This window comes from Furipterus horrens, unplaced genomic scaffold (assembly GCF_987537825.1).
Source record: "Furipterus horrens unplaced genomic scaffold, mFurHor1.1.pri manual_scaffold_8, whole genome shotgun sequence".
In the NCBI taxonomy this organism is placed as follows: Eukaryota; Metazoa; Chordata; class Mammalia; order Chiroptera; family Furipteridae; genus Furipterus; species Furipterus horrens.
In genome coordinates, this window is record NW_028327178.1 from 94,423,885 (window position 1) to 94,674,760 (window position 250,876).

The 250,876-nt window shown below is 44.6% G+C and overlaps 2 protein-coding genes, 1 non-coding gene and 2 pseudogenes across 3 annotated transcripts; 3 read left to right on the forward strand and 2 right to left on the reverse strand.

Annotated features, from left to right (window-relative positions):
• The first annotated feature begins 14,464 nt into the window (after positions 1–14,464).
• On the forward strand, positions 14,465–177,045 carry CTNNBL1 (catenin beta like 1). The gene is made up of 16 exons (XM_090286384.1): positions 14,465–14,641; positions 45,781–45,969; positions 49,931–50,037; positions 63,353–63,492; positions 73,160–73,257; positions 82,610–82,703; positions 85,554–85,645; positions 91,795–91,867; positions 92,105–92,163; positions 93,610–93,758; positions 117,221–117,402; positions 151,951–152,048; positions 153,890–153,970; positions 166,938–167,075; positions 167,311–167,383; positions 176,862–177,045. Exons 1-16 carry the CDS (start codon positions 14,612–14,614, stop codon positions 176,948–176,950), a joined length of 1,692 nt encoding a protein of 563 aa, XP_090142510.1. The 5' UTR covers positions 14,465–14,611; the 3' UTR covers positions 176,951–177,045.
• On the reverse strand, positions 14,960–29,187 carry LOC150003537 (microtubule-associated protein RP/EB family member 1-like; annotated as a pseudogene).
• On the forward strand, positions 50,286–54,070 carry LOC150003538 (heterogeneous nuclear ribonucleoprotein K pseudogene; annotated as a pseudogene).
• Positions 98,228–98,334, reverse strand: LOC150003539 (U6 spliceosomal RNA). Its single transcript, XR_016512810.1, has one exon. It is a non-coding gene; the product is annotated as a U6 spliceosomal RNA (small nuclear RNA).
• A 25,551-nt stretch (positions 177,046–202,596) lies between the features above and the next one.
• On the forward strand, positions 202,597–233,649 carry VSTM2L (V-set and transmembrane domain containing 2 like). The gene is made up of 4 exons (XM_090285286.1): positions 202,597–202,960; positions 221,795–221,964; positions 223,628–223,678; positions 232,285–233,649. The coding sequence occupies exons 1-4, from the start codon at positions 202,840–202,842 to the stop codon at positions 232,555–232,557; spliced, it is 615 nt and encodes a 204-aa protein (XP_090141412.1). The 5' UTR covers positions 202,597–202,839; the 3' UTR covers positions 232,558–233,649.
• The last annotated feature ends 17,227 nt before the right edge of the window (positions 233,650–250,876 follow it).

A 250,876-nucleotide genomic window follows, 5' to 3' on the forward strand; every position in this document is an offset into this window, starting at 1 on the left:
AGTTGCCACTTCTCTTGTGAGTGACTGGTTTGGAAACAGGGGTGGGAACAATCCTGACCAATGAGATATAAGGAGTGTTTACTCAAGGGCATCTGGGAAACATTTCCTTGTCCTGAGAAAGAGAAAATCCTTCTTTTTTTGCAGGATGTGGCCACGTCTGTACGTGATGCCTAGATGTATGGCGGCCATCTTGTGACCAGGTGGATGAAGTCACAGACTAATGATGACACAGTGAGAGGATGGAAGCGACATCATTGAGCTGCTGAATTAATGACCCTGCCGCCATTATACCTTGGAACTTAATCTTTGAGTGGATACATTTTTCTCATTGTTAATCAGCTAAGTTGATGGTTTCTTTTTTTGAGGCCCAAAGCATTCTGACTGATACAAGAGGTAAAAAGGATGGAAGGCAAGTGGTTGTTTTCACAGCTCAGGCTTGGGGAAGAGATAAAGCTGAGGGATAGAGCCAGGTTCAAGCCCCATCTTGGCTGCTTCCTAGCTATGTAACCTTGAACAAGTCATTTGCTGTCTGTGAGATTCAGTTCCTAGGGATGAGAATAATACAGCATAGGGCTTTGATGATTTAACAAGTGAACAATAAGGGTTGCTTAGCAAAGGCAGGGTGCATAATAAGTACTCACTACATTATACTGGTGGTGGCTGTTGTTACCGTTTCTGAACTTTTGGCCTCTGTGGAAACCCTTACAATCACTCCATTCTTACCCTAAGACGAGACTCACCCGATCACCACTCACCCAAATACATTTCCTGTAGTTAAGCGGTGAGATCTGAATAAGATCACTGGGGAGGAGTAGGAGGAGTTTGCTGAGGCAATGGAAAGCAGTCTAGGATGGGATTAGCCGAGAAGCTGAATTCGCCAGAGCCAATGAAAATAAAAAGAGGGCTGGCTCTTTGGCTAGTGAGCTTTTCTGGCTCCTGAGCTGGCTCTCTCAGGCTGTGGCTGTGGCTGTGGCCGTGGCCGTTGCCGTGGCCGTGGCCTTGGCCGTGGCTCTCAGCCTCATTCTTAGGCTCTCTCCCTTGAGGATGCCTGGATGCTGCTGCTGCTGCAGCTGCCTGCATTTTCCATCAGATGGTATTTTGGATGGAAAAGAACTCTGCGCCCAGCCTAGGATCGGGCTGGCCTGGCAGAGGGTGGCAGGTTTATTCTCTGGGTGTTCTAGAGGGGACAGGCGCTGAGGCAGAAGTCTGCTATCCTTCTGGAATTGTGTAGCTTTTGTATATTGTATTGTTTTAGTTTGTAAATTAACCCTACAGAAACTAACAGGAGAAAAAATAGGAGAACCGAGGTGTTAGAGTTTAGCCTTGATTGATAGGCATAAATAATTAAAGCTGTGACTTGATAGGCTTAAGTGACTGCTTTTGAAGAAACGCTTTTCTTTTATCACCAAACCTTTGCCTCTGGAATTTTGCCTAGAGGGTGGTGGTGGGCAGCAGAACCACGACTTGCTGGTTTGGTAACAATAGCACTGGTGGTTATGTAGATTACCGGGTCTTGAAATTGCGTTTCTGATTCTGGAGGAGGAGAAGGGAAGTGCTGGGGCCAGGTCACAGCACTCGCTACTTCATGACGTACTCTGGCAGGAGATATCATGGATGAGCTGAGATTCTGCAGCCATAGGTCAGCCGCAGACGGACCTACATGAGGGACTTTCCCCTTGGCCAAGGCTGCTTGGACCTTTCACATCTCAAGCAACTAACTTGTTCCGCATCTCAGGGTTCTTGATAGTAGTGAAAAGCAGGTAACACTAAAGGATACACCGGGAAGAAGGAGCAGCATGTCCACCCCAACCTGGGCCCTATCCCCAGGCATAGTCAGCAGGCAGCGAACTAAGCCCTGGGCTGCCCCACACTGTACGGGGCTCTTTGGCTTGGCTTGAGGCTTTGCTCCCTCTCCTTGCTCTGACTCTCCGTTTGCCTCTCTACCATTGTGGTTTTCATTTCTGAGAGGCATCCCTTGGACTTAATGCTGAAGTTGGTATTTCCTGGTGTCAAGGATGTCCACTTTTGTAAAGCCTACTTTCACCCTGCCATGCTCACCCCCTGCCCTCTTGCCTTCCTCTGAGCCCCACTTCTGGGCACCATGCCTCCTCCTTCTATCTTTATGGTTCCCAAAGGAGTGGGTATGTTTTACTTGGTTCCACCCCTTTGGCCATAGTTAATTGGGCCAAAGGTGGACACCCAGCCAAAGCTAAACCAATCAGAAACCTCTTATTAGATTTTTAAACCTAGGGGCAAAGCCAATCTCTTTCCAACGTATGAGTTGTGGAATTTAAATCTGGAGGCTACTATGTGGACGGAGCCAGGATGTAATGTGAGAGAATGAGGAAAGCAGAAGCAAATGACGGCAAGATGGAAAAGGAAGACAGCCAGTCCAGCTGTTATCAGGCAGACTGCACTGTGGACACCTGAGGCTTGTCCCACGGGGGACCTCTGGGAGCCAGCGAACCAAAAACTGAAGTTCAGAGTATCTAAGGACTTACTCAAGGTGATGGAGCCAACCAATATGGTGCAGGCGGGCTGCAAACCCAAGAACGCCTGATCTCAGTCAGAGAGCTCAGAGTTCTTCCCTGCAAGGGAGCTTCATCTGGACCAGAGTGAGGCCAGGGCTGACAGCTCAGGGCTGGGTTTCTGGCAGCTGAATCTTTGCCCTCCAGCAATGGTTCAGCCAACCATGGCAAAGCATTTGCTTCCCTCTCTGCCCCCCTTCCCTCCTCTCTGCCCAGCCGGATAGTATTTCCCTGGGGCTCCTGTTACCAGTTTGCAGAGCAAAGGCACACACAAGCAGTTCAGGGGTGGCGCGAGCTCAGCAGTTCTGGTATTGTTTTTAATTCAATATTTTGTCCCTGTGCACCAGCCTCCTTTATTGGATGAGAACACTGTTATTGGATCCTGCCCTCCAGGAGAAAATACAGGCTTCGCTGGATGAAGGCAGCTAGGTTGTTCTCGAGTGTGATGAGTCAAGGCAGGGGGAAAAGACAGCGGAGAGTTTCAGAAAATCTGGTGGTTACAAGCTGTTCTGTGACATGCACAAAAATATTAACATATGTATTCTAGACCTTTCCCCTTGCCCTTCCTTCTAGGGAGGACAAAGCCCAGGAGGCAGCCTTCCCATCGCCCTCCTCCTTTTCCTGCACATCCACTGTATGACTTGGTCCCGCTGCTTTTACCTCCACTTTCTCCGAATCCAATGTCACTCGGTTCAAACCTCAGCATTTCCTGCCTGGATAACTGTTCTACCCCATCCTCCCCTGTTGCCCAGAAATCCATTACCCTTATAATAAACTATCTTATTTGAGATCTCCTAAAAGCCTGAGATAAGGACTCAGATGTACAGAGTTTATCTGGGGAGTGTTCCCAGGAAACACTGGCAGGGAAGTGGGAAAGTACCTCAGGGAAGGGAAGGCAGCCAATCAGGGGGTTTTCAAGCTGGTTGCATTGTGGGTGTCTGGGGCTTGATCCCACTGGGGAGCTCTGGGAGCCAGTGAACCACACATGGGTCAGTTGTCTCACCTGAGGAGTGAGGGAGCTGGGTGTTCACCTGCTAAGTCCCATCAAGTTGAGGGCTGTTCTGGAGTTGGGGGTAGGGAGAGTGTTAACTCTCTGGTGCCTCGGACCTGCTCCACAGGCAGGCAAAGCCTGTTCCTGTGGTTAGAGAAAGTCCTCAGGTGAAGAGGCACAGGTACCAGCATTTGGAACTGTCCTCTGAACACTACAATGTAAGGGCTAGGGCACATGGGTGAGAGGCGCTGCCAGCACATCTTCTGTACACATATTTTTTTGACTTAAAGCCCCCCGATGGCTTCCCTTTGCTCTTTGGGGTAAAGACCCAAACACTCTTCTCCATTCTACAAGGTCTCAGTGGGCTTGGCTCCTTCCCATTTCCGCCGCCTCACCTCACCCCACTCTCCCCTCGCTCCCTGTGCCCAGCCATCCTGGCCTCTCTGTTCATCAGTTGTGCTTTCTCTCACCACAGGACCTTTGTACGTGCTGATCTTCATGCCGGTCCTTCCACATCACCTACACAATTCTTACACGTGTTCAACTCTCTAGGCAACCCAGCACCATCTCCCAGGTTGGGTCTTTAAGACCTTAGGGGATGGTGGAACCATAGAGAGAAAAGAAGCCAGATGCCTGAGTCAGTGTGTGGAAGGAAGGCCACGTGCCAAACATCCACACTCAACTACTTTATAAGCAAGAAATGGACACCCATTTTGTTGTTTATTACAGCAGTTAGGTTATTTTGATTAATACACTATTTTTACCCACATTTTTTAGATGATGGAAAAGAGGCTCAGAGAGGTGAAATGACTTGCTCAGGGTTGCACAGCCAGATGTAGCAGAGCCAGATTCTGAGTCCAGGATATATAGAAAATATAATTGATGCTGCTTTACACTTAGAAGGTTTTTAATAAGTACTTGTTGAATGAGTGCAGTGAAGAGTCTTGGTTCCCTAGCCTTTATGTTACGAAACGAGGGAAAAAGTAGTTCAAAAATAAATCAAAGGGTGACCAAAAAAAAAAGTCGAAATGCATGGGTCTCTACTATGTTGTAAGTTTCTGGAAGGCATATGCTTTCCTGTACTCATTTTTAAATCTTACAGCCTCTGGCACAGTGCCCGATACGTCATAGTGCTCAAACACGGAGGCTCAGCTGAATCCTACAGAGTGGAGAAATATTTTGGAATCATTGTCTTTCTTGCAGAATACCATGAAATAGTGACAAATTAATTTTCAAATGAGTAAATATATAATTTTGTGCCAAAAGCAAATACCGTCTTGTACTAGGCTCTGCTATAAAAAGTGAAAGCTGTGCCCTGACTAGTGTGGGTCATTGGTTGGAGCACCATCCCATAAACTGAAAGGCTGTAGGCTCGATTCCCGGTCAGGACACATGCCTAGGTTGTGAATTGGGTCCCTGATTAGGGCATGTATGAGGGGCACCAACTGATGTCTCACCTCTCTCTCTCTCTCTCTCTCTCTCTCTCTCTCACTCTCACTCTCTCTCTCTCTCTTTCTCTCTCTCTCTCTCTCTCTCTCTCTCTCTCTCTCTCTCTCTCTCTCTCTCTCTCTCTCTCTCTCTCCTCCCCTTCCCCCCCTCTCCCTTATTTCCTTCCCCTCTTTCTAAAATCAGTAAACATGTCATCGGGTGAGGACACACACACACACAAAAAAGAATACCGCTGAACGATTTTCTTCGTGAACTGGTCTACAACCACCAGGCCTCCAGAGCTGGATTTTGGAACAGCTGGGCCCAGTTCACGAAAGTGTTCCACAGGAGCACAATTTGAGCTGGTTGGAGTAGAAGGGGCCAATTAATTAATGGAGAAGTTTCTGTTTTCATATTTGCTAGTTAGTGGCTTCAAACCAACTAGTGGCTTCCTCAGAGCAAGCTACCAGGACTCTGTAAAAGCGTTTCTGTATTAGCCTCATTCCTGTCTTGTTTTATGCTCTTCTCCACGTTTTTCTTTTTTTTTACACCTTTTTTCAATTTATGCTACCTTGCTGTGTTTTATGTATCTGATGTAAGCCACCTTAAATCCTTTCTGGGATAAGGTGGTGGTATAAATATAAACATATAATATAAATATAAATATAAACTATAACAAGCTCTGTAAAACTGATTCCTAAAATACCAACAGTGGTTATTTATCTTGGAGAAAAATAGGATGATTAGAGGTGTGTTTGGGGGGGCCATGTGCATCCAAAGGGAACAGAACTATGTAATTTTCCAAAGCCCAAGATGTGGCATTACAAACAGCTTTAATACATAGCATGGAGATAAAAAAAATTAGTTTTATTTTATTACCTCTATTGATATATACAGTTTGTTCAGAATAGAAATATAGAAAATACAAATAAAAAGAAAATTAAAGGCACTCAAAGCCCACTGCTCAGAAACTGTCATCACTAACATGCAGTTTCAGAAACTTTGATCTTCTTCATGTGAGAGTCAGAGAGGAGGGTCCCAACAGATCAAATGGAGCTTAGGGCCTGATGGACCAGATGATAGGGCAATGAAAGGAGGAGAAGGAAGGAAAGAAGGAGGTAAAGTGAACAATCTGGGGTTGGGGGTGGGGAGGAAAGAATCTTTGTGTGTGGCCACCTGAGGATAGATGGGGAATTGGGAGGACACGACTGTGTCTACTGTCTGATCTACACAGGGCATGAGTACCAGGAAAGGAGATTTACTGGGTCCATCTTAGAATTTCCAACTCCCTGAGGTCAGTGGCTGTCTGACCATCCCTGGTTTGACTCAGGGATGAAGGCTGACTGTCCTAGGCAGAGCTGCTGTGGACATAAAAGGTGAGTGCAGAGAACAAGCAGAACTGCTTTGGGGTCCAGATGACAAGTGCCACGCATCACTGAGGAGAGATGCCTGTACCCCATAACTCTGTAGGACGCAGTCTGGACCCCAGAGGTGCAGTTTCTGGAGTGCCTGATTGCAATGTCCTGGGCAGGGCAGCAGTGGCGGGGGCAAGGGTCCCCTTTAAGTGTCTTGGGGCAGTAAGTGCCAGTGAAGAGGTCAGAGCACAGGATCCCTCGAGAGCACCAGCAGATGTATACATGGTCATATGCACACTCAGAAAGAACTTAATCGTTTATGAGAGCTGGGGCTTACACTGGTGCAGGTGGAAGATCTGAGTCAGAGAATGTTAATTAATGTTATTGGGACATCATTTCTACATTCAAGATGTCAGGCTCGGAAAAATTTAGGTCTTTTCAATATATTCATATACATGGACCTGTATAGGTTTTTCTTCTAAGCAAAAATTTGAGATTTCATTTGGAGTAGAGAATTTTCTGCAGCTCCTAAAGAGGTTGACATAGATTAGTCTTCCTTCAGGTGTGTTTCTCATAACACTGCTCCACGGGATACTAATAGGCATTACATGACAAATGGCTTCTGTGGTCAAATGAACTTGGGAAACATTGGTGAAACAAAGTTAAACAGGTTTCCCCCTACAGGACTGCTCAGAGCTTTTAATATACTAATGTGCATTCTGATCCTCTGTGAGAAGGTGTACATTTAACAGCCGCTCCTGCAGCTGATCTGGGGTGTGGTTCCATTCTCTGTCTTTATTGATATCTGCTGGGAATCGTTCAGGAAGTCTAATGGGTATAAATCGAATGCTCAATTTATCAATAGGTCACAGTAGCTGCCAATAATAGGAACCTAACCTGCTTCGACTTTGTATATCTATTGCTCATAACAAATTACCCCCAAATCATAAGAAGTTAAAATATCTCATTGTTTCTGTGGATTAGGAAGTTAGGACCAGCTTAGGTGAATGGTCCTGGCTCCCCATGTCTCATGAGGTTACAATCAAGATATAAGGCTGTCTTGCCTCCAGTGCCCTGGCTCAGTGGGAAACTGCCTGTCCAGCAGAGGTTTAAGGATCATGGCTGAGAGAACAAATTTATCCAGGACACTGTATTTTGTCTGGAGCGGTGGGAGGTGGCTAACCTCTCTAGAGGAGAAGAGCACAGATTTCCCGTGTCCTATGCTTTTTATTGAGGACAGGATTTGGGAGGTACAAGGTCAAGACTTATGAATCATCAATAAGCTTTCAGACGCTTGGGTTACAGTTGACAGTTACTGATTACAGACATCAATATAGAGAACACAGTGACCGCTCTGTGTGAGGGTCTGTTAAACATCCTGGCACCACACTGACATCAGGTACAAGGCTTTACACATTTTCAGCTATACACTGTTTATAGTTAACTGACAGATAAGAAAAGCAGAGCAAGCTCTAAAGTATAATATGCATTATTTAAATCCAATTCCCATGGGAACCCTCTGAGTGACCTTTGGTCCTTCCGTCCCTTAGCCTTCCGGTTTTCTGTTGAGTCTTAGAGGCCTCCCAGGGGTGGGGTGGGGTGGGGGCTGGCTCATGGCTTGGGCTACAATTCCCAAAACCACAAGGAGTGGTCCCCTACAAAGATATAAGATGGGGTTGTAGTCACCTGAAAGCTTGACTGGGATTGGAGGCTCCACTTCCAAGATGGACCCAATAAAACTTGCTTCCCATCATTCATGCCCTGTGTAGTCGCCTCCCACAGTGAATAGGTCTAGACTGCCCAAGTTATAGAAATATTGCAGAAATGATGGACAGTGATTTCTGAGACTAGGTCACAAAGAATTGTGGCTTCTACTCTGATCTCTCTTGGATCATTTGCTCTAGGGGAATCCAGCCACCATGTTATGATAGAGAGATCCATATGGCAAGAAGTTGTGGTTTCTTGCCAACAGAAAGCATCAACCTGTGGGCATGTGACTGAGCCATCTTGGAAGCGATTGACATCTTGACTACAATCAAGACAGACCTTGATCCATAACTATCCTGCTAAGCAGCTTCCAAATACCTGATTCACAGAAATGGTGTGATATAATAAATGTTCTTTGTTGTTTTAAACAACCATGTCTTGGGGTAACTTGTTACACAGCAATAGGTAACTAATACACATCCTTTGTACTAAGCTGCTTCAGCTCACTGGCCAACGAGCCTGTTTAGCTCCCAAGCTAAAAAATGGTCTTGACCAATGTCTCTTCAATGACTCCCAATTAATGGTTGCATAAATAGTTGTCTCCAGTCATTATTGTGAAAGCATCTCTAGAGGTCTGACTCATGAAGATCATTGGTGTGGGGCATTTGATGAAGGGAGCACCTCAGAATTAGGGGTTTATCAAAATCATTACATTTTTATGAGTCATTATGAGCCAGTTTTCATGGCTTTTCCAGCCCTACAGATTTTATCAGAGAATCCTTTCATTGCACAATGGACACAGTTGGTCCCTACCTACATCTTTTCTTTCTCTTCCCTTCCTCTTAAGAGAAAGTCTCAGCGTAAGATGATCCCTCTTACTCTTCTTGATGTTGTTGTGCCTGGAACTGAAGCTGCCACATGTTGCAGGAGAAAAATAACATGACCTCCAATGTCTCCATTACCCAGCTTCAACAATTACCACCCAATTGGATTATTTTGAAGCAAATTCCAATCATCAAATTATTTCCTACATAGATTTCAGTATGTATCTTTAAAAGATTAGAACATCAAAAAAATCTAATCCAATTCTATTATCACATCTCAAATAAAAAAATAAAAAAATAAATAAACCCACCAAAAATAATTCCTTGTCATTGTGTATCCATGACTCTAGAGTCCTTACTTGGTTCACAGTGTATTTAAGAACATAAATTCTCCTTGTGTCTCACTGAGACCAGTGCCTGCTGGGAAAAATAATTATTCTATAGCATTCAGTAATAATCTGTGCCTGAATCATAAGTGTTCATACTGTCTGAAAGGTTAGCTGAGCCCAAATCCCTACTGTAGAATGCATAGTCAGACAGGCTTGGATTGGAGTATTGCCAGTTGCTAACACCATGACTGTGGGCAAGTAATTAAGCTCTTTACATTTCATTTTTCACAACTCCAGGGACCTGGATTTGGGAAATGAGAGGCAGAGGGAACAGGGACTTCTGAACTCCAGAAATTGCATTCCGCTCCCCAGAAAACATATCCCCCTTTCCACTGTCCATTCATTCAGAGCTTCAATATAGGAGTCAGGATTTTTCCGGCACTATCATATGTTTCCAATCAGCCCACGATTGCAGAGTAGGAGCTCAGTAGTGGTGATAAATATACTTTATGAGTGTTTTTTTTGTGGGTGTTTTTTTAAAGGCTGTTCCAATAAATAATTTACTGGGGCATTGAAAGATGGAAGAAGCAACTCTGATTACATCTCGAAGCATGGAAATCTTGAAGTTTAAGGAACCTAGGCAGCCACAGCTATTTTAAAGCATTCTGAAAGGGATAATTCTCCACTGTTACATTTTTTAAAAAGGTTACATACAGTCTCTTGGGTGGTGCCCTTCTCCCATCTCTTTTCTGGATGCCACTCTGAAATTAGCACCATCATCACGTGTTTTTGGACTGCTCGGTGCATAGCACATAGCTCTTCTTCTTTTTCCCTTGTTAGTTTTTTTAAATGTATAATTGACACAACATTAGTTTAGGGGTACAATATAATGATTTTATATTTGTATATATTGCAAATTGATCACCACAATAAATTAACATCCATCATCCTACATAGTTAAAAAAAATTTTTGCGTGATGAGAACTTTCAAGATGCACTCCCGTAGCTACTTTCAAATATTAAACACAATGTTATTAACTACGGTCGCCATGTTGTACATTATACCCCCATGATTTATTTGTACCTTTTTGACCCCCTTCACCTGTTTTGCCCACCTCCCACTATTATGTCAGGCAACCACCAATCTGTTCTCTATATCCACGAATCTGTTTTTCTGTTTTTGTTTTTTTCCTTTTTAAGATTACATATATAAGTGAGATCATATGGGATTTTTCTTTTTCTGTCTGACTTATTTCACTTAGAGTGTGCTTAGCTCTTCTAAACTTCCATTTCCTCATCTTTAGAATTGGAATAGCATATTGTCAGGATTTAGGGTAGGGTTTTGAATGTATTTGATAGTATATTGCCAGGAATGAATGAATCAATCAGTGGATTTACTGGATCACTTGTTAAATAAACAACTTATCTGTGAGTACCAATTAAGTGCTAGGTGTTTCATGAGGTTATCGTGGTGACTAACAGCAATCTCTGGTATTCTGGAGCTTAGAATATGGAAGGAAAAACAGATCCCAGATAACTAAAGAGCAAGTAAATATAGACACACAAATCACAAGTCTTCTGAAGAGAATGGTCAGGAATGCTAATAGAGAATCTTGAGGGAAGACTCCTCTGATGTGGTGACATTAAGCTGAGACCTGAAGAATGAGTGCCCCAAGCCTCATCACTGGGGAGGTTCCCAAGGAATTTTGAATGGGTCTTCTCATCAAGGTAAATTTGGAATATCTTAACATGGTATTCAAGTTCCACTATGATTAGAATCACCAGATAAAATGGAGGATGCTCAGCTAAATGTCAGTTTCAGATAAGCAACAGAAAGTTTTTAGTATATTATTAAATATTGTATGGGACATATTTATACCATTTTTTTGTTGTTGTTTAACTGAAATTTAGATTTAACTGGGTATCCTAAATTCTTATGCACTAAATCTGGCAACCCTATCCATAATCATCCCTAGCTACCCTGTCCTGCTTTACTTCCCACTATTCCCTCCATACACCCTGTGACCTGTCTACAAGAGATGGTGCAACTTCCATGTCTTTGCTCAGGCTATTCCCTCTGCCTGGTCACCAGTCTCCCACCATGTCCCCTTGGTTCACTCTTCTCATCCTTGAAATCTGGTCCAAATGGCACTTCTTTGGCAGAGCACATTATCCCCATTCCAGGGTGCTCACCAAACCTGGTTCTCGTAGGGTTTTGCCTTATGATTCTTTTAAGGTCTGGTTTCTAAAAACACACAAACAAGATCGAATGCCTGCAAAAGGAGCAATGTCGTTTTTTCCACTTCCATGTCTCTACCAATTCCCACTCAACTCCTCATAATATGAACATCAAAAAGTTAGTGAGCACTCTTCTGTTCCAGGCTTGTGCTAAGAGCTTTGCATGCAGCATTTCATATAAATACCCCATAATTTTATGTGGTAAATTCAGTTGATGTGCACTTTGCAGGCAAGACAGTCAGGTACATAGAGGTGAAGTCACTTGCCTCTGTTTCCAGATCGATAAAATGAGCCTAATAATGATATTTTCCTCTTTAGGTTTGCTTCCCAAGTAGACTGTAGATTGCAAGAGGTCAAGAACTATTTTTCTTATAATCTTCTATATCCTCAGAAATCAGAATTGTGCATAGTATTGAAAAGGCACTCAGTAAATACTTGTTGAATACATTACAGATGAAGAGACTACAATTTAGAGAGAAATAGCTTGCCCAAGGGTACACAGGTAGGTAGATATGTTGGAACTTTGACCAGAATCACTGAAAAACCAGATTTGTAGCATTTGTTAATTTCCATGATGTAAGTACTCCTCCTGTGGCTGATTTCAAGCAACCAAGCTGACGTTAGTCTGCTTGCAAATTTCCTGAACATCTAACCATAGGCTCTTGCAAGCCTGTCTACACAAGCTGGCTCCAGCATTCCAAGAACTAGGACATAGTTCTAAAAGACACACAATTCCAAAGGGCAAACTCCCACCATTTCTCTATCCTGCTGCCCTGAACAAGGCAAAGTTCATGCTTACAGCTGAGTAGGAGGAGAAAAGACACTGAAATAATTCAGTTCAATGCAGGTTGCAAAGGTGACTCTTAAAAAAATGAAACAAAACGCATAAACCCAATTATAAAACTCCCTTGCTTAAAACCTTCTAATATTAACCCAATATTCTTAGCATATAATCCAGTCTTCTTACCATGACCCATAAGGCTCATTTTGAAACCTTCCCCTCTGTCAGGTACTGTACTAGGCTTTGTGTACTATGATTTAATGGTGGAGATGCCATATACAATTCCTGCTCTCATGGACCCTGAGTCCAGTAAAGGAGGCTGCCAATAAACAAATAATCAGCTATTAAGTACAAATTACAAAAGCAGACATTTGTGCATGGAGGAGGTGCTAGGAAAGAGAATAATGAGAAGAGGTTGCTTACATGGACTGAAGCTGTGTTGAGTTACTCAGAGAAAGTAACATTTGAGACCTGAAGAATGAGAAAGAATTGGTTGAGGTGTGGGGCTAGTGGCCTGACAGAAAAGGAGAGGATCTGGCACTTTGAGGAATAAAAATAATTTCTGTATAATTGGAGACAGTAAAGATGGGCTGGGGAGGATGGTTATAAACATGGCTATGGTCTGAATATTTGTGTCCTCCCAAAATTCCTAACTTGAAATTCAAACACGGTGATGGTATTAGGAAGTGGAGCATTGGGGAGGTGATTAGATTATAAATGTGGAGCCCTCGTGAATGGGATTAGTGCTTTTATAAGAGGCAATAAAAGCTACCTTACCTGCTTCCGCCATGTGAGGACACAGTGAGAAGGCAACCTTTAGGAACCACAAAGCAGGCCCTTACCCGACAACGAATCTGCCAGTGACTTGATCTTGGGCTTCCTGGGCTCCAGAACTGTGAGAAAGAAGTTTCTGGGGTTTTTTGTGTGAAGAAGGAAAGGAGTCTTTATTCAAAAGCTACACAGTTTTGGAATAACAGCTTCCCACATGCATTGTAGTCACTTAAGCCTATCAACTAAGGCTGAAATCTTCTTAACTCTGAGTTCCAGCCTTAATCATGTAAGTCTATCAACTAAAACTAAACTCTTTAACTCTTGAGTCCCCTATCATTCCCACTGTTAGTTTTTAATTACCTTATTTCTAAGGTTTGTTTACAATTTAAAACAACGTAAGATACAAAAGCTGCACAATTTTGGAAGAATGGCAGGCTTCTGCCTCAGAGCCCATCCCCTGTAGAGCACCCAAAGAAAAATAACCCCGCCACCTTCTGCCAGGCTCGCCCAATTCTAGGCTGCGCCCAGAGGTCCTTCGCATATTTAAAATACCATCCTTTGGGAAATGCAGATGGCTACAGCATGATCATCCATGCATCCTTGAGGAAGAGCAAGAGAGCAGTTCCTGTTGTTTTTAAGCCACCCAGTGTATGACTTTTTTTGCAGCAGCCTGAACAAACTAAGACAAATATGAACACGAAGGGCAGGTGGCTAATGGCTAATGGGAGTAAGGAACAGGCTTCACGCCCTTTTCATGTCTCTTGGGTAGAAACAGAATCACCCAGTTCCCACCAGGCCTTGCACAGATGAAAAAACAGAAGCCCAAAGAGGAAAATATGATCACCAACAGTTTTTCAGCCAGCAATAGTTGTTTGGCCTTGAACAATATACTTTCTGAGCCAGCACTATCCAACAAAAATACAATGGGAACCATTCACAAAGAGGGCCACATATTTAATTTACACTTCCTACCAACCACATTTAAAAAGTAAAAAGGAACGTGTGAAATTATGTTTACATTTTATTTGACCTGATATATCCAAAATATCATTTCAACGTATAATCAGAAGTCTTAAAAATCCTGTGAGTTGAATTGGCCAAAAAGTCCATTATATTTTTTTCTGTACGATGGATGACTCTAGTAGTGCTTAGTTGTCTTTAACTTTATTTGAAACAATTTAATTACTGTATTGTGACAGCTGTCGTGTCAGCGTAATAAAAAAAAAAACTTATCAAAGTTGGTGAAGTGCAGCTCTATGCCTTAGTTTACTCATCTGTAAATTGAGGATAAAATTTCATAGGTCCCTGGAAGGAACGTGAGCGATAAATCCACCCCGCCCTGTATTTAGGAACCTCGCAATAAAAATCTTGGTTTCTAATGTCTTTTGGCTCAGAGGACCGCCCTCCTTCAAGTCTCCGCCCCCTTCAACTCCGGGCGGAAGCAGTGCTGTCGCAAGTGCAGCGCGCTTTACGGCAGCACAGCCTTTAACGGCAGTGTGGCTGGCTAGCGCGTCCCGCACACTTTTACCTCATTGGCTCTGCGTCCCCGCTGACGGCGCTTTTCGGCAGTGTGGCTGGAATTGCTGCCGAGAGGACCGCGGTTTGGTTGCGCGTGGAGGGAAGGACCCAGAGTTACCGGTATTGGCTGCGCCTGGAACCATGGATGTGGGCGAACTTCTGAGCTACCAGGTAGGAGGGACGAGAGAGCTGGGGGACCGCACCCTCACCCGGGCAGGGGTCGCAGGTCGCGGGGCCAGAGTCCCTTCATCTCACCTCCTCTCACCTCAGTCGCGGGCCCTGGTCCCCTCACTTCTCATGACACCTAAATCCGATCCTCTCACTTCACTTCATTTCCTCTTAAGAACCTTCTGGGCTCTTATAGTTTATTCCTTCTCAAGGCTCGACCCCCTTCTCAACCCCATTCTGGGCTCCTTCTCATCCCACCCGTGGGCCTGGTTCCCTTCAAGTCTTCTGAAGGCCCCAAGCTATCTTCACACGCGCCCCCCTTCAGCTCTCTTCTTCCCCACCCACCGAGTTGGCGGTGGTGGTGGGAGAGCGCCGATCTTCCTGGCCTTTGAGCCCCAGCTTCTCCACTGACTGGGTACGAGGCTTATTGACAAGTCATTTTACCGTCTTTGAGCCTCAGGTTTTATATATTTAAAACGGAGACGGTAATAATCAAGTAGGGTTGTTTGAGGACTCTGTCAACTAATGGATGTGAAAGCGTATTTTAAAGTGTAGAAAGTTGTACACATTCTAACTGGGCAGAGGTCGGGAAATGTTTGGAATTCTTGTCCCCCATGCTCAGGGTTCTTGTGGGGAAACGGTGGCCCAGAGGGCAGAAAGGACTTGTCCAAAGTCACTCAACAAGTAAGAGCTGGGGTTAGAGCTGAGGTCTCCTGGCTCCCAGCTCAAAATTTTCCTCCCTCTTTTGACTTCCTAAAGAGGCTTCTTGTCAGAGGCAGTAGAGCTGTTCTGTCTGATGTTGTAGCCCCCAGCCATGCACGTATGGCTATTAACACTTGAAATGGGACTAGTCTAAATTGAGAAGTGCTGTGAGTGTAAAATTACACTGGATTTGGAAGACTCAGCATGAAACAAGTAAAGTTTATATTGACTATATGATCCTATTAATCATCTCAGTGACATCGATTATGTTAGTTAAATGATCATTATGGATAATGGGTGAAATGGAATATATTTAAATTTTACCTGTTTATGTTTACTTTTTAATGTAGCTACTCACTTTTTAATTTGGTTTCTAAAATTACGTATATGGCTGGCCTCATATTTGTATTGGATCACCTCTGCAGTATAGAGAATAGGTAATTAAGAGTCATGAGTCTGGAGCCCCGTGTTGCCTGGAATCTCTGTTTTGCTAATAAGTAGTTGCTGTAACCTTGAACAAAATACTTGTCTATACCTTGGTTTCCTCATCTGTAAAAGCGGGCAATATTGGTACCTACCACATAGGTCTTTTGTGAAGCTTAGACCAATGCTTGTCAGATAGTAAATATTCAATAAATATTAGCAGTTACATTCATGCCACTGCCTCAGCCACTATTCAAAGAACTCACCTTGGAGATTAGGCAGAACTTATAAGCAGTGGGGAGAGATATAGCCAAGAGATATCTCTTTTTAAGACAATATCTGGACATGAAAGAAAGGAAATAAAAGTTGTTGAATGAGTGAGTGTACCTATGTTTGTGTTGTAGAATGACTAGCCAGTGACTCATGTGATATGAAATCTAGAAGAGATTCATTCATTTGCTCAACAGATATTTATTGAACCCTTACTATCCAAGGCACTGCGTCCACTGAGTATACAGCATTGGACTGAACAGACCAGGTTCTTGCTTTTGTGGAGCTTATACTTTGGTGGGCAAGTAACAAGAGAATAAGTGAGTGAACAAGAATTCAGATTGTGATAAGTGCTTGAAGAGTATGCAGGTAATAATGCTACAGAACTGTGCTGTTTAGTATGATAGCCGTTGGGCACATGTGACTACCCATACTTGAAATGTGGAAAGGTGGCTAGTTCGAATTGGGATCTGCTATCTGTGTAAAATACATACTGGATTTCCAAGAGTTAGTATGGAAAAAAAAATGAATGTAAAATATATTAATAATTTTTATATTGGTTACATGTTGAAATAATAATACTTAGTATATGTTGGCTTTAAAATATTATTAAAATTAATGTAACCTTCTTGAAAACTTTTAATATCACTATTATAAAACTTAGATTATATTTGGCTTGTTTGTGGCTTTCAAAATATTTTTATTGGACAGTGCTGCTAAAGAAAATAACCCCGGGGAGTGGGAGACAGGACCTATTTATTACCTTAGATCATATGGTCTGGGAAGGACTCTCTGAGGAATGGACATTAGAAGACCGAAGGTTCAGGAGGAGCCGATCATGTGGAAAGGGCAGAATGATCATAGCCGAGGGAAATCAAGTGCATGGGCTGTGAAGTAGGAAGCTGGTGTAGCCTATTAGAAGTTCAGAAAGAGTTTTGATGCAGCTGGAATATGGTGAGTGAGCAGGAGAATGAAAGGTGATGAAGTTGGAGATGCAGGCAGGTGATAGACAATGTAGGCCTTCCTGTGGGCTGTGATAAGGAGTTTGAATTTTATTTTGAGAGATGTTGTAGATAACCCCATTCATCTACTTGTTTGCAGATGAATAGTGAACTCCATTTTGGTAAAGGGACTTCCCTGAGATTCTGGGCCCAGATAGTAGCAGAGTTGCAAGCAGAATCCTGATCTCCATGTTTCTAGCCCTGTTCATTCCCCACATGCACTATTCTTTCTGAAAGATCAGTGTCCACACGTCCCATTCCTAAAAGATAGTACAGTCTGGAATCTAGTCCATAATCATTCAAATGTACCCATCCTTTTGTGGAAGTCATGAGGATCATCTACGAGTTAATGGATACAAAAGCGCGTCGAAAAATCGCATTTTATAGATATGAAAGATGCCTACTTACCTACATAATCTCTCTAAATTTTTATAATAGCCCTATGAGGAAGGTGCTATTTTTAATCCCTGTTGCGTAGATGAGGTACAAAAAATTACCTGTTTCATTGCTGGAGCTCCTAACCACTGTACTGTCCTGTCTGTCTACTCTGGCAGATGCTGAGCCAAAGTGCTTTCAGATAAGATTTTACGTTTGATTCTCAACATGCCTGTTTGTCCGTTTTTTTCTTTATAGAAGAGGAAACTCAAGTTTGAGAGGTCAAGTTACTTAACCAAGGTCAAAGAGCCAGTTAAGGAGCAGAGGTGGAACTGGAACCTACTGAATACCCATATCTGGTTTTCCATTTTGCTTTCAGATTTTTGAAAATTTTCAAAATGAAGTATGGTACGCATACAGAAGAATGCGTAAGTTTTAAGTGCCATTGATTATAGGTATCAGTATTACTCCTAAAGTTCATTTCTCAGGGACATGCGGGAACAAAGTTGTCTGATTTGAACATCCCCACCCCCAGAGTTTGATTCAGTAAGTCTCCCATGGGACCTTAGAATTTGCATGTCTAATAAGATCCCAGGTGATGTGAAGCTGTTGGTCCAGGGACCACATTTTGAGATCCCCAGGTTTAGAATGATCTACATTTCTTTTAAATTTTTCTTCAGCTGAGACATTCTCCCTTTTCATAGCCATTAATTTGCAGTTTTTTTAGCTTAAATTATACTTTTTCCCTGCCATCCAAGATATTGAGCACAAATCACTTAATCTTTCTGGGCCTCAGTTTCCTCATATGCCTAATGAGTGTATTAAGTAATCCTCTCTGAGGTCCCTTCTAGCTTTAAAATTCTGTGATACTAATTTAGGCCAAGAGCACCAGAGATTTCAAGGAATAAAAAAGCTTGATGTAGTAGGATGAGCCAGGGCCGAAAATTGAAAGATTTCCGTTTTAATCCTACCTTTGTCATTACTTATCTGAGTGATTCAGGACAAGTCACTTCCCCTCTCTGTACATCATTTTTTAAAACCACTTAGAAAATCATTTATAAAATGAGGGAATTGGACTCTACACTTCTGGTTCTTTCCTAAAATTCAGAGGCCAGGGTAAGCAAAGAAAATGCATAACGTCAAGAAATGTTTATTAAAAATCTTTAACATTCTTTGTGTACTCACTAAATTTCATCTTTGAGACAACTTGGTGGGAAGATTCCAATTTTCTGCTGAGACTGGTTCTTCTAATAATAGAGTTAGGTAGCAAGGGCCTCTCTGTATGCCTTACATCCTGGACGTATATCAACTATTCATTTGAGAAGACAGGAGAATTACAATGTGGATAGGAGGTGTTGGAAAAATCTTAGAGAGGAAACCAGTTATGTTCCCAATATGGAAATGTACGTTTTTGATGCCTTCAGGCTTAGACATCTCATCAGGAAGTGTGCCCAGCCATTCCCTTGCTGAGAAGTTTTTACTGCATAGGCGCGTATATGAACTTCAGGGCATTCTCGTTAGTACTAATTCTACAGATGTCTGGCGAAAGTTCTTGCATCTGAAGTTTTGGAATAAGGAATTCATATTTAGTGCAGCTTGGCTCAGTGGGGATGACTTACTTTGTGACATGAGAAATATTCTGTTTGAGACAGATTGGGGTCAGAGACTCTTGGTTTTGGCACTGTTGCAGACACCCACTCCTTTTGTCACCTATTAGTGATGTCATAACATTTCCTTGGATTGCAGGTGTTTATAGGAGTGTAATCATACTCCTTTCCCCTTATTATTTCTCTCTCTCTCTTTTTTTTTTTTTGTAATGACAATAAGCTGACAGGACCAATATTGAAGTATTGAGAAAAGGAAAGCTACTAATCAATAAATATTTTTATGTTCCACAGTCCTTAGGTGTTTTGCATGGCTATAACCATTGTGCATACACTGTTTTATGTTCTATATTTTCAATTTAACATAGAAGTATTTCCTGTTTTTCTACATAGTCTTTATGTTACTATTAGTATTTCTGTATTTTTGGTCGAATGATAGACTGACCATTTTCCCCTAAATTGTTCCTTTGTAATTGAGTATTTAGGTGGTTTTCAGGTGTTTGTTCTTGGAGATAATATAGCAGTGAATTTCTTTATTCATGTGGCATTTTTCCCTCCCATCTGTCCTTAGTAATTACCATGTGTCATATCCTGTGCTAAGTATGGCTTGTGCTAAAATTATTAGGACATTATCTGGTCCTTAAAGAATTCATAATTTAAGAAGCAAGACAGACATTGACAACTAACTATGTGAATAAAGCACAGTGGAAGGAATGATTGGATATGCCTGCAGAGGAGATGCGTTGATGGGGATGCATTTGGTCTGGCCATTGACGAAAAGGGAGATGGCATTGGGATCTCAGTCTTGAGTGAATAGGAATTCTGTGGGTAATGAAAGAGTCGGAGGAGCATCATTCTGACTTGGATTAGGGAGAGCAAAAGCGTGGGAGTGAAATGTTCAGAGCATTGTGTAAATGAGGGGAGTGGCAGGAGATGATGGGGTCGCCTTGCCTGTAGGTATGTTAAGTAATACATGGTGCTCATCTGGAATTAATCTTTTATCACTTTACAGTGCTAAGAGCAGCGTGCATTCTGGTTTTACTGCAATCTTGATCCTACGAGTTGTCATAATTTAATTTTCCCATTAATCTAATAGGTATATCATGTTCAAGTTTGCTTTAATAAGCATTTTTTCTTGTGTGTTTATCATTTGTATTTCTCATGATCTGCCTCTTAAAGTAATATAGTTTGTAATGGGGCTTTTCTGTTGTGTGTTTTGTTGATGTTGTGCATATAAGACACATCGGATGACTGAACACTTTGTGCTCAGATATAATTTTTGTTCTTTGGTGGGCGTGCTGTACTTACAGCCCTGAGAATATTATGCTAATCATGATGTCATTTCATGGCATCGTGAAGTAGGTTCTTTTTGCACGACAATTTAGACTACTGCTTTTTGAAGTTACTTTTTGTCAGTAGTGAGACTATCAGTAACAGATAAAAAGTATTCTCATGTGCTACTCCCATTTCAGGGTATTTTCTGTTTCATCTCCTAAGTGATTTTTTTTTCTTAAGTTCATTTCCTCCCTTTGCAACCTTTCATCCTCTCTCTTTCCCGTAGTGCATTCTTTTCAAACTCACAAAACATATGTACAGTCTTCTTGCATGCTAGACAGTGAACTTAGAGGCAGGGACCAGCACCTAATAGCATCCTTCCTGTAACTGATGCCTAACAAATGTTTAATGTTGGAGTGAATGGACTAGTACATGCCTTCAAATCCACTGGTTATTTCTCCCCTTTGGAAATCTTTTATTCTAATATCTTATTTGCTTGCTGACTTGTACCTCTGCTTTTATGTTAGACAGCAAGAAAGTTGGATTCAAATCTTTTACTTCACTTTCTGAATTGTCCTCCTCTTCCTTATTATGTCTTTCTACTCTTGCTATAAAACCTACACGTAAAACATTTTTATTTTGAACTAATTTTAGACTTAATTTGCAAAAATAATGACGTTTTAATATACTCCTTCAGCATCCCCTAAAGTTAACATATTTTATAACAATAGTACAATGATTAGGAAATTAACATTTATATACTAGTAACTGAACTACAGACTTAATTCAGATATCCCTAGTTTTTCCACTAATGTTCTTTTTTGTTCCAGGATACTACCCAGGATCTCATATTGCATTTAACTGTCATTTTCTTTGTCTTCTATGATTTTGACTTTTTTTTTTTGACTGGTAAGATTTTTTTGTAGAATGCCTAAGACCTATGTTCTTGACTGTTTCAAGTGTCCTCGTAAAGGTCAGAGATTTTCTTGACTCATCCATTCTTCTGTCTTCTGTCTTTCTGCACCTTTATATAGACAACTCTTAGTTCACTGTCCCTGATTTGGGTTTCATGTATCCACTGAACATTCTGGCTAGATGTTCTGCTATCATATAATTCTCTGCATCTCTGCCTGCCCCACCACCGAACCCTGATTTTGCATTTTAGTCAGGGGTGTCACTGTTCAGCAAGACTTGAAAGAAGCCTTGGAGCTATTTCCCAAAGACGAAAGGGCTCAAAGATTGAGAGATAAGGTTCTTTTCCATGGTTCATGTGTGCTCATAATCACAGGACTAGTTCCTCTCTCAGGAGTCAATGTGTTAAGAGCTGAAAGTGACTAAGTCACACTTCTTGCTCTCATGGACATCTTACAGATGAGTGCGGGCATCCCACAGATTTGAGAACCGATAATTCAGTACACAGTGTTGGTGCTGTTCACAGAGGCGTGAACAAGATGTGGTGGCACAGAGGCAGGAGCGGTTCCGCTGCTGGGAAGTTGGGAAGGCTTTGCAGAGGAGTTGTTTCTTCTTCAGGAGTCGTCTTTCTATCCCTTCCTTTCTGTTTCAAGCACCGTTATCTTACTTCAGACTTGTGGGACTTGGTCAAATAAGTAGCTTTCTAATTGGTCTTACTTTTTACCTTTGTGGGTCTCATATTGGCATCGTGAAATTAACGTCTGAATGTGGTTTTATCTCCACAGGCCAACAAAACACTCTTCTCTGATCATAGACTTCAGTCCTATCTCACCATTCTTGGAGACAGGTCTTACTGAGATGCCTAATTTTGGAGGTGAACTTGAGAAAGACAGCTTTACCTTTCTGCAATCTCTCTCTAGGTGGTCATTATTTAAATTGGGGGATTGAATTTATAAGGCTTATCCTAATAGAGGAGTTTTCGTATATTAAAAATGACTACGTTGGAGAATGTGATGTTTCAGAATAACTTGAAGAAAGTATTTTTTCCATTGTTTTTGGAAGGAGTAATTCAAAGCACATGGGGTTCTGCGTGTGCCTGTGTTTGAATCCCACCCCTGTTGGTTGCTAGCTATGTGGCCTTGGTTCAGTAAATTAACCCCTTTAAGCCTCAGGTCTTCATCTTTAAAATGAAGATTATGTAGTAGCGTTTATCTCTCCTCACCATCTTTTTAAGATAAGGGTTAAATGAGACAGCGGGGGTAGTGCTCAGTAGGATAGTGCCTTGACACATAGTAAGTGCCCAGTAAATGTTAGCTGTTAATTTTTATTATTGATATATAATAATTACGAACAGTGCATATGCTATGACAAAAAAAAATGTTTTTCTTGAATTCTACAAAGCTTCCTTAGTATTTCCAAGGTCACTGGTCCCTTGGAGATTAAGGTTTAGAATGCTATAAAAGGAAATGAGAACAATCTGTCACCCACACATGCCACAGTATAGAACTGTTGACAATAGATTAACGCACATCCTATTCCACCACAGTTAGCAGTCATTGATATCAAGAATTATGTCATCAACATAGTAATTCTTTTTTTTTTCAGGTCTCTTTTTTATTTTCTTGAAATACAGAATTTTATTTAGAAACTTTAAAGTAGAAAAAAACCCTGTCAAGGAAGTCTAGGTGGAAAACGGGTTCCCAATAAAATGGAATTTTAGGGCAACAAAAATCTGAAAGACCACAAAAGAGAAATAGAACCACTGTTATTTGAACAATGGCTAGTTACTTGCATTTTTGGCATTGATAGTCACTGAATCTGGTGGGTTTTCCTCTGAACTCCACACACATCATGCACTACACAACAATTTATCATAAAATACCTGCTTTCTACATGCATTTTAGGACAAACTACCACCAGAAGCAAATTAGTACAAATACATCAGGGGCAGTCTCAGTAGTGGGTGACACAGAATTTGCAGAATTCTGCTGAACAAAGGAAATGAATAGGCTGCAGGCAAAGCAAATGAGCGAGTGTTAAGGAATGAAATATTTTAAATATTAATAATTAATTCAGACATGGTACTGTATTTTCTGCGAAAGAATATTAACATTTAATAACACGCTAACGAATTTTATCTCCCAAGAGATTAGTGCACTGGCAAAGTACTCTGTAACAGCAGAGGGCTGTGGACAGCAGGTACCAGAAACACGCAGCCTTGCAGATCCCAAGGCAGCGATGGCCTTCACTGATCACCCCCTTTGTCAGGGGTCCAAAAGGAACTTGCGGCATGATCACCTGCCAGCTGAACTTCCACTCTAAGCAGCAAACTTTAAGGAGCCATAAAGGAGTCTCCAGTGGGCAAGGGAAGCAAAGAAATATGTTAAATATAAACTTAAAAGACAGTAAAATGGGACACAACCCCCGCTCAAATCCCAGAGATGTGGGCAAGTCCCCAAAAGTAGTTGTTAGATTTAAAAACTGAACACACCTCATTTCCCAAAAAAACCACAGCACATAGGAATTTCAGGGGTAATTGGAAAAATCATCAGAGAAATGCTCAATGAAAATCAAGCTATTCAACTCAAACATCTCAGGGTTGAAACACACCCTGTATTCATTCAGCCAACAGTGCCTCTTGCTTCTTAGCAGAGATGCAATTGGTCAAGGAACCAAATGGCTTTACAGAGCAGTTTTTTAAGTCTCCTTCTGGGCCAAGGTTAGGCCTGTGAAGATTCAGGCAGCCCTGCGAGGCCTGCAAAGAGCAGGCTCCAAAGTTCCAACGTCTGGTCCTTCCTTCCCAGATGCAAGAGCAACACACAGACACTCCTGTCGTTTTGAAATATGCAAGCATATTTTAAATACTTTTAAGGCATTTAATTTTAAAACATTCTCTGCCAAGATTTCACATTAGCTTAAAATTCAAATCAGTCTCTACCTCAGCGTATCACGTAAAAACACCTTCTCCAGCAATCAGTGGTACTGGCGTCCGTATGGTGAGCCCATGGTCAGCCTCTTTGTTTCCTAGGTGAACCCACTAGATGTTAATACTGCTCTGCTACAAGGCAAAAGCTCCTAACTCAAAGTTACGGGAAAAGGAGTGAAACTTCTGCCAAGTGCCCTTTAAGAAGAGGTACTTTTTGCTTATGAAAAGAAACCAGTGAGTACTTTAAGAATAATAAAAGGGAATGTTTTACAGTTAAGCACATGATTTGGAGTGAAGAATTCAGATGTTGCTGTGCTGGTCCAGGCTGTTTATACTCTTCTTGCTCCTCCTGTGGGACCCTTCATCAGGTACCACAAAGCCTTCATCCGTGGCATAATGTCCACAATCCTCTGCAAAACAGGGTTGTTTTCCCCCTTGTTCTTCTGGCTCGCCGATTCAAAGTTCCTTAGATTTCCAATGTAGAAATCTCTTTCTTTCTCTGAGTCTTTAATGGTAAGGTTCAATATGTTGACCTGCTGCTTCAGTTCAGCTGGTTCATCATCCCCATTGCCCACGCCAGGATTCTTTTGCACCACACCTGGGCCGGGGCTGCAGTAGTTCTGCGCGTCGCAATGGGCTTCTGTGGAGCTGCACTGCTAGAGCTGAGAGGTTTCTTCAGTTTGGTCAGAGCTGGAGCAACAAGGGAGGGGCCACTGCAGTTTCTTGACCTTGTCTGACAGCTACAGGGTCATCGTCTTTTCTATCATAGTTTTCATCAAAAAACTTCAAATTCAAAATCATCCTGAGACTTTCCTTTTACTAATTTGTCCATAGGAATTATAATATTTTGTCAATACCCATTCTCTTAAAACCTTGTAGTATTTTGAAGTTCTGGATATATTCATGTTCTAACAGCTTGGAATTTCACTTTCTTCAAGGCAATGAGCCAGGGAACAGCATGTCCATAAACTGACAATAGGTAACCCCTGAGCACAGCTGTTCCATCTTTGTCAGATTCAACTGCAGTGACTCATCGATCCAGGCCAGCATGTCACGTCGACTTAGGTTATTGCTTTTGACTGACGTTGAATATACATTCACTGCCGTCTTCGGCTCCTGGCAGAACCCCGTCCACTGCCTGGGCCTGGCTCTGGTTCTGTCTTTGTCTCGTTCAAACCGTCCGACCTCCAGGTCTTTTTAATATCGCTTAGATATCTCAGTTTTTCTCTTTTCTAGTGCCAGGAATCTCATTTACCAATTACTCTTTTCTTTTTCTTGACCCACTAAGGTTCCTGAAAGAGGTGGTTGGTTTTGGTCTGTCTTGTATAGCTGTAGAGAAATTGGAGTTAGGAGAAGGTATAGCAGAAATTCTCTTATCTTCCCCAAGGTCAGCCATTTGATTCTAGTATTTTAGCTGAATAGGTCAAAAGCTTTTCCTTTTCCACGGAATTCCAGGAGTGACTGATCAGAAAGTGTCAATAATTATGTAACCTGGAAATGCTCAAGTTTCTCTTATCATTAATATGAGAAGCCTCTCACGGAAGCATTAATGTTCAAAGAGGTAAAAGATAACACAACAAACTGTAACTACAATTCTTTTTATCCAAAGCTGCAAAAAAAATAGCATTCCCAGAGGAATGGATGTACTGTTAATGTTTAAGTCTATCAAAGATCCCAAAAGTAATTTTAAACTCAGTTGCTCCTAACTGGAGGGGAGAAGGGAGTCAAGTAAAAATGCAATCAGTCCTCAGTTTTATGTATTAACAGGATGAGTACATGAGTAATGCCGAACAAATTGTTCAGTAATCAACCATACGGGCTGCGTGCAGAGAGAAGCGTCATAATACTCTGTGCTTTATTTCAAATACTTCTGTATTCAGTCAGTGACTTTGGACATTCCTGGGTAGTTGAGGGGAAGTCTAAAGAGCCAAAGTAGATAATCTGTTTATACACAAACTGATACTCTAAAATGAGTTAAGAGATAACAATGTTCTGCAGTAGTCTCGCTAGATCTTTCACTGAACTTGGCTTGTTTTTATTTACCAGCCCACAATGGAGCTGTGGTCCTAAATTTTAGGCCAACACTGGATAGTCACAGTTCCTTGTGTTTATGGAACTAATATCCAGGGAGGCAAGACAGACAATAAACAAGGAAAGCAAATACAAATACAAGCAGATAAATACTAGATACACAGAAACAAGATAATTCAAATAGGGATATGAAGGGGAATAAAAGGACTCATGTAATAGAGGTTTGAGAGAACACCAGAATATTTTAGGCCTCCCTGAGGGGGTAACAGTTTAGCTGAGACCTGAATGAGAAAGATCCAGCCATACGAGGTGCTGTGGGAATAGCAATGTAGGCCAAGGGAAAAACCAGTACAAGAGCCCTAAGGTGAGAATAAGGTTGTCATGTTTGAGCCTGTATGACTAGAGCATGGTGAGCGAGGAGGGGATAGTTGAGATAAGGACAGAAAGGTCAGCTGTGGGGAGGAGGTGAAACCCTAGAATGTTTAGATTTTTTTGTCAGTACAATGGGAAGCCGTTAGGGGTTTTAGGCTGTGGAGTGACACAGTTCGGTTTATGTTTTAAAAGATCACTGCATCTGTGGAATGGAGAAGAGATGGTAGGGGAGCAATCTGGCCAGTGTAGCTGTCCAAGGCAGGGTAGAATTCACCTTTGTGCTGCAGAGGCTGCAGCTGACGCTTGTGCTCTCCCTACGATAATTGCTTTTCTGCCTAGGTTGTTTTCAGAATCTCCCAATTCTAAACATTTAATCTGTGTTCTGGCTTAATCAAGAAGCAACACTATTCGAGTGCCAGGCTTGGCACAGAAAATGTGGGCATGGTGCCTTTTGTTGAGCACCCTGGCCTGGAGAGAATGAAGAAAGCGGCCCCTGGTGGACCTGAGTACAATGCAAGTGACCCTCAACACCTGGTGACTCGTAGTAGGAAGCTTTGGAATCCATAAACTTTATGTGCTTCTGCAAAACAGTTGCAGATGGTCTGGACTGATGATTAAATATCACTGCTGTTTTGTCCAGATCTGCTGCGGCCATCCTCTCCACGTCTGGTTTTACATTACAGTGAGTAATTAAAGGGGCACAGCCATTTCTGGTTACTTCCAGGATATCTTTTTCAGCTGGCTGAGGGAGTTATTTCAATTTCTGCCAGTCCTCTGAGCGTCTGCAGGGAGCAGTGACTGTGAATGGCCACTTTTTGTTTTCAAAATAAAAAATAAACAAACTTTTTCATAAAGAACGTTCCCTAATGAAAGGGAATAATTACCTGCTTGCCTTTGCTGTTTCTGCTGATCCTCCAGTGGGAGTTCTGACATCAGACTTGTCAGAGTTGCTTGGCAGAGACTTTTTCTCCTGAGTTAGCACACAGATCTGAACGGGCAGAGATAACACAATTAGCAAGGCGGCAAGCGTATCTGCAGAGGAACAGATTTCCTTCCACCAGAGATTCCATTGGTGGGCTCCACCCTGATTCTCGATGCATCTCTTACCACCCATGACAGGGCTTTTCAGCAAATAAAAAGAGTTGTTTAAATACCACCTGAGCTGGGCAGTTTTTACAAGACTTTAGAGTTTCAAAGGCCCTCAGGCTGCTCAACCTGCCAGTGTGAAGTCACTGAATATTGTCTCTCTGGCTTCTCACTGGGGACCCTTTCACCTCACTCAGCATAATGAACTTGAGGGGACAGAAATTCTGATTCTTTTACGTCTCTCTATTTTTTTTGCCAAAGATTTCTTTTTTCACTCCCACAGAACTTATAAGGACACAGAAGGCTCAGTGGGGAGAATAAAAAAAGATGGTGTCTGCCTTCTGGCAACATGACTTGTGCTAGTGATCACATGGGGATTTCATAATGAAGACTACAAATCACTTTCCATCCTCTTGGAGCCTGTCCTGTAATTAGAAGATTAAACATTTTGCTTAAATTCATAATTTCCCCCACCCTCTCTGAGTGCTTAAAACCACTTAGAGCAAGATGGGGACTGGTTAACTGGTCTGATATTTGGCTTCATGTTCTAGTTGTGATTGTCAGTAAGAGGTGAAGTCTCATTTTAATTAAAAAAGCAATTTTTAGCTATGGTTCACATTGTGTGAAACAGAGGCACTTCTGACCATGTGAACTTTCGATTGCTGAGTGCAGTGAATATAGCTTTTTTTCCAGGACCTAATAGGATAATATTGGGAGGTCTGTGTGCAGCTGAGCTTGAAATATGGCCTGTGCATTAATGGCAGATTTTCCTTTAATTGACAGATTTGTCTTTGTGGGAGAAGGGGGTTACTTATAGGGATGGTATATTCCTGATTTGAAATGAATAAAAAGCAGCTCATAGAGGAGCTTATAGAAATTGTCACTTTTTTAATGAAATAAAATAGTATGTGTTTTCTCCTCCCTATGCTACCCAGCCAAAAGAACAAAACAGGGCTGGGAATTACCAGTATTAAAGCTCACCGAAAGCCAGGTATTGTGCTATTTGATTTGTATATGTTATTCCAACTCATCCTAAAGGCAACCCTGGGAAGTCAGTGTTCTTATTCCCATTATACAGATGAAGATGCCCAAGGATATCGGTATGTTGATGGTAGAATCTTTTTCTTAGTAGAGGGCTTCAGTCGATGGAAGTAGTTTTAAAAAAGAAACAATCTAGAGAGTAGAATGCAGTAGAATGCTACCATCTCCCTACCTTGTTCTTGCCTCAGCCTAGCATGAATGTCATTCTTGTCCAGCAGAACACCATGCACTGGTCATCAAACCCAGGGGAGCAGAATACAGGCCATTAGTTTTCAATCCCAAGGGAAGACTCCAAGTACTTCTGCCCATTGCATCTTGGTATTGGAGTTACCAGGGAAAACACAACATGGTCAGACACTGGATGGGATAATGCTTTATTCACAAAGAGAAGACATAAACCAAAATCAGCTTCCGTAGTGCGGCTAATCCCCCTCCCCCCCGCAGCCATTAGGTCTGCATGTACCACTTTCTCGCATCAGAAGGACCCCAACCTGAAAGCTAGCGGTATACCTGAGGGCCATTGACATACATGCTTAAGCAGAACAAAGGAACAGGAACACTCCTTGAGCCTGAAACAGGGAAAGATATTCCCAAACAAGGTGATAAGCCTGGCACAGCCTATATGAATTTATCTTTGGGTAAGGAAGTATTTCAAGCCCAAGGCCCATTCTTATGCAGTTGAGTGGGGTTTTGAAATACTGCATGCATCAGACTGCCTTTCCCAACAATTCTTTCTTGGAATTACTTGATTAAATATCTTTCTTCCCAGTGGACTTTGTGTTCCTCTAGGGCAGTGACCCGATCAGTGCCTGCTGTGTAGTAAATGCTCAGTAAATGTCTCTTGACTGAAGAAGGGATGAGGGATGAATGGATGAGGCAGTGAATCACTATTCTGGTGCTGAATTTAGGTCTCTTCTATCTGATTATGTGGGGACTTAGCACCTCTGCAGTTGCCTAGTTGCCTTCTCTTTCTTACCTCTTCTTTCTTGATGGGGAATAGATTAAGGTGTGTTTCTGAATGATCGTGGCCCAGTAGAAACAGCAGGCTGGGTGAAACTTGCCTTACATAACAGAAGATGATCTTCACAAAAGCTCACTGCCAATACTGTAGTAATCTGAGAGTTCACTGGCTTTTTCTTTTTCTTTCTTTTTTAAAGACTGAGTTGCCTCTGACTCCAAAGCAAGAGATTGATTGATCCATTTATTTGCCAAAGATTTACTGCAAGTCTACTGTGGGCCATAATTGCTGTTTTCTCTTTACCCAGCCTTATAGGCAATAAATAAGAGCTAATACAAAGAAGATTAGTTTTTATTTTGTGTTGGTTGTATTTGGCATATCCATTTCTAGTTGATATATTTTTTTCTTATTTAACATTTACTAAGTACTTTTTCTGGGTTTGGCACTGCATTAAGAGGGCTTTTCCCAAGGATGAGACCCTGTTACAGTAGTAATAGACTTAGGTGTCTGACTACAAAGGTCCCTTCTCTTCTCCCTGTGCCATGCTCCCCTGTTGGTGGGACTGGCTTAGCATCGTTTTCTTATGTGCTTTTATGTGGGTTTCTAAAACGGAAATTAATAGAGCTGCTAAAAGTTTTCTTAAGTTTAAGTGGCTTTAGGAAATAGATCTGTAGTAAGGACAGAAACCGGTTAAGGCCAGGTAATTTCCCATCACATGGCCCGGGAGCCAGAGCTTTAGGCTTAGACCCAATGGCGGTGTTTCAGTCCCAGTCTCCACTATTTTCTGACCTTAGGCAAGTCCTAAGCTAGTCACCTGGGCCTTCATTTCCTTGCTTGAAGAAATAGGGAATGGAATTAGCAGGATTAAAAAGATAATGAAATGTTAAGTTGCTGGCACATACAGGAATAAGTGCACAGTTAATGGTTATTATTATATAGCTTGGATAACCACTTGGTGAAGACGCTGTAGGAGTTCTTTATCTTTTCTTTAAACCCTGTGATTCTCTGACTTCAGTGCCTCCCAAGAAGCTCTTTGTGAGATTTATATCTGATTTTGCCTCTTGAGGCCCATCCTGGCTTACTTATGCAGCATGGTTTAAAAAAAGGTGGCTGGCAGAATTCCGTTGTGTACAGGGTTTTTTAGCCGGTGTATCTGTTTTTTTTTTTCTTTCTTTTTTTTATTATGTTTACCAGGATCCTCAAGTTTCTAAGTAATTTCGGGCTGAGACAAGTGAGTAGGATTGATGTCAGGCTGCTTTAACACAGGTGTTATAAACAAGATTAAGAGGTTGTTGAAAAGATATCAGTGGAGCTCTGGGCTAGCTTTCTGGAGTCATTCTAAATTGACAGCTAATGGGTAGTTTGCCTTGATGTCTTTCTCTGAGTTGGTAACTGATTAGAGATTCACCCACAGAGGAAACCTGCTTATGAAAATTCACTTTACTTTCCTTCATCAGAAAGTAAAGCTTTCATAACATGTAATAATGTCTGCGTCATGCGGAAAACAGTTGCCATTGCGTTGTTTTAAGATGCCTTTTTTCCTTTTTTAAAGGTAGCTAATTCTTAAGTGGTTTTTGTTTTTTGTTTGTTTGTTTTTTGATAGCAGAAGCCTGCCAAGCTTCGAAGAAAACTTTAAAAGGTGGGGAGGTGGTTCAAAACAAATCTGTCTATCTATCTATCTGTTTGTATAAGACACTCATTTAATTATCTTATCCTTTGGTAGAGTTTTTTCCTGCCCAGCAAGATACATGTTTTGCCTTAGCTGGTCTATTCGATGCTATTGCTAAGAAACTGAGTATCCTAAAAGGTTCCTGAAGTGAGCATTTATTAGTTTAAACTCACTTTTAAAGTCAGTTTTATAGCCTCCCTGACAGCACTGCCGTGGTGGGGATAGAGCTTGTGGGGGAATTTGGAGGTGGTGTCCAGGCTACCAGAGCGTCCCTTCTGATCGTACTCCTTGTGGGCAGGCGGTCCCGCCTCTCTGTTGGCCACGTGGGGGAAGCATTGTCAATCTTAAGAATAACTCATTCACTGTCCTTTATTGGGAATGGAGGTATTTTGCTAACGTTAGGGTTTGTAAAGCTTCTAGAACTAGTAAAACCTTTGAGTTGAGGATAGTAAAGTGCATCTTAGACAAAAGCAGACGCGAAACCATCTCTTTTCATTGTTTTTGATGGGCTCATCAACAGGCATGTATTGAGGCCATAACACCACATACTTCAGTCAGGCTGAGAGGTAGGTAAATCAGCACTCGAGTGCTGCAAAGTATCTTATAACGTCATGCTATGTGTTCAGACTCTAGAATATTATCTGTGATGTTGAAAAATATTCTTTTTAACAAGATACTCAAGGTAAAGTTTCATGTGAGTTCTGTCTTCCTTGAAAAAAATGTGATAGCTGTTATGTAGCAGACTTATGTGGATAAGTTTTAAACTTTAAAAGAAATAGGTTAATAGTTAATGTCCTCCTAGGCTCCTGAGATGAAAACCATGTTGTTACCATTGAAGAATTAATGAGTAAAGAATTTTGTAAATGAATAAAATGATTCACGTCTCACTTATGATCTGGTTCTCACTGACTCAGTTCCAGATCATTCGTTCTCCCCTCCCCATTTTCTCAAAGCATCTTCACTTTTCTCTCTTCTTTCCTATCTTTCTGCTAGTACACACCCTCCCCAGCCACTCCTGAAAGACGAATGCTCTTTCAAATCTTGGTGATGACCTGAGAGGCAACTTATAGAAAAAGTAATTAGATTCCTTGCCCCATTTTTTGTTAATGAAATTGTCCATTGCTAGAGGCAGTATTCCACTGTCCCGAGACTTCTTTGTTAGCATAATTTTATGTAACAGGTTTGCCATGTAACTTGCAAAACCACTGTAGGAGTCTGCTGGTTGCTGGATGCATACACTACCCCCTCCCAACTTCTGTGACATACACTTACAAAGTATCTGACCTTTGTGTCATCCTGAATAAAAGTGAATTTCTTGTATCTGAGCCTTGGTTTGAAACAACAAATTCTTTAAAATAGCTTGGCACATTAATTGGTTATTTGGACCTAATGTTAGGTCCTCTCCCCCCACCCCTGGGCTCAGTGTGGGTTCACCACATGATCTGGGGGAGGGAGTTCTTACTGAAATCTCCATGTAGACAGATGGCATTAAGCTCTTCTGTGCAGGGAATTTTCAAGCGAGCAAGGAGCAACTATGGAGAGGAATTTTCCTGGCTGAAGGCATGGGTGGAAAAGTAACAGGAGTTTTCATGTTGGTTAGAAGATGATGGCAGCAGGGAGAGATGATGCAAATTATGCCTTTGAGATGATAGTTTCTGAGGTTGTAAATAAGGAAAAGGGTCTGGAGGTTGTGTACATTGCTCCTACAGACCCAGTTAGCTCTATGGCTTCAGGTTCAAATCTGGTCACTTCCTCAAGTCTTGGTTTATTCATCTATAAATTAATGAGGTTGTACTGATATTCTTTGTCTGAATCTGAATCTTATTATTCTTACTCTCTGAATATCACTTGGTGCCACTATTAGAAAATTTACTAAGCTATATATGGGGGGGGCGAAAGTAGGTTTATTTACAGTTGAATATAATATAATAATAAATAATAATGCAAGAATAAACTGTGTTTTATGTATTCAAAATTGTAAACCTACCTTTGCCTACCCCTGTATAGAATATAGCCCAGCGTGGCATAAAATGATTAAATACATAGGTGTGGAGCAGATGAACTCTGCCTGGCTGCAGTCACCCTGACGACCCAAGGAGCTCTGAGAATGTGTACACATTGTCAACATTTGCTGGTAGTACATTGATTCCTGGGTAGTACATTGGTTTAGATGTTGTCTGTTGTCTCTCAGTGGTTATCAAATGGGTTAAGTTATGAGCTGGGCACTGTTAGGTGCTGCGGTGTTAGGAACAGGGTCAGATCCCAGGGTTCCTACCTTGGTTTCATAAAGGAGATGGAGGTTTCTTAATGCATGTGTTGTGTGCTGATGGAGGTATGGAGGCTCAGAGGTCTTAATTGTAGTGTTTGGAAGACTCTTAGAGAAGGTGACCTTTGAGCTGGGGCTTAAGGCTTGAAATAGGATTTCTCTAGCTGGAACGAAGGGGGAAAGGAAAGTGAGCTGCTGTTCATGGTAGCACTATATGTATTAACCCTATTCTAAGAATTGAATTGCTTAAGTACAATAACTGAAGGTGACTCCTAGGTCCCTCTTGGAATCTTCTCTGATTCCCTTATTGATTTTTTTCTATAGCAAGGTTTTCAGACCCTTTACTATCCTGTCTATGCATTATCTAGATTATAATGCCTCTTTTAAAGTGTGGTGACTAACTCAGTTTCTTGGGTCTGGAGCTGAATTGGATGTTATGCTTCTACTAATACATCCTTAATATGAATTAGCTTTAAAAAAATTACAGTTGGTCATCCTGTTGATTCATTAAATTTGAGATTTACTAAAACCGTCAGCTCTTCTCTGAATGAGTTGTTTTTAAGTCACATTTTCCCTGACAGGGACTTTATATATTTGCTATTTTGAGTTTAAACAAAAGTCTCTAACTGGTCATACTCTTCTGGTTCAACCAGTTATGGATCTATCTGTACTACCATTCATTTACATTTCTTTGCCTCCCTGCTTGAGTAACTTTGTGAAATGTCTTTTTGAGATAAAGGTACACAGGAGGTATTGAAAACTACTAACCTTAAATTACCAACACACGTAACAATATTAAGGGATGACTTGCTCTGCACGATCCCTGCTAGCTTCTAGTGTTCTTCCCCACAAGCCCAAGGTGTGTGCATAAACATATCATTTTGCCAAGTTTAATTTAGATCTTTTTTAAGAAATAAATTATTATTGATACAATTGAAGTCTCCTGTGTACCCTCCTCTGATCCCATTTTATTGTGTACCCCTGCCTAATCCAATTTCTTTTTAGAAGTAATTATTATCCTGAACTTGGTGATTATTATTGCCATGTATTTTTTACTATTACTACTTAGTATGCATTCATTGATATTTGAAATTTTCTTTTTTCTTATATGCTCCAGTGAACATTTGTTAAATATCTCCTTGTGCATATGTCTGAGAATTCCTCTAATATTAATAATTGTACATAGGGGTAGAATTGCTGGGATAGTAATAGACTATACGTTTCATAAGTGTTATTAGGTATCACAGATTAGCTCTATACTCATTTCCACACCTTCCACTCAGCAAGTTTTAACAATGCCTGTTTTTCCAGTTCCTCACCAATACATGGTATTATCAGATTTTCATTTTTTTCATTTTTGCCAGTCTGATGATATCTAATGGTATTTATGTGCAGTCACCTACCTCTGGCAATCATGAATCAATGAGCATGGTTTTATTTACATTTTTAGATATATTTTATATATTTCTCTATATTTTTAAGATTCTACATAAAAGAGAGGTTGGCATGATACCTTCCAGGTCCACCCATGTTGTCAATATTTCTTTATCCATTCATCCATTGGTGGACACATAGGTTGTTTCTATATCTTAGCTATTGTAAATAATACTGCAGTAAACATGAGAGTACATATGTCTTTTCAAGTTAGTGTTTTCATTTTCTTTGGATAAATACCCAGAATTGGAACTGCTAGATCATGTGGTAGTTTAATTTTTTGAGAAACCTTCATACTGTTTTCCATAGTGGCTGCACTCACTTACGTTCTCACCAACAGTGCACAAGGGTTCCCTTTTCTCCACATCCTCGTCAACACTTGTCATTCCTAGCTTATTGATAATAGCCCTTCTAATACATGGGAGGAGATCATCTCACTGTGGTTTTGATTTACATTTCCCTGATTAATGGTGTAGAGTGTCTTTTTATTTGCCTGTTGGTCATGTGTATGTCTTCTTTGGAAAAATGTCTATGTAGATCTTCTGCCCATTTTTAATTGGATTATTTGTTTGCCTTAGAGTTGTATGAGTTCTTTATATATTTTGGATATTAGCCCCTTATCAGATACACAATTTGCAGTTATTTTCTTCCATTCAGTAGGTTGAATTTTCATTTTGTTGATGGTTTCCTTCATGTGCAGGAACTTTTTAGTATGATGTAGCTTCACTTGTTTATTTTCACTTTTGCTTTTGGTGTCAGATGCAAAAAAAATCATCACTAAGACCTTTATCAAGGAGCTTACAACCTATGTTTTCTTCTAAGAGTTTTATGATTTCAAGTCTTACATTTTCTTTAATCCATTTTCAGTAAATTTTAGTGTATAATGCAAGACAGTGGTCTAGCTTCATTCTTTTGCATATAGCTGTCCAGTTTTTCCACCACCATTTATTGAAGAGACTGTCCTTCATTATATATTCTTGGCTCTTTAGTTGTATATTAATTGACCATATATGTGAGGGTTTATTTTTGTACTCTCTATTGTATTCTGTTGATCTTTGTGTCTTTTTTTATGTCAGCACCATACTGTTTTAATTACTATAGCTTTGTAATATAGTTTGAGGTCAGGGAGTGTGATGCCTTCAGCTTTGTTCTTCTTTCTCAAAATTGCCTTGGCCATTTGGAGTCTTTCATGTGCATTTCCCTGATTTCTAATTAGATCGGGGTCCCTTTTTATATGCTTATGGGTGACTATTGTTTTTCTTTTTTGATCATAATTGTGATTATATTTCTTGTCAAAAGTTGGTTTTAAGTAATTTTAAAAGTCTGTTGTATATATATGACTTTGCAGTTAGCAATCAGTAAGAAAAATTGAATCCCAGGCTCAGTTTTCTTTTCAAAGTGCTTTATCTTATATAATTTTGCTTCCCTTAGCTTACTAAAGACAATCCTGTGAGGTAGCGGAGAAAGGGCAAAGCATTTTTATAAATGCCTTTTGTAAATAAGTCATTTTTATAAATGACTTATCTAAGGTCATGTGACTCTTAAGTAACTCACTAGAACCCTGATTTTTCTGATTATTGATCTACTGTTCTTTGCATTGTCCTGTGTTACTTTTTTTTTTTAGATCAGTGTAATTCTGTTGTTATTGTTTTTGGACTGATGTTTGAGATTCTCTCCAGCACCTAATAGAGTCATGTTCAGGTTCTGTTAGCTCAGTAAACACTTCCGGAGTGAATGAATGAATGATGATGGTTCTGGTATAGCTGACAGAACATTCGTAAGTCTCTTAAAATGGAGGTAGTTTACTTCCAAAAACTTACCGGTGCCTCGATAGCGTTGATAAAGAAACTGAATCAACATTCAGATTTCTGATACAGCTGCAGAATTAATCAGAGATGATGTGAAAGTAAATCACGGATGCTAAAATATAGTTTGTATTTCTAAAAAAGAAACCCACACATCCTTTGGAGGTGATATGAATATATATTAAAGCTTTAACAAGTAGTAAAAGTTTTTTTAGTAGGAAAAATTGATTAAGTAGAGTCTTCATGACTAGTTATTTAGATCATAAATCACATTCATGTTATTTATCAGCCAGTCAGATTACAGATCATAAGTGAAACTGTTGGTGATTTTAATTTTTGATATGTTGATTCCACCCCCCTCCCCACTGCGGACATTGATAAAACTCACATTTTCCAGTAATTATTGTGGTCTCACTACCTGTAATTTTTAAAATTGGGAATTAAGTAAATGAGGCTTTGAGATTTTGAGGAATTTTTGGCATGTAGTTTTTCTTTCAGAAAAAAATGTTAGTAAATTGCCATGATTCATTGATTTTTTTTTTTAAGGGCTAAGTCTTATAAAGGCATGATATATAATTATATATGATATATGGAATTTTCACTAGGATTTATTTTTTTATTTTTTATTTATTTGTATTTTTAGAGAGAGGGGAAAGGAACAAGAGAGGGAGAGAAATATCAAGGTGTGGTTGCCTCTCACATGCCCCCAGCTGGGGACCTGGTGTGCAACCTAGTCGTGTGCCCTGACTGGGAATCAAACCAGCGACACTTGGTTTGCAGGCCGACACAGGATATTTTTTTAAAGTATGGTGATAATTCCTTACATTGGTATATCACTTTAGAGTTTATGCAGGGTGTTTTAATAATCACAACAACCTTTTGAGGTGGGTAGAATATTCTGTGTCTGATGACTTTGATCCCTAGTTATGAACTTTGGCTGATGGTAGTTGTAGTATTAATGATTGTGAGCTTTTTCAGTTCTTGTGCCTTAAGCAAATTTGCAAGGGATCCCTGATGTTAACTTTGGCAGGTTTCATGCCTGCAAATATTGATTGAGCTAGAAGTCCTAGTTGTAAAATGTCACCAGTGAGTGTGCAGCCAGCCAAGGCAAGGGAAAACTCATTACTGCAGCTCATCTGTAACTTCTAGGTCAGGCCACTCACTACTATTTGGTAAAAATTAATGTTTGAAAACTCCATTTTATTCTGACAAAATGTAATCAGGCAAGGTTAACAGGAGATGATTCTGAGCATTTCGAATTGGTTAAACCAATCTGCTTTTACACAGACTTGGGTTTGTGATATTCCATGTGTCCGCTTATTTTAAGAGGCATCAAAAAGCTTTAAAATTATGATATCCCCAAGTAATGGTAAGAAGGAATTTAATTATGTATATACCTCCCTTTCTCCTCTGTTGCATGCTTCCCCTCCCCCATATTGAAAGTATTTATTCTGAAAAAAAAAAAAAAAGCCATGAAAGATTAAGAAAGTAGTAGGATTATTGTCTTGAAATAATCTGAAGATTTTCTTTTTAAATGTGAGAGCAAGACTAACCTGTTTTATATTACTTTAAAAGGAGAAGATTAGGGACCAGGGAAGGGAATTATACGTTAAAAGGTTTCTCCTCAATTTATAATTAACTGAATGATCAAAGATGGAGGGGGCACAATGTAGGCAGGAAGTTAAATTCCTGGTCTCTGGAAATGTTTGGAAAGCCCCAGCTTATTTGTAGCAGAGATATTTTCAAGAGGATTCAAACCTCAGAAAGGCGACTGGGTCAGGTCAAGGGTTCCTAAAGTCTGGAATGTCTTGAGTGCCACAGAATTTTACTGCAAGAGGGTGTGAGTCCAGATGTACACAAGGGTTTTCTGTAGAATGAATATCAATCTCTCATCTCTCTCAGCATCAATATCTCTCTCAACATCAATATCTCTCTCCTTCCTTTCCTCTCCCCTCTCAAAGTTTGGGCGTTAAATAGACAAATTCAATGAAATGTTTAGCAGATAGAAAGTGACGTATTTATTTGTTGTCTTTGTGGCTTTTCTCAATCACTGCATACTAAAAAGTGCAGCAAGAGGTGGAGATCTATCAGATGTTTTGACAGTAAAAAAGGATCATCATTTTAAAACCTATGAATGGTAAACACCCTTTGAGATTCTTTGATTTTGAATCAGGTGTTTCAAAGACAGGTAGGAAGCTACATATATAGTTTTTGGCCACACCGCGCTCGCACTTTAGATAAACATACGTACATACATATACACATAAATGTGTGAAAGTGGTTATTGTTTATAGCTTATAGACTGAAAAAAACTCGAGAAAGTAAATTACCGTATTTACATTTCCCAAGGGAGAAATGTCTGTGCGTCTTACCGAGCAAATATTGCATCACAGACCATGATGTGTATTACCTGATCTGTGGTTCCCAGAAAGCTAAAAGAGTACCTGAACCCTAAAGTCTCTCCTCATTTGTTAATGACAGTGATGATGGTTCTTAATACTGCTGTGGACTGCTGTTCACTTTACATGGTTGAAATATTGTTCTGTTATATTTTATTAAATATTTTAGTACACCATTTGGTTCAGAATTTTTTTTTTTTCTTATTTTCCTCCTATAAACCCAGGTGTCTCTTATGGTCAGGTGCGTATTATAGTGCCACGGCTTCTAAGTTAGAGGAACCAGATTTGAATTTAGGAAAATCTGACTCCAAAACTCATTCTTCATGCAGGCTCTCAACTGCAAACAGGTCAGCAGTGACTGGTTAGTGTGGCAGAGAAGGGAAAGCCCTGTATTGGGAATTAGAAGCCTTGTGTTACTGGCCACCAAGGACAAGTTGCTTAAACCCACTGGGCTCAGATTTCCCTGTGTCTATAAAAAGGAGGATAAACTGTATTTTCCTTTTCAGATCAAATTGCTGAGTCTTATCATTGGTTGATATTTAGGGAATAGCTCTTTGTACCCCTACTTGGAAGGCTCTTCTGAAGTTGTCTCAGTTTCCTGGTCCTAGGTAAAGAGTAAGGTTATAGAAGAGCTCCTTTGACTTTTTTCATTTCCTTAATAGAATTGAACATATTTTTTTCTTCCATTAATGTGAAAGTACATTTTATGAAAATTACCTCCTTTCTTAGCCTGGTAACTTGAAATATTGAGCTATATTTAGACGTTCCCCCCACAATACACATCTACACTGTTATATCCTGGTACAAATGTGCTCTTCACATTAATAATTGCACTGTATGTTTTCATAATTTATCATAATGATACCATTATTGCTTATTATAGAAGTCTCTCCCCCCCTCCCAAGTCTAATTGAGGTCAAGACAGATCATAAATGTGATAATATAGGTTGCATGCTCAGAGGAAATAGAGTTGGTTTCATAGTGGAGTTTTAATTTAGGATTCGTTCTGGTGATGTAGCCTCTTCCTATGGTACATTACTTTGAGCCCAATATAACTAACTGCATGTTCCCACAGCCCCTCATTATAGCTACAGCTTCTCACTGCTTTTTAATTAAAAAAAAAAAAAAAAAAAAAAGAGGGAAAAATGATACCTAAAGCTTAGGTTGGATATTGTCTAGGTACACAGGGAATATTCTAGTCAGATTGCTTATTTCATTTTTTAACTCTTTCAAAGATTTCATTGGAGATGTCTTGAGTTCTATTTCTAGGGGATGGGTGATACACACACACACACACACACACACACACACACAGGGTGGGCAAAAGTAGGTTTACAGTTGTGAATACATGGAACAGTTTATTCTTGTTATTAATTATTGTATTTATTTGTATTGCAACTGTAAACCTACTTTTGCCCTGCCCATATATATATATACTCATCCGTCACACACTCTCTCATACACATAACAGGCTTCAAGAGTTTTGGAAAGTAAAGGCATCTTATATATATGTCCGTGTATATATGTCACCTGGAAGCTTTGAGCTAGTGGGAATTCTGTATGTATCCTCAAAAGGCTGTGAGCTGTGTGGTTGGTTGGTGGCAATGCTTAGTGGGCATTTATACTGCTCGCTGCCTATTGGGAGTAAGGCAGGGAATGGAGAAGATTGTAACAATTCTTAAAGGCTGTTCTGGTACATCAGAAGTTAAGAGTTAATCATTTTTTTCTCTAGTTCTGTGGGCAGCAGAAGCAGAGAAATGACTTTATTAAGAACCTCTTTTTTTTCTTTTCATCATTCCTTCATCTTGACGGATTCCATATACCTTTCAGATACCAAAACAAATGAATCTCCAAAGGTGACTGGTAAGAACGGCTTAATCCTCTTGAGTTCAGCTGTGTAAAACGCCAGTGCTTGGGCCGGAGCTGTTGACCTCTGACAGGCTGCGGGTGTCGTGTTCCCTTTCTAGACTAGTGAAATCAGTGCGACAGTCCTGAGGCTCTTTCTGCTTACATATTCTTGCTTTCTTTTGTTTAACTGGGCACTCTCTCAGTGGCGAATATCGGTAGGTATAATCTAGGCGTTTATTTCCAGGTCAAGGGATTGTTAGCCTCACAATTTTTAGTGGGGAACTTTTCACAAACAGGACTTCAGCTTTATATGAGCCTCTATTTCATTGTGTTTTGCTGGAAAGACAATTCCCTTTGTCTTTATTAGGGAACAGGAACTCCTCAGATGAAAATCCTCCAGACCTGTGCTGCCCAGTGTGGAAGCCACTAGCTGCACGTGGCTGCTGGGCCCATGAAATGGGGCTCTGTTTGTGTGGAGATATACCCTAAGTATAAAATATGTCTACCGAGTTCCAAAGACTTAATATGGGGCGGGGGAGAATGTAAAGTATTACATCAGTAATTTTTTATATATGTTGAAATGATAATATTTTGGACATATTGGCTTAAATAAAATATATTATTAAAATTAACTTCACCTGTTTGTTTTACTTTTTAAAAATGTGTCTTACTAAACATTTTAAATTACATCTGTAGTTTGCATTATTTTTTGATTGGACAGACCCAGGCTGTTAAACCCCTTGGTAGCAAAGCAGTGTTTGTCTTATTTACACTTATGTCTGTAGTCCCCAGCACAATAGTTATACATAGTTGACATTTGTTAAAGAAATGAATCCTAATCATTATTATTCATAGTGGTCAGATTTCAATAATGCATGGGAATTTCTCTATTTAGAATGTTAGTATCTGTAAAAGAGACAATTGAGGGATAAGAGAAGTTAAAGAACAGAAGTTCTTAAAATTTTGCCTTGGGAGAAAAGTGCTGAAAGAAAATATATCAGGGCCTTCGAATGGCTTACCCATCTGTTGGAGAGGGAAGTGATCTGTTGGTGAGGGAGCTATATCAGAGCCTCCCAGTGGGTTCTGCTGTCCTCCGCCACAGAGTTGTCATGAGAAGAGTGACAGCTGAACACGCTGTGTGAGGAGGAAGGGAGCTGGGGAACCTAAAGGCTGCCCTCTTAGTGACGTTGTGCTTAGACTATTCATGAAGATTAACAAAGCCGTTCTTGTCTCAGGAATCTATACTGGCCCTGTCTGTCTGTGTTCCCACTTAGACATTACCCTAACGCAGCGGTTTTCAGCCCGTGTGCTGCAGCGCACTGCTGTGCCGCAAGAATGTTTAAAACTTGCAATACCTGACTATAGTCAGGGCACTGACCTCTTTTCTATTAGATTGTCAAATCAAAAATGACAACAGGCAACACAACTATAACCATCCGGTGTGAACGAATCAAAATTATACCCACGTTTTTTTCAGATCAGCAAAAAATATATATTTTTGGTTTGCTGCAGAATTTTAATAATTAGTTTATGTGTGCCGTAAGATCGGTCACCCTAATGGACGCCTGGGACTGCTGCTGGGCCAGCGGATTACTTGAGGACCCTTCTAGCCTTGGGATTCTTTCTTTAATAAATTATTTGTTGAGTGAATAGCTTAACAAACATTACTTTAACTCTGCCAGGGTCTCGCATGTATATATTCTTGCCTGAAAGTCCCTCAGACCTGTCTCAGTTAGGATCCTGGAATCAGAGTAGATCAGCAAACTTCCCAGAGATCAGGTCCAACTTTTAGAAGGCACCAGGTTGTCTTTGCAAGAGTTTATTGAAGGATCTCAGGCATTCTGTCTCCTGCTTATAAAATAGAACTGTTACCTACTACTCTTCCCCAGAGAGGTAGTAAGGATGAAAATAGGGACTTTTAAGTTCTGCAGGAGTGCTATTTCAATGGAAATTATTAGAGTTAAAAATGAAACTCCTCCTGGATCTCTGAAATGTTTGTTTTGAAGAAGTGTATTGGCAGATGTGTTCAAAGGAGACATTACTAGTGTTGTTTATTTTGCATTTCTTAACTGTGGCAGTTTTTAGCTCTTTCCTTTTAATTGTGGTCCGCTACTTTCTCTCTCTGCCCTCAGTGATAAACAATTCGGAAACCTCCTTTCTGGGGAGAACTGTGGAGCGCGTGCTTTGACTTGGCTGCTGCAGCAGTCTCATGCTAATCAGAATCACAGCAGGGCTTGTTTTATGAGCCTGAAAGAATTAGTGCTCCCGGGGGCTGAAGTTCCTTACCTGCTGGGGAGCTACAGATTTAGTTTGGAGCCGGCTCTCTTTTAGGACCAAGCTACCTTTCCTTCCCCTTCTTGCATGAAAACCACCACCTCATTTTTTTTTTTTTTTTGTAGTCCGTGTTTATTGGCATGTTGATTTCTTTTTTGTTTTTCTTTTTTTCTTTTTAAAAATGTAGACCAGTAACGATGACAATAGATTTTTGTATTTATTGAAATAGGTTGTGATCATATGAAAGTATAACCTCTCTCAGGGAGACTAGGAACAGAGTGAAAAATAGCAGGTGGTACCCCGCAAACCAGTGGTCTAATGTGTTTTCTAAGCAATGTCAGATGCTTAAACTTATTGAAGCACCTGGGATGTGGAGCCAGCAGGGTACCTGGATATAGCGGGGGATGACTTTGCACCACTGGGATAGTAGAGTTCAGTAACAGTGCGGGTTCTAAGTCACGGTGAGATGTGTGATATGTGTAATAGAAATTTGTCTGTTATTACCTGACAACTTAACAAGCTGGCAGTGAATGTGGCATTTTTTTCCTGTTTCATAATATCATACCACATCACATATACCATACTGTTGGTTATTATAAACAGATAAAGAATAGCTTGTTTGAGGAGCCTAATGCAAATGTTTTATGTTGGGGAAGACAGCATCATGTGGATTACCTCATAGTAAACATTGTTATATTTATTTAGTACTGTTATAGTTTAGAGTTCTTTCATCTTTTGGTATAAACTGCCATTTATAAGACGAACAAGTTCTGGGCATCTAATTTATAACAGCATGACTCCAGTTAACAATTTTGTATGGTATACTTGAAAGTTACTATGAGAGTAGTTCTTAAATATTCCAAAAAAAGGTGATGGAGGTGTTAAACTAACCTGCTGTGGCAATCATTTTGCAATATGTATGTGAATCTAATCATCATGTTGTACACCTTAAACTTACACAATGTTATATTTCAATTATATCTCAGTAAAGCTGGAAGAATATAAAATAAATGGTAAACATACACAAAAGTATCCTTTTGAAATTCACAAGGAAAATGGTTATAATCTCCATTTGCAGATGAGGAAACTAAGGCTTAGGTTAAATGAGATGCCCAAGGTTGTACCAGCAGTAACCGGAGCTGAAAGGAAACATTGGGCTGGTCAGTGTCTAGTCTCGTCTCGGCAGCCATCCGTCTCGAGAGACGATGGTGTAGCTTCTTAAGTGTCTATCTGCACCGCCGAGAATGGCTGTGCAGTCCGACTCGGGAGTGACACGGTATCTGTCTCCTCCCGTGTTGAATCGACATCTTGCGATGACGCTGGAGTGTCCTCTCCAGTGAAGCTGAAGCTACAGAGCCTGGGCAGGGTGATATGGAGGGTCTGCTGTTGCCCATGCAGCAGACCCCCCCTCTCTTCGCAGCTGAAGGGTCCAAGGGAAAGACAGAGTCAATACAGCTTGGCTTCAGGTGCGCCGCAGGAGTTGCCGGTGTTGACTACAACGTCAAACCGCCTTAGGGACTCCGGCTCCGGATTTTCTGTCGGGGTTTACTCCCTTAGCCTTTCCCCTGAAGAGGTATGCCGCAAGGCAGCGGAGGTTTTTTGGAGTCAGAGTTTTCCTTCTCTGATGTGCCCTGACTGGAAGATCGAACCAGCGACACTTAGCTCGCAGGCCGACGCTCAATCCACCGAGCCAAACCAGCCAGGGGTTCAGTGTCTAGTGCAGTGCTGTTTATCCCCCACCTAATGGAAAGCACCTCTCAGAACTCCATGAACTGCAGTGTTACAGGCAAAACGAGGTCTTCACAGTACAGTGGAAAGAGCTTAGGACTAGGGATCAGGCAGTGCCAATTCTGTTTTTAGTGCTTCTGCTGGTTTAGTGACCTTGGGTAATACATGACCTCTGGGCCTTACTCTGCTCTTCTGTAAAGGAGGAAATTTGGAGTGCAGGGGACCCTTGGAAGTGACATGTAATATTCTCTGTTTGAGCTACTTGGGAGCGATTGTAATCTTTCTTAGACATGAATTAAAGCTATGTGCTAAGGGATTGGTGTTGGGGATTATATGCATTAAAGTCACCTACAACGTAGCTGGTTTTTTTCTTCCCCTTGAGTAACAAGTAAATTGAGCCTAAACCAGTGTCTTCATCTCAAAGTGACTGTGTTCCCTATGATTTTTGTGTGCATAGGAGCTGTTATGAAGTGGTAAAACTTTGCATATTGAATAAATTTTGTAAAAAAAAAAAAAACAAAACACACAAGCCAACTACTTTATAGGTGACTTTAATCATGTATTTATAGAATCATAAAGTGCTTGGAAAATACCACTGAGAGCTTTAACTTATTTCGTGGGAGAAATAGTATGGTGTGGTGCTTTTTAGTGGAGGAATTCTTGAAAGCTTCTATAATATTTGCTAGGTATGCCCTTCTCTGTATTTTCTGAATCTAAAATTCTGTGTTTATTTTCTCTCTTAGCCCAACAGGGGCACAAAACGTCCCCGCGATGATGAAGAGGAAGAGCTGAAAATGCGTCGGAAACAAGCTGGTACCCGAGAACGTGGCCGCTATCGGGAAGAGGAAATGACTGTAGTCGAGGAAGCCGATGATGACAAAAAAAGGCTGCTTCAGATTATTGACAGAGAGGGCGAGGAGGAAGAAGAAGAGGTAAGGTGGCAGAGGTGGGCTGGCAGCTGAGATGGCCGGCTCTGACACAGTCTGTGGAGTGCAGTTTTGGGCCAAATACTTAATTTCTCTGAGCTCTAGCTTAATCTGTAAAATGGGGTTAATAATACTTGTTTCACAGTGTTGACAAGAGGATTAAGTGGTCTAATATATTGGGAAAACGTTTTGCACATAGACAGAATTTTAAAATTATTTTGGATTATGTGTTATAATAATGGCCCAAGTACTGAACTGTGGTACAGTTGGTATTGACTGGGGAGCGTCAGGGAGGCTTTCTAGACCATACCGAAGACACAGAGTAGAATTTTGTTGAACAAGTAGAAGACAGGCTTTTCAGAAGTTGAAATGGCATTAGCAAAGCAGCAAAATGAGAAGTTCGGGGGCGGGCAGCTAAGGGATTAGGTATTTAGGTGTTACTGAAAAGAAAAATACAGTTTAGGGAAAGAGATGTCTTTCTATCGCTGGTCCTCAAGATACCTTAGAGCCTTTGCACCCACTTCTGCCTCCGTGCACTCTGCTGGGATGCGCCCCTTGTCCTAATGAAGAACACCCTTTGCACGGCTCTCATTTAGGCCTCACTTCCGCTGTTCCTCCTCGGGGAAGTCTTTCCTATCTCTGAGGTAGCCCTGCAAGTCGTTCTCTCCTTCTCTTTATCACTTTATTCTGTGTATTCCCTTCACAGCACTTCCCATGATCTGGAATTTCGGTTTGTTTCTTTTACTCACTTGCTGTACCCTCTGCAGCCTCATGGGAACAGGAACTGGCTCTGTTTTGTTCACTGCTCAGAGCCCTCAGCCCAATGCCCAGTTCTTGGTAGACCCTTAATAAATATTTATTGAATAAATAACTGAATGAGGCAGAAAAGAGTAGAGCCAAAATATCAGTGATTAAAAATAAAATGGCCATACCTTTGTGTCTTTTTAAATCCTTATGTGTTAACTTGTATGTTATTTCACTCTGGCATTTTGTTCAATATGAATTATGGAAATAGATTCTTGAGACCCAGCTATTTTTTTTTCCCTCAAAGACATGGTGCTAAGTTTGGATTTAAAAAAAAAAATGAAGCTGGAATGTGAATCTAAGAGGAAAAATAAGTTGATCAATATTTCACAAAGGCCTTTACTGTGTTATGCCAATAATTCTCTCATTAACATTTATACCAGGGCTAATTTGGGGGTCTGCCCCTAAAAGATGGTCACACATTGGAAATCTGTGGTGGGAGACAGTTCCAAATTTCCTTTCTGAGGGCAGCAGCCCTGCCAGGCTTTTAGCCAGACAGTGTGTGTAGCACATCCTCCCGTCTTCCCTCGCCAGCCCCCGCCCCCGCCCTGTCTCCCTCCCTCCTCTCTAGCTTCTGCTCAATCTGTTGGCCCTGCAGCAGCAGTTAATTGGCAGGTATAATTCCCATGTAGGGCAAGGCTGGTACTGGAGGATTAGGATAGTAGCTGTCATGGGTAAGTGCTTTCTAGCCTGAGAGACAGACATATAATGTGGGACCGGCCCTTCTGTTAAGGGACAGGGAAAAAGAGATCACTTTGTAAAAATGACACATGGAAGACTACAAGTTCAGGAGTTATTTTCTTACTGCCGCCAAAGTCCCATTTGATGAAAAACAAGTGATGTTTGCCCCTGTAAAGTCACGTGAACTTGTAAAATATTATTGTCCTTTTTGTGCTACATCACCAGCATTCATCTTTCTGAAATCTCCCTCTGGTTTCTGACATTGAGCTATTGGAGATACTGCTGTGGCCGTTGACTAAGACTGATAATTCCGTTTTCCCGCAGTGTTGGAGAGAAATTAAAGGAGGGGAGGCCAGTCCCTGGAGAGGCTGAGACTTTGGGAATCCTGTGAGGGCTATATTAACACTAATACTTCTTTTCCTATAGGGTGAGCAAGATGTTAGCCAAGGGAAAGAAAAACAGTGGATAGATATTAAGGTTGCTTGAAAGTTATTTAACTCTTTCCTAGAAATCTGGATTATTTTAGTTAAATCCTAGTGAAACGTTGGGTACATCGTGCCTGTTACTAATAGTAAGAATACCAGCTTCCGTTAATATAGTGTCATATAGATCATAGAACAATTTTATGTACCTCACCTCTTCAGAGCATCTCTATGACCTTAGAAGATATAGGTAATATTTCCTCCATCCCACTCTCCCTTCTCCTCTTGTCTTCTCTTTCTCTCTTCCGTTCTTTCTTCCTTCAACAGATCTTCACTGGATTCCTCCTGTGTACCAGGCCCTGTGAGGGGAACTGAAGAGTCACCATTGAACAAATAGATCTGGGCCACCAACAGGGCTATTTTCCCTGGTGTGGGGGGACAGGTTATCTAGGCCAGATCATGTCAGACCTTCCTTACCTTTGGGGCAGGACAAAAGTAGGTTTACAAGTTAGTTAGTTGTATGGGAAATAATACAATAATTAATAAATAATAACAAGAATAAATTGCATTTTGCCTACTCAACAACTGTAAATCTACTTGTGCCCCACCCTGTATGTCATGTGAAGGATCTGGGATTTTATTCTAAATGCCAAGTAGATGAATTCAGGAGACTTATGAGCGAGAAACAGCTGGATTTGATGAGGGCCTGAGGATGATATTCAGCAGAGTAACATTGCAGTGTGACTAGTGAACAGTGAGACTAGGCTCTGAATGCTGGCTGGGCCTTCAGTTTTCACCATGTCAGGGAGCCTCTCTGTAAGCTGTAGATACTGGGGAGGGGCTGGGGGGTCATTTGATAAAATCTAAGAAATGTGTCATGCCCAAAACGAATTTACAGATATCTTCCACTTAAAACCTAATATATACAAATCAAAATTTAGAAAAAATAATTTTGTTTGTTTGTTTATTTATTTTTAGAGAGAGGGAAAAGGAGAAAGAGAGGGAGAGAAACATCACTGTGTGGTTGCCTCTTGCACGCCCCCAACTGGGGACCTGACGTGCAACCCAGTCATGTGCCCTGACTGCAAATAAATATTTAAGAAAACAATAGCTAGCATTTTTTAGTTTACTTAAAAATTGTGGGATGATTCAGTGCTTTTCAGAAAGATCTGTTTCAGGGTCTCTTAATAGCAGTTTCTCTATTGCTTTTAGGTGTGAGTTATGGTCAGTGACTACAAAGCTATGAAGCCAAGAGTTGGGAAGGTGTTAGGCAGAGTGTATTGCACCACATTACATTAAACTGGGAAATAAACTGAAGAGAAAACATTTCTGAAAATTTAGTGTATATTTTCTTGGGGAAAATGATTCTGTTTTCAAAAATTTACTTACCTTTGTGTAGGTGTTATTCTAGTACATGAAATAAGAAAACTCTGTGATCTGCTAGTTTTTAAATATTTCCTCTAAGCTTCCTCTAATTCTTGATGTTATAGCTGGATTCCAGGGACCTATCTGATTCTCTTCCCAGCAGCTAGTAAGGACCAGAAACAATAATGTATAAGAAATCTCCTAATTAAGAGCCATTCTTATGGTCTGTACAAAAACAGGTGGAGTGTTGGATTTGGCTGGTGGACCGTGGGTTTTCTGACCCTTGTGTGGGGAAAAGATTGAGGGCCACTGTCACCTACTGTACAAGTTTTTTTTTTTTTTTTTTTTTTTTTAGCTACTGAGTGTTGTCTTACCTATACGACAAAGGAGAAGATAAATTTTAACTAACATGTATCTAATATTGTTACTTACCCCATGCCATATAGTCTGCTCAAGAAATATTTGTTGACTGAGTCTTAATACCTTAGACTGAACTTCTTGTGCTAGATGTGAGACACACACAGTGATAACAAAGTGGCATGAGCAATGAGGGATCCTTAGCCCTCATTGCAGTGGGGGGATAAATTATGTACTGTACCTTTAACCCAGAAAGGTGAGTGACAGAATAGCATGTAAAACCCATGGAAAGAAGTGATTAGGGAATGACAGTTGTTGCATTTGTCCCTTTATACCAGGAAGAACCATTGGATGAAAGCTCAGTGAAGAAAATGATCCTTACATTTGAAAAAAGATCATACAAAAACCAAGAGTTGCGGATCAAGTTTCCAGACAATCCAGAGAAGTAAGGCTCTGTTTTACTGATACCCTTTCTCCTCTGAGGTGTTTTGTTTGCTATTTTTGTTTGTTTTGTGTGATTTGGGTTAGGAGTTTCAGGACGACTCACATGTTTGGGAAATCACTAGAAGGACTCACAGAACTCAGTCAGTGGTACTGAGGGTATACAACCAAGTCAGCAAAGGGCAGAAGCTGGAGAAAGTCATATACCGACTTCCCCGGTTTTCTCCCCGCACTGAGCGGGGTCAGGCTGACATGCTCCTTTCTCCAACAGTGAAATACATCAGCATGTGTGCAGTGTCTGTCCTGACAAGTCCATGTGAGATTCCGAGTCTTAAGGTATTTAATGAGGACATGTCATGTAGCCATTCTGCACCAGGAACAACTACCAGAATTCCAGACTCTCAGAAGGAAAGGCAGACAAAGCAACCTTATCACTTAGGAAACTTTTCAAAAGCCATGTTCCCAGATATCAGCCTAGGACCAGGCCCTTCTAAAGATTAGGCCTGTTATGGTAACTCTTTTCTACATTCTTCTTCTCAAGGCCCAAAAAAGACTGACCTTGGCTGCTGTTAGTGATAGCTTTACTGTTGAGAGAATGTCAAAGGCTTTGGGGTTAGACAAATATGGGTGTGACTCCCACATGACCTTGATAAGTCACTTCTTTTAGCCTTAGGTGTCTCATCTGTATAAAGAAATAATACCCCCTTTACAGAGTTGTGACTGTTAAATGAGAATAATTTGCAAGTGTTTAGATTGGTACCTGGCATTTAGAACACAGTTATGAAATGATAGTCACTACACTGGCTCCTCAGTGCACAGCGAACTACTATAATGAGCAATCTGGTATCTTTCAGTCAATCTTGAATCCTAACTAAAGGGATGTTCATATTTATACAGATTTTAATGTTCTAAATCTCTCTCTCCTTCCCTGTTTTCTCTCCCTCCCAGGACGTACACTTTTAATGAATCTTAATATGTCCAAGGCCTCTAGGCAATTAAGAGTTGGAAAGTATAATCTTTGCACTCAAGTTTATAGGTTATTAGGCACAATAGCAATAAATGCACAGAAGGAAATTTACTTTAAAAGAGATACAACAGAATACTGTGGGAGCCTAGAGGAAGAAACTGTGAATACCAAATTGGGGGCTATTAAGGGTTTCACAGAAGAGGTGGTATTTGAGCTGGGCCTTGTAGAGTGATTTTGATGTTAGTAGGCCGCAGAGAACATGGAAAAGCATGCCAGGCAATGTGACTAGCATGAACAAATGTATAGAGGTATCAGAGGTCCTCAAGTCCTCATGGCAGCCTGGTAAGGCTAATGTGACCCACCTCATTCTCTCTGTATTTAGATGAGGTGGGGAGAGAGAGGAGAACCTGGTTAATGGACCTGGGGTCATAGCCCTCTTTGACAGGAAGAGCAGCTAGATTGCAGCTCAGCTTTCCCAGCACCAGAGTCCTGCACGTTTTGTGCTGACTTTCACCACATAGTAGCACTTGTCATTCTGCACTGTGTGTATGTGTGTGGGTGTGTTTGATTACACAGGTAACACATGAATAGATTTTCATTGTAAAAAATATCAACATGCATAAGCAGAATAAAAAATGGAAGTTCTCCTTCACTGCACTTGACCCCCTTTCCATTTCCCTACCTAGAGATAGCCGTGGGGAACACTTCTGTGAGTATCCTTTTGGATTATTTTCTGCATACTTATTTACATATACATGCAAATTTTTTTTTTCCTACCTAAATTATACTGTACATATTCTGCACCTTGATCTTTTTTGGTTACATGACCAGATCTTTTCATCTTGTTATATGCTTGTTTACATGGTGTATGTGTGTGAGTGATTACAGTATTTTATGGTTTATAGATATCATGGTTTATTGTTTTTCTATTGCAGACATTTGGTTATTTTAAATATTGGCTTTTAGAACAATGCTGCAGTGAACCTTTGTGTACATGTGTCTTGGTGTAAAATGTATTTCTATAGGATAAATGTTGAATTCCCAGATTGAGGGGTATGTACATTTTAAGCTTTGATAGCTATTGCCAATTCCCCACTGTATTCTTTTATTCTCCCACCAGCAGGTCTCTTTTCCCATTTTCTTGCCCACAGTGAATGGGATCAGTCTTAAACATCTTTGCCATTTGTTTTATTATTTCTTTACTCACTGGTCTTCCTGCATTAGACCCTGCCCTTCCAGGAGGTGAACTGTGTCTTGTTTGTGTCTGTTTATAGTACCTAACACAGTATCTGCCATACTGTAGGTGCTCAGTAAACATGAGATCTTAGTTGATATTGTCATTACTATATTTATTTCTCAGAACCTAAAGATATTATGAGGAAGCTGTGCCCTGGGTTGATAACTCTGGAAATTTAAGAAATCCAGATTATCCTTTTTCTCAGCTATACCAACCTTGACGTGTTGCTTACGTCCCGTTTTATAGGCTGGTGTTCCTTATAGTCCAGGGAACTAGAAACTGAACAGCCAAAAGAAACCTTCCCCAACACCGAAACCAGTGGTGAATTTGGTAAATGCCCTGCAGAAGATATGGAAGAGGAACAGACTTCTAAAAGATCTAGAAACAATGATGAGATGGTTGAATTATGCATTCTGATTCAGAGCAAGAATGCTGGGGCGGTGATTGGAAAAGGAGGCAAGAATATTAAGGCTCGCCCTGACCAAGTGTGGCTCAGTTTGTTGAGCATTGACACGCGAAGTGAAAGGTCACCGGCTTGATTTCCGGTCAGGGCACATGCCTAGGTTGCCGGTTCGGTCCCTGGTCACGGTGTGCACAAGAGGCAACTGATCAATGGTTCTCTTCCTCTGTTTCTCCCTTTCTTCCCCTCTCTCTAAGAAAATAAAACAAAAACAAAAACAACAAAAAAAGAATATTAAGGACCTGTGTACAGACTATAATGCCAGTGTTTCAGTCTCAGACAGCAGGGGCCCTGAGCTCATATTGAGTATCAGTGCTGATAGTGAAACAATTGGAGAAATTCTGAAAAAAAAATCATCCCTACCTTGGAAGAGGGCCTGCAGTTGTCATCACCCACTGCAGCAAGCCAGCTCCTGCTCGAATCTGACGCTCTGGAGTGCTTAAATTACCAACACTGTAAAGGAAGCAACTTTGTGAATTGAGACTGTTAATTCATCAGAGTCTGGAGGGAGGAATTATTGGGGTCAAAGGGGCTAAAATCAAAGAACTTCAAGAGAACGCTCAGACAACAATGCAGACTTTTCAGGAATGCTGTCCCCATTCCACTGACAGAGCCGTTCTTACTGGAGTAAAACCTGTTGGGTTGTAGTGTGCATGAAGATCATACTTGATTTCATATCAGAGTCTTCCATTAAAGGACATGCACAGCCCTTCAATCCCAGTTTTGACTTTACAGTGATGTTTGATGACCACCATAGGCGTCCCATGGGATTTCCCATGCGGGGAAGAGATGGTTTTGACAGAATGCCTCTTGGTCAGGGTGGGTGTCCGATGCCTCCATTTAGAAGAGATCATGATGGTATGAGCTTTTGGCAAGGACCCCCTTCTGGACAAGGTGGCCAGGTTGGTAGCAGAGTGCGGAATCCTCTTCCTCCTCCATCACTACCACTTAGAGAAGGAGATCTAATGGCCTAGGACAGAAAAGGAAGACCTGGAGACCGTTATGTTGGCATGGCTGGTTTCAGTGCTGATGAAACTTGGGACTCCGTAGTAGTTACATGGAGCCCGCCAGAATGGCAGATGGCTTATGAACCACAGGGTGGCTCCAGATATGATTATTCCTCTGCAGGGGGCTGTGGCTCATATGATGATCTTGGTGGACCTATTATTACTACATAAGCAATTATTCCCCAAGATTTGTTTGGATCTGTTATTGGCAAAGGTGGTTAAACAAATTCGTCATGAGTCAAGACCTTTGATCAAAATTGATGAGCCTTTAAAAGGGTATGAGATTGGATCATTACCATTACAGGAGCACAGAGCCAGATACAGAAGGCACAGTATTTGCTGTATGCAGATGTTGAAGGTTTCTAATGCAAGATATTTTTTCTTTTTTATACTGTGAAGCAGTACACTGGAAAGTTGTTTTTTCTAAGACTAGTGAAGAACTGAAAGAGTCCTGCATATTTTTTTCTTCTTCTTTTTAATCTACTTCTGTTTAAAGAGCCAACAGTCCTCTGCCTCATAGGTGTTCTGCATTTGAGGTGTAGTGAAATCTTTGCTGTTCACCAGATGTAATGTTTTAGTTCCTTACAAACAGGGTCAGGGAGTGGATGTGTAAAAACTAACATTGAAATTTGGAAACAGCAGCAGCATGAGTGGATTTTAATTTTTGTTCATTGTTAGAGGTGAGAAAAGAAAGCTCCCCCTATGTAATTATTATGAACATTTTGCTTTGTGGTCACTGTAATATTTGGGGTGGGGGAGTGGTATAGGGAGGAAAAGTAATCATTCATATGTCCCTGATATCTATTCATAGCAGTGTGTAGAATGTAATCCTCATTTGTAAGAAACTTTATGATTTTTAAAATAAATTTGGTGAAGCTAAAAAAAAATCCAGTTTACTTTTTGGAGTGCCAGCATTGCTTTTGCCCACTTTATAGGTTTATTTCTGTCAATTTGGAGCAGTGAGTTTCGGCAGGTTATGTATCACATCTTAGGTACCACAGATGCTCTCATGTTACAATTCATAAACTGGTGTTAAGAAAATGTTATTTTATTTAAAAAAAAATCAACAGTGTTTTCAATTCAGATGAAATTTGTATGCTATTTTAGTTTTTAAATCTGAACATTTAAAATAGAAATTAGGCATAAGGAACATTTTTTCTTTTTTTTAATGTCCAAAAGTGGTTAGGAAACTACATTGTGTTTTAACCTTGAGTTTTTGAATTCTTACTGGTGCAATGTCTTTTATAATTCTCTAAACCACGAGGTGCAATTAAGATGAAAATTGCTAGAGCATTTTTGAATGAAACTTTCTGGTTGAGATCAGAAACATTCCAATTTATTTTCCCATATATACAATTGTCATTTTGATTGCATACCCAAAAAATGCCTCTCTTCATTTGGCTGCAGTTCAGATGCAATCGACAGTTCTCCTTTGCACTTTGTAATCTTTGTACTGTGTAATTTTTCTCCCAGACATCACATTGAGTAGAGTGTGCTATTTCCCTAGTAAGTCATTTTTGCAGCGGCAAAATTATTTAGTTTAGAGGTTATCAAACTTTTAAATATCGGGACCCCTTTGTATTCCTTTAAGTTATGACTGCACCCCAGAGTGCTTATCTTAGAAAATTCTAGAATATACAAGCACACATTTTATTAGCCATCAGGGCAGTGATGTCATCATATTCCTGTGGAAAATTTCAGTGTTCACTCCTGAGAGAATGAGAGTGGAAAAGGCAATACAGACAGACCTCAGAGATGTCACGGGTTTAGTTCCAGACCACTGGAGTAAAGTAAATATCACAGTAGAGTGAGTCACATGAATATTTTGGTTTCCCAGTGCATATGAAAGTTATATTTACACTGTACTATAGTCTACTGAGTATGTAGTAGTGTTATGTCTAAAAAACAATGTAGATACCTTAATCTAAAAGTACTTTATTGCTAAAAGATGCTAACACTCATCTGAGCCTTTAAGCAAGTTATAATCTTTTTGCTGGTGGAGGATCTTGTCCTAGTAACATCAAAGATCACCATATTACATGTATAATAATAACAATGTTTGAAATATTGCAAGAATTACCAAAATGTGACGGAGATACAATGTGAACAAAAATGCTGTTGGAAAAAATGGTGCCAATTGACTTGCTTGCACAGGGTTACTACAACCTTTAATTTTTAGTAAAATGCATTATCTGTGAAGCGCAATAAAGTAAAGCTCAATAAAACAAGCTATGCTTGTAATACTTTGGAATTATTATCAAAATAGTTTTGATTTTTGTAGACCCCAAAAGGATCTCCAAACACCTCCTACCCCTACCCCCTACCCTGGGGTTCCAGGACCACACTTTGAGAACTGCTGATTTAGTTGGATGGAAGAAGCATCATGTTCTCTATGCATTAATTGTTGGTTTTGTGTTTGTAGGAAAACTCATCAGTTTCTGTTGCTTTTCTGGTATGTTTGAACTTGCTGGTAATATTCACTCTTATGGTTGAAAGAGAACATCCTGCTGATCTGAAGCAAATGCACATGGACAGGCTAGCAGAATATTCTCTGTCATACCAGATGGAATCAGTGACCTCATCTCAGCCTGTGTTACTGTTTTAATAGGTTGCTCTATTGCTTTTCCATTGGCCTCTAACTTGATCTATTCCCCCAGCTGTGAGTCATCCATTACTGATGGTGTATGCTTGCTCCCTAGACTGCCCTCTACAAATGTTGTAGTGTGTTTTTAAATGAGTAGGCTTGTACTTTGTTGACAAAAAGAGAAGAAAAATTTCTTCGTTAAGCATAGCAAACTTGAGGGTACCTAGATTTGTTGAGTACCTATTACGTGCCAACTGTCGTTAGGCACTTCATATTTATTATCTCTGAATTCTCACTGTAATTCACTAGGAAAACTAAGGATGCTGAGGTTTAGAGATAGATTAGTTGCTATTCTCTGTCTCCCTCAACCAGGGTGGTGCCCCATGATCTGTGTTGCAATGGCATCCCTTGGACAACACTGGATCCTTACAATTAATTGTATGTAATTGATTGTTTATATTTGTGCTAGGCTAGGGGCTCCATGACAACAGCAGCTGAGATTATTTTGTTATTTGCTATATCCTTAGTACCTAACACAATGACTGGCACCTAACGTGTGTCCAATAAATAGTTGACATACTGCTCATGGTTACACAGCCAGTAAACAGTGTGGCTGGGAGGGTGACCCAGGTCTGTTTCATTCCCAAGTCCAGGCCTTTTCGATTATATCTTGTTACTCAGTGTAACACTGGACTCCAATGGTACTTCTATGTTTTCCTCCTCACAGTTGAGTTTCTGCTTGTTTTTTTTTATTTTGATAATTTTCTGCCTTTCTAAATTTAAAAGCATTGGGCTATGACTGTATATTTAGAAAGATTTCAAAGTTGGAAGTGACTGAAAGTTACAGTCCGTTCTCCCTTCTAATTATTGATTTTTTATTAAATCACCCTTTATTAATTATCCCCAGTGACAAATATCTAACTTTTCATATCTTTTCTTCATTTAGCAGTTCTGACTCTTTAAGATTTCAACTTAGAATGAAAAATTTCAACAAATTCTCACATGAGAGAATATCTAGACTCCTTATACTCTTGGGTGCTTCCCCAAATTAGTTTCTATATCCCTCCTAAAGTGCAGTTTCCAGAACAGATGTTATAGATCTTTAGGGTCCTCTGATCAGAATGATAACTCCGTATTGCCTTCTAAGTAGCCTGACACCACAGCAGCACTTGTGGCAGCACTTGCCTCTGCTCCTTCATTTGGCCGGTGTCTGCTGAACTGTGGACCGGGGAGTGTGCCCACTGCTGGGTGTCCAGAGATGAATGAGTAGTCTGTCCTGGAAGAGCTATCTCACGGTCTGATTTGCACTGTGGTTACAGTTGACTAAAACCATTAAGTTCTTTCTACACACATGCTCTTCTTAAACTGTATCTTTCCCACCCCATGCATTTGTACTTGATTTTTTGGCTCAAGGCTGCTCTGTGGATCCTAGATAATTTTCTCCTGTTATATATGGACCATCACTGCCTATCAGGAACTTTTTGAATTGATTGTGTCAGCTGCTGTGTTCACTTCCTCTGTAAGCTTTGTGTTCTTTGACATTGGTTAAGTTTGTCTTTTATATGCCTTCACTCAAGTTATTGATTAAAAAAAATAACAATTAAATAATATATTTGATCTAAACAGGCCCAAGGATGGAGCCCTGTAGGATACCACCAGAGGCTTCTCTCTGGACTCTCATTCATTCATTCATTCGTTCATTCTCATTCAAGTCCCCAAATCTTTTCCTTGTACTCAACATGATTTTGTTTATTACTATTTAGTGTCTAGTCTCCCTTGCCAGTTCTTCCTGGTGAGCTGTAAAAATCTTTTGTCAAGTTATTCTTCAGAGATCAGATTTTTTAAGGCACCCATTTAAGGCAAATAAGCCTTAGAGGTTTGCTGAGTCTTTTAGGTTCAGCAATTATACAAACCTACTAACCCATTGCATATCTGAATTCTGCACCAGCCCTTCCAAGTCATGATTCTTCTGATTTGGCTTCCACACTTTAGGTGATGAGAATAATCTTTTTAAAAAGGTGGTCTATTCATAAGTACAGTGAAAGGATCCTTAAAAAAAGTGGTGTGGTTAGAGGGGGGCAATCTTGACAAAAGTAATTTTGAAATATACTTGGAATCATAAGAAGGTGAGAATAGACAAGGAAGCATTGAGAAAGAAGACTAGCAAGGAAGTATTTTGCAATAACAGACATAAAATATATTGTGACAATATAGAAGTGTGATCTTGGCTCAATAATTTGCAGACAAATCAATCGAGTGGAATAAAAAGCCCATAAACAGATTAGAGCACACTTTAAAATTTAGTGTATGATAGAGGTATGGTGCAATTGGTCAAGTGTTTGCAGAAAATAAAGTTAGATCTTTGTCCTTTATTGTGTGCTAAAATAAATTTCAGATTTATTTACTCCTAAATATTTAAATATGTAAACATAGCCTGGCTGCTGTGGCTCAGTGGATTGAACGTTGACCTGCGAGCCAAGTGTCACTGGTTCGATTCCCAGTCAGGGCACGTTACTAGGTTGCATGTCAGGTCCCCAGTTGGGGGCGCGAGTGAGAGGCAACCACACAGTGTTGTTTCTCTCCCTCTCTTTCTCCTTTCCCCTCTCTCTAAAAAATAAAATAAAATAAAAACAAGCAAACAAATAAATTAATTAATTTTAAAAAATGTAAACATAAATGTACATAAAAATATACCATAAAATAAATATATCTGATCTTAACATAGAAAAAAACTTTGCTCAGGACACATGTAAAAACCTTTATATCAGAAAACATAGTGGACTTCTGGTCAAGCTGGAGGCGTAGGTAGACATGCGCAACCACAGAGAGAATTATAACTATTTCTCAAAACAAATAACAATCAGAACCATCATAAAATTGAGCACTATGGAAGTCTGACAACCAGGGATTCAAAGAAACCATATTCATCCAAACGGGTAGGAGGGGCAGAGTTGTGGAAATGGGAGGAGAGGTGCAGAGGTGCAGTGTGGCATAGAGAGGTGGTGGCAGTGGTGGAACTTATGTTCCAACATTCACGTGTCGGGGATAAAAATTGGGAGGAATACCTTGGGAGCAAATGAGGCCAGACTGCGCAGCCCAGGGTTCCAGCACCAAGAAGGTAAAACCCTATAACCTCTGGCTATAAAAACCAGTGGGAGTTGGGGTGGCAGAAGAAACTGCTGTATATTCAAGAGTTGGTTTAAAGGGCCTGCATGGACTTAGAATGTACACAAACCCACCCGCTCTGGCATTCACCACCAGGGCAACAGCTAGAAGGGCACAAGTCACATATGGGAAGTGAGTGAAGTGACTGGAAATTGGGCGAGTGCTGGACAAACCTCCAGAAGTCAGGACAACCTCCATTGTCCCCTCTTTGAGCCCTCTCCCACCACTAGAGCCACTAAGTGGTGAAGCAGGTTGCCCATCTCTGGTGATTACCAAAGGCTCTGCCCCACACAATTTACAGATGCCTTTACTAAGATAGGGAGTCAAAGCAGCTCTACCTAATACACAGAAACAAACACAGGGAGGCTGCTGAATGAGGAGACAACGAAATATGGCCCAAATGAAAGAACAGAACAAAACCCCAGAAAAAGAACTAAATGAAATGGAGCTAGCCAACCTATCAGATGCAGAGTTCAAAACACTAGTGATAAGGATGCTCATAACTCATTGAGTACAGCAAATGCTAAGTGGAGAAATGAAGGCTATACTACGTGAAAAAAAGAAAAATATACAGGGAACTAATAGTGAAGGGAAGGAAGCCAGGGTTGAAGTCAATGAACTGGAACATAAGGAAGAAATAAACATTCAACCAGAACAAAGAATAAACAAGAATTCCAAAAAATGAGGAAAGTGTAAGAAGACTCTGGGACATCTCCAGAAGTGCCAACGTCGGAGTCATAGGGTTGCCAGAAGGAGAAGAGGAAGAGCAAGAAATTGAAAACTTATTTGAAAAAACAATGAAAGAAAACTTCTCTAATCTGGCGTAGGACGCACAGAGAATCCCAAACAAGCTGGACCCAAAGAGGACCACACCAAGACATATCATAATTGGAATGCCAAAGGTTAAAGATAGAGAATCTTAAAATCAACAAGATAAAATAAGAGAGTTACCTACACAAAGGAGTTCCCATAAGACTGTCAGCTGATTTCTCAAAAGAAACTTTGCAGGCAAAAAGGGACTGGCAAGAAGTATTCAAAGTGATGAAAAGCAAGGACCTATAACCAAGATTACTCTGTCCAGCAAAGCTATCATTTAGAACGGAAGGGCAGATGAAGTGCTTCCCAGACAAGGTAAAGCTAAAGAAGTTCATCACCACCAAGCCATTATTATATGAAATGTTAAAGGGAATTATTTAAGAAAATGATCAAAACTATGATTAAAAGAGCAACAAATTCACAACTATCAACAACTAAAACTAAAAAAACAAACTAAGCAAACAACCAGAACAGGAACAGAATAATAATAATAGAGGTCATTTGAAGGGTTATCAGATGGGAGACGGAAGGGGGAGAAAGAGGAAAAGGTGAAGGGATTAAGAAGCATAATTGGTAGGTATAAAATAGATGGGGATGTTAAGAATAGTATAGGAAATGAAGAAGACTAGAACTTAAATGCATGACCCATGGACTTGAACTAAGGGGTGAATTGCTGGAGGGAGGGGGGTGTATACTGGGTGGAGGGAGGCAAAATGGGAAAAATTAAGACAACTGTAAGAGCATAATCAATAAAATATATTTAAGAAAAAGAAAGCATAGTGTACTAATTAAAGAGCAAATATTTTTCTCTGGTTTATTTATTTTTGCAGCTTATGAGAAAAATTAATTTCCTTAATATATAGAATACTTATAAATCAACAAGTGAGATGAGCATCCTGATATAAAACTGGCAAAGAAGGAATGCAAATAGCTAATAAGCATTAATAAAATTTTAACCATCTTAATATCAGAAAAAGTATGTAAAGTAGAAAATAAGTTAAATTTCCTATCTCAAATTGGAGGAGATTTTAAATAGATACATTTTAAAAACTGTTTTTGAAGAGGGTGAAGGAAACAGGACCTTTATACGCTATTGATGCCTTTCTGGCAGAATATATCAAAACCTGCTAAATTATGCGTACTCTTTGACTTGTCACTTTCCTTCCTGGGAATTTATCCTAACACAATAATTATAAATCCATGCATCGTAGTGTCACCTGTTATCAGGAAAAAAATTAGAGACCATCTGAATGTCTGACAAAGGGTGATTGATAAAATAAATTATCCATAAGGGAATACCATGTAGCTTTTAAAAATGTATTACTTAGAGGAGGAGTTTCAGATAGGCTTAATCTCCTACACCTGCTCTGTCGTTGACGGGTGGTCTCTTTTTGGAACACTATGTGGAGAAGGATTCTGAAGCCACATCTGGGCTCAGCAGGGAAGACTGCTGTGCTCAGTGAGGGATTTTGCCATGGGAGAAGAAAGACTGACAGGAGTGCTCGGTACTGGCTTTTCCTGTTGTAGAAAAATGTTTAACGATAAGGGGAATTGTTCAACCAAGTTTATGATAGCAAAAATTGAATATAGAACTCTACTATGTAGGCTGCTTCTTTGGCGGGAAGGGGAAGAGTATGAGTTGAGAAAGATGATTTAAACACACCAGATTATTATCAATGGTTTTTTCTGGTTAATAAGCTAATGGATGATTTCTCTTTACCTTTTGAGGGCTTGCCTTCCCCCCGTCCCCCAGTCTTTTACTTAAGTTGTATTTTATAATCAGAAATATATATATAATTGTTATGATTTAAAATAGTAATGGGGAAAAACAATGGTTAGGGATATTGTCTAAAATATGGACGTATTTTAAAGAGTTGTAGTCTCCAGATTTTGTTCCTTAGAGAATCCAGATTTCTGAAGAGTTGGTATTTGCCTAGCAAATCTGGAAGTTGATAAGTACTTTATGACTTAAAGAGTCTCTACTTATGTTCCTTTTCTTTATAGCCTTAATTCAATTAATCAGGCATCTGTAGATCTATAGAGACAAAATATATAATTCCTGTCTTTAAGAAGTTTACACTCTGGCAGGGAAGATAGACATAATAATAACAATAGTAGTAAAAGAAGGAGGATGAGGGTGGAGGAGGAGGAGGAGGAATGAGAGCAAGCATAAAGTATTTTTTGTTTGCCAGGCATATCTATTTATTAATTTACTCCTTATAGTATCCCTATGAGATACGTACATTTATTATTTCATTTACAGATGAAGAAACCGAAGGCTTAAAGAAGCTAAGTGCTTATCCAGGCAGCCTGGTTTGAGTCTGTTTAAGCCCTGATTCCTCTGCCACTTTCAGTTGGGTATTATTCAGTTGCTTTACATGGATTAGCTTATTTCCTTCTCAGAACACACTTTCCTTTCTTGGTCATCAAAGGCTTAGTGGGTATTTCTTATGTGTCAAAGACTGGGGGAGGGCATGCGGAGGTGAGTACAGAGCAGTCGTGTTCTAAGTGCCAAGGTGTGGGTCTGTTGAAAGGTTCAGGTGTGGAAATGTGAGTCAAATATCATGCTATATGAAGTCTGGTGGTGATTATGGTGCTGACTGTGGTATGCCAGACAGTAGGTTTGCTTTGCTTTGGGTTCTACCTCTTAATCAGCGGGAAGTAATTGGCCCTTGATCTGAAGTGGCAAGTGAGAGAAACCCTTTTTTGGATTAGTAGGGTAACTATGTGTAGGCAACAGAATTGCCACACCAAGGGGTAATGTTAGCTAATCCACAGAACTGGTGGGCAGGTCACTTAACATTGCAAAATGCTTTGGGAGCCTCTAAAAGGCAACCTGTGACTGCAAGAGAAAGGGGAACCCTGTAATGAGATCTGAATCCAAGATTGATTTTTGTAATGAGAAAATCGATTTCCCAAGGAAATTATGTGACAGTATGATGTTTGGATGAGCGTCCTTCTTGGTTGGTCTGATGTAGACACTGACAGATTGTCTCTCTGTCTGGATTCTGTTGCTGTTTGCTCCTCAGTGCTGATAGTACTTTCCTTTCAGTGAATGATGCTGTCTTGTTTTCCCCTCCTAGGTTTATGGAATCCGAGCTGGACCTAAATGACATCATTCAGGAGATGCACGTGGTAGCCACCATGCCAGACCTGTATCACCTTCTGGTGGAGTTGAATGCTGTTCAGTCTCTTCTCGGGTTGCTTGGACATGATAATACAGATATCCTTTTAGACCTGTGCTCAGTAGGAACGCTGACATGGTAGAGAATGCTGTTTACTGTCTTCTTCTGTCTGCCTCTGCTGTCATGTCTGCTATTCTCTTTCCATTCTAATTATATCCCTTCTTGAAACACACACTGCTCTTTACTCGTTTGAAAATCTGGTTTATATGAGTAAATATTGGGCAGTCCTTCATTGTCCTATTTGCTCTTATCAGTACTAGAATTCATGATGATGTATCTGTTCATACATTAACAACATTAATTTTTCCGGATCTTGATTTGAAGGCCAATAAGCAAGATCAGAGAGGATTTGAATTTTTGGTCTAGACATCATTCTGTTAGCAGATGCCCTAGTGGAGTTGAGACTAGAATATGTGGTGAACTGTAATGGAAAGCACATTGGAATGTCCAGGAAGATAGGGAGTTTTATCTTTTGTTCACGATTATATTTCCAATTCCTTCAAGAAAAGTTAAGCGCACAAAAACATTTAGTATTTATTGAATTAGCATTAGACCTAAACGGACAATTTAAATTTGACTCTTAGTTTCATTTGTGTGTGTGTGTGTGTGTGTGTGTGAAATTTGGTGCTCCTCTAAGCCCTTAGTGTTCTCATCTGTAAAAATAGAGTTAATAACTTGCCTTTCAGTGTTATTGAGGATTAAAGATCATGTAAGTGCTAAGCAGTTTCTGATACATAGTAGGCACTTAGTAAATGTTACTTTTTAACTGAATCTGAATCATGAGTTTGAAAACCATTTTATACTTTGTTTTTGCTATCTCAAGTGCAACTGCTTTAGTGCAAAAGGTTTTTGATATGCTTGTGTTCATGAAAGGAAATTTCCTTCTAGTAGTTGTTCTGTTAGAATCCAGATTTCCTAAGGTAAGAGACAAGTGTAGTTAGTCTGCTTGAGTGATATTCATGGGGAACCTGCTGCTGCTTCATGTTATTTTCATCTTTCTGGTAATCTCTCTCCTGAGAGCATGTTTGACTAGGTTCTTTCCTGCCTCTTAGAAATAAATTAGTGAATAATTTTAATAAGTTCTTGAAGGGTGATCTTAAGCCATTTCTGATATTTCATGTAATGTTAGACGGTATTAAGAATCACTGTGTCAGTCCCTAGATTGATGAGTGATCCCCAGGGTTCACTGCAGAGTTCTGGGTTCTATAAGAACCCTAGTCAATTAGCTTGTTTCTTTCTGGGTGAGCTCAGTACAGGGTCTTACGAATTCATTTAGTAGACATGTTTTGAGTGCTTATTATAGACCAGGCGCTTTGTTAGACCCTGAAGAACCCTAGGCTATACTGGATGCTCAAGCAGTATCAGTCAGTAAGCATGTACATTGGGTATCTGCATATGATTACTTATATTCAAGGTGCATACTGCTCCTTACAGAGTTAGAAACTGAGAATTCTAGTTGTGACTTCACATTTCAATTCACCTACACAGAATGGTAGATTTTCAGAATCTGGGCAGACCTGAGAGATGACTTAGCCCAATGCCTATTTATTTTTTATTTATTTAGTGACAAGTCTGAGGTCCTGATGTTGGACACTTAACTGTTGAGGTTGAGGCTGGCACTCCAGACTCCTGATTTCCAGTTCATTGTTTTTTTCTAGTGCACCTTGAGTCTTCCCTGCAGGATTTACTACCTCCCCGACAGAGTTGCAGTCATTCATTCATTACCTTGTGTATTAACACAGAAATCACTTGTTTTTGTTTCTGTCAGTACAGCTCTCATTCTCTTTGTCTCTTCCTGCTAACTCAAGATCATAGTGGTAGCTCTCCGAAGATATTGACACTTTGCTGACTCACAAGCCTGGTTCCTGCTGGGGGGAAGACTGACACAGGAAGTGCTGCTTGGGAGAAGCAAGGGCACAGCTGTTGCAAGTTAAGTCCTGGTCTTTAAAAAGGAAAAACGCGTGCCCCCCTTAATAACTTGGACAGACTGGCATTCCCTCCTGTTTTCTGAGTGCTGAACTGTTTCTTCCCCTCTTGTACGCCAACCTTCCCTGTAGTGCCCGAACGATATATTTTTTTAATCTGATTTTTAATTATGTCCTACATCAGATTTAAAGTTCATTTGAAAAATTTTTAATTACCTAATTTTAATTAGATGCAGCAATTAGGGTAAATGTCATCCTCCTCAAAATATCATTTTTCTTGAAAGTGGTTTCAATAAAGGATAGCCCTCTTGACTTGCACCTAAGGAAGCCTCTTTCAGTTGGCGTGTTGATCTCTCTGCAGCGTTGCACTGTGTTTCTTGGCTTATCTGTGATCCATAATGGACATTTTTCTTCAGGAAGCAGTTGTTTAACAATTGACTGTTGCACGGCTGTAACTGCCTGAAACACCTTACCACGAATAAACAGTTTTGTGGCTGTCATGATTTAAATTTTTAATCTTTTTTAACTTTATTTATGAGCCAAGACCATATACATGGTTGGTTATGTTCCCTGCAAGCACAGGTCATCTTTGCTTTGTCCTTCTCTGAGAAAACATAAACTATAGGGATTTTAATTGGATCAGAGGCTGGTTTGTTGTAACCTTAAGAGGCAGCGGATGTGAGAAAACAGCTTGTGCCTTGTCCTTTCAACCGTGAGAAGCAGCTTCAGAGTTTATTCCGGTGCTCTGCATCACTGCTGCTGGTGAGGGCTTGTCAGCTCTTCTGTGCCGTGTTTCCCCCCTGAGAGGCGGGAGCCCAGCCATCAGCTGGCTGCAGAGTGGAGTTCTGGTCTGTGAAGAGCACCTCTGGGGTGTGGGGAGGGGCGGCACACCCCTCACACAGTATTGAAGAGTCACTGAATGCATTAGGAGAGAGCGCAGGGTGGGGTCCAACAGCTGGTGCCTTTTAGAAATACAGCTTTTTAAAATAATTTTTCCTTTAAAGTAAATCATTTAAACATGTTTAGAGCCCCCCTTTTTTGGTGAGCCTTTTGGAATGTTTCTGCATGGAAAAAACCCCCCAAAGCTACATTTGAAGATATTTTCCTAAGGTATTGTTAAACAGTTTTTTTGTGGCCTGGTTTAAGTCAGATTGACTAAATTTGCCTGAAAGAACAAGAAGATAAAACCCCAGATGGTTACTGAGTATTCCTTCTGCTACCACCACCACCACCACCACCAAAAAAAAAAAAAAGAAAAAGAAATCTCCAAGGTACCAAATTCATAAGTATTCTATTTTTGTATGTCATTTGCTTTGTTCTCAATTTGAGTGACAAGTCAGTGGAATCCTTTCTAAAGTTCTTGTGGTAGATCATGACATTTACCGGGTTCTTCCTTGGCATGATTAGCTCTCCTGGGTTCTATTAGGGAAACAAGAAACAGTAACTCCAGTTAATAGCAAAAATATTCAGGTGACTGTGTGTGGTGGTAAGCGCCCTTGGAGTATTATGCTCAGGAAATGCCGTTGGAGTTCTGAGAAGGTGTGGGTCATCTCTGGCTTGGGGGTAATTAGGGAATTGAATATTGGAGATGGGCAAGCTTTTGACAGATGTGGAGATTAGAGTGCTTTTCAAGTTTATTTGCACAGTCTCTACCTTGGCAATGGAGATCGCCATTCCTCACTTACTGGAAGCTGACACACTTACTGGCTGCTCATGTAGTCACTACACACTTATTGGATATCAGGCCCATTAAAAAAAAATCACAACTACTGATTCCCAGCTAATGCCCTATTCTTTAATTTAAAATATCCAGTAATTGAAACCCAGTTTATTCAAAGCCTACTTTCTCTCCATCCATTAGTGATGCAGAGGTCTCATCGTAAGTGTTAACTTATTTAAGGCATCAATACAGTGGGTTGCATACTAATATGCAGGAAGGGAGAAATTTGTTAGTACCAAGTAGATCATTGGTGCTGATGGGACAGCTCTGTTGTGTCTGGAATTCTTTTCTAAATTATTGCTTAGTTTTCTCAGACTCTAGAAAGCCCATAGGACTTGCAAAGTTGTCCTGTTGGATTTTGTGAAAAATTACTATGGGAATTGGAAAATAAGGAGCAGACAGAGTTTTTTTATACTAGCAGGGATCAGTTGAACTTGAGCAGTTTGGGTCTGAGAATGCTAAAGGGTAACAGACTGGGCACACCGTGTTATCCCAGAGGGTGGTTACAGTAGTCAGGGGTGCCTTGTGCTAGAGCCCCAATGTTAATGAGCAGGAATAGGGCTGGGAAAGTTTGTGCCTCCTAAGAGCTTTCTTCTAATTGGACTGGGAGGGAGCTGGCGAAGGCTCCAGTGCTTTCCTGTAATGCTCTCTAACGAGGCTTCTGCATCTCGAGCTGCTGTTTTGCTAGGAGCTAGTCTCATCTTGATGTATTCAGAATCAAAATTAGATTGAAAAGAATTTACTTCTTTTTCTCATTGTTAGTGTAACTTCCCAAATAATCTGTACTGAAAAAGGAACCCCCCCCGCCCCCTTTTTTTGAGCCATTTAAACATGCTCTGAAGAAAGTCACATTAGGTAAAAAGTGCCAAAGTGGCAGTCTAGAAAAAGGACCTCTTAGTGTAATTTTTATTTCATTTATGAGTTTTAGGTGAATTCTATGTCCCAAAGCAGGGTGGTTGTAGCCTGCTTTGGACATTTCCCTGTGGCATAATAGTGCCCACTAGCATTTACTAGGTACTTAATAAATGCTAAATGAGTATATTTTCTCCCTCATTCTAATTTGATGTAGGATTGGTATAAAATTAAGAGTCTAGGTTCATTCTGGGTAACTCTGCCAGATGTTTCAAAGGGAGAAAAAGACCATTTTATCTGTGTTTCGAAATTCATCTGCATTAATTGAGCTATATCTAATCACTATCCTATTCTATGAATAAAAGAAAAAAGATTTTTTAGAAAGCCCCCCATTTGTTCCATTAAATCAGTATGTATTCTGAATTTATACTGGTTCATTTATCTTGAGGAAGCCTTTTAAAAATGACTTTAAAAAATAAAGCCACCTGCTTTACTATATCTTGTTCCTCTTTATCTTAAAAAGAAAAAAAAAATTCCTTATGGACACATCTCAGTGGAGATTAATAAGATTAATGTTCAGCTTCTGTACCAGGGCTCTACATGGGATCAGGCCCAAAAAACAAATATCTAGAGCCAAAAAATAGATGTAGACATCTTTCATTTTCCAAGAGCCATTGTGTTAAGGACCGCTTTGTGCCCTGCTGGTTTTTTAGCTTCACTTCTTATTATACTAGCTTATTGCCCCAGTAGTGGACAGGTACAGAGGGAGTGAGTGGGGTGGCCTTTCTACTCGACATGACAAAATAGGCTATCAAAAACTGTGTTTTGGTAATTCACAGGGAGACAGGCTCTCTGTTTTTCTATTATGCTTGGACCAGAGAGCCTTTTACCTTGTGAAATGAAATTGTAACTACAGTGGAAAAACCTATCACCCATGCTCAGAGTCTGCTTGTGAAGAAATGCTGGATGGGTGGCAGACTGTGCTGAATTTTCTCATCAGGATTGAGAGTTCATCTATCTATCTATCTTTAGTTTCAACTCTTATTCCTCTTTCTAGTCTTCAAATGACCTCTGTCTTCTGGCTCATATTATATTATCCAGGAATTGATTATAACAGTTATGGACTCATTATTACAGTTACTGCCTTGCTAAATGCTCTTTGGTGAAAGTTGGGAATTTATGTAAAGTCAGTGGTAGGATTGAGGCGATGTTTACCGGATCCGGTAGCTGGTAACTGATTTCTTATTTGACTTCTTAACTGAGACAGGAGAGTAGACAAGGAGATATACACTGGAACATGACAAAGAAGACTTTGCTTGGTAAAAGTTAGACATTTATCCTATTCCTATATAAAACCACAACCACTGTAATTATTTTTTCTTTTTTAAAAGACGTTCCTAGGTTTAATGTGACATATTTGTGAGCATGGTTGAAGACTAATCAAAGAAAAATATGGTAACTGGCCCATAAGACTCTAGAGGCTGAAGAAGGACTTGATTAAGCTGAATATCTGCAGCATAGCAGAAATGTAAAATTAGATCTTCTACCCCTAAATTATCCAGAAAGGGGGGACCATGCTGTTGTTAGCTAAAAATCAGATTTTAGAGGCTTTAGGAAAAATGAAGGCACCAGTGAAGACTTTGGCCATTGTGGGAAGGCTTGACTAACAGCCTTTATTATAGCGCTTTTCATATTTTCTCAGTACTTCAACTTACATGACCTTATTCAACCTCGACATACACGACCTTATTTATTTATTACTCAGTGAGGTAGCCCTGGCTGGTTTAGCTCAGTGGATTGAGCGTCGGCCTGCGAGCTAAGTGTCGCTGGTTCGATCTTCCAGTCAGGGTACATCAGAGAAGGAAAACTCTGACTTCAAAAAACCTCCGCTGCCTTGCGGCATACCTCTTCAGGGGAAAGGCTAGGGGAGTAAACCCCGACAGAAAATCCGGAGCCGGAGTCCCTAAGGCGGTTTGACGTTGTAGTCAACACCGGCAACTCCTGCGGCGCACCTGAAACCAAGCTGTATCGACTCCGTCTTTCCCTTGGACCCTTCAGCTGCGAAGAGAGGGGGGGTCTGCTGCACGGGCAACAGCAGACCCTCCATATTACCCTGCCCAGGCTCTGTAGCTTCAGCGTCATCGCAAGATGTCAATTCAACACGGGAGGAGACAGATACCATGTCACTCCCGAGTCGGACTGCACAGCCATTCTCGGTGGTGCAGATAGACTCTTAAGAGGCTACACACCATCGTCTCTCGAGACGGACGGCTGCCGACGACGAGTCTGGGCAGAGATAATTACCACCATTTTACAAATGAGGAAACTAAGCTGTTAAGGAAATGAAGGGGCTTTAGCAATATTCCATGGCTAGTGGTAATTGTGGGATAGATCAGTTCACTAAAGATATGAAGCAAAGATGAGTATGATAGGACCCCTGCCATTGAGTGTGCTCTGATTCTTCGTCTGTTGTTCTTTAATATACATATATCTCACCTGTCTCTTGGCTATTGTTTAATTAATAATCACATACTAGTTAATAAATACTTAGTCATGCATGGTGTTATTCGAAGGATGTAATGATAGTACTTATTGCATGCCCGATCCACATCCTTGTCCTATAGACATCTGGCTCTATAGTGGATGGATGGATGGATGAATGGGAGGATGGATGGATGGGTAGAAGGGTAGATGAAATGTCAAGCATAGTAAATAAGCATGTGAGTAGATAATAAGGTCTCATATGTAAGAACTTTTCAAGAGAATAAATGTGCTAGGAGAATGAAGGGGCATTGTCTGCATTTTATTCTTTTTCCTGGGGCTTGAATAATTTACAGTGGAAATACATGACAGTTCTTTGTGATTACAGCAGGGTCAAAAGCTAGAATCTACTTGATTCTAGCCCTATTTAAGCCTGATCTACATTCCCCGGTGCATTAATATGAAGCTTAGTGGCGAAAGCATTGTTTTTAGAATCGAATGGGCCTAACATTTTTCCTTACAGGTGCAGTGACCTTTAGGTAAGTTACTTAACCACTCAGAGCTTTGGCTTTCTTATGTGTGAAACGCTGGTCACATTTAAGTCGTTGTGAGAATTGAGTTGCACAGGGCTTGGCATAATCATGACTTAAAAACGGTGGTTATTGTGACAGTGACTGCTGCAGGCCTTAGGCAGAGAGAGCCACTAGTTCCTACTGGTAGGGTTGCGAGGGGCTAGTTTGGTAGCCTGTCTTTGTTTTTTTAATGAATTCAAACAATTGATGTATTTTGGCTCACTATATTTCAAGTGTCAAGTATGACACGTTTTTGTGTGTGTCAACAAGTTTTCTGGTTATTTTGTTAATAAAGGTTATAAGCATGAAGGAGTTTTGTCCAAAGACTTTAAGTTCTTTGTACACATTAAGTTAACTCCTATGTTTTGGGCAAATACGACTTTAAAGAGTGAAAGAATATGACATGGGAAGCTTAATTACTTATTCATGATGGTCAGCTTCTCAGTTATAGATGAATAAAATGAACCTTCAAATAATTTTTATTTCAGCAAAAGATGTTCATGAAATACCTGGAATATCAGTTGACAGAAAGTTCGATCATTCTTGTTAATATGTCCTGTATCTTTCCTTCTATTTTTTTTTCTTTTCAGTTCTAGTGAAACTGCCCTGATTTTGAGGCTTGTCTCACTTTTGGACTCTTCCGTGTACTGAAGATCTTCCTCCTTCAGGCCCGGCTCCCTGCCCGCCCCCTACACCTGCCCCCAGCACCAACTGCCTGCTCATCCCGCCTTCCATTTGCCCATTCCCAGTGCGCACAGTGCTGTAGTGCAGCCTGCGCACAGCTGTTAGGTCATTCCTTCAGAATACTATTATTTCTTATAGTTAAAGTTGTAATTTTCTTTCTCCCCTCCTCTGCCCTTTCTTCTCTTTATAGACCTTTGTCCATTCCAACCTTTCTGTTTTGATTCCTGTGGTTTTGCTTTCTAGCCTCCCTGCCCTCACCTTTATGGTTGCTTGTGTCTCACCACCTTCTTCTAACAAATCATTCTTGGTTTCCCCGTCCAAGCTGACTGCTCCTCTTTCAGGACATCTGCAGTTTATGTTTCTGTAGTCTTCATTTGTTGCATGTTAGTAATTGCTCATGCCGTACACTTTTTAAAATGTCTCTGATTATCTGATGTTCTTATTTTACGGTGAGGAAGCTGAGGCCCAGAATGAAGGATAGATTTGCCTTTGTGGCTATCACAGAGCATTATTCATCATAGGCACTCAGTAATGCAGGTTCATGGAGGGGTGTGTGTGTGTGTGTGTGTGTGTGTGTCTGTCTCTCTCTCTCTCTCTCCAGTTTCTAAACATCACTTCTTTTTTCTCTGCTTCCTATTTTCTTTCAGTTATATATCCATCTTTCACTCTATTTTTTCCAGTGTTTAATTCTCATTGTTTATGTTTCTTTTATATCCAAAGCAGCGTGGTGCTTTGAGGGGAAGGGAGTCCAGTGTAAATCTTTTCCTCTACATTTAAAAAAATCCTCTCCCGAGGATCTGTTTATTGATTTCAGAGAGAGAGAGGAAGGGAGAGAGAGGGAAACATCAGTGTAAGAGAGAAATATTGATTGGTTGCCTCCTGTATAGCCCCGACTGGGGATTGATCCTGCAACCTAGGAACCGAACCTGCAACCTTATTTTGCTGCATGGGATGACGCTCCAACCAACTGAGCCACCCAGCCAGGACCTTCCCCCTACATTTAAAATCTATTTTGTCATGACTCAGTCTCTGAAAACTCCTCGGTGAGTACTCGTCATCTCATCTTGGAAATCATTGCTGCCTTTGAAGGTGAACTGTACAAGGTAGTTAAGATTATACTGAGTTCCAATGATTTAAATTATGAGATAGGCTAAGGGTGTTATCTTATTTCTCACTGGAAGAGCAATCTCCTGAGTGATTATATTTGAAGTTTTGAAATTTATAAAAATATAGTGAACCTATGGAATAATTTGCCAGGAAGGCAGCATAAGGAAAGAAACTAAGTCAGTTAACAATATTTATCAAACGCCCTCTGGGAGTAGAACCTTGTTGAAGAGATGTTAATGAAACCAGAGTGCATTAAAGGTAAATAGTGATGAAATGATTGACAAGGAAACAGGAGGGAACCAAGTATTTTAATATAGTGTCAGTAGGGTTTCAGTATGTATGTGATGCCCTTAACGTGTTTCACATGTGTCCATAGCTGTGGTTGATTTGCTTCAGGAGCTAACAGATATAGACACCCTCCATGAGAGTGAAGAGGGAGCTGAAGTTCTCATCGATGCTCTGGTAAGTTGCACGTCCTTCCGGGATTTTGCGGCTTGTGTGAGGTGCTGACATCATCACTGCCACTGTCTCGTGAATGGCATCAGCTGGGTATCAGGTCGAGCTCTGTGGCAAGGCTGGACTGAGTGAGGAGAGTGGGAAAGTAGACATGCAACCTGTGGGTACTTTTTTCTTTGGAACTATGTTAGGGAAGAGCTTATAGAGGCCACGCATTTATTAAGTGTCGCGTTATGTAATCCTCATCGTATCGTTGCAGATGGGTATTACTGGCGTTATCCCAATTTATAGCTGTGAAGCTGAGGCACAGAGAGACAAAGCCACTTGCCCATTGTCACACAGCTGGGATTTGAACCTGTGTTCTCCTTCCCTCTACACTCAACTGTGTTGCTACTGACCTTTTCACAAAAAGTTTTCACAGTTGTTTCTTTTCTCTTCTGGCCTTTATAATTCCAAGTGCTGGTGAAGCCAAGTATCATTGTTACTTACTTTACAGACAGGGATTTGGAGAATGTTAAAAATGAGAGCAAACCTTCTAGCTCATGCAGGCTGGAGTTGCAGCCCTGACCGAGGAAGACAGGGCCAGTTGATTTTGGTATTCTTTTTGGTGGAGCCTTGGCAAGGCCTCAGACCCTTCCTCAGCTCTTGTTCCAGGCAGCAGCCAATCAAAGGGAGTTTATATGTGAGGTAAACCAATAGTCTCGTCATCTCACTTTATACACAAGGAACCCCAGATGCAAAAGTGATGAAGGGTTCCACTGGGTCACTCAGCTAGTCCCTGTAACAGCTGAGGTTAGAGACTGCACCAGCTCCCTCCCTCACCAGTGATCAGAGAGGGCTCAAAGGCTGAAAAGGCACCACAGCTGGCCAGTGGCAGCAGTGTCTAATCCAGCCTCTTAACCCCGATACTTCCCGCGGAGCTCTGTCCACTGACCAAGCTACCACCCGCCTCAAGGCTCTGCTGATTTTTCTTCCTTTCTGTTGTCTGTTTTTTTCTGTCTGTAAAGAAAGTAAGTACTGTTTTGATGCAGTTTGTAGAGTTTATCATAGATCTCCGCAGCCACTTGTACGAGAATCACCTGGAGTGCTCGTTCGGCCACCTTCTGGCCCCATCCAAGACCTTCTGAATCACAATGGCTAGGACTGGTGTCCCAAGGGATTCTGAGATCCCACTGCTACACTCCCCATGCCCTCCTCACCCTTTCTCTCTCAAGGTTCGTGACACAAGAAATTTCCCACGTGCCATGCTTGCTGCTGGCATTTGGTGTGAATGAAGGGGTTGTGAACCCACTGGATATGAAAAACTCTTACAGAGAGCAAGGCTGGAGGCCAGCGGGGCCATTTGTGACTGAATATGATGAAAATGTTTATTGCCTTTATTTTCTTTCCTCCTAGAGCAAACTTCCACTTTTGTAGGATTCAGGATTTTTATTTTTACTTTGATCCACTGTGCGGAAAGAAAAGGATGATGTGGGGGCATCCTTTTGTTTTGAGGAACATCTGAAGGAAGGCTGTGGCACTTGCTCCTTCACTGTGTCCCCTCAGTGTCATTTGTGCAGTCTTACCTTGCAGAGGTTTAATTACACTGGCCCTGAATGAGCCTTTTTACTTGGTCCCTGGGCTGATTTTAATTACCATCCTTTGCCTGTGTGAATAGATGAGACGAGAGAGGAACAGCTAGCCTGTCTGCTGCCTGTGAAACATACTCACACAAAAGCCCCCTTTGTGTTCTGTGTTGCCAAGCCCACCAACAAATGCTGGATCTTGAAGATTTTATTTGTTTGGAAAGAAATAGTTCATTCTCAGACTGGGGAGCCATTATATAGCTGCTACACAAGGTTTTCTGTTCGTTTTGTTTAGATTTTTTTTTTTTTAAATATAAAGATTTTCACTTTTATAGCTTTATATTGGTGGGACTGGTGTGAATCACAGACAGTTGAACATTCCTAGACACCCATATATTATTTGCTTGTCTGCAGCCAGTCAGAAGCCATCAGTAAATATTAGAGAGCAGAACTAGTGGGTGGTCTTCCATTTATTTTTTTCCATCCTTGTGCTGCATTCAGGAAGAAGTTTGATAAGTATCCTCATATTACAAGAGTTGAGTTGTCTTTATAGTTTTAATTTGGGGCCAATATCAGAGGCCTGAAATTGCATGAGCAGAGGCTAGAGGGCATGTAGCAGAATTTATTGTGGTGTGCAGTTTGCAGTTATTGCCTTGGTCTTTTGCCCAGTTGGAAGTCCTAAGCAATAGAAGAGCACATGTGTGGGGAGAGAATGCTGTCCTGGCATTCTCAGGCATCTCTGGAGTTTAAAGTTTGATACACATCCACCACTATGACTTATGCAAAGGGTGAATGTTTGTGCTTTGTAACAAGTTGGCTCGGTAGCCTGGAAAATAGACTCTTTTCTGAAGAGTAGTAAATGCAAGCGCATTTGTTTTGATGGCAATTCTCTGGCATACCGCTCTAAAAAAGACTTTGGACTTCTTGAGAGTCGTGAGTAGATTACAGTCATTTTTCTACTTGCTAATCCCAAAACTTGCCATGTGCTTGGCAATTCCGGGTGTTTGCTCACATCTGCTTCAGCTCCATAAGCCTTGCTTCTTCTGGGCTACCGGGAATACCCCTGCTCATCCTTTAAAGCCTAACTTAAACCTTATCTCTTCCCTTCTGAGATTTTTTCACACTCATCATCTCAGCAGAATTTGTGTTCCCCTAGCACTTTGTACATCCTGGCACTTGTCAGTTTGGCTTACAGACATCTGTAAGTTTGTCTTTCCTGTGCTGTGATCCCTGTCAGGGGAGTGGCGGCTCTGGCACTTACCAGCTGCGTGTCCTGGGGAAAGTTACCTAACCTTTCTGTACTCAGTTTCTTTTTCTGTAAAATGGGGATAACAGTAGTAATGCCTATTGCACAAGGTTGAAGTGAGGACTAAATGGAGTATTGAATAAGTTTTCAGAACAGAGTCTGGCACAGTGTAAACACCCAATGAATGTTGATCATTATCTTCATGAAGATACTATGCCTAATATTAGCTTCACAAAGGCACATATTAAGTACTTAGTGAACATCAATGTTTACCACAAAGTGAAATGTTTGTGAATGTTTGTTGAGTTCAACAAACATTTTTTCATTTCAACATATTCAAAAAACATTTTGAAAAAATGCTTAAAAAATCATTGGAAGGTCGTAGGCCTAAATAAGACATGAGAAGAGAGAGGTTTAGTTTTTTAGAAAGGATCAATATTAAGGCAGAATATTGAGAACGGTTGTGAGAGATTCAAGCCTCTGTGGGAATGAGGAGGGAGCAGTCGCTTCTGATGGTGAAGTGTCAGGAAGGACTGCAGAGCTGCACGTATTGACCTCTGTAGGGGAGGCTTTAATGTGAAGGTGGCCGGAAGGGTCACAACCAGAGGAGATGGAAATATAGCTTGCCTGGGAAGCTGGTCAGGGTGGCTGGGAGCCACCGTTTGCTTTAAAGAGTTTAATGAAAGTGGCTTTGATGTAGAGAGCTGGAGACTGCCCTCCGTACCCATTCTTATTCTCAATTAACCCTGCTTAAACGTTAAACTTGGACGTCCTGCGTTGATTTGGCTTGGGATGCTTGGCAATGCATTATGCTGTTCAGGTTGGCGGGTTTTCAGTTGCTCTAAGGGCACTTATATAAATTTCTGGATCCTATCATTTTTGTCCCTTTCTGTTTCTGTTAACATCCTCACTTCATCTGTATTTGCTCTCAAGCAAAATTCGCTTGTTCATTCATTCACTAAGTGTTTATTGAGTACTTGGTATACTCTCGATTCTAGGAACTGGGTGTATAGCAGTGAGCAAGACTGACAAAGTCTGCTTCTGTGGAGTTCATATTCTAGTGCAGAAGAAATAGTAAATAAACAAGAAGCAGATAGCGATTTCGTTACATAGAGAATTAAAATAGAATGATGTGATGCAGAGTGACTGGGAAATCACATTGGATTAGGTAGTTGGGAAAGGCCTGAGTTCTGAGTGACAAGAAGAAACCAGACATTCAGAATGACCAAAGGCAACATAGGCCAATATAAAGGACTTAAGGCTGGGATGAACTTGACATATTTGAGGAACAGAAAAAAGACCAGTACAGCTGGATGAGTGGAGAGCACCCAGTCAGGGCCAGACCACTCTGGGCTTTGTGGGCCTTGGTAGTAAGTTCAGGTGGAATTGCCAGTGTGAAGGGGAGTAATTGGAGGATCGTAAGCAAGGGGGTCATAGCATAGTCAGGCCTGACATTTAAGAGAGACCACCCTTGGCAGCTGTGTAGATAATGATTAGGGGGCAAGAGTGGAGGCTAAAATATTGCTAGATAGGTTGCCATAGGCATAAATTTTGCATTATGACCATAGCTATATGTTTACTCAAAACTTACTGCTTGGTCAAGATTCAGTGGTTGTCAGTGTGGGGGATTATTATTGTTTTTAAAATATGAAGTTTCCAGAACTCCTACTACGTAGAAAAATGCCAGTTGAATTCTTGAGAAAGCTTATTGACAGATTGTACAAGATAGGAAAAGATTCCTTCAGACCCCCTCGTCTGTCTCTTTTTTATTTTCTCCTCTTCTCTTGTATCCTTTCTTGCTGGTCAAGTGGAAAAGGATGTCTGATCATGCCCTTGAACTTTATCTCAGTAGGACCTACTGAATATTGTTTGGAAGACCTGCTAACAATGAGAAATAAGCAGTGATTTATCAAAAAATGTCAGGTTTAAACAGTCATGATTTCCAAGGCTAGGGTTGCTCTGGCTGAGCAACCTTTAATGTTTTAATCCCTAATCAGGATTTGCTTTTAGTTTCAGACTTAGTCACAGTTTCAAAAAAGAAAGGCATGAAGGTGGTAGAGCCAAAGGGTTAGAGAAGGTAAGACAGGATGCTAATTTATGTTTCTTACTAGGCGATATCCAGAGCTATGCATAATATAAATATTTTTCCAAGGGTTTCTGAGCTAAGTGTGTTTTGACTGCTTTGACCCTCCTGCAGTCAGTTAAAATTTCATTTAACCCAGCTAAACATAAAGTTTCATACTTTGCAAGCTTAAAAAGCTGTTAGAAGTTAGATTTGCATGGCAAGAAAAAATAGATTTTCCTCTAACCAGACACCCATTATCCAAAACCATTCAGTTCTGGGATTTGAATGTGTTGCTTACTGCCACTGTCACCGCTTTCCAGAGAGCAGAGACGGGAAACATAACTAGGAATCAAGGAAAGGGGGGAAAATAAGGCAGGTGTGGCAGCAATAAGCAGTTGAGCCTTGAGGAGCTCTTTGCAGAACCGACAAGCATTGTGATACTCAGTGGAGTTGCAGCGTTTGCTGCTTTAGGATTCAGGGAAATCATATGTCAATCAGGGCGATTTATGGAAAAACAGACTGTGACATGGTTCATCGCCCCCACCCAAGGTATTTTTCTGTTTTCTTTCACGTACCCAAATTGTCCAATAATTAAGGAAAACATTGCAGAGGATTTTGCTAGCTGTGAGATTGGAGAGCAGGCTTGCCTATCTCCTTCATATAAGAGGGGAAAACAACTCTTGTATTTATGGGTGCTTTCAATTTTGGCATCGATATTGCCTCAAATATGCAGCTAGTGTTTTACATTGTCCTTGTACCAGGGCATGAAGAAGAGCCTAGGAAGAAATCTTCATTTGTGATTCAGGTATTACCAGTTAGTCACTTTCAGCCACACATTACCCCACCCCCAGTTCAAATGCTTCCCTTAAATCTCACTGAGAAAGAGTAAAGAGGCCTTATTTCAAGATCCATCTCTTGCCATTGTTTCATCCTCAGGCTCAGTTTGAATTGTGTCTGTAGCGGCCTTGTGTACCAGTGCTTATGACGTGTCGGTTGGAGGAGATCATTTCCTTCTCTCTCCTTTTTTCTCTTTTCCCCTCACTAAAGTGATAGGGTGTGAAGGGAAAAAAACGGGTTCCAGAGTTAGTCCCTTTCTGCCACAAACTTTGTGACTTTGGCTAAGCTAATTGACCTCTCTGGACCTTTGTTTTCTCACCTGTGAAAGCTGTGAGGACTATATGAGAGTAGATGGGGAAATATATATGTGTGTATAAAGACCTGATTACAGTACACAAAGTAAGTGCTCTATCAATTTATTTAAATTCAGCCAAATGTACTGAGTGTCTGCTGTGTATAGCCTTGCTCTAGACTTTGAAAAGTACACCAAGATGAATAAGTGTATGGGGACTGCCTTCCAAGAACTTGAGTTTTTCTTAGTCCATGGGAGATATGAGCTATGAATAACACTGGGGAACACAATTTTCGTTGAGTTAGATCTGACACTGTTTTTGACTAACTTTTGGCATCTGAGTCCAAAAATGACCCCAGTTTTTCTCTATCACATCAACTTTTTAAGGTACAGGATACCCTCCCTTTGTCCCAAAAATCATACAAAATGTACATACAAAGGAAAATTAAGAAAAAATTGCCTGAATATACTATTTAATTTTATTCATATAAAGGCTATGTATTGTTACTATAAGTCAACTTGTGTACAAGTAATAAAGTTCTGCTACCAAACATACATATTAAAGTATTTTATCTTCTCAAACGACAGGCTAGGAAATGCCAAAATGAGATATTTGAAACAGTCTCTTTCAATTGGCAAAGCTTTAACAAATTGCATCATGAGATCCACTTTTATGTGCGGAGGGGGGAATATAATGTTCTTTCTGTCAACAAGTGGCTCATGTAGAATGTCTGGATCACCAGGTTTGAGGTCAGATCTTGGAGGCCAATTCGACTCCACCCACTGCTTCTCACAAGCTCTGCTGTCCCACATACACAGAAAACAGGGATACTTGGTGTATCCGCATTGCTGACCAAGAAGGAAGCAGACCGTTTTAAGATCAACACAGATGATCCAATTGTGCTTGTGATATTGCAACAGATCAATGACTCTCTCTATGACTTCATATTCTTCATGAAAACAAACTGAATGGCCAATTGGGACTGCACCAAATAAATTGCCATTGTGGAGGAGAACACACTTCAAGCTCCACTTTGAGCTATCGATGCACAGTCGCCATTCAGTTGCGTTATAGATTGAAATTCCCAATTCGTTCATTAAACCATGTATGTGATGGCAATACACAAAGCTACCGTCACTTCAAATGATGCAGAAATGCACTTTCTCTTGATTTAAAGTAGGATACCTTCACTCCTTTTTCAAGCAAGTTTTTCTCGTGCAGTCTTGATGCTAGGAATTCTGAAGCCTTTTTGGATAGTCCCAAATCTCGTGCCAAATCATTCAACTCACGCTGATCGAATCCCTTATGAACTGAGTCATCTTCAGTTTCAAAATTGTAATCATTGGTGTCACTTAGTTCTTCACCACACTCCTGTTTTTCAAAAGAGGGTAGTTCAGTGAAAACTGGTGCTAGGATTTCAGCTGAATGAGGCACGGGGCATATGCTGATGGCAGACTAGGATACTCTATTTTACATTTATTTTTCTTGTTATATCCTGATGTTTTCACTATACAAAAGTAACAATCACTTGAATGACCTCTGGGCTCTCGTCAAACCATAGGTACCAAATGGCAGTTTATCACGTGTTCCCTTCGTCCATATCCATAAACTATGGACACACTGCTTGCACACCTTGTGAGGGGCCTAAGACTTATCTTGATCACCAAGTTTTACTTTAAAATATGCAAAATACGCTTGCCTGACAAATGTGCTGATGTTTGTCCTTTGGGAATGGTGAAACTGCCACAGATATAACAAAACGCATCAGGGTTGTTTAGGCACTTACACGAGAAATAGCAGAGGCAGACATGATCTGAAGGAAAGGAAGTAAGTATGTATGTAAATAAAAAAATAAGTCCTGCTAACTCCTTGTATGTAGAAAAGAACTCTGACTACACTTCGAAATATGATTCACTATATAGAGCGGCACACAACCTCTCACCACACTGTCTCATGTGTAACCGAATGGCCTAGACAAGTATGAAGCTGCCGCTGGTCTCCAAGGTCATCCCCCACCCCTCCCCACTAGAGGAAGGTTTGCTCTCAGCCAATAGGAGAGCACTAGTGCTTCCCTGGGTCCAGGCTTGATCCAGCCTATAGTGGTTGCATTAAGATAAGCTGTACAGAAAAAACTTGACGCAATAGAAGAAAACTAACTGGAGTTTTGAAATCAGCATGCCTATTTAATCTAAAACAGCTGAAAAATCGAACTCACAGGAATTATGTTAAAAATTGTAAGAATGCTTAAAGGGATAGATTCTGACTCCCCTTAATTTTGAAACAGACCCAGGGTAAGGCATGCCACATATTGTCATTTCATCTTTACAACTTACTTTTATTTTCTAAGTGAGGAAGCTGAGTCAGTGAGAGAGAAGATACACTGCAAGTTCACAGATCTTGTCTTCCCATACAGGTTTACTTATTAAGGCTACCACTTAGAGATTTAAGACCAGACAGATAATCACGTCTTGATTATTAGGTGTTTCCTTAGTTACCCTTCTATTTTGCCTCAGGATTACCCGGAGGGCTAACTCCTCAAGACCACAGATTGTGCCAGAAGATAATATAGAGTAGTATAAGCATTATTTTTGCCTAAGAAGGGAGCTTGGTTTTACTTTCGCTCCCACTGCTCAGTAGCAGTGTGGTCTTGGCTGTTATACATCTCTTGAATATCAGCTGTATGATGTGGCTACTGAAAGTTTCCTCGAAGTATTGTGTAAATCAAATTAAACGAGAAATATAATTTTATTTACGTACTATAAATATAAGACCCTTTATTATGTTAATATTCTTTGCAAGAAGGAATTAGAGATTCATCAGAGGTAATAGTTTCATAAGAGCTTAGCATGGAAAGTTAGGAATGTTTTGAGTTTAACCCTAAATTTCAAGGCTGGTGTAAAATATGGCTAGTAAACTTACCAACTAAACTTCTCTTGGTCCTGGAGTCTAGAAGCATGCTTTGACTTGAGTGAACTGTTGACCTGACGTCAGCTGACATTTTTGTAAGGTGCTTAAATACCACAGAAAAGTAGAAAGAACACTGAACTTGATATCTTAAGGCCTAGGTTCAAGTGTACTAGTACTGTCACTCACTCGCTTTGTAACCTTGAATTTTACTTTGTCTCCTTAAGCTTCAATCTTAAGTTAGGAGTAATCACATCTGCCCTTTCTTTGCCCCAGAGTCACTCCAAGGCTCAAAAGAGAATGGGAATGGGAGAGCATGCGCTAACCCACAGGTGGCTGATTATACCCTTTGTTCCTTCAGGAGAGAAGGGAGTATGGGAAAGGGAGCATTTTGGGGACTATTTTGTGACACGTATCTCTCTCTCCTTTTGCCTCTCTGTGGCTGAAGGTGGACGGACAGGTGGTTGCGCTGCTCGTGCAGAATCTGGAGCGCCTGGATGAGTCTGTGAAAGAAGAGGCGGATGGCGTGCACAACACTCTGGGTGAGGGTGAGGGTGAGGGCAAGGGCGAGCGCAGCCAGTGTTCCTGCGTTTCTTTGTGTTTGTTTTGGGGCTTGGTGCTCACTTCCCTTCCTCCTTCGTAACAGGCAGGAGAGGTTGTGTTTTCTTTCCTTTTGCTTCCAAACTGCCTTTTCAGAAACGAAGACCCTTGTGTAAATTTCATACAACTGCAGGTAATAAAGCAGAAATTCACCTTCCTGGACAAAAAAAAACGCTGGCTCCTTTTAGTGGGGCTTTGCCTCTGAAAGTTAAGATGAAGTCTATGTAGAGTGATCTTTATTTCTTCCTTCCTTCCTTCCTTCCTTCCTTCCTTCCTTCCTTCCTTCCTTCCTTCCTTCCTTCCTTCCTTCCTTCCTTCCTCCCTCCCTCCCTCCCTCCCTCCCTCTCTCTCTCTCTCTCTCTCTCTCTCTCTCTCTCTCTCTCTCCCCCTCCCTCCCTCCCTCCCTTCCTTCCTTCCTTTCCTCTCTCTTTTATTTTTTTCTTTTTTCGTTTTGGTAACTTTGTAAATTTTAGTTTTTTAATCTCATTATGTTGGTTTTTCTTCCCACTTCCCTTCAGTGGAACTACAAACTTCTGAACAACTGTGTATCTTTATAGGACATTTTATTTGAAAAGGAGTTAGTGTTTTTTTCTCTTATGAGTAAACTGCGAGTTGAAATATTGCCGTTAACTTGGCTGCCCCTTCATCATATGTTCGTTTAAGTGAATTCCTCTGCAGTATTTTCCCTCCTACACCTCTTCTTTGAATCTCCCCAGTCTGTCCCCTGTAAAGTTGCCTGACCAGCAGCCTATTTAAAATTGTGGTGTTGGGCAGGCCTGTGTATCACTGGTCGCTGCTGTATGAAACTGTTAAGTGACATATCTGTAAGCAGAGCTTGAGAAATGAACAAGGCCCAGCAAAAACAGAAAGTTTGACGAGATTAGATTTTCTTTTGGCTTGTTTGTGTCTGGCACAGATATCTCTTATAGTTTTATATTCTCTTCCGTGGAGATTATCTTAAAGAAGGGGGAAGACATAGCCTGGAAATCTGTAGAAACTGTAGTTTCAGCTTGGTCACCTACCAACAGCTCAGCAAAGTCATCCCTCTGTCCCTTACTGAGCACCTGATGTTTGTCAGGCACTGTGCTAGGCACTGGGGTAGATTAAAAATGAATTAGGCGTGGTTCTTAAGAGGTTGACTGATGGGAAAATCTTGAACAGAAAAGGAAAGATATACAGGGTAACAAATGGTATAGTAGGCGTCAGTGGAGAGAGCACTGTGGGAGTGAAGAGGAAGGGTCTCCAAGTTACTGTTTAGGAGCAAGTAGCCACTGGGGCTGAATTATGAAGTCAGGTACATTTGGACAGAGAAATGTGAGAAAGAGAAAGACCTTCAGTCAGGGGTACAGGATTTGCAAAGCCATGAATGGGCCTGAGCTTTGGGGAAAGAAGTGGTGGGAGATGGGACCAGAGGAGTAATTTTGTCCAGATTATGGAAGACCTTGTAAATCATGGTACAATGTTTGGATTTTATTCTATTGGGCAACAAGAATCCATCTAAAGCAGAATACGAATGAGTTGACAGTGACCAGACAGGAGGGGGGAGGGGGAGAAGGGAGGAAAGAAGGGGAAAGGTTTAGTTAAGAAACTAGTATAAATGACCCATGGACAGGAACAACAGGATGGGGATTGACTGTGGGAGAATGAGGGGTGGGCGGGACAGGGGAGAGCAACGGGGGAAAAATGGGACTACTGTAGTAGAACAATTAAAAAAATTTTTTATTCTCTATTAAAGAAAAAAACTTCCAGGAGGGGAAGAAAAAAGAAGAATAAGAATGAGTTTATTTAAACGAATGAGTTGATTTTCTTAGAGCATGTGAGAAAGTAATTTAAGGTGTTGTAATGATCTTCTCAGGGGTCTAGTTGCTACTCTGCTCCCAAGCCTTTGTGTTTCACTCCCTGAAGGGGGCTGCCTGGTTATTCTTTAATTTGCCACTGGCAAGACTGACATGGACAAAGGAGTGAGGAAAAAATAGTAGGCGTGGTAATTTCTTCAGCCTTTTCTCCTTCTGGGCATTGTGTTTAGAGAACACAGACCTTGTTCTGTGTTATAATAACATACCCTGGGATACATGGCGGAAGGGGCCCTGCAGGGAATGAAAGCATTGGATGTGGTAGAATGGGACTATAGGTGATTTTTTAAATGTCCTCTTTTTGATATCATAGTTATGCATATTTTTTTTTTTTTTGCCTCCCAATTTTTAATTTCTCTATTAAGCAACAATTTGGTCGTTGTAGGAGATAGCCGGACCAATTATGTTTGCTTCTGAGTACCTGACAGTTACCTCTGCCTGTGTGGCCTTTCCCCTCCTTGCACATTATTTTGTTCAGTTAAGATCGTGGTTGGTATCCTTACAGTCCAGACAAAGAGAATTGAAAATGAATGAATCAGAAAAGCTAGAGACTCTGAATTCACCACCCCCTGATTTTTCCCCTAGGTTTTATCAAGGCTTCTGTCTCTTTAGTCATAGGTCTCTGGGACTCTAAGTGGCTTTTCTTAGAGATATCCTCCCTTCTGTGTGTTCTGCTCTGGTGTTCCCTGTTGGCACAGAAAATCTATCACTCCTTTTGTGAATTCCATCATTTTCACTTACAAGTTTTGCTTGTCATGTAACTTGAAGTGAAAAACTCCACAACATCTCCCTGGTTAATCTAAAAACGGCAACACAGCATCTGGCTGGGAGGAATAGGGGAAAGTGGGAAGAGGAATAAAATGCCTGCCGTGGGAAGCAGGCTTGTTGCGGATGGAACAGAGTTGCCTTCCCAAGTGACTGGTGTCTGTCTCCCTTCAGCTATTGTGGAAAACATGGCTGAGTTCCGGCCAGAGATGTGTACAGAGGCTGCCCAGCAGGGGCTTCTGCAGTGGCTGCTGAAGAGGCTGAAGGTAAGTCTGGCTTTTCAAGAAGGCAGCTCGGACCTCTGCTCAGGGCCTGGCTCCTGCTGGGTCATTGGCGTAGCTTGTTGTCCCCAGGCCGTATGATCCAGTTTGGGAATTTTTTGCTATTTCTTGCCTCTTTCTTTGTTTTTTCCTCTTTTGTTTGTTTTAAAAGAAGATGTTTTAAAAATAGATTTTAATACCTCTGAAAATAATACAAACATGTTGTAAATAAAACAAATTCATGTAATACAGAAGGTATAAAACTGAAGGTAAAAGTTTTCTTCTGCTGAATGCTTCTGGTTCCACTTCCCAGAGGCAGCCACTCTTAACAAACGGTATTTTCTCTGTCCTAGAAATTCTTTGTGTGACTATAGGAGAGTGTGTGTGTGTTTCACAAATAGAAATACAGTAATTTTCAAAGCCCCTTAACCTGGCCTCTCTGACCCTTCCATTTCTCAGTTTTGGAACATTGTCCTTGTTCCCTTTCAGATGTCTCTTTTACCCACCCCCTACTCTGCAAGGGTCAAAATTATTTTGACTTCTGTATCTGTATTTGCTTATGCTCTTCCTTCCACCAGTACTGACTCCTGTCTTTCTCATATATTTTTAGATTATACACACTGTTCATTAACCAGCTTAAATCTCTGGTCCTTCATGTAGCCTCCATCATTTTTAGAACTGAAAGGAAATATTTAAGTTCTATTGCAGATAAAAAATTAAAAGTCAAGACCTATAGGGATGAAGTGCCTTGCCCAAATTCATACAGCTGGTTAGAGATAAAGCTAGGATCAAAGCCCAAGCCTCCAGACTTCCTTCATGCGCCAATTCCATAGCAGTACTTTGCCCCCAGCCCATATTGCCCTTTTTCTTTCCTAAATGTCAGCCTGTTTACTTTCTTCCTACTGGTCCTCTGTGGGAGTTAGCAGATCTGGGTTCTCACTGCTGTATACCCATAACTGTGTGACACTTACCTTTATGGAGCATCTTTTCTTCCTCACCTGGCAGACTTTCATTTTATCATGTGTGTTCCTTGTCTTTCTCCAGATCTCCTTGAACTTCTTAAGAGCAAGGAGTGAGTCTGTATCATATTTGCATCTCCTCCCAACTGTTCTCAGGGCGTGGTTCCCGACCAGAAGCATCTGAATCTCTCCAGCTTGGAGTGGAGCTAGCAATCTGTGTTTTAATGTTCGGGTGATTCTGATACATGCCAGTGTCTAAGAACCACCACCCTAGGTTATTTATGGTTACATTGCTTGGTAAAACCTTGCTACTTAATTGATCATTTCATATTTATTTAGTAGTCCTTGAATAATTCTTAAGTGCATAGCACATTGACAAGTCTCCTTTTTGTATTGGTCGCCTAGCGGAACTAGAGATACTCATGGATTTTTTCATTCACTAAATGAAATCTCACTAATTTGTGCTAATGAGGATGAAATCCAATGCAAATGATTGCATTAAATGGTTTAGCAGGTAAACAGATAAGAGTAGTGTGGGAGATACTGCAGCACAGTTTGTTTTTTAATAGGAAATACAAACTTACTAAGATATTATGTTCTATTTAAAATAACACCAAAACCCAAAAGTAACTTTTTCTTTTCTAAAGAAACAAAATTAATATCCCCCTTTGCTCCCCATTAAATCAATGCTTTGAAAGCAGTTGCAGCATTCAACGTATGAGCCAATGAATTGAGAATTGGCTACATTATGCTACATGTACAACTGGTTAATGCTAATTTCTTAGCTTCTGTGACCAGGAGTTGGGATTTTGCAGGGCACAATCTGCTTTGACAATTGTACAGGGCTGTAGATGTTTCTGAACCTGCCCCATGTGTTCCAGGTACCAGAGGTGAGCTGCAGAAATAACCTGAGGCTTCTGGCTGCGGGTGGTAGCATAATTGTTTTGTGCCTTCCAAAAAAGCAGCAGCTTTCAAAAAGGTGAAGTTTAATTTTATTCAAGGCTAGTACATGCTGAGTACAAACCTATGCTTGACTCTGTAATTACTGTTGACAGCTGAAAGATTTAGGATCACCAGGCTCCTGGATAGAAGAGAGCCCCAGAAGTTCCAAGTCCCGTTGGGTTACTTGGCCAGATCCAAGAGACCATTCCTGCTAGATGCATTCTGCTGTCTTCTAATTTTGACTAAATGACCTTGTAATTTGGTGTCTTGGTATTTTGCGAGCTTGGAGGCTGTCATCTCTAGTGGTGACTTTTGTCTTTGGTTAAACGTGAAAGGTTTTTCTCCTTTTTCCTCCCACCTAGCCCATAGTTTATTTCCTTTCCATCAGATTAAAATATTTGGTTGTCATCTTCATCATCATCACCACCACTACGTATTCCCCACTCACTGTGAGTGTCGTGTATTGGCTGTTACGTGCAGTGTTATTCTTGATACTGTATGTACATTATATCTGATCCTCACAAACAACCCTCCAAGCGAGTGCTACTATCCCCAATTTACAGATAAGGAATGGATCCGGAGAGGGGGAAATGCCTTGCCCAAACTCCACGGGAAGGTGTGGGAGAGCCTGTAACAGCTGGCCTGGCTCTCTGTAAAGCCTCTGCCTCTTGCCAGGCTTTCCCCCAACTGACACCCTTTTCAGGGTCTGAAGCATTGCAGGGTTCAGTATTGGGAGGTTGTAGGGCCTAATCACTTTGACTTTCTGATTAGATTACTCCTTCGTGCCAATTTTTCAATCAGAGGACCTATGTTTAAAGAAAGAAGTGATGAAATTATGATTCTGATTTAAAAAAAAAATTTACTTTGGGAAAATTGGAAACACCTTGGAGTGTCACAGCAAAAGCTGGAGATTTTCTTGTGTTGGGGGGCGGTCAGAAATTCTCAGTAGAAGGACATTCAACTGTTAGGGTCCTGTTAAGTATGAGAAGGGACACCCCCCCCCAAAAGCCATGGAATTTATTTATAAAAAATTGTGTATTCTTACATGTTTAAACTTTAGTTACCTTCACAGTACTCTCCATTTGATGCCATACACCTATCAAGACGTTTTTTCCATTGCTCCAAACAGTTTTTGAATTCACAGATTTTGATGCCTTTTAGTGCTTCTGCCATTTTTTGTTTCACCTCTTCCACATCGGCAAACCGTTTCCCTTTGAGGACTTTTTTCATCCTGGGAAACAAACAAACAAAAATTTCTTGGGGTGAGATTGGGTGAATAGGGAGGGTGGGGCACAGGGTCATGCTGTTTTTGGTCCAAACCTGCTGAATACTTAGCCTGGTGTGGGCAGGTGCACTCGTAAATCACCCATCATGAAATGGGCAAACGCACTGAAAGAGTCTTCAAAAAAATTTCACTGGAACTGAACACAGCCTCTCAGGACAGTGCCAGCTGGTGCACTGCCACCGAGGGGATCCTGAAACACTCCCCTAGGAGGGGAGGCCTGTACTGTAGGGAGCCTGCCCTCCAAAAGATAATTCTGGTTTGTTTGGGTTTTTTGGCCCCCCCCCTCTAGTATATATAATAAATATACTAGGTTATTTAATCCAACCACCTTATGAGGGAATTGTTATTTATTTTCACTTAGCATAAGAGAAATTGAGTTAGAGAGGCAGAGTGATTTGGCCAAGATCAAATGGCAGGTAACTGTAGAGCTGAGATTCTAATCTGGATATTTCTGATTCCAGTCATCATACAAACTTTTAGTACCTACTGTGTGTTACTTTCCGTATTATCTTATTTGATGCTCATCATAACTTTCCAAAAAGATGTTATTTTATTCCATTTTACATATAAGGAAACTTAGGACCAAGAAATGTTATGTGGGTCGTAGATGCCCATTCTCAGTTCATGGTGCTATTGGAGACTCATAATTTTGTTTTTACAGCATCCCTATGCCAGAAAGGACATAACGGTTCCATGTATTAAGTAGTTAGGGCCACACGATGTCTGAACAATTTAGTACCATTTGAAAAAAATAGTAGACATGAATTTTTAAAGATGTATTTTTATTTCATTCTTCAATACAATTACTTACTAATAGATGTGTGTGCCTTTGGAGTTCTGCGCGACTTCTAAAACCTTGGGATCAGATTGAACACCACCCTCTTCTTATTTCACAGTTTGTTTTTTGTCGTTGTTGTTGTTTTTATCACAGCAACCACCAAAATCCAACTTCACAAAAACAGGATGTCATGAAAAGAGATGTACCTGGAGCTAGTAGTTAATGCAGTGTTCAACAAATGTCAAATGTCACTGTACTTTCCTTGGCAATTGAAAATATCTTATGGTGCCCCTGTGATTCAGTATAACCCAGGTACCTCGGCAAATCACATAGGTAGTACGTGCTTACTACTCAGACCTAGGTATGTCTGATCCCAGATGCATGTCCTCTTTTTAATGTGACTATATCACTTGATAAAATTAATTTTAACTCAGTGTCATAATTTAATGCCATGACAACAGACAACATTCATGTCAAATTGTTGTCATGTTCAGTTCTTTGTTTTGCATATAGCAGATGCCCAATAAATATTTGTTTAAAAAAAAAGAGAGAGAGAGAGAGAGAAACCTATCCCTTATCTTGGACACAGGAGTTTATGAAGTCAAATAAAAAACAAGGGAGGCATTGGAACCATGGAGAGGCTCTTGCTTGAGTGGCCTGATTCTTTTGCCTTCTTTCAGTTAAATGTATCTTGTTTTAAACAAGAACCATGATTCTGGAAAAGCATGTGACTTGGTGTGGCTTAAATCCTTTAAAATGGCAATACTTGTAACTTAAATAATTTGAGTAAATAACTTTATTAATGAATTCTTGATTCTGGTGCAGATGCTTGTTGCTTGGCTTTTCACTTTCGTGTTTTGATTTTTATAAAATTTTTTTTTTTTTAAGTAAACTTGCCACAGATTGCATCTAAACCCTGGCTCTTAGACTGAATTTCTTAAAACAAGGCCTTAAGCTTGGCCAGGGAGCATACCTTGCAGTCAGCACACGTAAGACCTTGCATTTACAGATCTTTTAATCTCAGATGGGTCATACCTGGTCAGCCTCCTGAAACCAGAAACCCTGTGGGGTGCACTTAGGCTTGACGAGGAAGACGTGCACAGAAAACTGAAAAGACGATGGTGTTGCTTCATCAGGGACCGCTCTTCCTTCTTAAGTACAAAATCAATGTCCAAACAGAACTGTGAATGGCGCTAAGGTGATGGAAGTCTTAGCGTCAAGATAAACACTTCCCCTGTCCTTTCCGGATACAGAAATTATTTGTCATTTCTGAAAACCTGGATAGGTAGCAAGGCTGCTGCTGCTGAACAATTGTCTATGTTCTTGCATTTTTAAGAATTAAGGGTACAGTAAATAAAACCACATTGAAGAGGCTTGCTCCTCTCTGCACCTTAATCCAAAGGGTGTTGTTAATGGAGAGAGATTTGAGTCTCGCTACTGAAGCAGCAATGCGGTGGCTGTGAAGGAGAGTCTCTGCCGTAGATTTGTCCCCTTGAAACTCTAAGGAGCAGGGCATGCAGCAGGGAAAGAATTGTGGGTAGTAATTTGGGTGTTAAAATATTAACACATTTCTGCATATTTAATATGGTTTCCTTTTTAAATAGTAGGCAGATTATGGCACACAAGCAGATAGGTTTATGATTTCAAATTAAATTTTAAACATTAAAAAATCCAAAGGCACTACTTTATTATAAATATACTCAACTAATCTAAATAAGAACCTCCTTTCTTTTCAACTTCTCTAATGTGTCAGCTAATTTACAGCCTGATTTTATGATTATAATTTGTGAACAAAGCTTCATGATGGGTTTTAGTCTAAAAGTTTGAAAATTTCAATTATTCATCTGCTTCACATTTGAGTATATATTATGTGCCAGACAACAGTCTCTGGACTCAAATTGGGGAATCTGAGAAGGCTTCACAGAGGAGGTGGCATTCATACTTGGGCATTAGGAGTGTGAGAGCCATTGTGTTTGTGTTCATCTGCTATTTATGTTTTTACTATGTAGTGCTTGAGTCTTGTCTCTTGAGAGCAGAGGCAGACTCTTTTTTTAACCCTTAACCTGTCTTTTCCTTTTCTAACTTCTATTTCTCTCTAATTCAGATCCTAGTACTTGTGAAAAATTCATCCTAGGGAAGGGAACAGGGTCCCGTAACGTTTTTTTCCCTCATTTTTCCTGTTTCCTCACAGGCAAAGATGCCTTTCGATGCCAACAAACTGTATTGTAGTGAAGTGCTGGCCATATTGCTCCAGGACAACGATGGTGAGGCTCCCTCTTGGTATTGGTATTCTGTTAGGATAGGAGCCAGGCTTGTTTCAGATCATGACAGCAAGCTCTCTTGCCTTTGGCATCCCCTTGCTCTCCCTCTCGCTCTCCGTGCAGCTTTTGTACTCTGTCAAGCTGTATTGATTTTGTTTGCTGATGTATCAGTGTTAGATGGCTGTAAAATCTGACAGTTAGCTTCATTTTTTTTTCTCCCTCTATTTTTTCCCCTTTCAGAAAACAGGGAATTGCTTGGGGAGCTGGATGGAATCGATGTGCTTCTTCAGCAGTTATCCGTGAGTAATTCTTATGCTTCCTGTCTGCCATGAAGATACATGGCCTGCTTTAAATGGGAGGTGGAGCTGGAGATTGTGGGCAGGAGTAACCCATGTGAGGCAAGGCCTGGGAGTGTGTTGTTAGGTTTGAGGTTACAGTGATTTGCCTCCTTTTCTTAGTCATTTGCTTTTTATGACCAGATATCATTGTGTTTCAGGGGTGGACTTTTTCAGTCTTCTGATATTTATCAGTCCAAAAGAGGAGTGCTTCCTGCTTAAGTGTATGTTTTGGGGCCACAAATACCAAATTATTTTCAGTTGACCCACTTCCAAGATTTTTTCACTTCCTTTCCTTTTAATCTGCCACTAAAATGGAGTCTTACTCATTTTCCAAATAAGCTCAAGGAGTGCATGTTCCATTGCAGAGGGTTAGAGGTCACCACGCAGGATAGGGAAGGACGTGGTGCTGGAGGCTAGAAACTGGAAATTGCCGTTGTTTCATTGTAAGAAATGTGCATCTGGCTCAAGTGTTGTTCTGCGGGCATTCTGACAATACTGTTAAGATTTCTTCTAACAAATCTGATCTGTGCTCTTCCAAAAAGAGGACTGAAAATAGATCATTTGGATAAAATTTTGTGAGTGTTGGGAGTGACAGAGATGTCAGTTTGCATAAAGCTTCCATCTTGGTGCCAGCAGCCTGAGTGGCTTGGCCTCCACCCCAAAAAACAGAGCTTTGAAACGTGAATCTGTTTTCAATTCTGGGAAGGTGCTTAGTCCTGTTTCTGCAAGATTATTGATCATTTTGTAGTAGACTGTAAGGGTTTGCATATACTGTTAAAAGGCTTTCCTTTAACACACCACATATATCTCTGGCAAAGACAAAACTTTTGCTTTAAGCTGTTCCCAGACTTAGAGCCACAACTGCTGTGTGAGGCAGCTCAGTAGCCCTGATGGTTAGAAAACCCTTCCTCATATTGAGCCACGATTTACCCTTCTGTGTTGTGGTTGTTTTTCAGAAGGTAAAGAAATGGGTTGTGGTTGGGCTGGGCAAGTGGAGGGCTTTGGGGGTAACTGGCAAAGTTGTTTCTTGACTTGGATGGTGGTTTCAGGGGTGTTCACTTTACTCATTTAGCTATACATGTGCTCTCTGGAGTTCTCTGTGGTTCTCTGTGTCTGTGCTATATATTTCACAGTAAATTTTTAAAAAATCTGCCTCCTGAAATATCAGCCACTCATAGACCCAGTGGTCAGTTGAGTGTTTTGGTTTTTTGCATGGACTGATAGCTATTTATTTAATACCCGTGAATCAGAAAGCCCTGTTTCTCTAAAATGGAAACTAATGAGAGTTTTGTTTGGTAAGTTCTGTTCCTGCTGTGGGGTTATCATGACAGACAGGCTTTGTTGATGCTGGCTGATGAAAAGACATTCTCTTAGGGCTCTGTGCTTTCTGTTGTCTTTGCTTGACAGGTGTTTAAAAGACACAATCCTAGCACTGCTGAGGAGCAGGAGATGATGGAGAATTTGTTTGACTCACTCTGTTCCTGCCTCATGCTCAGTTCCAATCGTGAGCGCTTCCTGAAGGGCGAGGGTCTTCAGCTGATGAATCTCATGCTCAGGTATGTTTCTTACCTCCTAGCTCTGTATTTTTTGCCCAACTTTTCTCTGTTAGCCTGGATTCAAGAACATGTGGTTACAGTCTTTTATTCCCTCGAGGTCCCTAGATATATAAAACCATAAAGTCTGCAGGGGTGCATATGGTTTTTTCTAAAGTGAGAGTGGGTGAATAAAAGTATCTTTTGCTCTGTTTGTGCTCTATTTTGTCCATTAGCCATATGACCACTACCCTGAAAGGAAATATCTTTCTGCTCATTCTCTTAGTGCATTGGTCTTGGGAAATCTAAAACTTCTAGATATATCCTATGTTAATTTCTAGACTTAGCCCAGTTTGTTTATTTCCCATATTGACCTATGTCATACCTTTGTCTATATTTTATTGTTGACAGAATAGCATTCACATATTTTATTTGTACATAGTTTTCAATATACATTATTTTCAGTAATAAATTGTGCATGTGCTACGTGGCCAGCATAGAAGATATGAAAATGTACAAGAGAATTCTAGAATTTTCTTTATAGTACTTGTATCTCTTGTTTATATTCTCATTTCTTGAAGTATTTAAAGTGGATATCGTGTTAATATATTACACAGAATCCTATAGTTGAAAGTAAATGGGAAGTATTTTATATTCATAACTCTTGAAAAACCTGGCTAGAAAGGAGAGTAGAGAAATGGGTGTAGGGGGAAGGATGATAACCAGAGTGTGGTGTAGGTCAAGGAACAGTTGTCTAAATTGAACGATACTAGATCATGTTTGCATGGTTGGAAGACTAATCATTACTGAATTACTCTTTTTGAAATTGAGCCAGAGTCTGTTGTCTTGAAACTTCTATTCCCATACACTGAAAACTCTGTTAAACCATTTCTTTGACAAAATATTTTTATAAATTGGATCTATATCTATTAAATACAATTTAGAATATAGGCATGTAAAACTGTTCAAACACAGATAAGATACTATTTTGAGAGCTGGGCTTATACAGAAATGAGTAAGACAGGATTCTTGCTTCTAAGAACAGGAAACAGTTCTATCACCCTAATACAACTCAACTTTGGGTGTATACTTCTAGTCTTTTTTTTTTTTTCTCAGTTGTTGTTTTCTTATTTTTAACAGCTTTTTAGGCCTGCCCACACATGTAGTTTTCTATACTGTTTCTTTTTAAACTTAGCATGCTGTTTCTAATGCTGTGACATAATTTTCATGTGAGTTTTCAGTAACTGCAGAGTGGACTCTAAGAGAATATAGCTTACTTAGTATTCTTCTGTTGTTGATGTTGAAGTTACCACTAATGTTTCGCTCTTATAACAAATTCTACAATGACCATATATATTTTGTATATAATATTATTAAGGTGTGTTTCTAAAATATTAGGTCTGTCCAGAAAGTATCCAGCCATGCAATGTGAAAAATAGAGGCATTTATTGAAGAAGATACAAGATATAAGAAACATGGTACATAGGGCAGTGATGCCTCAGTTCCCTTTAAAGTAGGCACCTGGGGACCTCACACAGTTCTCCCAATCACCATCAGCTGCCCCATCATATTTTCCTGAACTCATCAATGGTCTGAACTCTCTTTTCTTTCAAAGATTATTTTAGTTTTGGGAAAAGCCAGAAGTCACAGGGCACCAAATCTGCGCTGTAGGGGGACTGAGTCACATGCGTGATGTGATGTTTCACCAAAAAACTCTGCACAAGACGTCATGCATGAGTGGGCACATTGTCATAATGAAGCTGCCAATCACCAGTTGCCCATAGCCGTGGCCTTCTGCATCACGTCAGTAGTTTCTGCGGAGGAATGTTGCAGCTTAACACAAAATTTGATGCAGATTCGTTGCTCTACGTGCACATGTTGAATGTGATGGTCACACAGAACACATGCTCACTCGGCAGTGTGTACTGCCCCCACTGACTGGTACAGCAAAGTCGTCATTGTTCACGCATGCACATTCCAGCCCACTCTTGCTGGCTGCCAGGTTACAGTGATGTTGCACAAACCATTCTTGTGATATTAACAATGGCTGGACATTTTCCAGACAGACCTCGTATCTTCTTTTTAAAGGCTTGTGTAGGGCTGGGGCCCAGTAGACCTCTTTGTTTGTCCAGTGCATATCAGACCTTTAATTTCTCCTCCAAACCCCTGGCCCCCGCAGTCACCACACCTGAAAATCTTCGTCTGTGGAATTGCTTTAAAATTTATTCAGAGGCCTATATTGTTCAGGTGATTTTCTAGCTTTACTCTCTTGAGTCTTTTGTTTGCTTATCTCCTTTACCCTTCTAATTGCCTGTCCTTTTGTTGAAATGGCCAACCTTCTCTCAAGCAAATAGCAAATAAAGAAGATGCATTTGGCTTTCTAGGCCTTCTAACCTTAAAACTACACTCGGCAGGGACTTTAGTTTCCTAAGCTTCTTAAAGGTCTGAGCCACCAGTGTCTTTGGATGGTTGAGTGCAAATACGAAGTGATGTGTTCCTGTAGAGTATGGTTTGGTAATGTGCAGCAGTGGGGAGAGGAATAAAGAACCAGAAATACGGATTATTCAAATAAGAATGCTGAGGTATTCTGGGAGCCTAATTAAAAAGAAGTTCCAGAAGACTTAGAAACTACCTCTAGGATCTCCTAAATTTTCATTTGAATGCTGAAGTTACTGTTAGATTAATTCTTTTGCATTAATTAGCTATATTAGCAGATTCAGCATTTCCTTTTCTCTTTCTCATGCTCTTTGTTCTATGTTATTTTTGTTATTTTTCTTCTTTGGACTCCCAAATGGAAAGTTTAATTGGGAGGACATATTTTCTGCTACTGGATTTGGCCTTCCTCATCTAGCAAGAGCTGCCAAATTGTTCTCTGTTAGAGAGAGCCTTCTCAAGACCAGGAAGCTGTAATGCTAGAAGTTCAGAAAAATTTCTGTGGTTCCATTGCCCTGAATACTGATTTTTACTTTGATTCAGGCATTTGTCCGACAGTCATGAAACATGCTCCTGGAAAGGCAGCAGTTATAGTGTAGCATGGAAGTGATGCAGGCGTCCTGGGGGTCTGGAGACCCAAGGCTTTGTGACCCACTGTGGGTTCTTGGCTTTGTGCAGGAAAGAACTCAAATGCAAGCCAGTGTACAGTTTAAAGTGAAAGAGAGTTTTTTAATGAAACAATGAGACACAGAGTGGGCTCCTCAGACAGAGTAGTCCTTCCCTAGTGGGGTTTGCTTCTTTTATGGAGGCTCAGTGAGTGGAGGGCTAGGGAGTTCAGTGAAGAGGAGGCATTTCTGTGGAAAGGGATGGAGATTTCTTGGAAAGGCCTGTCGGCCATTTTGGTTTTTTATATGGGCTTTCTCTTTATCATGCTGGCAAGGGCTGTGTCGTTTGAGTATGTTAATATATTACAATGCGTATATAATGAGGCTGGTGTTCACCGCAAGGCGAAATTAGTTCCATGTTGGATCGAGCTGGTCTCTGCCGGTTAGAAGCCATAAATCCTTTGGGGGTTGGTCTTAGTTTCTCTTAGACAGTAGTTGCTGTAGTCCTTATTGCTTAGAGTTTCTCCACATACCCTATCTCAGAAGAAGGGACTTTGGAGTTGAGGTGAATGCGGGTTTGGAACATAGATAGCTCTTTCACTTACTAGTTCTGGATATTTAGTGAGTTACTCTAATCTTTCTGATCTCTGACCCTCAGTTTTTTCATCTGAAAAATGGGAGTAACAATGCCAAATTTGCAGGGATTCTTTGGGAATTAGACTATATGTGAAGTGTCTGGAATAATTCTGTAGCTACTAAAACACTGATAAAGTAATGTTCCCTTTTTCTGAATTTCTGAGTTGAACATTTAATGCTTTTCAAAATAGTTCCCGATTTATTTTATTTATGTTTTCAATAGTTTATTTTCCACCCCCCTGGCCCCCACAGTCACTACACTGTTGTCCATGTCCATGAGTTTTTCTTTTTTGCTCACTCTTGCCACTCCCCACCCCCCTCCCCCAGATAAGGTTAAAAACCTTCTCTTAAAATTGCTTAGTTTCATCACATGTTTCCAAGTGGTTAAGTCTTGTTTTCTTATTACATTAACAGAAAATATGACTTAAAAATACCTACTTTTCTGAATTTGAGACTTTGTGGTCTTGTAGATGGTTATTTTTTCTAAGTATTTCATGGACACTTGAATAGGATTTGTGTTTCTAGTGTATAAAATGCTGTAACTATCTCCTGTATCAATTCCGTAAATATATTTAGCTCTCCTGTATCTTTTTAAAAAATAATTTGTCAAAATCTGAAAGAACCATTAGTCTCTCACTATGACTGTGAAGTTTTTTCCTACTTCTTGATTTCTTCTTATGTTTGAACTTGCTTATTCAGCAAGTAAATGCTAATTTTATTTTAATCTTTAGTTGTATTTTTCAATATAAATAATCCTTTTTATTACATATAATGAACTTCTTTTGAATTCTTGCATAATTCTGTGTTTATTATATCCTTTCCCATCATTTTATCTTCACAAATGTGCATGTCATCCTTGTGCAGGGACCATGCTAATCTTCTTTGTATCGTTCCAGTTTTAGTATATGTGCTGCTGAAGTGAGCACTCCATCATTTTATCTTTAGCTTTTCATGTCGTTTTGTATTATATGGGACTCTTATTAAGAGCATATTGTTTTTTATTTGTTTTTTTAGTCCAGTGTGAGAGTTTGTCTTAAAGTAGATGAATTCAATGTATTTGGTTTTATTTTAATGACTATTTTGCTTGGTCCTTTTCCTGTCGGTTTATTTTGTTCTGATGGTTTTCTTGATGGTTTTATTTTGTTCGTCTTTTCTTTTGGCTCTGTCCTCATTTTCTTTCTTTTGTGGAAATATGGAAATTATTCTTTCCATTTCTTCCTGTTAGTGAAATTGACTTAAAAATGATTTTATATTTTGTCTATGAAATTTGAAGTGGTACCATGTTCCTTCAGGATATGAGCTCTGCCTCATTCTCCTGTGGTCATCTCTTTCATCTTCATTTTCCACATGTTCCCATTCTACTCTCTAAACCAAACTATTTTAGATCCTTAACCCATTTCATTATTTCCTCTGAGTGACTCACCCTTGATGTTTAGGCTTAACTTCTTGAGGAAACCTCTTCCCTAAGCCCCATCCTTATCCCACTGCCACCCCTAAATTTTTAAGATTAGGTTCTAGCACCTTTTGCTTACTTCTGTGGAAGCACTTACCACATTGTAAATATCTATTTGTCTCTGACTGTACTGTAAGACTCTTGAAAGCAGAGATCAGGGTTTCTTCCTCTTTGTATCCCAGAGCCTAGCAACAGGTGCACACTAGGCTCCCAGTAAATATTTTCTAAATGAATGAGAAAAATCTGAGAAACATTTTTGTTGTTTAGAACCACTGGGTCATAGAATTGCTGGCAAATCTTACACATAGACCCAAAGAATGAGGAGTGACTTATTAAAAGCCATAAAGCTGAGAGAATTCAATCTCCTGTCTGTAAATATTTAGTCCTGTTTTTCCTTGTCAAATTTTTTAGTGCATGAAGAGCACAGACCAGGTCATAGGGTGATTGTGATCTTCCAGGCTCTGGGGAAGCCAGGCATCAGCTGTAGGCCTGGGCTCACTGCCCTGTTTGACGTGTGCCCATGCTGGGCAACAGAACAGAAGCCAACGCAAGTGTCCACGCTACAGTTTATCTCCCTTTGGGACACTCTTAACTCTCTGCTTCTATGATCCTTCTGGGTATTACAGGGTAAGGTTAGGTTTTCATTTCTTATAACCTTTGTGCTCAAGGTTCACAGAAGTCCTTCCTGCAGATCTAGAGTCTCTCAGCTTTTGTTTCTGGGGCCTGTTTGGAGATCTGGTACCTCTTTGCCCTTCCTTCACCGCCTTTCCCCTGTTTACTCTCCCACCCAGGTGTCAGTTTAGTTGTCAGGTGACTTTTTTTCATTCTGTGTTGAGCGTCTGGATGTCACAGTGCTTGACAGAATCGATAAGGGGGACAAAAGCTATTGTTTTTTTCTCTCTGCCAAAGGACAGATGAAGACATTTTGGAAAAGAGGAAAAGATTGTTGAAGTGATATTTTAAAATGGAACTCATGCTGTGAAAAAAGCAGCAGATGCCTATTCTAGAGTATTGAACTTCCAAAAAAGGAATTTCTCATTTGACTCCAGTGTTTCAATAAAGAGAAAAGATGAGGTGAGGGTGGGGGGCGCAGAACCCCTTGAGCAGTGTAGAACCATATACTGAAAGAGAACCAGAGTTTCTGGTGGAGGAGATACTGCTCCTTGTGTGTCAGAGAGGTTGACCTCATTCTTTCAATTCGAGAGTCAAGAGTTAGGGTACAGAGAGGATGTTTGGATGGCCCATGGCTAGCAGCAGAATGGTTCAGATATGGATATGACCCAAGTGGTAGCTTTCTAGTCTAGGGTAGTTGAGAGAGAAAAATAAAATTTAAGGAAGTCAAAATTTATTGTGCAGTTTAACAGTGATTAGATTCAGAGGGTACAATTCACAGAAAAAGAAACTAAATTATACTTATAGGGTAATGGTCATTTTAGCATTTAGCAAGAAATAAGGTTAAGCTATCCAAATGCCCTCATTGTCCTCATTGTCACTGGAGGTGACAATGCCATTTCCATGTTCCTGGTTACAGATGTCTCTGATAGGATGGCTGCTACAAATAGAAGATTCCAATATATCAGGTTTAATTATAGCCTGTATTCCAAATCATTTGCTTCTTGCCACCACAAAGCACTTTTTAACAGTATGTCTTGTATCAAATGGTTCATTGTTCTTTAAGAAACAACTGAGCCGGTGGGAGACAGAAAATGTCAGTTCCCTTGAAAATGTTGACATGAAGCTTATTACTTCTGTTGTACAACCCTGTTGCAGTTAGGAAGAAAAGAGACCGCCGTAATCCCAAGGGATATGTACAAGTGCAATTTGAGTTTATATAGCAGAAATACACTGAACCCATCTTGGTATTAACTGTATATGCAAAAAAAAAAAAGAAGAAGAAAAGAAAAGAAAAGGAAAAAAGAAAAAAGAGAGAGAGGAGTACACAGACACATCCATTTCAGGATCCATCGATTTTTAATTTCATTGATGGTTTTCAGTAAGATTTTCTTTAAAGAAAAATGTCTCTGACAAAGGAAACAAATAAAATAGTCATAGTATACCAGCTGCAAAGTAAGTCTTTGCAGGCCCAATTCTGGGCTATGAACTTGAACCAAAACATATAGGTAGGTAGTCCAGTTGGGGAATTTTTTTGACCTTAAATTTTTTTTCTCTTGGGTTTTATCTTGTTCTATAGTGTTTTGTTCATAATGAATGCATATGAAGGTGCAAACTTTATTGCATATTTATTCTTGTGGTCCTTTACAGAGTTTTGTTGTTGTTATTGTTATTGTTCTTAAGAGCTAGAGCCTTTTCTTCTGACATTCAGTCTCCAGGATTCTACTGCAGAAGCAGAATAATGATGTCAGCTGTGCTTCCTGCCGGGGCTGTATATACCGTTTGTGCTCCAAGCTGCACACACACACCTTGTTTGTTGTTTGTTCAACCAGTGTTTCCTTTCCCCACTCACTGAATGTTACCATTCTCTTGTGGATGGGTAGTAGCAGTTTGCATCTGTTCTCAAGGAACCAGAAACATGCTTCAAAAACACAAAATAATCCTTCCAACAGCCCTCCAGGCTAGAGTTACCTCTTCATAAATGGGAAAGTGCTGTGGCTGAGAAGGCAGATTAAACTGAAGCGAGATAACCTGGCAGGATGTGGGGTAGGACCTGTCTGAGCCCTTCCATCAGATTTCATAGCTAGTCATCATTCCAATGTTAAATTGCACATATTTAAAGTGTACAGTTTGATGAGTTTTACAATATTTTTTATTATTCCATGTTTATTTCTTAGGGGACAGATTTAGCTCTTTCTCTTTGCTTTTTTAGTGGTTGTTTTGAGGTTTATAGTAGCACAGTCCACCTTCAAGTAGTAGTATACCATTTCATCTATAATGTAAGAACCTTGCAACAGTAAATTTCCATTTCCCCCTCCTGGTCTTTGTGCCACGGTTATCATACATTTTACTTCTGTGTATTTTATAAATCCTGTTCTCTATTTTTGTTTGTTTAAGTGGTCAGTTAATTCTTAAAGATTATTTTTAAGAAAACAGTCCTTTGGACTTACCTCTATATTTGCCATTGGCAGTGCTCTTCATGCCTTTGGGTACATCCAGATATCTGTCTGGTATCAGTTCCTTCTTCCCAAATGATTTCCTTCAACCTTTCTTGTAGTGCTGGTCTATTGGTGATGACTTCTGTCAGCTTGTCTGTGTCTGAGAAAGTATTTGCCTTCACTTTTGAACAATATTTTCACCAGGTGCAGCCTTCTAGGTTAATAGGGCTTTTCTCCTGGTCCTAGTGTTTCTTCACTGTCACCTGGATTGCCTGGTTTGCAATGAGAAGGCTGCTGTTATTCTTACATATGTTCTTCTGAATGGAACGTGTCTACCTTTTTCTGGATATTTTTGGAATTTTCTCTTTATCATTGATTTTGACTAGTTTATACCTGGTGTAGTTTTCTTCATGTCTCTTGTGTTTAGGGGTTATTGAGCTTCTTGGATCTGTGGGCTTATAGTTGTCATCAAATGTGAAAAAGTTTCAAATATATGCATACTTTCTGCCCCCGTTGTCCTTTCAGGAACTTTAATCACATGTATATTACACTCTTTGAAATTGTCCAGCCACAGCTCACTGGTGATCTATTCATTTTTTCCAGCCTTTTTTTTCTTTCTTTCTGTGTTTTATTTTAGATAGTTTCTATGTATTTTCAAACTTACTCTTTTCTTCTGCAATATGTGATCTGCAGTTAATCTCACCCAGTGTATTTTTCATCAGACATTATATTTTTCTTTTCCAGATGTTCAGTTTGCATCTTTTTTTTTTTTTTAATCTAATCTGTTTCTAGTTAACATGTTGAAGTTTTTTCTACCTTCTTAAACATATCAAATGTGGTTGTAATAACTATTTTATGTTATCTTAGGTCATCCATGTTATTTTTATTGATTATTTTTCTCCTCTTTATGTGTAATATTTTCCTCTTTGAACGTCTATTAGTTTTTTATTGAATTCAAATATTACGAATTTTACTAGATGCTGGATTTTTTTTGGGGGGGTGGGGCGGTATTCTTATAAATATTATTGAGTTTTGTTCCAGGATGTAGTTAAATTACTTTGAAATAGTTTTGTTCCTTTGGAGACTTACTTTCAAGTGCTGTTAGGTGGGACCAGACTAGCTTTGACTCTGTGGCTAATTCTGCCCCATTACTGAAGCAGTGCCCTTCTGAGTACATGCTCTCTCTGATAAACTGAGCTCACAAGGTTTTTCCACTGTAACTGGTGGGAACACAAAATATTCCTGGTCCTCAGTGAGCTTTAGGGATTGTTTCCCCCTTCTTCTTTCAGGTTGTTCCTTTCTACAGCCTTGGTTAGTTTCCTCATATGCATATTCTTTTATTATTATTATTATTATTATTATTATTATTACTGTATTTTATTGTTCATGCTGTTACAGTAGTCCCCAGTTTTTCCCTGTTTGCCCTCCTCCAGCCAGCCACACCCCCTGCCCCAGGCGGTCCCCATACAGTTGTTCGTGTCAATGGATCTTGATACATGCTCTTCCCATGTGCATGTTCTAATCAATACTCAACTGAAGACTCAAAGGGGACCCTGAGTGCAGCTCTTGGCTCTGGTGCTCTGCCCTGTGCACCCAGCCACATTGGTCTCCCTAGAGTCCCCAGTGTGTCTCTTTCCTTCTCTGAGGCCTAGACACTCTAGAGCAGCCATTTGAGCTCATTGCATGTGTTTCTCTCTCTGGGATCACGGTATTGTGCTACCTGATGTGCTCCTTGAAGGTAGAGAAAACCATTGTTTTTTACAATATATTTTGTTCGTTTGTTTCTTTTAAGCATGGGAAGGGAATATAAATCCATTAGGCCCAAGGTGGAAGTCCAGCAGTATATTATATCCTTCTAAAAATACTTTCTAACCTATATTTCTTACTGTTTATTGCTGGTGGAAGGTAATGCAACTAACTTTTGTGTATTGATCTTCTATTAAGCAACTTGGCTATGTAACATGTCAACCAGGTTTTATTGCAATAACTACCCCTGCATGTGAAGGACTTTCAATGACAAGTGTTTATTTTTCACTCCTGGTGCACACCCATCACTGGCCATCTGAAACTCTGCTCCATATCTTATTTTGGGACTCAGGCTGAAGGAGCACTGTTTAATGGGACATGCCTCTCTCATGGCAGAGAGAAAGACTGAATGATTCGCTGAGTCTTAAAACTTTTCCTCTAAAAACACACATATTGCTTACACTCACATTTTATTGACCATAAAAAGACACATGGCCAAGCCTGATGTCTGCAGTGGGAGGAGGGGTGTGTAAGCAGTGTTGTGTTTGAGCTGGCTTACATAGGCTCCTGAGAGCTGATTGTACACATCTCTTTCCAACGCTGTGTTTAGTGATATCAGCTATGGTGGCAGTGTTTACACCATGTAAATTGGCATACAGCAAATCAGCACTTTTCTCCTGGATAGCCAGTGGTTAAACTTTTAGTAGCAAAGCACTGGGTGTGTGCCTTTTTTAGGGAGTACAGTTAATACTTGGGAACAAGATTATTTTTTATCATTTCATTTTAATAATTTCTTATTTTGTGTGTATGTATGTTTAAATTTTACTAGCCCTGACCTCTAGAGCAGTATTGAATAGGAGTAGCAAGGGCAAACCTGTCTTTCCCTGGTGTTAAAGGAATGCATTTTACCATTGAGTATAATATTTGCGTTGAGTTTTTTGAGATAGTATTTATCAGATTAAAAAATTTTTTTTCTTTTTTATGTCATAGATTTGATCAGTCATGTTATCAGTTGCTTTTCCTGAACTTATTGAGATGTTTTTAAATAAAAATATAGTGAAAATTGCATTAATGGATTTTCTGCTTTGAACTGACCTTACATTCCTGGGACAAGCCCATCTTTTTGTATGTTTTGTAGGAGTCCATATTTTATTTATGAACTTTATATATATGTTTATACATGAAATTTGACCTGTAATTTTACTCTCTTGGAAGGATTTTGGTGTCAGAGATTTTGTTTGTTTCTTTGATAGCTTTATTAAACAAGTCGAATATTGTTCCTTATTTTTCTGTTTTCTGTAGGAGTTTGGGTAAAATTAGAATTATTTCTTGAATGTTTGGTAGATCTTAATAGTGAATTTTCTCTGAGAGAAGATTTTAACTACTGATTCTGTTTTTTGAATGGTTATAGATTCATTTAGATTTTCTTTTTATTTTTCTTGAGTTAGTTGGGGAAATATATATTTTTCTAGGAATTTATTCAGCTCATTTGTTTTCCAGGTTTTCAGCATAGAATTGTCCCTTATGTTGTTCTTAATGTTCACTGTATCTGTAGTTTTCTCTCCTTCTATTCATCATTATTATTATTTATTCCTTTTCTTTTTTTCTTGATCACTCTGGATGGAGATTTTTCAATTTTATTGGTCTTTTTAACCCTTTGAGTGCCAGCATTGCTGTGAGTGACGCTGACAAATTTTCCCAAAAGTGCCAGTGTGGCTCCCAGTGACTCTTTTTTCAGTGGCTATAAATGTAAATAACAATGGAATGATTTGCATTTTATCTTTTCTTCTCTTTTTTTGTACCTCAGGCTACATATCGATATATAACTTTTTCTCATATTGATCCAAATTTTGAATTTTTACGCTTGTTCAAATACTGACATATTAATTCTGTTATATTTTTACTAACATTTAAAATGATCCTTTTAATTTCATTTATTTTTGCAATAATCGTCGAAACTCTGTGCAGTGTGCATGATAAGGAAGCTTTTGCTAATGGATATTTTCATTGTTTCACGGTACAGTGTTAGCATTTTGTTTATAAACTTTTTCACTGTTGATACCTATTGATATATACATGTCTTTAGTGTGAATGCCGTTTGTGTTCATTGTTTTTGTGCATTATGAAGTTTTCTTTTTTTTTCCAAAAATTTATGCAATATTTGCCATACTTCTTGCTTGTTATCCATGATGCTATGTGTTTTTTCAAATTATAATAATAGGTTTTATATTATGCCATATATTATACTTCAAAGGCCATATTGAAGGAAATTATTTTTTTCTAAAATAATTGTTATAATAAAATAATTTTAATGCAATAAATTTTTTACTAAATTGCGTCAAAGAACACTGCTTACAAAAGAAGAGTGTATTTACTGTATGTCATGAAATTTTCAGAAAATTATTATGAATAATAACATGGGAACAATTTTTAACATAATTCCTGTTGAGTTCAACTTTTCAGCTATTTTAGACTTAAATAGGCATGCTGATTTCAAAACTCCAGTTAGTTTTCTTCTATAATGTCAAGTATTTTCTGTACAGCTTATCTTAATGCAACCACTCCAGGCTGCATAGAGCCTGGATGGAGGGAAGCACTGGTGCTCTCTTATTGGCTGAGAGCAAACCTCCCTCTAGTGGGGAGGGGTGGGGGATGACCTTGGAGACCAGCGGCTGGTTCATTCTTGTCTAAGCCATTCAGGTACACATGAGACAGTGTGGTGAGAGGTTGTGTGCTGCTCTATATAGTGCATCGTATTCCGAAGTGTTAGGCCCTGGCTGGTTTAGCTCAGTGGATTGAGCGTCGGCCTGCGAGCTAAGTGTCGCTGGTTCGATCTTCCAGTCAGGGTACATCAGAGAAGGAAAACTCTGACTCCAAAAAACCTCCGCTGCCTTGCGGCATACCTCTTCTGGGGAAAGGCTAAGGGAGTAAACCCCGACAGAAAATCCGGAGCCGGAGTCCCTAAGGCGGTTTGACGTTGTAGTCAACACCGGCAACTCCTGCGGCGCACCTGAAGCCAAGCTGTATCGACTCCGTCTTTCCCTTGGACCCTTCAGCTGCGAAGAGAGGGGGGGTCTGCTGCATGGGCAACAGCAGACCCTCCATATCACCCTGCCCAGGCTCTGTAGCTTCAGCTCCACTGGAGAGGACACTCCAGTGTCATCGCAAGATGTCAATTCAACACGGGAGGAGACAGATGCCGTGTCACTCCTGAGTCGGACTGCACAGCCATTCTCGGCGGTGCAGATAGACACTTAAGAAGCTACACCATCGTCTCTCGAGACGGACGGCTGCCGACGATTCCGAAGTGTAGTCTGAGTTCTTTTCTGCATACTAGGAGTTAGCAGGACTTATTTTTTTATTTACATACATACTTATTTATTTTCCTTCAGATCATGTCTGCCTCTGCTATTTCTCGTGTAAGTGCCTAATCAACTCTGATTCGTTTTGTTATATCTGTGGCAGTTTCACCATTCCCAAAGGACAAACATCAGTGTATTTGTCAGGCAAGCGTATTTTGCATATTTTTAAGTAAAACTTTGTGATCAAGATAAGTCTTGGGCCCCTCACAAGGTGTGCAAGCAGTGTCTCGAGAGTTTGTGGCTGTGGACTTAGGGAACAGATGATAAATTGCCATTTGGTATACCTATGGTTTGGTGAGAGCCCAGAGGTCATTCAAGTGATTGTTACTTTTGTATAGTGAAAACATCAGGATATAACAAGAAAAATAAATGTAAAATAGAGTATCCTAGTCTGCCATCAGCATATGCCCTGTGCCTCATTCAGCTGAAATCCTAGCACCAGTTTTCACTGAACTACCCTCTTTTGAAAAACAGGAGTGTGGTGAAGAACTAAGTGACACCAATGATTACAATTTTGAAATTGAAGATGACTCAGTTGGTAAGGGATTTGATCAGCATGAGTGGAATGATTTGGCATGAGATTTGGGACTATCCAAAAAGGCTTCAGAATTCCTAGCATCAAGACTGCACGAGAAAAACTTGCTTGAAAAAGGAGTGAAGGTATCCTACTTTAAATCAAGAGAAAGTGCACTTCTGCATCATTTGAAGTGATGGCGGCTTTGTGTATTGCCATAACATACAAGTTTAATGGAGGAATTGGGAATTTCAATCTATAACGCAACTGAATGGCGACTGTTCATCGATAGCTCAAAGCAGAGCTTGAAGTATGTCCCTCTCCACAATGGCAATTTATTTGGTGCAGTCCCAATTGGCCATTCAGTTTGTTTCCGTGAAGAATATGAAGACATAAAGAGAGTCATTGATCTGTTGCAATATCACAAGCACAATTGGATCATCTGTGTTGACCTTAGAATGGTCTGCTTCCTTTTTGGTCAGCAATGCGGATACACCAAGTATCCCTGTCTTCTGTGTATGTATGTGGGACAGCAGAGCTCATGAGAAGCAGTGGGTGGAGTCGAATTGGCCTCCAAGATCTGACCTCAAACCTGGTGATTCAGACATTTACATGAGCCACTTGTTGACAGAAAGAACATTATATCCCCCCCTCTGCACATAAAACTGGATCTCATGATGCAATTTGTTAAAGCTTTGCCAACTGAAGAGACTGTTTCAAGTATCTCATTTTGGCATTTCCTAGTCTGTCGTTTGAGAAGATAAAATACCTTCATATGTATGTTTGGTAGCAGAACTTTACTACTTGTACACAAGTTGACTTACAGTAACAACATATAGCCTTTATATGAATAAAATTAAATAGTATATTCAGGCAATTTTTTCTTAATTTTCCTTTGTATGTACATTTTGTATGATTTTTGGGAAAAAGGGAGGGTATCCTGTACCTTAAAAAGTTGATGTGATAGAGAAAAACTGGGGCCATTTTTGGACTCAGATGCCAAAAGTTAGTCAAAAACAAGTGTCAGATCTAACTCAACAAAAATTGTGTTCCCTGCTGTAATGTTTTATAGACATTTTTCATAAACTCTGCATTTCTCAGCAAAATAGCCTGGCACTTCTCACATGAATTTTAGCAATTACACATGGCACTCAAAGGGTTAAAGAACCAGATTTGGGCTTTGTTTATCCTCTTTATCAGGGATTGGTAACTAAGGCCTGTGGGCCAAATCTGGCTCAGGCCTGTTTTCTATGGCCAGTACGCTAAGAATAGTTTTTAGACTTAGGAGTGTTTATATATATATATGGGGAAGACGAAAGTAGGTTTACAGTCGTGAGTACTGAAAGCAGAATTTATTCTTATAATATTATTTATTATTGTGTTATTTTTTTTATTACAACTGTAAACTTACTTTTGCCCACCCGTTTATGTATATGTGTATATATATGTATGTGTGTGTGTGTGTTAGTGTGTGTGTATATATATTTACACACACAAAGACAAAGATGCCACAGGGGCCATATGTGGCCTGTGAAAGCTAACACTCTCTCTCTGGCCGTTCACATGAGGTTTGCCAACCTGCACTCTATAGAGTTCTGGATTTTTGGTGACCGATTTTTTACCTACTTTACTGGCAGCCCGGCCATGCTGTGAGTGGTTTCTCTGCATATCTAGGCCACCCCAGTGCCAGAAACAAAAATTTTAACCTTTGTTTTATACATTGTTTTGTTTCCTGGCGTAGGTAGTCAAGGAGTGGTTGGTACCATTGTTTCTCAAAAATGGATGAGAATAGAAATGAAAAATTGAAAAAGTGTGTCTAGCAACGTGAAGACCACCATCATTCTGTTTTAGTGATGTAATATCCTTTGGCATCTCCCAGAGCACCTATGTTCTTTGGCTCTATAGTTTGAGAGCAGCTATGAATTTGGTCATATTGGTCTGACTGTCTAATTCATAGAAATCCTGGGTCCTAGAAAGTGATCTTATATTTTGGAAGCTAAAAAGGAAATAAATTTTTATTGTTTACCTTGTAAAGCAAGCAAAAATGATCTCACAGGCTATATTCAAGATTCTTGCCAGGATTAGTTTATGGTTCACTGTATCTTTTAAAGAATGCCTGTCGCTTTTTTTATTTTTCTTCCTCAGTCTCTATTGGCCAGGGAAGGAATGACTTGACTTTGACTTTGACTTTGACTTGTCCTTCAGAGACGTTCCCTCCAGGATTCCATCCCTCTCTTGTACATACTTTCTGTACCCTCTTGGGGTAGTCTTATTCATACCATTGATTCATAGTTACTTCCCATAGATTTAATGATTCTTCTGAATTTCCCCCTATTTTAATCTCATTTCTGGACTTCAAACTCATAAGTCCAGGTTGGACATCACTGCCACGACTTGCAGGCACCTCAGGTTCAGTATGAACTCAACCCTTTTTACTTCTAGTCTACTATTACTTTGGCTTTTTTACCAGATATATATATATATCTTTCCTCTTTCTTCTGCTTCCCTGCACCCCGTCTCCCACGATACTGTCCATCCCACTGTCACAAGTGTAATCTTTCTAATACAAGAGATCAGTAGGCTCCATGCTTTGCTGCTGCTGCTCTTACTCTTTCTATTGTAGCGGTACCTTGCATCACTTCCCTGAATGTTTCATGCGTACTCATGTCTTTGCACGTGCTAGTGTTTCCTTCCGGTTGAAATACCCTCTCCTTCTCTGCTTGTACAGGAAAGACCTTCAGTGAAGCCTGGTTCAGGCATCATCTCCTTGTGATGCCCCCAACCCAGACATAGTTAGCCCCCCTTCCTGTGTTCACGTTCTACTCTGTATACACCCCCACCGTAGTGCTTGTCTATTCTCAGTATATCCATTGTGTGCATACCTGTCTCCCTTGTTAACTGGATTCCTCAGAAGCGTGAGCCGTGCCTTTCTCTATGTCCTCAACTTAATATCTGGCACCTGTTAGGTACCTCATAAATATTTGATGAAACAACAAATGAACAAAAAATTATACTCAGACTGCATATTCATTGCAAAAGTGTTTTTGTATAAGAAAGAATAAACTAATTAAATCAAGAATAGAAACTTACCTCTCCCACCCCTCCTCCTCATTGAAAGGTTCACTTTAGCAGAATATGGTGCAGTAGACGACTCCCTGTCGTTTCCCACAGCCACCCACTTTTATGGAGGCTTTTGCGTTCACATTGGTCCTAGCATGATCGACAATCTGATGAACCCAGACAAGACTAAGATAAACTACTTGTCCTGCAGTAGAATAAATATTTCAAATAAAGTCAACCCAAGAAAGTCAGCTATTGATTGCTAAAAGCCTGAAGTTAAGCCCAATGAATATTCCAAAGTTCACCTCCATGCAGCTTGCCTAAATGGTGATCAATGTGCAATTACTGACCCCCTTTAAATGTGTCTTACACTGCCTGTGTGAAGAAGGGTTTTGCTTTTAAAACCTTTTGTTGGTCGAATTTGCTTAGGCAAGAGAAAAGAGACTTGGCTAAACCAGAGTTATTTGCCTTCAGGAATTCAAGCAATTTCCTGGTTTTCAGAAATGACTGAATGGTCACTGGAGGTGTCCTGTTACATGGCCCTCATTCATTTCAAGATGCCTTTTCCTGAGTGTCTAAACAATAAGGATATATTTATCTCAGTTTCCTAATTTCTGCTCACATGATTATCTGCCCTAGTCATAACCTTTGTAAATTTATAAAGTTACTAAAGTCCAGCAGAAAAGCAAATATATATATATTTGTCTAGTTTCCTGTTAGAATTTTATCTTGATGCAAAAACCTTTCCTGCTAAAATTGGAGCCCTGTTTACCCTGCTCCTGATATTTAAGATTTAATGTCTCACAAATATGCCTTTTTTATACCGCTACCATAGTCAGAAAACTTTGTCATTTTACACTTACACTGTTGTCACTGTCCTCCCTTCCCAAAGCTCTATGACCCTTCATCACACTGCCGCCAGATCTGCAGTATATCTGAAGCTATCTGAAGTATATCTATCCAGTACGCTCCTTTTCTTAAACATTTCTTGGCTTCTTGACATCTATGGCATGGGGTCAGGTTACCTGGCAGCACATCTACGGCTGCCGTGACCTGTTCTTGCCCACTTCTCCTCAGTCGTCTTCCACCACCGGTCTCTGGACAACTTCTAGTTCCCTCAAGTGGCATGCTGGTACAGGCCTCCTGTACCTTGGCACATGCCGTTTATGGCCACTGCCACCAATGTCAGCGCTCTCTCTTCTCTGCCTGGCAAATACTCATTCTTCAGACTCAGTTCTGATATCGCCTTCCATTTGACACCTTCACTGACTTCTCCTGGATAAAGTTAATTAGCTCCACTTCTCACCTCCTTGGTCTTAATTTTCACTGCTTCAAGCTTTTGAATTTTTTCATTTTCCTGTCCTTCAATTGCTTAAAGACAGGGGGCTTGTAATTCTTGACAGCTAGTGTAGAGCGTGTTACATGAAGGCATATGCTCAGCAGTAGCCTTATTTATTTATTTATTTATTTATTTATTTATTTATTTATTTACACTTATTCTCTGGATTGAATGTCATATGTGAGTGTCTGTGGATTGTTTTGATTGATCCCACGGCAAGGGGAGAGAGGATAGGACTATTCAGAATGCATCCTTGGTATTTGTGGGTGGCACTAGTTGGGGTGACCGACTGTCTCCGTTTGCCCAAAACTGAGGGATTTCCTGGGATATGGTGCTTTCAGTGCTAAAAATGAAACAGTCTCAGGTAAACAAGGATGGACTTGCACCAAAGGGTACTGTTGGCAAGCCTTTTACCTACTCTAGAGCTTTCCTTCACTCATTGGGACCTGATCCTGGCTGGCTAGTCTGACCCAGGATAGCATGCTTTGTCATTGTTAGCACTTTAATAGTGCAACGTGTTAATAGCGTTTCCTGTACAAAGACTGTTCAAAGGATGTTTCTGATTCTTTTTCTTTGGCTTTCATGTAAGAAATTGGATGAAGGGCTTTGGGTTATGTTATTGCCAGGCTTGCCTTCCATTGCTTGACCAATCACCTTGCTCCATCTATTCTTCCTTTTTTATCTTTAGTCTCCTTATTACCATTGACTTTTTGACATCCTAAAAATATGATTAAATTGTCCATATTATTAAAAATAATAATTTAAAAAATCTTGCCCCGGCTTTTTTCTCAAGCTGATGGACTCTTTTATCCAGGGTTTGCTAATGAGTAGCCTATACTTACCCCTCTTACTTTCTCACCTCCTTTCAAATATTTACGTATGTGTCTGTTTTTTCCCATAGTCCCCCAAATACATATATAATGTCTCTCTCTCACTCTAAAGTAAGCAACATATAATAGTCTCAGAACAAACATGTTAAATTTTGTCTTCCTAACTCCTAGAATCAGTTCTTTAGTTGGAGGCCTTACTGTTTCCTACAAGACTAGGAGGCATGGCTCTGATCTAAGCAGAATACTGCTCCTTGGTATGCTCCGAAGATGCCAGCCTTTTGTCTGTTTTTTGACCATGCCAGCTCATTTTTACCTTAGAGCCTTGGTACTTGGCTGTCCCTTCTGCTTTTAATGTTTTCCTCCTAAAATGTGCATGAACAGTTTATCTTGTCGTATCACTCAGATCTCAATGCAAATGTTACCCCTAAAGAGGCCTTCCTTAGTTACCTAACCTATTCTCTCCAGTCATTCTTTCCCATTGCTTTATTTCCGTGACACTTAACCATTATGACGTATCTTGATTTTCCATTTGTCTCCTGCAGTTAGAATTAAGCTCCATAAGAACTGGGACTTGATAGGTCTTATTCACAGAAGACATATCTATTAAATATTTGTAGATTGAATAATACATGGGGGGGGTTATATGCTGACTTACATTTTTTCCTGATTATTTCATATTTAGTCTACCCAAACAGATCAAATGGTTTTGAAAGCAAAAGCCATGTCTTAAGTTTTGTTTTTCTCTTTTGCCTACCATAACACTAAGTACTCTGTAAACATTGAATATTGGCTTGGTTGGTTGATTTAGCAGCTATACTAAAATATGAAATGATTGACTTGCTCCTCTCTACCTCATAGAGTGTTAAAGAAAACAGTGTAAGGTTATAGAAAATGATACACCTTCGAGAAGTATCTTCAAGAGTAGTATCCAGTGGCAGGATTATTCTATGACTCTTGGATTCAAAGGGGGAAAACTAGTTTATTTTTTCTAATTCTAAAAAGTATTGAAAGTTCATTATGGAAAAATGAAAGATACTGAAAAGCAGAAAAAGGAAATAATAAGATGCAGAAAAAGCATTCAACAAAATCTAACACTTCTTTCTCATGATAAAAATACTTAAACTAAGAATAGAAGGGAACCTCTGATATAAAGCATCTACAAAAAATCCACAGCTAACATCATACTTAATGGCAAAAGACTAAAGATCAGCAACAAGACAAGGATGTCCACCTTCACTGTTCCTATTCTGTATTGTACTGAAAGTTCTGACCCAGGTATTAAACAATGAAGTGAAATAAAAGGCATTAATGTTGGAAAGAAAGAAGTAAAATTATGTCTGTTTGCAAATGGCATTATCTTGTATATAGAAAATCCTAAGGAATCCACTAAAAAATTATTGAAACTTATAAAGAAGTTTAACAAGGTTGCAGGATATAAGTTTAATATACAAAAATATATTATATTTCTATAAACTTTCAATGAACAAACCAAAAATGAAAGTAAGAAAATTCTGTTTACAATAGCATCAAGAATAAAATACATAGGAATAAATTTAACAAAAGAAGGGCAAAATTTATACTCTGAAAACGATAAAATGATAAAACATTTTTGAAAGAAATTAAAAGAAGATCTAATAAATAGAAAAGTATTTCATATTCATGGGTCATAAGGTTTAATTTTGTTAAATTGGCAGTATTCCCCAAAGTAATGTATAGATTCAGCATAATCCCTTTCAGAATTGCACCTGACTTTATTGTAGAAATTAACAAACTGATCTTGCAATTAGTTTTGAATTGCAGGGGGCCAGAAATTGCAAAACCATCTTGAAAAAGAATACCCAATTTTAAATGCTGTGAAGTAGTGGAAATTAAGTCATTGTGGTACTGGCATAAATTAATAGAATATAATTGAGAATTCAGAAATAAAACAATTACGCTATGGTCAGCTGGTTTTCAACAAGAATACCAAGACCATTTAATAGGGAAAGAATACTCTCTTCAACAATGGTGCGGGGACAGACAATTAGATAGCCACATGTAAATAAATGTAGTTGGACCTTTACCTCACACCATAAACAAAAATTAACTCAAAATGAATCAATGTAAGAAACTAAAACTATTAAACTCTTAGAAGAAAACCTGTAAATTTTCATGATACTGGATTTGGCACACAAAAAATATGAGCAACAAAAGAAAAAATAGGTAACTTGGACTTCATCAAAATTAAAAACTTCTGTGCTTCAAAGGACATTATCAAGAAAGTGTAGAATGGAAAAAAATATTTGTGAATAATTTATATTAAGGCACTTGTGTCTAGAATACCCAACTCTTGTTACTGAGCAAACTGGGGCTCGTTCACATGGTGCCTTGGTGTATGACCCAACATTTAGTGTTTATAAAGACAGGTCTTTATTTACAATATTCCAACCTTGGGGGGGCGGCTGGGAGTGCTTCAGCTTGGAGCCCTCTTCTCCCATGAGATCCAGCACTTCCCTTGCTCCCCAAAAGGCTTTAAACCAAAACCAAGCCCAATAGTTCCCCATCCTTTATCTGTCAGCTCTCTCCTTCAGGATCTGGGGTACGTTGTCTTCGGCCTCTGTATTATAGTCCAGGAAAGCATGTGCCATGTTACACTGGATCATGGTGAAGTCCAGGAAAGGCACAAGTCCAAAGAGAGTGTCCTTTCCATATGTCCCAAGTTCCAAAAGTCCAGACAGAGTCCGGGTCTGCAAGGCAGAGTCCTTGGTGGCTTCGGTTGGAATCAGCTAGCATGGGCATGATCAGAGCAGCAGCCTGCCTGCTTTCCTACTAGCCCAGGCCGCATGGCCGGATCCTGACTACAAACTGCATAGCTGCCTCTCACATGACTGCTACAACATCCTCCTACATCATGACACACTTCCATGATGCTCTTCCAACATGCTTCCTCTCACATCATGCCACCCATCCATCATGCTTCTCCTTTCAAGGTTGCTCGCCCGCCCTTCCTTTTAAATCCTGAAAATCACTACACTTTTTGCCTCCGGGCAGTAGCACAGCTATTACCTAGTTACCAACTTGCCATAGATATGCAAAGTACCTTAAAAGCTGAATTATCTCCTTCCTCCATCCCCCAAACTATGGACTGTGGGGAAGATCTGTGCCCCATTTCACTCTTACAACTCAATAACAAAGATAATTCAGTGAATTTAAAAGTGGGCAGAGGATCTGTATAGACATTTATTTCTCCAAAGAAGATATACAAATGGCCAATAAACACAGGAAAAGATGCTTAACATCATTAGTTATCAGAGAGCTAAAAATCAAATCCACAATGAGATACCACTTCATACCCACTAGAATGGCTAGAACAAAAAAGTAAGGTGGTGTATGTTGGCACGGATGTGAAGAATTCAGAAGACTTGTATACTACTGGTAGAAATGTAAAATCGTTCAGCTACTTTTGAAAACAGATTGGCAGTTCCTCAGAGGTTAAACATAGACTTATCATATATACCCTAGCAATTATACACCCCAAAGAAATGAAAACATGTGTCCATGCAAAAACTTGTACATGAATGTTGATAGCATTATTTATAATAGCCAAATGATAGAAGCACCCCAAATGTCCATTAATGGATAGACAAATTGTGACATTTCCATATGATGAACTATTATTATTCAGCCACAGAAAAGAATGAAGCACTGATACATGCTCCAACCTGCATTAACCTTGAAAACATTATGCTAGGTGAAAAAAAACAGTCACGAAAGACCAGAAACCTGTCAGAAAAGACCACATATGTTAGGATACCATGTACTTGAAATGTCCAGAATAAGTAAAACCATGGAGACAGAAAATAGATTAGCGGTTGCTTAGCGATGGGGTGAGATGGGGAGCGGGGGCAGGTGATAGCTAAAGGGTTGGGGATTTCTTGTCGGGGTAATGAAGATGTTCTATAATTGACTGTTGTGATGGTTGCACGTAGCTCTAAGTATACGAAACTCCATTGGCTAGTACATTTTTTAATGGCTGAATTGTGTGGTATGTGAATTACATATTGATAAAGCTGTTAAAAAGAAAGAAAAAGGAATAGTAGGTGATCCATAATTTTACCACCTCGAAATAACCTTTGTAAACATTTTGATCTATTTTTTGCCAGTTTTTAATGCATATTTTTCACATAATTGAGGTAATGGCTTCATATAGAATTTTGAATGTATTATCTTTTATGCGTATTATTCTGACCTTGAAAATTGTTCATGTTATTACAGACTCTCCTAATTGTTCACACGTGTGTAGTATTCCATGTCGATGTACTATAATGTAATAATTTTCTCATTAGTGGACATTTAAATTGTTTTTTCTTTAATTTTTCCCATTATAATAAGTACGGTACTAAATATACTTAAAAAAAAAAAAAAAAAAGCTAGAACATCCCTATGAAATGCCTTACATGAAACCTCTTTTGTTCCCAGAGAAAAGAAGATCTCACGGAGCAGTGCCCTGAAAGTGCTGGACCATGCTATGATTGGACCCGAGGGCACAGACAATTGCCATAAGTTTGTTGACATTCTTGGCTTACGAACCATCTTTCCCCTCTTTATGAAATCTCCCAGGAAGATCAAGAAAGTGGGAACCACTGAAAAGGAACACGAAGGTAGGATTCACTGGAAAACCAGCCTAATTTAGGTGCAATAGGAGAAATGGCGGAAATGAGAGCTACTTTGAAAAACACTGACCTACATTTGAGGAGTAGACTCTTACGCTGAGGAGTGCTGCCGTTTTCTTTCCTATCTTTTTCTTTCCTATGCGTGGAAAAGCAACCCGGAGACCCCAGGTTACTGATGGGCCCTGTTGTACTGGTTCTGTGCTTGCTTGAATCCTAGTGGTTCCATTTCCCTCTGGCCTGTTAATAAGTCTGTGCGTGAGGGTTTTGTTTTCTTCACTAGAATTTGTAGCAAGGTGTCTCTCTGATGGAAGACCCTTTTGGAAAGAGTAATGAGATGGCAACACATGTCACCTCCGGAGTGGTGCTTTCATGTATTTCTGTATTAAAGTATGATTCAGCTAACATCAGGAATTGCCGAAATAAACTATTTACAGCCCAGAGTCCCCTTTTTATGTTTCTCCTCCCTGATGGTGCGTACTTCCAGCAAAATGCTGCCATGAATCGCAATGCTGTAACAGAGCAGCGACTGCTCGGCCAGTCTCTCCCCACCCTGGTCTCCTGGCCTGCCGCATCCGTCCCCCCAGTACACAGCCACAGCGCAATCTGGAAGGCGGAGGATTTATGAGCATTGACAGTTCTGCTGGAGGCTAACAGACACTTGTACTAGGAACTTACATGGTTGGATGGTTATTTTAACGACTGGGGAGGGGGCAGGAAGGGGCGTGAGAAGCTGGTTTGCACAAGAGAGGAGGAGAACTTGAGCTGATTGGCTCACTAATTTGGTTATCTTGTCAAAAGTTAACATTTGTCCCATGGTTCAGGTGATTATTTTTTCTTTTTCTCTTTTTTTGGTCTGTGATTAGTAGAATTGGCATTGGTATCTGAAGGATCTTTTGCATTCCTCATCCTACTAGATAAAAGTTTCCCTTCTCAGCCCTGGCCAGGTGACTCAGTTGTTGGGAGCATCATCCCGCACACCAGGAGGTTGCGAGTTCGATCCCTGGTCAGGGCCCATACTTGGGTTGTGGGTTTGATCCCCGATCAGGGCTCATGCAGGAAACAACTGATTGATGTTTCTTTCTCACATCTGTATTTCAAACTCTCTCTGTCTTTCTCTCTCTCCCTCTTGTCTCTCTGTCTGTCCCCCTACCCCTGTTTTTTTAAATCAGTAAACATATCCTCAGGTGAGGATTAAAAAAAAAAGTTTCCCCTCTCAAATTGACTTTGCTTAGTGTCTTCCACCTGGAGTGGCTAGAGGGAAGGTGATGTAACTGTCTTCAGTGGTCACCTCCAGTGAGATCTTCTCTGATCCAGTGACAGCAGAAAGTCTGGCAAGGGAGGAACTGGCAGTGCAGAAGATTGCAAACTAGACATCTAAGAGCAAGAAGAGAGTTCAGTTCACCTCAGATTATGTACTGACCAATCACCAGCCGTAAACATGTTTACCAGCCATAAACAGCCCCACGGCTGGTCTTTTTTTTTTTTTCTCTCAATAGAAGTTCAGCAAAATGAGACCATGAGAAAAGGAATAGGTGGTCTTGGAGATCTAGGAGATAAAATTTTGGAGACAGTCACCATTCCTTGAAAACCTGCCACAGTCCTAGTATTGCTGTGTTACGGGCTCCCTTATTTAGGCTTAACAACCCATGAAGTAGATGGTGTACCTTTGTTATTTTTTAGGAAATCCACCGAGAAATGAACCAAGATGTGTTCTGCAACTAACTAGCTATGTGACTTCAGACCCTTTATTTAACTTCTCTGGACTGTATTTTTCTTCCTGGTCTATGAAATGAGGAGACTAGGCTAGTGAACTAGAAGCTCTGGTATCTCTACCCTTAGATTCTGAGGCACAGGCCCTATTGTTGGGGTTTTGTCCTGTAATCCAGGACGCCCCACAAGGACTGTTCCCTGGCTCACCTGCTGGGCTCTGGTGAGAGACTGGATGCTCCATCTTGAGCATGCTTGAAGAAAGAGAAGGAAAACAGCCCTTCGCTGGCTCTTGCTCTGTGCATGGTACTGAGAAGAGGAGAAGCGACAGATTCAGTGAGCAGCCGTTTTCCTTCAGAAAAATGTGCCCAGTCACATGCTGGTAACAGTATATTTGCTACAGAGTACGCACATAGGGAATTTGATAACATCATATTAGTGAGGGCAATGGCTTGGTAAGACAGGTCCTGGAAGGCATGTTTGGACTGTAATGGCTGGTGAGGATGAGCTCTGCATCCTGAATACACCAGCACCCAGAGGGAAGAGTGATCCCCCAGGGAGACAATAACAGCTCTGGGCCTCCTCGCTGGCTGCTCCTGATCCTGGCAAACTGGCCGTGCGCCATGAAGGTGGGGTGGGAGTGGAGGCAGAGCAGGGCAGGGCACACTGCGCAGGATTTCTTTGTCTTATCTTGTCCTTTGTCTTACTGTCTGTGTGCTGGCCAGCTTTGTCTGCTGAGTTAGAGCACAGGAGCCTCAGACCATCAGGAGTGTTTACAGATGTGCCCCGCACACTTGTGGCCCCGGGCTTCCACTGCTCTTTCCTCAATCTGTAACAATTTTCTCTGTCTGCCTGGCTACCTTTTAGTCATCCTTCAGGTCCTTAGTTTTGCTGTCACTTTCTCAGGGAAGCATATCATGAGCTCCTGGACTCGAATAGAGCCTCTTATTCAGTGGGCTCTGGTCTCCAGACTTTGCCTTCATAGCCTTTAAGATTATGGAAACAGTGGCCGTGCCACCTCTGGGTCCCAGGGCCCAGCCTGGCGCTTGGCATGTGGTAGACGCACAGTAAGTGTTTATTGACTGTGTGAATAAACAGCCACCTTCCTAAAAGACTGCTCATTGAGAACAGACATAGGTTTGGAACTCTGCTCAGAGCCCTGCAAGGTAAGGTCAGTGCAGTTGGCTTCATATTGATGGTTGTCAGTCATACCCCTGGAGTGAGTGGGTTTCTCCCCAGCTTGCTTAGAAGCAAAAACAAGTGGGTTGCTAGCCATACATTCTACTTTGTCTCATGGACTTGGAGTCTATGGCAGAAGCCCCCATTTAGAGCCACACCCTTAAGAACCAAATTGTGGATAGAACTTCCTTATAGGTGAGGTCACTCTGTGGCAAGCTTCATTTGGTAATCCAGCAACTCCTAATTAAGCAGTACAGGCTGGGAATCAGGTTGCCATTCCAGAAACTCCTGAGGGCTACCTGCATGCCTCCCTTTCTTGTCAAACTTCAAGGGCTTGTCACATATCAGGGTTAGTCTCCTTTAAGTTTATCCTGGTCCAGTCGCAGCCCTTATCATGTCTCATGGTGGCAGTATCGCCTGCTGTGGTACAGATGGATCCACTGCTCATCAACCATGTGATCTTCGGCAGATCCCTAAATTCTCTGATCCTCAGTTGCCTCATCTGTAAAATAGTGAGACTAGCTCTACCACATAGGATGGTTGTGAGGGTCAGGTAAGATGCTATGTCTGCTTAGCATAGATCCCAGAATAGAGTAGGTACTTGTAAGAAGTATAAGTTCTCTACCAAACCTGTCTCCAGTTCTGCCCTCCTTGCCTTGGGCACATGCACCCATGCTTCTAAGAGGTCACTGGGAAAGCCAGGTAGAGGCTGCACATACCTTGGTTGGGGGAGGACTGGAAGAGTGTGGGTTTTATTTATGCTAAATAATGGGGTGGCATAAAAGCAGCTGTGTTCCTAAAGCCAACAAAGGGGATTGAGAGAGGAGAACTTTTCTGTTAAGGTGACTAGAGAGGCGGGAAGAAGCAAAAACTGCCCTTATCACCTAGAATTGCTGGTAATTTAGTTCCTCTTTTGTGAGTTGGGGTGGAGAAGGAAAAGAATTATTGTAATTGAAATCCATTCAGGTTTGCATAATAAAACCTTCAGAAATAGATCAGGGAGGCATTTCGCTTGGGGGATGGGTTGGAAAGAAATAGTTTGCCCTTGCGTGCAGTAGCATGACTGGCTGCCTCCTTGGTTTTATAAAGAATAGCATGGTATATCTTGTCTCCTTGGTGTTAACTGCTTCAGAATAGGAAGGGAGCAGAAAAGAGCTGGGATCCAGAAATGGCATTTGACCTTTACTTCTTGTCTCTTTTTGAAACTCTTATTAAAATAGGTCCAATTTTTCTTATATTGCTTCATTAAGTAGGTGAGTTATTGAGTTTGTAGCAGTTCTAGTTAATTGCGCTGTTTTAACATGGCTCCCCTGGAGGCTGTTACAGGCGTCGAGGGGGTGAGCTGCCAAGCAGTGTGTAGGTGTGCGGTGAGCGTGCTGTGCGTGTGCGCGCATTTTACCTTATGAACAGTGACAGACGCTGATAACAGGTTAGTGCTTTAAAGGATGCCATTCTGTCATCTGCAAAGAAGTGCGGTTCTGGTGGACTCGACGTGTCAGGAAGCATGTGGTTGCCTGGTGCTTCTCGGACGCCTTACAGTGAGGAAGTGCAGACCAGAGCTCCCACCACCTACCGGGGTTCAGAGAGGGCAATGGCAGAAACTTCCCTGCAGTCAGAAGAGAAGGGAGTCTAACCAACATAGGCAAGAGGAAAGATTTTTAAAGCCTCCGTGGTGGACTGTAGTAAATGACATGGCATTGTTTGGGGCCAGCTCTGTTCAAAATTTAACAAAGACCTAGTATGTGACAGGTCCCAAGGAGAAAGGGAACAAAATAGAGTTCCTATCCCCAAGGAAGCTATTCTTTCCTAGTGTTCCATCCCCAGATGTTTCTCCTCTGCCTGTTCCTCAAGTGTTTGGTTGTGCATGTATTGGCAGTGTCTTCCCAGTTCATTCTTCCTTCCTTTCTCTTCTCTTCTTTCCTTTTTCCCCTTCCCTTCCTTTCCCTTCCCTTGCCTTTTCTCCTCTCTCCTTCCCCTCCCTCCCTCCCTTCTTCCTTCCTTCCTTCCTTCTTTCCTTTTCCTCTTCTTAGGTGATCTCCTCTCCTACCTGCACCTTTAACCTCTCTCTCTTTGCCATTGATTCCCAAATCTTCAACCTTGTTTCTTTTCCAAGCTCTAGTCAGCACAACTAATTAACCAGCAGACAGCCTTATCAGATACTCACACTCAGCTCTCACAAAACCACTCATTCCTTCATTGCCCAAATCTCTTCTGTTTCCCTGTCCTGGTAAATGTCACCCATGGCAAAAATCAACGCACCATGCTTCACTCTGATATTCCCACATGTAATTGATCTCAAGTCCTATGAATTGTACCTTATGAATAAATATTGAATCGGTCTTCTCCATGGCCTCCTCGCTTCTCCTGAACTATCACTGCAGCTTTAATAAGTGTGTCTCTTTTAGTCTCCCAATTCTCCTGTCCTCTCAGATCCATCCTGCATGCCACCAACCAAATTAGCACTCAGTAAATGTATACCTTAAGGAAGGGGGGAGAAAAGCAATTTTGCAGATATTTACCAAAAAAAAGTATTAGCAAGTACAAAGACATACCAGACAAAGAGTACTTCATTATTGAAGGGTGCGAGAGAACAGGAATGCTTAGAGAGAAGGGTACTTCTAGTAGAAAGGAGATGATGATAAAGGCTGAAACAAAGGACACTGAAGTTTCAACCTGCCAGGGCTTTTGTTACTGCCTGTTTCAGCATCTGTAGGAGTGTCTTCACACAATTGATCATATCTGAGCCTTACAACAGCCCCACAAGGTTGGTGTTATTTCTCGTTCTGAAGATGAGGAAATTATAAGACTCAAGGAGATCATGACTTCAGGTCACACAGTGGGTAAGGAGCTAAAACTAAGACTTAGATCCTCAGCTTCTGATCATAAACTTCATGCTCATTTGACAAAGTCATGCCATAGTGTTTGCTCTTCTGGGTCCAACCAAACTAGTTTGCTTTCTTCTCTGGATTGTTCATGAAGTCAAAAATTCTGAATCAGAAAACGTTTATTCTACTCTTGGTGCTTTGACCCAGGACAGGTCATGATGGTGGTGGGGACTCTTATCCTTTCAAATTGCACAAATTATACAGCATACTGACTTGGTGAAATTATTGTTAGACATGTCAGGCATCTTTCACAGTGCTTGGTACATGACAGGTGCTCAATAAGTATTGGTTGAATGGATGAATATTTAACACCTATGTGTCTACAATCAAGATTGAGACACATGCCTATAGTTAAAGCATTGTGGAATTCAAAGGACTCTTACTGTGTTAACCAGTTTATGGTTCTCCCATAAGGCCACACCATCTGTCCTATAGTGATATTTGATACATGTTTGTTTATTTCTCTATAAGAATAGAATTAAACCACCCTTCTTGGATTATTGTGAGAATTATTATTGTGTAAGTCGAACATAGTGTGGGGATTGATAAATGTTAGTTTATTTTAATTTTTTTTCTTTATTTTTTAAGTACATTTTATTGATTATGCTATTGCAGTTCCAATTCTTTTCCCTTCCTCTTGGTACCCTCCTCGTCCCTCCAGCAATCCTGTCCCTTAGTTCATGTCCATGGGTCATGCACATAAGTTCTTTGGCTTCTCCATTTCCTATACAGTGATACCTCAGCTAACAAGGATAATTTGTTCCAGAATCACATTCGTTAGCTGAAATCTTTGTTAGCTGAAATGTGATTTCCCACAGGTTTCTACAGAAAATCATTTAATTTGTTCTGGATGCTGCCCACTGTTTAAAGATGAGTTTTATAAAATAGTAAAAAACATTGTAAAAGGGCAAAAACTCACCAAAGGTTTGAGATGAACAGCTACCCAAATGGATGAAGGAGAATGGAAAGTAGAATGAAAAACTCACAATCTTTACACAGTTACAGCACATCGTCATCAGATCTGAGGCAGCTTGTGTTATCAAACAACTCACTTCTCACTGTCTCGAACGTAAACAACCTAGTTGGGTTCGTGGGTCTCCCCTATGTGATGTGGTCAGCGCATTTCTTTGTCACACACATTTCTTTGTCCTGGAATGGCTTATGTTTGCTGCTTTATGTTAGCACATGCATCCACTAAAACATTTGTTAACCGAGTCTGAAAACAGCAAAAAATATTGTTAGCCGAAAAATTCGTTAGCAGAGTCACTTGTTAGCCGAGGTATCACTGTACTATTCTTAAAATCCCCCTGTTTTGTAACTACCAATTATGCTGCTTAATCCCTGTACCTTTTCCCCCATTCTTCCCCTTCCCCCTCCCTGCTGATAACCCTTCATATGATCTCCATATCTATGATCTGTTCCTGTTCTAGTTGATGGCCGAGTTTGTTTTTGTTTTTGTTTTTTAGATTCATTTGTTGGTAGCTATGAGTTTGTTGTCATTCTACTGTTCATAGTTTTGTCTTCTTTTTCTAAATAAGTCCCTTAACATTTTGTATAATAATGGCTTGGTGATGATGAACTCCTTTAGCTTTACCTTGTCTGGGAAGCACTTCATCTGCCCTTCCATTCTAAATGATAGCTTTACTGGATAGAGTAATCCTGGTTTTAAGTCCTTGCTTTTCATCACTTTGAATACTTCTTGCCAGTCCCTTCTTGCCTGCAAAGTTTCTTTTGAGAAATCAGCTGATAGTCTTATGGGAACGCCTCTGTAGGTAACTAACTTCTTTTCTCTTGATGCTCTTAAGATTCTCTCTTTATCTTTAACCTTTGGCATTTTAATTATGATGTGTCTTGGTGTGGTCCTCTTTGGGTCCAGCTTGTTTGGGACTCTGTATTTCTTGAACTTGTATGTCTATTTCTTTTGCCAAATTTGGGAAGTTTTCCTTCATTATTTTTTCACCTAAGTTTTCAGTTTCATGCTCTTCCTCTTTGCCTTAAGACATCTCTATGATTCAGGTGTTCGCACTTTTGGAGATGTCCTGGAGTCTTCTTATTCTCTCCTCATTTTTTAAAAATTCTTGTTTCTTCATTCTGTACTGGTTGAGTGTTTATTTCTTCCTTATGTTCCAATTCATTGACTTCAACCCTGGCTTCCTTCTCTTCACTATTAGTTCCCTGTATATTTTTTCTTTTTTTCACATAGTGTAGCCTTTATTTATCCCTTTATGCATTTGCTGTATTCAATGAGTTCTATGAGCATCCTTATCACTAGTGTTTTGAACTCTGCATTTGATAGGTTGTCTCTCTGTTTTGCTTAGTTCTTTTTCTGGAGTTTTGATCTGTTCTTTCATTTGGGCCATATTTCTTTGTCTCCTCAATTTGGCAGCCTCCCTGTGTGTGTTTTTGTGTATTAGGTAGAGCTGCATTGACTCCCTGTATGGGTGCACCTGTTACATTGTAAGGGGCGGAGCCTTAGGTATATGTCAGGTTGGGCAACCCATTTCACCACTTTGTGGTGCTGGGTGGGGGGGAGCGGTCAGAGAGGGAACAATGCTGTTTGCTTGGCACTTGCGCCATTTCCAGTCATTTCATCTGCTTTACATATGCAACTGGCACCCCTCTAGCTCTTGTTCTTGTGGTGGTTCCCAGAGTGGGTGGGTTTGTGAGCGTAGCAGGACCATGGCAACCCTCTAAATGGACTTCCCTGAGAGATGGGCAGTTTCTTCTGCTACCCCAGCCCCCACTCATAGCCAGAATCTATGAGGCTTTATTTTCCTGGTGCTGGAACTCTGGGCTGTGCAGTCTGGCCTGGTACTGTGATCGCTCCCCAGGTGTCCCTCCCAGCTTTTATTTGCCACACATGAATGTGGAACCGCCTGTTCTGCCTGCCACCACTGCCTTGTCGCCACCACCTCGTTGTCACCACACCGTGTTTTCTCCGCCCAGCCCCCCAGCTCTGCCCCACCTACCCATCTGGGTGGATAGTTCTTCTTTAAACCCTAGGTTGTTGGACTTCCATACAGGTCGATTTTCTGGCAGTTCTGGTTGTTTTTTGTTTTGAGGTTAGTTGCGCTTTTTCTTAGGCTTGTGTGAGGGAGTGAAGCATGTCTACCTATGCCTCCATCTTGGCCAACAGTAAATCATTATTTTAACACTGACCCCAGACATTATACTATATTAAATGTTATATTAGAAGATGTGGAAGCCCGGACTTCTAAGGATCCTCAGAGGGTTTAAGAGAAGAAATGACATTTGAGTGTTTCCTAAGAGATAAATAGTATTTCATTCTTACACCAGTGATGGGAGTGGCAGAGGAGACAGTGAGCGCTAAAGCATGTATAACAGTTATTGTAATTTGGGTGATTAAGAACATGGATTTTGGATAAAGACAAGACTTGGGTAGGTGTCTTGGTCGTTTCATGTACTAGTAGTATGACTTCGGGAAAGTTGCTTAACCTCTCTGAGCCTATATTTCCTCAATTGTAAAATTGGGATAATATTGGGATCTATCTCATAAGGTGCCATATGGAGATTAAGTGAAATAATACAGATAAAGTGCTTAGCATGGTTCCTGCTTCACTAATATTAGTGGCTGTGATGAGAATGGGTTTCCTATTTGTATTCCTCTTCTTTGTACCCTGCTGGTAATTTTAGAAGAATTCACCTGAAGAAATGCTGTCCTTCCCTGAATATGCCATTCACAGAGGTGGACTGTAAACATGTCAGTCCTTTGTGGAACGTAAGGAAAAAAAGCTTCCCCAGAGAGGACACACCAGGGGGCCTACAGGTCCCCACTTTCCCTCCATATTACCTGCAAACAGATAATTCAGAGATACCCCCCCTTTTTGTTTGTTTGTTTTCTCCAAGCTTAAAAATCATAAATGTTTGTTATAGTGATCAGAACAATGAGCAAGTGAAGAGTGAATGGTATTTAATTTTAAGAATGGCATTAAGTCATATACTAACAGGCACTTCATATTAAACAAGGATGGAAATGTATTGCTGATGCTTTTTGTTGCTATTTGAAACCTTATAATTGAACAGATTCTGGATCAATTCCTTTTCTCTCCCTCCAGCTAGCTGCTTGTCTTGTTCCTGACCTCAGATGATAAAATGTAGGGATGCTGTAATAGCAATGTGTTTGGATTTGGGGGTTCCTCATCAGCCTTGAGGGGGTGATTTTGAGTGTTTCACATCTGGTTTGCTAACTGGTTCCATCATATTAAGAATTTACCCTCAGGCCAGCCTTTCTTTCCCAAGAACACAGCAGAGTTGTTTGTCAACGAGGAAGACAGTGAAGCAGAGGATGTATTTGCCACCGTGGAAGAAAATGTTATTGTTCTTTTTTGCAGGGGGGAATCAGGCTAATGGCTAGCTCAATTTATTGGGCATATACTAATACACTCAGGCCTTTACAACTGTACTTACTTTACGAATTAGGCATTTCTATCTTTTTATGGGTAAATCTCAGGGAGTTATTAACTTCCAAAGGCCTTTTAGCAAATGAGTGACAGAGCAGAATTTAAGCTACATCTGCCTTTAAAGCTTCTTCCAGTGCCAGAGTGGCTCTAGTGATCTCTGGTTGGCATCGGAGGCAGCACAAATCGGGAAGGAGGATTGTCTTTGCAGGCAGACAGACCTGGCTTCATTCCCAGCTCTACCCCCAAACTAGCTAGTGGGCCATGGGCAAATGATTCTTTCTGGACCTTGAACTGCTCTTTAATCAACAAGCTTGGTGAAACCTTTCTTGCCCTCACTGGCGTGGCTCAGTTGGTGAAAGGTCACCGGTTCAATTTCTGGTCAGGGCACATGCCTGGGTTTCGGGTTTGGTCCCCAGTTAGGGCGCACACAAGAGGCAACCAATCGATGTTTCTCACATCAATGTTTCACTCCCTCTCTTTCTTCCTCCCTTCTCTCTCTAAAAAATAAAGTTAAAAAAAAAAAACTTTCTTAAAAAGTTATATGAAGAATAATGATCATGAGCATCCTGTAATATGTAATCTCTAGCAAGTGGGCATTCAGTAAATAGTAACATAGTTACGACTTATCAGCCTCCTTACAAAAATAGTCATCCCTCTCTCTCCCAGTTGTGGACCAGGACTCCATATGCAGACAGGCTGGGTCATATCAAGAGCTACCGGAGAGATGGGGCAGCCACTTGTTATCATGATGACCTCTAACCTGAACCCTTAGTTACAACCCTGGTTATGCCAGCCCTGTAAAAAGGCATCACTTCTTGAATGAGGCATTAGACCCTTCTATTTCACACTCTCACGAAGTTTATTTCTGTAGAAAAGAGCCCTAAAGTTAAGTTAGGCTTCAATTTTTTTTTATTTCTTAAGCAAACCACTGAACCTCTCCTTTGTGCCAGGCTTGGTGCCGTAGCTGGAAAGTGAACAAGCTCACAGCCCAGCTAAGGAGACAGACATAGAAACCTGCATTTATATTACAAGGTGAAAAGGTAGAAGAAAGCGTGGAATACTGTGGGAGCACAGAGGAGGGGTTCCTAATCTAGCCTGGGTGGTGAGAGAACAGTTGGAGGTAAGAAACCGTTCTACCTTAGAAATGTGGCTTTTGAGCTAAACCGTAGGCCTGCGTTATCTAGATGTAGGACTGCCAAGTGAAAAATAAAAAACCAGCATGTGTGAAATAAAAGTTGGGAGGGACAGACTGCAGTGAGCCTTAAATCCAGCTGCCCATCAGAATTATCTGGGATCTTGTTTAAAATATAGTTCTCTGGGCACATTCTCAGAGTTTCTAGTTCCACCAGTCTGCATAGCGTTGGTGGATCTGTATTTTTATTAAGCTCCTGGGGAGGACCTTTGAGACCCTGCAAAGCTGCTGTGAGAATCAACTGAGTTATATATGTATGATGCCTAGGAACATAGTCGTCGTCGTCGGCAGCCGTCCGTCTCGAGAGACGATGGTGTAGCTTCTTAAGAGTCTATCTGCACCGCCAAGAATGGCTGTGCAGTCCGACTCGGGAGTGACACGGTATCTGTCTCCTCCCGTGTTGAATCGACATCTTGCGATGACGCTGGAGTGTCCTCTCCAGTGAAGCTGAAGCTACAGAGCCTGGGCAGGGTGATATGGAGGGTCTGCTGTTGCCCATGCAGCAGACCCCCCCCTCTCTTCGCAGCTGAAGGATCCAAGGGAAAGACGGAGTCAATACAGCTTGGCTTCAGGTGCGCCGCAGGAGTTGCCGGTGTTGACTACAACGTCAAACCGCCTTAGGGACTCCGGCTCCGGATTTTCTGTCGGGGTTTACTCCCTTAGCCTTTCCCCTGAAGAGGTATGCCGCAAGGCAGCGGAGGTTTTTTGGAGTCAGAGTTTTCCTTCTCTGATGTGCCCTGACTGGAAGATCGAACCAGCGACACTTAGCTCGCAGGCTGACGCTCAATCCACTGAGCCAAACCAGCCAGGGGTAGGAACATAGTACACACTCACTAATATTAGTAGTTATTGCTGCTTTTATTTTTGTTTTATTATGTTATTCAACTGTCCCAAATTTTTGCAGGTCATACATAGAGTACTAAATTTAGTTATTTTTTACTATTTCAGCTAATTTAGAACAAATTCAATTTTGATACTGAGGGCCTGGGTAGAGAGGATGAAGGAGAAACATTTATCACTTCTTTTTTTTATTTTTTATTTTCCTGTGTTTTTCATTTTGCCAGGTAGAAACTTAGTTCTTTAGTGACAGTATTAGCTGAATTCTTATTTTTGGATATATAATTTTCCACTGGTACATTTATTATTTTGTCAATATGACTGCTAGTTTTCATTTATAATCTTGATTAAATTTTATAGAAATAGTTTAGTATGCAGTGTATCTTCTTTATAGAAATAAAACAAATACCAGGAATGTAGAAGCAATAGTAGTGAAATAGCCAAGCCTTTCTAGGTTATTTCTCTGGCATTTTTAGGTGGTGCGAAAATGAGGAAGTAACTTAGGGGCTAGGCAGTAATTAACTTTGGGTCCTGGTTTATTAAAAGGCAATGCATAAACTTCACTGGGATATGCTTTCTAGTGTATCTGTTTGGGGGCTTTATTTGTTCTGAGCACTCTGATAGGCTTTTACATTCATTATCTCATTTCATCTAATCCTTACAATAACCCTATGAGCCATGTTTTATTACCCACATTTTACAGGTGAGAACACAAGCATAGAGAAGTTGTCATTTTCTGAAGATGACACAGCTAGTACGTGGTCTTACTAGGATTTTAACTCAGGATTTTTCAATAGTTACTCTCCCATCCCCACCCCTGCCTCCTTCTCCGCTTCCTCCTCTCCCTCCTCTCCCTCCTCCTCCTTTTCATAAATTCAGGGATGCTCACCTGTAGTGGACCTAATTTAAACTGCTTGGTGTCTTTTCCTATTCAATTTCTTCAGGTTGTCAGTAAGTCCTGCCCCAGTGCTGCGCAAAGAACCTCCATCTCTTAGTCTGAACATTTTGCCCTGCCACACCTGGTTCATTTCTTCTTGGCTTCTACCTTTAGGGTGTATCTGTCCAGAGAGCCTTCTCTCTCCTTGTGGTCTCTCATACCTGAGGCTCAGCATGGCTTCAGCCTTCGGTTTGTGTTCCCATCTGGTTACCTTGCAATTGCCTGCCTTTAGTTAAATACTTCATTCAGCACTCTGGCCTCTTTTCTCCCTTTTGGTCCTCCCTTGAGAATGAGACATAAATCTGTAGTTTTTGACCTTGACTGATCAGTATCACATGAAGAGCTTTGACAAAATACACATGCCTGGGCCCTACCTCCAGAAATTCTGAGGACTGGGACTCCGAGCATCTGTATTTTTAGAAAGCTCCACATCCTGTTGCTCAGCTAGTGTTAAAAACCACTGGCCAGAATGCCCAGAGCACAAGCCTTGGTAAACATCCTTATTACTTTCTCTCTGTGCCAAGAGAAGACCTTGACATGGTGGGTCTTTGTGGGGAGGCTTGTTAAAAATAGCATTTTTTTTCTGAATATGAATAAAATAAACTAATGTAGAAATTTTAAGCATGTGAGAGAGGATGGTGGGACAGAAAAGATCACCCCAGTCTTACCTCCCAGAGTTAATTGCAGAAAACATCATGGACACCATCCATTCAAACATCTGTGTTAGGTGTGGGAGTTTTATGTGTGTGGAATATCCAATTATGTAACCTGTTTTTTCTCTGGCTTGGACATATCTGTCAGGGGTGAGTCTTAATGCAGTTAGGACACTAGATTCTATTGTCAGAAGACAGGGTAGATTTCACGTTCATGTTTAGGTATAGAGGTGATAGTTTGGAAAGGTGAGCTGTGCTTGGATGTGATGTTGGCTTTTCCAAGTATTATGAATGTGCTGGGACTTCAGAATGGGAAACAAATGAGATACGGACTGAAGGCTGATGTGTGTTAAGTTCATTTGGTTGCAGTATAAGGGGAAGCGAAAATGCCTTTCAATGGTATTTTTTTAAATGTCTGAGTATTTGAAATTTGGCATCTAACAGTAGACATAATGTGGAAGGGGATAAACTGAAAATAAACTTGTATACATTTCACTGCTCATAAAGAATACAATTAACGGTACATGTGTGAGATTGTTAGTGTCCACCTTCCTGGACTCTGGTGATACTGGCTGTGATTTTTATATGCAACAGCCTGCAGGTTGCTGGGGAAATGTCTATGTATTTAATCATGTTGCACTCGTACTTGTTTGTTTGTTTGTTTTATGGTAAGAAAATGTCTTTGGCTCGCTTTTATAGTCAGATTGATTTTGCTTGTGGGTGTCCAGATGCTGATGAGCTGTAATTAGCATAAGAGGGAGGTTGGGAAAATGTTGAACATTCTTTTCTCATAGCCAAACAACGGATCCCCAATCGGAAATTTTTCTCAGGTAACAGGTTCAAGAAAAGTAGCTCCTTTCTCTTTTAGAGGGCAGTCACCCCTGGGGGTAGGGTTGCTGGGCCTTGTGACCTGTTGTGGGCGTGGTTTTCTGCAGATGAGTGCCTTTGTTGTGACAGTAGTAACTTTAAATTCCTTAAGTAGTGTAGTAGAAAGGAGACCTGGCTGGGTTCTGAAGACTTGGGTTCAAATTTCTGACGTAACTTATGCTCAGGCCCTGTGACTGAACAAGTCATTTGCTGTCTGAACGTCGGTATCCCCACCTTTAAGGTGGAGACGATAATATTTCACAATGTGTGAAGTATTGGATAAGGTAATGGATGTACGGGGAAAGAGCCTTGTATACTATAAAATTATGCACATGTGCAGTATGGTGGTGGTGTGTATCACATTTAGTGTTTTTCCCTTCTCTTATACATTCCTTACATTTTTTCCTTTTCTCTGGCTCCAAAGTAGAAAGGAAATGATTGCTGATTTGTCCTCTATTTGCTACAGGGTTACCATAAAATAAATTAAGCATATCAATTTGATAATCACTAAAAATGTGCCTACAACTTTCTTAAATGTTATTGATTACTAATAAATCATGTCTCTGTTAAGTATCCCCGCTGGCTGGCAAACTTGTGGAATAACAGTGTTTGCTGGCCTCATTAACAGGCTGATTTTCCTGATGATGTGTTAGTCAGTCAAGGTTATTGTTGATGATGGTGGTGGTAATGGTTTCTCACACTTATTCAGTATTTGTGTGTTCCAGTATATACATGATGTCATTATCCCTAACATCAGCTTTGTGTTACTACTTTGTGTTATCAGTCTGTTTTATTACTGAGGAAACAGCCCCAAAGAAGTGAAGTACTTTCTCAAATTGCGCACACAGTTTAAATTAATGTCTGCTGGAACCTGAAGCCCGGGTTCTCTATACTGTGCTTCAGTCTCTCAAGGAGATATCTGACAACCAAAAAGTTAAATGACTTTTAATCACCAAAGCAACAATCTAGTAATGTTAGTTGTTTCTTGAAATAAAATAGAATTTATAATACTGGCAAGTTTTTTGGTATTTGGTAACATGGGATGTGAATTTTTAAATATAACTCCAATCTAAATTTTTGAAATAATGAACTTTGTTAGGATACAGTATTCCCTCACTTGTCGTGGGTATTACATTCTAGACCCCCCCACCCCACGAAGTAGGAACCTTGCATTTATTCTACACTCTTAAACTTCCGTAACTTTAACAACATACATATACTGTACCGCAAAATCCTGCGATATAGTGAAAAATCAGTGATAAATAATTAAATATAATATTTTTAAAAATCCTTTGATACAGTGAGGCCACAATAAGTGAACCGCGATATGGAGAGGGACCGCTGTACTTTTTTTTTCTGTACAGTTGACCTTTGAACAACAGGATTTGAACTGCATGGGTCCACAGATACATGTATGTTTTTCAATAAATACTGTAAATATATTTCCTCTTATGATTTTCTTAATATTTTCCTTTTTCTAGCTTACTTTATTGTAAGAATTGGTATACAGTATAACCTGCAAATATGTGTGATCAACTATTTATATTATCCGTAAGGCTTCTGGTCTACAGTAGGTTGTTCGTAGTTAAGTTTTGGGGGAGTCAAAAGTTACACATGAATTTTCAATTGGGGGTCAGTGCCCCTAACCCACACATTGTTCAGGGGCCAACTGTATACTTTATGTTACGTTACATGTGTTTTTCTAAACGATAAGGTTGGTATGGTTCTTAAAAGCAGTGTACTGGGGAAAGCTTAGCTTTCAGAGCACGCCTTTCAGACGTGAGTTCAAATCCAAGTTTATACCAACTGGGTAACCTTAGACCCTGAATTAGCATCATTTATCCCAGATTCCTCATCTACAACAGTGTTTCTCCACATTGGTATTGCAGGCGCATCACTTGGGGAATCTCTACAATGCAGATTCTGCTTCACTAAGTCTGAAGTGAGGCCTGAAATTGTGTGTTTCTAATCCACTCCCATGTGACTCTGCTGCTGCTAGTCCTCTGACCTCCCTTTGAGTAGAAGGGATCTATAAAATAGGGTATTGATATCCGCCTCTCAGATTTATTGTAGGAATAGTAGGTGCTTAACAACTGTTAGCCCTCTTCCCCTCTCTAACATACCTGGGGGACGGCCTTTATTTAAGAAGTGAACCTGGAAATAAGTCTTCTCAGCGTGTCTCTCCTCCGTCAAAAGTCCCAGGCTACAGAAGGCATTTCAAAGGTGATGAGCTCAGGATTAAGCTTTAAAATGAGAGCTGTCCACATCTGAACACACCCTGATGACATAAGAGGCTCATGTTAAAGAGTTCACCCAGAGCTAGTTGTCATTGAGGAAGCCTCTGTGAAACTCTTTGTGAGGCGGCCTAACGGGAACCTCAACTGACCTCTTCCACAAGTCCATTCACTCTTCAGTTCTTCAGCCAATATTTATCGAACACCTAATGAATGATGCCAAGCGGGGTGTTAGATCCTGGGAAATAGCCATGAACCATCGCAGGCCCCAGTCCTGAGCTGGGGAGACAACATGCAAATAGTGATTCCAGTACAATACACCAAAGGTTATAAAGGAGGCAGGTACAAGGTGCAGTCCAAAGCAGTGAAGGAATAAATAGGCTTCCAGTCCACTTGGGAGAGCCTTGGGAGTCCTCCCTGAGGAGATTAGGAAGACTGGGAGGATTGAAAGTGAGTAGGAGTGTCCCAAGTGGATGAGAAAGGGGGTCTTCCTCTCCCTCCCCCACAGTGAGAACCACTGACATGAAGGGAAGAGTTTTATAGAGGTTGAGAGCTGAGAGGACTGTTTGATAGACAGTTGGGGAAACTGAGTCCAAGAAAAGGAGAGTACCTTTCTGATTATTACTGTGCTTACTAGTGTCATTCTGGAGAATAAACTATATTTTCTGGTCCCTGTGCCAGTGTGTGTCCCACTCTACTACGCGTCGTTTCTAGGAGCCACCAGGGTGATGTCAGAGGCCTCCCAGGAGCAGCAGGAGCTCCTGTGGTCCCGGTAGGGGTGTCTCACTGAGAAGGGAGAATCACGTGGCCAGGCTGAGGGGAGTTTGGAACACGACCAGCAGCAGGGACACACTGCCGCTGATTTGCAGCCATGCCCAGCACCTGCCGAGACTGCTCACCATTCCCCTTTACCAAATATTTATGATGGAGCAGGCTGGGGAATTCTTTCTTTGGGAGTGCATTTTGGATTCCTTAATGATAGACAAGTAGGATTTGTTCCACAGAAAGTCAGTGTTTGCCACAAACCATCTGTTTTGTAGAAAGCAAAGGGACCTTGGTGTTTCAGTTTATAGCTTTGGTCAGAGTGGGCTCTCTGCTTATTTCTCACAGCCCAGTGTGCTAAGCAGCACCCTGGGAACTTGGGTGCTAGTAAATTGAGTTCACCACTAGGAAGGCAGTTCGGGGCCATGAAGAGAAAGCTGGCCTTGGGCATTGGATCAGCCTCTGGCTCGTACTAGCTCTGAGAACTTGGGTAAAACGCATAGCCTCTTCAGGCCTTATCATTTCTCATCTATAAAATGGGGTCATTTACTCTTAAGGGTGGTCATGAGTATTGAGAATTTGTATGTGAAGCACCTAGCACAGTCACCTGGCCTGTAACACTAATAAATGGTTTTCACCTCCATTGGTAGGGGCATGGAGAGTTCTCGGGCTCTTAGCTCTTTATTTGTACAAGCTGCAAAATGGTTGCACTGGGTGTATTGGAAAGGTTAGCTTGGGAGAAAAGGATGGTGGCAGAAATACTTCATATGTTTGCTAATTGGTAATTATATCCTGTTGGTAAAACAAAGCATGGAATCTTTCTTCACAAATGCAGTGCGTTTCTTAGGATTAACCATGTTCTTTTATCTCCTCCCAATTACGAGTCTGATTCTGTGAGAATAGGATCCTGAAGCATTTTCACAGGGATGACGGCATGTTTTTCTGGTAGTTTTTGTGTGCACAAGATGACGGAATGGCTTAGTTCATTAGTCTCAAACCAGAAACAAAAGAACTATGTTCGTGCAGTGCCGCAGTGGCTCTTGTCCTTTCCTCTGCCGTGCTCCTGGCTGATGGAAGCGGGGCGAGGAAGTCAGTCCTCAAGAAAGTGAACATAAGGCCTCTTGGGGTCTGCAAGCAGGTTTTGCCAGCTTGTGTGGAAATCAGCTTCAGCCCGGGAGTCTGGAAGAAGAGTGTGGAGCCCACAGTTGGTGAGGCTGCAGCAGCTGAAAGGAGGACTTTGCTGCTAATGTGGGAAGAATAGGAGGAGGCGACCGTGGCTGTTTGAAGAGCGCAAAGGCAGGTCTGGTGGGTGAGATGAAAGTAGTGAACGGGTAGGTTTAGATCATTCCTTGAACATCCTGGAAACAGGCCTTTCTTTTTTTCTAAACTGAATTTCTAACCTAAAACAGGCATCCACGGACGGCTTTCAGAGGAGTGTGAGAACACCTCTCTTGCTGTAATGATCAGCCCTCCTGCGCCAAGGCAGGTTGCTACTTGGAAAGTGGGAAATTGGAATAGCCGCGAAATCACTGAGAATGTGGGAAAATTCTGGTGTTTGTGCTTATTAACCTTGGAGGTGTCCAAATCCAAGTTCTGTGTCATTCCTGTGATGGGGTTCTGCTTTCCCACCCTTTTAGGACTGTTTGAGAGTACAGTACGCTAATTGAAAACTCTGAAAACAGTAAAATCATGGTACAAATATTCAGGGTGATTGTCTCATTCATTCCAGGATCTAAAGACTTTTTTATATTGTTGTTGTTGTTGTTCTTGGGCATGAGTAGTGAGAGGAATGGATGTGATGTGCTTTTCAAACCCTGAGAAAGACCCTCTAGGCCACAGAGTCTGTTTAAATCAATTTAGATGAAGAACTCGTAAAAGTGATATGCTATAGAAAAGTAAGCTGACCAGCCTCACCTGATGTACAATTGTCTTCATCAAAGAGACTCACTGCAAGACTCAGTCTGGTGATCAGAAACCCCAGGTCACTTCCTACCAGTTTTTCATAACATTGCCTGGTGTGGGTGCTGGTGATGCAGAGATAAAGCAGGTGCTGAAACTCCAGGCATATATTTCTGCCATCACAACAGGATGGGGGTTGATAAGAAAAGCCATGTCAGTCTTTCCAGCCAGGTTCTCTCAAATATAATGGAAAAATGTTTGTAGGAGACCCTTTGAGACAGATAAAAAGAAGGGAATGTGCCTTTTCACCAGCACTTATCCCTGTTTCTAGGACTTTCTCTCCTGGGAGGTGTGCCTGGTCTAAAATCAAGTGAGACTGTAACAGCTTTTGGGGGTAAATACCTGAACTCTCCAGACACACAGTTTCTCTTTGGACTTTCTAGAAAAGAATTTATTGGGTTAGTGTATCCGTTACAAATTACAGCTGATTGCTCATAACAGAGACTGGAAATAATTGTGGTTTAAACAAAATAGAACACTTTGGAGGTTTATTTCTTTTGAATGTAAAATAAGTCCAGAGGTCAGCAGGACTAGTGGCCACTTCACCGTGTCATCAGGAGCCCAGGTTCCTTCTGTTGTTCTACTCTATCTCCCTTATCACAGGACCGGGGATGTTTGCTTGTTAATGTACCCCAAGCACCTATTAAAGTGACTGGCTTCAATTTTGAAGACTGCCTCCTGGTCTCAGATGGCTACTGGAGTTCCCATTATTATGCCCATGTTCCAAACAGCAGAAAAAAGCAAAAAGGGGAGGGGGTAGGGCAGAAGGGGACATGTCACCTACAGGAAATCCCAGTTCATCTTAAATCTTTGACCCAAAGTTAGTTACATGGTGGTACCTACATATAGGTCATACCAATAATGGAAGTGACATATTTTCAAATAAATATGAGTTCTATTAATAATAAATAAGAGGAGAAATTCTCAGCTAGTCAGAATGCTGCCACTTGGTATACAACATCTCTCGTAGGCAGAGTTTGGCCAGGCTTTCTCAAAGTTCCTGAAGTCACTGGAGCCCGGCTCATTTTTCATGGTGTTCTCCAGCAGCACCAGCATTGTTCCCAATCTACACTCGAGTGATGGGGTTAGTTTACATTGTAGGAGCCAGAGAAAACCATAGATAGGAATCATTTCCCACTGGAGATGGTTATGTGCACACGTGGCAGGTACTTTACAGCTTCGTGGATCTCTCCTTCAGCCCATCTGAGATAGGGGCCTTCCCTGATATATGAACACTTGACCTAGGGAACTTCATGCTTTCAGCTCTAGCCCTGAGAGGGAATGTTAGTTACCACATCAGTCATTCTGTTCTCTTCTCTCTGAGCCCTTGGAGAATAATTGTGTAGCAGAAAGAAGTTTTTCTTGAGCATACATATCCCTTTCTTGCTGCAAAACACATTTTCCCACAAATACAGGGCTGTAAATTAGTTAAGATAGCACTTAAACACATTTTAAAATCTATGGTGCTACTGGAACTCTGAAAAGGGGGGAAAGAAATCCCATGAGAACTGTGAAATAAGTCAACCAAAAGCAATACCTATCATATTGCTTCGCATCCAGTAGGTGCTTAAACAGTGTTTGTGGAATCTCATTGCAACTGAAAATCGAGAATACTGAATTAATTTTGGCTATGTTTCAGGTTAAATGGGTTTCACTGTGCCTATTTCAGTGGAAAATACATTCAAATTTTTAAACAACAGACATATTAAAAACTTTTTGAAAAAATATCCTTCAGGAATCTCAACGTTTATATTCCAAGATCACATCTCTCACTCTTTTTTTCAGGCTTTCTTCCTCCCAACATTTTGAAAATGTTCAAACGTACAGAAAAGTTGAAAGAACTATATAGCAAATGCTTATGTATCCACCACCCAGATTCTACAGTTAACATTTTACCATATCTTCTCTGTCACTCTGTCATCCATCCGTTTTATTTCTTAATGCAAGAAGTTGCAGACATCAGTGCACTTCACCCTTAAATACTCTAGCATGAATATCATTAACCTAGAGTTCAAGTTTAAAAATAAAATGGCATAGAGTGAAATGCACAGATCTTGAGTACGTTATTTGAAGAATTTGGACAAATACGTGCTCTATGAAGGACAGAACACTACCCCACCTCAGAAAGTTATCCTCTGCCCTTTTCTAGTCAGTTCACCCCCCACCTCACGGAGGTATCACTGTTCTGAGTTTTTCACCATAGATCAGGTTAACCTCATCTAGAACCTCGTCAGTGGCCTTGTACTGTGTATACTCTTTGGGGGCAAAGCTTTCTGATTTTGAGGTTAATCCATGTGGTTGTGTGCATCCGCAGTCTGTTCCTTTTCGTTGCTGAGTAGTATCCCATTGAGTGAATGTATTTTTTCTTCAACAAACTATTTTTAATTTTTGGACCATTATGAATAGAGCTGCAATGAACATTATTGTACAAGTTGTAGTCATACATTTTCTTTATCTCTAAGTAAATACCTGGGACTGGGATTGCTGGGTCACATCTTTTTTTGATAACTAGAATCTTATCATTGAATTCAGAGAGGACCTTATAAGTCATCCAGGCCACTTCTCTTTTTTTATAGACAAGGATATTGAGTCTTAGAGAGTGGGTGGAGATGAGACCAATTCAGAATCACATAGATGATTTTTCTCAAAGTGGAACGGTAATGTTCTTTATGCCATACTTTCCTTTTTGCCTTGAAAGGGGGCAAGGAAACTGGGCTTCTTCCTGAAAAATCCTTAACTATTTCAGGTTTTGCTTAGGGAGAATTCACTGTTAGATATACCCAAATGCAGTATATTGTGTATGTTGCATATGTTCCTGTTATAATCTAGATCTGGTTCTACTTCTTCAGTATCCGTTCTGACAAATCAAAAGTCCACACTCTTTAGTTGAGTGAGCAGGGTTCTTATTTCCTTCCTTCCATTTCTATTTCACCTTTTCTTCCATCCCATCGGCAATGCCCTGTAGCCTCTTCTGTATTGTGCTCCTTCATCTCTCCAGGTCTTTAAACCTCCTGTGCTTTGTTTGAAATGCCATTCCCACTTTGTCTTTCTGATAAATTCCTCCTTGTTATTCAGAATTTGACTCATCCAGACCCGCTCGCAGGTCAGGTCGTACCTACCTCCTACAGCTAACTCTTACCACCGTGTTTTGTTAGGATATCAAATTTCATATTGGATGACCTGGCACAGGACTAGATACTGAAGATACAGAGGTGAGGAAGCTATGGGCCCTGCCTTTGAGGGGCTCACCCTCTGTGGGGGGAGAGTCGTGTGCAGAGTGGCTTCGGGACTCACGTCCTCAGTGCTCACACAGCCTGTGGTGTGGGAGAGCCCCCCTCCCCCACAGCCTGCAGGCATCAGGTATTTGAAAACTGCATCAAATGAAACTCTCTCTTGATTTTATTTGCTGTACTAGTGAAGTTGAGTGATTTTTTAACTCTTGAGGAAAATAATCAAGTTTTACTGTAGTGGAACCAACTACGTCACTTTTTTGCTGTGAAACCCTGGGAGACAAATATATTTTTCTAGCTCAATCTCTAGGTTCTTATCGGTAAAACAGGGATAATAATACAGCATGTTCATAGGATTGTTGTGAGAATTAAATTAAGTAATATGTGTAAAGCACACACAGGCACATAGTAGGCTTACAGTAAATGTTGTGTCTTTAAGTCCCCAATGTCTAACCCAGGGTTTTCCACATGCTCAGGATTCAGTAAATGTTGGTAAGAATAGGAAGATATGTATTTTGTGGATGTGTTATGGGGGGGGGGGGCTATATATAGACTCAAAGATCCATCTGTCTTGAGAAGAGTGTTTGATTTCACTGCATCAGTATTCAACTGGAGTGGCTGAGCACATATGCGTGACTCTTCTTGGGTTACCGCATTTCCTGGTAGGCAGATGTCCATTATAATGAAATGTAAAAAGGAAAAAAATAATAATAACGGCAGAAGAGTGGAATGTTATGGCTTGATTTGACAGGGCCTCCTGCTACTTCAGCTGCCAGTGCCAGGCATGGAACACATCAATCTGTATTCCAATACACCACTGCTGAAGTCAAAATCAATCTAATTAGGCTATTTTAAACATCCTGTTTGCATCTAGAGTCTTACCAGAAAGTCGGATGTCTGTCTATCTGGAATGCTCAGGGTGGGGCTGGGGAGGGAGATGTGCAGTGATTAAAAAAAGATATGGTTTTAATTTTAGAAATGAGAGAAGAACACGCTCTGTGATTTCCTTAAAACAAAAGAGCTGATGGTCTTAGATGGTCCATGGAAACAAAGGTAGCTCAGCAGCATGGCCTTGAATTTTCAAGTGGCCCTGCAAGATCTTGCTATAAGGCATGGGCCTGACGGTTGATGTACAGGGACCATCTCCATCCTAAGAATAGAACCCTAGCTGACCCATATATTTTTTAACCATTTGGGCTCCTGGAATTGGGTGGGCAGAGTGGCCCTGAATTCATTTCCCAACCAGCCATGCTGGGCCAATATTTAAATCCCAGGCCATCGGGGTGTTGGTCAGGGTCCACTTTCCATAATCCAGCATTTATATTTATCCGTGACTTCACCCCTCCTCCACCTTAACATCTCACTACCTTTCATCCTCCCTTCCCTCACACTTTTCTCTTCCATTTCTTTGTTCATACCCCGTGTGTTCCAGCTTAATGCCTCTGCTTCATGTTTGTTCGTCTACTTGGGCTATCCTTGTCGCCATTGCCCTTTCTCCCTTCAAGGCTCTTCTCTTGCCTCTTTTTCTTCTTCACGGCTCAGCTCAAGTGTCGCCTTGCCTACCAGTCTTCCAGGTCCCCTGCCTGGGAGAGTATTTGCTCCACCAGTAGTATCTTCCCTTTCTTGTTCACTGTTACTTTCTGTCAAGTAGTTTTAGTTGTAACAGACCTCAAGCACTTGGAGGACAGGAACAGTGTCTGATGGTCTCTGTCCCTAAACACTGTTATCTCACACACATAGGATTCTATTTTACGAATAAATGGATGATTCAGTGTCAGTTCCTGTGCCCAAAGATCCCTAGAGGCTTTCTCCTGTGGCCCAGCTCAGCTTGCTAGCGTCTCCTCTTCCTTTTTGGTAAATGTAGTTTCCCCTGCCTCACAGGACCGAAACTTTAACAGCGATGCAAGCAAGATGTCTCTGAAACCTGGAGGCACTTCACTTGGCACAGAAGGAGAGGAAGTCACATTTAGGGATTGTTACTGTGCACCCTGTCACCTTTGTCCCTCTGTTTCTCACCTCCCACCCTCCTCCCCACCTTGGGAGACTTGTTAGTGTAACAGTATTCCATTTATTTCTGACGTCAGGAATGTGGTCCAGGTCTGTGGTTCAGGAACCCAAAGTCCTGGCTTCTGTCTGCCCACTTGACCACCAAAACACTTGAGAGCTAAGAGCTCACAGCCACTCACTTGTCCGTGTAACAGATCCAGCTCTGCATCCCTCCTAGAAGTTTCTGAGAAAAATGTTTTTCATTTGTCTCAATTCTGACTTCCTAATTTTTAATCTGTGTAGCCACCCCTACCCATCCCCTTCTTTTTCCTTCCCAACCCCCAGCTAAATTAGGGGCCTTCACCTATGTTCTGTGCACATTCCGTTAATTGTATACAGTGCCAATTAATTGTCTACAGTGTTCCCTCACTTATCGCGGGTGTTACGTTCTAGGCCCCCCGCAAAGTAGGAACCTTACATTTATTCTTCAGTCTTAAACCTACATAACTTTTAACAACATACGTATACAGTACCGCAAAATCCCACGATATAGCGAAAAAATGATAAATAATTAAATATTTTTAAAAAAAATCCTGCAATACAGTGAGGTCACGATAAGTGAACCGCAATATAGAGAGGGACTACTGTACTTTATTGTAGCTGTGTGTTTCTTAGCTCGACTTATATTAGTCCACTTTAGAGAAGTTTGTTTTCTGTCTGCTTTCATTTCTGCAGTCCCAGTGAGCACTTGGTACATTGCCTTTACATAGTAGGTACTCAGAAGTGAAGTAAAGAAACCGTTAGTACATATACCACTTCATACCCTGTAATTACTTGTCCTATGGTTATACAACTCATGAAGGAGAAGGTATTTTTCAATTCCTCTACAGAACATGTGCTGTTTTCATTTCTTGCAGTAAGATCAAAAGACAAATTATTACCATGGCCAAGTACCTTTATTTGTAATAAAAGGTAAGACCAACTTTGCTTAGCTGTGCTGTGTCCTTCAGCGTACTAGTAAGCAGCCACTACCCACCTCAGGGCTGTCTGCAGATCTTCCAGAATCTTATATTATTTGGCTTTATAAGCAGCCACACATAAGCACATTATTTTAATTTATTTGAGGATTAAAGAGTCTGAGTGAGGTTGGCCTTGCTTCATTTTAGGGTTAGAACAAATCATGGGTTATAGAAAATAGCCCTAACGGCTGCGGAAGTCAAGCAACCTAGATTCCTGTATATTTTTAAAAAAATTTTGTTGGTTGATTTGAGAGAGAAAGGAAAACATCAGTTTGTTGTTCCATTATCTATGCATTCATTGGTTGATTCTTGTATGTGCCCTGACTGGGGATCAAGTCCACAACCTTGGCGAATTGGAATGATGCTCTGACCAACTGAGCTATCCATCCAGGGCCAAATTTCTATATTTCTCAGTAGGGTCTTGTTAGGATAGCCCAAGCAGACTGAAACATGTTTACTGGTGGACATGTGAGCAGGGTGCAGTATGGAGGGAGTTAGAGCGTGATCTATGACAGACACATATGGGAGAGACATTTTGCAATGCTCTTTTAGTACAGCCAATCTCAAGCTAATGTCTGTTGAGTCCTTACTGTGTACATATTTCATTTGATACAATGGATTTAATAGATGAAACAGTTAACCCCCTTTTAGAAATAAGAAAACTGAGATTCGAAGATGTCGGGGTGCCCCTGAGAAAGTATCGAGACTTTGGAGCCCCACTCAGGCCAGGTGAAGGAGGTGAAGCCTGTAAGACCTGACTGGAAAACTGGGAAAGCTGGGTGCATGCATACATGCATTGATGCAATAGCCCCTGGGCCCCGGTGGAATCGGGCCATGAGAAAATGCTTTACGTCCTTTGAAGCTTGCCCTGTTCTTTTACCCTGATCATTCTATCATACCAGCAGCAGAGGTTTTAACTTTAACTCAGAATGAACTTACCTTCCCTAATTTATGGCCTTCTGAAGTCTCTGTGTCCAACACACCCTGACCTGAGGGAGATCTCAATGTTTCTTCAATTGTTATCCCTGAACAATATCTGTTTTCTGTAAGCAGCACTGTTTAACATTGGTTGATGAGCTTTATGCGCATGCTCTAGGCCCTTAAGCTTACTGCACTCAATAAAAGACCTTGGAGGAAGGGAATCGCGGCATTTGTCTCAGACATTTGCAGGCCTTTTCTCCCCTAGCACAAGCTGGCTGGGAAGTCTTCATTTCACCCTTTCATCCGTGACACCAGGGGATCGGGAGTCCCCAACAGAAGAATAAACATAGTTTAGTTTAACCAGCTACTGAGTGCCAGAAGCAAGATTTGAATCCTGATCTGTTCTGGTTCTAAAGCCTCACATAAGCTTAGTTAATTCACTTGTTGGTGTTTCAGGAGCACGTCCCAGGAGTTAATCCTCTCAGTGTATCCGCATGTCTTTCTCAGCAATGGGACCACTAATAGGCTTAGTTGTAAACAGGCCTGTTTATGCACAAATAGGTCTCCTTACAAAGAGAGGGGATGTCAACCTATTGGAATCTGCACCGTACTTTTTTAAAGAATGGGAAAGGGAAATGCTATTCTATCCTATTATTGGCAAAAATGGTAACACAGAGGCTGGTTGGTTGTGCTACTCTGGAAAGACTTGCAATATGGGTGAATTAGATTATGGATTCTTAACCAAGGAGCCATCCCTAAGAGATGGAACACTGTGAAACTTCATGGAAATGTTACATTTGTGTATGTATTTTGGAAGGCATAGCATGCAAAAGGGTTCATCAGATTCTCAAAAGTGACTGTCAACATGGATGGAACTAGAGAGAATTATGCTTAGCGAAATAAGCCAGGCAATGAAAGAAAAATACCATATGATATGACCTAATATAGGAAACTAATGAACAACACAAACAAATGAACAAACTTGAACAAGGAACAGAGTAACAGTTATCGGGGGGAGGGGGGAGGGAGACGAGGAGGGTAAGTAGGGGAAGGGTTTAGTAAAGGAACTAGTATAAATAACCCATGGACATGGACATGGACAACGGGGTGGGCATTGACTATGGGAGAAGGGGTGGGCTGGGTGTAGGGAGGACAATGGGGGGAAAGTGGGATAACTAATAGAAAAACAGTAAAAATAATTTTTTTAAAAAGTGGCTCTCATGATGTGTGTGTGTGTGTGTGTGTGTGTGCGTGCATGCGTACACACATATATAGTAGATCTATTAGATTCCAGTGGCCCACACGGGTACTTTTGACCTAAAGAAAATAACATCCCTTATCAGGGCTATTGTTTCTATACTCAAAGCCCCAGAGATGTTGAATTCAAAGATTTCTAAATCTCCTTCCAGCTCTCAAATTACAGAACTCTTAGCTGACCCCGGAGAATCAAACTTTTAGCGTATAACCAGGGGTCTAACCATTGCTAATTGCCCTCGAGAGGCCCTGAAGAGATTTGAGTGGGGGAAGAGTGGACCAGAGCCATCCCCCTAGTAGTTTCACTAATCAGTTTCTGAGGCAGCCAGTTGTTCAGCTGTTGGGGAGGGCACCCAGCAGACAGGGATTCACACTGGCACAGTTTCAATACGGCCTCTACGATACTCTACCCAGGCCCCTGCCTCCCTGCTTAGTGACTTGAAAATGTAGATTCTCTTGGCCTTCCCCTCTCTAGAGGGGGAAGAGGGTGGTGTGTGTGTGTGTGTGTTTGCTTTCGTGTTTGTTTTCATGTTCGCATTCTGCTCCTCGTGGGCCCTGGCTTCGAGGTTGTTCTCTGTAGCGGCAGCCACCACATCCACATCGTCTGTGTTGACAGCTCCATAGCCATCCTTCACCTCCATTTTATCCCGTCGCAATGACAGAGCAGCTGAGCAGTGTTGGCCAGCAGATAAACCTGTTATCGCCTCTGCTCTCTGTGCCAGCAGCTCTCCCCATCTTTTTGGTGCTTGAAAAATTGACACCACCTTGGGCTGAAATCTGTTTCTAGGGAAGCTACATTTATTAGTAGCTAACGAAACTGTGTGTGTGTGTGTGTGTGTGTGTGTGTAAAACTTGGGGTGGCTGACGTGTGTTCCTATCTAGTAGGCGCTGGTGACGTATGGCCAGCCCTAACACCCAAAGAGACAGATGGAAGGAACATAGGCAGCTTCAACTCTCCTGAAATTGACAACCTGTACTTTACTTTAAATCCCAAACAAATAGGTAAATGTCATTTGCTCTCAGTATACCACTGCAATTGATTAAGGTATCTCCTGCTCCAGGCTGGGATGAGCTGTGGAAATGCATGCTAATATGATCTAGTGCCAAAGAGAAAATGATTCATCTGTAAATTGTATTTTCCTTTTTGAAAATTATAGCTCCTGGTTCCCTTTCCGTGCTGCCAGCATCCCACCCCTTGTCTTGCTGAGGTATATAAAGAACATTATCTTCCAGCTCTTTTTCATCCATCCTAATCAGCGAGATTAGAAGGGAACATGATTGAGAAGGTTTGTTTCAGTATTTGTGGACCTGCCTAAAACCCAAGGACTCTATCGTGGACATAGTGAACCCCACATGAAGCTGATTTTCAAACTTGGCATGCTTAGCTTCTTGTCTCTTTATTTTCCTTTAAAAGTTCTGATGATTACCTGTTATATGTGGGAAGCATGTAATACAGTATGAAAAGCTTACACTTTGGAGTCAGACAGCTTGGGTTCAGGTCTCAGCTCATACCACTTACTCAAGGACATGACCTTACATAACTTAATTAACCTCTCTGAGCCTTGGGTTCTGCATTTATAAAATAGGAATGAGGATAGTGCCTTGCTTATAACTTAGTCGTAAGGATTCAGTGAAAAAATTGTATACAGACTCAAATAAGCCTACTGTCATAGATACACAATAAAAATGGTTATAGTTATTACTGTTCTCTACTTATTTTCAAATAGGAATTTGAAGCAGCTTACAGCAAAACAATATGGTGGTACTAAATCTTAGCTTTGAATAAGAATTTGTCAAAAGACAAATGACTAACTGGGGGAAATATTTGCAACATATATAACAAAGGGTAATATTCTTAATTTACAAAGAGCTCATAGAAAATCAAAATTGGCAAAGGATAAGTCCCGACAGTTTACTCAGAAAGCAATACAAATGGTCAGTAAACACCAGAAAAAGTGCTTAACCTTTGATGCTAATCAAAAGGAGATCTTGTTTTCATCTGCCAGGTTGTCGTAATTTCTAAGTTGGATAATATCCAATCTGAGTGAGGATAAGGGAAAACAGATACTCTTTTATTATACATATATATGTACATTTACATATATATAATTATATTTCTACTCTGATTTTGTGTGTGTGTTTACACTCACATATGTACACACACAGAGAACGGAAGTATAATTGGTACAGATTTTTTGGAAGACAATTTATCGGTGTCTTTCAGTATTTTATATGTCAGTATCTTTCGACTCACCAATTCTACTGCTAGGAATTTTCCATAAGAATATACATGCACAAGTTGCCAGAACATGTATACTTGAATGTTTATTGCAGCATTGTTTCTAATAGCAAAAAGAAAACAGCCAAAAACTGGAAACCACCTAAAATGCCCATGATTGGGGCACAAGTTAAATTATGGTAAGATTCAGTAGAATTCGAGATAGGCATTTTAAAAAGAGAAAAAGAAGTATATGCTGATATGGAAAGGTATAGTAGAGAATATATGAAATATATATTGTTATTTTCCTTCTCTGAAAATGTACACAGTATACATTGTAGGTTATTTTCCTTGGGAGAGAGGACTAGGGTAGTGAGAGGAGTATGGGAAAAGAAAAATATTAGTAAATGCTCAATAAATATTTTTTGAGTCTATACCTTTTCGTGTAGTTTGTTTTTTAGCATTACTTTTATTTTAAAATTCTTTGGCAGAGGATAGAGAATGTCAATTAGAAAACAATAAAAGAAAATGCTTCCTATGACTGAGCTTCCTAATAGCCAAGGCAAAGAGGGAACCCTGATAAGCACAGAAAACTCATCAGGAAAGAGAAACATTTTTCTGATCTTGATCTCGAAAAGGAATATAGCTGCCAGGGTAGGTCTAAATGCAGATAGAATCTTGTCTCTCTAGAGCTTAAAGTTCATCAGTAGACTCTTGTCACTTTTCCTCATGATTTGGCCTTTGCCCACCTGAACCGCCTTCCTCTGCCCTACATGCGATACTCCATCCAAACTGGCTTTTGCATATATTCCTTCTGCCTGGAATGCTCTCTCCTCTTCTCTGCCTAGTTATTGGCCATGGCTGGGTTTTGTTTGTTTGTTTGCTTGTTTGCTTGTTTGTTTTAAAGATTTTCAGTTGTTTGTTACCTCCAGTGGGAATCCATCTAGATTATACATCCCTTCTCTGTGCCTCTACAAGTTCCTTATGCCTACCTCAGGGAAGGAACTTGTCACATTGCGCTGTAATTAGAGATTATTGTTTTGTTTACCCCACTAAACAAAGAGTGCCTTAAGGTTCGGGACACTGTATTGTTTGTTTGAGGGCCCTGAGCACTGAGTGCTTCCTTGACACACACAGAGTGGCCAGTAGATGACTGGATGAGTAATCTGAAGTTTGAGTTCTACCTCTTCCACCAGTGAGCTTTGTGGACCTCGATATTTCCACCCATACAAGGAGAGACTTGGCCCAGATGATATATGAGAACTTTTTTTTCTTCCTCTATGTTGGTCAGATTGTCATGTATGTACATGGAGGTTATTACCAGTTGTCATGCTAATTTTAAAGTTTCAGAACTGAGCTTGTTAGAATTCACTGCATTTATTATGGCCTGTCCCACATCTGTTCACTAGCTGGAAAGATCAGAGCCACATCCAACTTGCTTGGCCCAAAATTTCAGAACTCGTATGTCCCCCACTCCTCCTTCCTCTCATCTTCTCTCCTTGGCATACACAGAGGTCAGAGGATTTTCCCTGACATGTGCCTCCAGAGGCCTCCCTTTCTTATCCTACTTTCTCACCCTGAGCTGCTGAGCTGCGTTGGCTCACTGATACTACCCTGGATGTGTGATATTTTTTACCTTCCTTCGAAAACAGGGCCTGTTCTGTCCATTCCACTTTCTACCTTCACTCACCCTACTCCTGTTCCCTGCTCCCTTCCTTTTGTTCAGGATAGAAATGATGCCACCTCAATCCCAGCTTTACACAGAAGTTGGAAGATATTGGGGTCTTGAGAAGGTATATAATACCTCTGCCCACAGCATATTTTAAGAAAAATTTTATACTTAAAAAATTGAATCTACTGGTTAGAAATATTGTATTGAAACTGATAGCTCCCTAGGAAAAAGCCATACATTTACTCTCAAATGCAAGAAACATACAAAAAGGTGAAAGCTATTTGAAGGCATTTGACAGATACCCAGAATTCCAGAGTGGTTTGTCTCATTCCCCCACCACCACCAACAAAAACATATTGAAAGCCGGCTTTCTTTCCACTCATTCAGCAAGTATTTTCAAAACATCTACTATGTGCCAGGCATTGTTTTGGGACCTCAGATACAGTAATGAACAAAATAAACTAAAATCTCTGCCTCTGTGGAGCTTATATACTAATTGAAGGGAGGCAGTAAATAAGTAAATATAGTACAGTCATATCTAGGTACTTCTCAGCTTCAGAACTCGTCAGACCCTGTACTCATTGCATTTTGACGAGAAAAAAAAGTGTTTCAGCACTCGGCGCTTGCTCAGGACGCGTCGCGTTTGCTAGAACTTGTATGAGTCCTGACGCTGCCCCGTAAGAGAAAATGCTTCATCACTCGTTGCTCGCTTGGTACTTGTCAGTTTCGGCAGGCACTCGTCACGAGTTCCAGGACAAATTAATAACAAGTACTTTAAAAGATAATGCATGCTAAAGGAAAAGAAAGGAAATAAGACTTGGGAATAGCTAGTACTGGGGCACTGCGGTTTTGAATAAGATAGTCAGTGGAAAGCCCCACTGAGAAGAGGACAACAGAGTAAAAGCAGGTTTGAAGATGAAGCCGCGCGGGTAGCTGGCGAGGAGCATTTCAGGCAGAGGAAAGGACAAGCGCGGAGGCTCCAGGGGCACGCCTGGCATTAGAAACCGCATTCAGGCTGAGTGAGTTGGGGACACTGGAGGGTTTTTAAACAGAGGAATAATGGGATCCGACTCAAGGTTTAAAAAGGGTCATTCTTAGGCTCTGTGGAGATTAAGCCAAAGGGGGCAAGGGTGGAAACAGACCCGCAAATAGGCTGTTGAATATTCCAAGCAAGTGGTGATGGTGGGTGGACCAGAGTAGTGACAGTGGGGCCTTACAAAGAAGAGATGGGATGCTGGATATACATAATCTGAAAGTAAAGCTGACAAAGTTTCCAGTCGTTCATGTGACAAAAGAGAATCAAGGATATCTTCACTGTTTTTGGCTTGAGAAACTGGAGGACCCGGTTGCCATTAACTAAATTGAACACTGGGGAACACATTTGAGGAAGAAGATCAGGACATGTTTTTACAGGACCTGTTAAGACAACCCACAGAGAGAGCAGGCAGACAGTTGAATGTGTGAGTCTGCATTCAGAGAACAGGACTGAATTATCGAAACAAGTTTGGGAGTTGTCAGCATGTAAATGGTTTTTAAAGCCATGGGACTCAATGAGATCCCCATGGAAGTGAATGTAGCTAGAAAATAGTCTAAGGATTAAGTAACTCCAGCATTAAGACAGCAGGGAAATGAAGAGGTGGGGAATGCTTCTGATACAAGTGAGGAAATAAAACAAATACAAAATTTTATCTATGCTGCAATAAGAATGCTTACTTGTGACTTTAATTAATAGTCAAGTGATTTTAAAAAACTGAAGGTAACTTTGGCATATGAAGATGCCCTTCAGTCAGTTTTCAAGTAGAATATTTGTTATCCAAACCGTGGGCATTTTATTTCAAAATAAACTTGACTTAGCCATTTCTCCATGAGTATGCTTCTGCCACTTCCTTTTCAAGGTCATTGTTCTTGATTTTTTAAAATTCTTTTTAAATAAAAGAATCTCTAGCGATGAAGCCTATAGTATACCCTTCAACTGCCCTCTTCTTCCCAGGGTAGAAGAATAGTATTTCATAATAAAATCCTGTGGGTTATGTGAACTCAGAAAACGTTGTTGCCATCTTGAAGTACTTACTGTCCAGCTGCTTTAAACTTGAAGTGGGGGTTTTAGCTGCACCAGAATGTAAGTGATAGCACTGTGTTCAATCATATTTCTTATTTAATTCTGGAAATATTTACTTAGGAAAGTGACAATGTAATTTGAGAATATGATAGAGCATACCTTATTTGTTCACTATGTGGTTCTTTCATGGCTAGTATTCATACTTTGTCCACAAGTTATTTCTGTAAATGGGGGATTGGTTTGAAGTTCTGTTGTGAACAATAACAATCAATTAATTCCAGGCAGAACAGAGATTCTAACTTAGTTTTGATTCACTTGCTCAAATTGTCCTTGAAGGTATCATCTCTGAATACGTTGCTGTGCAGTACGTGAAGATCAGTTCAGTTTTCCAATGACACAGTTTAGGTTCTTGTCGTATTAATCAATAGCAGCAGTCAGGGAAGGCCTACTTATTCCTCCTTCAATAGAATCAGACCAAGCTTGAAGAGAGGTAATAATTACTGCTCTGATCACAGCATGTTCTCTTCTCTTCTTCCCACCCCAGAGCATGTCTGTTCGATCCTGGCTTCCCTCCTGCGGAACCTGAGAGGGCAGCAGCGAACCCGACTTCTGAATAAATTCACTGAAAATGACAGCGAGAAGGTGGGTACTGGTTGGACTATAAGAATAGAAGGGCTCCTTACCTGATGCAGTCTGAGTGTTCCTCCCCTAAAATATCTTCTCCTGCACCTGGGCCCCATCGCTTTGGATGCTAAAGGTTTGTCTGGTTATTCTCTAAATGCATCTAAATGCATTTCCCCTGGGTGTAGGAACACCTTAGGGTGGTATCAGCTGGCACTTTACGGGGGGTTTTAGACCCAATGAGAGTGGATTATAATAGGATTGGGGGTGACAGAGGTGGTGAAGAGACGGCATAGCAGAGTGATTGAGAGCATAGGCTTTGGATTCAGATATATGGATTTGAACCTGGATTTGCTGCTTGCAAGACACGTACCACTCTGAGCATCATTTTCCCTGGCTTTAAAATGGAAACACTGATACCTATCTTGAAGAGTCAATGAGAGGAAGATCAAATGAAGTCTTACTAGGTGGTGGTAATGAAAATAAAAAATAATGATAAAAGAAGTGGTAAAACCTATCCTAGATGGGCTATGGTATATGGGACTGATTGTGTAAATGAGATAGAATAAATATTTTATATTGTTATAAAATATGCCAAACCATTAGATTTTTTTTTTTTTTTTTTTTTTTTTGAGAGTTATAAGAACTACCATTCATTGGTTGACTATTGTGGATTGGGTAACAGTACTATTCACATATATAGATAAGGAAATCGACACTTAGAGACATCATGTGACTTGCCCCCAAGATCACCCAGTTAAGAAGCAGAACTGGGATTTGAACCAGGCTGCCTAAGCCCAGAAAGCCTGTGTATTTTATCACACTGGACATAAGTAGGTATTTTCACTCCCACTAGCAATGTAGCGTGGTGGAAGGGCCATCAGGTTAGGGCGCAGAACATCTTGGCCATCGTGTCACCCTGCTGGCATCTAACATCTGTGCTTCAGTTTCCTCATCTTTAAAGTTAATTATAATCTATCTTCTCTGCCTACCTCATTAGGTTTTTGTAACATTTTAAGGAAGTAATAGACATGAAAGTATGTGAGATCTTAGAGCCGTCATTGTTTTCCAGAGAGGGTCCGGGCACAGTCGTCCTGGACTAGCTGATGCCATGTTGAAGCAGCATCTGCTATTAACCACTGACAGCAGCTCCTGGGTAAGCACCAGGTTGCCAAGGACCATGGTGATGCCAGCCTAGTAAAAAGATAGGTTAGAAGTCTAGGCTAACTTCAGGGTGTTTTTTCAATCTTTTGGAAGTTTTAGGGGAAAATGTTTGAAGCATGACTTTCGTTAAGTTAAAAGTGATTTTTAAGTTGTTATGAGCAAAAGGCAGGCGCTTTTTTAAAGTTGCTGAAGGAGCTTTTCTTGCACTCCTTTCTGACTCAAAACAACTAAGAAATTTTACTCAGACTTAAAAAAAAAAAAAAAAAGTTCAGCTCTGGGGCAGAATCTGAACATGAAAGGTTTCAGTTCGAAAAAAATTTCTGTCAAGTTCTAAGTGAATATCAAGTATGTAACTTCAAGCTCCTTCTCTTTGCACTGAGGGGGCTTGAATTTTTATTTATTTATTTGTTTTTTAACAGCTTGCATTCATGGGAGTCCTCAAAGGGCTGGGAATGCATTGCATCCTTTGGGAATGAGCCTGTGTTCAAACCGCATTCATCCTGAGTGTTTGCTTTGTTCTGCTCAGCTCTTGATCCATTCCTGATGTGTTCCTAAGCAAAGTTCATCTCCAATGTAAGCAGTGGGAGAGTGGATCTCCCTTTGTCAGGAGTGACAAAGATGAATAGGAGCTCCACCTTTCTTTTGCCTTGGCATTCTCTTTCCTTCTCACTAATCCCTGTGAAATATCGCCCTTTCAGGTTGACAGACTGATGGAGTTGCATTTTAAATATCTGGATGCAATGCAGGTGGCGGACAAGAAGATTGAAGGGGAGAAACATGTACGTATTCCTGCCTGTCTTTTGCCAACTATTAACTTGCACTCCGTTTGGGTCCCTTGTGCACCTTTATATTTACCTGCAAGACAGGCCAGGGAAAAGGTGCCATCTGCCCTCGTGTGCCATCTAACATGTTGTAAGAGCAGAGCTCTTCTAACAGGAATGGAAGTCCTTTAGGAGGAAGGATGTGTAGGTTTGGTCCAGGGCTGACTCAGGAGTCTGGGTAAGAAGAGCTTCTCTTAGCAGCTCTGACCAAAGTACACTGCTGTGACTTGGTGCCATGTTGGCAGAGTGTGTCCTGATACTCACACTTGCTGTTTTCTGTAGTCATAGGGGAAGGAAAAGATTGAAAGAAGGGTGATCACAAAGTATTAGAGCTAAAAGGAAACTGCGAGGGTGTTGAATCCAGTTTCCCCATTTACAGATGAAAAACTGGAGGGTTAGAGAAGGGAGGCCCAGATAGATTGCAGGAAAACACACACCAGGTTCAAAATGACCAACCCTAATTTTCTTATGCTGATGTTTGCTGAAGGAAATGAAGCCTGCAAGCTTTTTGTCCCTGAGGGCCTTTGCTTGCTATGGTGTTAGCCTACCTTTTATATTTTGTCACCTGCTTGCATTTCGTTCTCTGCTGTCTCTGGTCTCTGTAACTTTCTCATCTGTCTCCTTAATCAGGGCAGGTTTTCTTACCTATTGTTTCAATGTTTGAATCGTCCTCTCTTTCCTACAAGACATGCCTTAGTCTTTGGTTACATTACAAAATGATCCTTTTCTTGCCGTTTTTCAAAGTCTGTAGTAGACTTCATTTTCCTTGTGATCTTGACTGGCTGTATCATTCCATTCTCTTTTTACTCTTCTTGCCTTAAAGAGACGCTTGAGGCTCTTGAGCCTCCCTGGTGGGAGAGTCCGTGTCAGCACCCCGCCCCCCATCTGTGCTGGGCCAGTCCAGCTGTGCCTCGGACCAGCTGGGAGACAGCAGCCTGTCCTTGGTGCCCTGTTCCTCTCCACCTCCCCTTCCACAGTACACACCTTCACTTACGAATGCCAGTAGGCAGGCGACTGTGTTTGTCATTCTTGTGATTTCCCTATGGTCCCCAAACCTAGTCAGTCCTCAGACGTCTGTTCATTGCTTGAATTGATTGACGGGGACTTTTCTCTCATACAGTGAGACTGCTGCGGGGGTCAAGGCCGAGATTGAATTCTGAGGCTGGGCTTCAAGTGTCAGCATGTCCCGCACACAGGCCTTTCATTCCACACACGCCATCCCCTTTATTTTGTTCTTTGATTAAATGCTCCGTTTCCCTTGTTTCTTCCCTTTACAGTAACTTGTATATGATGAACCATCAGTAATTGTTAAAGGGATGGAGTAATATGTTGTTTCTCTTTGTCTGAATGGTAATGAGAAACAAATAGAAATTTCCAGACTTTTGTAAGGAAGTAGCCATGAGACCAATAGGTCTGCTGGAATCCCCCCACGTTATCTGCTGAAGGAGATTTTTAGGGGTGGTGCAGGGGCACCTGGGAGTCGGGGAACGTAGACTTCTAGCGCACGCACCATCTCTGTATCACTGCCAAGCCACGCCTCATCCCTGTACCTCATGTAGTCCCAGCTTCTCGGCTGTAACATGGTATCAGCGAAGGTGATTTCTAAGGTACGCGCCAGCTTCATGTTTCCCTCCAGCTGAGGTGAACATCCTTTGGTGACTGTCAGTTTTTGAAAATGGAATAGATAAAAAGCACAAGGAGAGGCAGATCAGTGACTGAGTAGGCTTCTACAGCAGGGGTCCCCAACCCCCGGCTGCAGCGGCCTGTTACGAACTGTGGGCTTCGCTCGCAATGTCTGCCTGAGCTCTGCCTCCCGTTCTTGTACCCCCACCCCCACCCCACCTCCCCGGAAAATCGTCTCCCATGAAATCGGTCCCTGGTCTCTGTTCTGCAGAGAGGAGCAGCAGCCTAGAAGGTTTGAATTTCAGCTCTGCTGCTTCTGAGCTCTGAGACCTTGAACAGATGAGGTGGCCTCTGAGCATTGGTTTTTCTCATCTGTAAAATGGAAATAACACCTCCCTTTCATTTTTGTAATGAAGATTAAGTATAAATACATAAAGTATTACCTTGCTCAGTAACTAAAGCTGCTGCTATTGCCAGATTTTCCTAGCTTCCTTTAGAATTCTTGGGTAACTTTTAAGCAAGCCAGACGGTCCTTTTCTAAGAACATCCTCCTTGCCAGATGTCCCAAAAGGAGTCACTCTAGCAGACCAGAGTGTGTTGGTACTGTCAGATGCTTTGTTTAAAATGAAGCTGAAACCGGCTTTTTTTTTTTAAGGGGGACCAGGTAAGCTGTTGGCCGTCAGGTTGCAGCTTGCCTGTAGCTGTTAGGAAACTTGGCCTGCTTCCCACAAGATTACCTATTATCAGCATTGAAGAAGGTGTGAAATTGATTAGCACTGACGGAGAGTAATCGCTGCAGCCACTCTCCCCAGCATTCTCAGAGCTTCTGTGTGCCACAGGCACCAAGCCCCTGCCAATCCCTGACAAACATCTGTCTCCCTGATGCCAAGGTCGTTTGGCTGGGCACTGGCAAACATTCCAAGGCCATTAGTGCTCAGCAACCTCAGTGTTGCTCAGAGAGACGGGGCGGGGTGGCGAGTGAGGGATGCGTTTGTGAGCAGTGCTTTCTGCCAGCCCTCAGGCTCCATCCTGGCAGATGAAGCCGCCTCCCGGGTGTCAAGTGACTCGGAATAAAATGACCTCTTTCTCACCTCTCCTTCGTGCAGTTTTCTCTCTTACGTCATAAACGATTTGTCGCCTCGTCCCACCCCACTTCCATTAAACTGGGATGTCCTACATCCATTGGGAACTCGGCAAATGTTTATTGGCTTGAATTGAATGCTTATATCTCAGGCATCTGATGACATTAACTGTCAGCTCAGTAATGAATAACTCTCACATTTGCCACGTCAGCAACAACAACAAAATCTTAGGACTTCCATAGTGATTGGCACATAGTAAATGAAGGACCGCCACTCGAAAGACGAAATTAATATTTGCTCACGGATATTAAGAAAGGTAGAGGGTCCTGGGTTTTCTACATTATTCCTTCATTCTCATTTTTAGCCCTAATTTTTGTTTTCTCTGTCAGCTCTGTAATAAAAAATATTTGACTATGTAGAGTCTATGGCATAACTAGCTATATTTAAGACAGAAAAATACTCCCGTTTAGAAGAGTCTGCACAACAAACTGATAATTTTATACATATTCAGTTCAGGTTACCTTCTTGCAATAACCTGTCAGTGGCAAAGCCTCCAACGCTTAGGCAGTTGCCCGCTGCTTTTATGTTATATTCAGTGGACATACCCTTGGGGTTCCTGGTTAACAAGATATGACCTGAACTTTTAAAGGGCATGTAATTCTTAAGACTCTTTGAGTGAGCAGCAATTCTCCATGATCTGTAAATATCCAGGATGCTTGTCTCAGCAGATTTCACCTGTCTCCACAACAGGAAGCCCAGAAAATACCAAGGGTGATGCCCTGACTTCTTGGTTCCTTCTGGCTTCTGTTCATTTAACGTACAGAGATTTCTGGCTTCTGACTGTCAGAAGTAAGACATAATTATATAGGCAGGGATTTTAGGGAGGAGAGCCTCAAAGAGAGAGTTTTCCCGTTTTTAGTTCCTAAGAAAATTATTCTCAGCAGGTTTATTCAATAAAGTGTTCTTACCACACACTTTGAACCATAATAACTTACAAGTTGCATGCTAATTTTGCCACAATTAAATCATTCCAGGCTTCATCCTGGAAAGAGAAAGATGAACTCTGTGTCATGAAACAGTATCCACAGGATTTAATGTCTGAAACAGACTCTGACTGTTTCGTTAGCATTTGATGCTCAAAGATTCGTACAGAAAGGGGTAAAGTGCAGGAGTGGGAGTGCGGGGTATGTGATCCTAGGCACCAGGTCTGTAGACAGTGGAGGTGTGTGAGACCACTGCAGACTCTTCTGCCAACTCTGCTGTTCTTTAAACCAGTGGCTTCCAAACTTCTCATCCATGCTTTTGCCACCCAGCTTACAGCCAGTAGAGGCCAGGGATGGTGGGGGAGGGGGTGTCACGGTGCTTTTCCTTTTTTCCTGCTTCCCGCTTTTCTTAGACACCCTCAGATTCTGCCACATGTCCACTTACCCTCTCTCTCCTGCCTCCTGGCTGCTGCCTGCCCCTCTCCCAGCCTCAGGGATCCTTTCTGCAGTTGGAGCAGCCAAACCCTGTGGGCTTACCTTGCCCTGGGGCCCTAAGCACTGTTTTGCTTTTTCCTCCTTTTTGTCCTCTTTCAGTGGGATTCATTGTCTCCTCTACTGACTCATGGAAGCCCTGACTCTTTCACGGCTGGCTTGTATGTTGTCAAAATTCAAATGAGAAAAGTCTGGGTGGTTTTTTTTCTTTGTTGGCATTTTAGTAAATTTAGAAATTGAAGACACACCTGTGACGGAGGTATTATGCTAACATGGTTAAATCCCTGCAGGGATTAATGCAGTTGTTTGTAAAAATCCGACACATGCTCAGGTGTTAAGGCCAGCCTAACATGTGCTCAGTTTCTCTTTTGGGGCAAAGCTCTGGCCTGAGATCCTTGGATTCTTATCAGAGCTGCTGTCAGTTCTATAAAAAAAAAAATTCCCTTTTGCTCTTTCTCCAGCCTTGATTTCCCCAGTTGAAAATGACCTACAGTCTCTAGGGTCTTTCTCTTAACAGTCTGCCCTATTTTAGAAGCTCTCGGAGGAAAATTTCTGTTTTGCTGGTGTTCGTGCCTCCCCATTTCTACTCACCTGTCTCTTCCATGGTTTAAATTTTCCCTTGCTTTGGAAGAAAAAAGAAAGAAATTGGCCTTTTCTAAATGGTGGGACAATTCCTGACCATGACAGCAGAAAGTAACTGTGACCCCTGTTGAGACTCTGAGTCATGTCCTCTCTTATTAAGGTGAGAGGGGTTCCTATAGGCTTCATAGCCGCTTCTTTTATGGCTGTCTCCTTCCATCAGCCAGGGGCAGATCTGCTGCCTGGCAGGGGCAGAGCAGAGTTGGCATCCACAGACTCCTTTGGAGGCCTGTGACTTGCCCGCTGAGGGAGACAGAGGCCTGTGGAAAGGTGCTGATTTGGTAGTGCTCCCGGAGATAAATTAACATTTAAAGTAAGGATGTAGCTGGGGGGGCGGGGACACAGACACAGCCCCGCAGGAATGGCACCTTGATGCCATACATACCGCCTCCTTGTGTATCTCTGAGATAATGTGTTTATTTTAGCAGCCCCCAAACAGGCTTATGCTACTGTGAATTGCAGTCTGTTCTTCTTAATGGCCATTCCCTGAATAACCACCTTAGTTTTTATTCTAGTCTTCTGTTATGGAATAAACAGAACAAAACCCTTCAGAATATTTTTTTTAACTCTTCCATATTGCATATGGAATTTACTAGTCTAGCTACAGATTTCCCATCCCAACCCCCCCCCCCCTTTTTTTAAGTTTCTTCAATTTATAAGGAAAAGACAGGCTGTCCTGGCCAGGTGGCTCAGTTGGTTAGAGCATTGTCCTGGTATGCCAAGGTTGTGGGTGATTGGGTTCAGGCCCCTGTTAGGGCACATACAAGAAAGAATAAACCAGTAAATGCATAAATAAGTAGGACAACAAGTCACGGTTTCTCTCTCTTTCTCTTTCTCTCTTCTTCTCTCTAAAATCAATAAAATTTTTAAAAATATTTTTTTAAGAATAAAAATAAAAAGACAGACCAAGAAACTAGATGACCTTATATATAATGCTATTCATTTGCAATAGTCCCCAGATATGACATAAAGAAAAAGATCCCATCTATTTGCTAATAAGATGAAACTGGAGAAGGTCTATAAAACAAAGACTTTCCTTCTTTGAACTGTGGATGGGATCACAGACTTAGAGCCAAACTTGTGTTGTTTTGATCTCGTCTCCAACACTTCCTCAGCCATGAGCTTTATGAGATTTCTCTCTAATAAAGTCTCAGTTTCCCATTTGAAAAGTGGAAATAGTAATAGTCCTCTCTCTTACGGTTTAAGGAAAAATGAGAGACCCATGAAAGTACTCAGCACAGTGCCGGGCACACAGGAGTACTCAGGAAATTTTGCTGTTGGTATTATTCCATTAGCTGCCCATCTCTCGCCAGAGTGAAAGGACTGATAGAAAAAAGTCTTGGACTAGAAATCCTGCTCCACTCACGTCTCTAACCAAAACTCAGAGGCAGTCATTTGACATCTGTCTCAATTCTTCCGTCTGTGGAATCTGAAGATGATATTTGCGGTACATACCCAACACAGGGCATGTCCAGCAGGTAAGGTTAATGCAGAGACACTGCTCTGAAAAGTAAAGGGTGCTGGATGTGGCTGTTGAGTTGTCATTGCTTCACAAAGACAGTCACCTTCGTTCTTCTCAGAGGTGAGATGCGGATGAATTAATTTGTGGAAGACTTCCTTTCAATCCTAACTCCTGTCTTATTTCAAATATAATTCACCATCTATATAGATTTTTCACTCTGAAATTTTGTCAAGTAAGATATTTTACTATACTTGTCGGTGCTGGATTTTTGGAATTTCTCTTCAATCTCTGCTAATCATATTCCCATTTTAAAAGCACCTGATTTACATACATTGTTTTAAAATTGTCTGTGTGATGTAAAAGCAGACCCAGAGGTTGTCTATTTCTTACAAGTAAGTTTAATTGACTAATGAGAAGATGAGCTAATTGTGGGTGCGGACCATCCGTGTCCTGCTGAGTAACAGTTCTTACCTCCTACTGGAGGCATTTCTCAGTAGCCACTAATCTGGGAGCACTGTCAGTCAGCAGCTTCCGCATAGCCAGATACCTGCATACAGGCGGAAATCCATTTCATTTGGCTGTGAAGGTGCTCCAGTCCTACATTTGTCACAGATTATCAAAGCTAAAAGGGATGATAAGAGCACCAGATCGAGGAAGACAAAGGTGAGGCTCACTGCCACTCCCCATCCTGCAGTCAGTGCAGACATTGCTAATTAATTTTATTGTTCCTTCCCCTAAGCTCCAACTCAGCTTCACAACCCTGTTCCAGTATGGTACCCTACAGCCCTTACAGTAGATTAGAGTCAACCTTCAGAATGAACCCTTGTTCTCTTCCCTGATCCAGATCAGGCTTCTTATTTCCAAACAAAGAAGCTGAGGCCAAGAAAAGTTAAATGACTTGCCTAAGGACACTAGTAAGTTAGTATTAGAGCTGAGATCCAACCTACCTTGGCAGAGGAACTTGTTTATAGGATTCGCATATCATAGTTCAGAAAAGTCCTGATATTTCACATACATGCTTCTTGTACTATCAGAAGATCTCCTGGGTGGGAAAGGAGGCAAAGGAGGTTGGCTACCTTCTTTAGAATGGGGTATTTGTGGTCTGTTAGTTCAATGCCCCTGCTCAAGGAGGTTGGGTTGCAGGTTTGGTCTTTGGTCACCTTTGAAATGTTTCTCTTTGGTCAGTTGGGCATAATTAGTTCCTCCCTACCACTAATGAAGCAAGTCTACTTACGTATTCCTAGTTCATAACCATTAGAGTTTTCTAGAGCAGGCTCCTCTAGTTCTTCTGGAACCTTTTATCAGGGAGATAATGGGGTGAAGAGAAGTGGGTGATGATTTATTTTTTTTAATTTCTAGAACTCCTATGTTATTTTAAAGTTACTTCTCCAAAGACTAAGTCGTAGCTAGATTATCATGATTTGAGTTGTACAGACAGCCATTTTGGAGTTTCGGACACCCTTAGGGGTCTTTCCAGGTGTCTTGTTCTACTTTCTCACACACAGATACCCCAAGAACCATGTCAGGTCTTTATCCCAAGATCAGTTTATTAATCCACTTATAAGTTGACCCTGTCCACACATAGTAATGACAGGAGTGGATAATAAAGGTGACATGCCATCCCACTTCTTTTTAAAACAGACCAAAACTTGAGAAGCTGTTCCTAAAAGAACTGTACCCAAGCTTTCTTACTTTTCATCAGAGTGATACATAACTATCCTGCTTCTTTGAATATTTCCCTCTAAACATGGAGTGCACACTTGTGTTCAACTTCCCTAGATGCACTCAACAGTGAGTATTCTATGGCGCGGAGCTGCAGTAGGCTGGATAAGATACTGTCCTGACAGCAGTCATCTTCTCTGTCTGTTGGTTTCTGGGATGCTTCTAAAACTGTCAGGATAGAAGCTTTGTTATAGAAACCAATCTGTTTCATCTTCGTGCGTGTTCAACGCAGCAATGGCGATGCCTTTCTTGGAGATGAGCTATAGTTGTATCTCAGAGCTACATTGAAAATTTCACTTTCAAATCATGTAGCCATATGTCTAAAAGTAGAATGTCGAACATTGTCAGAGTGTTGAAGTTCTGAAGAAAGAGGGAAAATGGGGTTTGGCATTGATTTCTTGGGTTCATCCTTTCTAGATGACAGTATTTAGAGAAACTGGAAGGTAGAGTGTGTACCTACCTAGTTAAAAGGAAATCAGATTGTAGGGAAGAGTGTGAAAAAGGAAAAATCACCAGGGCATTTCTGACCTAATTGCAAAAATTTAATTTTGCTGAACTCACTTCTTAAGCCTTTCTACCACTCTTACTTAGCATCTTCCTTTGTTCTCTGGACAACTCCAAAGTCTGTACCTGCACAGACATGGCAGTGTGAAAAGAGCACATACAGCCTTAGGTGGAATCCCAGGTCTGCCCCCCACCAGCCTTCGGGAGGTTGCTCTGCTGGGTCTGTTTCCTCATCTTAAATGGGGGTAATAATCCTTCCCTCCCCTTATTTGTGAGAAGTAAAGGAATAAATACATGAAAAGCACTTAGCACCAGCCTGACACTTAATAAGCCCTCAGTAAACACGGGCTGCTCCTCCTAGGTAGATAGGTGGTAATGGTTATTATTTAAGTAGATAGGTAGCAATGATTATTATTTAGACTCCTCACACAATGCTTACTATGTAGTAATCAATCAAAATTAATATGCCCTGGCTGGTGTAGCTCATTTGGTTGGGTGTAGTTCTGCAAACCAAAAGGTCCCTGGTTCAATTCCCGGTCAGGGCACATGCCTGGGTTTCAGGTTCAGTCCCCAGTCAAGGTGCGTGCAAGAGGCAGCTGACCGATGCTTTTCTCGCTCTCTGTCTCCCTCCCTTCCCCTCTCTAGAATCAGTAAAAGAAAGAAAAAAAATTTAAAGAAAAAAAATATATATGATCTGCTGATAGCTAGGATCTGATAAGCAAATATATATAAAATTCTCTTCTTCTCTCTCTTTTATTGACAGTGCTATTGCATTGTTGTTCCCTCCTACCCTGGCCAACTTGACTTTTCTATGGCTTTATTTATGCTGTTATTCCCTCTGCTTGGAATGTTCTCTCCAGCTTTCAGACTCCTTTAGAATCCAGCTCAAATGTTATGTTTCTCTTGAACTGTCCTGACTTCTCCAGAGAGACTTAGTCTGTCCTTCTTGTGGGTTCCCATGGTACTCAGTACAGTTTGAGAAGACCTTTATAATAGCTGTTACTACACTTAAAAAAAACAATTTGTTCATATTTTTTAACCTCATTAGACTAATCTGCTCGATTGTGTGAACTGTCTTATTTCTCTTTGCTGCTCCCAGCCCATTACATTCTAATACCTGGGCCATAGTTAGGTGTCAGGTAGCTGAGTGGACGTGTTCCACTGCACGTTCCCATGTCTGCGGACCTCTGAGGGTTTCACCTTCTCCCCCTCTCCTCTTCCCTGTCTTACCTGCTTCGCACGTGGATTGATATTATGGCCTGTGCCTGCCTCTCGGTGCTTTAGGCCGTGTGTTCATCGCACAGGTGTTTGCATGGTCTCGTTCATGTCGTATTCCTGCATAGTGTAGTCTGCTGCCCTCATACCTCTGTCTCTGGCCAGCGTTTCAGCCAGCCGCCAGCCGGCCTTCAAAGGCACTGTCCCTGACGCTCCCTGACGCTGCTTCCCCTTCTGCCTCGTCCACACGAGTCAGTGCACACAGCTCATTAAGCAGCGCTGTTTCAAAAAGTCTTTCCGGGAGCCTACTGTACAAAAAGTGCCACGCAAGGTGCTTTCTAGAGTATGAATACATGTAAAATACACCTCTTGTTTTCAAGGGACCATCACAGGACAGAGGCTGTGGGAGGGGCCATAGAAGAGATACAAATCCGAGGCTTGGGAGTTTTAAGGATTGAAAAATCGCTTTTAGTTGGAAACCTCTGAAAAGTTTTCAGAGATCTCAGGAAAAGTTTTGTAAGGAATATCACATTTTAGACTTTATATCATGATAGAGATTGGGGGCCGGGGGCGGCAAGGGGAGAATACCAAAATTACAAGCAAAGGCAAGGGGGCCAGAAAAGGGAGGGCAGGCCTGCTTGGGCTGTGTGTAGGTGGGGGACTAGTGAGCAGAAATTAAGAACAGCATAAAGTGTTTCCACACGGCCTCAGACCACAGGAAGGCCTTCATTCTTAAAGCATTCATTCTGCTGTGTCTGCCTCCCAGGAGCCTTGAAATTACCCAAAAGCCCCTTCTTCCCAGATGCCCTAGCATCTTAACCAGCCCTGATCAGCACCCACCACTTGTAATTATTTGTAACTTATGGCAGACTGTGTGTAACCCTTTACTTTTGGGTCATTTCCTGTGTCCCTGTTACTTCTCCAGACACGTTTAGCTCCTTGGTGATTAAGACCAGGACATCTCCTTACCTCCATTTTCTTTTTCTGCCTTCACTCAGTGTTTAGAATGATGTCCTTGCCACGAGGTACTAAACAGGGGGGGATCTGAACATCTGCATCATGTCACCTCAGAGGTGAATCAGACCGAATTCCTGTCCCCAAGGAGTCCATAGTCTGGTAACTGGTAATTCTGTAATTATGAGCAGCTTATTTAACCTCTGTGTACTTCAGATTCTAATTTGCACAATGGGATTAATAATTTCTTTTCTGCTCTCTTTAAATTTGGTAGTAAGGACCACATATATAATAGCACTTAAACCCTACAACATTATAAAAATGTAAAGTGTTAGCAGCAAATGCTTTTTGCATGAGTAGAAGTCAGGAGTAATTTTCCTTCTTGTGCCCCAAGCTGCTGAACACTTAGGAGTTCTTGAGCAGGAAGTTAAGATCATGAGTAAATGAGAAACTAAAGAGACTCTTCTATTTTCAAACTCCTTGGACATCAGTCCAATGCTACCTCATGAACAGCAGCCACAACTACCTTATGATAATTAACACTGTTACCAGATTACCAAGGAATTTGTGACTAAATGAAGCCCGGGCTTAGTGGTGGTGATCTGCCAGGCAGTGCAGAGCCTGGCAAGTCTGCAGCCCTCTTTTGCCTCCAGACAGAGGCCTTTGGGAGCAGGATGAAAAGTAGTCCTGTGTTGCTACAGGCCGGCCCCCTGGGCAAATAAAAAAGTGCATTATCTGCGTCTAAATAGTCCCTGAAGGATTCTTGTTGGAGATTGATGACCATCGCGGTAAGTCCTTCGAGTTTGGGAGAGTGGAAGTCAGAGTCCCAGGGGCTTCCATCAGTGACACGAGCCCGAGTTGTCAGAGGGAGCCGTGGCCATAAAGCTACTGACAGAATTAAGAAATGGATTGTTGGCATCAGAAGCTTGTATTAAGCACCTGTCGTCTCAGGGAAGCCTGCGAGGTGTGCAGAACGCGTCCCTCACCCAGTTCTGAAAGCTGACAGCCCAAAACAGAGATGTCTTCTTCCTTTTGTTCATGGCAGGGATGTTTACTGAGCTGGGAACACGAAGACAGAATTCAGTCCCTGCTTTCACAGAGCTCCCAGTCTACCCTTACGAAATAAAGTGGGTTACAGAAACGGGGAGCTGATGATGAGTGGAATCAGTGTGACTGTGATGCGCAAGAACAGGTCATGTCATGAAGTGGCTTGTCAAGAGTGCACTCAGGAATTTTAGAAAGGGGGAGTTGTTAGCCCTAAATAATCAGGAAAGACTTCGAGGCAGAGGTTGCTTAAAAACAGTGTTGGCTTGAGAGATACCCCAGGGACCCTAGGAAGGAAGGCAGTAAAGGCCCTGAGATGGGGAAAAGAGCTCTCTGCAGAAGTGGTAATAATCTGCTCGATAAGGGGCTCAAATGGGGGAGGACGGGGTGATGAAAATGTTCGATTGGGATGATGATCGGACAGCTCTGAATGTACCAGTGGCCATTAAATGATGCACTTTAAATGGGTGAATTGCATGGTATGTGAGTTGTATCTCAATAAAGCTTTTTTTTCCTTTTTTTTTTTTTTTTAAAGAATGGATTAGAGAGGAATAGATATGGGGACAGCAAGTCTGATAGGTCTGGGGCTACAAAGATGAAGGAAAGAGACTCCCGTCACTTGTCAGGCCTCTGGCCTAGAGGAGTGTGGGACTCATGAAATGAAATGGAGAGGTTGGCAGCGTGTTGCGTCTGATGAAATGTAAGCCCAAGATGACTAGACGTAAGATGGGTGCCTGTGCCATCAGTGTCACCAGGGTTCCATTTGTGGAGAAAGGGGGCCTGTCTTCCCTAGGCTTAACTTGATTTGGAAGAGAGAGTTAAGCGTCTCTTGCAGAGAGGTTATTTATGGAGGCCAGACCCAAAGAGTAAAGAATGAGTGGAAGCAGATAAGTACCTTAGAGTTGAGACCCTCTTAGTTTATTTTCTTAGATTAAATTTGTGGATGAGATAATTTTGGCCTTGACTAATTATATAGGGAAAAGGGGGGCTTTACTCCTTTCTCCTTGGGCCTTCTGTCTCCATTAACAATAAGAACATAAGAAAGATATTAGAATAATAGGAGATAAATCAAGGTGGAGTGGTTTTCCTTTATTGCTGCTGTATAGTCGCTAGTCTCCTGGGTATTATGGGTGGACGAGAAGCCTGCCCTCTCCAGCTCCGCTCACTGCCCAGCATTTGTTAACCTTACGTTCATTCACGTCTAGGACATGGTCCGGCGTGGGGAAATCATAGACAATGACGTCGAGGATGAGTTCTACCTCCGGCGCTTGGACGCAGGGCTCTTTGTCCTCCAGCACATCTGCTACATCATGGCGGAGATCTGCAATGCCAGCGTGCCCCAGGTAGGAGGAAACCTCCCCTGGTGGGCCTGTCTGTCCCTGCCTCCTTCCTGGCCACCTGCTTAAGTAGAGACTCTCAGAGAAGTGGTTCACACTCTGCTAGAATCCCTTCACTTAAGTGGGCCCTCCTTTTCAGGGATGGGAGTGAGGTGGATACTCTCGATACGGTGTATTCTGGTGTCTACCGAGACAAGAGACACTTTCTCCTTCACTCCCCACTCTTCCCCTTCCATACTAGATTCGTCAGAGGGTTCACCAGATCTTAAACATGAGAGGAAGCTCCATCAAAATTGTGAGGCACATCATCAAGGGTGAGTTGGATGCTGCTTGTGTCTGGGGCTTTGGGGAATTAGATGGTGCTTTCTTTCTGAGTCAGGATCTCTGGGATTTGGTGCAAAGCATTTTCTGCCCTGAAAGCGTAAGTGTGTTGCCCAGCTGACTGTGTGTCCAGGTGGCTGTGTCCAGGTCATCGTTGTCAGAATATCATAGACTAATCTAGTTATTATCTGCCTCTGGCCCTCCAGTTCCAGAATTGAAAAAAACACATAACAAACAAGAAGCACTAGAGCTTGGAAATATTTGTTAAAATTTTTTCTTAAAGACAAAATAAGAAAGAAACAAAAATTTTAGTTCCAAACTGCATGTAGTGGAAAGAAATTGCTTTCTATGGGGGAAAAAACAAAGAAGTAACCAGAAATGCTTGGAGGACGCAGGACAGAAGGAAGCGAATCTGAGGCATTGCGGTGCAGTAGAAAGCACGTGCCTGCCTTCCAGTCTGAGCTGTGCCTTCCCCGGCTGTGTGAGCATGATCCAGCAGCAATTTTGCAAAGGCTCACGAGGTATTCACTACGTAACAGCATCCAGTCTACTGCCTGGCACACAGCAAGGGCTCAGTCAGGCGAGTTTCCCCTTCTTCCCCCACCTACTCCCTCAGGGAGTCCCTCAAACACTGTAGCACCTTTGGCTGGTCCTGACTCCCGAGAGGCCTCCAGTCAGTGAGCAAGCTCCCAGTCCCAAGGCAGGGCTCCTGAACTGAGCTCTGGGATGCTTCCCCCGCCTCAGGCCACTTGGCACAGGCTAATGCACAGGGTGGATGGAGGCCCCTATTGGACTTTATAGTACTGATAACACCAGAGTTCAGAGAGAGTCAGGATGGACTGAGCAATGGCAGGCAAATCATTCTCTCTCTGGCCTTTGTTCTGCCCATTTCTAAGGGGGGGGATTAGGCTATATGTATGCAAAGCGTTTGCCAGTACGTGGCTTATCACCCCCATTCCAGGTGGGAGATGAAATGTGTAGCTAATGTGAAGAGAAGCTGGCCCCGGGGCTGTGGGCTCTGCTCCTGGAACCCAGTTACCCCGACAAGTTACCCAGGTGCTCTGACCTCATGCAATGGGTGAAAGGATTAAATGAGATGATATATGGAAAATATCTGACCCTTAGTAAGTTCTCGGTAAATGTTAACAATAATGAGGTTTATGAAATATGATGGTGATGCTGATCATCATCATTATAAGTGAGGTGTGGCCAGACTCCCGTGGGAAGTCCTGTGAGAAGAGTAGCATTGAGCTGGGTCTTAGAGGCTGGGGCAAGGACATTCCAGAAGGCAGGAACAGTGTGAGTTGAGGCGCCGCGTGGGGATGGGAAAGCACATGGTCAGCAGCGCCCTCCCAGGCAGGTGGAAATGGTGAAAGGGTTGTGCCCATTTCGCAGGCAGAGCACTGCGGTGTTGGAGTCTGTTGTTTTCTCTCTCAGAGAAAGAAGGAAGGGGGAACCTGATCATGAACCTGGCCCAGGATCTTACCTCCCACAGTGGCAGCCTGGGTGCTCCCATCTCGTTCCCGGTGTCACATCCACATGAATTAACTGCTCAGACTGTCATGCTGCCGCCTCTCTAGGGTGTAGCTGTAGTGATTTGCAACTCCAGCCTTTAAATGCCATTTATTTTTTACGCCCACATGTTCAATTAGAACTTTTTATTACTCTTAGCTCTACTCTTGTATTTGGGCTTCTCCCTGCACCTCCATCCCTATCATCAAAACAGCGATCTTCTGAGAAAGAAAAAGTGTTGGTAGTGGGTCCCTGCACATAGTAAGTGGGTGGTTTTCTTTCTGAAACCGTAACATGTACAACACGTGTATCTTAGGCTATTCAGAGTTTTCAGCCGTGAGCCTGCCCTGGTCTCCACAGGTCCTGTTTATTCCCCCCGTGCCTGTTAAAGTGCTGGCACATCCCGGATGCTGAGTAGATAGATACTTGCTGATTGGATGTCTGGGCAAGCGAGCAGGTGAGCGGCCTGCACAAAAGTCATGTTCAATCCCCCTACTCTTGTTCCTCTGTCCTGTGACCTTCCCCTCCTCTGTCCAGATGCTCAGACCCATCCTTCTGGACTGGGGTCCAGCCGTTCAGTTTTCTCTCTGTCCCCCTTCACAGCCGGCCCACTAGGAGCTCTGCCAGGTCTGCCTCCAAACTCAGTCCTGAATCCGTCCACTTCTCTCCCTGTTAATTCCCATCATAGCACCCGGTTTACGTCCTTCCTAGCCCTTAGTGCAGTCTGTAATTGTTTTTATTTATGTCTTTGTTTACTCCTTTCTGTGTGTCGTACACATTAAAATGTGCGCTCCACGGTGTAGGGACATTGTCTGGCTTACTCACCACGTCTTCTCGGCACCTAGGGCAGTGTCAGGCACGTAACGGGGACCCAGTGGGTATTTTAAGCATTGTTGAATCCAGCCCTCCCCTTGTGTGAATTCAGATTGGCGAGTGTTACTGAGACTCCCCCGGGGCAAGCGGGGCTACATGCTGTGCTGCTGAGGTATCTCTCGGCTCTGCCGTCATGGACTTTGTAGCCTTCTGGGGACCGAGCTGTACAAGTGACCAACCGTGACTCAAGCTAAATGACATACACATTTCCACAACTACTCAGCCAGCACCGCTGGGTGCCAGGCTCTGTGTCCAGTACTAGAGAGACAAAGGAGAATAAACAAGAACCCCACCCTTGAGGCGTTCCCAGTCTAGTGGGGAAACATACTCTAAAGTAACTATAACGTGGTAAGCGCTGTGCTGAACAGTGTGTTCAGGGAGGGGAAGGAGGCAGTAATGCAGGCACAGGCTATACCATGGAATCCCAAAGGGCAAGGCTCCTTGAGGCGGGAAAGGCCATCAGTGGCCCTCATAAGGATTCGGGCCATGTCAGTGGGGGCCGAGCAAGGATGCAGAGGCTGGAGCATTGGGGTGGGGGTGGGTGGGAGTGTGCTGGGCAAGGCTCTTGAATTCTGTTGGGTACACAGTGAGTTTGTACATACAGGAAGGGACTGCAGCAGAAGACAGTAGACATTCTCATTAGGGCTCAGAAGAGATGCTAGTTTGGGCAATTTGAAGTTATTAGTGTGGAGGTGGTATTTAAAGCCAGGGAATTGGATGCCATTGCCCAGGTCAAAGAGGCCCCCACAGGATACTGACCGCTAAAAAAAAATTCTCTCCAGATGGAAGGTTAAGGTAAGGGTTCGTGACCTCCTTTCCGCTGGCATGCCCCTGCCGTGGCTCACACCTGCCTGGGGGAAGCCCATCTGCCTGCAGTGCTGTGCGGTGGGTCTGTGCACCGGGCCTGCCTCTCAGCGGCCTCCAAGCATGTGCAGCGAGCACCCTCAGGGCAGCGATGAGGCAGGAAAGGGGGGTAGGCTGCCGTGGGGGTGGCAGCTGGGCTGTGTGCAGGCCCACCTCTTAAAAAGCCTTCACTCCCTCCCCCTGCTTCCTCCACTCTCCCTTTCATCAAAAAGCACACAAAAAAAACAAAGCCTCATAAAGAAAACCAGCTCATCAGTCTGTCCTCTTTGATTTTAATTTTGTTTTTCAGTTTGGGTTGCTTCCTTTTTTTTTTTAACATACTAATTAGATGCAAGCTTCTTTCTTTGATTTTATGGCCTATATATTTCCTAAGTTTTGCTGGCAGGATGACAGCTGATGTATCCCTTGAGGTCTCAGGAAAACGCTGATGAGGCAAGCCCAGCAGGGGCCTTTTCCTATTATAGTTGGGTCCCCTCTTTCAGGATTTTCCTCCTCCTTTTCTGTTGGGGGTGCCAAGGGAACCAGGAATAATTGATGGCTCATTAAAGTCCCTCTTTATGCAACTGCTTACTCGGTGCTCTGAGTCCTGCCTTCCCTGGAACTGGTGGCAGCCCTGGGACTGAGGACTGTGGGGCCCGCATAGGGAACAGTGGTGTCTGCTAGCGAAGGACAGATCAGACCGTGTGCTTTGCAAGGGCAGTGACAGCCTTCCTGCCTTTTCTCTTCTGGTGCCTGGCCCATGACTGGTGCAGATGAGGCACTCAGTTAATGCTCCTTGGGAGAACATGTTGGGGTGGGGCTTCAGGCTTTTTGTGCTGTTCCTGAAATGCAGGCCCACAGAAGGCAGAGTGGTCACTCCCAAGCGCATCCTCTGTGCCAGGCTTTTAATGCATATTCTCTAGTTCTCACAATAGCCCCAGAAAGCAGGATTATAGGAAACCAAGACACAAAGGCTAAGGGGAGGCAGGGCCATTACCCAAGTCACTCTTAATGTTTATGCGTTCATCAAGAGTGCTCTACCCAGCAAAGCTATCATTTAGACTCGAGGTCAGATAAAGAGCTTCGCAGACAAGAAAAAACTAAAGTTCGTTATCACCAAACCATTATTATATGAAATGCAAAAGGGACTTACTTAAGAAAAAGAAGATAAAAACTGTGAACAATGAAATGGCAAAAAATACATGTCTATCAACAGTTGAATCTAAAAAAAACAAACTAAGCAAACAAGAACAGGGACCAATTGTGGATACAGAGAGCATTTTGATGGTTGCCAGATGGGAGGGGCTGTGGAGGAATGGATGAAGAGTTGAGTGGATTAAGAAGTGCAGAATAGGTATGTGGATGTAAAGTACAGTATAGGAAATGCATTAGCCAAATAACTTACACACATGACCCATGGACGTGAACTGTGGTGAGGGGATTGCCTGAGGGAGTGGGGGGGTGCTGGGTAAAGGGGGGAATCAGGACAACTATAATAGCATAATCAATAAAATATGATTTAAAAATAAATAAAATCTTTAAATAAAAGAGGGCAACAGTTAATTTTGCTGGATATTAAAAGGAGCTTGAGTGCTACACAGAGGAGGTGCTTGCTTTTTTAAAAAAATTGTGGTGAAATACATATAAGTAAGATGTACTGTTCTAACCATTGCAGCCATCATCACCATCTGTCTACAGATCTCATTTTTATCTTGTAAAACTGACACTCGTGTACATGAAACCCTTACAGCCCAGCCCTTCCTCCCCCGGCCCCTGCAGCCACCTTATACATCCTGTCCCCTGTGAAGTCGGAGACTAAGCAAGGAGGTGGCTTCTTAAAGCAGGCGAAGGGGCCATTGGCAGATGCAGAAACCGAGTGGTCATCTCCTTAGACAGGGTGTAGGGGCTGTGACCTGGGAGTACTTTTCAGTGTAAATTCTTGTGCCAGAAGCTCCCATGGAGGCCGCTGGCAAGTCTCTTACGTGTCTTAGTCTCTGGTGAGGTTGTGGGAAGGTGATGAGGGTGCTGAGCCGTCTTGCCGAGGAAAGCTTGGAGGGTTACTGACTCCAGACTCCTTCACTGGTGGCGAAAAGACTGAGCTAGAGACTTCAAAACGTTTTCAGGAATTGGCTCCTGGCCCTTTGATTTGCTTGTGTTCTTTATGGCTTGAAATCTCTTAGAACTCCATAAACATGTAATTTCTGTATTGATTTGGGGTTTTGGTAGCCTGAGCTTTTCGTCTATGATTTTATTTTATTTTATTTTTTAAAGATTTTATTTATTTATTTTTAGAGAGGGGAAGGGAAGGAGAAAGAGAGGGAGAGAAACATCAATGTATGGTTGCTTCTCATACGCCCCAAACTGGGGACCTGGCCTGCAACGCAGGCATGTGCCCTGACTGGGAATTGAACTGGCAACCTTTTGGTTTGCAGGCTGGCACTCAGTCCACTGAGCCACACCAGCCAGGGATTCCTCTGTGAGTTTAAAGCTGCAGAAGCTGATAGCATTTATCTTTTGATGACACATGTTTATGTGTGTGTGATTTGAACCAGGTCGTGGCTGCTGTGGCCACTGGGGCATAAGGAAGGCCTGTGTGTCTCTAAGCCCTTCATCTATAAGGTAGGGGTTCTCGCTGTGAGAGTCAGGACAGGTGCTGTGTGGAAAGTGCTCCCACAATGGCCAGCACATAGTAAGTGCTTGGTAACGCCAGCTGCCTTGACCGGGGTTGGTCTTTCTGCGCTGACCCAGTGCTGAGCAGAACAGAGAGGCTCAGAGCAGCATGAATCCTGGCTCTCTGTAACTTTGGATAGGGCAGAGAACACATTAGAGCCTTGGTTTGCTCCTCTGTGAAGATCACACCTGAAGTGAATCCTGCCCCTCAGAAAGGCTGAGGTGGAAATGCAGTCAGGGGCCTGGGCAGGGGACATGCTCAGTAAATGGAGGTCCCTCCTTCCCTTGCTTGGCCTAGTCCTGTCGCCTGGAGCTGGCAACAGCGTGGACTCAGACGCAGGCAGAGCCTGCACCCAGACCAGACTCCTTGGGGGCCTGGTTGGGGGTAGGAGGGGAGGGGGTGCTTCTCCAACCATCTCAGAGAATGTGACCCTGTGACATCATGAGCAAAGGGTAAGCTTCCTTCTCTTTTAAGTGGGTTGCATTTTAACAGTCTCTGATGAACTTCTGTTCCTTAGCCCCAGCAAAATGCCCTCCTCCAGAGCAGTGCAACATGAGACCCTCCTCGCTCATCACTGGTGTTAAGGAATCTCTGTTACACCTAAAGGACTTCCCTTTCTCAGTTTCTATTCTGTGATTATTTCTGTGTTTTCAAGGGTTTTCAGTATGAAAACCCTTGCACTTTCTTAAAGGGTGGGCATTTTGGTTTAAGGTTTGATGATCTGAACCAAGCTTGTGAGCACAGGTCCAAGTCCCTGCCCTGGAAGACAGTTCTTCCCCGTCCACCAGCCCCACTGCCCCCTCCCTCTCCCTTTTAACATAAACAGAACAGCTTGTAGTCCATGTCTGAATAGTAAACCTGCTGTCTGAAGTTTGCTTTAATATTTATGCGTTCAGCACTGCTTCCCGTTTTCCAGCCCCATCAAAGCCTTTATTATTTGGAAATGCTGGGGAAGTGGAGGAGGGAGTTGTGTGCCCAACTCATCCTCTTCCTCTCCCCCCATCTCTCTCTCACTCTCCCCCCACCCTGTGGTTCTCCCTCCTAGCATCTTTGTCCTGCATTCTCTCTTCCTCTGACACACACACACACACACACACACACAGAACTCTTTCCTAAGACCTCTGGGAGGAATCTGTTCAATATTTATAAACTACTGCAGCAGCTATAATAACGAGAGGTAGCTGGTACCACCAAGATTTGCTCCAAATAGGATTCTACTCCAGAAACAAAGAGTGCGGAGGGGAAAGGGTTGGAGGGTGAGGGGCAGGCGAGGCTCACAGTTGATACCAGCTGCCGGGGGCAGTGGAGGGGCACTAGGGGTCGTCACAGCTGGGTCTGGGCCTGGCTCCATGGCTGGCTCACGGTGGGGCCCTGCCAGCTCTGGCGTTCAGTGACCTGGCATGAGAGGCTGTAACCCCAGTGGCCTACTCCACATATATGCCCCCTGAGGTCCCTCTACCCCAGGATCTTCCCCCTAGAGTCTTACCTTTATGGGGACCTTATAGCCAGGTTCTCTGCTCTGCTGGGATGCTTTGGGATGCTCTCAGCACTGGAGTTTTCCCTAAAGAAGGGGCTACAAGCAGGATAGGATATAGCTGAGGTAAGATGGTGCCACTTTGGGGACCAGCTCCACCCCCGATGGCCTTCACGTGCCCCCTCACTGCTTACGCATGTTCTGGGGTTCGAGTTTCAGCTCTTGTACTTTTCTAGATGTGGGTAAGTTGCTTTAGGTCTTGGTTTCCTCATCTGTAAACAGGTGGCTTTCTTTGCCTTGTAGGATTGCTGCAAAGATTAAATGAGACAGCGTCTATAGGCGCCTGGCACAGAATCAGTGTTCACTGAGTGTGTGGGTGTCCATTCCGCTGTGTATGAGACGGCCCCTCTTCCACACTGCACTAGCTCCCTTCACAGCCCATTTCCAGAGCACAGGTCATCTGACTTGGTTTCCTCCCACCCGCAGTGAAGTGACGGGATGGGTGCTCTGTGCCCGGGGGGCAGGTGTTTTTTCTAAGGCCTTGGCAGAGGTGATTCAGCGAGGGGGCTTATGCAGGCTTGGGTTTCCTCTGCTGTGTGTGTACCTAGAAAGAGATTAGGTTCCTCCAGGGAAGCAGGCTTTACTTGGAAAATCACAGCCCCAAAGGATCAGACTATTTCTCCTCTTCCCTCCCTCCAGGGTCTGTGAGTACATTAGGAGAGCAAAGTGTTAGTTCAATCCATTAAGCCTCTTGCTTCCAGATCATGCCTCTGGGGGTATTAAATGCTATAATGGTCATTTCTCTCTCTCCTGGGGCAGCAACTAGATCATTCACAAGTGAGTAAGATACCACTCACCTACAGCCCCACAGCCTCCTCCAACAGCCCAGTTCCTGTTCTCCCAGCGCCCCACCCTCTCCTTAAGGGGCCCTAATAGACGGCATCACGCCATTTGCTATTGGAGGTGATGGATGGGTCTAACAGAGAGTGATTTCCAAGGGGAGACACACAGCTGGCACGTGCCTGAATCCCAAACCCTGTTTTCCAGCACATGTCCAAAGTAATAAAGAGGAGGGAGGAAAAATGAAGAAGTGGCAGGAGCAAGATTATTTCCCCAGTGACGGAGAGGGAGAGAGGGGGTGCACACTTTCTCCTCTCTCCCTGCTCTTTGTCAGATTGGGATCTGCAGATGCTTTATTATGCAAAAGCATCTTACCCGGGCAGTCTCTACTGGTCTGTCTCAGGCAGCTCCAGGCAGGGAGTTGGGCCGGATATGCCAGCAGTCCTCCTAGTCCACGGCTGTGCTTATTCACCACGCAGACTGATGGCTGGCTCTCAGCCGGGCTCTGCTGGGAACTGGGGGATTTAGCAGAAAGTGAGGCAGATCCCCACCCTGGTGAGCTCCAGTCTAGTGGGCGTGAGAGGACGAGGGAGGATGATCTGGAAGTCGGGCCAGTGACGGAGAAGTCCTTCCAATGGCCACGGCCCCCACACACATGGCCCTTGGGTCTTCAGTCAGCCTCCCTGTTTGTGTGAGGCCTTCTGACAGCCACCCTCCATATTTGATTTACTTTTGGTTTGTTTTCCCCAAGAAAAAGTGGGCTCCGCAGGAATGCAGCTTGTCACCTCTTTTGAGCATGAGTTTATCCCCATTGCCTCAGAGAGTGGTTCTCAGACTTGAGCCGCATCAGCATTACCCCGAGGCCTTACTCAGGCAGACTGCTGGGCCCCAAACCACAGTCCTAGCGAGGTCCTGTGTGTTGATGGTGCTGCTAGTCGGGGCCCACACTGAGAACCTCTGTTTGGAACAGTGCTGCCCACAGTAGGCACCTGCTGCATGTGTGTGAAGTGAGTCATGAGTGAATCACGAATGTGGCAGGGAGAGGAAAGGGAGTTTGGGAAGGTGAGCGGCCCTTTTTCCAGAGGGCCTCGAAGGCAAGACCAAGGATTTGGGCACAGCTGCCATGCTGGGGCCGTTGGAGGCATCAGAACAGCATGCACCCCCATGGGAGCCAGGCTTTGGGGAAGGGTATGAAGTGACCCAGCCACAATGGGCCCCAGGCCGCGGCTCACACCTAACCCTGCGTTTGTCTCCCTAGAGTATGCGGAGAACATCGGGGACGGCCGGAGCCCGGAGTTCCGGGAGAGCGAGCAAAAGCGCATCCTGGGCCTGCTGGACAACTTCTAGAGCCCTGGCCTTGTGCGACGGGGACACTCCGGGCCTTCCTCCCAGTTTCCGCACAGCTCCCTGACTTTCAGACAAATTAAAGCTAGTTTTTTTTACTGCTAGGCTGGCATTCTTTGTACCCTCTTAACGTTTACCTGCACATTCACAGCAGCTGTCGTGGGACACGTCTGAGCAAGGTTGGTGGTGGCCTCGCTCTGCCAGTGAGGAAACGGTGGCCCAAGTGACTGCTGTGGCTACTCTGGCGGTGCTGTCTGTGGTGCAGCTGTCACTGGGAGGGCGGGAGGCATGGCTAGTGACCCCCCTGGGCTTTGGCCCTGACCGAGTCTGGGTGTGTCCCAGGAGGCTCACACTCATGCGCAAGTCCCCTGGGGAGGCCTTCAGGGCGTGTGTCGCCAGCCACAGAGTGTGCTGCCCTCAGCAGCCCCTGAACCCCGACCGCACATCAGCCGCACTCTGGGGTGGGGTGTGTCAAAAATACATCACTGTTGGGCCGCTCCCCGGAATGATGGCATGAGAATCTCGGGCAGCCCAGGCACTGGGGTTGTGTTGCACTCCCAGGTGGTTGCCTGCATCAGGAGAGCCACACTTCAGAGCAGACGGGCCTCGGGCCCAAATCCCGGCTGTGCCACGTACCAGCCCCGGCAGTTTACATAAGTGGCGTTACCTTCCTCAGTCTCACTTCTTTAATCTGCAGTGTAGGGGTGATAATACCCACTTGGTGCTTCAGAAGGTGTAATGACTCAAGCAAGCATGCAGAGCCTTGAGGAGCACACAGTAGGTGCATTATAAATGGTGAGTTGTTTGTCCTTCCCATTCACATCTGTAGCTTCAGAAGAACTGCAATTTCACCCTTTTCACTCAGGATATGAGGGCGTTGGTCTCCTCCTTCACAGAAGTCCACAGTCCTTTAGCACGTTTTTAATTCATCAAGAGTAGAGTCCTCATGAGTGAGGAGGCAGAAGAGCCACTGATTTAGAAAAGCTGCATTTCATTCCAATGAAATGTTTGGCCCAGGGTCAGCAAATAGGCTACAAGGGACAAGGGACGCCACATACCCTGCACTGTGCGCCGGCTGATACCGGCAGCTCTCTTCTCATAGAACCCCGAGGGACAGGGCTCTGGGCAGCCACCTGAGAGGACTCTGAATAAGATGACAGCTGTGTCGTGCTGGTGACAGAACAGCGAGTCAGACAGGCCCTGCCCTCCCGGAGCCTGTGCAGAGCCTGGTGGGAAGGCGGACAGTACGTCCATCGCCGCCGCGAGGCGAGCGCTGCAGCAGAGGTGGCGGGAGCGCGTTGCAGGGCCCATTACAGAATCAGAACTGCCGTCTAGTCACATTTTGGGTTTAGTTACTATTTTTTTATTTCACTTGCCTGTAACTGTAATAGCTACGATGTATTGAACACCTGCTATATGCGACTCGCTTTCCGTCCATTCTTTCTAACCTGCTGGCATTATTATCCCCAATTTACTGAAGCTGAGACAGGTCTCAGAGGGTACGGCGCTTGTGCAAGGTCCTGTAGTCAGTACACGGCAGAACCTACACGCAGCGCGCGGCCTGCGTGCCGCCGTGGGCCCAGCCCCCCGCCCCCGGAGCTGCCGCTGTCTGAAGACAGTCCCTCCCGGCCCACACACCGCCGGTCGCCTCCATCCGCTCCGCTGGGGGCGGTTTAATGAGCTCACACGGAGTGCAGCACTTCTGCATGGGACCTGCGGAATCACAGACCTTTTGAACTAAGGTTGCTACTTTAGAGATCATTAGTCCTTGAGCTTTATTTTCGTTTTAAATGTTACTTGTTTCTAACCAGGTAATGCTTCTACCTGGTACAGAAGTTCGGAATGTAACAGAGGTCCACAGTGCGGAGTCTCCCGCTCAGGTCTCCCACCCTCTAGGCCTGCCTGTCCCTGCAGGCAACTGCTGGCATCTGATTACCTGTCCAGAGCTCTGTCCAGCAGTTCCCAGCTGTGTTCTGCCGAAGCCCCAGGCTTCCCCCGGCTTTCCCCAAGCGCACCAGAAGCCAGCCTAGGAGAGAGGGTGGGCAGGGCTCCAGGCCACGGTAACTACGGGCGCTCCATTCTGCCCTGCTTCACACAGTGGGGTGCTTCCTGAGATTTTGTCTGACCCAGAAGGCCCTCTGCTAAACGCAAGTCTGAACTCACACCTTCCCTGTACAGATGAGGAAGTGGTCCCCTTTCCTGTCACTTTTGTGATGGGAGACTTTGGGGGGAGCCTGAGGTATAATCCCTCAGAAGGGGTTACTTACTTCCAGGGGATAGGAAGCCAAGAAGATAGGATGAGGAGAACTCTTTAACCTCTGCTTTATAATTTTAACAACCACACCAGGCTAAGAGACACTTTTAAGAACAAGGAGACGTGGGCTCCTGGGATGTACAGTAGTCCCACCTGGTGCGGCCTTCGGAGACCCTGTCTGCCTCACAAACCTCGGGGAGGACTCCTTGGGCTTCCAGTGAAGGCTGCCCTTGCCTCGTGGTTCTGACCTTGACTTCTGTGTCTGCCACTCGGGTTCCCAAGCTCTCCTCTTCACACACAGCCCCTCTGGGTCCATCCTTGTGCCCACAGCTGAGTGGTAGCAGGCATTGCATCCCAGCAGGGCAGCATCGCTTTTCCTACCCAACTACAGCAGAAAGATAGCCTTTGAGCAGTACTGGCCAAATTCTGTGCGAGAGAAACGAGGATTTCATTTTCCTCTTCCTTCCCAGCTGGCTGCTTTGTTTGTGGTGGTCGGCATGCCTGAACTGAGCAGCGACAAGATGGGCATGTCTAATTTAGAGAGATTTGCATTCAGGCTGCATCCTTCTTCATTCGGGGGGGGAAATGCGTTGTCAGGGAAGCTTGTAGGCATCCTTTGGTCGCCTCCACAGTAGCACCAGTGCCCAGGTGGCACCTTCTGCCATTACCAAGACCGTCAATTTAGTGTCAACAGGGAGGCGAGACACACTTTCCTAAAGGCAAAAACTCGATGAGCTTGCCCAGCAGTAGAGGTAAAAGCGGAGCCACCCTCTGCAATCTGTCTTGCTCCTAGGTACACGTGGGAAGTGGTTGGCGTCACAGCAGAGGGCCTTCGTTACCTGTGCCGAGGAAATGGCAAGCCTTCCTGCAGTCACCTGTGTCTTGATTAGAAAGCACAAGCCTTTGGCATCCACTTCTGAAGGTGTGTAAGGGTGTGCAGTGTGGCGACCTCCCTGCCGGCCGTGCCTCCCTCCTGGCCCCCCAGGGCCCCTCCCCAGAAACAACCCCTGCAATCAGCTGCAGCATCGTTCCAGAGACAGTCCTATGTGTTGTCAAAGGAATAAAAATACACTTAACACAGGTGGTGGCATATCATGCTCTCTGTTCTGCACCTTGCTTTTTTCCCTCCACATCTACCAAACAGAGTCTGCCTCCTCCCCCCCGACCCCCCCCCATGTTCCTTTAATAGCCAGGCTCTGTGGCGAGCTGTACCATAATTTAGTTAATCGCGTTAATGGACATTTAGGTAGTCTCCAATCTTGGGCTATTACAATGTTGCAATGAACTTCCTTGTATAGAATGTCATTTCACACATGTGTGAGTTTAAATTCCCAAGCAGAACTGCTAAGTCAGAGAGCATGTGCCATTGTGATACAAATTGTCACCTTGCCCACCTTCCGTCCACGGTGTGTGTGAGCGCTGCCCCTCGCCCTCCCCAGCACAGTGCCAGCCCTTCCCCTCGGCCTCCCTGATCTGGCCGCAGTGTATCCTGCCGGTCACCTTACTTTGCATCTCTCTTATGAGTGAGGCCATTTAGTGTTTTAGAAGAAGGAATTGATTGTGTGCCACATTAGCTAATACTCGTTGAGCCCTTCCTATGAGCTAAGTACTTTCCTCAAATGAGCTCATTTAACCCTCATTTCTGAGGTGTAGCTGTTTTTATCATCAACCCCATTTCACAGATGAGGAAACCAGATTGAGAGGAGAGGGCCAGTGGCCTACAAAGTGACGGAGCTGGGAGTGGAGCATGAAGAAACTAGTTCCAGAGCCCCCAGTCCTACCTCAGAGTCACCCCCATCTCCTAACTGTGAAGAAGGGGTTCGGGTGAGGCTGGAGAGGGCTGCAGGGGTGGGGGATGCCCCGGCAGTACAGAGCATGCTCGAGGCAGAAGCCTTCAGCAGAGTTGTGCAGGGAGCCCCAGAGAAGCAGCCCAGCTCTGTGGGGTCCCTGCTCCCTGCCATCCAGGCACCGGGCTCAATACCTGCATGGGGGCCCTGGGGCTTCCTGGCTGAGGACGCGCAGTCACATGGCCCTGGCTGCTCTCCTGTGGGAAGAAGGGAATCCAGGACACATCTGGAAGATGCGGCCTTTCCTCTGCAACAATAAGGAGGAGGTGCCACCATCAAGCATACTTGCAGGGAGGATACTTGCCTGCCTTCCTGTCCTCACCCAGCACCTCCCCCTCTGCACTCCGCATCCCATGTTAGACAGCACTGCCTCCCCTCAGGACCCGTCGGCTGAGCACCTACTCCGCGCCAGGCCCTGTGCTAGGAACTGGGGTCATGCACTCCAGATTGAAATGCAGTTTGAGCTCCCCACAGCAGCCAAACAGCATCACAAGAACAATAATCAGCTCCAAGGGAGGTGAGCAAAAGCAGGGGACACGGGAGGCCCCCTCATCTGGCAGGAGGGATGGGGAGGGACGGGACTATGCACTCTGTATCTCGCGTGATTCCACGGGGGCCTTAGGATGAATCTCAAACAAGAGGTGGAGAGTCACTCGAGGCAGAGGGGGCTGCAAAGGCAGAGGGGTGGGGACACGAAGAAGCATGGGGCCTTCAGGGACCTGGGCTCTCCGCAGCCACCTCACCAGATGCCCCGGCGACTCTGAGGCCAGCAAGGCAGGCGGTGAATGAGCCCCTGGTCACGGCGGAACCTGGCGGTGACATGCTTGGTGATTTTCCGAGCCTCACGGGGGTCGTGCTCGTCCAGAGCCACAGAGCTTGCTCGAGGACAAGTTGTCTCTGCTTCCCCCAGGCATTTTCGGTCCCTGAGTGATGGGGAAACAGGTTTCACTGAAGGGTGACGAAGCTGCGACTCTGAGCCCTGAATCAAGATCTGGCCTTACAGAGTGGTCCGGGAAGCACCCAGGCCCCACATAGGCTGGTAGCAGCTGAGCGAGGACAGGCCCCCTCCTCAAGGCAGCAGGAAGGCTAGGGGAAGGCCACCATCTGGTCACAGGTGAGGAAGGCTCCAGTCTGGCTCCAGCTCCTCAGTGAGCCAGGCCTCCCAGGAAACACAACGGTGGGCAGGGGACCGGGGCACCCAGCCCAGCCTCTGTGAGGTGTGACGTGTCCCTCACCCTCTCAGAACCCATGGTCCTCAGGGACTGAATGACAGGGTCTCTGAGGAGCCAGCCTGAGGAATGCCACACACCCTGGTATCTGTGACCAGCTTATGGTACCTAGGTAGTCATTCATCTGCATCCACCCCATCACTTCCTGAACACCCGCCATGAGCTGGGGAGCCAAGTAGACATTGTCTCCGCCACCAAGGAGCCCACATCCTCCCCCCTTGTGGGGCGGACTAAAAAGAGTTAAACACATAAACATACACAGAATGGTTACTGTTATATAGGAGCAAGCAACATGCAAAGTGAGAGACTAGGTAATGCAGGAACAGCTTGAGGCTGGGTGGTCTGAGAAGTTCTCCGCGCTAAGCTCTGAGTGATATCAAGGAGCAGTGCAGCCCCAGAGCTTGGAGCAGAGGGTTCTAAGCAGAGGCACAGGTGCAAAGGTCCTGAGGCAGGGAGAGAGCACCATAATTCTCCAGCAAAAAGCCAGATGAAGCCACTGTGGCTGGACCCAAGAGTGAGGCAGGAGTGGGTGGGGGATAAAGCTGGAGAGGTAGGCAGGGGCCAGATCTTGCAGGTCTTTAGGGCCACAGAGGTGTTTTGAGCATGAAAGAAACGTGATCTGATTTTGAAAAGATCGGCTTGACTGTTTGATGGAGGGCAACACCGTGGAGGGCAATATGGAAGCAGGAGACCCAAGAAGAAGCTGGTGCACCCAGCCAGAGAGAAGACACCAGCGCTCCAGACCAGGAGCAGATAGATAGCGGGTTACAGACAAGGGGATCAGAGCCGTGCTGAGGCAGAGCCAACTGGTCCTGGGGCGGGGAGGCCCTGGGCCCGGGCTCCCCCTGAGGCCTGGGAGCAACGTCATCAGCCCAGCAGGAGTCAGGTGGGGCTGGCAGAGAGCTGCTCAGTATATAAATATCTTTAATGAATAAATAGAAGTGCTTTTAGAGCTGGCGGAGTTGTATCATTTCCACCTGCTGTAAAATTTCATTAGAAGCAGGCGCTGCAGGGGGAGAGGAATGGCTGCAATAAATCTGCCCACCTACCCTCAGGCCCTGCCTTCACTCTGAGCAGACTCAGCTCCGCTCCCTGGAGAATTGAGACCCAGGCCCTTCTCCCTGGGCCTTCCTGGGCCCCAGGGAGTCCGGTCCTTCCTGCTCCAGCCCCACAACTTGAACAGGCAAGACGCAGCATGAGCAGGAAGGTGTGTCTATCCCCTGACCACCGGGGCCCTCAGTCTCCTTAGCGGGGAAGTGGGCATAATTCCTGCCCCGCCGTCACCCCCTCCCCACCCGATGTGGATTAGGTGGGTTACAGAGAAAGCAGTGATCACCACTTTGCATTCCTGGAACAACAGAGCTGGGATAAGATCACACAGGTTCAGCAGATCGGCCCTTAGAGATGACCAGTGTCAGCTGTGTTATTTAGCCCCAACTAAGTGCCTGGCTCTGCCCTAAACACTTGACACGCACCATCTCATTGGATCCCCCCAACGTCCCTGGTACGGGGAGACTGTTTCCACCGCGTTGTGTGGATGAGAGCACTGAGGCCCAGGGAGACCTAGGGTCGTGGTCACCACATCAGCTGGTTGACAGAGCCAGGTCTCCGGCCTACCACAACAGCCTTTTTCTGGTCTTTTCAAGTCGTGTGAGGCTGGGATTGTTTTCTTGAGCCTATAAATCATCAATGTGAATCCTTTTAAGAACTGGGATGGGAAATTCACTGAGTGCACACTATGTGTGAGGGAGTCTCTGAACTAAAAGCCACTGTCCCCAGCACCTTGCTGCATCCCTGTAGCATCCTCCACGGTGGCCATGCGCACCTCCATTTTGCAAATAAGAAAAGGAAGCATTGCAAGATCAAGGAGTTGGCTCGAGGTCACACAGCTATGACACTGATGCTGATGGCTGCCAGCGCTTCAGACAACTGGGGACCCTCAGACTCTTCCCTCGGCCCCAGTGCCACCCTTTGTGAGCCCATGGGTGCAAGGACAGGAAAACAGGCTGGCCAATGGACAGGCTGTGCTGGCAACCCCCGAGTCCCCAGTTATCGGCTAAGCTCATTAAGTGGGCCATGACGGGACATGGCCTGGACCAGGGGCCTTTCTCCCCACCTTGCTCCAGCTCTCTTGGGAGCAAGGCCCGAGGACAGTCTCCTGCTTTTAGCAGCTACAAGCAAAAGCCTCTCTGTAACTGAGGAAGATTAAAAGATTCACAAGGCAAAAGCCTCTCTGTGATTGGGGAAGATTAAAAGATTCATGTGGGCAGTAAGCACAGGTCATGGACACTGGAAACAGGCTGCCTGGGCTCACATCTGACCCTGCTGCTCCCTAGCTGTGTGACCTGGAGTGAGTCACTTCACCTCTCCGAGCCTCAGTTTCCTCGTCTATTAAATCGGGAGATAGCGTCTAGACCTGCAACAGGCTGATGCTTAGAAGGTGCTAGACCAACTGTAAAGTGCTGTTAAACCGTCGTGGCATCACGAGCGATATCCCCATCTGGTTGTTTCTTGTTCACTTTCCCCATGAGCCTGTGAGCTGATTCACTCTCGCTTGTACCCCCCAGAATGAATGACCAAACCCATGAGCATCAGCCCATCCATCAGCAAACGCCCAAGCCATGGTTCTTTGGGAACAAGAGAGGGCAGTGTGCCCGTGTACAACGAGTGCTCCATAAGGGTCGGGGGTTGAACTGAAGTGTCACGGGTGGCCCTGAGCAACTGTCCAGCCACTGCTTACAGCCCCATGCCCTTGCCCCCCCCATGTCTTTGTGTCCCCCACCCACGCCTTTGTCCACCTCCACACCTTTGTCCACCCCCACACACACACCTTTGTCCATGCCGTTCCTCCTCCCTGACCTGCCTCACTTCCCATTTCCTCCCTGGATCTACTCATTGCCCTAGACTTGCTCAGTCCCAGATACCGCCCTCTCTGGGAAGCAGGAGCATAAGTCCCACCCTCAGGGGGTGTCTGTGCTCTTGGGGGAAACTGAGGCAAATACAAGAGCTGGAGCATGACAAGCACAGGTCCCTGAGAAACCCACACGCTCTGCCCTGAGCCCTGAGGCCCCCGGATCCTCTTTCACCTCAGCCCCTGCATTCCCCAGGCCCCCAGCAAGCCTTCCGGGGAGCCTGCTTCTCCCCACCTGCCCTGTGAGCTACCTGAGGGTAGGAGGGAAAGGGGGTTGTATGTTATCATATCTTCATTGCTGCACCCAGCATGGGGCCTGCCACCCAGTAGGTGTTCCCTGCAACAGTTCTTCAGCAAGTATTTTCTGAGTACTTAACTGTGTGCCAGGCCCTGTGCTGGGCTGCGGGGATAGAGCAGCAAACAAGTCAGGCAGGTAGGTTCCTTGCCTGGCTCCTTCCAAGCAGGGGGAGACAGAAGTAAACAAGCAAGAGGTAAACCAACAAGGTAGCTTGAGACAGGGCTAGGAGCTATAAAGAAAATAAAAGAAAGAGACTGGAAGAAAAGGTGGCTACTCTGGTCTGATGGTCAGGGAAGGCCTTTCTGAGGAGATAGTGTTGGAGTGGAGCAGGATTGATGAGAGGAGCAGCTGCCAGGGGAAGCTGGGAATGGTGTCTAGACAGAGGAAACAGCAAGTGCAAAGGCCCTGGGGAAGGAGTGGGATTCACATATGAGGAACAGCCAGAGGTGCCCTATGAATGAGGGGGAGAGTGGGAGGGGATGAGTCTACGGAGGTGGGCAGGGACCAGACTACACGGGGGCTCGTTAGCCACAGTAAGGAGCTTGGGTTTTCTTCCATGTGCAGTGGGAAGCCATGAGAGGGTTTTAAGCAGAAGGGGGAAAAGATCACAGGGAGTATGTGTGAAATATGATAACTGGGTCATGGATGGAGGGAAGGGGGTGCCGGGGGGATGGTAAAAGAATGAATGACAGAATAAAGGGCAGAGACTGAGACTCTGGCTGCCTGCATGGAGGAAGTACCACGGATGGGGCGGGATCCGGGCCCCTCCTGTCCTCTGAGTCCCTTCTGGAGCGACTGGCACCCAGCCCCGGTTCACAGCCCTCAGAAGAGCAGACACAAAAGCAGCTTGAGTTGGGGTGGAAAGCAGAGGTTCTGGGATCCCTGAACTGAGTTACGTCTTAGAAGATCCCTGGTGCTTTCAGAAGGAGTCAGCCATGGCCCAGAAATGAAAGAGCAAGTGGAACTTTACCAGATAAGAGCAGTTTTCAGGAGAGGCAGTGAGCAGGTAGGGACAGGGAGGTAGGAAAGAGTTCTGAGCTGGGGCCCTTACAGACCCAAATCCAATTTATTGTCACCACAGCCCTATGAAGGGCAAGATGCTATCCCCATTTTATAGATGAGAAAGCTAAGACTTGGAAAAAGAAAGAGGCCCAAGAGTGGTCAATAAAATATATTCCAACCTTTTTGTGGGTCCTGAGAAGTCCACATGGCTGGCAAGAGAGGACAGTGGGGAGAAAACTGTCAAAAGACACACAAAAACACATGTGGGCATTACAGAATAGCTCATCTTTCCTGAGGCATCATGGAGGGCATCATGGAGGAGGTGGCATTTAAAATCAACCATGAAGGGTGATGAGCTTTTGATGGGTAGAGAATTGGAAGGGGGGGTGTTGCAGAGAGAAGAGGCATGCTGGTGGTAGCATTGGGTGAGTAGAGGGAGTGCGGCAGGAACTAGGGAGAGGAGGCAGTAAAAAGGTGACTAGGTGGTGGGCATGGAATGTTAAAATGCCAAGGCCAAGCATGTGTACTCTACTTGGAAGACCCAGAGGGCCCCTGGAAGGGTTCTAACTGAGAGAGGCAAGTTACATGAATGAGTCTGAAAGACCCTCCTGGTCTGTGCATGGCAGATGGTAGGGGACTGGAAGAGCAGGAGAGTGGCTGGTACTGTTTGTAGGCAAGTCATGGTGGTGGCTTCAAGCAGGGCTTGACCTTGGGCATGGAAAGGAGAAGACATGTTTGAGAGCTATGATGGAGTTAGAATGGGTGGACTTGGTCCCGGAGAAAGGGGCTGGATGCAGAGGTCGGATCCCCTAGAGCAGTGGTTTTCAACCTTCCTAATGCCGCGACCCTTTAATACAGTTTCTCATGTTGTGGTGACCCCCAACCATAACTAAAGCATAGTGATTAATCACAAAAACAATATGTAATTATATATGTGTTTTCCGATGGTCTTAGGCGACCCCTGCGAAAGGGTCGTTTGACCCTCAAAGGGGTCGCGACGCACAGGTTGACAGCCACTGCCCTAGAGGGTCCATTACCTTGGTCACCTCTGCCCAGAGACTAATTGATGAATGTATTAATTGATTTATCTATCTCTCTGACTATCCACCCACCAACCCACCCACTTATCCTTCCTTCCATCCAGCACATATTGGTCCCCTCTTTGTGCCGGCCCCTCTCTCTTTTGGTGGGAGGAGGGGATGTGAATGCCGGGACTGGTCCCTCACTCTCTGGAGCACTTCATGGTCTAATGAGGAGATCATGGTGACAAGATGCCATCACAGCCTGGTGTGCCGAGCTCATGTGATAAGGGGTCAAAGTCGGGAGGCAGGGGGTGGGGGAAGATGAGAGGAGGGAGGGGCTCAGCCCAGCTCCCCATCAGGGTGGTGGCTCTGTAATGTCATCATACCAGACAAAGGAGAGGACATTATTATTGTTATTAATTATCATTAATCTAATTAAATAGCAATTACAATTAACGCAACAATAAAAAGGCTACCTTGGATTTCAGTGTGTCTTCTCTGGCATCCTCATGAACGGTTTGCCATGAGCCAGCCCACCCCTCTGCGGCACTGTGAGCACAGTAGGTACACGGCCAACGCTTGTGCTTCAGAGTCACAGCACAGCTCATTTTAAACATGGGCAAACTAAGGGCCCCGCAAGGGGACTGGCCCTGGGGTCACCCTCAAGTCTGTGGCAAAGGCAAATTTAAGCCAAGAAGTCCAGTTCCCAGCCGCCTCCCAATGCACCCCTTCCCAGGCAGTCTTTTTCAGTCTTTTTTTCCTTAGGAAAAACAGCTGTCAGAGGCAGCCATCCTGTTACCATTAAACAAGGCAAATTCCATTGGAACGGAATCGGAGACACCCCTGGACAGCTAATTACACAGTCTGGCATGAGAAACAGGCAGGGAAATAGGAATATGAACGCACAGTGCAGCAGACAGCAGAGACGCCTAGCCCTCCCCTTCGCCAGAAGCTGTCACATCCCCGAGGCCTCCGGACGGGACGCGTCTCCTCCCGCTGCCTGACTAGGATCCCTGCTCCGGGAAGGGACTCACCAGCCGTGGTGAGTCCTGTGAGCCACACACACACACAACCCACCCGCTGCCACCAGCCAGGGCTCCGTGACAAACCAGCGTCTGGGTGGGAGCAGGGGCCCTCTCAGAGCCTTGGCCCACTCCGTGGGCAACAGGTGTCGTTTCCGGTCTCCAGCCAGACTGCAGCCCCCACTGGCCGGCAGACCGCCCCTCCAGCCCCCACCCAATGGCTGTCCCAGGAGGTCTGGTCCCATTAGTGTTAGATGCAGGGGGCTGGGCTTTGCTGTCCCCCCACCATGAGGGTGTGACTAGATATTGGGCAGAATTGTGAGCAGCTGAGGGCAGGACCCCTGTCTGATTCTATTTCCTTGTCCCCCACACAGAGAGTCACCAGGGAAGACACCCCTGAATGGCTAAATTCAAAATTCATCCCACCATATTTACCAAGTGTCTCACATGGATCCATGCCAGGCTCCAGGGAGACAGGAGGGAACAAAATGAAGATCCTTCTCAAGAAACTCACATGTGGGGGAGACAGACACTCAGCCAGCTAACCCAACCAAAGAGAGAGAGAGAGAGAAGGTGAGCAGGAACAGCCAAGGGTGGAGCTGGAGGAATGTTCTGGGCACAGGGAACAGTGCAAACTGAAGGAACCAATGTGTGGGTGTATAAGATAAAGAACAGACTGGCGAAATGTGCGGAAGAGGTTCAAGACAGGCCTGGAGCCAGGGCAAAGCAGGTGGCCCCTGGCTCCCCACTGCAGGGGTCCGCATCCTTGATGGCTCCCAGGCCCCTCTGAGAGTTCCAGGTACCCTCCCTCGGCCCTGCTGGTTCCTTCCTCCACCCCTCCCCTCCCCACAGCTCCTCCATGTCACCCCCACACCTGGCCTCCCCTAAGGTGACTTTGCTCTATTATTTACTGTTACTATCATTAGAGTGCCATTAATAATCATTACCCCACTCCTTCCTCCCTGTTTTTCATTTCCACTGCTGGTTTGGTCCTAGGACATGGGACCTAAGAAAAAAGTCGCCAGGCCTTCTGAGTCTCAGGGTTTCCATCCCCAAATGGAGAACATGAGACCTGCCCACAACTGAGGTTCTGACTCTAGCTTTCATGCCGTGTGACCTGGAACAAGTTAGTGGTCTCCCTGAGCCCCCCTTTCTGCCCCAAACACCAAGTAAGTGACAGTCACCCCCATTTCCTCCACCACATTTCTTTCCACACACTGGCTCATTGATGTCACACACAGCCTTGCAAAATAGGATTATTACCCCACCACCGTCTTCCAGGTATGAAAGCTGGGCCTAGGTGGGGCCATATTCCTTGGCCAAGAACACATGGCCAGTAAGTGGTGCAGTGGGATTAAAACAGAGGCCCTGCCCTGACTGGTGTGACTCAGTTGGTTGGGCATTGTCCCACAAAGCAGAGTCACAGGTTCAACTCCCAGTCAGGGCACATGGCTGGGTTGCTGGTTCAGTCCCAGGTCAGGGTGTGTGGGGGAGGCAACCAATTGTGTTTCTCTCCCTTTCTTTCTCCTTCCCTCTTTCCCTCTCTCAAAAAATAAAGACAGAAAATCTTTTTTTTAAAATGCCTGGCTGAAATTAGACAGTACTGATGTTTCAACACAAATTTCCCAATTCTGGTGATTGTAGTGCGGTTACATTAGAATATGTCTTGTCTTTGTTTTAGAAAATACACATTAAAATATCTGGAGGTGGTGGTGTATCATGTACTGTGTTTGCACCTTTTCTGTAAGTTCGAAATTTAAAAATTTAAAACATTCAAAATACAGAAACAAAAACCAAACGAACAAGGCTGAGCTCAGAGTCCAGGCCAGGCCCTGCTGGGCCGGCTGCTGGTGGGGGTGCCACTTATACCAACACCTGCAAGGCCGGGATGCCATTCTGCCCCTCACTTTGTAAAGGGGGGAGCAGAGGTTGTCCAGTCATTTTCTGGGGCTGCAAAGCCAGGAAGCAGCAGGATGTCAGCCCACGCAGAGCTGCCCACCCAGTGAAGCTGCAGGGGACGTGGACACAGGGGCAGGTGACCTGTGGCCAGGTGGCCTGGCAGGAAAGCCCTCTGGGGGACATGGGTGCTGGATGCCAGGCTGCTGGGGGCTGAGTGATCTCCCTGCACCTCAGCCCTCACTGCGGGGGAGGGGAGCCCAGAGCTCCCACGCAGGTCAAGGTTGACTGATCCTCCGCGATCCCTGGGGCTGGTCCCGGTATCCACACCTCTAGCTGCTGCGTGTTTTCTTGTCTCTGATTGTAAACAGATTTGACTAAAGAGGTAAATTAGAAGTTAATTAGAGAGAACATGATTGATGAGGTAGTTTGCAGTGATTGGGAGGCGTGGAAAGGACGGGCTCCCCGCAAGGAGGTGGGGGAGGGGGGAAGCAAGAAAGAAAATTCACAGGCCCGTGGATCTGGAGTGGGCACAAAGCATGGGAAGGGGCCTGTTCAAGCCTGCCCTTTCTCCTAGGCTCCAGGGTCAAGGCCAGAGCCACCCAGACACGAGGGCCCAGGAGAGCACCACACAAGACCCTGTAACTGGGGGCCAGGCCCTCGCTGGACTTGGGGGGTTGGGGAGGGTGAAGCAGCCGGTCTGCCCTGTGCTTGGCCAGGATTCTCCTCCTGCGTGTGCGGGCTGGGCTGGGGAGGATGCTGATGCACATCAGACACACCGTGCACCTTTTCCAAACCTTACAAGGTCGGATGCCACACTTCTGTTTTCTCGATTAGGTGCTCTGGGTGATTGAGAGAGCTGAACCAGCTTGTCCAAGGTCACACAGCGATGATGGAGCCGGGACTGGCCTCTGGAGCCTGTGCCTTTCTGAATTCCAGGCTGCGCGGGGATCCTTCCTACAGAATGCCTGCTTGCATACCTCCAGCAATGGTCAGCTCACTCCTCTTCCTCTCCCCCTTCCTCCCAGGCAGCCTGTCCAGCGGCAGGACAGCTCTGACTATAGGCACATGTGTCCTTGTGTAGACCTTGCCTACCTCCCTCCAGCCCCACCTTCGGGGCCCATGGCTGCCACTTGCCCAGCTCCTTCACATCCCAGAGCCTAGACCTCTGGGGTGGGGATGAACCTCAGTGGACTCATGCAGCTCATTCTCCTGGGGAAACAGAGGTCCAGAGAGAGACCCAAGCACCAGAGTGACACAAGGAGCAGGTGTGTCACTGAGGGGCCACATCTGCTCCCCAGGCTGAGCTACAACACTGTGTTCCTTCTTCCACTACTTCTCTCCCTCCTTCACTCAAGGACATGTACTGAGGCCCCCCCGTGCACTGGGCTCTGAGAACAAGAGTGAAGGAAAGCAGACCTGCCTTGAGTGCTCACAGCCCAGTCAGGGGCATCAGGGCTGTGAAGGAGAGCAGTGAGGGAGGAGAGATGGCTGGACCCTCAGGGCAGTGGTCCTGAAGTCAGGTCTGGCGCGAGGGTACTCCGGGCAAAGGAGGCTGTGGTGGGAAGGAGCATGGTACATTCTAGAAACCACCAGAAGGCAAAGTAGCTGGAAGTGCGATTGAGGGGTAGCTAGAGGGAGGTGAGGTCCAGAAAGAAGCTGTTTGGATTTTATTCTAAGCAGTAGAAACCATTTAGAGTTTTAAGTATTGTAGAAGAGGATGAGAAGGAAAACTCTGACTCCAAAAAACCTCCGCTGCCTTGCGGCATACCTCTTCAGGGGAAAGGCTAAGGGAGTAAACCCCGACAGAAAATCCGGAGCCGGAGTCCCTAAGGCGGTTTGACGTTGTAGTCAACACCGGCAACTCCTGCGGCGCACCTGAAGCCAAGCTGTATTGACTCCGTCTTTCCCTTGGACCCTTCAGCTGCGAAGAGAGGGGGGGTCTGCTGCATGGGCAACAGCAGACCCTCCATATCACCCTGCCCAGGCTCTGTAGCTTCAGCTTCACTGGAGAGGACACTCCAGCGTCATCGCAAGATGTCGATTCAACACGGGAGGAGACAGATACCGTGTCACTCCCGAGTCGGACTGCACAGCCATTCTCGGCGGTGCAGATAGACTCTTAAGAAGCTACACCATCGTCTCTCGAGACGGATGGCTGCCGACGACGAGAAGAGGATGACTGGATTTGCATTTGTAAAAGCGAACCCCCTGGCTCTTGTGGGTATGGGGTGGGGGACAGAGGGGACTAGGAGGTCCCTGGAGCAGGTGAGAGGTGAGGTCGTGGGCCAGGGCCAGCGAAGGAAGAAGTAGGTGAATGAGAGAGGAGTTCCCTGGGCAGGGCTCAGGGCTGGGTTAGATTACAGGGTGTTACAGAGGTGGATAGATGGGTGGGGGCTACTCTCAAGATGAGGAAGCCTGAGGAGAGCAAGACTTGCGGGGGGGAAGATCAGAACTTCGGCTGGGGGCACGTGGTGCTTCAGGGGTGTTCTGGAGGGGTGTCTATAGACAGGTGACTCCTGGTCAGGGCAGCTGGGAGCCAGAGCCAGCCTGGTGGGTCCTCCTGGTTGCTGACAAAGTGACCCAGCTGAAAACATGTGGTCTGCAGTTCCACCCTGTCCTGATGCCCCATCCCCGGTCAGCAAGTCAGTGTCAGGGGAGGAACAGAGCAGACCCCCTGCTCCCTTGTCCCAGGCCCTGTGCTCCCTATTGCCAGTGGGGCCGGACGCCTCCTGAGGGCTCAGCTTCTCTTACTTCTCAGGTGTCGCCAGACCTGTGCTGGAGCGCACCCGGAGCACAGCCACTGAATCAGACCAGTGGCACCGGAAGTCGGGCCCTGATGGGCCTTGGCCAGAGGGTGGCCAGTGGTTCACGGCTACCATTACTGCGCCTGCGCGTGCCATCTACCGGGCACATTAGTGAGGGACGGAGGTTTAACTCGTACAACAAACCTTTGCGCTAAGCTCTGATTTTAATCCCATTTTACAGATGAGGAAACAGAGGTTCCCAGAGGGAAAGGGCCCCAGATCACACAGCCTGGAAGAGACAGTCAGGGGCTCAAACCCAGACCACAGCATGCATGCGGGGCGGTGCTCCAGCTGCCTCTGAGTGACCAACTGGATCTCCCGAGCTTCTTATATGCAGTCGAGGGGACAGTAGCATTGGAGTAAGGAATGCTGATCCCAGCAGATTCCCGCTTCTAGGCTCCGGGGCCCAGGGGAGCAGGGACAGCAATGGACTGTAGGATGCAGGAGATGCTGAGGCCACGCTGAACTGCGCTTGTAGGTCACACACCTGACCTTGGAGCAGAGGTGACCTCCTTGGGGACATAGGCATTCAAGCCTCCTCCCTGGTCAGTACTGGGGCTTCTGGTCCCTCTGGGCAACAGGGGTCAGTCAGACGCAAGGCGGAGGACAGTGAGGGAGGGAGGGGCAGCCCCGAGACCCAGGCCTGTGTCGGTCTGTCCATGGGATGTGTGACCTCAGGAGTCTCGACCCTCCTCTGGACCTCAGTTTCCCCACTTGGACAATGAGGTAGTGCAATAAGGTGGGGCTGAGAGTCCTTGGCAGCTGTAGGTGATAGTAGAGTGAAGACAAACAAATCAATGAGTCTCCACTGTGTGGCAGGCGCCAAAGACGGGCTTTTCCTGGTGTCTCAGTTTTCACAAAACCCATAATCTCACTTCAGAGATGAGGAAACTGAGGCTCAGAAAGGCTGAGTAGCTTTTCAAGGATCACACAGCTGGGGGGGGGGGGTGAGACTGGATTCAAGCCCAACTCTGTCTGGCTTCGAATGAAGCCAGTGTACGTCCGCCCCACACAGCTGACCCACACGTGTGAGCAAGTGCACCCGATCAGAACCGCACCCCGCAAAGATGCTGGAGCAGATGGAGTTTCCGGGAACAGCGTGGACGGGAGTATGGGAAGAAAGGTACAAGGAGCGTGGGTAGAAGTTAGCAAGAACAAGCAAATGTGTGACCCTGACCAAGTTTCTTTATCCTCTCCACTCTCAGGTTCTCCATCACAAAATGGGGATAATCATAACATCCCTTCAAGAGCAGTTTGTGGGAGATGATAGATTTAAATCCACAGGCACAGTGCCTGTTTGCTAAATGGGTGCTGGGATTCTACCTCACCTGCTCTTTCAGCAACCCTGGGGCTGGGGGGAGGGGGTGCACATCTCTCAGATGAGGCCACTGAGGCTCAGAGAGGTGGGGAGACTTGTCCAAGGTCACACAGGGTAGTTAGGATTTGCATCCAGTGGGTGAGCTCTCACCACGGCACCACACCAGCAAAGACAAATACTGGATAGACGATCGATACTGGATGGATGGGTGGATGGATGGACGGATGGAAGGATAAATGAAAATGTGCGTGCAGTCCTGGGGACACTCTTCCCTCTGAAGCTGGTTGTTATTCTCACCTAGTTTCTTATGGGGGTGTGAGGGCTTCTGCTCCAGGGTCATGGGCCTCTGCTCAGCCTGCTGCATCCCCATGGCTGCTTCCCCCCAGGGGGTGGAGGTGGGGAGGCTCTGAAAGCCCCCGAATGTTGTGCTGCATTCTGGAGATGTTCTCAGGTTAGAGGGGAATTTATCCCTTCCTTGAGCTGTTGCGGCATGATTTACAGGCCCTGGCGAGTGCAATGAAAGAACGGAGCAGGTTGCAGCCACTTAAATATAATTACCTAGCACCTCCAGCCACATTCTGCCAATCGATTGTTAATATGAGAGACCCAGGACACCCAATGGGGCTTCCACTATAGCAGGGGACCCCTGGGAAAACCCCTCAGCCAGGACCTAGGCCTAGTATCTTGGTCAGTTTGGCCAAGTCATTTCCCCACCTCCATTCTTGACTGAAATTTCACCATTAGAATGTCATTCCTTTGGCTTAATGCTCCACCTCTGGTTTTAAAGCCCGAGTCTCTGAAGATCTTGGTTGGAAACCGTATCTTGGTCAAATCACTATCCCTTATTTCCTTCCAGCGTGTTGAGCTGGCAGGGCTCTGCAGTGGGGATCAAGTTGTAACCTTCCATTTTAGAGATGACAAAGCTGCAGTGCAGAGGGGATGGCTTCCAGAGGTGACCTGGAACTCAGAGGCGGAGGGCCTGAGTAGGGCCAGGTGTACCTGACTCCCAGGTCCACCTGACAGGGGGTACCAAACCCTAACATCAGGAGGAGGCTGGGCAAACCCCTTCTCCATGCTAACTGTGCTCTGCAGCAGGAAATCTCAAAAATACGTTGTGACTCAGAGGGAGAAGTGAAAGGAAAATAAATAACTCCTGAGGGGGTGGGCTTGTGTGGACCGCTCACGGCCTGGGCCTCCATTCAGGGGCTCCGACAGCCGAGGCCTGAGGCGCACTATGTGACCTCAGCCCAGTCACTTCACCTTGGTTGTCACAGCTATGAGATGGATCGAACACCCCCTACCTCCCAGCCTTGTTGTGGGGATTTAATGAGACAAACCCCAGCGCTTGGCACACAGTGTTTGATAGATGCCCATTCCCTCTCCCTGCATGGGATCTGTGGAGCTACTAGCCCCAGGCCTCCCCTTGGGAGGGTCTAGATCATGAATAGGGTAGTCATGAACCCCATGTGGCTATTGAACACTGAAAATGTGACCAGTCCAAATTGAGATTTGCCGTCATAAAAGGTACTGAAAAGGAATGCAAAATATCTCATGAATAATGGTTTGTATTGATCATGTATTGAAATGACAATATAAAGGTTTGGTACATTGGGTTACAGGAAATAGATTATTAAATTAATTTTACTTGTTCCTTTTTCTTTTTTCAAAGAAGAAAATTAAAAATCACACATCAGCTTGCATTTGATTTCTTTTGGACAGTGCTGGTCTAGCTAATTACTTACAGCCATTGAATATTTAGACTGGCATTAACCACACCATTAAAATAATTTCAGGATTTTAAGAACAGTCTCACACACAGAGCCTTGAAATTGGCAGAGACCCTGCTTTCCCGTCGTGTTTAATAAGCACCCGGTTTGCAGGGTGAAGGGCCCTAGGAACCCTGTCTCTCTAATGCAATTAATTGCCTTTGATGGGAATTATCATTAGGCTCCTTGCTGGGATGGAACAGATACATGCCACGTGGACATGTCACTGGGCTTGGTAGAGCACAATTTATGGGCTCAGTTTCAAATTTGAGGGCTAAGGCCTAGAAGGGTTCTTTGGAAATTGGAGAGATGTCCCTGTTGGGAGGGCACAGAGTTGGGGTGTCTCAGGAATTGCTGCTGACTGCTGAGGTGGTGCTAGATCCCATCTGCCCTTCTCAGACAGTGACATGTGGAGGAAAGACCCCACCTGGAGTCAGGAGACCTGGTCCTCAGCCTGGCTCTGCCATTTCCTCCCTGTGAGATCTTAGGCTTGTCATCACCCCTCTCTGGACCTCAGTTTCCCCATCTATACAATGGGGGGCAATGGTGATTGATCCCCGATGACTCTTCTCTGTTAAAAAAAAAAAAGATATTTTAAATCCTAAGTTATAAATGAAATCTTCTTTCTATGTGACCTACCCAAGCTAGAATCCAGAAGAAAAGTCTCAGAGTGACCCCATGGGTCTTCATAGTTATTCAGCCTGGCAGGGTTGGGGGGCAGGCTGGGTGAACTCCCCCTGCCCCTGGCCAGTGGCCCGGGCATGGTCCTCAGCCTGGACAGGGGCTTCTTAGTCAGCCATGAGTTCTGAGGAGGCTAAGTGCAGATGAAGGCTCAGAATCACACAGGTGAGGAGATCTGGGTCTACACAAAGGGAGGCCACGTGTGCAGAAGGGCCAGAGCCTGGTGGCTCATATGACAGGGACATGGCCTGACTGAAGCAGCCTCACAGGGCTCCTGCCCAGCTTGTGGGGATGAGGATAAAGAAAGCAGTGATCAGAGGAGAGGGGTGCCACAGCCCTGGGAGAGAGGTCAGAGCTCGGTTTCCTGCGCTGCCCCACAGATGAGAGTGGGGGTAGGGGGTTCCCTCATCCTAAGAGGTGGCCTGGGCCCAATTCAAGGAACACAAGGGGAGAAGCCACTGCCCTCTCACTCTGTGGGAGTCCTCTCTGGGGCCCGCAGGAATTCCTGCGTGCGCAATGCACCTGGGTACTTGCTGGGCGGGTGGCTGCCCAGATGTCTCCCCCAGCCAAGCTGAAAGAGAACCCCAGGGGTGGGGCCTAGCCTTTGCAGGCATAACCAGCCCCCCAGAGCTTCTAAAGTCCACTGGGATCTCATAATTCTGTGTTGAGACAAGCGGTGCTCAATCCCAGCTGTGCACTGTGGCACCTGGGAATTTTTTAAAAGCCTAGGCCTCACCCCAGATGAATTGTGTCAGAATTTCTCGGATGCGGCCTGAGAATTAATATCCTTTTAAAGCTCCCCAAGTCACCCCAGTGTTCATTCAAGGGCTGCCCCAGCCCCAAATCAACTCTCACAGCCTCAAGATGGTTGTTTTTGGGAAAAGGGAAACTTGCATGGCTCAGAGAGAGAAAGTAACTTGGCCAAGGTTACACAGCAAGGTGATAGCAAAGCCAGTCCTGGACCCCAGACCTCTTTCCTGAGCCTGGACCGATTTCCCTCCTGAGGCTGCATCTTCTTTTACAAACCAGAGCCCAGGCGGGCAGTGCCTACAGTATTTCACTTTAATAATATTGGAACCCGGTACAGTCAGGGCCAACACAGTGATGGGGCAGGAACCGTGATGGCGATTAGCAGAGCTGTAAGTCTTCCGCTTTATCCAAATCTTGGGCAGTAATTTAGGAAATTTAATTAAAGGGGGAGAAATGGGGACACCTCAAGCTCTTGCTTCCTGTTATAATGAGTGAAATACGCCAGGCTGTAAAAGGAAATGCTGTCTGAGGCGCAGCTCCGATGCTTTAGTGCCAAGTTTTATGCACTGATGTAAACGTAATCGCTGGAAACTAGAGCTGTATTAACACACATATTTTCACACATCTGGGGCCCCGCCTTCCCACGCCCTCTGGGGTTGTTCCCCCACCTCCCAGGGTCGGTGCTGGTATTTTCTGGGCATGTCTATGTCAAGTCTGGCTTTCCCCACCAGTTTCAGCCCTCCCATGGCAGATAAGAGTTTAATAGGATTCCATTGCTCCTCTGAGCTCAGTAATAAATTCTGGAAATTAGGCGGTTACATACTGAAGCCATTGTTCCCGCTTATAAATGGGTTCCCTCAAAGCCAGTGACCGAGGGGTCTCTGATAAGCTTCTATGAAGCCGTGCTCCACGTGTTATTGGTGTGTTAAAAGGTGCAACTCTGGGCTCACATTGCTCATTGTTAGGGGCTGATACATTTAAGTAGTTTCTCCATGAATCAGGCAGCTTAGGTATTTCCCCCCTCTTGGCATTGATAGATGAGCAAAAGGAAGCCATTTAGACGGCGTTATAGAGGGTGCTGGCCCACACGGTGAATGATTTCCAATGCCTGGTTTAATTTATTTTTAAATGAAATTTGCTATTGATTCTGGATTAAAAGGACAAATCTTACGACTGTTACCACTGACAGAGCCATGGTGCTCAAGTGACACTTCTCAAGGAGGGGAAGGAGGGTGGCCTCCCTGAGTAGGGGAGAGTATGAACTCTCCAGGGAGCTTAGGTTAGACATGGGGATGGTGAGAGATCCCTTGCTTGGGGGGAACTTTAAAAAGATCACCTTTCCTCATAGAAATACTTGACATGATGTTCACCTTCTGAGCTCCATCTGGGTAATGGAAATAGCAGTGATATTTGCCTCCTGGCATCCACATGACCACTAGATGCTTGTTTAATTGCCTCCAGGGATGGGAAGCTTACTGTGTCCTGGAGCATTTCCCAAGTGAAATGAGTGACAAGAGTCACGCACCCTGGTGAATTCCGAGGCTGTTTTCTGGCATAGTCTTTATTTACCTGCCTCCACTAGGCTCCCAGCTTCCATAGTGCCTGCATTTGGCACTTGGATCAGTGAAGCAGAAAAGAGACAAGATGACACAGGGGAGGAATACGGGCTGAGGATTCATCTTTGCACATCCAGCCTCATTGTGCAACCTGTGTTGGATCATGGGTGGGAATGTGATTTTTAAACTGTAAAGTGCCATTTAGATGCTGCAGGAAATACAAATGGGACAGAACGGTATAGTGGGAGACCCCTGAGCTGGGAGACAGAGGACCTGGATCTAGTTCTGTCACTGTTGGCTGTGTAACTCTGAGGAATTCATGCATCCTGTCTGGGTCTTAATTTCCTAAGCTGCAAAGAGGGTGTGTCGAACCAGATGTGCTTAGGTATTATGCCTAAGGCCATGAGCTCTGTAATCAAACATATTGTGGCTCTACAACAGTGTTGCTATGTGACCTTGGGCAAGATACCTCTCTGAGCATAGTTCATTATCTTTAAATAATAATAACAGTGATGATAACAATAATTGCCAACATGTATCATTGATTTGCTATATGCTAGGCTGTTTAAGTGCTTTCCATGTAGCAAGTCATTTAACCCTCACAGCAATCTTGTGATGGAGGTAGTATCTCTATTTGACAGATGAGGAAAATCAGGCACAACAAGGCTAAGTAACTTGCCGAAGGTTACATAGTTAGCAAGTGGCAGGGTTCAAAACTAGAGTACATGCTTACAACCACACTATTCTACTCTCCATGGCCTGGTTGCTTTGACGTTTAAGTGAGATAATTAAAGTCCTTAGCACAGCACTCGGTAGAAAATGATGGGCTAACAGAGGCTTGGCGACTGGGAGAAGGCAGCAGGCATTTGGGGACTCAGCTAGATAGAGGGAAAGGCACACGTGCAAGCAAAGGGGGAGCAATGGGAACAGTAAGGACACACTGAAGCTAAGGCATGTCCAGGGAGGGAATTGTGCCTGGGGCAGAAGTTATGTGCAGGAGGTGAGGCTGGAACCTTGAATGCAAACTAGAGAAGTCACGATTTCTCTGATAAACAAGGCCATTGGAGGGTTTTGAGCAGAGCCTTTACAGCTGGAGCCTTTTCAAAGTCATAGACTCCCTGGAGGCCTGTCCTTGAAGGAACCTTCGAGGTTACTGGGTTTAACCCTGTCCCAGACTAAAAGGAGAAAGGACTCCTGAAGGTCAGCCAGTGGGTTAAGTGGCAGAGCAGTTATATGTTGTTGTCCCTCCCTGACCTCCTTTCTCTGCAGCCCCCAAGCAATCTCTTGTTTTCTCTTCTCTCTTCTAATATCCTGTCTTTCTCTCTCCCTCTCTTCCTCTCTCTCTCTCCTCTTGCCTGTGTCCCCCTCCCCTCCAATCTGTGGTTTAAGAGAAGGAAACCCTGAATCTGAGCCCCAGTTTTGCCACTACATTCTCCTGGAGAGGCCTCAGGCTGGGATTAAAAGAGTCCTGGGTTTTAGTCTCAGCGCTGCTATGTGACCTTCAAGATTCTTAGTTTCTTCATCTTCATACTGGGGGCGATGCAGCCCATCTCATTGGGAGCGAGGCTCAAGTGAATTAATGAATGCGAAAAACGAGAGAACGCTTTTGTAGAGCCGGAGACACCTGGCCATACTCAGATAGACTAAATACCGCCTCTGTGTGGGGAGGAAGCGAGGAGTGAAACGATCTGGAAGAAAAAGAAGAAAGAAAAAGAAAAAGTCCCCTTCCTCCAGCGAATGGGGGCCCAAGAAGCTGGGATGGCGGCGAGGAGCTGTCCGCGGTGCTGAAACGGCGCCGCGCCGCGGGCCTGTAGACCTGTCAGTTGTATTGAAACAGTATTTGTAAGTGCGCGACACTTCAGGGGTCTGGCCGGTTTTGAATGAACTGGATATGAGCTGGCAACCACAGGCCCCTTCCGGTGTGCTTGCTCGCCATAACATCGGAAGGGGGATGGCGGGGACAGAGTCAAGACAGAGCGGCGGGGAGCTGACCTCGTGCTCGAGCCCCATTCTCAAACTTGTAGCGCTGTCTGCAAGGCTATGCAGAGGACTCACTGTGATATGGAGGGGACAGCGGGCATCTGCGGTGCTGACCCCCGCGGTGGCGGGCGAGGGAGTCGGTAGCTCTGTCCACAGTGCTGAGTCCTCACATCTAAGGGCCGACGAACGCGGGGTCGGTGAGGCCTCAAGGCGCTGTCCTGCTCGGTGGTGCTGAAACCTCCGCGCACAGTGCCGCTCGGGAACGAGGACAAGGAATGAAAGAAGAAGGGATCTTGCCCGGGCGTCAGCGACCTCGCCCCAGACTGGCTGTGGGACCTCGGAGAACAGACTTATCTAATTTAATATGCTTCCTCGTCTTGTAAATGGGCCACACGTCCGCCCTTATGTCGGTACTGAACGTCTCTCCCAACAGCCCCGGTAAGCCGGTCAGGGAAGGGATCAGAGGATCCAGTTGGATTCCTGCTCTTGGGAACGGGAGTGGCTTTATCATGCTCCCCCGGCCCCAAAATTTCATCTCAGCCCATCGGTCCTAAGAAGGGAGCCCTCGGGTCCAGAAGGGGGCGATCCAATCCACTGCGCTGGGCCCAGCAGCTCGGCTAGAAGGAGCCCTAGCCGCTGGCCTGCCTAGCTCCCATTCTAGAGACACAAAAACTGAGTCCCAGAGAGGGGAACAAGAACAGTAGTATCTACTGCGCTCCTATCGTGAGGGCGGCATTATGCTATACACACGCGATTTCGTAAATCCTCACCACGGCCCTGGGAGGCAGCTATTATTCCCATTTCTCGGATGAAGACCTTGAGGTTCAGACAGGGACAGACATCCGCACAGGATCACACAGGAAGCCCGGGGCTGCGGCAGGACTATAACCAGGCCTCCTGGGCCCCAGCCCCGGTTCCGACCCTATCTCACCTTCACCTCTACCCCCGTCAGCCCCCCTGACCCCGGCACCGGCCTGCTAGCAAAGTTTCGGAGTCCCTCTCAGCGCGCTGGGTCTGGCGGCGGGTGGACTGGTTCTCTTCCTTATCCCGCTGCCTAGTATTTCTGCTTCTGAAGCCAGTTGTTCTGTGTTTTGAGGGAACCAGGTCCCTGGGGTGGCTCCCTCCATGCCATGCCGCCCCCTGCGTGCGCTCTCGGGCGGGGGACGTTGCGGGTACCGCTTTAAAAATCCCAGCCTGGGCAAAACTTTGATGATAAATCAAGCGGCAGATCCCTCCGCCACCTCCTCCTCTGGGCGGGAGGGAGGGAGTGAGAGGGCGGGGGTGCGGCGGCAGCGCGGAGCAGAGTGGCCTTCCGCGGAAGGGAAGAGTCCGCAGTCGGAGGCGGCCGGCTGGGCGTGCGCTCGCTACCAGCAGCCGGGGGTGGGCCGGAGCTGGGCGAGGGCTGGGGCCGGGTCGGGCCGGGTTCAGCGGACAAGGGGCAGCGGTTGCAGTCGGGCAGCCAGGCCGCAGCCGGCAGGGGACGGCGGACGCGGGGTCTGCGGTTTCCTGAGCCCCGATGTGAGGCGGTAGCGCCCCCGGCCCGAGCGCACACCATGGGGGCCCCGCTCGCGGTGGCGCTGGGCGCCCTCCACTACCTGGCACTTTTCCTGCAACTCGGCGGTGCCACGCGGCCCGCCAGCCACGCGCCCTGGGACAACCACGTCTCCGGCCACGGTGAGTTCGGTCGCCGCCCCCGTGGACTTCCCCACCAAACCCCATTCGGGCTTCGCCGCTTCAACTTGGCGGTCCCCGGGCTCGAACCCGGGCTCGCCGTGGCAGGAGTTCCAGGGCGCCCTCTGCCGGGTCCATGGACTCACCCTGGCACCCTGGCCACCCTTGCGGAGGGGGGGGGGGCACACCGTGCGCACATGGATCGAGCTCTCCCGGAGAGCCCCTTTCTCCCCCCACACACCCACTGTCACCGATACACACCTCCACGACCACACAGACGTTCACGGCCACGGGCACACTCAGAGGCACACTCACTGCCGTCTCACACTCACAACTCCTACCCTCACACATCTCCAGACACCTCAGTGCCTCCTCCTCACTCATAAGCACTGGCACTTATGTCCACCACACACACACATCAGACACTACGGGCTGGTGGGCTCACACCCTGCCAGCTGGCATTCAGGCTCACACTCTCTGCACAACTCTTGCCTGCCCGCCTGCAGACATACTGACAAATACACACACTTGTGAACACACTTTGCTCGCCCACCTCTCCATGCCCGTCTGCCTTTCCCCTTTGTGGATTTAACCCCACAGCTGCCCTTGTCCCCTCCCTCTCCACACTTGTCCCTTATGCCACCTGGAAACCTAGGGGACGAAGACCCTGCGTCTTGAGAACTGGTAGCCTGGGGCTGCAGCCGCCCCATGGGTAGATGCTTCTCAGGGACTGAGGCTTGGTGGGAGCCCCTCAAAGACACTGGAATAGTTGGGATCCTGCTTCTAGCCAAAGGCATGGAAGGGGAAAAAGCATACCAGATGTTTTTCTCTGCCTCTAGGGGAGGGCAGAAAGCCCCTGCCACCCCTCTCTAAGGTACTGCCACTCACCGCCATCCTCAGCCTCTGAGAACTGAAATGTGAGAAATCTCAACTCCAGTCGCCCAGGAGCCAGGGAGCAAGCATTCCCAGCACTGGCTGCCTAAGTGTCAGAGCTCCTTCTAGCCCCAGAGGAATCCAAGTTGGCGGCAGTTGGATCATCTGAGGCTGACAGCAGTGGGGGGCCCTGTCCCCTAGGAGCCAAGCTCCAGTATGGGGACCAAGGCATAGATAAAATGGAGACCCTTCCCCATTCATCCCTTCCTGGCAGAGGCCCCCAATCTGGGGGTGGGGGGAGGCTTCAGCACCAGTGCTGGGCACTGTATGCCCAGGGTCGGGGAGAGGAGGTTTGCACAAAGGACAGAGAACTGGGTGATTTATTTTTATGGGACTGAGTAAGCTCTAGGATGAGGTGGGGGCTTGGGATAGATAATCAGTGACAGTTTACCGGGGTGTGACGAATGAGCGGGATTGCTCCAGGGGGTATGGGAGCTTCCAAAGCTCTTCTCAGGGTCTCTGCTTTTTGAAAACTAGGATTCCCTGCACTCTCTACCCTACCACACTTGATAGTAACTGCTCTATGTATCACTGATGCACCCTTCATATCCCTTATCTAAGTTCTGCCAGCCTGGTTGGAGCAGTGGTAAATAGGGGAAGGGTTATTCTGATCCTCAATTTCCAAGTGGAGGAACCAAGACTCAGAGAGAAGGGACTTGCCCAAGGTCACATGGTGGATGAGTGGTTGAGCTGGGACTGGCCCCAGGACCTGTCGGGAAAGAGCGCTTTTTCCAGGACATTCATCTCCCTGTCAGATTCCCTCCCATCCACAGGAGGGAATTCCTCCTTCCGCTCCCCTCCTCGCTCCCTCAGTTCCTTGGCACAGTTGAAACTTGCTCTAGGAGGTTTTTCCAAGGAAGGGCTTTCCTGAGTTTGCAGTCCCGAGAAATATAAGGACTGGGGCTCTGAGGTTTATGGTCACCTGTCTGTGGAGCACCAGACCCCAAGGATTTGTGTGCCATTCTTATTCTTGAGTTCCCGAGGTGGTCCCCTCTGGCGAAGCAGGGTTTGCTTTCTGAGTAGCAGTCTCTGCCTGCCCCCTGGTGCCAGGTGTGCTTAGGGGCACACCTCTGTCCCCTCTGAACCCTGGGGAGGTCAGCTACATGGCCCAGAGGAGGACGGACTAAATGGAAAGGACACAGCACTGACTGCCAGTGAACCTGGCTTCTCCCACCGACTGCCAATGTGGCTCTGGCAAATGAGTCACCCCTTTGGGGCTCCTTTTGTCCCTCAAGAAATGAGAGGCCTGGCAATGCTGCAGGGGCCAGACTGCATTTCCCTAATATCGCAAGGTTCAAAGTCATCAAGTAGTGGCTGCTGAAGAGCCCACGGCGGCTGCCCCTCTGCGGGGCCAAGCGCCTGCCACCACAGGAAGGGTTTGGAGCCACTCACTTAATCAGAAAAAAAAACTGTTATTAATGATAGTGAGACACAGTGAATAAGTGGGTCATGTCTAATAAGCCATTTGTGTTCAGGAGGAGAATACCAATTTGATAAAAGCTGTGTGTGCTGAAAAAGCCCAGAAATTGCTGTTTAGCAGATTGGAGCCTGATCGTTTCATTATTCCGAGGCTCCGTGTGTCCTCAGCTGATTCAGGAAATGTGGCGGGGTTAGGAAGGTGTCTCCATGTCTGGTGCGGGGGTGGAGGTTGGAAGCAGGGGCTCCTGGGGAGAGACCCCACTGACTCCAACAGCTTGCTGGCTGCTTACCTCTCCAGCTCGATCGGAGCCCAGCCCAGCAGCCAGGCTAATGCCTTCTGCCTGCCCGACCTAGGGCTTGTCACAGGGAGAGCCTGTGGTCAGATGGGTCCTCAAGGACATCTGTCTCTCTTCTCATCTCCCTGCTACCTCCCTTCAGCCCACTTTGCAGAAGGCTTTTGAAAGGCACAAGGACTGAATGAGGAATGGATGGGGCATGCCACTTAGGGAGGCATCAGGAATTTGGAAGCTGGAGTGATGGGCAGTATCTGTTCCTAGTAGGTACTCATTAAATAGCAGCTGTTTTGATTTTTCCTTATCAAAAAGGATTAGCTCATGGCCATGAGCACAGTAGGGATGGGAGGAAAGGGAACTAATATTTATGAAGCACCTACTATGTGCTAGCTGCTGCCAAACCCTGCCAGTGTTAACTGATTAACACTGACATTATTCATGGAAGGCTGGTGTTGGACATAAGAGGACCCTGAGGTTCAGAGAGGACCAATGACTTGCCCAAGGTCACTAAGTCTGTGCAGAGAGCTGGAGAGCTGTGCCTACAATGAGAACTGTGTCTGGCAGTTCTGGGCCTTCCTCCTTCAGGACAACCTTGAGGTGGGCTTGGCAGGTCAGGTCACATGACAAGACTTCTTCCCCTGCAGTTCCATCCAAGCGCACTCCCTTCCAGCTCCCCAGGGACCTGGTAAAGCAGTGGGTTCTGCCAAGAGGAACTAGCTGCTCAGAAAGGTGGCAGGATCTTGCTGAGGCTACATGCAAGTGAGAAAAGGTCAGCTGGGTTGGACTCTTCCAGTAACCTTTCCAGAACTTGTCCAAGGCTGGATCTTTGTGAAGATCTTTGCAGACCCGCTGCCTTGGAATCACCCAGGGAGCTTATTAAATGCAGATCCCAGGGTCTCCCCAGACCCATTGGCTGAAATGATTATTACTGGAACCCTGGAATCTGTATTTTAATAAGCTTCCCAGGTAATTCTTCTGCAGACTGGAGTCTGGGAGCCACTGCCTTAAGTATTCACCCTGATGGGCATATAGAGATGTGAAGTTGCCTGGTGCCAGACGCTGCTGGTTTGGTCTGGTTTTGCAGGAGAGGGAGAGGTCCAGGCTGGAGCAGGTATGTGGGTCCTGAGAGGAGATGTTTGTTACACTGCAGCCAACATCCATTCTCCCACCCTGCCCTGCCACACACCACATGCACACAGACACACACACACAGACACACACACACCTAGGCCAGCACACCTTCAATTATTAATCCACCTCAATGCAGACAAAGATTTTGACTTGGCCTGGTGCTTTGTTCATTGAGCGATTCACTGTCCTGAGGTTCTCTGTTGCCAGGAGGGAGCAGTGGGGTGCTGGAGGAAGCAGGGGGTGCTGGGCTATTTGGCAAACAGCTTGTGCACTGAAAAATGACTGTGGCTTTTTCGTGTTCCTTACCAAACTGGTGGTATCTCACCGTCAATAGGCTGGCTAGTTTGGTGGCTGGGAGATGGAGAAAATTGAATACTGTCTTCCGAAGGTTATGATGTTAAAAATGGGCCCACCGTTGTCTCGGGTGTTGGTGATTATTCTATCAATTATGCCCGTAAACACTCCGCCTTGGGCTGAGGGTTTCCCAGCCTCCTGTGGGGAATTGGCCCTCACAAGCGGTTTTCCCCAAGTCCTTCACACCAATTGGTTTTGACACCTTGCCTATCAGCGGCTCCTGTGGCCTTTCCCCATGCAAGGGGAGCTGCTGGCAGCCAGCCGGATGGGGAATTCTGCTCATCGCCATGGTGACAGCAGGGGTGTTGGGGAAGTGTCCTGACAAACAAGAGGACAGGGTCAAGGTTGATGGGAGAGCGGTCCCTTCCCACCCACCAGCTGCCAGGGCAGGAGATGGAGCACTTGGAATGAATCACCAGGGCTCAGACCCAGCCAGCAAGGCCCCTTGGACCATTTTCCTCAACCCCCTTCACAGAGGGGAACACTGAGGCCATGGGCAAGAGGGCATTTGCCCCAAGTTTCCTGGGAGGTATTTGGCGTTTGGAATCACCTTATCCAAGTCTGTACAAATATGGAGAGAAATATAGGGAAGCAAGTGTTCATTGAGTGTCATGCGAGGGCCTTAAATGGCATCATCTCATTGGATCCTCAGAAGAACCCTAAGAGGAGGGGACTTTCCCTGGGGGAGTGGGGGTGGGGTTGAAAGGTTTGCCCAATGTCATGTACCCAGCAAGTGTAGTGTAGGAGCCTGGATTTGAACCCAGGAAGGTGGCTGCAGCGTATGCATTCACAGAGCAGTTGGGTTCCAGAGAGGAGGAGGGAGAGGTAGGGGGATGCAATGACCTCCACTTTCCGCACTGAGTGTGGGAGGGGAGCAGCAGAAGTGACAAGTCCAGAGGAAATCCTGCCTCGGTGACCTTCCAACTGCCCTCTGAGATTGAGAAAATCAAATGGGTGGGGAGGGGGTGTATGTGGTGCGAACAGTGACCTAAGTGCCCATCTGTGGGTGGGTGTCAGAAAGCGAGGAAAGGTGGTGGCATGAAGCTTGGACTTTAGGAACCAAAGCAGTTGTTGATGGGGTTGTGGGAAGAGTCAGCCTTACCAGGAGTTTGGGGCCAGCTGGACACACAGGGACCAGTAATTGGGCACTCTCACCCCCTCCCCATTGTACTGACTGAGGGCTCCAGGGCAGGGACAGGTCAAGAGTCCCTTGTGTCCTGCTCTGACTGGTGTGGCTCAGTGGGTTGGGCATCGTCCCACAAAGCAAAACGTCACCAGTTCAATTCCCAGTCAGGGCACATGCATGGGTTGCAGGTTTGGCCCCAATGTTTCTCTCTCACATTGCTGTTTCTCTCCTTATTCCTCCCTTCCACTGTCTCTAAAAAATAAATAAATAAAATATTTTTCTTTTCTTTTCTTTTCTTTTTTTTAAAGAGTCCCTTGTGCCCTGGCACCCACTATAATGTCCAGCACAAGGAGGTGGCAGGGAATGAACAGATGGCAAGAAGCACAAGGCAGAGGTTCAAATTCATACACTTTTGCTCACTCCAAGTTAGTGTTTTAAATATTCGCGTAATTTTAATTGCATAAGAAACGCAGGTTTTTAGTAGAAAAATCACAGAATTGGAGCCCTTCCTCGTCTCTATTGCCCACAGCAAGGACATCCCGGGGTAGGTAAGGCTGATTTCACCTTGTAGTGGGCAGCTCCAGCCCCAGTGCACCGGGGCGCATGAGATGCTACAGCCTGTAGGGTAATGGGGTTTTAGGGTGTGTCCTTGTCTCCCAGACCCTGATGAGACTCTTCTATCAGAAAAGGGGTGGTGGTGTCCCTGAGGAAAGAAATCTATCCTTCTACCACCTGGTGACACGGGATCCACAGCCCACCCAGTGGCTCCCTCCAGTACCTGGTACTGTGCAGAAGTGAGGTGGGACTGCTGTCCCTCCAGGTCCCTGCCCACCACTGTGTCCCCTCCCCTTCCTGGAAGCAAGCAGAGAAGTCTCTGGAAATAGCTCACCTGCCCCCTCAAAACCTTTCTTCAAGATTCCCAGGGGCCCTCAGGAAGATCGGGATCTACCTGAGAGATGATTTCAGGCAGAATCCAGACAAACCTCTTTTATTTTAATAGTTATACATTTATTTTAATGTAGATTAGAAAAATATAACCAGCACATTCAAACTGTGATTTCATGGACATGATTGCTTAGGATGAGACTAACGGGGATATTAAAAACATAGTGGGTTAGTTTATAGGAAGACATTAAGGATGTAATTGTACAGGTGGTATACAGGCATGTCATGTGTGGGAATGACAGGACTGGGGACCCCTCCCACCTCACACTCCCTACTCCTCATACTGGGGCTGCTGCTATGTATTGGAAGTTTGAGCATTCATTCATTCATTCATTCAACAAACATTGATTGAGCACATGCCATCTATCAGGTTCTTTTAGGCACTGGAGACACATCAGTGAAGAAGACAGATAAGGTTCTTGCTCAGACAACTAAAGCTATAAAAAAATATGTGCATAAATTGTGCTAAGAGTTAAGAAGCAGAGATGATGTCCAGCCTGGAGAAGGGCACTCACCCCTGGGCAGTGAGGGTATCCAGTAACCGACTGCTCAGCACAGAAGGTGAGCAAGCTGGACCCCACCAGTTATTAGCTAGAGATGTTACAGAGGGGATTCCTGCTTTATTTCCCAAAGGAGCCAAAACTGGAGAAGTGGGCAGAAGCCAGAACACAGTGGGTGGTTAATAAAAAATCTGTCTGTCACACAGCAATTTAGTGATGGTGCAGGGACAAAGGCCTACATGGGCGGAGCTCCCAACTCAAAGGACACCTGGCCTCACACAGGGGACATGGTGGGGCTGGGGTCCTTTGTCGTCTCTGGTGTTGAGGGGTGGGGGCAGTGACTCCTTTCACTTCACCTCTGAGTTAAAGTGCCAGAGTTGGGGCAGCAGAAATGGACCTTGGGTTTTTATCCACCCTCCCCTGCTCTGTCTTCTGGGTGGCTGGCAGGCCCCTGGGCCTCAGTTTCCCCACCTGTACCATGCTGAGTTCCCCTAGCTCAAAGCGCGTAGAATTCTTCCATCAGTATCCTCCCCTCTATCCTTTGTCCTCCAGTCAGCAGGTGAGGATGGAGCCACTGGTAGCATGGAATTCCATCCAGCCCTTGGTGCTCAGCTCTCAGTGGCCTTCGGAGTCTGTGAACAGAAATACCAGCCAGCGCTCATCAGGCATTTTCTGTGCCTACCATTTCCCCTCCCTCCTCCCAGTTAATCCTTACATGCCCTGTGAGGAGGGCACTCCCATTTTACAGATGAGGACACTGAGGCTTACGGGACTGGTGCCACTTGCCTGAGGGCACAGCGTTGTTGAGTGGCAAAACCAGGTTCAAGTCCAGCTTGTGGACTGCGGAGCAGAGTTCTCAACCCGCTCATCTGACCTGCTCCTGGCTGCCAAAATGGGTGGGTGTGTGGGCAGGTGCTCTCTTCCAGAGCAGCACCCTGACTTCATCTGATTCTCTCAGGGTTCCTGATGCCAAAATGCTGAGCAGGCCTGGCTCTGGCTGAAAGAGCACAGGTCTGAGAGCTTGGGCTCCTAGGTCAGTGGGAAGTGGTGGGACCCTGGCTGCACCTGCCTGGGTGTTTAAGAAGAGGCTGGTGTTTCTGTATGAGCGAGTGTCTGCAGTGAGTGTGTTTGGGTGATTGATCATGTGTGACTTGAGAAGCTGCGGCAGGGTGGGAAGGAGCCTGAGTGGTCCTTTAGCGTCCTGGCCAGGCTGCTTTCCTCTGCCCAGCAGCCTTTGCTTCTATACCAGCCTCCCTGCCCCCCTCCAAGCTGTTGCCCTTGGGACAGAGCATAGAGGCTCTGGGAGCATCTGGAAGGTTAAAGCTGGAGCTGGGAGAGGGGGCATCACTCAGAGCTATCAATTAGGGGGGCTGGCAGTGCCCATCTGTGACAACTGCTCTGCCTGCCCCTCATACTCTGGATCTTTCTCTCCCTTGGTTTGTCTGTCTCCCTCTGGGTCTCTCTATCTCTGTCTCTCTCTGTCTTTAAATCTCTTTTCATCTTTGTCCCTTTCTCTGTGCCTGCTGTGCCCATCTCCTCCTTCTCACCTCCGCCCTCTCTCTGTCTCTCTGTGCGTGCACACATGCGCACATACACACACGCACACCCCTCTCTTCACGTGTCACCTCTGGATTATACATACATATATTGTGTATACGTTATGGCTTCCACACGGAGCAGGCACTCAAGAAATGTCGGTTGAATGAACGAAGTGAATAAAAGAATGAATGACCAAATGGTGAAGCTGCAAGGGACACTGGAGCTTGTCTAGAGTACTGGTTCCTAATTATTTTGGAGGTCACAGTCCTCTTGAGAAGCTGATGAAAACTAGATCGTTTCCTCAGAAACATGCCACACTGTTTTGCAGAGTTTTAGAGGGTTGGTTGAGGCCCCAAAGCCTACCTATGGTCCTCAGGAGAAGCAGCCTTCATCACACTGGGGGTGGGAGTCAGGGGAGCTGAGGTCCAGAGAGAAGCCTGGGCTGGCCCCAGGACACAGGGAAAGCGTGCAGCAGGGCCAGGTGTGGACCTGGAGTCCTTCCCTTCCCTCACAGCCCTCTCACATGATCTGGAGCAGTCTCTGGAACAAAGCTTCATTCGTTTTCCCCTTAGTGAATAAGTGTCTTCAAGGATGGGTGTTGGGGAGAGATAATAGAGAGCAGGAAACTAGAGATGAAAGCCCAGGAAACAGGGCATGGTCAGGTAAGCCATTCCAAGGGAGGTCTCTGCAGGTTTCCAATGGGTGGTCACTGTGTCCTGGTGCAGTCAGGGAGGACTTCCTGGAGGAGGTCCTTCTTAGCCTGTACCCAGGGATCTTCAGGGCTGAGGTGAGCCTGGCCTGATGGTCTGGAGAGTCACGCATATCTGACAAAGCAGGCTATGAAGCTTGGTCTTGATCTCCAGAGACGGGGCAGCCCTGAAAGTTTCCTAAGTGGAGAAGGCACAGGGTGTGGCTGGTGTTTGGGTGGGTGTGGCCATGCAAGTAGAAAGTGGCAAAGGACTTGGAGGCTGGAGTGGCTAACCGGAGAGGAGAGGCTGCTTCCTGGGGAAGGGCTGAGTTTGTGGGCTCACCAGATGCTGGCTGGGGCTGCCCGCAGTGTCCAGGGGACAATGGAAACGTTGGGGGGGGGAGGGGCTGTGCACGTACATACATGTGGGTAGGTACACCAGTGTCTTTTCTAGTGCTGAGCACACCAAGCTCCTTCCTCCTCAGGACCTTTTCCCAAGCAATTTCTCCCCCCTGGCAGCCTCTCTGTGACCTCTCCTGCCCTCTGGCTCTCTTCTTCATGCTTCATGCAGCTCCTCAGAGAGGCCATGACCTCCTGTCAGAGCCTTGCAACGACCACCCCATCTGGCGCCCCAGACAGCCGTCCACATACCCATCTCGCAGAGGAGGAAACCAAGGCCTGGAGAGGTGCAGCGGGCCAGGGCCCACACCTAGTTCAGAGCAAGGGAGCAGAGCCTCGGCTTTGTTCTCCCCCCGGCCTGGCACAATAAGGGTGTCTCTTGGGGTTGGAGGTCTTGACTGAAACCCTTTATTAGAACCCTCAGGCTTGGCTCCTAGCTGAGGCAGGGAAGGCGAGAGCAGAGGGCAGGGTGTCTGTTTTGCTTTGTGAGGTTTAAAAAAATGATTTCCGGCCTCAGAGGCTGCAGCAATTACAGCTAGCTCGCTGGGGAGCTGTTTGCTGGCTGTCATCGGCCCTGGGAAAGGGTCCCTAATGGAGGCCTGGCGGCCAGAGTGCATGGTAGTGGAAATAGCGCTAAAAACAGAACAGCACTAATGGTCTCAGGCAGGCACGGGCGAGGAAAGTGGGGAGGGCAGGCTGGCTGTCAGCAGACAGGAAGGCCTCTGGGGCAGGGGCCCCGAGACTCACCAGCTGGTCTCATTATGTCCCCCAGAGACCCCAGCAGTGGCCCCTGAACTCCAGCTAGCTGCTGGGTGCCCCGAGCCGCATCCTGGCTCCGCTGCTTCTGTTAAATCCCCTCCCAGGCAGAGGGAACATAAGGGCAAAGGCCCTGGGGAGGGGCAGAACCCTTCAACTAGGGATTCTCTGGGTCTAGAATAGTCCTTGTGTTTGAAAGTCCAGACCAGGCCAGTCTTCCAGGTGGGGAAAGGGAAGGTGGGAACTTTGGGAATGGAGAAGCTGGAGCAAGACCAGCCAGTAAGAGGCAGTCTGATCATCACGACACCATAATAATGCTCCATGGAGCCCACTATGTGCCAGACACTTACAGGTGTGTATGACCCCATTGAGTCCCCACATTACCCATTTTACAGATGAGGAAACTGAGGCTCAGAGATGGGCCCACCATGAGAAAGTGCACTTGGGATTTAAATCTGGGTCAGCCTGATTCCAGAGCCCATGTATTTACTGCTGCAATATTGGGTTTCCCAAACACAAATGGGCAGAAGGGGAAGAGGCTCAGAAGTGGGAGACTGGGCCCACCCAGGCCAGCTTCTGCAAGGGGTGGGGCAGCGTGGTCACTCTGTCCCCTGCCCCTGCCTGTGGGGCAGCCTCCTCTGCTCTGGGGCATCCTTGGGATCTGCCTGAGTTTCTCTCCTTCTCTTGGTCTCTGCGCCTGGTTTTCTGGTGCTCTCATCTCTGTGTCTCCCCTTCGACTGTTCTCCACGGCCCTGGCCCTCCCTGGTTCCGCCCTGGTGCCTCCCCACATATCTCACTGTTCTTTCTCCTCCTCAGTGGATCTGGGGATGTTCAGTTCTGGGGTCCCTTTGCTTCCTCTATTCAGCCCTCTCTGCCTCTGGCAGGCAGCCTGGATGAGGACATGCCTGGGCTTTGGGCTCGAGTCCTGTCCCCCACTCAACCCCTCTGAGCCTCGCAGGCTGTTGGTGCAAAGGGCTCACCCCACTGACTTTGCGGGATGTTCAGGTGAGGATGAAAAGAAATGCCTATTTGCCTTCTGGCTCTCTGCACATGCACGCTTGCCTCTCTCCCTCCCAGCCCTTTGCACTCCCTGTAGCCCAGTCATGTGGGAAGCAGAGGCGGGAATTCCACTGGGGAAACCTGCTCAACTCCCACACTCCTGCAAGTGCCAGGATATTTTCACTCTCCTTAAATCTCCCTAGATTTGCAATTCCACTGCTGTCTCCCTCAATATGTGCCAGTGGCCTTGGGAGGCACCCTGCCCCCAGCCCCAGCTGCCAGCCCCGCTCTCCTGGCTGTGTCAGGGCTGCCTGGCAGGGGACCTGGGCAAGTCCCCACCCTCTCTGTGCCTCAGTCTCCTCATCTGTAAGGAAAGGAGAATGATGATAGTGACTACTTCCATGTTGTTTGGAGGGTTTGGTGGGATATTTTATTCAAGAAACACTTCTATAAAAAGGTATGATATATGATACATGCTACAATGTGGATGAACCTCAAAAAACATTATGCTAAGTGAAAAAAAGCTGATCCCCAAAGACCACAGATTTTATGATTCCTTTTATGTGAAATATTCAGCACAGGCAAACCCACAGAGACAGAAGGCAGCCTGGTGGTTGCTAGGGGTTGGAGAGAGACTGCTTAAATTGCTACAGGGTTTCCTTTTGGGGGGATGGAAATGTTTTGGGACAAGACAGAGGTGGTGGTTGCACAATATTGTGAATGCATTAAATGTCATTGATTTGTTCACTTTAAAATGGTTAATTTTATGTCTTGTGAATTTCACTTCAATTGAAACCAACTCACTAAATAAGGAAACAGCTCTAGCATATACTTTGTGCCAGGCTGTCCACTTTATAAACCTTAACTCATTTAATACTTACAACAACCTTTCGGGGTACTTGTTGTTATTATCCCCATTTTACAGATGAAGAAACCAAGGCACAGCATCACCAGGCATTTGGCACATAGTAAGTGCTCAAAAATGTTAGCTATTTTATTTTTTATTGGATAGGACAGCCTCCCTTCCTAATCAGCTGGGGCTGGGCAGGGACTCCACCTGGGTGAATGTGCTTGTATGTGTGTCTAAAACTCAGCAGGGGACCCTGGCCGGTGTGACTCAGTTGATTGGGCATTGTCCTGCAAACCGAAAGGTTGCCAGTTCAATTCCCAGCCAGGGCCCATGCCTGGGTTGTGGGTTTGGTTCTCAGCTTGGGTGCAACCAATAGATGTTTCTCTCCCTCTCTTTCTCCCTCCCTTCCCCTATCTCTAAATCAATTTAAAAAACAAAACAAAACAAAAAACATCAGCAGGGAGTGAGTATTGAGGCTCCCCTGTGTCCTACACCCTGAAATAGGCTCTTCATGTACATTAGTTCATTTAATCTTCAAAATAAGCCTTTAAGCCATGACACATGTGGGAACCAATGCTCAGAGAAGTGAAGGAACTTACACAAAGCCACAAAGCAAGTCCAGGCGGAGCTGCAACCTGGGTCCTCGCCTTTGAATCCTGGGCTCCACCCTCCTCCCCATTCTTTCTCCTTCCTCCTGGTCCCCATCCCCCTTTAGCCCACACCTCAACACTCCCTTGCACAGAGCATGGTCTGGGACCCCTGAGGCTGCAGAGATGAACAAGGCCTGGGATTGCATGGGACAGAAAGGAGGCTCCTGACTGCGGGGTTCGCCCCAGGCAGGAAAGTAAACAACTCCCCAGCACAGCTAATGTTTCTTTGATGTCTCCTATTTCATTTAAAATTCATAAATTTTGTATTCTATTCCATAATATATTCATGTTTGTTTTAAGACAAAAATAATGTTCTTTCTCCATTTGGGGAGAGAAATCAATGCCTCAGGAAGTTCCTTCTCCAGTTGGGCAACGCAGACCATAAGAGAGTCCTCCGTTCATTTCTTTGTTCATTCATTCTATGAGCCAGCATTCGGACCTCCCGGCTCCTAAAATAGGTGTTCGTCCTCACCACGTGCAAGGCCCAGGGAACCTTATGATGAATCAGACAGGATGCTGCGCTGTGAACCAGGCTAGAACAGTCAGTAGGATTCTGGTAGGTGAGTGGCCAAAAAAGGCTTCCAGGTGCATGAGCAGTGCAAGCAAGATCTTAGAGGAAGCCAGAGCCTGTGACGGTGGTGGAGGTGGCTGCCCCCTGGGTCATGGTGGTGGGGGATGCTGACCTGCACTCCAGACCCCTTCTCATCAAGAAGAAAGCCTGCTTGGTGCTGCTCTGAACTGAACGCCTCTCTCTCTCGCCTGTCTCCCTTGTTAATGGGAGAAAATGGAGATTGAGGCTTGTAGCCTTCAATAAACAACCCTTCCTGGCCAGAATTTACGAAGGCTGTTTGGTTTTCATAGTGTTTATTTTTACGGTTACCCTCTATTTATGGCAGGTGATGCTGATTTTCCGTTTATGGTAGTAATAAAAGTCTCCTTTTAAGCTGAAATTTCTTTCAGTAAAAAGGGAAAGATGTTTTGAAAATAACTAGCAAGTAAATTATAGTGTAGGTGATACAGGGGTCCTGCAGAAATGGCGAGGGTGGTCCCCAAAAGGTTAAACTTGGGGAACTCTCTCCCTGGTATGCCCTTCCTGTTCTGAGCTCCCGACTGTTCAAACCCCACTCAGCCTTCAAGTTTAAGTATGCCCCCTCCTCCTAGAAGCCCTCCCTGACTCTCCGGGCATACAGAGGCTTGCCTTTCCCTCTCCTAGCACTGGCACCTTGCACAGCTATGTGAATGGTGCACGTCCTGAACAAACATACATGGTGATCTAGGCTCAGTCCCGGCCACTTGTTGTCCATACACCAGTCACTGGTCTGTGTGTGTGGTCTGTGGTCTGTGGGCCCCCTGAGGGCCAAGGCCTGGTCCGAGCTTCATGGGAGGCCCAGAACAGAGCCCTGTGCAGGGTAGGGGTCCAGGGTGGCTGATCTCTCCTTCTTGAGCCTCTACTGCATGTTGAGGCCAGCGCGTTCCCACCACGCACACTGCAGTTCCTTAAGCTTTGGTACAAAGTGCCTTTCTCTCCACTTCTGGAGAAGAGACAAACTGGTCCGCTCCAAGATGAAACAACCTTTCGTGGACTCACACGTTTGTTCCTCTTGCTGCAGGCAGCCTGCCTGAAGCCGGGGACTGCCCAGGAGGAACCAGAGAAGGCTCCGTGCCTCCCCAGGCCCATCCCACAGCAGCCCCCCTGCACCCACCCCTTGGGCGGGGTGCTCTGGTTGTTGCCTGCTTGCGCAGTCCCTGGGGGCTTTTCCATCCTGCTATCTAAGTGCTCCTCTAAAGGACATTTTATGTCTCCTGATTTTGGGGGGGCAGGGAGATTCACAGGCAAGCCGGGGCTTCATTCGACGCTCCCTCTGCAGCCCTTTCCCCCTCTGTTGCTTCCGAGCTGGGAATTTAGGTGGCCTCATGCCTGTCCAGCCCCAGCAGCCAGCTGAGCTGGGCACAGAGGAGGCTCTCTGGGCGTGGCCTCCACAGAATCACATTTTTTCATGCGGAAGGGCAGCAGGAGCAGAGACAGGACTCAGGTTTTGGCTGAAAAACTCTGCAATCAGCCTTGGGGTTGAAATCTGACTTTGTTCCTTCATGCTGTGTGACCTCAGGCAGCAACACATCCTCTCTGAGCCTTGGCCCTCCTTCTGTGAAATGGGGCTGACAATAAATAGTACCGCCTGCTCAAGTCTTTTGGGGGTTGAAGTGGGGTCCTTGTACAGTGTCTGGCACATGGGCGGGTTTTCTTCCTTTGACACTGGAGCAGGGGACCAGGCCTGATGGCTCCCAGGTTCTCTGAGCCTCAATGTCTCCACCTGTAACAAAGGGACAATGATCTGAGGATTACGTGGGATCAGGTACATCAACTTTCTGGCTTGTGGTGGGCCTCTCTGCAGAAAGGTGATCCCTGGGGGGTGTTGGGGCTGGTCTCTGGACCTCAAGGGCTGACAGGGTAGGGAGTGGCTGGTGAAGCGACCACAGCCCTTCCTGCACTGCCGGCATTTCTCTATTACCTTGTTTTATTCGTGGTTGTATTTCACATGACAACTTTATGGCCCCTCTCGGGAGCCGCCAACTTGCCTGTCAGTTTGGCTGGGCACCCTCCTAGCTGGGCCCACGTGCACTGAGCTGGGCTTGGGCACTGGAAGTCCTGAGGTCCACGAGGAGGGAGGGTGAGGAGGACACTGTCCTGCTGGGGCCTGGTTCAGACCCTCCCTCGTTGCTGTGTCTGTGTGTCTGTTCCCACCCCTCCCCTTGTGAGTACAATCCCTCCAACAAACTCTAGTCTGTCATGTAGTAGGTGCCTAATAAGTGCTGTGTGAATGAATGACTGGGTGAATGAATGAATGATGGGTCTATGTTTTTTGGTTTTCTTCTTAGTTTCTAACATAAGTCCTCTGGGTTTTAGTCTGACTTTTCTTTCTCTATTTATTTATTTACTCAGCACAGGCCTAATAGCACCTCCTACATGCCTGCTCCATGCTAGACAATGGAGGGTCCCTGCCCTGGGGAAGGTCTCAGGCTCGGGGAAGATACAGACGCCTCATACCTGTCATCTGACCCACTCTAGGGGGGTGGTGAGAGGAAGACTCGGGCAGCATCAGGGGCACCCAGGAGGCTCTGGGTGGAGGGGTAAATAAGGGTCTGCAGGACCTGGCTGGTTCTCTCTGCTCTGTTCCCTCGGCCTCTCTCTAGCTCCAGCTCTGCCTTGGTGCCACCGAGTAGGAGCTGCTTCTACCACTGGTCACCCCTGTTCTTGCTCTGGCAAAGATTGATGGGTGGGCTGGGGTTCAGTTCCTGCAGGCTTCCTGGAGGAAGCAGCCTCAAACCAGAGATTTGGAGGTTGGAACAGCAGGGAGGACTGTGCAGAGGGAAAGGAGATTTGGGGCTGAACCAGATCCAAGATGGGGAATCTGAGCCCAGAGACAGAGGGAGCTGGGGCTGGGCTGGGATTGCCTTTGCTGGACAAGCCCTGTTGGGGCCTGAGTTCCCCTGGCTGTTCGGGGGAGCAAGTGAGGGAGGAGAGGAGGTACAGGACTGGTGGATGAGAGGTCGTGGGACCAGGCCTGAGGTACAGGTGTTGTGTCCCCTGCATGATCTAATGAGGCTACAAGGAAGCATCTTTAAAAATCTTTCTGGAGAAGACAGAATTTTGAGCTAGAAGTTGAGAGAAAGGAGAGCTATTTGTTGAGGACCTACTATGTGCCTTGTATAATCCTCCTTTGCATCCTCTCATTCTCTCCTTTTTTTCAGATAAAGAATCTGAGGCTCAGAGAGGCAGAAGGGTTTGTCCAGGTCACACAGCTAGGGGGATAGAAGAAACAGGATTTGAACCCAGACCTGAAGGCAAAGCCTTTGCTGTTTGTGCTGAATCAGGGTCTGGAAGGTTAGGAGGGACGTCAGGGGCCTGCGCTTGGAGCGCAGACAAGGTCTGCCAGGTCATCGCCTGCCTTTCCCGGAAGCCAAACTGAGGCTCTTGGGCCAGGGCCACGAGCTGTTTTCTGCAGGTGATGTCCTGCTAACTGGGTCTAGGGTTAATTAACACCCGCCCCCCCAGTTAGCAGCTGAAAGGAAGATGTTGCGTACATCAAGCCCCTTTCTCCTTCTCCTACAGAATCCTAATTTGTGGACATTGGTTTTAATTGTCTTCCCAGTGAGCCGAGCCCTGCGTGGGCCCTGGGGCTGAGGAGCACCATCCCGTCCTTCTCAAAAATCTATAATTACACCTGCCTCCCAGGGGACTGGCTGTGAGGAGTCACGGGGCAGGGAGGAGGGCTCAGGGAAGTGAGGAAGTCAAAGAGGAGACATGGGTTTTGTGTCCTAACTCAGCAGGGAGGCTGGTGTGGAGATTGGGGGTGTGAGTGTTTGGAGGGAAGCAGGTCGGGGTGGGGGATAGGGAAGGGGAGTGGCAAGAGCAAGGTCTAGAAGTTACGGGCTCCCACTCTCGAGGCCTCTAGAACTGGGTGCCCATGGAACTACCTCCTCATACTGGGGCCTTCGGCGCCTCCGCTTTCCCGTCTGGAAAAACGGGCCTGCCTCCTTCCTCATGGTCACGCCTGCTCCATAGCATGGCGGTGGGAGCCTGAGAACATGTATGTGCGGGGCTCATCTCTGTGCCTGGCACAAAGCAAGAGCGCTGTGTTTATTAGAGTTTGCACCGTCATCATCCAAATTAGGATGGATCACCTGCCAGTTTCTGGTGCTGATAGGATGTCCTCACTCACAGAGGTAGGAGCGGGAGCAAGAACCTCTTGCCAGATAGAGGAATGTAAAATAGCTCCTTAATGAGTTTTATAACTTGAAGTAATAGTTTGGATATTTTGGGTTAACTAAAACACATTGTTAAAATTCACTTCTGTTTTAAAAACATTTTTTAACTTTTTAAAATGTAGCTACTGGGAACTTGAAAGCTCCATGTGCCTCGAACATGTCTCCGTGTCTGTTGGACACAGCGTTCTACATGACCATGGCCGGGGTTCGCGGGGACAGGCGGCCGGGTGGGGGCGGGCGGGCCGCAGCGGCAGGCGGGCCCGGCGGGAGGGCTGATGGAGGCAGCGTTCCTGGGTCACCTGGACGCTGCCGGGCGTCTTTCCAGGACAAGATAATCTCTCATGAGAAGAGGGAAGAATTCTAATTACAACTCAGGACAATATTTGTTTGGAGAGACAAGAGACAGACCATATGGTGGGGAGGGGCCTTGGGATGTATCAAGTGGGGGGTTGTTTTCTCAGTTACCTGGCAGTGTGGCAGGGGTGGTGGGCAGGGTGAGGCTCCTGCTGGGTCCCAGGGGGGCACAGGAAGCAGGTGTGGCTCCCACCACACACCCTGGGGCTCTGAGAGGGTGGAGGGTGTCCCACTCGTCTGGCACACACACGGAGCACTTACCTCCTAGGTGTCAGGAACCACACAGCCACAGGAATGCTGGTCCCATTGTCATGCACTGTGTTGCTCAGTGCATGAGTGACCATGACCAGAGTGGTTGGGAGGTGAGCGGGGGCAACCTCCTCTGGGTGGTCAAGGACAGTCGCCTCTTAGGGCGGCAAGTATGAGATGAGATCTGAATGATGTGCCGGGCAGAGAGGAGCCAAGGGAACGGCATTCCAGGCGTTGGGAACAGCCAGGGCAAGAGTGAAGTGGAAAGAGGTATATTCACAGGACTGAGAGGAGATCTGGGGCAGGTGGGCAGGGCCTGACGCCCAACCTTGCGGGCCTTCTCCTTGGTGCAGTGGGGGGCCAGGGGGTGCTCTGAGCAGAGGTGGCCAGGTCTGATTTGCTTTTACAAAGACAGCACTGGCGGCTGTGCATTGGGGTTGGGAATAACCCGGGAGGGAGCCGGGATGGAGGTGACTGGTGAAATCTGGAAGATTTGATGAGAAGGGCAGCTTGCTTTCTGGCCTCCGGGCCTCCTGGCTTGCACCTGGCAGCCCTTCCCTCCTCTGATCCATTGCTCCCCTGCGGGACCCTTCCATAATGCCCGTGGGCTCTGGGGTGGAAGCCCAGCTCCGGTGGGGCATTCAGGGCCCCAGGCCAACTCCTGCATCCCCGTGTCTTGCCAGCTGCTGCTGCCTCACAGCCCTCTGCATGCCCGGCCTCGTGGGGCTTCTCCAGGTGTGCCACCTGAAGCCAGGCCGTTCCCACCTGCAGGCCTGGCGGCGCCCGCTCTCTCCACCTCTCCCCCACCCACCAGCGCGGTGCCCACAGGCCTGTTGTTTCCTGAGCCCCAGCCACTCCTCCCCCCCCCCCCGTTTCTCTGCACAGCCCTGTTCACAGAGACGCCCCACGACGTGACGGCGCGGACGGGAGAGGACGTGGAGATGGCCTGTTCCTTCCGTGGCAGCGGCTCCCCCTCCTACTCACTGGAGATCCAGTGGTGGTACGTGCGGAGCCACAGGGAGTGGACCGACAAGCAGGCATGGGCCTCGAACCAGGTACCACCCCGGGAGACTGGAGTTGGGCCGGGGAGGTCCGGGGCCCCTGGGTAGGTGTTGTCTCTGCCCCTCATCTCTCCTGAGGGTTCTGGGCTCCAGCGATGTCTGTCTTTTGCAGCACCCACATGTCTCCCCCTCTTCTTCCTGAAGGGGAGGCTTGTTTTCAGGGCAGGGGGCAGAGCTAAGGCTGAGCATGTGGGATGGGCACAGCCAGGCGGACCCTCCAAAGAGCACAGAGTGTAGCCACGAGGAGCTGATGGGGAAACTGAGGCCAGAGGGACAGAAGCTGGCTCCAGGTTATGGGCATGGTGGACCTCCTGACTCACCTTCCATCCCGTTTCCAAGCCAGATGGGCAGTTGTTCTGTAAAGGGCCCTGCAGACGTGGGCAGCATTGTCGCCGAATTTAGTTGCGGGCACGCCTGCATGGACGCCTCTTTGCACACACGCAGGCACACACCTGCAGCGCAGTCACTGCTCACACATTTGCCTCTCCACAAGGACACGTTCCTTTGTGCTCACCGCAGGCCCGGATGCGGTTGGTGTCCCTGCCCACACACCGGGGCATACGACGCCCCCTTCCCCCAGCCCCACTGCCAGCCGCCAACCCCTGTGACTCTGCCTGAGGGTTTTCTGCGGACAACAGAGCCTGCTGGTCATCAGGACAGACTGGAGGAGCCCTGCGCTGATGAGCAGCAGGAGCTAGAGGACAAGTCCCTAGGTCCCTGGCCTCTCAGTTGGGATAACTGAAGAGTGTTCTCTGCTCTGTTCTTGAGGTGCCCAGCGGGAGTCAGTTCCAGTTGTCCACTGTGGTCACTGGCCTGGTGACACACCCTTTATTGACATCCCTCCCTTTCTTGTCTCCCTCACTCACTCCCCTAGTGGTGTCTCCTGGGAGTACCTCCCAAAATAACTACTTGCACCAGAGTCTTTGTCTTGAGCGCTGCATCCAAGCTAAGACACTGCCATTCTCACACTTGTGTATATGCAAATAACATGCAGATGCATACATACCTGCCTGCCCGCTCATATATGAACACATATATTCACACACCTTCCTGTGCACAGATGGTCACGCATTGTCGCAGGTTTAGGAAAGAGCCTCTAACGTAGTCACAAATCTGTATTAAGCTGTCCTGCTCCTGGGAGTGCAGCTCCCCAGCACACAGGCTGAGAGGACTCCGGTGCTCAGAGAAAGCCCTTGGCAGGGTGGCCGCTCTTCGCTGCTGGATGCCTCCGGGGTCAGCCTGCAGGGAAGGGCATGTGGGCAGGGCTCCGACAGTGTCTGCTGCAGACACTCGCTCACGTGTGTGGCACATGTGAAAATACAACATGTTCACAGATAGGCAGAGGTGTGCAGACTCTCCTACAGACACAGCAGGCCGACTCACATTTTTGCCTTCACACACACCCACCCCATTTATCCCCCAATACCTATGTATCTAAATGCACAGCACACACAGTTTTACAGGCACCTCCTTCATCTTCCTTTGCCCTGACTCACTCCCACCCCGAGTGGACACAGAGCTGAGGGCCCCCAACTCCAGACCCCAGGGCCCCCAGAGTGTCACCTGCTGTAGCCAGAATCTTAGCTGTTGTCCGAACCCCCACCCAGGGGTGCTAATGCCTTGTCTCTGCTTTCTCCGCCCCTCCTGCTCCCGACAGCTAAAAGCATCTCAGCAGGAAGACGCAGGGAAGGACGCGACCAAAATAAGTGTGAGTTCTGATAATGACTTCTCGCAAGAGCTCTAATGGAGGACACAGCTGTAATTTTAAAAAAATGTTTTTTTGGTCCAGTTCAGCAGGGAGCTTGGGCAAGAAGATGGAGGAGAAGAAAAAAAGGGGGGGGGGTCGGGAAATGGCTCTGATCTGTTTTTTAAGAGCCAGAGATTTTTCAAGTTCATTGAATGACAGGCACAGAGAAATGACAGGGGGAGAGAAGACGCATTCTCTCCTGTCGGGAGCCAAGGCTGTGTGCGTCCCTGATGCTTCATGTCTGTCTCAGCAGCATTTTTTATTTGGGGAACCAACAGGGTCTAACTAGACTGAGCCAGCTTTTTTCGTCCCATCACAGCTGACAGCTGCAGCATCTCACGGTCACTTGGATCCCCTGGCTCCGGGAGTGAGGCGCGTGGGGGGACTGGGCTGAAGGACTGCAGGACTAGCTGGGCTTTATGCATAGACTCATTTTATCATTGCCCATTTCACAGGTGGGGCAGGTGAGGCTGAGAGACTTGCTAGAGGCCACAGTGTCGCTGAGCTGACTCAAGCTCCTGTCTCTAGGCCATGCTGGAGTCCAGAGAGGTGGAGGACCCGAAGGGAGGGTCAGTTTTTGTGGGGGAGGAGCCTGGAAGAAGCAGGCAGAATTGCTAAAGGAGGCAAAAGGGACTGAGTAGAGGGGATGGCCTGTGGCCTGGTGGGGACCAGGCTGGGACTGGCAGGAAGCTAGAAGTCCACCACCAACACACTCAGAAAATGCAGGTGCCCACAGGGGTAGGAGTGTGTTTGTGTGGGGCATGTCCTCCAAGTTCATTCTTCTGCTGCTGCTTCCACAGTTTTTCAAGGACTTGGGGAGCTCAGGACTCCACAGCTGATCACACAAAGACACATGGAGGAGCCACAGCAGGAGTCACAGTGGCGCTGGGTGGCATGGGGGTGCTGTGCCAGGATTGATGGTGACAGAGTAGAGTCAGGGAGGCCTGGGCAGAGGCTCCTGCAGCCGCTCAGACAAGAGGTGGGCAGATGGGAGGAGGGCCTTTACAGTACCCTTTGCACCGTTTGCCCAGTTTGGAAATTTGAGCCATTTTCAGTTTAGGGTGGCTGCTGATCCATCCCCTCCGCACCTCTGGCCCCTCACCCTCACCGTCTCTGCCAAGGGCACGTCCGTATGTAATATCCTGTTTCTTGCTCAAACACCCACCAGATAAGCCCAGGCCGGTAGAGATCTCTGTGCATATTTATACACCCCATCCATTGCAACACTCTCTCCTATGATTTTGTTTGGGGTTTAAGGAGCATCTCAAGCAAAGGAGAGAATAATCTAATTGATTTAGAGGATTAGAATCCCAGGCTGCTGGGCCCCACGTGAGGAGAATGCGAAGATGCTAATTAGTTAAATAAAATAAGTGGGCTGGGCATGATTGCACAATCACTCCCCCACCCCCAGCCCCTGGGATTCCTGCACCAGCTGGGGCTCCCGGGACCTGGTTGGGGACCTTGCAATCCCAGACCCAGCTCCTTCTGCAGACAGCATCACACACACGTGACTGTTTTTAAATACACAGATGGTTAGTGGGCTGGCACCTGTAAGCCCATGGCCACCCTAGTTTTCTGCAGTCCAGGATAATCTCAGACTTTTCTCTGGGCTCCCTGCTCACCCTCTGGGCTGTCTCATCATGCTTGACCCAGCACCTGCCCCCCCAAACCCTGCTGCCTTTCTGCCTTCTCACAGGCCAGTCCCTCCGTCAGTCCTCTAGAAAACTGATCCCCTCGCTTCCTTCAGCACTAAGCTCAGGAAGACTCCCCTGCTTGACCCTGTGACTAGCGGCGCCCTTACTTTCCCCTGCTGGCTGCATTTCTGTTACTACTTGATTCCTGTCTGTCCCCTGGAAACAGTGGGGCTGGAACTGTGCCTGCCTGGTTCACTGTTACGTTTCCGGAGCCTAGCACAGTGTCCGGCATGTAGTAGGTGCCCTATACAAAATGATCAGACGACTGCCACACATACATACACATACTCAGGCCACTGAGGGCGTAAACCCAGACAGATTTTGGTCCATGGACATGCTAACACGACACACATCCCATGCCCGTACATGCAGGTGTACAGGTGACGTGAAGGAGTGCGGGGCTCATGTGGGGCCATGGCGCCTGTAGAACGCAGGCCCTGTTCTGCAGGAGCCAACCGAGCCAGGCAGGGATTCCGGCCCAGTAGTCCCATGTCTCCTCAAAACCTCAATGTCAGTGGAAGAGCTCATGATTTTTAAGTGTTGGGCCCTAATTTCATTTTTGGAAAATGCCATGGGAACCACACTGTGGACTACTGGCTGGGCAGCATTGGGGTTCTGGAGGAGGAAGCACAGTCAGCTTCTGGGGACTGGGTGGGGCCTCTGTGACCGGCGGGAGCCGCTGTGGCAACCCTGGGAGGGTTCAGAGGGGCGGGGATGGTAAGGACACACTGGGGCCGGCACCAAGTGTTCCAGGTGCCAGTCCCGGCTCCCACTCTGCCGCCTCCCCGCGCCTCCCTTCCCCCACTCTCTGTGTCTAACACCTATATGGAAACACTTTGGAAACTGTAAAGTCCTGTGGGCTTGGCCTGTGAATGCCAGTGGTTACTAGAGTGGAAATTTGACATGAATATGTAAATCACAGGACTCCTGTGCTCAGCGCACAGGGGGGTCGGAGCAGTTAAAGATGCCCAGCTTCTCTGCAGGAAATGGGGGCGGAACCAAGGGATCCCTTAGGTGGGTGGGAGGACAGACACCGGTGATAAAATAGTAATAATAATAATAATAATAATAGTGCAGTTAACATTTATTGAGTGCTTGCCACATGTCAGGGACCATGGTGAGCACTTTATATGAAGTACCTTATTTAACTTGGTGCCTTGAAAACATCTCCCTTGCTAGTGTGTATATGCCAGAAGGTTCCACCATCAGGGCATCATTCCTGTGGTTCAGGCAGATTCTCCTGCTTATTGGTCATGTTCAAGTTCCGGAAATTTTCCTTTTGATCTAATTGAAGTTCTTTGTTTTAAAATTTAGGTTAATTTCCCCTTAACCAGTTTTGCAAGTAGAGATGGTTTACAGCTTTCTAATTTTTAAGACGAAGTGAAGTTCTCCACACACACCTTCTTTCCCAGGGGGGCTCTCCTGCCTTCATCACTGTTAGTCGCTCCTTCAGTCTAACTGAAGTTGTTTGTGTTTTAGATTCAGTTCATGTAATCTGCTTCAGTCGGAAAGAGCCAAGGGAAGCCTGGGTCCCCATGTGCATGTGGCCCAGGGCTCTGGCCCACTCACCCTAACCCCCGCCTCCCCTCCAGCCAAACCCTAAAAGCCAGGTGCAGCCTAAGGGGCCTCAGGAAGCCCACCACAGCCTCACCCAGAATCTCCATAAAAGGCATCTGCATTTGTCAGATCCACCAGCCCCCCCCCCCGCCCTGCCTGGCTGCCCCCCACGTGTGCTGCACCTGTGGATGTCACATGGGTGGAGTGTGGGGTGGGGACAGGACCACTGGAGCAGTCTGCATCCTTCCCAAAGCAGTATCAGGCCAAGTGGTGGGTCAGGGTTTCCTTTGTTTTTATTTTCCACTACAGACATTTCTATCTTTCCTGAAACTTCCTGCAGTAATTCACAACACACATAGGACATTAAGTCCTGAAGTCTGCAAGGAAGGCAAGACTCATGTGGAGGCAAAAATTGCTCTATCCAGCCTGGGAATCCCTTGAAACATCCATAGACCAGCCAGCCTGCAGTTGGCCAGTTGGGGGCCATGAAGGTGCCCCTGTCTGTGAAGGTGATGGTCACACACACTCATGCCCTCGGGGTGTTCCCAGTCAGTGTGGGAGACGGATGTTAACCCAATAATCACAAGACAAAAAGTCAAATGACAATTAATTGTAACCATCAAAATGCAGAGAGATGCCTGGGAGTCTGAGCCAGGAACAAGACCTGACCTAGCCTGAGGGGTCTGGAGGGCTTCCTGGAGGAGGTACTATTTGAGGTGAGCACTGAAATTCAGAGGAGTTGACTAGCAGTAAGGGGAACTTGTCTGGGTGCGTGTGTTGGAGGAACTCCTGGAGGCTGGTGTGGCCGGGGGGAGGTGGAGATGAGACCCCAAAGTGCCCCCTTTCTGACAGCCACTTCAGGAAACAGTAGAAGGAAGGATTCTAAGTTGGGGGCATTTTGAAAAGGTCTGGCTGTTGTGGGAAAACAGGTTGGAAGAGGCCAGAGTGGCTTTGGGGAGACCAGGGAGGAGGCTGGGGTGATGACCCAGAGAGAGAAGCTGGGGCCTTGCTCTGGCCAGTGCAGGAGGGTCTGGATGCTGGAGAGAAGGGGAGAGGAAAGATCAGTGGGATTCAGGGATGGATTGGGCCTGAGTGAGGAAGCAGCATCGGGAAAGGTGACTTGGGAGGATCAGGCCAGTGTGGGAGAGGCTTTCTGGGGCCCAGATTGGGGGACACCCTGAGCTGGGGTCTGAACATGCTGATGGGCTGGTGGAGTGACTGGGTGCTGCTGATGGAGGCACGGGAGTGGCGGAGCTCAGAGCAGGACCCAGCCTGGGACAGGGACCATCTGACCCTTGGTCCCTACCTCAGTGCCACCCCGGGGCCACCACAGTACCCTTGGGCCTCAGCCGTGAGGCCACATGTAGGAAAGGTGTGGCACCAGGCACACAAGTTGGCGCCAGGGGCCCCTGCTGTGCCCAGAGGGGCCTGGGCCACAGGCGATTGGAGGGGGCTGAGCTTGGTCATAGTGTGGACTTGCCTTGTTTCTTTCAGCGTAATTAGGCGCTTAATTGCACCGCTAGGGCCGGTCGATGCCTGTGCCGACGTGATTATGATTTACAGTCAGGCTGCCGCACGGGGGTCTCTTCTGGCCTCTTCACTCACACTGGTCTTCTGGGCCGCAGGGTTTTTCTGCCCCATTTGTGAATGATGAAACCCAGGAGGCTGCTTCTGCCACCCCCACGAAGCTGGAGCAGGATGAGCTGGCCCCTCCCAGAGGCTGTCCCTGAGAAAGGCTGGGTGCCCCTAAAGCATGGGGGGTCGGGGGCCTGGGGACTGAGGTGAAAGAGGGTGAAAAGACAGACCCGAGGTTTCCTGGTCATGGGAGGATCCCCAGGGGTGTGTTTGAGGCTGGTTTCTGTCCCTGCGCCGGACCTTGGGCAAATCTCTTCCCCTCTCTGAGCCTCAGTTTCCTGACCCGTACAGTGGGTATCCCAGGCGTGCCTCCATCACAGGGCTATTGTGAGGTCTGAACCAGACGTGTGAGACTTCAGCCCATCATCTCGCAGTGACCACCCACCCCATAAACACTAGCTACTGGCACCACTGTTAGTTACTGTTTTTATTATTATTTCCCGAATGGTGCTTAAAGGCACAGATCACTGCGACCGGGAGGGAGCAGCCTGTGTGTCTTCCCACTTTGTCCTGTTAGGAACCAGCTTACTGTGGCGCTGGATTGCGGGTGTGAGGCCTGGATCCTCCATGTGACCGTGAACCCACGTGGGCAAGTGCTGGGGTCCGGCTGGTTCAAGCTGTACCACCAGCCCCTGGCTCAGAGTGGGCGCTTGATAGATGTGTGTCACATGAATGGGTGACCTAGCCCAAGAAAACCAAGGCCAGTGTGCTGAGACTTGTCTGGCTCAGAGCCCGGCCTCCAGCGCCCCGTGAACTGTCCCATCCCCCTCCTCCTCTCTGGGATCTGAGAGCTTTACTTCTGAAAGCCACATGTGCTTGCTGGCAGAGGGGTGGCAGGGTGGGAGGGAGATGGGGGAAGGGGGAGCCCTTCCAGGCCCCAGCATCCTGGGGGTGGGCAGAGGGGTGGGCCAGGCTCCATGCTCCCTCCCTAGGAGCCGCTGCTCCCAGCGCTTCGCATTATTACTCCATTAGCGCCTTGTAGGGTTGACAAATGAAGGATAATTAATATCCGTGAGGGAAACAGATGTTGAGGTAATTCATTCCCTGCTGCGCATTTGCAACAGCATCCCCTCACTCCCAGAGCGTGGCAGGGCCGCAGGACCTCTCCCTGCCCTTGGTCAGAGGTGATAGGATCAGCAGGGCTGAAGGCCTCCAGCTGGGCCCCGCCCTGCCGCACTGGGAGGGGGTGCCTGGCCCTCACAGCAGGAGGGGCTGCTGGAAGGGTTTCCACTGCTTGCCATTGGGAAGTTCTGCCTCTGTCCCACCTCGTGCCTCCTGCTGTACCAGAAGCCCACGTTTTCCTGTTTCGTGGGGGATGAGGAGCAGCCAGAAACGCTCAGGTTAAGGGAGGATGAGCCAGGCCCCCTGCTGCGGCCCACCTTCTGGAGCCTGGGAAGCAGCCTCCCCACCCCTCAGTGGCCCTGCCAGCTCCCAGTGACCCTCTGTGGGCCTGTCACACCATTTTGAGGGATAGATTGTGTAGTTCCTAGCTCTGCCACTCACTGACTCAGTGCCCATGGGAAGTCACTCCCCTTGTGGAGCCTTCATTTCACCCTCTGTAAAGTGGGTATAATTGCATGTGTGTGACCTCAACTTAGAAAACATGATATCTGGGTACCTCTTCATTTGGAGGAAGAAGGAACTACAGTGAGTCAGTCCATTCATTCCACAAATGTTTTTGTTATTATTGCTATTATTATTTTATTTACAGGGCACCAGGCCCTGTGATGGTCACTAAGAGAACAAAATAGATATCCCTGCCCTCATGGAGTTTATATAGCTTGGCCAGAGAGAGAAACAAAAATCAAGTCAGATGACAAGTCAATTAAATGGTTCTCACATTGTGATGACTGCTATGAAGGAAATAAACAGGGTTGTGACAGAAGGCTTCTTGGAGGAGGTGATGTTTGAGAATGAATGGGAGTCAAGTAGGTGACAAGAGATGGGGTACAGCACTCAGTAGAGACACCAGCATGTACAAAAGCCCTGAGGTCAGAAAGAGCTGGACAATTGGGAGGAAATGAGATGGGACAAGGGAGGCCAGAACGGACTAGTGAGACGATTGGAAGTTACATGTGTGAGTGCCCAGCACAGGCTCTGAAACAAGTCTGCAGAGTGAACACACCCCCTTGGAGACTGTCCTCCTTCTCATCCTGGCCTCCTCACTGTAAGGGTGATCAGTGGGGGCTTCCCCTCGAGGAGGGGGAGCCTGGCAAGGATAGACCACCTGATTGTTGTTTCCCACCCTCCAAGGGCAGAGAGTCCAGTAGAGCTCAGATCTGGCACCACAGGTCTCGAGCCCACTCAGCCCCCTTGTGGGACTGGTGAGCCTGTATGGGAGCAGGTGGCAAGATCAATGGGGTGGGGGGTTACCAGTCAGTGGCTCTGAACGGACCTCTGATGTTCAGTCTAGGCGGGACGCAGGCTGCAGGAGGTGGGGCAGGGAAGAAAGAGGGTCTGTAGGCCCCCTCTCATCACTACCCTCCTTTCCACAGGCCCAGCTTTCCCCTCTTTTTTCCTAACTTTTTACATTTTGAATTATAGTTGCAAAAATTGAGTCCCTTATATCCTTCACCTAGATTTCCCAGTGACATATCTTATATAACTGTCCAATTGCCTTTTTTTTCTTTTAGTTGAAAAAACTCACAGTAGCTTTATGCTCACAGCAGACTTACCCAAATGTCTACCCACAAGTGGCCTGATAAACACTCTCAGGTATACTCATGTGATGGAATACTACACAGCAATGAAAAAGAACAAACAGATCCATGTAACAGCACAGAGACTCTCTCTGATATTATGTTGTGTGGAAGAAGCAGCACCTGAAAGAGTTCAAGAACAGGCTGAACTAATCTATAGTAACAAGCCAGAGCAGTAATTAACCCCAAGGGGAACAGTGAAGGATGAGGGAGGGCCTTAAGCGTGCGCTCTCCAGGGTTAAAAACAGCGCTGCCTTGCTCTGCTTGGTGGTCGTGCAGGGAAAATACTTTAGTAACATTTTATCAAGTGTGCCCTTCAATGTATGTAAGTTAAATTATGATTTTTAAAATAAAATCTAAAAACGCAAAGGAATAAACAAAAAGCCAAAGTACAAAGGCAAATATCACATACTTGTTTTGTTTCCCCCAACAGACATGAACGGTTATTAAAATCCTGATATATTTGTGATCGGCCTTTATTTTTTTAAAGAAATAAAACATTTCCGACTAAGATAAGGACTCCCTTCTCAGTCCATCCCAAGTCCACGGCCCTCGCCTGGGCTGCAGCCCCAAGACAGCCTCTGAGGCCACAGTGTCCCCTCCTGTCTAGTTTCAAACTTCTCCACACACGCATCTCCAAAACCGGTAGAGAGTATTGCTATGTGTTTATTTACAGAAATGGCATCACACTGCAGGGGTTTTGAAATGAGATCTCACTTCCTGCGGGTCACTGAGCTGTCACATGCCTGGCTCTGGGTCATTCTTTTTAACTGCTGTGCCGTATTCCATCGAATGAACTGACTTCCGCCTGTTTGTCGGTTCTGTTGATGGACATTAAAGATACTTCTACTTTTTTTTGCTATTTAACTCCATCAGCCCTTGTGGGAGTGTCTCTGGGGCCCCGCCCTAGAAGTGGGCTCCCTGGATGACTCTTGTCTTCCCGCCGCCCCAGGGCCAGGTCACGTCTCTCTGTCGCCCCCAGGTGGTCAAAGTGGTGGGCAGTAACATCTCCCACAAGCTGCGCCTGTCCCGCGTCAAGCCCACGGACGAGGGCACCTACGAGTGCCGTGTCATCGATTTCAGCGACGGCAAAGCCCGGCACCACAAGGTCAAGGCCTACCTGCGGGTGCAGCCCGGGGAGAACTCGGTTCTGCACCTGCCCGAAGCCCCGCCCGCCGCGCCCGCCCCGCCGCCCCCTAAGCCCGGCAAGGAGCTACGGAAGCGATCCCTGGAGGGGGAGGCTTGCAGCCTCTAGACTGACGCGCGCCCCGCCACCGCCCTCCCCACGACCCCACGGCTGTACAGAGTGCATGAGGAGCTGCTGGACCGCTGGGGACAGGACGGCCTGGGTCCAGCCGCCTCCCCAACCCCAAGACTGCCTGTGGCCACCACTTGGGCGCTCTGCCCACCACCCCTTCGCTCAGCATGTAAGCCCCGTTCAGCCCTTCCTTTTAGTTCAGCCCTTCCTTTTCAGATCCCTGCGGTGACCTGGCTTGGACGAGGTAGCCCTGGGCACCCAGGGGACAGCCACCCTGGACATGGGGGCGGGACACCGTGCTGGGGCCAGGCTGCCCCCTTTTGTCACCGGCTTCAGTGGAGTCCAGTGTGTCGCTTTGCTTGCTTGTCCCCCAATCCTGTCCCTGGCCGGGGCCTCCCAGCCTTATTCTCCCTCCTTCCTACCATCCCCCACTTGGATCTGGGGATGTGGACCAAGATCTCTCCCCAGATTTGGACTTGAATCTTCTGAGCAGAGCAGGAGAGCCTTGCTCTGGGGCTGTGGCCCATTAGAAGGGTCACTCACAGGGACCCTGGGAGGAAAGGGAGACATCCCACTGCCTCCTGGTGGGTCTTTCATGTTCAGCCTCCTTATACCTAAGAAACAGCCTCCAGGGAGGGGGGTGGAGATCAGGAATCTCTGCCCCTTCATGCAGAGGGCCTTACTCCTCAGACCGTAAGGCTCCATGCAGAGTTTTGCACCAGCAGGACCCCTTTGAGAGGGTCTTTGAGGCTCTCCCAGGAGCCCCTCTGCCAGCTCCCAACATCCGAACCCCTCGTGGAGTCCATGCCAAGTCCACCCAAGGGCCTGGGGCTGTTGGGAGCCAAGGGACCCCAGTACCAATCCCTTTGCAATTCCTGATCGGGGGGATACCCGCCCCTGGTGATGTGTAAATATTTCTATTGGGCCCAACACTCCCTCAGAACTGACTCAAACCTCTGGCCACCCCTCAGCAATGCCCTGGGGGATGTGGGAGAGGCGGAGGGCTTTGCCCAGGGGTATGTGGATAACCCCGTATACATGATTCAATCCGTGACTACCAGCCAACCTGAATAAAGTGGTTTAAAAATACCTCTGGGCAGTGTCTTTTGGGGGGCATTTGTGTCTGAGAGCAGTGCGGTGGGGGGAGGGGGAGGGCATCTTCTCACGCCTGCTTTCTGCCCCCAAGCACAGAGCAAGAGCTGGTGGGGGCACAGGGAGAGGGTGAAGGAAAACCAACCTTTTCCAGCACTAGGCACTTGAATTATTCTTAGATTTTTGAGGTAATCACATGTACAGAAGAGTGCATAAACATGTTTACACTGTTTTGTGAATAAATAAGTTATAAAGCAAATAAGGGTGAGCCACTACCGACCAACAGCATCCCAGAACAGAACCCCCAAGCCCAGCCCCCATATCTTTCGGATCCATAGCCCCTCAGCTATCTTTTTGAACTTTATACATGGAATTGTACCACCTCTATTTTTGATGCCCTGCTATTTATGAGATTCATCCATGTTGTCATATGTCTGCGATCTGTCCAGTTTTATTGCTGTATTATATTCCACTGCAAGAATAGCCTACAACTTACCAACTTATTTATCCATTTTACTGTTGACAAGTCTGCGTTCCCATCTGAGCGCTATTACCAACCATCAAGCCATGAGCATTCTTGTCCGTGTTTCCTGATTCTCAGGGTGGATTTGCCATGTCAGAGGGTTAGGACTGGCTGCACTTTAGGGATCTCATTTTCTCCTGTGAGGCATCACCATCCCCTTCTTACAGTTGAGAAACAAGCTCAGAGAGGCTCAATAGCTCATCCAAGTTGAACTCTGCTCTGCCAGCCTGGACCCCTCCCCCAACCTCTCCCATCATGCCCTGGGCTTTGGACTCCCCTGGGATCATCCCAGTGGAGGGTCCCACCCACCATGGTAGTGCTGAGGATCTGCCTGAGGCTGTGTGGGTCTGGGGCTCTTGGGTCAAGCCCTGGTAGCCAGTGTGGCCAGCTGGTCCCTCCTCTGTGCAGAAACCATAGGCACCACTCCCACTGAGCCTGAGGCAACTGCCTGTCTCCAGCTCCCCTGCCAGCAGGACGGAAGGAGCCTCCCTCAGGGCAGGCACTGGGAACTGTTGCAATAATGACTGATGCAGGATGAGCACTAGGTGGGTCCCAGGCCCGTGCATCGCCACAGCATCCCCGACAGGTGGCACACATCCTCGGTTTTCAGATGAGGAAGCTTAGGTTCAGAGAAGGGTGAGTTAGAGGATGGGTGGATGGATGGATGGATGAGAAATGAATAAACCAGGCTAGGACGAAGGCAGGGCTCTGGACCTATTGCACAATCCAGGCATCCCAGGGCTGGCTGGATGATCTATGACCTGTGGCCCTCTCAGGCCAGCCAGCAGCTGATCTTTATTCAGCAAATATGGTCCCCACTATCTCCAAGACAATGGTATATTACAGAACTCCTAGAGCACATCTTTACCTTGCTTTTACCTTGAATTTAATGCTTCCTATTTCAAATGCTGGCTATGGAATATATGTTAGGGGGCTCCTGGGGATGTTTTAGGACACTCCAGACTTATTGATGAGGCACCCGAACACTTAAGTGCACATGCCCATCTCAAGTGGGCACCCTTCAAGCCAGATTCCAGGAGTATGCCCACTCCACTCCTTTAAAAAAAAAGAAAATATTTCTAGAAAGATGCTTATTTTCATCACATTCATGTACAGCTCCGGAAGCCAGCAGGTATGGCATTTAGAGCAAGGACTTCGGGATCTGATAGACATGGGTTCTGATTTCAGCTCTGCCACTTACGAGGTTTGTGTTGTTAGGTCCACCTCCCCTCCCTGAACCTCCAAGTTTCCTTGCAGAAGTTAAGGGGGGCACTGTGAGCTCAGCATCTGACACACCCAGGCTGCTCTCATTCATCAGCCCAGGGGGTGGGAGGCGGGGGCTAGGGCCCAGGAACCTACACTGCCAATGCGTTCCTCTGCACAAGAAAGCGTGTGAGCTGCTGGGATAACACGTGTGCACAGAATGTTGTCTGCAGAGATGCCCACCAAGTTGAGGGCTTTGGTCACGTCTAAGGAGCATGATAGAGGGAATACCCCATTGGGCTGAATATTTGTCAAGGGCAACCATTCTGTGTGTCACTTGATACCCATAAATATTTAAAGAAAACCAACCGGGGAAAAAGCAAATAAAATGGGGGCACTGGAAGCATGCCAAGGCTGGTGGCACTCCTGGTGTGTGCACTATGTGGTGTCCGAGGCCCGTGGCTAGGTCTCTTGCCCCGGGGATGAGAAGCGTCCTCCTCCCGAGGACGCCCTTGTGGACACACACCCTGTAGCCACATCCACTTACCCCTCCTCCACTCTCCTCTCCCACCCTCTCTCCACACACACTTTTTTTTTTTTAACTTAATTTGGTCCTGATTTGGTTTGAGTATCCACACTCCTTTGAAAAGGCCTCTTGTCTAAGAAAAGACTTGCCCACTCCGGCCCCAGGGTGTAAATCTTGATGAATCTAAGCTCAGGGCTCTTAACAGGAGTTCACAGATCACCCCAACCAAGGGTCGTGGATAAAATACATGGCATTTGCAAGCTTGCACGAGGGAAAAAAAACTTTGTTTTCACTAACCCCCAGCTGAAATTTAGCATTTCCTTCTATCATGAATGTAAGCAACACACCACAGTAGCCTTAGCAGTAACTTGTGATTTGTCATCAGTAGAAAGTACCAATATCTTCACATCACAAAACAGTTACTACAGGTATCTCAGAATTGTTTACACTCATCACTACCTTCAAAATTATGGTTGTTATTAGATCTGCTTCTAGATTTTATTATTTAATGTGCTAAAAAGGAAGCAAGTTTATTCCTCTATCACACTTAAAAGTGTATTTTGAAAGCCGTATTTCAATATAATTGGTTTGTTTTGTAATCCTATCGTTTTATTTTATGCAGTTGAAGGCATTATGCTGAGAAGGGTCTGTAGGTTTGTCCAGATTGTGAAAGGCGTCCATGGTACAGAAATGGTGGCTGAACCCCACTCTAAGCCACCTGCTTTCTCCATTTATTCCATTGTCCCAGGCTGGGACTAGCTTTGGAAGTGTCATGTGACCTGGGGTGTCAAAATCACAATCAAATGCCGGGGAACATCTGCTGGAGGGAGAGGGAGTCCCTCCTGGGAAAGGTTCCTTAAGAGACAAAGAAGATATACTTTCTTCTTCTGCTTCTTAGTGTCGGAGCATGAGATCTGGGAATTTCTTCCACCACTGGGCAGCTGTGAGGAGAACAGCTGATGCTCCTAAGATGCAGAAACGACTGAGGGGAAAAGCCTGGGTTTTGAAGATGCGGTTAACCTGGTGAATGAGCCGTGTATGGAACGTCTCTGCCTCTGGACTCCTGTTATCGATCGACAGAACCCTTCTGATTCACACCAGTTGGGCCAATTGTCATCTACTGGCAGCCAAGAGTGCCGTCTCTAGGCCACTATGCTAGTTTTGCCCCCCAAGTTTTCTACACTTCGTCCTGTCATTGGGGTGACACAGAGAGGCAATCAGCTCCTCCTTCCACCTGACCCTTATTTGGATTTGACAGACCCTTATTCCTTGGGGTCGAACATCTTGAGGTCCTTCAACTGGACTCAAAAGGCATGGTTTTGAGACGTTTCTCTCTCACATGTATGTCTATCTATGTCAGTGGTTCTCACACTTTAGCACACATCAGAATCATGCTAATGTTTGTTAACATTAACCTGTTAAAACACACGTTTCTAGGTCTCACCCCCCACAGTTCTAGATTCCATAAGGCTGGAGCAGGTCCCAATAATCTGCATCTCTAACAAATTCCCATGTGATGCTGATGCTGCTGGTCTTGGCAGCCACAGTTTGAGAACCATGGTCTAGGTCCCTATGAAAACATGTCTCCCCCAAACGAAACCACTACTCATGATGGAGTTTGATGGGTGCTAAGCAGAGTAGAACTATCACCTCCTTCAATGTCAATAGCATGCTCCTATTATTTGAGCCCAAATTACAAAATGCTTTTTCATTCTGTTGGGCTCTGTGTTGCCAAAGCAAACCTGTATATATACGTGGCTGCTAATCTCTCTCCCGATTCTACAGAACGGAAAGGAGTGCTTAATATGTGCCAAGGGCTTTATTGAGTTATCTCATTTAATTCTAATAACAACCCTGGTAATGGTCAGTTATTTATTTCTGGGGAGACTGATGTCCACAGAAGTAAAGAAAAAAAAAAACTTCCCAAGGTCACCCAGCTGGTAAATAAATGAGGGGCCCAGGATCTGAGCCTGGGTTATAGAGCTCTGTAATTAAGAACTCTCCTCCTGCTTAACAGCATCTATTAATCAGCTGCCCTTTGGGGCCCGAGACAAATTTACCTAATTGCACCTCATCCAGCTCATTTCTCTTTTTTGTCTACAAGGTCATCAAATGTGATTTTTGTCAAATGTTCCAGGTTTCTTGAGCCTCCAATATTTCTTTCACCTGAAATTCAGCCCTTTCACTGTCCCGACTCTTGCCCCCAAGGAAAGGGGGTCTGGCTTGCTGAGTTGCATTTGGATCCACATGAGTTGGGCAATCTGAAAGTGTTAATTGTGGGCACATTTTAATAAAGGCCATTAAAGTTCCAATTTAATATGCCAAAGTACCCCACATGATTCAGGGTGTGCTGGGCCTTTACTGTTCTAGTTGCATTATGTTGATTTAGGCCATAGCATTGTGGTTAATAATTTAGTAAGCAATCTTATTTTTTAATCTTCCTTTGTCCTCACACCTCATCCTTTTCCACATTAAGGGACTTACTTAGGACTGTGCAAACATTTAATCTGATTAATGATCTATCTTTGAGTAAGTGTAGCTGCAAAAGGAATCCATCCAAATGCTAGGGAAGGCTTTACATTTATGAGTTTTCACCTTCTTGGTGTGATTCTTGGTTTCATCATAATGAAATATATTGACCCACTTTATCCCTAGCAGTGCTTTTGCACTATGTTCTATTTTGCGTGATATTAACATCGTTAGACCAACTTTCTTTGGTTAGTATTCAGCTGGGTATCTTTTTCTGTCTATCTGCAACATTTCTGTGTCACTGTCTTTACACACAGCTTATAGCTGGCTTTTGATTTTTAGAAGCCATCTGATAGTCTCTGTCTTTAACAGGTAAGTTTAATCCATTTATATTTATTGTGATTACTGATTTATTTGGACTTATTTTCTACCATCTTAGTGTGTGTGTGTGTGTGTGTATTGTGTTTTATATTACCATGAGATTTCTTTTGGGGATTGGGGAAGCACATGTGGTTACTTAAATTTTTTTTTCTTTCTTTACTTTTGATGGATAGTCTTCTTTAGCACCCCATCTCTTTCCCTCCCCAGTGATTAGAAGGCTGTAAATCACATTACTTTAGCAGTTTCATTTTAATTTTTTAAGTACATTTTATTGATCATGCTGTTACAGTTGTCCCAATTCTTTCCCCTTTGCCCCACTCTGACCAGTACCTCTCTTCTCTTCAGCAATCCCCTCCCCTTAGTTTATGTCTACGGGTCGTGCATATAAGTTCTTTGGCTTCTCCATTTCCTATACTATTCTTAACGCCACCCTGTTTATTTTGTACCTACCAGTTGTGCTTCTTGATTCCTGTACCTTTCCCACCATTCTCACCCCCTTTTCCTCTCGCCGCTGGCAACCCTTTATATGATCTCCATGTCTATGATTCTGTTCATGTTCTAGCTGTTTAGTTTGTTTTTGTTTTTTAGATTTATTTGTTGATAGTTGTGTATTTGCTGTCTTTTTACTGTTCATAGTTTTAATCTTTTTTTTTTTCTTAAATAAGTCCCTTTAACATTTCATGTAATAATGGCTTGGTGATGATGAACTAGCTTTACCTTGTCTGGAAAGCACTTTATCTGTTCTTCCATTCTAAATGATAGCTTTGCTGGATAGAGTAATCTTGGTTTTAGGTCCTTGTTTTTCATCACTTTCAATACTTCTTGCCAGTCCCTTCTTGCCTGCAAAGTTTCTTTTCAGAAGTCAGCTGACGGTCTTATGGGAACTCCTTCATAGGTAACTCTCTTCTTTTCTCTTGCTACTTTTAAGATTCTCTCTTTATCTTTAACCTTTGGCATTTTAATTATGATATGTCTTGATGTGGTTCTCTTGGGTCTAGCTTGTTTGGGACGCTCTGTGATTCCTGGACTTGTCTATTTCCTTCACCAAATTAGGGAAGTTTTCTTTCATTATTTTTTCAAATAAGTTTTCAATTTCTTGCTCTCCCTCTTTTCCTTCTGGCATCCTTATGATTCAGATGTTGGTATGTTTAAAGTTGTCCCAAAGGTTCCTAAGCCTCTCCTCATTTTTTTCAATTCTTGTTTCTTCATTCTGTATTGGTTGATTATTTATTTATTCCTTATGTTCCAAACCGTTGACTTGAACCCTTGTTTCTTTCCCTTTACCATTGGTTTTCTGTGGATTGTTTTACATTTCACTTAAAATAGCCTTCACTTCTTCCCTATGCATTTGCCATACTCAACCATGTCTGTGTGTGAGCATCATGAGCTTCATTATCACCAGTGTTTTGAATTCTGTGTCTGTTAGGTTGGCTATCTCCTCATTGCTTAGTTTTCCCTCTGGAGCCTTGATCTGCTCCCTCTTTTGGCCATACTTCTCTCTCTCCTCACCTTGACAGCCTCCTGTGTTTGCCTCTGTGTCTTAGGTAGAGCTGTTGCACCTGTTATGTTTAAGGGACAGAGCTTTAGGTACTCGCCAGTACTGGGAGACCCCTTTTACCACCTTGTGGTGCTGTATGTGGGGGTGGGGTCAGAGAGGGAACAGTGCCACTTGCTCAGCACTCGCCCCCTTTTCAGTCACTTCACTGGATTTCTGCATGCAACTGGCATCCCTCTAGCTGTTGCCCTGGTGATGGTTCCCAGAGTGGGTGGGTTTGCAGACATTCTAGGATGGTGGGGGCCCTCTAAATGGATTCTCCTGTAAGACAGGCAGTTTCTTCTGCTGCCCCAATTCCCACTGGTTTTCGCAGCCAAAAGCAATAAGGTCTTATTTTCCCAGCGCTGGAAACTGAGCTGTGTGGTCTGGCCTGGGACTGGGATCGCTTCCCAGGTGTCCCTCCTGGATTTTATACTGTGTCATTGCTCTTTCCATGGCCAGCCACAGTTACTGCCTGTGATGCTTGGCTGTCAATTCTCTTTCCCAGTCTCCTGCCCCATGGAACCACTGATCTGCTTTCGATAGATCAGTTTTGGCTTTCCTAGAATTTCACATAAATTGAATCAGACAGTAGATACTCTTTTGTGTTTGGCTTTTCATACGAAGCAGTGATTTTGAGATTTACCCATGGTGTGTGTACCAATACTTCATTCCTTTGTACGGTCGAGTAGTACTTTGTTGTGTGGATACATCGCAATCTATCTGCTTTTCTATTGATGAACATTTGAGTTGTTTCTACTTGGAGGCTATTGTATGTAAGTCTGCCACGAACATTCATATAGAAGTCTTTGTGTGGACATGTTTTCATTTCTCTAGGATACATATCTAAAAGTAGGATTTATGGACACTATGGTAAGTGTATGTTTAACTTTATAACTAACTTCCAAACTGTTTTTCCACAGTGGCTGTACCATTTTGCATTCCCATCTGCAATGCAGAAGAGCTCTCGTTGAGGAGCAGGTTTTTTGAAAGCATGAACTCAATGCCATCTTGACTGGAGGTGACCGCAAAAACACTTTAGAATGTACACTGAGCTGTACAATGCCAGGAATGGTAATGAAGGCTCTGTGAGGGCACAGACGCTAAGTGTCCTGTTGACTCCTGCATATCCCCAATGCCGAGCACAGGTCTCAGCTCATGGCACACACTCAATAAATAAATCAATGAATAAAGATTTGTCTCTGACAAACAGTAACAGTTGATAAGGGTGGGGTCAAAGTGGGGACCTATTGCATTTTCGTTAACCGAAGGAGTTTTTTTGAACTCTGTGTTCTCCTTTCCTAAATTTCAGAAGACCCATGTTTGAAACTAGTTGGCATTTCTACCCCATGACTATGAGATCAATTACTCCTTCAACCAGGCTTCTCCTTACAGCCCAAGACGGCCACTCTACCTCCCAGTACTGGGTGTGCATTGCAGCCAGGAGGAAGGAGAAAAAGGGAGAAAAGAGCACATACTCTTTCTTTAAGGACATGTGCTTCAAGTTGAAGGCATTTCTGCTTATTCGTCATGGGCCAGAACTTAGTCACATGGCCACACTTAGCTGCAACGAAGACAGGAAAATGTGGTTTTTATTTTGACCAGCTGTGTGACGAGATAAATACAAAAGTCCTTTTACTTAGAAGGGGAGGAAAGATACTGGATCACTTCTAGTAGGCCCTGCCCTTAGCCTGACTTCTATTTGTCTTAAACCCTGGGCACTTGGAGCTCAATGTACTATATTATTTGGAAAACATGCTTATTCTTCAACCCCAGAGAGCACTTTTCAATTCACTCCCCGCCCCTCAAAAGCCATTGTCTCACTCAGCACCACCCAGATCAGTCACTCCACTCAGACCCTCCTGCAAGGTTGTCTGCTCTAGGTACAGGGTTGGGGAGCAGCAGCTCAAGGATGATGCATTCAAAGAAGGGGGCGTTAATGAGGGGCTCTGTAGACTGCCCACACTACTGACCTGAGTGACGGCCTTCTGGGTGATCTGCCTGAGGAAGCTCTGGTGGGTCCCATGGCCGAGCTTATGCAAAGAGCCGGGGCCACTCAGCCATCAGGCTTGGTCTCCAGGAAACTTAGCAGATTACAGGGGATGGGGCATGTCCCAGACCTGTGGGTCCAATGCAGTAGCCATTAGCCATGTGTATCTATTTAAATTTAGGTTACAATACTAAAATAAAAGATTCGCTTTCCCAGTGATACTACTGGTGGCTACGATATTGAACAGTGCAGACACAGAGCATTTCCATCATTGAAGAAAGTTCTATTGAACAGCACTGCCCCAGAGGAAAGACATCTCGGGTTCTATTAATAGAGGCAGATTACCAAGAAAGGGGCAGGTAACGGGACTGGTTTACGCTGTGCCAGGCAGAGCCCAGCTGGGCCGCCACGGCACATGGGTTTCACACTCTGCAAGGGAAACAAATGAGAGAGAGCAAGGGTTCAGACAAGGGCCGCCAGGATGCAGAGGAGCCTGGAAGCATCGCTGTGTCTTGTTTCAAGGATGTCTGAGCATGGGATTCCTCCAGAAGCAGATGCTGGGACAAAGGTTTCAGGGAGGTGATCCCAGGCAGGACCTGTAGGGAAGCAGGGAAGTGAGACAGGGAAACTGCTCGTGGTCAGGCCAGTGAGCACTGTGAACAAGGGGGGCTCCATCCTAGCACGGGACTCTGGGAGCCAGTGTAGAGCATGCAGCTCAGTCATCCTACCTGAGGGTGGGAGTAGCTGGGGTTTTTATTCAACATTCATCAGTCGTTGGCTGAGGGCTGCTCCCAGGGTGTTAATTTTGCCAGGACTTCGGGCCTGCCAAGTATGGAAACAGAAGGCCTTCGGTGCTTGTAGAGTCCTCAGGCAGAGAGGTGCAAATATCAGGCAGCTGGAAGTTGGCTGGAGCACACTGAGGTGGTAAGACCTGAGGGATGTGGGCTGGGCAGTCAGCACTGTGCGCTACAAAAGAGACCAACATCTCTGACCACTCGCCTCATCACACACACACACACACACACACACACACACACACACGCACACACACACACACACACACACACACACACACACACGCTCCTTACATACCTCTCACACTGGCTTCTTCCTTTTCCTCAGACTCGCCCTGCTCCCTCCTACCCCAGGACCTTTGTACATACTGTTCTGTGTCTGAAATACTCTCCTACTCTTTCCCCATCCCTTTTTATCTAGCTCAGTCCTACTTACTCTTCAGATCTGGGCTCAAACATCTCTTACTCCAGGTACCGTTCTCTGAGGGACACCACAGCCCCACCCAGGGACAAGATCAAGTCCTGTTGCATGAGGTCCCAGCTTCCTGTCCTATAAGTCTGTCATTACATGTTTGTTAGGTTAGTTGATAAACACTGTCTTCCCCAAAAGACTGACGAAGGTCTATTGTTTGTCTTATTCACAGTGATACATAGTAGGTCCTTAAGAAATGCCTGTTTAGGTGAATAGATGAATAAATGAGTGAATGAATTCCAATCAGGTTGACTATGACTCCCAGTAGCCAGAGAGGGAATTTACCAGCTAAAGACCCCAGGAGGAGGAGGCTAATTAGCAATTCATTAGGATCCATTTTCACGTCTGTAGTCAATGCTAATCACTTGTTTGTTTAAAACAGAAAGTTCTGCACTCATTAAATCCATTAGTAAGTGAAAATGTTTCTCTGGGAAGTCTGGGTTCCCACATTGGAGTGTAAATTCAAGGGCTTCACCCCCTCTTTTGTATACATTTGCCAGGAGTCAGCAAAGCCCATGCTCACAAGCTGAAAATAGCCTCCTCCTCCCTCAAAGCAGGACCTGAGGAAGCTGCCTCTTCAACTCCTTGAGTGAAGTTTCTGTCCCTGTGAGATGGGCATAATATTTAATTTTGTGGCTAGTTGTGAAGATTAGAGGGAGCTGCCTAGCCAGGAGTCTCAACACACACCTTGGCATTATCTTTGCCGTAGCCCAGAGTGGGTCTAACTTGAGAACGTTGCTACCCAGCCGCCCCCCAGTAACCTGACCACTGTCTTGAACTCCATTGATTTTGTTAACAAACAGGTTCCACCCTCCTTACAATCAGCCCAAGTTTAGAGGCTGCCCGCAGACCACGTTGTGCTCACCCTTGCCTTGCATTAGCTCAGTGAATCCAAACAGCAAGACCACCCAGGTGGCCATTAGTATCTGCGCTGGCAATGTGCAAACTGAGGCTTAGCTAGAGGAGGCGTTTGCCCAGGGCCTTTTCTTTGCCCCCTGCTGAACAGCCTCCTCCTGGAAGCGGCCTCTGATCCTTGAGACACGAAAGGCTGCTCTCCCCAGTCTGTGCCCCGTTGGGTGAGTCTCCTTCCTCCTCATCTCCCCAGGGACCCGGTGCTCTGCAGAAATGCAACAGCCTCCTTTGCCCGAGTGCTAACGACACTAGCCTCCATGTTCAGTGCTTTTTTTCCCATGCATTAAATCATTCCGTCCTCACAAAAATTCTACGGGGGTGAACTACGATTATTATTCCCATTTTAGGACGAGGAAGCTGACTTGTCAAGGTCCCCTGGCTGGTAAGTGTGGTAAGGCAGTCGGCCTTCAGAGCCCATGACCTGTGGGAGGGCCAATCAGTCCCCACAACAGACCTCGGGCAAAGTGGAGGAGAGGGCGTGACCGCGGCTGGGCAAGGGTGAGCTCCGGCCTCCACCCAGCCAGAGCCCTGCAGGAAAGCACCACAGAGCAGCTTCTCCAGGGGCTGGCCGTGCTACCACCCATTCCTCAGGGATCTGCTGAGTGCACTGCAGGAAGAGCTCCGACCCCCCTCTGGGACATTGACAGACCGCCCTCCCTCCCCTAAGCCTTGCCCTTTTCTTTAGTCTCCTTGCTGACTGTTCCCACCTCCCACTGATGTGAGCAACACCCTGAACGTGCTGTGTGAGCCTCCGTATGCACGGTTCCCTCTGCCCAGAAGGGCCCTTCCTTCTGTGTCTAAAGAGCAAATCCTGCAAAGCTAGCTTAGATGGCTTCTCCTCCATGAAACCTCTTAGTTTTTTTTTTCAACTCAACTTCTGTGCTGCCATGCGTCCCTCTAAGGTATCACCGTCTTCACTGCGAGGACCAGCTCCTGGCCCCGAGTCTAGAGCTTTATCAGTCTAACTCTCACCGTGCTCTCAGAGAGGAATTATTTTTATTCCCATTTCATCAAGTCTCAGAGCGATGAAGAGACCTGCCCAAGGCAGCAGGGTTGGGGTTCACACCCAGGCTACTGTCTTCAGAGGCTGTGTTCGTAACGGCTGCCCCTGGCCAACTCCCAACACGGACTTGACTGTGGCCCTCTCATGGGGGCTTGTCTTGTTTAGCTCTCCCCTGAGCCTCGCCTGTAGGAGGCAGCGCTTATGTCCCGTCCTCTCTGGGCCTGGCACATAGAAAGCCTGGAAAAACGCCTGTGGAAGTTTCCAACCCGCAGATTTGGGATCCTGTTGTCCAAACCCTGTTGCAATTGGCCATGTGACTCATGGTGTGATATTAGCAGCCTCAGGGTCAAAACCTACCTTTGCCCCTTTACCTGATGTTTTGGGGCCTGTCAAAGGATAGACAGCCCAGTCATCCTAATGAGAGGAAGGTGCAAGCCACAGCCCTGTCCAAGGTGCTGAAGACGCAGGCATGAGGGGGACCCCTCCATAGGGGAAAAGCATGAGGGAGACCCCTCCACAGGGGAAAAGCTGTAAGCCCCAGACAGGGCTGAGGTGGGGGCTGGGACACAGGGCACTTACTTAGTGGGATCCCTGAATTCTGCCTGGGCAGTCAGGAAAGACTCTGAGGCTCAGCCTGCTTGTCTTGGATTCTAGCTTGAGCTCAAATAGGAGCTCATCTCCCTGCATGCACAGAGGCCATGCAGTGTGCACAACCCAGCCCCTGAAGGGCATCCTCTTTGCTTATTTGGGTTAAATAATGCTCCTCTGCCCCCGGCCCTCGTTCCCTCTGAGAGACGCAAAGCACAGGTGAGGGGACCAGATGATGTTAGGGTCCTAACATCAAAATGTGTTTCTCATAGAATTTTAGGCTCACAAATGCCTTATCTTAAATCATAAACTATTCTGTCAGAGTCACACATGTACATGGCTAAAAAAATGTATAGAGTATAATGTGAAAAGATTTCTCATCACTGACCCTGTTACCCTTCCTAGAAGCTGCCACTTGGCTGTTCTTTACGAGAAATTCCACACATAAAGTACCCCCGTTTCTCATAAATGGTAGCATTGTTTTGCTTGCTTTTCTCTTTAATAATATATCTTGGAGATAGACACAGGGAACTAGATCTTTCTTTCTAAAGGCTACATAGTGCTTAATTAGCCAGTCCTGTCTGGGCGGACCTTTAGGTTGTTTTCAATCTTTTATTAATGCAAACAATACTTCCACAAACATTTTATTCATCATCTTTGGACATGGACAAGGAAATTCCACAAAGGGCATTTGCATTTTAAATTCTGATAGCCATTACTGTTTTTATTCTTTTTGTTATATGGATGCAACATTCAGTGTGGGGCAAAAGTAGGTTTATAACTGTGAGTATGCAAAACACAGTTTATTCTTGTATTATTTATTAATTATTGTGCTATCTCCCATATGAACCTACTTTTGTCCCACTCTGTAGTTCATTTAAGTGGCCCAACCCTCCTCTCTCCCCAATGCCTTCTGCAGCTTTCTTTTTTATTCCATTTTTACTTTTAGGAAATTGTTAACAGTTACACTGATAACTTCAGTGTAGAATTTCTGTTTTGGGAGGGTGTTGTGGGCATGTTTCAGTCTCTTCTGGATGTATCTTTAAGTCACACGATGAGGTTATTTCCATCTTTGGCTCCCAGTCTCTTGAGATATTAATGTAAAGCATTAAGCATAATGCCTGGCACATACTGAGCATTCAATATTTGTGAGTTTCTGCAAAAGACAATGTTCCAGTGAATTGACTATGCGTCTGTACATCTTTGTGCATGGGTGAGGACTAAATTCCTAGAGGCAGAATTGCTGGTCGAAAGGTGTGCACATTTAAATTTGACAGGTACTGCCAAATTAACCTCTAAAGAGCTTGTATCAGCTTACACACCTTTTTTTCCCAGACACTTGCCAACACTTTATTATCCAATCACAGATGTTTTAGGGGCTGAGAGACTGATTCTTTCAAACTACTTACTTAGCAGACAGGGAAACTAAGGACCAAGGAGGGGAAGGAAGTGCTCAAAGTCATCTGTGAGCTGCAGCACAGTTTGATTCCCATTTCTGGCCTTTCTGGCCTCTGCCAGGGAACTGGGCAGTGTCCTAGGTGGAATCTGTGAGCACCAAGTAGGGTCCATGAGGTGAGAGAGGGCGTGAAAATGGGGTGAAGGGAAGGTACACTGAGGTCTGTCTACTCTGCACCTCTGCCTTGGGGAATGCAGATGTTTTATTTCATGGAGAAAAACTTCTGACTGCCCTCACCCTGGGTGGCTCAGTTGATTGGAGCATTGCTCCATACACCAAAAGGTTGGGGGTTCTAGCCCTGGCTGCTGTGGCTCAGTGGATTGAGCACCGGCCTGTGAACCAAGTGTCGCTGGTTCGATTCCCAGTCAGGGCACATGACTAGGTTGCACACCAGGTCCCCAGTTGGGGACACGTGAGAGGCAACCGCACACTGATGTTTCTCTCCCTTTCTCCTTTCCCCTCTCTCTAAAAACAGATAAATAAAATAAAAAATAAAAATAAAATAAAGTAACCGTGTTAAAAAAATAAGTCAATTCTTTCATTAATATTAAAAAAAGAAAAAAAGGTTGGGGGTTCGATTCCCAGTCAGGGCATATACATAGGTTGCAGGTTTGATCCCTAGTCGGGGTACATACGGGGAGGCAACCAATCAGTGTTTCTCTCTCTCTCTCTCTCTCTCTAATCAATAAAAACATATCCTCTGATGGAGACAAATTAAATTAAAAAACAACTTCTGACTCTTCTCCACTATTTCCCCTGCCTCCCCGCACCCCTTCAACATCCTTTCCCTTGGAAACGACCTCGGAGATTCTGAAAGGTGCTTTCCGTACTTCTGAGCCCGCCTGTGTGGGAGGAAGCTGAGGACGTGAGGGTACTGATTGAGAGAGCAGGTTGAGACCCAGGAGCTGTTGTGCAGGAAGAATGGCAAATTATATAAGGAGAGAAACCGGAATGGGGTGGTGGAGACAGCTATACATCAGTGCTTTTTAACCCTTTCCGGCTGTAGAGGCAGGCAGCTCCAGATGGGGGGGGGGGCGGCTGGAGGAGAGACTTTTTCATAAATGGTTTGTGCTGAAGGCTTCCTTGCCCTTTGCAGACAGGCTTTCTACTCTGAGTGAAACTGTCGGAAAAGGTAGAATAGCTCCTAATCTAGGAAATGATTCCTGTGGGAAATCAGGCTGCTTTTCAAGCATAATTTGAAAAGCTGCTGCCTCCAAACTTCCGTGGTGACGGGGAGCAGGGGGTGCAGAGAGAATGCCATTTATAAAGCAATCAACACTTCAACCGAGTCAGCCATCACTCAGAATTATTTTCTGAAATTTGGCCTCCATTCCTTACTCTGGAGGAAAGGCCGTCTGGGCACTGCTTCCAATCAAGCCCAACGCAGAGGCTGGGCTGAGTCACACAAAGGGAGAGGGACCCCGCGCTGTGCTTCACAGCTGGAGCTGCAGGAAATGATTTCTAGGGCTCCTCCACTCTCCAAACGAGCCGGAGGAAGCCTCATCAGAGGTTCCATTCATCTCACTTCTCACTTTTAAACTTTAAAGAACATATTTATGTGCCTCAGGTTGCCCATGAACCACGGCATGTCAAACAGTTTGGGGTTGATGGAAGAGGTACATTTTCTCGTCCTGGGACTTTCAGAAACACATTTTCATCGCCAGTCTGCTCTCCCTTTCAATTTCTCCTGTATGCTGCCCCGAGATGAATATTCCTAAAACGCTGCTTTCAATACATTACTCATCTGTTCAAGAACCTTCCAAGGCCACTTCTTGATCTCTTAAGGTCCCCAGACTGGCAGTCAAGGCCCTCCAGAAAAGTGGTCTCGGACACACACCCTCCCAGACTGCTGGGGCACCACACCTGTCTCGCCCTGAAAATCTGGGGTTGGGGGGAATGGGTACCTGTCTTTCTTGCTCCTCCCCACCCTGGTAACCAAATGCAGCACTGCCTTCTGGGAAAAACCACTCCACCTCAGCTCTCTCTCCATGTGGTTTGGGTGAGCTGACCAGACCCCCTGCCTCCAGGCCTGCCCATTGAGAATGCTCTAGATTGGGGGTCTCCCAAAACCAACGCACAAAATGCCCCTCCACCTATTTTGTAAGGCCCTTGGGCTAAGATTAGTTTTTTCTCTTTTAAAAGGTTGTAAAAAAAAAAAATCAATGAAGAATATGCCAGAGAGACCCTATGGCCTGCAAAGCCTAAAATATTCCGCAGCTAGTGGCTTCCAGAGACAGTTTGCCGACACGTGCACAAGGCTGGGTTCAGTCGGGCAGAGAACCAGCTGAGGAGAGCCATCCTGGGACCGGAGCTGGAGCTGCCCAGGGGAAGTGCACACTCTCCTAGGTTTGTGAACTGAGAGACTAGAAGGCTGGAGTTAATGGGTGGCCGTCACTGGCACTCCACAGAGACAGGCTGCCGGAGAAGACGGCTAACCCCGGGAGAATAGCATCAGGAGACGAGGCGGCGCTGGGATCTGGAGCCAGCTGGGCCTTTTGGTTATGAGGCCGAGGCATTTCTTTTTGCTCAAGCCAGTTTGGGTTGAGTTCCTAGTCAGCTGCAACTGAGGAAGTTTTGATGAGCAGAGATACTGGCAGGTATGGCCTGCTACCTTCCTTGCCCGGAACGCCTACCTTCTCCACCTGCCGAAGTCTGCACGTTCCACAGCGATCTTAACCTCCTCCTCTGCCGGGGTTTCCCCCTGTAGTTTCTGGGTAGTTTTGAGATTTAACCATCTACTTTCTCAGTGATAACTGTCTGGAGGAGGGTGCACTGCATCCCTAACAAAGCCATGAGCAGTAGGAGCGGAAGGAGAAACACTCTCTGAACAGTCCTGCATTTTGGCCTCCTGAGGCAGCCACCCCAAGAGGCAGAAGCAGCAATTGCATTTTAGAGATGAGAAAATGAAGGGAGCTGCCCAAGGTCACATGGTTACTAAGAGGTAGAGTCAGAAGTCAGCTTCAGGTCTGATGGACTTCCGATCATCCACGTTCTTCTCACCACATGGTGCCTTCTGAGGACCACATCCACCCCTTCACCGGACCCCTGGATCCAGCTCTCTGCTTTCCTGACTCCTCTGACGCTGATGCCTGTGGGTCCGGTGGGAACATCTCAACCTAAAATTCAAGGCCCTCCCCTGTTAACACCTAACGCCAGCCAAACCACAACTTGATAACTAAAAAGAGAACCCCTCATGGCATCAGCAGGTTTTAACACGGGGAAATAAATGATCGCTTTGTGATGCTACATTAATGAGGACCACACTGAATTGGCTGGACCGTTCAAAATTAAAGGTGCCTCAATATAATAACTGGAGTCACTCTAATTAGTTTTTTGTTTGTTTTTTTTGTTTTTTAAATCAAGTGCAACAATC

Excerpts from the sequence above, each read along its gene's own strand:
- CTNNBL1 (XM_090286384.1), top strand. The coding sequence starts at position 14,612 with ATGGATGTGGGCGAACTTCTGAGCTACCAG. Across the intron at positions 117,403-151,950 it reads CACTGAAAAGGAACACGAAG|AGCATGTCTGTTCGATCCTG; the intron begins GTAGGATTCACT and ends TTCCCACCCCAG. Across the intron at positions 167,076-167,310 it reads GCAATGCCAGCGTGCCCCAG|ATTCGTCAGAGGGTTCACCA; the intron begins GTAGGAGGAAAC and ends CTTCCATACTAG.
- VSTM2L (XM_090285286.1), top strand. The coding sequence starts at position 202,840 with ATGGGGGCCCCGCTCGCGGTGGCGCTGGGCGCCCTCCACTACCTGGCA. Across the intron at positions 202,961-221,794 it reads CAACCACGTCTCCGGCCACG|CCCTGTTCACAGAGACGCCC; the intron begins GTGAGTTCGGTC and ends TTCTCTGCACAG. Across the intron at positions 223,679-232,284 it reads AGGACGCGACCAAAATAAGT|GTGGTCAAAGTGGTGGGCAG; the intron begins GTGAGTTCTGAT and ends TGTCGCCCCCAG.